Genomic DNA, 267671 nt, shown 5'->3' on the forward strand with positions numbered 1-267671 from the left:
AGAGGGTGTTCTTCTCAAATAACAAGCAACATACATAATTAATAAAATACAGCTTAAAATCAGTTGGTGATGCAGACGCACATAAGGCAGTACATTTCCCTCACAGGAGATCACAAACGGTATATGTGCCAAAATGTAGGTCAGTCATACATAAATAGGATATAAAGCCACTACATAGAGTTTCACAGAATAATAACAAAGTGTCAAGTGCCTCACCACAAATGGATATATAATCCCTACCTCCTAGATCCCCACATGGTCACATAGGTATACCTACAAGTGAAATCTGTGTCTCCCGCGTCCCGATGCGCGTTTCGCTCAATGCTTCATTGGGGGTAGTGCACTACCCGGTAATTCCAACTTTGTTTAATCATATTTTATTAATCTTTTCAAAAGGTCAAAGTATATAATAAAGCAGAGGAACACCTTTAAATTAAGAGTTCTGAGTCTATATGTAAAGATTTCTAAATCAATGAAATTAAGGTACATCGTACCAAATTGAATAACATAAGGTAACATGTTTTATCAAATCTCAGTGTAATCCGGTGAACCAGTTTTTCTTCAAATCATTAGCATGGAGATTGAAGAGTAAAGGATAGGATAGAGAATGGAGAAAGAAAGAAGAAGAAAAGGGGGGGGAAGAGAAAAGAAGAAGAAAAAAAAAGGGGGGGAGGGGGGGGGGGAAGGTGGAGTGGATCTCTATTGCGTGTAATAAATTGCAATTAGGTAGCTCAGCTGAGAACATAATAGACAGCCAAAAGAGAGAGGAAGTCCGGAGACTCTAATGCTTCCGTCCAGCAAGCCCAAATCTTGTAGTATTTAGTAGACAGGTCAGAGGCTTCAGCAGAGATTTCCTCCATCCTAGCTATCTGCTGCATTTCCTGGAACCATTCCCTCATGGTGGGTACATGTGTCAAACGCAAGTGCCTAGGAATCACAGTTCTAGCGGCCGTGATAAAAAATCTCAACAAGCTCCCTTTTTTAGATGAAATAGAACCCAGAAGGACGGAGAGGAGCGCTATTTGAGGTGAATTTTGTTAAAAGCTCTAAATACATAGTCCCAAAAGGGTTTAATTAAGTCGCACCCCCACCAAACGTGAAGCATTGTACCTCTTTCCCTGCAGCAGCGCCAGCATAGCTCTGATACTGAAGGAAAGATTCTATGTAATCTCACTGGGTATCTGTACAAACGGGATAGGATCTTATAGTTTTTTTCTTGGGCGGCACAAGCCATAGAAAGCTTATGAGAATATAGAAATGCTTTTAGTAGATCAGCTTTTCCTATGGTACTACCTAGTTCTGATTCCCAACCAATGATAAAATTAGGATTGTCCTTGTGTAAACCAGTTAATAGAATCTGATATAACTGAGAGATGAGGTGGGTTGGAGGAGAGGACATTGTGAACAGCTTTTCAATCTCGGTTAATGTGGCCCCGAAAGAACACTGCGTTCCCCTGGACAAGACGAAAGATTTTATTTGTTCATATTCTAACCAGGAGATCCGTGTATCGGGAAATCTAGCGGAAATTGAGAAAAGAGACGGGAATGTGTTACCTAACATAAGGTAATAAAAGCGAGGATCGTCTGCGACCCTCATGCCTAGAAAAGAGTCCCTTTCCATGCCTGCAGGAAATGCTGGATTATGGAGAATGGGGGTGAGCGGGCTGAGTCTTCTAATACCCATTCCCTTCTGAATTAATGAATCCCATATTTTAAGTGTTTGTTGTAGTAACGTGTGATGACTAGCTAGCAATGGACAGTCCTCTGAAGAGAACCACGGGATGTGTTTGCGTGGGAGAGAGCACAAGGTTTTCTCCAGACCCACCCATTGTTTCGTGAGTTTGTTGTGTTGCCAGTCTAGTACTCTGGTAAGGGCCGCTGCCGTATGATGTAACTTAAGGTCCGGTAAGCCTACACCCCCTTGTGACTTAGATCTGACCAATGTAGAATAACCTATCCGTGATCTACCCTGTCCCCATATGAAACTGGAGAATGCCGTCTTAACTTTCCGACAAAAGGAGGATAGTGGTGTAAGGGGGATTGCTTGGAAGATATATAGAAATTTGGGCAAGATGTCCATCTTCAAAGCATTAATCCGCCCAAAGTAAAAAATTAAATACGGGAACCGCGCTGTATTTTTGACAGTTTATGAGAGTAGTTGGAATGAAGACCCATAAACGTGGGGAACTGAGTTCATATCCAGCTGTCGGAAGTGGCAATCACAAGTCCGTACTTCACATACAATGAACCTGCTATCCACCTCCAGCCTGTCGTCAGATCTCGCCTTGAGCCACTGACCGCCCACTCCAAACCGGGTCAAGTAATCCAAACCGTATTTAATTTTTTACTTTGTACTAAGGAGATTGAACCTACTCTATTAAGGGCACCGCTGCTTTGTCCAGTATTTCACACCAAATATCATTTGTTTTACTACTATTAATCCGCCCAAACCAAGATAACTCCTTTTTATTGACAGCTCCAAGGTCTTTCAATATCTTATCCAACAAAGGAAGATAATTCAGCTTAAATACAAGTTTTCCATCAGAAGGTTGGTGTTTGAATTGAAATGAGGACAAAAGACTGGCAAAGTCATTTTGAGGGACAGTTACATTAAGAATTTCAGATTTTGTCTAGTTAACTTTAAAGTTACTTAAATGGCCAAATTGTTCAAATTCTTTTAATATTGAGGGAAGGGAAATATGTGGCTGAGTGATATACAGTAGAAGGTCGTCAGCGTATAATGCCGTTTTATACGGTTTACTTTCAGTGGCGTCTCTAGCTTTCAAATTTTGGGGGGGCACACGGGGGCCAGGACAAAAGTAGGGGGGGCAGCTATAACAACGATACATTTACACAAGTACGCTTAGAAATGCTGCAATACTTTACCCAATACCTAAAACCGCAACAGGGAAGAAAAGTCCAGCTGTCTGTGGATGACACTTTTATAGAGAGGGGGATCTGTGGATGACACTGCTATGGGGGGGATCTGTGGATGCCACATACCGTATATAGCATCTTATGCTATATGTGTCATCCACAGATCCACCCCATGACAGTGTCATCCCCATTTCCCCCTCCATAACAGTGTCATCCACAGATCTCCCTCCCTATAACAGTGTCATCCACAGATCTCCCTCCCTCCCCGGGGCAGAGGGATAGCAGAGAGAGGCTGGTGTTGCTACTAGGGGGTCATACCATGGGGGAGTAATAAAACCCACCATAATGCCCCCCAGTAGAAATAATTCTCCTTATAATGTGACAGTGCAAAAAATACCCCCTTATGCCCCCAGTTGAGCTAATGTCCTCCATAATGTGCCAGTATAAAATACCCCTATATAGTGCCCCCAGTGAATGCCTCCATAGTGCTCCTCTCCCCCTTCCTGCTAGTGCCCCCCCATAATGTACCAGTATAAAATGCCCCATATATCGTGCCCCAGTAGATGCCCTCAGTGTCCCCCATAATTTGCAAGTATAAAATACCCCTTCTTAGTGCCCCCGTAGATGACTCCATAGTACTCCTCTCCCCCCTTCCCCATAGTACCCACCATAATGTGTCCCAGTATAAAATGCTACTGTACAGAGCCCCCCATATAAAACGCCCCTTCTTTGTGGCCTCAGTAGATGCCCCTATAGTGCCCACCAATTATGTGCCCTCAATAACGTGCCGCTGCCAGTAACAAGAGCCCCCCATCACGTGCCAGTAACAAGAGCCCCCCAATGTGCCAGTAATAAGCCCCCCATCATGTGCCAATATTAAGCCCCCCCCATGTTCCAGTATTAAGCCCCCCTATCATGTGCCAGTATTAAAGGGTTTCTACCACCAGAAATACTGTTATGTAGCTGACTGACATTAGCGATTCACCCATGTCAGCACTACATAACAGTATGTTTCTAACAGTAGTTCCTGCAGCCGTTTTTGTTAAAAACTTACTTTTATAGATATGCTAATGAGCCTCTAGGTGCTAATGATGCCCACATAGCACATAGAGGCTCATTAGCAGATCTATAAAAGTACGTTTTTAACAAAAACAGCTGCAGGAACTACTGTTAGAAACATACTGTTATGTAGTGCTGACATGGGCGAATCGCTAATGTCAGTCAGCTACATAACAGTATTTCTGGTGGTAGAAACCCTTTAAGCCCCATCATCATGTGCCAGTATTAAGTCCCCCCCATCAACATGTGCCAGTATTAAGTCCCCCCTCATCATCATCATGTGCCAGTATTAAGTCACTCCCCCATCATCATCATGTGCCAGTATTAAGTCGTCCCCCCTCATCATCATCATGTGCCAGTATTGTAATAAAAAAAAAAAAACATACTTACCTCAGTGTCAGCGATGCGATGCAGGCCTCTTCTGGCCTGTGTCCCGCGCTGTAAGGCTCAGGCGGCGTGATGATGTCATCACGCCGCCTGCGCCGGCCTCTGATAGGCTGCTGGCCTAGTGCGCCGGCAGCCTATCAGAGGAAGGGGAAGGGACACACCTCTCCCTCCCCTGCACCTCCGCTGGCACAGGCAGATTACAATGGAGATGAGCGCAATGGAAGCGCTCATCTCCCTTAGCCCGGCGGCGGCGGCTCACTGGGGGGGGGGGAAACGGGGGCATTTTAGTTGGGGGGGGCACAGCATGATGTGCCTGGCGACGCCACTGTTTACTTTACATAGAAACATAGAATGTGTAGGCCGTGAATGGATGTATTTTTACGGAGGGCTATGCCCAAATGTTCCATTACCAAAACATATAAAAGTGGGGAAGGGGGGCAACCCTGTCTAGTCGCATTCAGAATTGGTATGGATGGAGACAGAAGCCCATTAATTCTCAGTTTGGCCGTAGGGTCTGAGTATAAAGCACTGATACCGTTTAAAAACTTGGGGCCAATCCCAATTTGCTGTAGGGTAGAGTCTTGGAAGGACCAATGAACCCTATCAAATGCCTTCTCAGCATCAATTGAAAGCAGGCAAAGAGGGTATGCATTATTTCTTGCTATATCTGTGAGGATTAGGGTTTTAATCGTGTTATCCCTTGCTTCTCTCCCGCGGACGAACCCAACTTGGTCTGTATGTATAATATCTGGGATTATAGGTGGTAATCTATCTGCAAGTATTTTAGAGTACAATTTGATGTCTATATTGATTAAAGATATTGGCCGGAAATTAGAAGAAAGGGAATGATCCTTCCCAGGCTTGGGTAGCACACTGATATGGGCTTCTAGTGATTGTTTAGTGAATGGGGATTCTGGACCAATACTATTAAAAACCTTTGCAAGGAAGGGGGCCAAGAGTTCATTGAATTGCTTATAAAAAGCCGTTGTAAAGCCGTCTGGACCTGGGCACTTCCCCACGGGTGAATTCTTAATAAGATTTTTGACATCTCCCTCAGTGATGTCAGAATCTAGGCTCTCCCTGTCTGCTGTAGATATTGTGGGTAAAGCTGTTTCCAAAATGTATTTTTCAATACGCTTCCCCAATGAGTTTGGTGACATGTCAGAGAATTGGCCTTTAAGGTTATATAATTTAAAGTAATATCCTCTGAATACTTCTAAAATGTCTGTTGGGTTGTGTGTATCAATGCCATTCTCATTTTTAACGTATGGGATGAAAGTTTGTGGCCCCCTGGGGTGTAGTAAACGCGCTAAGGGCCTACCACATTTATTTGAGAATTCATAAAAGAGCCTTTTCCCACATTTGCGATATTTCCTGAATTTCTGATCTATTAGGGTTTTAATGGAGTTCCTGACCTTGAGTAATTCAACATGTGTAGTAGTGGAGAGTGTCTGTTTATGCAGTGTCTCTAGGTCATGAGCTTGAGTCAGTAACTTGGTGAGTGTCAAAGCTTTTTCTATCTCCAGTCTGGAATGGTGTTTTATGAATGTTCCCCTAAGGATGCATTTCAACACCTCCCATTGGATTGGGAGAGGGGTATGGTCAGAGGAATGTATCTGAAGGAATTCATTAGTGACATTTCGTATGTCTGTCATGCAAGCCACATCTTTCAGAAGATTATTATTTAATCTCAAGTTCCATGGTTTAGCCGTCGTATTGGGCAACTCAATTGAAAAGTATATGGGTGCATGATCAGAAAACAGAATATCTCCGATGAAGGCCCTGGGGTCCCAAGCCAATATATAGTGACTGACAAGGAAGAGATCAATACGGCTGTATGACTGGTGAGGGGGTGAAAAGAAAGTGTAATCCATACCTTGTGGGTGTAGGATCCTCCAAACATCAATGAGTTGGAGGGAGTGAAAGCGGGTAAGGATCGTAATTGTCGACAGGGGGCAGTGTTCCGGCCCGCCAAGGAGTCTAATGCTGGGTTTAGAGTGAAGTTAAAATCCCCACCGATAATCACCTGACCCTTCATGAAATCTTCCAGCTGGCTCAGAAAATATCTGCAGGTAGAAAGCTGTTTCACATTAGGTAGATACCAATTTACTATCGTTAATAGGGTTGAGTTTATCTTCAGTTTGATAAAAATATAACGCCCCTCTCCGTCCATTCTTACATCTACCACAGCACTCTGAAGGGATCTATGTAGTGCTACAGGAACTCCTCTGGATCATGAATCTGGGCTTGGTTATGATACCACTGGGAGAAATACCTATCCCTAAGCGTCGGCACATGACCCATCCTAAAGTGAGTCTCCTGTAAAAGCAAAATATTAACCGTTTGTTTATGCATGTGATAAAAAAAATGGGGAGGGAATTGCAGCTTAAACACCCTAGCAACTCCCAGACCCCTGCTAAATCAAAAAATACGCTGGATTCCTACCTGTGTCGAACCTCGGGGAAGACGTCCACGGAGTGCGGCCTACCTTCGTCATCTGCCTGTGGTGAGTGTCAGCCCGCGACACTGCTGAAGGACCTCGCGCTTCCAAGAGGAGAGGGCAATCTCACCCAGGGGCCACAACCTGCAGCTCTATCGCCTTCAGCGAAGGCATTTATCCCCAGATCGCTGGGGTATCCTACCGGTCCCGCCATAAGGCCTGAGCACGAGGTTGAGAGTGCCGCCTAAACAAGTGCCTAAACATACTAGGCAGTCGGCCACACCAGTGCAGCGACGGCGTGATTGGAGTGAACCCCCTGGGGACTCCCATGAATCAAGCCATAATACAGTGGGGGATGGGGGCGCTTCTACATGGGATCTTTTATCCGACTCAATGGACGAAGGAGATGAGGGGTCTGTGCCTTCCACGCAATCCTCGGCGCTTTTGCACCAGACATTACAGCACTTGCCCACCAAAGCGGACTTTAAAATGTTGATTGCTGAGGTCAGAGACGCCTGTAAGTCAGAAATATCGACACTTAGACAAGATTTTAAGCAATTGTCTGGCCGCATGGACTCTATGGAGGTGGACCATGATGATACACGCAGAAGTGTTGCTGACCTGCATTCAATTATAACTTCCCAATCCCAAGTCATCAGGGAAAACGCTCGCCATTTGGAAGACTTAGATAATAGGGGACGCAGGAACAATATCCGTATTAGAGGTCTGCCTGAACCAGACGCTGACGAAAACATACCGGTCATGCTGTCTGAACTTTTCAACACTATTTTGGGATCTGAGCCGCCACAGGACATCAAGCTTGATCGCGCTCATAGGGCGCTTCGTCCTAAATCTTCAGCAGCACAGCCGAGAGATATCATTTGCTGCGTGCATGATTTTCAACTGAAAGAAAACATCATGGCCAAGGCTAGAGCTATGAAAACCATTGATTTTAAGGGCCAGACTGTCCAACTATATCAGGATCTCTCTTGGTGGACACTTCAAAAGCGAAGAGTTCTACAGCCCTTGTTGAATCTCCTGAGAGAAAAGAAGATTCCGTGTTTGCTTTAATAGCGTCCAAAAATGGCAGAACATCTATTTTACGTCAACATGCAGATCTCCTAGCCTTCTGTTCAGTCCTAGATATTGAGGTGCCTTCTATCGTGGACTGGGAAATACAAGACCCGAATCCTGCTCTGGAACCAGTCTGGCGAACTGTGCGACAGAAGAAAAGAAGATCATCTCCGCAAGATTCCCCGTCTCGTATGGAATCCCGTGATGCACCTCCTTGAGTGATGTACTCTGTACTGCTATATATTGCACGTCTCCTTTTTTTTCTTTTTTTTATATATTAACCGCTACTGTGCGGCGCTCTTGCTTGTGTTTTTTTTTTTTTTGTTCCAGAAACCATGTTTAGTGTTTCAAGAATCTATGTGGTTTCCTTGTTGATAACACTGTTTTACTCATTAATCAGTTGTCCTATATGGGTGGCTTTTTTGTGGATGCTCAGTCATGTCCTCTCATGTGGGATGAGTATTTCGACCCTCTCTTTGTCCCTTCTTTTTTTTGGGGGGGCAACGGAATGGTCGCACATTGAATTGAATTACTTTCAATGTGGTCCAATGATTCCTATCTGGACATTTTGGTCCAATGTTACTAGTACCTTAAGGTTATGTTTTTTCATTGAATATTGTCTTGTGTCTTCCCTGTCTTTCCTTTTGTGTCCCCCTATTATGTTTTTCACAGATGGATGTCCATGATATCCCCCTTACTACATGAAGTAGTGACTATGCACTCGTTGTGGTCTCTGCAGTTCGGCTTAAATGTAGCAAGTATTTCTTTTCAAGATTACCTATGATGGTTAAATGTATGTCATTGAATGTAAAAGGCCTCAATTCCAACACTAAAAGAAAGCTAGCCATTAATGAGTGTAGGTCGCAAAGAGCAGATATAGTCTTTCTTCAGGAGACCCATTTTGATCAACAAGGCACCTTTAAATTTGCACAAAGATTATTTCCCCGAGTTTATTCTGCAACGTCTGGGAAAAAAACGGCAGGCGTAGCCATCCTTTTAGCTACGCACTGTCCGATACATGTAGAAACTTGCATCTCTGATGTGGAAGGGAGGTATGTTATACTTAAGGCTACACTTAGGGGCCAACCGATTGTATTGTGTAACTTATACTCGCCTAACACGGCCCAAATTCCTTTTTTGAACAAGGTATTTTTGAAATTATCCCAATACCTACCTTCCCCTATGATTGTGGGAGGAGATTTCAACATCTCCTTCTCTGAACATATGGATAGGTTGCCCTTAAATAGTTCCCCCCCTTCGAGTAAACAGTGCAGATTGTCACGTCTTTTTAGGCGTCTCATTCGTCGTTACGCTTTCTACGACCTCTGGAGAGTTAACTATCCTTCAGCAAAATCATACACTTTTTTCTCCCACCCACATAGCACCCACTCTAGGATAGATTATTTTTTTGGAAATGTTCCAATCCTCCGAATGCTAAAGGATGCTGATCTTGGCCATATCACATGGTCGGATCATGCCCCGATCACCATCACCCTAAAAACTTCGGGCTATCACGTAAAAACATGCCATTGGCGCTTAAATGAGACTTTTTTAAATAGTCTATCACTTAGGCAGGAACTCAGAGATAGTTTAGTAGAATACTTTGCCTTAAATCAGTCTTCTGTCTCCTTGGTTTCTACGTTGTGGGAAGCGCATAAGGCGGTTTTTAGAGGCAATTGTATCGCCATGGGTTCTAAACTGAAGAAGGACCGGAATCAACAACAGGTCGTTCTCACTGCTCAACTCAAAGACTTAGAAAGTAGGTTGGGCTCGCGCAGTTCACGACACTTGCTTCGCCGTATAGTGGTTCTTAGGGATAGATTACGTGATATTGTGTGTCATAAGACTGAAAAACTTTTATTGTACTCCAGGCAAAGGTTCTATGCATGGGGCAATAAATCGCATACCCTTTTGGCTCGTCAGCTGCGCGAGTCCAACTTAGTGGGAAATCCGACAGTCATGAGGGCAGCAGATGGTACGCTAGTATATGATCCTGTTGTTATCTCGGAGCTTTTCCAAAAGTATTACACATTGCTCTATTCTATACCACAACAGACGCCAATGGATCATGAAAAACGTCAACAGCTTTTTGATAACTTCTTGAGGCAATGCAAACTACCTAAACTATCAGATGAAGCTATCTCTTCATTGAATGCCCCTATAACGCCAGAGGAATTACAAGAGGTTTTGAAACAACTTCCCAATAACAAGTCCCCTGGACCCGATGGTCTGCCATATTTATATTATAAAACCTTCTCGGATATCCTGATACCCCAAATGTTACTATTATTTAATTCCTTTTTGCAGGGAGCCCCAGTACCTCCATCGCTTTCACATTCTTACATTACAGTAATCCCAAAACCTGGAAAGGACCCGCTAGAATGTGCTAATTATAGACCTATAGCCCTTCTTAACTCGGATCTCAAAATATTTACCAAAGTCTTAGCTAATCGCCTTTCCATTTGGCTCCCCCATTTAGTGCACAAGGATCAGGTGGGTTTTGTCAGGTACCGTCAGGGAGGAGACAATACCAGACGAACTATCAATTTGGTAGAAATTGTTAATAAGCGTAACGACACAGCACTTTTGCTGAGCCTGGACGCTGAAAAGGCGTTTGATCGCCTAAATTGGTCGTTTATGTTCTCCGCCCTGGGGGCCTTTGGCATCACCGGACCATTTCTTAATGCTCTGAAAGTCCTATACGCCCAGCCTACGGCTGCAATAAAAATGTCGCATGCACAATCCTCGACCCTCCCCATACATAATGGTACCCGCCAGGGTTGCCCACTATCCCCATTAATTTTTGTCCTTTGCATTGAGCCCCTCGCAGCAGCCATTCGGGCCCATCCTGATATCCATGGCAAACTGGTGAATAAAGTAGAGTTCAAATTGTCCTTGTTCGCTGACGATATCTTGCTTACATTGACGAATCCACATATTTCACTTCCTAACCTTTTTCGCCTTCTAGAGATGTATGGCAGGCTATCGGGGTACAAGGTTAATACTGCTAAAACTGAAGCCCTGCCCCTTAATTTCTCTCTGGGTGATTTAAATACACTAAAAACTAACTTCCGCTTTCGGTGGCAAGACACAAGTCTGCGTTATCTTGGAATTGGCCTAACTCCAACATATGGTACATTATATGGTCAAAATTTTCCAAATACTTTCCGTGAACTAAAGATGCTCATGACTAGATGGATGTCTCTTCCCATTTCCCTGTTGGGTCGCGTGGCTGCGGTCAAAATGACAATTTTGCCTAAGCTTTTATATTTGTTTGAAACGCTGCCGATTCCTGTTCCCTTGAAGGAACTAAGGGCCTTTCAGACCAGTATGTTAAAGTTTATATGGAATGGGAAGAGACATCGAATAGGATGTGCAACTCTTACGGCACCCAAATCTCGGGGTGGTCTGGCAGCCCCAGATATTACAAGATATTATTGGGCCACGCATCTCAGCTTGGTCTACTTTATATGCTTACTCCAGATGGCTAGAAATAGAAAAACTATGGTTGGCCCCTGTACATCCCAATTCACTTTTATGGACACCACTTCCTGCTGAGTTGGTTCCAGAAATGTTAGGTCCAATGATCCACACATATAACATCTGGCGCAGTTGCAACCGTAAGTTCTCTCTAGTACCCGAAAAGTCTTCAATGACCTCTTTTTTTATTTAACCCCTTGGTCCCGATGGGTATGCAAGCCTCTTTTCTTAAGCCTTGGTTCTCCAATAAATTATTTCGCTTTGTGGATATAACTGACCATAAAACGCTCCGCTTACTGCCACTGGATAGGTTAAAACTGTCCTTTCAGTTACCTGAATCCTCTGGGTATCATTATTTACAGCTTCAACATTTGCTTTCTGGCCTCTTTAAATCCTCAAGTGTCTCCACTCCTTCTACATTTGAGAAATTATGCAAGTTGTCAAGCACCACTAGGGGTCTCATTTCAGAGATTTATGGTATTTTGTCGTCTTCAACTGTGAAACATCCTTATATGTTTTTTTTTTTTTTTTTTTTTTTTTTTTTTAACTCGTTTTAGTGAGAATAACAACCAAAATTGGTACAGTTATACATATGTCAGTATCTTGAATTACACAAATTATCGTATATTCATACATTGCCATAAATTTGTACAGTGCAAACGGAGCGCAATACAATCCAATCACGAGGACAGTAAAGTAGGTAAAACAAAGTATGTGATGTCACTTAGCAAATTATGTTTACCATTCTACCCCCCCCCCCCATCCAACATGCATCATGACATACTTAAGCACGCAATTCTATGCATTTCGTACTGAGTACATGTGAGAAGGCACAGCTGTGATTGGTGAAGAGCACCAAGAACCCCACACCCTCTCAAATTTCTGAGGACATTTCCTATTCCCATACATCACTTTTTCATAGGGCACAATTTGGTTCACCAGGGCCTTCCATTGGCCTATTGTCGGCGGTCTGTCCGCCATCCAACGCATAGCTATAGCTTTCCGTGCCAAGAATAGAGACTCTCTTAAGAAAGTGCACACATACAGGGAGCGGGCATCATTATCCACTATCCCTAGGAGGCAAATTTTAGGACAACAGGGAATCACCTCTGCGATCAAAGTGGACAAAGTATCCACTACTTTCTTCCAAAAGGGTTCCACATACCGGCAGTCCCAGATAAGATGCCAGAAATCCGCATTATCTTGGGCGCACCTGTGGCATCTCGTGTGGTCAAGCCTACCCATTTTGTGCAATCTGGTGGGTGTTAAATAACTCCTGTGGAGAATGAATAGCTGAGTGAGCCTATTGTTAAGAGAGGGTGACACAGTCGATGGAGCACACAAAGCCTCAGCCCATTCCTCATCACTAAGCTGTGGCACCCTCTCCTTCCACCTAGTCTCCACCAACAGGGGTTTGGAGCGAATTTTCAAATCCAAAAGATGTGTGTACAAGGTCGAAATCATCCCCTTATGCCCCTGTGTTCTAAGTATGCCTATCAATGGATATTTAGAAATGGCTTTCGCGCCTCCCTGAAATTGAGCTTGGAGAGCATGTCTGAGCTGTCATCCTTATATGTTTAAGTGGGAATCTATCCTTGGTCGCTCTGTTTCGCCTGCTGAGTGGGGGCTGATTTGGGAAAGGACTGCAAAGACCTCCTCTTGCGTTACGCATAAGGAAAACTCCTATAAAGTTCTTATGTTTTGGTATCACACCCCAAAATTACTGAGGCACCTTAATCCTAGCATCTCAGATAGATGTTGGAGATGTATTACAGGAGAAGGTTCTCATTTGCATATTTTTTGGGAGTGTTCCTTGATTCAGTCTTTTTGGCTTATGGTACAGGAGGTTCTTTTCAGTTTACTCAATATCAGATTCCCACTTGACCCCTTCTTTTATTTGCTAAATATGCCGCCGATATTACTGAAGAAACATGTTTTACTTCTTACTTTACATATCCTAACCGCAGCCAGGCGTCTTATAGCGAGATTCTGGAAGAAAACAACTTCCCCCACCCAGCTAGACCTTTTCACCAATATCACTGAAGTTAGAAGGATGGAATATCTATCAGCTAGCCTAACTAACAGTTTGGAAAGATTCAATAAAATATGGCAGTTATGGGATGATTCTCAGGAGCTCAGCTAGTGAGCATATGGCATCTACCTTATATTACCTTTCCTCTTGTGTCGTGTCCATGTCAATACCCCCATTGTTTGTGACATTTATTTATTTCTTTTTCTTTACTTGCTTAAGTTAGGATTATTTTTGTTGCTGATTCTTCTTTTCTTTCTTTTGTTCTATTCATATCCTCTCCAACTGGATACGATATTGCATATTTGAACTAACATTTGCTTAAGTCCTATGTACTCTAAGATTATTGATAATAAGTAGTCTTTTGTGCATGTTTGGCATTTTGGAAAAATGATAAGTGATGTCAACTTGTCTACCTGTATTGGCTATTAAAATGAAAATAAAAAGATAATTAAAAAAAAATAAAAAGTATTCATCCTTAAGGGAGGAGGATAGGGAAGGTGAGTAGGAATACAAGGGGGAGATAAAAAAAAAAAAAAGAGGGGGGCAAGTAAAGATGAGAAGAATTAGAGATATAGCCTATTGAAGAGACAATAAGTAATAGGAGTGCCAAGACACTTATGTGAGAGGGTGCTCCAGTTGGGGAGGAAAAATCTCACATCCAGTTGTGAGTCCCTGTGGAAAAGCGGGTTTTCGACCGAGAAGCCGCTCCCACCCCCAACTCAACAGGAGACCTCAAAAGACAGATTCTGCTCTAAATTGAGCGTCACAGAAATCAAAGTGTAAATAACAAGAAGAACATGTACAAGAACCCTTCAAAAATATGACCCCCACTAAGCTTCAAAGGGCCAACTAACCTCAACATATCACCACCTGGATATCCCTATGTCGGGGAGGAGAACCACACGAAAGGTACTATCGCAAATTTACTACGCATGGACTCAGGGCTCGCATAATCCTCCTCCAACCCCACCAGGGCAACCTGCTGAAGAAACATGCTTTTAAAAAACTGCTAATTTCAAAACCTTAAACATGAAAAGTCAAGGGGAACCTCCCTATATGGCATATCATTGTGAGGAGCAATACTGATTCCACGGTGCCCCACCATCCACGGACCGGGACCTGAAGCCCGTCCATAGAAGATGGGTCGGCGCGGAATCCATGTATATATGAGCTGAAACAAGTGCTCCTTATTTAAAGATGAATCAAATAATTAACACATCTCATGGTATAATGAATTCAGATTTGGGGGTAATGCATTGCCCCCAAGTCCAAGTATGGAGGGTATACCGGAAATACTACCCTATGTAGACATCAATGAGCCCAGGGCTCCGCACTATCAAGCAATGACGGCTGCATCCTGAGAGTCTCTAGGACCTTGACTTCTGATGTTGCGGTGAGGGTTACCACGTGGTGTTTTAGGTTCTCTCTGCGGTCTAGGTGGTAAGTCCATCCTGGCGTTGTCCCGTAGGGAAGGCCAATCGGTGATCTTTACTGATGGAATACCCACTGAGGCACAAAAAGATGATACTTCTCTAGGGTGAAAAAGAGATATAATTCGTCCATGAAGTCGGACCTGTAGGCGAAAGGGGAATCCCCAGGTGTAATCTATATTGTGCTGTTGCAAAACAGAAAGTAGAGGGTGCAGGGCCTTTCTTTTCAGTAATGTGCGGCGTGAGAGATCCGACAAAATTGAATTGCACTTGGCCTGCCTCTCTTGCCTTTTGCATGATGTCAGCTTTCTGCTTGTAGTGATGTACACGGCAGATAACATCTCTGACCCTCTCGGGGTCGGTAGGCCTGGGACCTAGAGCGCGGTGAGCTCTGTCCAACTCTAGAGGGGCATCAGGGGGGGACCCCAGAATATCATAAAAAATGCATTGAAGTGTGTAATCTAGGTTCTTAGGTGTCACAGTTTCAGGGAGGCCCCGTATTCTGATGTTATTTCGCCTGCCTCTATTCTCTGCATCATCTATCACATCTGCTAAGTATTGCAATTGAAAGAAGTGGGATTCCAAAATGGCCTCCTGAGAGTCGTGCTTGGCATTAACAGTTGCCACAGATTGCTCCACATCTGTGACCCTCTCCCCTATTGAAAGCAGTTCATGCTTGATGGTGTTCATTTCTGCCCTATAGACCCTTTCAAGCCTGGCGATATATGATTCAATGTCAGATTTGGTGGGCATGGATGAAATTTGCTTGCGGAGGTCCCTTATTTTGCAGAGATGCCCATATCAAGGGCAGCTGGAGCAGAGAGCGGTGTGGCAGAGGGTGCCAGCGCTACATTTGTTAGGCTTAATGGAGGAAACTCCCGCTCCCATTCACTCCATTCTCCGGCAGAGATGGCGTTTTCCCGCCCTTCTACACTGATGGGACACGGAGATGGAGGGTATGTCTCAGCCTGCGTCTCACTCCCCATTACCTCGCTCATGGGATCCATCACAACAGCTCCTACTGAGTCGTTCAGGATGTCCGCTCTAGGCTGTGAAGGGGGCTCAGAGTCCTCCAGTATCTCCGACGCCCGTGTCGGCCATTGTGATGGCGCATGTGAGAAGCGCTGTTCTCCCACGGAGAAAAACTTCTCAATGCTTTGGGAGGAGGAGGTGGGTTCCGGCTGGTTAAGGGCAGCCTGTGGTGGTTTCTTCTTTTTGATGACCATTTTGGGGGTAACTTTGATAGCTGTGCGCTTGATTATGGTCTCCTAGAAGAGCGGAGGGTAAGAGCTGAAGCGAAGTGCGACTTACTCCTCCATCGCCAAGCCACGCCCCGTAATTCCAACTTTATATTTCCTCCTGAAGGTACACAAGAATGCAAAACAACCAAATGACACAATTGGCAAAAAAAGTACAGATGATAGCGTTCAAACAAAGTACAAATTTACGTACTAGAGTTTAGTATAACATTGATCACAAAGTAAACACAGAGTGTTACATAAAGAGTACACAAGGTATTCAACAGGCAGCTACAATAACACTACACCATTTCAATTTCTCCAACTAACTGGTGTGTAGTTGCCTTTTATAGCAATGGGACCTGTCTCTACTAGGTCGCTAGCGGATGCGAGAAAACAGCTTTTGCCTCTGGTACTCAAACAAACTACTCAAAACACACAACTCACAGACACAATAGACAAGACAAACAAAAAACAAAGGACCAAGGGGAAGATGGAAAAATAGGTGGTGGGGGGGGGAATGTTCCTTTCAGGCTATACCTCTCCAGATCCTCCACTTATTCCAAGTTTTAAGGAAAGACTCATGATTCCTTTCAGTCCAGCTGATAAGTTCTTCAAAATTGTACACCTGATCGACCATCAAACACCAACTTTCCAATGTAGGGGGCACCGGTTGTAACCAATGCAGCGGAATCAGTGAGTTCGCCACAGCCAGTAGATGCGTAATAAGATTCAATCTAGAAGGACGATAGGAGTCCTCTGGTTTGGCTAGGAACACCATTGCAGGGGTGATGACGAATGGAGATTTTAGGAGACCTTGTATGCAGGGTGGATTTGATTTAAATCAAACAGATTTAAATCACTAGTCAGTAAGGCTTGATTTAAATCATAGTTTTTTACATAAAGATTCATATTTGGACAATTTTTCTGTTGTACTTAGGAAGGAGAAAAATAATCATTACCTTAATAATAACAATTTAAATAGGATTTATTCAACTGAAACAATAACATTACAGCATGTTATTTGCTTAAACATCCATGTTTGTTAACTAATTTGGCTAAAAAAAAATATATATATTTTAAGAAACTTAGACTGTCAGCCCAGCCTACACAAGAAAGTGATATTTTGAAGTGAAAGTGATGAAGAAATATTGTTTATATTCTATTCACTGAACTTTAAACTTAGCACTGAAGGGGTTGATTCTGTATTTATAGGTTTGTAGAAGTTAGGATTAAGATCTTTTTCTCAACTCTTTTCATGTTATAAATTCAGTTTTAAGAACTCCAAAATTAAACCAAGCATCTGTGATAATATCTTGTAGGCAGAGAAACTACCCAATAATCTTACAAAAACCTCTGGAAGAGCATGACATTGTGAATGGATTAATGGAATTTAACAAAAAATTAAACATATACAGCCTTATTCTACATACCGTAATTAAAAAAGTAATCTTTATTTCATAATGAAATAACCTTTGGATGGTAATATATTTTCCTCAAAAAGCATTTTATATTAAAAAATCCGATTTAAATCCCAAAAATCTGATTTAAATTAAAAATCTGATTTAAATAAATATCCGATTTTTTTAGATTTTTTTTAAAAAAAAACATTGATTTTTATCCACCCTGCTTGTATGGCTACCTCAATTTGTTTCCAGAAAGAAGCAATGGCATCACACGTCCACCAGATGTGCAGAAAAGAACCTCTATGCTTCTGACATCTCCAACACCTGTCAGATTCAATGCCCCTATGCAAAAAAAGAGACTCAGGAGTTTTGTACCAGCAACTTAATAGCTTAAAGTGACTTTCTTGCAGTCTGACACAGCGAGAGAAGCCTTGGGCGTGTGACAGAATAAAGCGTGACTCTGAATCTGTTAGGGTAAGGCCGAGCTCTCTTTTCCAGGAGCCCAGGTATATCGGCTTGAAATGATGTGAATTTATCGCAAACTGTTGGTACGTGAATGAGATCTTCCTCATTTTGGGGAGGTCAGACACCATCACCCTCTCGAAATTCGTGAGATTCCTAACTGTTGTGTTTAAAGCCAAGAATTTGGAGCAAATATGTCTGAAATGAGTATAATAAAAGGACATTGTCATTGCAGGTATATTTGCAGGGAGGAAGGTCCTAAACATTTCCATAGAAGGAATCGACCCCTCTGAGAAGGCTTCTTGCACCGTCCACCTCTGTAGATTGCGCCATAACCCCTCTTTGGCTAAACCCTGGGAAGAGAGCAGGGCTGATAACGAGGACATTGGCATTAGTGGGGAAGGTTTTGGAGCTAAAGTGTTGCCCATTTGTCTCAACACTTCAACTGGGCCTTGAAATATTGGGCTCAAATCACCATATAACCTAGGATTGGATTTCGGAATCCACATGAGCCCTGAGACATAACCACCCTCTTCCATGTTAGGTAAGGCAAAGGGGTCAAACTCTCCCACTGGGAACAACAATTGAAGCAATCTATTTAGTTGCACCGCTCTGTAATAGGACAGAACGTCAGGAAAGCCCAAACCTCCAGACTCCTTTCTAATCAACATAGAGTAAGACATCCTAGATCTCCTGCCCTTCCCTAGAAACCTCACAAGGAGGCTATGCACCGAAGCAAAGAAGGCCGGCGATAACCGGATCGGTACCATTTGTAGGATATAAAGGATCTTAGGCATGATGTATGTCTTCACTAAGTTTCTCCTTCCTACCCAAGAGATCCACAGTGGGTCATAGGATTTGAGGAGCTTATTGACCTCTGCTACAAGTGGAGTATAGTTCAAGCTATAAAGTTCGGTCATATCTCTCGAGATGCGGATCCCTAGATATTTGATTGAAGAGGTCACCCACACGAATTGTGAACTCCTTTTCAAGTCCGATATTAAACGCTGGGGTATTGATATGTTGAGGATCTCGGACATAGACACATTTACCTTGTAATTGGAGATAAAACTAAACTCCTGCAGCAGTTTCTCAATCTCGGGGAGGCTAGAAGCAGGTTTTGAGATTAGGAAGAGTAGGTCATCCGCGAAAGCTAGGAATTTAAGCTATCGATCCCTTACAGTGAAGCCCTGAATAAGCTTGTGCTCCCTAAGCTCCTGTAGCAATGTCTCCATTACTAGAACGAACAGGGTCGGTGAGAGAGGGCAACCCTGCCTCGTTCCATTGGATATTTCAAAGGGCTGCGACAATGTGCTATTGATATTAAGCCCGCATGAGGTGAGCTATATAACGTAAAAATCGCATGAATAAGTGGGTGTGGAAAAGCAAACTTTTGAAGTGTCGCTTCCATAAATGCCCATTTGACTCTGTCAAACGCCTTCTCGGCATCAATGCCGAGAAGCGCCAACGGAATGTTAGATTTGCGGGCCACATGAATGGCATGAAACAAACGGGTGGTGTTACTCTTCCTTTCCCTACCCTGTACAAATCCCGCTTGTTCAGGCCCCACTATGGTGGGGATAACAGCTCTAAGCCTATTAGGTAACAGCTTGGCCCATATCTTTAAATCTTGATTCAACAGGCAGATTGGCCTGTAACTTCCGCACTCTGCGGGGTCTTTTCCGTCTTTATGGATAAAAGTGATAAACGCTTCCTGAGTTTGCCTGGGCAGAAAACCCCCTGTAAGTAGGGCATTGAATACCTCGGTCAAGCGTGGTATGATAATTGCTTGAAACGACCTAAAGTATTGTAGGGGAAAGCAATCAGGGCCTGGACTTTTCTTTAGGGAGAAGCTATACAGGATGTTTCTGACCTCTTCTTCCGAAACTGGAGCAATTAAATCAGCCGCTACAGAGGCCTGGACGTTAGGGAGATTTACTGAGGACAAGAATTTACGCATTTCCTTATCAGCCCTCTTTTCATCATCCCTGTCGTTTGGGCCTTTAAGGTTGTACAGTTTCGAGTAGAAAAGGTGGAAGGCCTTAGCTATCTCCTCTGTAGATGAGACCATATTGCCTGTTTCTGTTTTAATTTTATGAATAAAGGATTTGGCTCTAGCTTTTTTTTTAGAAGCGCATACATTAATCGACCCCCTTTATCCCCATGTGCATTTATTAGATGTTTGAAGTAGAGGATTTTTTTTGCCGATTGCATATTCAGGAATAGTTTAAGTTTGGTTCTTAGGGCCACTAGTTCTTCTTCAAGTGGGATGGATTTGGATCTCTTTTGAATTCTCTCTACCGCCGCAATCTGATGTAGTATGTTATCTACTTCTTTCTGTTTAGTCTTCTTTTGTTTTGAGCCTAGGGCAATGAAGATTCCCCTGATGAAAGATTTGTGTGCTTCTCATACCATAGGAGCATCTACTCCCTTCCCCGCATTTATTTCAAAGTACTCTTTTAAATGTTTCTCTACTTCCGAGCACACCCCTGTATTATTCAGGAGAGATCGTTGAGTCTCCACGACCAGTCTCCCTTAGATATTTGTTTCATAGATACCGTGATGTGGAAAGGGGCGTGATCTGAAATAGTGCTTTACTGGTTTGCATTAATACCGCTTTAGAGACCAATAAATGGTCCAGTCTTTGGAACGAGTTATGTGTTGCCGATCTAAACGTATAGTCCCTAGCTAGGGGGTGTATCTGCCTCCAAGCATCTACCAATCCTATTTCCTGGAGTTTGGCATGTAATCGGCCTAACGCTTTCTGCGTTTGCTGGGAACGTTGCGAGGAAGAATCTAATAGTGGGTTTAAGACCAGATTTAGGTCTCCCCCCAGAATGATTTGGCCTTCAGCAAATAGCTTCAGGGTCTCCAGAACCTGAATCAACCAGGTTATCTGTTTCGTGTTTGGAGCATATATATTAGCTAGCGTAAACATTTTGGATGCAATAGTACCCTTAAGAAACAGAACCCTACCTTCCGCATCAGAGTATTGTTGAGATACCTGAAAAGGGATGTCTTTGTGTATCGCCGTAGAAACCTTTCGTGCGAGAGGCCTCCTGACAACTGTGGAACCATTGGTTGAAGTGTCGATTTGGCATTTTTGGAATATATGTCAGGCTGTTTTTTCCAGCACTACAACTCTCCCTCTACCCCACATGTGCCCCCCTTTTCTCTACACTGTCTATCAAATTAGAATTAGAAGCATCTGTCTGTAGGTGAAATACCACAATGGGACCCAATAATTTGTAGGAATATTAATGAAAATGAAATATATGTATGAATAAAATGCATAAAATCCGCATATAACCCCATATTAGACCCCACTATAGGGAGAAATGATCCCAACCATGAAGGCTGTGAAAATTTATATGAAAATGTATTTATATTTTTAGTATGTTTTAACCCTATTTTTGAATCCACTCTTTTATATTGCAATAGAATATTTTATGTTTTTAATATTGCGGATATTTATAACAAAAAGATTGCTGGAAAAACTATTTACAAACAAGATAGAGACATATTATTACAAATAATGTGAAAACAAAACATCTAAAAACAGTTCTTTTCACTGGATGTAATAACATATAACAAACTGCAAATAATGTGAAAAAAACGCATCTATATTGAAAAAAACGCACCTTTACCGCATCGAAATCGCAATTAAGCCAGAATCTCATAAAAGAAATAGATCCAGTCCGTCTTTTGGCACATAATACAAATCCAGAACGGACTTTGAGAAATACCTGAAATTGGTATAAAAGACGAGGATTTAAAGGATTGGGGTATGCCACTGAGGAAGGGGATAGCATCTCCCCGAAACGCGTCTGGCGTAGGACCTTGAAAGATACCCCGATCTTAAAGAATTTAAGTGCACTAAGAAGATAAAGGAATTTTTTGAATACATTCGAACGGATTGGAAAGACGTCATCTACCTGCGCCGAAAAAAGACGTGTTCTCTATACTAAACCAGCTTCTGCTAATCAGCAGCAGAGACACGTGGGACGCGATCAACTCTGCAGCCGGGACGCCGGCGTACTATGTGGAGGACGAACTGAGTCGCAAGTTCCCGCAAACCATAGGCAAAGGTAAGCCCACATAGTGGGTAAAAAAACTTTTCTTGACGCAATAAATATCACCAACTGAGAAAGAAAGATCCATTGTATCATCAAGGATTTTCACCATAGCGATTTGATTTGGATGCCGTTATTATAAAGATCAACACTAGAAAGACTGGTCACATTTGTAGCGAACTCCATGTGGATATAAAAGGAGACTGCTCATTATTCACAAAGAGTCTCAATTTGAGCAGGACTTTGCTACATATAGCATTTAAAACATACCAAGGACTCCAAATAAGAAATTCAAGTGGCTTTATTCAATAGGACCATATATTTGTATTAATTATATATGTCATCTTAATTTGTTTATGTACATTTGGACAGACACTATTACATGCAACGGAGACTGAATGTCTAAATCCACCTAATATAAAACCTCATTTCCAGGACAAACTGGTCCTGCTAAAAGTGAGATTTACATTAGGTATCAGCCCTATTTTCAGGAAGCAGCATGATAATTTGATCTGTTTCCAAATTTTTACAGAGTTTTATACAGAGTGTATATTTATTTTATATTGGTTCATATATTGTTTTTATTTGATGAAATTATATTAATAAATTACGTCCTATTTACCTTCATATAGAGTGCCCATCCACATTTATTTTATTTCAAACCACAATTTTTGAGGGGTGTACTCAAACCGTGGTTGGTGCACCTACCGTGGGGGAACAGAGGTGAGCGGATCTCTAAAAACCACTTTTTCACATTTTTGGAATATTGCCTTTCCTGAAATGGGTTTCCTGTAAAAATGCAATATTAGTTTTGGATTTACGCAACAGAAAAACCTGCATTATTCCTTTTGTTAGAAGAGTTTAACCCCTTTAAGTTAAAGGTAGTGACAACGATATCCATCATTGTAATAGTGTAAGATCTAGCTGGCAGAGATATGCAATATCAGGAACCACTGACAAACAATTCTGAAGCAGTCTAGTGAGGTATGCAGGTGGGTAGATGGGAACAAATGGAGTGGGGGGGGGGACAGACCAGACTGGGATTAAGACTATAGACAGACAAGACACAAACAACAAATAAGAATCTACCGCTAAAAAAAACGGTCAATGAACAGATTCAAGTAAGGAACTACCAATTTCTTAACAAGGAGATATTATGGGCCGAGGCCCAGAGAAACAGGTAATGAGGTGCGTCTAGCCTGTAAAAAAAAAAACGCACCTGTGACAGCTGATAGCTCCCTTTCACTGAGGCCCAAATTTGAGTATGGGGACAGTGCAAGGGAGGAGGGTCGGGGTATTCAGACAAGCCCAGACATGTCGTGCTCCCCAGACCACCGATAAGATGACAACTACAGGATTGCATATGCTATTGAGCCTTGATGTTTCAAGACATATAGGGTAATAACCTGCAGTGTCACTGCTAAAGCCTCTAAAATGCTTAACTATAACTCTCTATACCTAGGTCGGAATCGCCCAGTAAAGGGAAAAAAGCAATTGGGGAAATAAATGGTTAAAGTATTCAGCTAAACAACAAAAACCAAAAAGAAAAGGAAACCTGCGCCTATCACTAGCGCATATATGGGTGCTCTTGGATGACAATTACTGTCACTATAACACAAAGCACCTAAGCGGCCTCTGAATCCGCCTGGGAACAAACTGGCTCGACTTGATGTGCCTCAGTCCATCAGGTGATTGAGTGCGTCGACTTAGATGGTGTCTTCTTGGGCTTTGACGGATGTCTTCTCCGCACCTCTTTCCATGGTTCCATCTTTGGGAGCTGTGGGAGATCCTGTTCCTCTACCAACGCCAGCCAGGAAGGTATAGGAATTGGCGCGGTTTCCAATGCGCTCCAGAGTCTTTCTAGATCTTCTGGCATTTGAAACATGAGTCTCTTGCCGTTTATCCATGCGGCAAGGCTGAATGGAAAGAGCCACGTGTACTTAATGCTTTTTGCTCTCAGGATTTCCAGTAGTGGCCTCATAAAACTTCATTTGGCCAAAGTAGCTGGCGCGATATCCTGATAAAATTGCAGGTCAGAGTCCACATACTGGATTGGATGCTTATCTCTAGCCGCTGCTAGTATCTGAGCGGTGTCCACATAGGAAAGTAATCCACAAATAATATCGCATGGCGGCTCTCCCTGCTGGGGTTTAGGGCGCAGCGCCCTATGGATGCGTTCAATAGTTATTGTGGCTGCTCTTTCTTGGCCCAGAAGGCTGTAAAAGATCTCCATTGCTACCTTCTGTAAGGTCTCTGGTGCGATTTGCTCGGAGAGCCCCTTTATTCTTACATTCTTCCTCCGACTTCTGTTCTCTTGATCCTCTATGAGGAGCAGAGCTTTATTGATGTAGTATGCATGTTGTGGAGCGCTCGGCCACTGCTTCTGAATGAGCTATCACAGAAGTCTGCGCAAATTCCAGGCTTTCTACCCTCCGACCCATCTGCCGCAGGTCAGTTTTAATATCCGCCAACTCCTCTAAGACAGGTCTCATGGCTTGGAGAAGCTTTTTATTGAGGAAGGATTTTGTTATGGGAGCTGACACAGACTCACCCCCTTCGCTCTCCGCAATGCTTTCTCTGTCTGAATCTGCCTCCGCTTCACCCGCGCAAGTAGCCTCCGGCGCCATCTTAGGTAGTTCTCCAGCGGCGAGCGCTGGCTGCTTTTTCCAGCAGTTCTGGATGTCCGGCTGGTTTGTGACCCATTTTGGGTTGTAACCCCGTCACCTAGGCGATCTTTCCCCGTTCTGACCATAACTGAGGCTAGTCGGAGTTCAATAATGGTGGTTTTGGGCTGCACTTGTGAAGGAGCTACAGGCTCATACGTCCATCACAGTCGGCAGCTAGGCTCCGCCCCCTAAATGATCCAATTTGTAAATATGTGGAATCCATTCTATATCCCTTGGTGGAGGGATTACCCTCCTATCTACAGGACAATATAGATGTCCTGAGAAAAGTAGAAGAGCTACATCTGGATCCAGATACTATCATTGCCACATGCAATGTCAAATCAATATATACGTCGATAAGACACGATGACGGTTTGAAGGCAGTTTAATTTTTCTTGAGGACGACCAGTAGGAATGACAATAAATGTAAGTTTGTATTAACGTTGCTGGAATAAGTACTTACCCACAATTTATTTTTGTTTGGGGGTTCCTTTTTCCTACAGCTCCAGGGGACAGTGATGGGGGCGTCTTGTGCGCCCTCGTATGCTAATCTGTTCCTGGAGCTCTGGGAGAGGCAGACCCTCATCACTGATCTCTTGCCATTGGCAAATAGGGTCTAATATTGGGGCTAATATTGATATTTTGATTATATGGCAGGGGACAGAACAGGAATTTGGAACTTTTATTAAGCAATTGAATCAAAATTACCTTAATATAAAGCTTACTTTAAAGACCAGCCATACCAAAGTTGACTTCCTGGATATATGTTTACAGTTTAATGAAGTGGGTTCAATTAAAATGGACCTTTTTAGAAAAGAGACGTCGGTAAATTGATTACTCCATGCAGGATCAGGACATCTGAAAAGTTTCATCAAAGGAATGCCAGTGGGCCAATTTTTACGGTTACGTAAAATCTGTTCAAGGGAACTGATCTTTGAAACCCAGACGGAGGACCTCCGCCTGGAAGGACGAGATTTTTTGATACGAGGGGCCCTCCATGGGGGAGTAAGGAATGTGGTAGGTGTGTGTAGCCTGTAAAAACATGTATAGGACAGATTGTTTTTGGGATTCTTCTGATACCAGACAATATAAGATAACACACACCATCACATGCACAACGATTGAAGTGATTTATTGGGCAACTTGTCCGTGTAATTTAATCTACGAGGGCATGACCTCACGCCAGCTGAAAAAGCGGATTAGGGAGCATGTGTTGGCGATCAAGGCTACTAAGGAGGAGAGAAGAGTGTCCTTGAGGTACAACCTATCGCTCGACACTTTAACCACTTCAGCCCCGCTAGGTGAAACCCCCTTCATGACCAGAGCACTTTTTACACTTCGGCACTACACTCCTTTCACCGTTTATCGCTCGGTCATGCAACTTACCACCCAAATGGGCCCCTAAATTGCCAGGGCAGTATAACTACGCCACAAGTGACCCCATTTTGGAAAGAAGACACCCCAAGGTATTCCGTGAGGGGCATGGCGAGTTCATAGAATTTTTTATTTTTTGTCGCAAGTTAGTGGAATATGAGACTTTGTAAGGAAAAAAGAGAAGAAAAAAAAATCATCATTTTCCGTTAACTTGTGACAAAAAAAAAAAAATTCTAGGAACTCGCCATGCCCCTCACGGAATACCTTGGGGTGTCTTCTTTCCAAAATGGGGTCACTTGTGGCATAGTTATACTGCCCTGGCAATTTAGGGGCCCAAATGTGTGAGAAGTACCTTGCAATCAAAATGTGTAAAAAATGGCCTGCAAAATCTGAAAGGTGAACTTTGGAATATGTACCCCTTTGCCCACCTTGGCAGCAAAAAAGTGTGACACATCTGGTATCGCCGTACTCAGGAGAAGTTGGGGAATGTGTTTTTGGGTGTCATTTTACATATACCCATGCTGGGTGAGAGAAATAACTTGGCAAAAGACAACTTTTCCCATTTTTTTATACAAAGTTGGCATTTGACCAAGATATTTTTCTCACCCAGCATGGGTATATGTAAAATGACACCCCAAAACACATTCCCCAACTTCTCCTGAGTACGGCGATACCAGATGTGTCACACTTTTTTGCAGCCTAGATGCGCAAAGGTGCCCAAATTCCTTTTAGGAGGGCATTTTTAGACATTTGGATCCCAGACTTCTTCTCACGCTTTAGGGCCCCTAAAAAGCCAGGGCAGTATAAATACCCCACATGTGACCCCACTTTGGAAAGAAGACACCCCAAGGTATCCAATGAGGGGCCTGGCAAGTTCATAGAAAATTTTTTTTTTCGCATAAGTTAGCGGAAATTGATTTTTTTTTTTTTTTTTTTTCTCACAAAGTCTCACTTTCCGCTAACTTAGGACAACAATTTTAATCTTTCATGGACTCAATATGCCCCTCAGCAAATACCTTGGGGTGTCTTCTTTCCAAAATGGGGTCAGTTGTGGGGTGTTTGTACTGCCCTGGCATTTGAGGGTCTCCGCAATCATTACATGTATGGCCAGCATTAGGAGTTTCTGCTATTCTCCTTATATTGAGCATACAGGTAATGAGATTTTTTTTTCCGTTCAGCCTCTGGGCTGAAAGAAAAAAATGAACGGCACAGATTTCTTCATTCGCATCGATCAATGTGGATGAAAAAATCTCTGCCAAAAAAAAAAGATGGAGGGGAAAGGCGTCTGCCAGGACATAGGAGCTCCGCCCTACATCCATACCCACTTAGCTCGTATGCCCTGGCAAACCAGATTTCTCCATTCACATCAATCGATGTGGATGAATAAATCATTGCCGGGATTTTTTTTTATATATATATATATATATATATATATATATACAAAGTGTTTGCCAAAGCATAGGAACGCCGCCCCCTCCTCAGCTCGTATGCCTCGGCAAACATATCTGTTACTGCAGAGGAGAAAATCCCGTCTTGCAGCGCCGCATACACCGACTTGCGTGTAATCTGACAGCAGCGCAATGCTTCTGTCAGAATGCACATCGGTGCTGCAGCTGGTCGATCGGTTGGTCCACCTGGAAGGTAAAAAGACAAAAAAAAAAAAAAAAGAAAAAACCAGGCCGCAACGCAATAATTTTATTAACTTTGCAACAGAACATGTAACTTTAACTTTTTAACTGAACATTAACCTTTTTGCTTACTGGTGTTTTTTTTTTTGTTTTTTTACCTTTATAGAACAAACCTCTCCTTCCCCATGGGTCAATGTGCAAAGCGCAAATCGCCCAAAGATGTGGCGAAGTGCGTTATGCACTTTGTCCCATGTGAAAGGAGACGTTTGCAGCAGCAGTGAGTGAATGGGCCCTAATAGCCCTGTGTGCCTATCCTGGTGAGATGATCCCTATGCTAATAGTGTACCTGTGAGTGGTACTTCCGGAAACACTCTCCAAAGCATAGGGCAGGGTGGTCAGGACAGTCAGGACAGAAATAGCGGGTGTCACGCCTTATTCCACTCCTGCTACAGACACGACATCTTTTTCGGGGTGACTGTTGGGTTGAGGTACCAGGAACGACATTGGGGAAATGTCGCTCGTGTAGACGGCTAACTACACTGGTGGATGGGGCCACGGAACCTCCTGGGTACAGGAGGTTCTCGATGATCTCTTCCTGAAATTTGAGGAAGGATCCAGTTCTCCCAGCCTTACTGTAGAGAACAAAACTATTGTACAGAGCCAATTGAATTAAATATACAGAACCCTTCTTATACCAGCGTCTGGTTCTGCGGGAAACTAAATACGGAGACAACATCTGGTCATTGAAGTCCACCCCTCCCATGTGGAGGTTATAGTCGTGGACTGAGAGGGGCTTTTCAATGACACGGGTTGCTCGCTCAATTTGTATTGTCGTGTCTGCGTGAATGGAGGAGAGCATGTAAACGTCACGCTTGTCTCTCCATTTCACCGCGAGCAGTTCTTCGTTACACAGTGCGGCCCTCTGCCCCCTTGCAAGACGGGTGGTAACGAGCCGTTGGGGGAAGCCCGCGCGACTAGTTCGCGCGGTACCACAGGCGCCAATCCGTTCTAGAAACAAATGCCTAAAGAGGGCCACACTTGTGTAAAAATTGTCCACATAAAGATGGTACCCCTTGCCGAATAAGGGTGACACCAAGTCCCAAACTGTCTTCCCACTGCTCCCCAGGTAGTCAGGGCAACCGACCGGCTCCAGGGTCTGATCTTTTCCCTCATAGATCCGAAATTTGTGGGTATAGCCTGTGGCCCTTTTACAGAGCTTATACAATTTGACCCCATACCGGGCGCGCTTGCTTGGGATGTATTGTTTGAAGCCAAGGCGCCCGGTAAAATGTATCAGGGACTCGTCTACGCAGATGTTTTGCTCTGGGGTATAAATATCTGCAAATTTCTGGTTGAAATGGTCTATGAGGGGCCGAATTTTGTGGAGCCGGTCAAAAGCAGGGTGGCCCCTGGGACGGGAGGCGGTGTTGTCACTAAAGTGCAGGAAACGCAGGATGGCCTCAAAACGTGCCCTGGACATAGCAGCAGAGAACATGGGCATGTGATGAATCGGGTTCGTGGACCAATATGACCGCAATTCATGCTTTTTTGTCAGGCCCATGTTGAGGAGGAGGCCCAGAAAAGTTTTAATTTCGGAAACTTGGACTGGTTTCCACCGGAAAGGCTGGGCATAAAAGCTTCCCGGGTTAGCGGTGATAAATTGTGTGGCATATCTGTTTGTTTCGGCCACAACTATGTCTAAAAGCTCCGCAGTCAAGAACAGCTCAAAAAATCCCAGGGCCGAACCGATCTGAGCTGTCTCAACCCGAACTCCAGACTGGGCAGTGAAAGGGAAAACTACGGGTGCGGCTGAAGTTGGGGACTGCCAATCAGGGTTTGCCAGCACCTCTGGGATTCTAGGGGCTCTACGGGCACGTCTTTGCGGTGGCTGCGACGGGGTCACTACTGCACGTGCCACCGTACCAACTTCAACTGCCCTTCTGGTGCTCGCTACTTCACCAGGTTGTACGGCAGTGCTGGTACTAGGTCCAGGGAGGGCTGGGCTGCTGGTGTATGCCTCACCACGTAATCCGACAGCACCAGCCCCACTCTGCTGCTCTTGAAGCGGATTCTGCGCAACCTGTGGTCTAGCGACACGGGGCCGGGTACGCCTGGTGGTATCAGGGACCTCAGCCTCCTCGTCCGAACTTTGGGTCAGAGAGCCACTGCTTTGGGTCAGAGAGCCCGCTGGATTCATCAGATGAGGGTTCCCACTCCTCATCCGACTGGGTCAGAAGCCTGTAGGCCTCTTCAGAAGAATACCCCCTGTTAGACATGTGGGCAACTAAATTTAGGGGTATTCCCTGAGACTACCCAAGAAAAAAAAAGCAAGCCTGTCTTACAAAGGGGAGGCTAGCGAAGTACCGGAGGCCGCTGCGGTTGATAAAAAATATCAAAACTGATTTTTTTATCGCCGCAGTGCGTGTAAAGTGATTGTGCAATGAACCCCAAAAAAATTTTTTTTTGTCACTGCGGTGGGGCGGGTGTGGGCGAACGCACGTGTGGGCGACCGATCAGGCCTGATCGGGCAAACACTGCGTTTTGGGTGGAGGGTGAACTAAGGTGACACTAATACAGTTTTGATCACTTCCAGATACTATAAAAGTACAAATGCTGATTAGCGATACGCTAATCAGCGAATAACGGACTGCGGTGCGGTGGGCTGGGCGCTAACTGATCGCTAACTACCTAACCAAGGGGCCTAAACTATACCTAAAACCTAACGGTCAATACCAGTGAAAAAAAAAAGTGACAGTTTACACTGATCACTTTTTTTCTTTCACTAGTGATTGACAAAGGGGTGATCAAAGGGTTAATTGGGGTTCAGGGGGGTGATCTGGAGCTAAAGTGTGCTGTTTGGTGTACTCACTGTGAAGCCTGCTCCTCTGCTGGATCCAACCGACGAAAAGAACCAGCAGAGGAGCAGGCAGCCATATATCAGATCATATTTACTAATATGATCTGATATCTGGCCTTTGATTGGTTTTTTTAAAAATCACCAGCCTGCCAGCCGCGATCATTGGCTGACAGGCTGGTGACCCGACCCCCCTCTACGAAATGCCGGAGCGAACTGCGCATGCGCGCCATCTCGCGTCTCGCGAGATGACGCGTATATGCGCGACTGTGCGCAGCGCTGCCGCCTCCGGACCGCACATCTGCGTTAGGCGGTCCGGAGGCGGTTAAGGAACGACATAAATCTGATGGGTCCCTTCTATGCTTTAGGGGCATTGATCGTATGATCATTTCTCCTCGGGGTGGTGACTGGAAGAGAATCCTTGCCCAGAAGGAAACTAAATGGACTTTCCTCTTGAATACTGTTTCACCATATGGATAAAATGAGGGCAGTAGCTTTGTACCATTTTTGTAATACTTTTGTGAAGTTCTGGCCCCTGCTCCTCTGTTCCGGATCGTCGTCTTGAGTAAGTATTGTTTTTAATTATATTATTTTGGTCATTGTTATGGACATATATTGTCTGAGTTGCGTCCTACCCACAGTAGGGGGTTCGAGTGTCGGGACATATAGATGTGGAGAAGAACAACCTTCATCATCTGGTGGCAGACTATTATCTTAGGTGAACTGAAATTGGGCATATCTATCGACCAGGAAGTTGTCCTCCTTCTCCCTCCCCATGGATACCAGGGACCCGAACGTTTGAGCACTAAAATGGCTGTAAAAATGTCATGGAAAGGGCTAGAGGGCTGCAAATGGCATCAAAATGTGGTTAAGAGCATGGCAAGTGCTCTGCAAACAAAAGTGGATAGGGAAATGACTTTAAATAACATAAAATACATAAAAATAAAAAAATTATAATCTTGATCTAGGAGGACGAGGTCCATATGGAGTAGGAGGTTGAGGAGGCGGTGGATGTGACTGTGTAGGTGGAAGCGGCGGTGGATGAGGAGGAGGTAGCCTACACTGCTTTTTGGTTTTACATTTTATTAAATTTTTTAAAATTAGGGTACACCCCAAAACATTGGGAAATATAACCTGTGATAACCCCCTCCAGTCGTGCTAAGCACACGTTCAGACAATACACTGGCTGCAGGGCAGGTCAGCACCTCCAAGGGGTAAAGGGCAAGCTCAGGCCATGTGCCCAATTTGGAGACCCAAAAGTTGCAGGGGCTGACCCTGGTCAGTCAGTTCGTGTAGGCGTGTGCACCCATACTGCCCCACCATGTCGCACGTCCCCGTGATGTTCACGATCCAATTTGATATCTGCTCTATCAACTTTCGATGTTCTTTTCTGCGCCTACCATGATGATCACGGGTGGCATGGAATCAGGGTTCCAGGCCGGAGAGGGAGCCTGAGAAAAGGATACCACATGCAAGGGGTCAATGGATGAAAAATAAATGTAATCAAGCGCAAATGTGGGACAAATTATTGAAGCGCAAATGTGGGACAAATTATTGAAGCGCAAATGTGGGACAAATTATTGAAGCGCAAATGTGGGACAAATTATTGAAGCGCAAATGTGGGACAACTTGTTAAAGTTTAAGCATTGAATGAAAGGAGGTGGCGCGCATCAATTAAAGAAGAATTTCAGAATATTTATTCCCTGTGGCTGTCACCTATGCAGGGTTTATTCACGTCCAAAATTTTAAAATATCAACCCAAGAATGTAACAGAAAAATTTGTGAAATTTATTTACCTGTCTACTTGGTAGAGCAGGGGTCTATGACAGAACAAAATTGGTTAATGTCACCCGAAAATGCAAAATAAAAATTTGTGAAATTTATTAAGCTGTCAACTAGATAGAGGAGGAGTATATTACACCCAAAAATTGGTGAATTTCACCTGAAAATGTAACAGACAAATTAGTGATTTTTTTTTAAACTGTCTACTAGGTATAGCAGTGGTACATCATACCCAAAAATTGGTGAATTTAACCCGAAAATGTAACAGACAAAGTAGTGAAATGACAAAAAATAAAATACGTACAAATCCCCCCCATAAATTTGATTTATGAGGTGGAGGTCCATATGAAGTAGGAGTTTGAGGAGGCGGTGGACTTGTGGAGCGTTGTAGGTGGAAGCAGCGTTGGAGGAGGACGAGGTAGCCAACACTGGTTTTTTGTTTTAATTTCTTTTTTTAAATTAGGGTACACTCCAAAAGAGTGTGAAATATCCAAAATACAAGAATGAGTAATTGCGCCGTAATACTGTATAACAATGGCTGGTATATATGTCTATTCTGCACAAGGTACGGACAAGTCCTGTGGACAGGCGGCTGCGCTTGTCTGTGATAACGCCCCCTGCCGTGCTAAACACACGTTCAGATAATACACTGGCTGCAGGGCAGGCCAGCACCTCCAAGGCGTAAAGGGAAAGCTCAGGCCATATGCCCAATTTGGTGACCCAAGGGGGCAGATCCGTCATTCAGTATGTGTAGGCGTGTGCACACATACTGCTCCACCATGTTGGTGAAATGCTGCCTCCTGCTAAGATGTTCCATATCAGCTGGTGGTGCCGGTTGTTGTGGTGTGCTGACAAAGCTTTTCCACATTTCGGCCATGCTAACCCTGCCTTCTGAGGTGCTGGGGATGCCCCAGCTGCGTTGGCGACCTTTTCCTCTGCCTTTGCCTTGCCACCTCGTCATCCTCCAGAACTGTGCCCTGGCTGGACAATTGTGTACCTGGCGTTTGTGGGTGCAGGAGCCCACCCTCGGAGCCACTTGCGAATTACTGGCCGTAAACCCTACAAAAAGATCCCTCCTCCTCCTTCTGTGCCACATCCTTTTCCATCATCAACAGCAGCATTTTTTCAAGGAGGCATAGAAGTGGGATAGTAACGCTGAGAACGGCGTTATCGGCACTAGCCATGTTGGTGGAGTACTTGAAATAGCGCAACAAGGAACTCAGGTCTCGCATGGAGGCCCAGTCATTGGTGGTGAAGTGGTGCTGTACCGCAGAGCGACTCATCCGTGCGTGCTGCAGCTGAAACTCCACTATCGCCTGCTGCTGCTCGCACAGTCTGGCCAGCATGTGCAAGGTGGGCACGTTGCATATGAGGCAGTGAGCGGGAAGGCCAAAGTTACGTTGCAGCGCTGACAGGCGAGCAGAGCAGGGTGAGAACGCCGAAAGCGCGCACAGACGGCCCGCACTTTATGCAGCAGCTCTGACATATCGGGGTAATTTTTAAGGAATCTGCACCAGATGCCTGGTCAGGTTGTGCTCAGGTTCAGAACGTTTATGCCTCGCTTCAGGCTCTGATTGCACAGCGTGCAAACCACTCGTGTCTTGTCGTCAGCACATTGTCTGAAGAACTGCCACGCCAGGGAACTCCTTGGAGCTGGCTTTGGTGTGCTCGGTCCCTTGCTGCGGTGGGCAGTAGCGGGTGTACCTTCTAGGGGACGGCTGCTCCGCTTTTGCACCCTGCTCCCTCTTCTGCTGTGCTTGTGGCTCTGTGCAACCACCGCCTCTTCCTCCGAACTACATAGGTCACTTGCAATACCTTGATTCCATGTGGGGTCGAGGACCTCATCGTCCTCCACATCATCTTCCACCCAGTCTTCACCCCTGCCCTCCTTGTCAGTCTGCACACTTTCGAAAGCCCCAGCAGTTGGCATCTGTGTTTCGCCATCATCCGAGACGTGCTGCGATGGTCCTCCCATGTACTCATCTTGAAACATAAGTGGTTGGGCATCGGTGCACTCAATCTCTTCCACTTCTGGGGCAGGGCTAGGTGGATGGCGCTGGGAAACCGTGCTAACAGAGTCATCAAAAAGCAGAAGAGACTGCTGCATGACTTGGGGCTCAGACTGCTTGGCTGATTTGCAAGGGGGTGAGGTGAAAGACTGATGGACATCAGCTGAAGGTGCCAACACTGATCTTTCAGCAGGAGACTGGGTGGGAGACACTGTGAAGGAACTGGAGGCACTGTCAGCAACCCAATCTACTATCGCCTGTACTTGTTCTGGCCTCACCATTCATAGAGCCGCATTAGGCCCGACCAAATACCGCTGCAGGTTCTGTTGCCTACTCGCACCTGAGGAAGGGGTTTCACTTGTGCGTGTAGCTGGCACAAATCGACCACGTCCTCTCCCTGCAACAAGGGCTCCACCAGCAGCACCAGGACCTGGGCCCCGTCCCTTATTTGACGCTCTCCTCATATTTCTCAAATTTAGGATCTTGCCCTAAATGGGTGTTTAAATAATAGCAGAATAGAACGACAGTATGTAAAGGTTGTATCTCACACGTACAGATGCAGACTAGGCAGCAATTAAAGTTTTTTGTCCAAAATGGGTGTTTTATTAATAGAAGAATATAACCACTGTATCTAAAGTGTGTATCTCACACGTACAGATCCAGACTCGGCCGCAATTTAAGTTTTTTGCTCAAAATGGCTGTTTTTCAAATAACAGAATAGAACCACAGTATGTAAAAGGTGTATCTCACACGTACAGATGTAGACTAGGCCGCAATTAAAGTTTTTTGCCCAAAATGGGCCTTTGTTTAATAACAGAATATGACAGCAGTATATAACCTTTGAATTTCACATGCGCTGATGTAGCAAGGGCTGTAAAATTGTGTATTTTGCCCGAAAAGGGTGTTTTATTAATAGAAGAATATAACCACAGTATCTAAAGTGTGTATCTCACACGTACAGATCTAGACTAGGCCGCAATTTAAGTTTTTGGGCCAAAATGGTTGTTTTTCAAATAACTGAATAGAACCACAGTATGTAAAGGGTGTATCTCACACGTACAGATGTAGACTAGGCCGCATTTAAAGTTTGTTTAATAATAGAATATGAAAGCTGTATATAACGCTTGAATTTCACACGTGCAGATGCAAGGGCTGTAAAATAGTGTATTTTGCCCAAAAAGGGTGTTTTTAAAAACCCAGAAAATTATAGCTGTTTTTCTAGCTTAAATTGCACACTGACTAATCGTGCAAAGGCACCAGATGTTGGATATTGCCAAAAATTGGTGTTTTTTTAAAGCCAGGTTATTATTGCAGTATTTTAAGCTTGGATTTGAATGTCACAAAAGCACATATGCAGTGCTGGTGCACTGAGCTTGCATAAAATGGCCGCCACCACCCACCTAACTAACAGTTAGTTGTTTTCCTCTGGCACTGGGCTCAGGGCAGGGTAAAAAGATTGTGCACTGCACCCACACAACTAAATCTATGTAGATCGCTGAGTTCAATTGGAGTTCTGATAACCGATTCTGTCCTATTCTCTCCCTCACAGCAGCAGCAGCAGCAGCAGCAGCATCCTCTCCCTACACTAAGCACAGCAGAGTGACGTGCAGCGCTACGTGACTCCAGCTTATATAGAGGCTGGGTCACATGCTGCACTGGCCAATCACAGCCATGCCATTAGTAGGCATGGCTGTGATGGCTTCTAAGGTCCCACAGTTAAACAGTTGTTGATTGGCTGCTCTGCAGCCTTTCAAAAAGCGCTAAGAAATCACCGAACCCAAATTTTTACTGAAATGTTCGGGTTCGGGTCCGGGGTCCAAAATTCCTAAAGTTCGGTACGAACTCGAACTTTACAGTTCGGGTTCGCTCAACCCTACTGAGGACTTGATCCCCACGCTGCAAGGTTTATTTAGCACCATCCTGGAGAAACCAGTCTCAGAACGTCTAGAAATAGACAGAGCCCACAGAACACTGGCCCCCATTAATCCGGATCCCTCCAAACCAAGGGATGTCATATGTCGTCTTCATTACTACACAGTGAAAGAAGAAATCATGAAGAAGGCCCGCAACTTTTCTACCATTGACTTTGATGGGGCTACATTAACAATCTTGCAATATCTGTCACAAGCTACTGTAGCTCAGAGAAGAGCCCCTAAACCCTTGCTAGACCTTCTTAGAACGAATGATATTCCCTACCCATGGGGGTTCCCATTTCCATTAATAGTGTGCAAGAATAACTACCATATAGAGCTACGAGACCCTGAGGATCTACAAACATTTCTCGCATTGGATCTGCCTACAATTCAACTACCGGATTGGCAGAGTATACCTCCACTTCCTTCACGCTCGCTAATCCGCAGACCTAGGAGCGATCTCCAAAGACGCAGCAACAGGACTCCACCTACCTGAGTCTACTGGGAGTTATTGAGGAACACAGATGGTTAAGAGGGACTCTTTAACAGTTTCAGATAAGAGTTATAGGACTCAGCAAGTTATTGCTTGATTACAGCTGAGTGAGCCCCTCTGGGTCTCATCTCCATGCAGAGCTCATTAATGTGCCTCTGATCTATAACTATAAGAGATACACTGTCACTTAGATGGTTTTTGTTAGATAGGGTTGTCAAAAGATACAGGGGATAGTTAAGTTATAATTTGGCTTTTCGGTCTCGGGGTGGTCCCTTTACTCAGTTTCTGGAAGACTGTCTCCCATTCAGAAACTCGTCTCCATTCATTTAGAGACGTAGTGCCCTTCTCTTTTGAAGGGAGTTTGTGTTCTTAATTTTTGTTTGTCTTACTCTTTCCTTTTCCCTCTCCTTCCTTTTTTTTTTTTTCCTTCTCCCACTTCTACAAATAAGTCTAGCCGCACAGAGATCTTTACTACCTGGACCAGAATTAGTGCAGGATCTTTCATACTCTTAGATCTACTTAAGCTCCTTATTTTTCCTCCTCCCCTTTTTCTTTCTTTTCTCTTTTTACGCTCTCTTGTAAGTTTTAATCCTCACACGTGGTAGGGGAACTCAGGAGATACCTAAACATTTAACATCATCTGGTGCTTTCGTTGCCTTTCTCTTTGTTCATTGTATAACATACTGCTGCCTAATAATAGTTAATACCTGAGATGATGGCTCCACCTAGTGTCAAACTTGCCTCATTAGACGTCAGGGGATTTAACATTCCTGAAAAACACTCTAGGGTCCTATACGGTATACATAGAGAGAAGGTACAGATTCTTCTACTACAAGAAACACATTTTAAACACGGCCATATGCCTGGTATATACTCTAAATATTACACCCATTGGGCTCACAGCACTAATTCTGAATCTAAATCGAAAGGCGTTTCCTTTGCATTGCATAAATCTCTACCTTCTACCTTTTGAGAGTCCCGGACGGACCCAGGTGGAAGGTTCCTTTTCCTGAAACTGAAGATCCACGAGAGAACGTACACCGTTGGGAACATATACCTACCAAACTTAAGACAAAGTAAAGCGCTCACAGGTATCCTATCCAAACTTTCGCAGAAGGGATTGTATTATTGGGGGGGGGACTTCAACATAACACTGGAACCCAGGTTGGACTCTTCCACGAGTAAAATGTCGGTTCCAGGGGCGTAGCTAAAGGCTCATGGGCCCTGGTGCAAGAGTTCAGCTTGCCCCCCCCCCCCCCCCTTCCCTCAGCGCTGGTGCACCTAGCTTTTCTGCTGCCCAAGGCAAATATTGAAATGTCCCCCCCCCCCCCCCCTCTTTTCCTCCAGTCCTACTGTTAAGGCTACTTTCACACTGGCGTTTCTGGGTACGCTTGTGAGATCCGTTTCAGGGCTCTCGCAAGCAGCCCAAAACGGATCAGTTCAGCCCCAATGCATTCTGATCCGTTCAGAATGCATCAGTTTGGCTGCGTTTGGTCTCAGTGTCCGCCTGACGATGCGGAGCCAAACGGATCCGTCCTGACTTACAATGTAAGTCAATGGGGACGGATTGGTATTTACTGACACAATATGGTGCAATTCAAAATGGATCCGTCCCCCATTGACTTTCAATGTAAGTCAGGACGGATCCGTTTTGACTTAGACTTTTTTTTAAAAGAATAATGCAAACGGATCCGTTCTGAACGGATACAAGCGTTTGCATTATCGGTGCGGATCCGTCTGTGCAGATACAAGACGGATCAGCACCGAATGCAGGTGTGAAAGTAGCCTTAAGGGGTTGTCCTCTTTTTACTACTGATGACCTATCCTCAGGATAGGTCATCAATATAAGATCAGCCGGGGTCCTTCGGCACCCCCGATGATCAGCTATTTGAAGAGAGGGCAGCGCTTGTATGAGAACTGCTTTCTCTACTCTGTTAACTTGTTTGCCGTAGCATTTGCAGTGATGAGCAGGTAAACAGAGCAGAGAAGGCAGCGCTCATACAAAAAAAAGTGGACAACCCCTTTAAAGACATACTTGGAAAACATTGCATACCGTGCTACAGAACATACAGGGTAATACAGCACCACATATGTACGTCTTACATCCAGTGACTTCTCCTCTCTGATGTAGATATTCTCTTTCCTCTTCTTCTCCTGTAAGACCAGACCGCCATGGTGACTTCTTTCAGGCGCGCCTTGGCTCTGCAGAGTTTAACAAACAGACATCTTACTTTGCTACTTTTCCATCATCCTCCCACCTTTTCAACACCCCATCCTGCCACCCCAATACTGTGTCCACTGTGCTCCCCAATACTTTCCTGCAGAAACAGACCCCCTGGAAATACTGGTACCACACAGATAGTGCGTGAGTACAAAAACACCCCTTTATATTGTGCGCTAGTACAAAAAAATCCCCCCTTCCTTTCAGATCAGACCCCCATATAAAACCCTAAATGAGATCCACCATCTCAGAAAAAAAACCTTTAGACCTCTATGTCAGACCCCATATAAGACCCCAGTTTTAGACCTCAGATCAGACCCCTATTAGACCTCCATGTAAGACCCCGACCCAATATCAGACCTCAGATAAGACCCTCATTAGACCTCTGGACCCCAATATAAGACCTCTATTAGACCTCCAGACCCCCATTAGACCTCCAGACCCCCATATCAGACCACTAGACCTCCAGACCCCCATATCTGACCCCCATTAGACCTCCAGACCCTCAATCAGACCTCTAGACCCCCATTAGACCTCCAGACCCCCATTAGACGTCTAGACTCCCAATTACCCTTCCTCTTGAAGATATTTAACAGCATATTGCCCTCCTGCCCTTTTCCCAAACAAGCTCTAGAAGAACACATAGTTGTGATCCCGAAAAGCCCAATAAAGATGTTACTATCTGTAACAATTATCGGCCTATAATCGTTAATCAAATGCGATATCACAATGTATTCTAAACTACTACCCAATCGTCTCAATAAAGTGATTCTCAAAGGTAATTCATAGAGACAGGGTGGGGTTTGTGCCAGGCAGAGAAGCTAGGGACAATACTATCAGAACTATTGATCTTATCTCCACAACGCAGAACCAGCAGAATGCCTTGTGTCTTTTAGTAGCGGATGCAGAAAAAGCATTCGATAGAGTACACTGGAGATTCATGATAGCTGCAATGAGACAAATAGGATTAGGTCCCACTTTTGTAGACAGAGTAAGTGCTCTTTACACTAACCCCACAGCCAGAGTTAGGACTAATGGCATACTAGCTCCCTCCTTTGATATTAGAAACGGGACTCGCCAGGGCTGCCCGCTCTCGCCTTTGTTGTATGTACTAGTTATGGAACACTTAGCTAATGCATTGAGGAAAAATCAGGATATCACTGGAATAAGAGTGGGAGACCGACAGCATAAATTGGCGCTCTATGCAGACGATCTCCTTATGTATGTCTCAAATCCCCACATCACCCTCCCATCCATCCTCATGGAGTTTCAGAGGTTCGGACATCTCAGTAATTTTAAGATTATTCTTAATAAAAGTGAGATGTTAAATATTTTGCTCCCAGCAATCGATGCACAACAGGTGCAGGGCAACTTCCCCTTTAAATGGCAGAACACCAGCATAACTTATCTAGGGCTACAGATCCCAGCACATTTACAGCTTTTATACCCACTCAATTGCTTATCTCTGCAAAAAAGGACCCTAGAAGACTTACAGAAATACTCACTGAAATCCCCGTCATGGTTTGGCAGGATGAGTGTAATTAAAATAGATATCTTGCTGAGATTCTTATACCTGTTCCAAGCAATACCCATATGTGTACCTAGGAAATTTTTGTGACCCTCCACAGAGCTATCGCTCGCTTCATGTGGGTTACTAGTAAACCCAGGATAAATATCAAGACTTTGACTAAACCTAGAAGTAGAGGGAGTGTTGGACTACCAGACTTAAATCTGTACCACACATCGGCACTTCTCATGCGGATATTAAACTGGTAAAGTGGGGCATCTGGGAAGCTTTGGGTTCAGCTGGACTAAGAGCTCTCCCCACTGGACTTGCAGGAAGCTCCATGGGTGACTCTGGACATCAGACCTCCACTGATGGAATGGCCCTTCTTAGTGCACCACACCCTTACCTAATGGGACAGATGGGTCTCAAGGTTCCAGATATCTCATAGACCGGGTCCTATGACCCCTCTCATGGGCAAGTTGCAACCCTGCATTCACACCTGGATACTGGGTAAATAAGTTCTTGATCTGGCATAGAAATGAGTATCCCAAAATTAGAGTAGTTATGGAAAATGCAAGGGTAATACCATATGAATCTCTTTTCTCAGAGGAGCGACGACAGGGCTTAATGTGGTTAGCATATGCTCAGTTGAGATCATACTTAGGTAGGCTATTTGAGCGGAAGAATTGCCCTGACATGACAGACTTTGGCACCATTTTTTTTTTAAAACTGACACACATTACAGATTGCTATCACAGCTGTACATAATCTTATTAGACCAATGCAACCCAGATATAGCTCCTTATTTTCGAAAATGGGAAACAGAGCTGCAACTCACCTTATCGGAGGATGTTCTAAAGATGTGTACATTCTCTCATAGACTGTCCATTGCAGCATTGGAAAATAATTTTAAGATCTTATCCAGATAGTATTATTGCCCATCGACCCTCCATAAAATGTTCCCTAATGTTTCCAATATGTGTTGGAGATGCAGTAAAGAGGAGGGTTCAATGCTACACATTTGGTGGTCCTGCCAGACTATGAAAAGATTTTGGGAACAGGTAATCCAGGTATATGGCAAATTTTCAGGGAAAACAATAGTTAACCCTTTTGTCATTAACATCAGAAACTCTGGCTCAAATGAAGAAAAATGCACTGAGGTTCTCCCTTATGGCAGCATGGTTGGTTATACGAGGCACTTGAAGTCGAGCGAAGTACCCTCTCTCAGTGAGTGGGCAGCAGAAGTTAGACATCTACTAAGGATTAGGAATTGATTGCACGTTCCCATGATCAAGGTGATAAGTTTCACAGTAGGTGGAATTCCATCGCTGAGTTAATTTACTCTGCAGAATTCACTGAAACACTGAGGAAGATGTCCTGAGGAAGGGTCTTGATGGGAGGAAAGGCAACGAAAGGATAGATACTTACCACGCATCTTATCTCTTGGTTGTTTTTTTTGTTTTTGTTTTTCTCCCATCCTTACTCTATCCTCCCCCTTCTCTCTTTACTCACCTATAGGTAAATATAATGACCAATTATGATCTGTATAGCTAGAACTGGTACAACCGATTCAGTAAGCACATTAGTTTAGATCCTATTGTACTCATAAATATGCTGTATATATGTTATATATACAAGGAAACTGTTGTATGAGATAACTTTTCTGTTTAATAAAATGAGAGTAAGCATAAAATCAGAAACAGTTGTCTCATAGTAAACAGCCTTTTGTGACAAAAGATGTTGAATCTTGCACTGGTTTATCCCTCCCAAGGCTGGCATCAGTTTTAATTGATTTGCCTTTCAGCTAGTAGAACTCCTGCAGAAGGTAGGGTTTGTCAAAAAAGTAGGTATATCTTTATAATAATTACCCAAAATAGACCGATGTCTATGTATAATGGGGGAGATTTGACGCCCTCCTGGTCCAGAATTGTGGTGCCAAAAGGCCGCAAAGTTTTGTGCTAGCCCCATTTAGCAGAAATTTTTTTGCTGCTTTTTGCCCCTTTTCTACCACACTTGCTAGAAATGTGAAAGTGGCCTGTGGTAAGTGGCAAAAATATGCTGCAAGATGGGCCTCATTTTTCCCGCATGTCCTACAAATGCTTAATCGAATTGAGATCTAGGGAATTTGCAGACTAACTTAACTATTGAACTCTATGTCATGTTCCTCAAACTAACTACTCCTAGTCCTGAACAATTTTTGCAGTGTGGCAGGGCCATTAGGGAAGTTTGACTTGAAGAGTTGTACTTGGTTGGCAATAATATTTAGGTTGGTGGAACAGCAATTTGTGTCAGTATCTCTTGCGTGGGATCAGACAAAAAGGGCTAGCCTTCACTCTCCACACGCATTAATGACTTTTGGGCACTCATGCCCCTACCACTAGTGAACCAGTTGTTCTTCGTGCATCACTTCTGTTAAGTACCAACCACTAACTGTCAAGGACACTACAAAAGGCCTGCTCTGACCTATTCATTCATCCATCCATCACAGTTTGGCCCTTGTCAAAGTTGATCAGCTTCTCACGCTTGCCCATTTTTCCTGCTTCCAACACCTCAACTTTAGGAACTGATTTTTCACTTGCTGCATAACATATCCCAGCTCTTGATAGGAGCCATAGTAACAATATACTGTAACTGTTAGTCACTTCACCTGTTTCTGGTTTTAATTTGATCACTGAACAGTGTCTGTGTGTCACTAGATGGCACTGCTTTGTTATTATGGATAAACCTCACTCATAGCCAGATGGTCCTTATGGTACCACTCATTAATAAACGCTAAATGAGAGAAGAATAAACCATCACGTTGTACAAAACTTCTGTCAATGTTTATCTAGCAGAAAACAGTAATAGGCTAACAAGACATTCACTGTTCTCTGAAACTAATAAGGAAGTGGCTGCCAAGTCCACCCACATGTACATAGAATTAGCTGCTTCTACATGTTCATCAGATTTGTTGAATTAGTGCAATGTATCAAGCAGCTTGGAAGCTAAATCAACAATGCATAGCAGGGTGCATACATATGGACTTTGTAAATGTTGCTCAACCTGGTAAGTTTATTGTGCTTTTGCTGAGGCGTGAGTTCTCTTAATGCAGTCACAAATCTTCAGCTCCTTTTACAGTATAATCCAGTGATGGCGAAGCTATGGCACGGGTGCCAGAGGCGGCACTCAGAGCCCTCTCTGTGGGCACCCGCACTGTGAAAAAAGTCTATGGTGTACCAATAGGCCTTAGACTTTTCCTGCCATTCATCAGCGCAGGGCGCAGTATGACCAGCACAGGCAGGGCACTGAACGTAGGCAGGCTATTATAGCTAAGTGATAAAGTACATGGAAGATATACTATATTGAACTATAGTATTCAAGTTAAATTGCCATGTTGGCACTTTACGATAAATAAGTGGGTTTTGGGTTGCAGTTTGGGCACTCGGCCTCTAAAAGGTTCGACATCACTATAGTCTCTTTTGGTGCAAGTATAAAATTAGAATATACATTTTTATAGCAACAGTTGTTTAATTGTGATCACTGTAAGGCTGGATTCAAACAACCACTGTGACTTTTGTTCGCGAAACATGGATGTATCTGGATGTCCATATGGCATCCAGGTGTCTCAAGATTTTTTCCAGAACCATTCATTTGAGTCTTGAATGGAAAACGGACAAGAATTGTGAAGCTGTGAGTTTTTGGTACGGACTAGCTGCCTGTGAAGAAAAACTGAAGCGTGACTTGAACCAACTTTAATGGGTCGGTGTGCTATGTGGATGCGGTCTGGTTAGTACACGACTGGAAGTTCACACTGGTCTTAGGGACGTTTTCACACATGCCGAAAGGCACCATGTTTTGCCATGAGGTCAATTACGGTTTGGCATATCTGTGTGCTTGGTTCTGCATTTCAGTTTTTGTCTGCATTTTTCTACAGTAAAGGTTTTTTAACTAAAACAAACTCTTTCACTACAGTTAAAGGCATGCGCTTTTGCAAAGCTGCAGAGATGGTGTCATTCGTTCGCCATGTGTGAAAGCACCCTAATGCTCGACATCAGAGGAACCTCTGATCCCAAATATGCAACCTTTAAAAACAGACATATAAAGCTGGTGAAAATGTTTAACTAAGTCTAAACAGTGGAATATTTTTCTGTATTTTCTCATAATATAAATGAACACAAATCTGAACCTTAACCCCTCTGACTTTGTTGTTTTATAGAATAGGGTATTCCACACAGAAGCAATTATCACCTATACACTGGTTAAGTGATAACTGCTAGAACAGTGGGGGTTTAACTCCCAGGGCCCCTACCAATCGCCAAAATAGGGCTCCTCATCAATGGCTGGCCCTTTAAACACATCTTGGAACAATGACTTGGTATATGTATCCCAACAAGTCATTGACCTAGGCCCCATGCAGATAACTGTATAATTTTTTCAATATCTGATCCGCATGTTTTGCGGTTCAGATATGGACTCGTTCATTTTAATGGGGTCACAAAAAAATGCAGACAGCATACTGTATCCGTATGTCTGTGCCATAGTCCCAAAAAATAAAAATAAAAAATAGAACATGTCTTATAAAGATAGGACATTTCTATTGAAGGGAATGCACACAGACAGTATCTGTGTTTTGCGGATAAATGGTCATGTTTATTAGGCCTTCATCCTGGATAAAAGCTTATTTACATTGCTTTAAGGCTTCATGTACACAGCCATGTTTTGCAGTCAGGGAATCGGTGCTTCCCTAGTTCCCCCTGCAGTAACACTGCCCCCACACAGGCTTTCCACTTGGTGGTGGACTAACATGGGAGGAGGAGACACCGGGAGCAGCACTCTGAAGGTAAGGAGGTGGATGCCTGGTTATCCACCTATCTAAGTGTCATGGTGGGATCCCTGAAAAAGTTGTGATACATAGACATCATTGCACCAGCCTCTGTTGAGGTCCTGTTCCCTCATCTCTTAGACTATTAGCCTGTTGCTTAACCTCTTGCGGACACAGGGCATACAGGTATGCCCTGATGTCAGAGTCCTTAAGGACACAGGGCGTACCTGTACGCCCTGTGTATTTCCGATCACCGCCGCGCCGTATCGGCGATCGCTGCAAACCGCACAGGCAGGAAGCTGTATGAGTAAGGCTACTTTCACACTAGCGTTCATAGGTCCGTTCGTGAGCTCCGTTTGAAGGAGCTCACGAGCGGACCCGAACGCCTCCGTCCAGCCCTGATGCAGTCTGAATGGAGCGGATCCGCTCAGACTGCATCAGTCTGGCGGCGTTCAGCCTCCGCTCCGCTCGCCTCCGCACGGACAGGCGGACAGCTGAACGCTGCTTGCAGCGTTCAGCTGTCCGCCTGGCCGTGCGGAGGCGAGCGGATCCATTCAGACTTAAAATGTAAGTCAATGGGAACGGATCCGCTTGAAGATGTCACCATATGGCTCAATCTTCAAGCGGATCCGTCCCCCATTGACTTTACATTGAAAGTCTGAACGGATCCGCTCAGGCTACTTTCACACTTAGAATTTTTTCTAAGTTATTAATGCAGACGGATCCGTACTGAACGGAGCCTCCGTCTGCATTAATATGATCGGATCTGTTCAGAACGGATCCGATCGAACGCTAGTGTGAAAGTAGCCTAATACACACTGTATTACACACTGTATTACTCATACAGCCAATGCATTCCAATACAGAAGTATTGGAATGCGTTGTAAAGGGGATCAGACCCCAAAAGGTGGGACAAAAAAGAAAGTGTAAAAAAAAGTTCAATAAATAAAGTTTCAAGTAAATAAATAAAAAAGCATCCTTTTCCCAAAATAAAGTAATTTTTATTTATTTTTTTAATAGGGAAAAAAAGAAAAGTAGACATATTAGGTATAGCCGTGTCCGTATCAACCGGCTCTATAAACCTATCACATGACCTAACCCCTCAGGTGAACTCCGTTAAAAAAAATATATAACGGTGTCAAAAAAGCCATTTTTTATCACCTTACATTACAAAAAGTGTAATGGCAAGCGATCAAAAAGGTGTATGCACCCAAAGATAGTACCAACCTAACAGTCATCTCATCCCGCAAATAATGAGCCCCTACCTAAGACAATCGCCCCAAAAATAAAATAAATGATGGCTCTCAGACTATGGAGACACTAAAATATTTTTTTTTGTTCAAAAATGATATTATTGTGTAAAACTTAAATAAATTTAAAAAAGTAAATATATTAGGTATTCCTGCGTCAGTAAGAACCTGCTCTATAAAAATAGCACATGATCTAAACTGTCAGATGAGGGGGGGCGGAGCTTGCCGATGGCTGAGTGAGACGCGTCTCGTGTGAGCTCCCGAAAGACTCCAGCTATTACTATTCCTGCAGGACATTATTTACATTCAAGACCCCATGGGAGGCCGTAGGAGAGGGGCCCCATCGACTCCTGCTCCTGCCCTGAGGTCCACGAGAGCGATCACCCGCTTTTTCAGCACTCCTAGCCAGCTGAGTGCTCACGGCGGGAAAAACGAGGGGCCTAAGATGGCGCAGGCGGAGAGTCAGGCGGCCGCTTCCTCCAGCAGTGCGCTGAACGATCCCGGACAGGACGCTATACCTGGTAACGGGACCCCGCCGAGTAATCACTCACCTACTTCATATGCAGCGGCGGTGAGTCCGTCTTCAGTTCCCTCGTCCTCTCCTGCCCTTTTCAAGATGGTGGACGCATCCCTGAGCTCCTCACCTCAGGTCCGCAGCTCGCCAGAATCCTCACCCAGGTCAGTGACGCAGCGTGGCCTGCAAAATGATGGGGATGAATGGGACTGGAAAACCCACCTCAAGTCCCTTCCCACTAAACACGAGATGGACGGGCTTTTCATGAGACTTGAGGCGTCTCACAAACAGGATATGGCGGCACTACAGCAAGACATACAACATGTCGGCAACCGGGTGGAGGACATAGAGTCTGCCCAAGAGCAATTTCAGGCGACAATAGATTCGCACAGGCTGGTCCTGCAAGACCATACTGACCAGATCCAAGATATCCTCTCCCATCTTGAGGACATTGAAAACCGTAACAGGAGGAATAATCTCCGGATTCGGGGCCTCTCTGAGAAAGTTCTCCCTCAAGACCTGGAAGCCTGGGCCCTGTCCTTCTTCGGATCCATCCTACAAAGAAATCCGGATCAACATATTGAATTGGACAGGATCCACAGAGCGTTGGGCCCCAAACCCAGCGATCTAACACGTCCCCGTGACGTTATTTGCAGAGTGCATTTTTACAGAGATAAAGAGGCAATCCTGAAGGCCTATAGGAATGCGGAACATGTCCGGTCGGAGGATAAAGAGATCCTCATCCTGCCAGATTTGGCCAGACGCACTTTGCTCCTGAGAAAGGCCCTAAAGCCCCTTCTTTCTGAGCTACAGAAGCGCTCCATACCGTATAGGTGGGGTTATCCTTTTCAACTAATAGCAAATAAAGATCGGAAGACGGGGTCGTTCAAATCTATATCGGACCTTCCGAAATTTCTGGAGACCTTCGATCTCCCTCATCTGGACTTGCCAGAGTGGCCTAGACCTCGAGAAATCCCGGGGGCCCCACGTCGCGAGCAATGGCAGTGTGTGGCGGCTAAACCAAAGAGACCACCCAGAGATCCTCCAGCGATTGCCGAATAGTTTTTGTTATTTTTCGTGGTTATTGCTGATATTTAAGCTGCACCATTGTCGCGATGGTGTTACTCTCCTAGTCTTTCTTTTCATGTCATCTATATGGGTCTCATTGTGTACTTGAAATGTCCTGCACTGTTATACGTTCACTTTCTTATGTTGCTGGAGTCTAAGTTGGAGTCCACTTGGTTCTGGGCTTCTCCTTCTCCCACCTAGGGGTCTGCGGTACAGTGTACTGCCGGTGACTGTAGTCACGTCCTAAGTTCTTTCTTTTTGTTTTTCTAGTTCTCTTTCCTTCTCCCTCCCATCCCTCCCGGGAGTCTTTTCTCCCTTTTTTCTTTTCTTTTTCTTCCTCTTCTGGCGGACTCTGTCGGCCTTTAGTGTGTGTCTTGTCTAGTCCTATATTCAGTGTATTTGTCCCTAGTCCCTTTTGTCACAACCCCCTCCTGGTGTTCCTACCTACCCCTCTTCCCATACAGGCTCCTGTAGAGCTACATAGGGATGGCACCCCTTTCTTTTTGTACCTACAATGTTAGGGGTTTCAATGTTCCACAAAAAAGGAGTCAGATTCTGTACAGACTACATAGGAAAAGGGTACTGATTGCTATGTTGCAAGAAACGCACTTCAAGGCTACAGCTATCCCGAAATGTGAATCTAACTATTACCCAACCTGGTTTCATGCTCCCAATCCTGAGAGAAAAGCGGCCGGGGTGTCTATTGCTTTGCATAAACACCTCCGCCACTCTGTACTGTCCTCCGAGGTGGACCCCAGGGGCAGATATCTCTTTCTAAAGATCTCGGTTGACCAATCTGTTATTTCAATAGCTAACGTTTATTTCCCCAACCAGGGTCAAGCCGCATTCGGGACTAAGGTCTTGAGGAGAGTGGCTAAATTTGCGGATGGTTCCCCGATCATCGTAGGCGGCGACTTTAACTTAGTGATGGACCCGACCCTTGACTCATCCACTGGTAAGTCCTCAGTCTCCTCGGTGTCGGTACATCAGATCCGAAAGGACTTAGGGGTCCTTGGTTTGGTGGACATGTGGCGGGTCCTGCATCCAGGCATCAGAGATTACACCCATTTCTCCCATAGTCATAATAGTTACGGCAGGCTGGACCATCTTTTCATATCACAGAAGCTGCTTGACCTTGATCCCAGGTGCTCCATAGACAATATTGTGTGGTCCGACCACGCCCCTGTATATGGGTTACTGAAGGGTCCCACGCTAGGAAATAGGGCGTCTTCATGGCGGCTTAACGACAATCTGCTGAACGATGGGGTGTGTATGGCTGACGTCAGGAAAGCCGTGGCGGATTTCTCTGTAAATCATGAATCCGACACTACTGCTCAACCGATAAAATGGGAAGCCCTCAAATGTGTGTTACGCGGCCTCTTTATTTCACACGGGTCAAGGTTGAAAAAAGAGCGTACCTTGAAATTGTCCAATCTTTTCTCTGAGCTTTCTCGGAGTGAGGAGCGGAATAAGCTGTTTCCGGCGGATTCCCTGAGGGCGGACATCTCTTCCCTTCGTCAGCAGATCTTAAAGATATTAGATCAGAAATCCTTATGCGCCAGAGATAGAGTTAGACATGGTTTTTATGAATATGGGGATAAAAGCGGCCGATGGTTAGCAAGAGCCCTCCATCCCAAACCCCCAACGACACAAGTACAGGCTATCAATACAAGCACAAATGGCTTGGTCCATGCCCCTTCAGCGATCTCCACGGAATTTAAAAACTATTACTCCGCCCTTTACGACCTGCAGGCCTCCCGAGACGCTTCTTCGGCACCCCTGTCAGAGGAAATACGTCAGTACATTGCCTCCCACGGTCCCAGGCCCTTTGATACGGAGACATCGTCCGACCTGGAGAGCGATTTTTCCATATCTGAAATCAAAGCAGCAATCCAAGATCTGAAAATAGGGAAATGCCCGGGTCCTGACGGGTTCACCCCCCGTTTTTACAAAGTCCTGATAGAGGACTTAGCTCCAGTTTTGGCTGTGACCTTTAATTCTATTTCTGCCGAATGCCCCTTTCCATATCAGGCCCTGCAGGCACACGTCGTAGTCATCCCTAAGCCGGGTAGAGATCATACGGTTTGTGGAAACTACAGGCCCATTTCGATCCTTAATATCGACCTAAAAATGTATGCAAAGATATTAGCCATGCGATTGCGCCCACACATCCCTGGCAGTATTCACAAGGAACAGGTGGGATTCGTCCCTGGCCGAGAGGCCCGGGATAATACTCTGAAAACCCTGGGGCTCATAGCCAGAGCTAGACAATATAAATCACCTCTTTGTCTTCTGTCAATTGATGCCGAGAAGGCATTTGACCGGGTGGACTGGAGGTTTCTGTCTGAAACCCTAACCCACCTAGGCCTGGGTGTTAAGATGCTCCAGCGTATCATGGCTCTTTATTCTATGCCATCAGCATGTGTGCGGGTCAATGGCACTTTATCCTCTCCGTTTCAGATTAGAAATGGAACACGCCAAGGCTGTCCCTTGTCCCCGTTTTTATATATTCTGACTATGGAGTCCCTGGCCAATGCCCTTAGGGCAAACGCAGCAATCAAAGGTTTTCTGATCGGTCAAACCGAACATAAGTTATCGTTGTTTGCGGACGACTTGCTTTTATACCTTACGTCCCCCAGGATAGGCCTTCCGTCCGTTCTCAGGGAATTTGGTATATTTGGACGCGTCAGTAACTTCAAAGTTAATGTACACAAGTCTGAAATTCTGAATATTAACCTTCCCCATAGGGAAGTGCAATCCCTTGGACAATCCTTCTCCTTTAAATGGGCGGAAGATTCTATCAAATATTTGGGAGTTCACATACCTGCCAACCCCTCACACCTATTTAAATTGAATTATACTCCCCTCCTCAAATCCATTACAGAGAGCCTTCAAAAATGGCGGCCCCTACGAATCTCCTGGTTTGGTAAAATTAACACCCTTAAAATGGATATATTACCGCGCCTGCTCTATTTATTTCAAACTATTCCGTGTAAAATCCCCCTGATATACTTTACTCGCCTCCGGCGCTTGGCCTCTCAATTCGTGTGGAATCAGTCCAGAGCCCGGCTTGGCCATAGTCTTTTGACTCGCCCTAAATTAAAGGGAGGGACAGGTTTACCTAACTTTTTGTCTTATTACAGAGCTGCAGTTTTGAACTGCGTCTTAGATCTTTTTCACAATAAGAATACTAAGATGTGGGTAGAAATAGAGCACGTTACGAATCCCCACCTCGCAACAGGCATATTTTGGTTGCCCCCTAACTCCCTATGCAACCTCCCGCAGGCCCATTCCGATATGCTCCTTCCTACTTTAGCCGCCTCATGGATAAAGTTTGCAACCAAACTAAATTTGGCCAAGATCCCAGGTCCCCTTTCAGTGCTTACTGATCATCCAGATTTACCTGTGGGACTAAGGCAGGTACCCGCCTTTCGTACTAACCACACATCTACTGTCAGACTCAGAGACGTCTGTTCCTCTACTGGGATACGCCCTCTCGGGGACCTATCGCACATACTCCCACCATCTCCCGGAAGATGGTTCCTATATTTTCAGCTTAGGGGTTTTGTTGGTTCTCTGATGCCTGGTGTGCAGTCCCACACGTCTCTAACAGACTTTGAAAAGCTATGTGTTGCTCAGACGGCCCCTGGCCATGCTATTTCCTTACTTTATATCATGTTAAGCGCCGAGGAGGCTGAGGGCAGCCAATCTGGAGATTCCTACCCCAAACTCAGGTTTATGCTTGATTGGGAGACGGAATTGGGTGATACATTTACTGGGGATCAATGGAAACGTTCTTTGCTTCTTACGCATAAGATCGCTATATCGTGTAATCTACAAGAACTCAATTATAAAATACTTACCAGATGGTATCGGACTCCGGAGAAATTGCATCGGTTCTACCCCTCGGTTTCTGACCTATGTTGGAGATGTCACAGTGATAGGGGAACCATGACCCATATATGGTGGGGTTGTCCGAGACTTCACCCACTGTGGTTGGATGTCTTCAAACTTTATAATTTTCTATTCCGGGCCTCCGTAGCATTTTCCCCTTCTATCGCTCTGCTATCTATTTTCCCAGGGCGGATTTCGCATGTTAAAAAGGGTTCATTGAGGCTCTTTGTGCTGGCCATGAGGCAGATTATCCCACGCAAGTGGAAGTCAACCGAGAGATTGAAAAGGATCACTTGGGCATCGGCTCTGGATGCGCTGTTTCACATGGAAGAGATGTGCGCCTCTGATCGTAATCAGATTCCGGCGTTTCTCCCGAGTTGGGAGCCATGGTCCAGGTTTAGATCTTCTGTTTCGTTCTCGGTTTGGGTGGCATCTGGGGTGCTCCCTGATTCTCCTCCTTAATAGTACCTAGCTATTCTCTAGTTATGCCCTACGATTTCTCCCCCTCCCCCCCTCTCCTTTTGTGTGTCGTCCTGTCTTCCCCCTTTTATGTCAAGATTGTCTAGAAGTATTGGCCTTTACATCATTGTTTGAGGCCTTGTTGAGCCCTTCAGGGCCTCTGTTTCCGCCGACTTAGTCGGCTGATTGTTTGCTTATACCAGTACAGATACATGCGTATGCCTTGTCTTTGATGCTGTACTGCTGTTTACGTCTGCATGTCGCAATGTAACCTTGTACGCGGTTTGTATACTGCAATGTGTGATGTTCTTCTATGAGTACAAAATAAGAATAATAATAAAATCTTATTGAACCATAAACTGTCAGATGAACGCTGTAAATAATAAAAAATAAAAACTGTGCCAAAACAGCTATTTTCCATTTTAATCAATTTTTTCCAGTAACAAAGCAAGGGTTAACAGCCAAAGAAAACTCAATATTTATTACCATGATTCTGTAGTTTACAGATATGCTCCATATGTGGTCATAAACTGCTGTATGGCCACACGGCAGGGCGCAGAATGAAAGGAACGCCATATGGTTTTTGGAAGGCAGTTTTTGCTGGACTGTTTTTTTTAAACCATGTCCCATTTGAAGCCCCCCCCCCCCCGATGCACCCCTAGAGTATAAACTCCAAAAACGTGACCCCATTTAAGAAACTACACCCCTCAAGGTATTCAAAACTGATTTTTACAAACTTTTTTAACCCTTTAGGTGTTCCATAAGAGTTAATGGCAAATGGCCTTTAGGTGTTCCATAAGAGTTAATGGCAAATGGAGATGAAATTTCAGAATTTCTATTTTTTTTTTTACTTTGCCTCATAAAAAGTGTAATATAGAGCAACCAAAAATCATATGTACCCTAAAATAGTACCAACAAAAATGCCACCTTTCCAAAATGGGGTCTCTTTTTGGAGTTTCTACTCTAGGGGTGCATCAGGGGGGCTTCAAATGGGACATGTTGACAAAAAAAAACAGTCCAGCAAAATCTGCCTTCCAAAATCCATATGGCGTTCCTTTCCTTCCGCGCCCTGCCGTGTGCCCGTACAGCAGTTTATGACCACATATGGGGTGTTTCTGTAAACTACAGAATCAGGGGCAATAAATATAGCATTTTGTTTGGCTGTTAACCCTTGCTTTGCTAGCGTAAAAAAAATGATTAAAATGGAAAATCTGCCAAAAAAGTGAAATTTCATCTCCATTGTCCATTCATTTTTGTGGAACACCTAAAGGGTTAACAGCGTTTGTAAAATCAGTTTTGAATACCTTGAGGGGTGTAGTTTCTAAAGTGGGGTCATTTTGGGTGATTTCTATTAAGTAAGCCTCACAAAGTGACTTCAGACCTGAACTGTTCCTTAAAAAGTGGGTTTTGGAAATTTTCAGAATTTTTTTTAGATTTGCTTCTAAACTTCTAAGCCTTCTAACGTCCCCAAAAAATAAAATTTAATTTACAAAATGATCCAAACATGAAGTAGACATATGGGGAATGTAAAGTAATAACTGTTTTTGAAGGTATTATTATCTATTATAAAAATAGAGAAATTGAAACTTGGAAATTTGCTAATTTTTCCAACTTTTTAGGTGTCCAAAAACCCTGCTTACTAACAGTCCATGTTATTTAAAGAGGGCCTGTCACAATTTACTACTTCACTTTTTATACTACTTTTATCTATTTTTTGAAGGGCATAGTTGAAGAGATCTTCGCCATGCTACTTGGCCCAGATTTTAAGGGTTCATAGAGCTTTATGGACACCTCCTAAACAGGGGACCCCCAAGAGATATGGTTTGCCGACTCACAAGCTTTCTCGCCAAAGATCAGATACTAAGGGCTTCAAGGGTCAAAAAATCCATCCCATTCGTGGATTCAGAAGTACTAATCATTGAAGATCTATCACCAATTACCCTTCAAAAATGCAGGGCATTAAAACCCTTTCTAGATATCTTAAGAGGTAAAAATATAAATTACTGTTAGCTACATCCGTTCGGCTTACTCATTAATTCTCCAAGCCGCAAAATGGTGGTGTGTGCTCACCAGCAGATTTACCAACAGTATATGATGTGATTGAGATTGCTTCCTTAAATATTCCTGATTGGAATTCAGCAAAGGACTTAGGGTACTTTCACACTAGTGGCAGGACGGATCCAACAGGCTGTTCACCCTGTCGGATCCGTCCTGCCGCTATTTCGCCGTGCCGCCGCTCCGTCCCCATTAACTATAATGGGGACGGGGCGGAGCTCCGGTGCAGCACGGCGAGAGGCCGTCGGACTAAAAAGTCGGACATGCAGTACTTTTAGTCCGGCGGCCTTTCGCCGTGCACGTGCACATTATAGTCAAGGGGGACGGAGCGGCAGCATGGCGAAATAGCGGCAGTACGGATCCAACAGGGTGAACAGCCTGTCGCATCTGTCCTGACGCTAGTGGGAAAGTAGCCTAAACCGATCTTCCTGCGCTACCAGAAGTAATTCCGTGGATACCGGTGGTCGCTCGAATGAACGAGGAGAAAAGATGAAAGCAGGAGGTATTAGTCCTGTAGATATAGAGTGACTCTGTACGCATTCATTGCTCAGATAGCCAAGCAATTTCCTTGGAATCTCTGCCCAGGACTTACAGTTTCACCTCGGAGGGGCCTAGAAAAATCCGGGCTACGCAGTCAGATGGACTTATATGAGATAAGTTAATTGCACTTCATTGAGAAATCTGAAAGTGCCACCTTCTCTCTTATGCTTATTTCTTTCTCTCCTTTTTAATTATGTTATGACCTCTTATGTGGGGATTGTAAAAAGGCGCAAGGGTCCGTCATTGACGGAAAGTATGTGTCACTGAGATTCCTGGCTTCGGTGAGGTAAGAGCCGGTAATTTTAAGTGTCAGCGGCAGTTAGTGCTGACTGACACTATTTGTTAGTTAGTATGGCTGTAGAGCCGATCCGGGCCGGCTCTTACTGGGAGCAGCCAAAGTGCAGGGTGGGTGGCTCTTCCCCACGCTCCAGGCCGGGTTTTGGCTGGGATATAAAAACCCAGCCAGCAGTCTCAGCTGGGTGGATTATCCTCCACTTCACAGTGAAGCTGTGGAGACGCTGTGGTTTTGGGAGCTCTCTGCGCTGAGGTCTGAAGGCCATGTGTCAGGCGAGCAGGCCGCCTTACAGCCTGCAAGTGGACTTTCTGAGGCTGAGCATTCAGCCAGGTGTGAACTGACACCCAGGATGCCACGTAAATGTTATTTAGTTTTTTCTGTGTTTGAACAAGCACCAAGCCTGAAAAGGGACTGTTATGTTATGTTATGCGTGTGAATAAACACTGAAGATTGATTTAAAACCTGGTCCATTGCCTCTATATTGTGTCCGCTAACCTGCCTACCAAAGCGAATCCCCACAGGATGTAAATCCCTAGAAGTCAGAGGCATTATGTGTATGAATATAGGAGAAGGAACCCATAAACTCATTCCAATCTCTTTTTCTCTTGCTCATTATCCATGTTGTAGACCCTAGACGTGGTCCTCTCCCTCCCCCCTAGATGTTCATGGTAGTTAAATTACTTATGAGAAGAATACTATGCCTTATCTTAGCTGTTATCAAAGGTTTAGTAAGAACCTGCTCACGGCAGGTGTTAGTTAATACTTGTTTCTCATCCACCATCCCCTTCATTTCACATACCCCACCCTTATTCCCAAAGGAGGTTGTAGATATGGAGGATTCTCAAAGTAGATTATATGAAACCTCTATGTACATTTTACTATGGCTGACATAAAAATATGCACTTATAATGTTCGGGGGTTTAATGTGCCACTCAAGCGTACCCATATATGTCAATTTCTGAAAAAGCAGAAAGTGAATATTGCTTTCCTGCAGGAAACTCATTTCAGAAAGGGACATGTCCCGTGACTGTCTCATATGGTATATAACCAATGGATACATAGCACATTAACATCAGGAGCTTCCAAAGGAGTCTCAATAGCGATTCATAAAAATACCCCACTAGTGGTGCATTCTACACTTACAGATGATGAGGGATGTTACCTATTCCTTAAAGGGACATTGGGCACACAAAGAATAACATTGGGCAACGTGTATACTCCAAACACATCACAAGCTGATTGGTTGGAGAGCACATTGTCGCTTTTCCAAGCATTTGCGGAGGGAATTGTAATCATGGGAGGGGACATGAATGTTGCTCTAAACCCTTTATTGGATACGTCAGAGTCAGAGTCCTCTTCGACATCCCAGACGGCGCTAAGAAAGATTACATTTAAACTAGCTAATACAGGCCTGGTTAATGTCTGGAGAGCAGTACATCCATCGAAAATGGACTACACTTTTTACTCTGTGGCGCACATTTCTTACCAGAGGTTGGATTACCTGTTTGTCCCCCCCACAACTGCTGGCTGAGTGCTCTCAGACCTCGATAGGCAACATACTATTATCTGATCATGCCCCAGTGTACATGACCATTAATATAAAATCTCTCCCCAGAACTCATTTTACATGGAGGTTAGATGGGTCCCTGCTAAGCACCCCAGAACATTTAAAAAATATACAAAACCACTTGGAGGAATATTTCCGACTTAACAAGAGTGCTGATGTGTCTCTGGGTCTGGTCTGGGAGGTGCATAAGGCTGTGGTTCGGGGTCATTTTATATCACTGTGTTCTCACCTCAAAAAGCATAAAGAGGCCTCAATAATAGCTTTACAGGGACAGATACAAGAATTGGAAACACTCCATAAAAAATATATTTCCCACAAAGTGCTGGAACACCTCAACCAGTTAAGACAAAAAAAAAATAAAAAATGTTTACTCCCGTACAGCTAAACTTTATTTGTCGGCTAAATATAGATATTACGCTCATGGGGACAAAGCCTAAAAATTCATGATGGCTAGTCTGAAAAACCGAAAAATTAGGTCATACATACACTCCATAAAAAAACACAACCTCCCAGACTCTACTATCTACAGAATAAATAGCCAAACGGCTCAGTGAATATTACCATTCACTATAAAATCTCAGGGAGCCTGGAAGCCCACAAGAAAATGAAGAGAGGTTAGAAAAGATAGAGCAGTGGCTTTTCCAGATACAACTTCCTTCCCTCACTCATGATCAAGCTGCAGCTCTTGTTAAACCCTTTTCTCTGCAAGAGTTGGAAAAAGCCCATAAAACAACTCCCATGCATAAGTGCCCCGGTCCAGATGGTTTGCCCTCTAACTATTACAGAACTTTTTCCTCCGTATTGCTGCCAAAACTGTTAGCAGTTTATAATGGGGCGCTAAACAATAACCCTCTGCCAGCACAAATGATTTCGGCTTTAATTACCATATTGCCGAAATAGGGTAAGGACCCAACCTCCTGTGCCAGTTAGACGCCCATCTCCTTATTAAATGCTGACCTGAAACTAACTGCTAAAATGCTTGCACTAAGACTACAACTGCTCCTACCACAGCTCATCCATGCAGAACAGGTGGGCTTTGTGTCTGACAGGGAGGGAAGGATGAACACTACCCCTCTGGTGAGTCTTATACATCATGCTCGGGAAAACGCAATTCCCCTGGTTCTTTTAGGAACTGATGCTGAGAAGGCATTTGATCGTATTGATTGGCTATTTATGTAACAAGCCCTGCTAAAATTCGGAGTGCCCCCTCATTATGTAAGGGCCATCATGGCTAAAATGATGTTAAATGGTACCTTATCCCCTTCATTTGCCATAAAAAACGGCACACGACAAGGTTATTCATCATGACGGTGGAATTCCTTTTCCAGGTGATAAGCCAAGCATTTCCTGACAGTTCCCAAATAATACAGCTCACGGCCTTTTCGATGCCTGCACTGGAAAGGAGCGATCCCCATATGATGCATACGAAATGATCCCAGCAGACGTGCTTGCTCTTCAGAATGTATTTATTACACGGTTCACAGAACACGTTGCGGCATGTCTGCCTTCCTCAAAGCATTTCCTGACGACCTCCTAGTTATCATTACTAATCCTGAGGAGGCATTCGCGGCAATCCATGTACTATTCCAAAGGTTTGGAGACCTGTCAAACTTTTCAATTAATCCTACAAAGTCGCAAGTACTTAATGTCACATTAAATCAACAAACACAAAAACTATTAGAACTACATAACCCATATCAATGGTCATCAAGATAAATAAAATTCCTGGGAGAAAATTTAACATCAAATCCTATAGATTTATACAAGGAAAACTTCCAAAGAACATCCAAAACACCATAGAATTATGGGAAATCCCTTTCACATCTTAATTCGGGAGGCGTACATTAATTAAATCCATTTTGGTACCCAAAATACTATATTATATGCAAACACTGCCTATACCCTTACCAAGCATTTTCTTTGCACAATTATAATAATGCTTTTCAAAATTTCTCTGGAAAAAAATCACACCCGCGTCGTCTTCCTCACTCTACACTGACACAATCAAACAGATCAGGGGGAATGGGACTGCCGGACATGACTCTTTATTATAGGGCAGTTCATGGAATGAGATGTCTGCAATGGCTCAGACACACAGAAAATAGATTAGACATTCAGGCTGAGGCAGGAGAGATAAGACCACCCCTGCGAACTTATGTATTTTCTCTACCAAGGGATATGACCCATTATACTACTTCGCTAAATAGCAGGTCAAGAACCACCATTAAGATATGGCATACTAACCTGTCTAAAGTCATAGTCTCCTCAACAGCAATATCCCCAGTATTACAAGTGAGAGAGGTCTTATGGAATTCTTCACCAGCTTTCAATTCTACATTATCTGAAGAAAGCTTAAAGATATCATTACCAATGGTAGATTTACTGGATAAAGCAGGTTCTCTTAGGGAGAATTGGGAATCACTTCCTAAAATATGCACACTTACCTTTCTACATAGAACACATATTAAACAATACATGGGAAAGGGGAAGCCCTTGCCTCATACCTCTATAACGCAATTTGAAAAAATGGCACTAACACAATTCTGAAAAAGAAAATCACCATGATATATAATGGTTTGGTTTCCCAGACCAGACCTGACTTTATTCAACAATGGAAAAAAGTGATATAGGCACCAAATTCTCATCCAAAGATATCTCACACCTTATGTCACTCGCCCCAAGAATATCAAGGTGTGTAAAACTACAGGAAAACCCCAATAAAATAATAACAAGATGGTATTATACACCTCAAAAATTACACAGCCTTTACCAGAAGTGTGACCCGACGTGCTGGAGATGTCAAAATACAACAGGTACCTTCCTACATATATGGTGGCAATGTCCCGGTATCACTGCTTATTGGCGACAAATATGTACAACACGTATCTCGCGCTCTGAGAGAGGCTGTCTGCTAGGTTTACTAGGAGATATCAAATGTAATAGACAAATTATATGATTGCTCTCTCTTTTGTTGGCCGCTGCCAGAGTTTTGATAGCTTCTAAATGGAAATCTGCAGAGGCTCCAACTCACTCGCAATGGCTGATAAAATGTGATGATATATATAGAATAGAACAAATAGCTGGATGGGAATCCAAAAAGACACATTGGTTTGAAGCAGTCTGATCACCCTGGAAAAGGTTCAGAAACTTCTCGTAATATATTAGAAATCAGCATCGATAGACCTTCAAACCCTCCCCTTCCTTCCCTCCCCCGCCTCTGCCCCCATTTTACTATTTTTGTTTATATTACTGGAATTCTTGTTACCTTAAAATACTGTATGTATTTCATTCATATATTGGCTACTTTTGATATTACCTGTACTGTAATGTATTGGAAATTGTCTAATAAACAGTGAAACTCGATAAAAAAAATAACTATACATGGGGCTTGTACTATATCTCCATATGCCTCTGATTTAATGTGAACCTGACAGGAGGATGTTCCTTCTGAGGGTTCCTGTTGCACCACATGACAGCTGTTTATTCCATAACAGCATGGGTCTAAAATCTAATAAAAAAAAACCTATGAGATTGGTTCCTTAACATTTCTTTCAATATTTCATTGTTGCAATGAAAAGAATGGAGCAGTGTCAGGAGCTGAAGCCGCTTCCAGGGCTGTGATGATGGCAGGGTGTCATGGGATGCTGGTAAAATCATTATACACTACAATACAGAAGTGCTGCAGTGTATAATACATGCAATCAAAAGAACACAGGTTAATGGGTTAAAAAAGAAGAACTCAGTAACAAAATGGTTTAGGAAAGGATTAAAAAAAATATATAACAAATTAAAAAAACATTTTTTCCATTTGCAAAAATAATAAATAGTAAAGAAAAATTGGTTCCTAATAATATTTTATAACCGGTATCAGTTCATATGAATTATTAAAGTGTTACTGTTATGTCACCTGCAAAAAATCCTAGTGACAATCTTTTGTCATCCTGCAGAATTGAATAAAAAATTATCAACATTTTATGCACTACAAAAGGGTACCCATAAAACTACCACTCACTCTGCAAAAACGAGCCGTTGTCCAGCTACGTCTATAGAAAAATAAAAATTTGGGTTTCAGCATATGGCCATACAAAGGAATTTTTTAAAGACTTTCAATGTTTTAGAAGTAGTAAAATATAACAAAAACTACCGTATTTTTCGCCCTATAAGACGCACCTGCCCATAAGACTCACCTAGGTTTTTGAGGAGGAAAATAAGAAAAAAATAAAATTTGAACTAATGGTGGTCTGTGGATGGCACTGTTATGGGGGGCATCTTAGATGACACTGTTATGGGGGGGGATCTGTGGATGACACTGTTATGGGGGAGATCTCTGGATGACACTTATGGGGGGATCTGTGGATGACACTTATGGAGGGGATTTGTGGATGACACTGTTATGGGGGGTCTATGGATGGCACTGTTATGGGGGGGGTCTGTGGATGGCACTGTTATGTGGGGATCTGTGGATGGCACTGTTATGAGGGATATGTGGATGGCACTGTTATGGGGAGGGGGATCTATGGATGACCATTTTATGGGGGGGGGGATCTGTGGATGACACTATATAGCATCTTATGCTATATGTGTCATTCACAGATCCCCCCAATACACCGGGCCCCGCCGATTACAGCAGTATTCATATCTAAACAGTAATCCTTAACCTCGAGTACGGAAACTTTAACTTTAAAGCAGCGCTATCCTGTTTTACTACCTTACAATCAAGCTCCGGTAACAGGCAGAGCAGGCGGCGTAACATCACTCACTCACGTCACGAGCCTGCTCCGCCTGCTTTATTCATAAAGTGGGAGGAGCAGGCGCATGACGTGAGTGAGTGACGTTATGCCACCACCCGCTCTGCCTGTTACTGGAGCTTAATTGTAAGGTAGTTAACAGGATAGCGCTGCTTTAAAGTTAAAGTTGCTCTAGGTTAAGGATTACTGTTTAGATATGTATACCGCTGTGAGTGGCGGGGCCTGGTGTAAGAGTACAGTGACTGCCTCCAGACCCTCCTCCCTCCCCGCTGATACATCGCTGCGCTGTGTTGTAAAAATGGCAGCATTTGCCCCATAAGACGCACTGCTATTTCCCCCTCCACTTTTTTTGGGGGGGGAGGGGTGCGTCTTATGGGGCGAAAAATACAGTATATAAATGTGATATTGCAGTAATCATACTAACCTGTCACCATGATGATATAAAAATGAAGAAAGTTATGGCTCTTTGAACATGTGGATGGAAAAACATAAATGTCACCCCCTAAATTGGCTTGGTCCTCATGAGGTTAATTTAAAGGGGTTGGCCACTCTGTTAGCACTTATTAAAACTATAAAGAAAGTAGGGAGATATTACACTTACTAACATATCTTCTTAAGCAGATCTGCCTGGTTTTCCTGCTATTGGCAGCCACGCCCCCTCCTGTCCTGCTCTCACCACGCCCCCTCCTGTCCTGCTCTCACCACGCCCCCTCCTGTCCTGCTCTCACCACGCCCCCTCCTGTCCTGCTCTCACCACGCCCCCTCCTGTCCTGCTCTCACCACGCCCCCTCCTGTCCTGCTCTCGCCACGCCCCCTCCTGTCCTGCTCTCGCCACGCCCCCTCCTGTCCTGCTCTCGCCACGCCCCCTCCTGTCCTGCTCTCGCCACGCCCCCTCCTGTCCTGCTCTCGCCACGCCCCCTCCTGTCCTGCTCTCGCCACGCCCCCTCCTGACTTGGCCTCACCAGGCCCCCTCCTGCTCTCACAGCTGCCTGTCTTGTCCATCCCTGCAGGTACCATGGAGGATCTACCTGTCCATGCCTGAAGGAGTGTGCTGCTGTCAGGGTCCTAAAGCAGCCTCCTTGTATCAGAGGTGCTTTCCTTCTGTGACTGGCACTCCTGGCTGTGCACGGCTGGCAGGGGCTTAGCAGGGACACTTGTTAAAAGCTAAAATAAAGAAACTTTTGCAGGACGAAGGGAGACTGAGGAAAGATGTGATGGCTGATATGACTGCAGGCTCTGCCCCCTCTGTTTCCCCTGTACCGAGAGGATCCTGCCAACATGTGAGCATGTAGCAGGGCCAGGGCAGCGCTGTGGACCCCAAACTGTGAGCAATCCCAGTGTCTGTCCTGTTTATGGCCCCTCTGCTCTGTGGTCTTATCACAGACATGATATTACAGCCAGACCAACAGTTCAGGAGCTTTAACCCCTTGTGAGCTGTCCGTATGGCTGAGGTCAGTCATATCCAGACATCCCAACCTGCAAAAACACATTTCAGGGAGGTGCACTTCTCATTTCAGGGAGGTTTTCTTTTTTTTTTTCTTTCACAAACTTTTTATTACATTTTTCAAACATATGCAGTATCTGCACACTTTGCTCTATGGTGTGGAGGACTGGGCTCATTACCCTGCCCCAAATTATCATATTTATGTATATGATTGAAGGGATTCTGTCACCACCTATAAGCCCTGTGAGCTAAACATATTCTGATTTCATAAAAGCTATTTGTGGCTTTATTCTGAAGAAAAACTGGTTTTACTAACCTGTCAATCATTGAGGTGCCCAAGCAGGGGAGGTCTGTGAATGCATGGTGCCCGGCCGCACGCATCGCCGTTCGTGCCCAGCGCCGCCTTCTACTCCTTAGTGCCGCCTCTCCCTCCCCCTGCTTTGAGATCCCGCGCATGCGCACAGGCTCAGCCTGATGCGCCGTTGCGGACTGCTGGCATTGGCTTCTTCTTGCACTGTGCGCACGCGCCGAGAAGGGGACACTGCTGCAGGTTGCCGGAAAGGTTTACTGCGAGTAAACCTTTCCGGGATATATTGTTTCACATGCGGGCGTCAGGGAGCCGCTATCTAATAGCGGGAGACTCCCTGAACGTCCGGGAGACTTGAGATCCCTGCATATCAGCAGCAGTCACTGGCCTCACCATCTATAATTGTGTGCCCTCTCCTTCCTGCACTCTGTATATGGTGATATGTGACCCCCACCACTGCATATAGAGATCTGTGACCCCTGTACACTGTATACAGTAATCCGTACTAACAGTAGCCCACGAGTGCCGCCGGAGGTCCGCTCCGGCCCCATTCACTTCAATGGAGACAGGTCGGAGATGCGGCCGCAGCACAGCAAACATGCAGAGAGGCGGCCGGACAAAAGGCGCAGCGTGCTGGGCATCAGTGAATGGGAATGGGGCCGGAGCGGACTTCCACGGTCACTCGTGGGCTAGCTTTCGCACGGATCCGGCAGGGGAACAGCCTGCCAGACCCTGCTAACGCTAGTGTGAAAGTAGTCGTGTGATGATAGACAGGATGCTCCTCTCTATGTGTGCAGATCGATTTGTACAAATTTATTCTTTAGAGTTCTTGTGCAGCAAAGATCTGTCCCCCCGCTCAACAGCCCCCTCCTATGGCCGTCCATGCACCTAAACAGAAATCTATGACTGCTCAGAGCTGCTGGGGATTTCTGGCTTCATTTAAGTCAGAAAACTGGCGAAAATTTACATTTTTTTTAATGGCACAGTTAAAATGTTGCAAACACACAGGGCCAGATTTATCATGACTCTGACAGCTCACTCCACTTTCACATATGGCTAAAGTCAGTTTTAGCCAAGTCAGATTTATGATCGGCCCTTTAAGACTGTAATAAATGTGGTTTGACAGGTAGCAGTTTATCCGTCAGTAAGCAGCTTTACAAAAGTCACACATCTTTACGAAAAATTCGCACGTTTTTACGAAAAGGTCACATGTTCTATTAAAAAGTCTCATAAGCATGGTCCTCAGTGGAGTGAAATTGCGCATTTTTTGCGACTTTTTAAATAGTCCCAATAGTAAATCTATCTAGAGATTCATTTACATAAGAAAACACGCCCACTTTCAGAAAACTGGCGAGCATAGTGCAGAGCAGAAAAAAGTTGCAAATTTGTGCGCAGTTTTAGGGTTTGCGCATTTTTATGCGACTTTTTCACTCCATTATTCTGACTTGAGCTAATGATAAATCTGGCCCCTAGTTTGCAATTTTTTAACGCCACTTTTATGAAACAAGGGAAATGATAAATCTCCCCCTCTATTCATTCTGTTCATAACTTAAAGGGCTTCTGTCACCCCCACTAAAGTGATATTTTTTTTTTGGGCTGGTGAAATTAGTTATATTGCGATATATCACAATATAATTGTGTCACTTACTTTGATCCAGCAGTTTCTTCAAAAAACGAAGTTTTATCATATGTAAATTCGGTCTCTAACAGCAAGTAGGGCGGCTACTTGCTGCTAGCTGCTGCAGAAATCCGCCCCCTCGTCGTGTTGATTGACAGGGCCAGCCGGGATCTCCTCCTCCGGCCAGCCCTGTCGGCATTTCAAAAATCGCGCGCCTCTGTTGATTCGGCGCAGGCGCTCTGAGATGAGGAGGCTCGTCTCCTCAGCACTCCCTCAGTGCGCCTGCGCCGATGACGTCTTCTATTTCGGTGATGTCATCGGCGCAGGCGCACTGAGGGAGTTCTGAGGAGACGAGCCTCCTCATCTCAGAGCGCCTGCGCCGAATCCACAGAGGCGCGCGATTTTTGAAATGCCGACAGGGCTGGCCGGAGGAGGAGATCCCGGCTGGCCCTGTCAATCAACACGACGAGGGGGCGGATTTCTGCAGCAGCTAGCAGCAAGTAGCCGCCCTACTTGCTGTTAGAGACCGAATTTACATATGATAAAACTTCGTTTTTTGAAGAAACTGCTGGATCAAAGTAAGTGACACAATTATATTGTGATATATCGCAATATAACTAATTTCACCAGCCCAAAAAAAAAAAATCACTTTAGTGGGGTGACAGAAGCCCTTTAAATCCAATGGTGCAACTAGAAATGACTAGGCCCCACAGCAAGTTTATGAACAGGGCCCTCTCCCTCCCATACATTAGTATCATATTCCTGTGTGCTGCTGGGACTGGGGCGTACTTCCTATTGCTATGTCTGTACAGCAGTTATTCACTGATGACTGAGCTATTGATATTATCTGAGGGGCTCTTGTTTCCATGGAAACACAGGTGGGCGGGGATGTCATGTGACTGCTCCTCTGGACATGCTTGCTGCAATGCATGCTGGGATTTTTACTTTCACTTTGCCGCTGCTCCTCCCACACAGCTTGTCTTAGGAGCTCCTCTAGGGAGGCATGTCATGGTGAACAGGTTAGAAAAATGACATATAGCCAGTACATGTCACATGCTATAAGTACTTCATGGTTTTGGGGCACTTTGGATTTTTGATACTTAGGGTGGCCAACCCCTTTAATATATGTATTTTCTATTCAGGAGCGTATGATTCCATTACCAGAGAGGAGACTTTCTAGGATTTACAGCTTTTTAAAGAGCTTTTATCCAGGGTCAGTAAAGACACCTATGGATTATACGGGGCTCTCATGATTACATGCAGCAGAACATTTAGTTCTGTGACTGCTTTGCAAGGCCATTCCAGTGTGAAGAGCGCTGGTAAATAACAAAGACCTTTTATCCATCTGTAATCCGAGTCTGTCACTAAGCAGCAGGTGTCTCTGTCATTAACAGGAAACTTTGAGAGTAATTAGAAGCAGATGGAGAGGAGCAAGGCGGGGGTTCTCACCTGTAACATGGAGACGAAAATTACTTTTATCTTTTGGATTTGTAACAGCACACTGCTTTTGTTTGTATTCCCACAGGGCAAACATATAGAAAGTATTCGCCAATATCCATTGCCTATAATTCTATTGATGCTAGGTATTTAAAATCACACGGCAAGGAACCTCAGCACACTCTTAAACGGTTGAGGTGAATTTTAATTCAAACACAGCATAATCTAAAAATTGGTGGTTAACGTTTTAAGTCACAAGACCTTTATCAGACAAATAGATTATGCTTAGGCCTCATGCACACGACCGTGCCGTTTTTTGCGGTCCACAAGCCGCGGATCTGCAAGAAACGGAAGCCGCCGTGTTGCCTTACGCAATTTGCGGAACGGAACAGGTGCCGGCAATATAAATGCCTATTCTTGTCCGCAAAAGCGCGGACAAGAATAGGACATGTTATATTTTTTTAGCGGGCCCGCGGAACGGAGCAACGCATGCGGACAGCACGCGGAGTGCTGTCCACATCTTTTGCAGCTCCATTGAAGTGAATGGGTCAGCATCCGAGCCGCCAAAATGGCGGCTCAGATGCGGACCCAAACAACGGTCGTGTGCATGAGGCCTTAGGGTATGACCACACGGTTAGGTTTCTACATGCAATTTTGAAAGTCAAAATCAGGAGTTGATCTTAACCACTTCTTTACTGGGCGATTTTTTATTTTTGCGTTTACATTTTTCACTCACTGCCTTTCCTGAGCCATAATTTTTTTATTTTATTATTTACATAGCTGCATAAAGGCTTGTTTTTTAAGGCATTTAAATTTTGCATACGATGTAAGACAAGCTGGTGAAAAAAAATCCAAATTAGTGGAATTGAAAAAAAAAATGAAATACTGCCACAGTTTTATGGGTTTTGTCTTTAGAGTATCCCCTATGCCGTAAGACTGACCACAAAAAAATTGGCTTTTTCTCATGGAATTTTTGTGGAAATTTTATTATGCAGACATTTTATCTTAGGATGTGTGTGTGTTTTTATAGATTGTCATCTGTCTCCCTGTGTCGGATTTAGCCAGAGAACACTCTAGCAGAGGGTACTTTGGCTGAATCGGGACCAGTGGTAAAACAGTCAGTATGAAAACCTTCTCATGGGCTTGGAGATGTGTTCTCAGTGTGTAGGGGGGCGTTTGCTGGTTTGTGAGCACTAAGTGCATGCACTGGGATTCTTCCCTTCAAATGTCTATACACATTAGAGAAGTGAAGTCTGCATAACGAGAGATACATATTATACCTCTGCTGCGGCTTCGCTATCCCTTTCTGGATACATATCTGCCTTTAAGACATGCATATCTGCCTTGTCGGTATACTCGTTCCGTATACTGACAATAGCCGTAGCAATGTCTCGCAGATAATCATAAGAACCAGTAGAATGATCTTTACTAGATACTGATCACTTTTGAGCAGTATTGAATGAGGTCCATGCTGACAGTGATGAGGGGTGGGCGGCCACCTGGCTGGTCAGACAATGGACATGACTCATCCTTCCTTATACAGGGATGGGGTGTGTGCATTGTCTGGCCAGCCACATTGATTGCCCCTCCCTGTCCTTTGATATGTCATCACTTCCTGTATCCTTGTCTTGGGCCAGCCCCTTTTACACCTTTTGTGAGTAAATAAAAGGAACAGGTTGAGCAGGGAGGAGAGGAGTTGCTCGGAATTTCAAGCAAGATGGTATCAACTAGATCTGTCTCTGAATGTCTCTGACTCTGTACCCAGGAACAGCCTGCAATGCACTTCGGTGCTGTATGGACTATTTCCTGGGATTCATACTGTTGGAGCCATCCAGGAGGCCTGGCGCCTTATGAACTGTTTTAAGGACGCTATTTGGTTTGCTAGGAACCGGCTCATCCTCAGGAGGGAGAACAAGTCCGTCCTGGACTGCCGCAGCCTTATCCATAGTCTGTTGCAGGACTACAACATCTTGGACGTTGACGAAGAAGAAGAGGACTAAACCCCTCTCCTTCCCCCCTCTCCCCCCGTTTGTATTTGTCCTCTCAATAAAGCTTTGGGCATGTGATTCCCCCTCCCTACCCCCTCTTTCCCACTTCCTCTTCCCTCATCACTGTCTAAACGCTTTTGTTGGGAGGTTTTGTGATTGAATAGGTATGTGTCACAACCAGACAGCTGAGAAGCTCTGACAGAAGCCTTTCAGAACCTCCTCCTTGAGTTTTCTTTATTTTGAATTTCAGTTCCTCATCTCGTTAGCTTCTCTCAGCTGTCATGTAGTTGGACTGATTGCATCCCTTTAAATTCCTCCCCATAATGCATTAGTGTGCGGCTTATACAACTTCTTGGAGTGTGTGTGCATGCTGTTCCTATTTTCCAGCCTTCTACTAGATAAGTGCTGTACATTTATTTGTGATTTTCTGTTTCCTGGATCCCAGGTGACCCTGACTCCCTCCGTGTCTAGTGTAGGGAGCCGGTGGTCGTGTCCCCTCACTATTGTAGGGTTTTCAGGTGGTATATAGTCGAGGTACGTGGATATGCGATCATCCACCATTGGGATTTTCGCATAGGCTGAGCAGACAGGGAGAGAGCCAGGTCTGATGCAGGGGTCTCCCTTTTGTTCCTTAGTTTTGGATCCAGTGAGTCATATATTCATTTTGCATTGTCTTGTTTCCTGTACACCTTCCGTGACATTATAAGCCGCCAAAACCGTCTCAAGCATGGATCCGGTTTCACTTTTGACTGAACGTTTCCAGGGTCTTTCATTGGAGGTAGCTGATCTCCGTAAGACTCTTTCTCAGTTTCTAGTGACCGGTTCAGCTTGCGTTCATGGAGTTTGTTCTGAGCCTAAGATCTCGCTCCCGGATACGTTCTCCGGGGGTAGTGAGAATTTTGTGCGTTTCAGAGAGGCTTGCAAACTTCATTTTCGCCTTCTTCCCCATTCCTCTGGTGATGAGGAACGGAGGGTGGGGATCATTATATCGCTGCTCAGGGGTAACACTCAGTCGTGGGCCTTTTCGCTGCCGGTGGGGGCACGGCCCCTCCGTTCAGTGGATGATTTCTTTTTAGCCCTGGGTCAGATATATGATGATCCGGATCGTGTTGCTTTGGCTGAGTCTAGACTACGTCTGTTATGCCAGGGTAAACAATCCGCAGAGATATACTGCTCAGAATTTCGGAGATGGGCAGCTGATACTGGTTGGAATGATACTGCACTCCGAAGTCAATTTTGCCATGGTCTTTCAAAGGGATTGAAAGATGCATTTGCCTTTCATGAGAGGCCTATCTCCTTGGACTGTGCTATGTCTCAGGCCGTTCGTATTGACAGGCGTCTTAGAGAGAGAGGAGAGATCTCTCCTTCCTGTCATACTCAGTCCCAGGACAGTGCAGCGGTCTCATTCTATGCGCAGGGGTCTCAGTCGCTGTCAGTCCCTTCTGAGCAGGAGCCCATGCAGCTGGGGTTGATTGCCTCTGACAATAGAAGATTCAGCCCGCATGGGAAGGTTTGTTTTTGTTGTGGAGGTATAAATCATTTGGCAAATGTTTGTCCCTCTAGGAATTCAGGCAGTTTTCTGGGAGTAATAAAGAAACAAAAAGGAAAAAATCTTTTAAAAATGTTCCATCTGTTACTATTGGCAGGGTTGAGGCGGAAATTTAAGTTTTTCAGTTTGCTTGTAGTTCCCGTTTTGTCCTGCCTGCCAGGGTGGCGCTAGAGAGCAAGAACTTTTTTTTGTGTGATTTTTGTAGATAGTGGAGCAGCTGTCAATCTCATTGATAATCATTTTGCGATAACTCATGGTTTCCAGGTGTGCACTTTGGGAAAGAATATTCCTGTTTTTGCTATTGATTCCGCTCCACTTTCTCAGAAATCATTAAAGGGCATAGTTCATAATATTATTAGTTTAATTGTGAGTGATGCTCATGTTGAGGATGTGTCATGTTTCGTCCTTAGCGGATTACCTACTCCTCTTGTGTTGGGGCTACCCTGGCTCACTAAACATAACCCCACCATTGATTGGCAAGCGAGGCAAATAAATGGTTGGAGTGACTTTTGCAGAGAGAATTGCCTCACGACATCTGTTTATGAGGTTTCTACTAAGACTGTACCATCTTTTCTCTCTGAATTTTCGGATGTCTTCTCTGAGAGTGGAGTTCAGGATTTGCCCCCGCACAGGGAGTACGATTGCCCTATTAATCTCATCCCAGGCGCCAAGCTGCCTAAATCTCGTTTATACAACCTCTCCCAACCTGAAAGGGTCGCTATGTGTGCTTATATCTCTGAGAGTCTGAGAAAAGGGACACATACGACCCTCGAAGTCACCTGTTGCCGCTGGTTGTTTCTTTGTTAAGAAAAAAGATGGTTCTTTAAGACCTTGTCTGGATTTCAGGGAGCTGAACAGTATCACTATTCGTGACCCTTATCCACTTCCTCTGATCTCGGACCTGTTTAACCAGATTGTTGGGGCTAAAGTCTTTTCCAAGTTAGATCTAAGAGGGGCATACAACCTGGTCTGGGTCAGAGAAGGAGACGAATGGAAGACGGCCTTCAAACCCCTGAGGGCCATTTTGAGAATTTGGTTATGCCTTTTGGTTTGATGAATGCCCCAGCTGTTTTTCAGCATTTCGTGAACAGCATTTTTTATCATTTAATGGGAAAAGTTGTATTAGTGTATTTGGATGACATTTTGATTTTTTTCTCCTGATTTCAAAACTCATAAGGAACACTTACGTCAGGTCTTGCTCATCCTGCGGGAGAATAAATTATACGCGAAACTGGAAAAATGTGTGTTTGCAGTTCCAGAAATTCAATTTCTGGGGTTTCTTCTCTCCGCTTCTGGTTTTCGCATGGACCCCGAGAAGGTCCGCGCTGTGCTTGAGTGGGAGCTTCCTGAGAATCAGAAGGCGCTGATGCGTTTTTTGGGCTTTGCCAATTATTACAGGAAGTTTATTTTGAATTATTCCTCTATTGTTAAACCACTCACTGATATGACCAGAAAGGGGGTAGATTTTTCTTCCTGGTCGGTAGAGGAGCGTAAGGCCTTTTCTAATATCAAGGAGAGTTTTGCTTCCGCTCCCATCTTGGTACAACCTGATATTTCTCTACCCTTCATAGTTGAGGTTGATGCTTCTGAGGTGGGTGTGGGTGCGGTCTTGTCTCAGGGTTCCTCTCCTGCCAAATGGCGACCGTGTGCCTTTTTCTCGAAGAAACTCTCCTCCGCAGAGAGAAATTACGATGTGGGAGATAGGGAATTGTTGGCCATCAAGTTGGCTTTTGAGGAATGGCGCCATTGGCTAGAGGGAGCCAGACACCCTATTACCGTGTTTACTGACCATAAAAATCTGGCCTACTTGGAGTCAGCCAAGCGTCTGAACCCGAGACAGGCCAGATGGTCTTTGTTCTTTTCAAGGTTTAATTTTGTTGTCACGTTCCGCCCTGGGGTTAGGAATATAAAGGCAGATGTCCTGTCACGTTGTTTTCCGGGAGGTGGGAATTTTGAAGACCCGGGTCCCATTTTGGCTAAAGGTGTGGTGGTCTCTGCTCTTTTTCCTGAATTGGAGGCAGAGGTGCAGGCAGCCCAGTCAGAGGCTCCTGATCTTTGTCCTCCTGGGAGGTTGTTTGTGCCTCTCGCTTTAAGACACAAGATTTTTAAGGAACACCACGATACGGTCCTTGCTGGGCACCCGGGGGCAAGAGCCACACTGGATCTCATCGCTCGGAGATTCTGGTGGCCTGCGCTTCGTAAGTCGGTTGAGGGTTTTGTGGCAGCCTGCGAGACTTGCGCTCGTGCCAAAGTCCCTCATTCACGGCCATCAGGTCCTCTCCTTCCCTTACCCATTCCTTCCCGTCCTTGGACACATCTGTCCATGGACTTCATAACGGACCTGCCTCGTTCCTCGGGGAAGACTGTGATTCTGGTGGTGGTGGACCGTTTTAGCAAAATGGTGCATTTCATCCCTTTTCCTGGTTTGCCCAATGCTAAGACGCTGGCGCAGGCATTTATTGATCACATTGTCAAATTGCACGGTATTCCTTCAGACATAGTCTCTGATAGGGGCACGCAGTTTGTTTCCAGATTCTGGAAGGCTTTCTGTTCTCGCTTGGGGGTTCGGTTGTCATTCTCTTCTGCTTTCCACCCGCAGTCGAATGGCCAGACAGAGCGCGTCAATCAGAATCTAGGGACATATCTGCGCTGTTTTGTGGCGGAGAATCAGGAGGATTGGTGTTTTTTTTTGTCCCTTGCTGAGTTTGCTTTAAATAACCGTCGTCAGGAGTCCTCTGATAAGTCACCATTTTTTGGTGCATATGGGTTTCATCCGCAGTTTGGGACTTTCTCGGGAGAGGGGTCTTCTGGTTTACCTGATGAGGACAGATTCTCCTCGTCTTTGTCTTCTATTTGGCAAAAGATTCTGGATAATCTAAAGAGCATGAGTGAGAGATATAAGCGTGTGGCAGATAAGAGACGTGTGCCTGGTCCGGACCTGAATGTTGGTGATCTGGTGTGGTTGTCTACCAAGAATATCGAATTGAAGGTTCCCTCCTGGAAGTTGGGTCCTAGGTTTATTGGGCCTTACAAAATCCTGTCTGTCATCAATCCTGTTGCCTACCGTCTTGATCTTCCTCAGACTTGGAAGATCCATAATGTTTTTCATAAGTCCTTATTGAAACCTTATGTTGAACCCATTGTACCCTCGCCTTTGCCTCCTCCTCCAATTATGGTTGATGGGAATCTTGAATTTCAGGTCTCTAGGATTGTGGATTCTCGTCTTGTCCGCGGTTCTCTCCAGTACCTCGTTCATTGGGAGGGTTATGGTCCTGAGGAGAGTATGTGGCTCCCAGTGACGGACATTAAGGCCACTCGTCTCATCAGGGCTTTCCATAGGTCCCATCCTGAGAAGGTGGGCTCTGAGTGTCCGGAGTCCACTCGTGGAGGGAGGGGTACTGTCACAACCAGACAGCTGAGAAGCTCTGACAGAAGCCTTTCAGAACCTCCTCCTTGAGTTTTCTTTTTTTTGAATTTCAGTTCCTCATCTCGTTAGCTTCTCTCAGCTGTCATGTAGTTGGACTGATTGCATCCCTTTAAATTCCTCCCCATAATGCATTAGTGTGCGGCTTATACAACTTCTTGGAGTGTGTGTGCATGCTGTTCCTATTTTCCAGCCTTCTACTAGATAAGTGCTGTACATTTATTTGTGATTTTCTGTTTCCTGGATCCCAGGTGACCCTGACTCCCTCCGTGTCTAGTGTAGGGAGCCGGTGGTCGTGTCCCCTCACTATTGTAGGGTGTTCAGGTGGTATATAGTCGAGGTACGTGGATATGCGATCATCCACCATTGGGATTTTCGCATAGGCTGAGCAGACAGGGAGAGAGCCAGGTCTGATGCAGGGATCTCCCTTTTGTTCCTTAGTTTTGGATCCAGTGAGTCATATATTCATTTTGCATTGTCTTGTTTCCTGTACACCTTCCGTGACAGTATGCTAGTGTAGCATTCATTGCGATGTATAGTGTAGGGTAGCCTGTGCTTTACATAACAATGCCATGCTCGCAAAAACGACTGTAAGTAATTTATTATGTACTGACTCGTGGCCTGTGCTGCGACACAGTACTAACGTATGTATGTATGACGACTGATTGTAATAAAGGTGTTTCAATCAAAAAATAATAATAATCTGTCTCTGAATGTGGCTAAGGGAATAGGGATTTACCTTTTTCCTTACACAAACTTTCATGCGAGCTGATTACAACTATTAATATTTCTACAAAAGTTTGGCGAGCTCAGTAAGGAGATAATTTTTCCCCCCGTTATCAGCAGAACTTAAAGGAAACACAGTTTAATTTTCAAAAGCAAAAAAGGCCGGCATAAGGTAATATCCTTTTCCTTACTCTCATTTTTGAGAAAGTTTTGCTCTTTGTGAATTGAAATCTGTGTACTCCAATCTGCTGATATCAGAAAAAAAATCTATTTAAAGAACCTTTTGGTGTATGTGGTTATCTGCTGCGTCAGGGGGTGTAAGGATAAGGTAAGAGTTTTTCCGTTGTGTAGTTTTTGGTGGATCTGAGTTGATTGTTCAGAGATTGTACAGAGATTGTATGATGAGCAGTACAGGGTATTGTGTTTTTTTTGTAACTTCTTAACTTTTATGTTACTGTGATTTTGTAAGAGGCGATTTTATAGAGGTTTATAGAGGCAGCAATTGGTTTTAGTGTTTGTACATTAGAGACAGCATTCAGAGAGTATTTTTATATTAAGCTGTAAATCACCCACAGAGTGGAGGTTTTGCTCTGGTTTCGGGGGTAGGGAACAGGAAATATAGAAACGATTTCTATTGCTGGATTTTGTAGACACTATCTATTTCCTTTGTGTGATGACCATGTGCTTGTCGGCCATCTTTATGACCATGTGGCTCGTCGGCCATCTTTAGTTTGCTATGGAAAGCGATTTGATTGTTTTTGCCTGAAATGTTAGTTTTGTCAAGAATAGTTATCTTGTCTTTTTGTAACCTATGTACAGTTTGATTTTGTTTGTTCCTATAGTGTCAAGCACAACCACCACTGCTGGATTGCAGGGTGGACGTAACCATGGAAATGAGCAGTGTATAATGTGATGAAAAAATGAATCCAGCCAGCAAATGAGGCAATATGGACACTCACAATATGTTAGTAAGTGACTTGTATTAACTTCCTCTACATAATAATAATAATAATACTGCTCACCCACAATTCTACATCCACAATACAATACACTCACTAAATACTTCACCTGTGACAACAAAACCCACCTGACTCTAAGGACTTATTCACACGACTGTACGAATGAGTCCGCATCTGCTCTGCAATTTTGCAAATCGGATGTGGACCCATTCATTTCAGTGGGGCCGCAAAAGATGGGATGCAGAGCAAGACAGATCTGTCATGACCCACAATGCAAGTCAATGGAGACAGATACGTTTAACTCTGTCACAATCTGACACAATAGATAATGTATACGTCCTCCATTGACTTTCAATAGTGTTAATGACGGATCTGTCTTGGCTATGTTAAAGATAATACAGCCGGATCCATTCAGAATGTGTGCAGATGGTTGTATTTGGGGTGTATAGTTTGATTTTGTTTGTTCCTATAGCCGGGTGCTCCTTCTTCTCATAGGTCTGTGCGGCGCATTGCTAATGCTATAAGCATTAGCAATGCGCCGCACAGACAGAAGAAGGAGCGTCCGGCGGCCACGGCGCACGTGAGCTATAAGCTTTAGCAATGCGCCGCACAAACAGAAGAAGGAGCGCCCGGCGGCCACGACGCACGTGAGTATAATGCTGCTAACTGACATACCATGGCAGCCTGGACTTCAGTAGCGTCCTGGCTGCCATGGTAACCGATCGGAGCCCCAGCATTACACTGCTGGGACTCCGATCGGAACTGCTGCTACCACCAATGATGTGGGGGGGAAAGGGGCCCCTGCCACCAATGATCAATACTGGGGAGGGCACACTGCCCACTGCCACCAATGATTAATACTGGGGAGGGAGGGGGGGTGGGTTTGAGTTACCAGAGGGGGCTGATAAGAGGGAGAGGCTGGTGGGCACATGAGGCTGGTGGGCACATGAGAGGCTGGGGGGCTGATCAGAAACTGGGGGGCACATCAGAGGCTGGATGGGCACATGAGGCTGGGGGGGGGGCACATGAGAGTCTGGCTGCCATGGTCAGCTCCCTGCTGTTGTGTGCACAAAGCACAGGGCAGCAGGGAGAGTGTAAAGTCCTATTCACCCTAATAGAGCTCTATTAGGGTGAATATGACAAGAGTTCTAGCCCTTAAGTGGGCTAATAGTTATTAAATAAAAAGTAAAAAAAAAAGTTTAAACCCCCCCAAATATAGAAAACAATATATTGCGATATATATCGCATATCGCACATGCTTAAAATTATATCGCAATATAGATTTTAGGCCATATCGCCCACCCCTAGGTTGTATTATCAGTAACAGAAGCGTTTTTGCTGAACCCTGTGAAAGTAGCCTTAGTTGAGCCCTAGCAGCCACTTCATCATTTAACTTGGCTTCTATTGCATCAGTAGATGCTGCCTGATCTTTGAAGGCCTTGATCTCAGCATATGAATCTGACTCAACTGTGGCTCAATTTCATCATTATGTTTCTGCAGCATTACTAATTGCGATTTATGTATATGTAGTCCGTGTACTGGGGTGGGCTCCCCAGGATACAGCGAAGTCACGAACAAGGAAAACGACTCTGACACCAGCTCTTGTAGAACAGTCTTTGTTTTACTGTTATGGGATATCAAACACACTCCCAAATGCAGTGAACATAAAATCAGATTATATACACTAAGCCCGGAGGCTGAGACCCCTGTGTCGCACAGCACGGGGCGATACGATGGTAGCCGGAAAACACTTGCGCAATTTACCTACTGCGAGCAGAGTTAATTCTACCTCGCCATACCTGTTATTACCCTGAAGAACAGGCACAATCGTGTTTGTGTGAGATACAAGCTAGGCCGCGGTGCGACACAGCAGCTGACAATATTACCGGCCTATACAGTGATTTCCCCCTCCCTTTTCCCCATAACTAGTAATATGGCACGTGCCTAATATATATCACTCCCGATAAACACGCTGGGATAACTGGAGATCATGGCAAAGTCCTCTCTGTTCTCCGGAGCGAACCAAAACTTTAACTGATAAGTCTTTGGGATAAACAAACAGCAATTCTTGGTAGCCTGCCACTCAGCAACATTAACTAACTACCAGCAGGTTTGATCTCAATCTCTAGTATTTATGCGCCAAATATATTGAGGTGCGTGCACGCTCTGTCTTACCGACCCGGGTCTGCTCTGCCTCAGCTGGTTACTGCGAACTGAACAAAGGCTGATCCAACACACGTGCGGTATTGCAGGGCCCGTTGCTTTGCTCTTCAGCTCTCATCAGCAATCTTGGCAGCTGTACTCCTTCTCCTGGAGGGGATCTGGGTCCTTGACACGATCAGCTTCACTTGGCTGCAGTCCTGGTCACAAAAGGGTGATTCCACGCTAGGATGTTAATGGATTTCTTCTCTCACACACTTTTCCAGACTGCAACTAAAATAGACGCCAGCTTCCTTCCTCTAGACACACAGCTCCACCCTCTATGAATATTTAAATCTGAGCAGTCTGTTTAGCTGTGTGGGGAAACAGCGGCCTCTTGTGGCCAAACAGCAAAATAACAGTGTTCATGCAATAAGAGCTGTTTCACAATCTCACATGCCACACCACTAGATGTTGCCATCCTCGGCAAGCCTCCCCACTCAAACTCATCGTGTGCATAGCCCTGTGGGGGCACCCCAGAGTTGGCCCTGGTTGACCTTCGCAGAGTGAGAGGCTCAGAAGTGCTGGGTATGTCAGGCACATCTGCCGGGGGAGGAGCTACTAATTGTTCAGCATTTCTTCTGGGGGGCAAACTTGCCACGGTTGGCGCCTCTGTACTCTGAGCACGAGGAGGAATCTCCTCCACGCACACTGGCTCATCAAAATTACGTCTCAACATGTTATGGTGTAAGTTTCGTTAAGGCCCCCCAGTCCCTATTGGTTCTACCTCATATACCGGAATGGCAGGTTCTACCCTCCTTTTTCCCATGTATGGGACCGCCGCCCATCCAACTTCCCAGACGGCCGTTTGGCTTTGACCATCAATCGATCAACTGGGGCATACCCATCCCTCTGCACTGGTCTTGGGTTAGGGTGTACTACTTGTCTCAGGCACTCTCCCACAACCTTGTGGACCGCTCTCAGCCGGCGGAGGTGTTCTTGCACCCATGCGGTGGTACTTCTTGGTGGTGGTTCCATCGGGTCGGGCATGTTAAGGTCTTCCATCTCCCATCTGGCTCTCCCAAACATGAGCATATGTGGGGAGTATCTGTTGGTACTGTGTACCCTGTTATAGGCCCACATCAGCTCAGGTAGGTATTCGGGCCACCGAGTCCGCAGCATCTGGAGCAAAGTGCGGTTGAAGCTTTCACATGCCCAGTTTTCTTGAGGGTGATACGGGGTGGTGTGGGAGCGTTCGATCCCATACAGCTGGTACAGTTCGTTCATTAGAGTACCCTGGAAACATGCCCCCTGGTCTGAATGTATTCTCCGTGGACACCCGAACACCTGTATAAAGTGTTTGCAGACCGCTTCAGCGGGCGAAGCTGTTTGGTCTCTGGTGGGTACAGCCACCACATACTTTGTGAAATGGTCTGTCATGACTAGACAGTATGAGTGTCCCGAGGTAGAGTATACAATCTGCACATAATCGATTATAAGAATCCCTAGTGGTGCTGAAGTCCGGATGGCCTGGACAGGAACCTGCTGTTCAGTACTCTTGTTCAGCCCACAGGCCCGACACTTAAGACAGGCCTCGGCCTCCAGATCTGGACAGTATAACAGACGTTGGAGCCACTTGAACGTTTGGGCGCTCCCGAAATGAGCCCCCCTCTCATGGGCTTCCCGGGCGGCCTCCAGTCCCAATAACATGGGTATGACAATCTGTTGCCATTACTGCAGCTCTGACTGTAAGTATATGGTCTGACACAGGAGGCCCTGGGTAACAGTCAGCTTATCCCACTGCCTAAACAACTTTCGGCCTTCTGGAGTCAGACGGGCCCGCTCTTCCGGCCGAGGCCAGGTCTCTGTCCGGGCCCATTCTCTCACTTTCCACAGGTCCGGGCAGCCATTCTGGACTCTCTCCCAATCAGCCAACATTTTTCCCAACATCACGGACATCCCGGACTCCACCCCACTTGAATGTGCCATGTCCTGGAACATGGGTAATCGACCAAGGTCAGGAGTTTCAGTATCCTCTAGCTCCTCATCGGCTTTCTGAGTCGGCGCCTGACCGGACCTTCATGCAATATTGGAACTTAGAAAGGCGAGCCAACCACCTCTGCTCAAGCGCACAGAGCTTGGCATTCTCCAGATGTGCTAACGGGTTGTTGTCCGTCATCACGGCCACCTCTGCACCTGTCAGGTACTCCGCAAACCTTTCAGTCATGGTTCACACCAGCGCCAGTAGTTCGAATTTAAAAGGAGCTATAGTTGTCAGGGTTGCGCTCTGACTCCTTCAGAGACCAGCTGCCATAGGCAATGAGTCTCTCATGTCCATCCTGGATTTAGGATAACATGGCCCCCAGACCATGTAGACTTCCGTCAGTGTACAGCAGGAATGGGGTGTCGAACTGCGCATAAGCCAGAATCGGAGCACTGGACAGTGCCTCCTTCACTGCCTCAAAAGCTTCTTGTTGCTGGGGTGCCCAGATGATGGGATGATTCTTCGGGCCTCCCGCAGTGCCCCTCAATGACTCGTTTATCGGGCCCACCAAATTAGCAAATCTGGGTATAAACCTCCTGTAGTAGCAGGCCAGTCCCACACCTTTCGTAGTGTACTTGGCTGGGGTCACTTCTGGGCGGCTTCCACCCTGCTGGAGGCCAGTTTTACCCCCTCCGGGGTGACCACATGTCCCAAATACTCTATCTGCTGTCGAAACAGTTGGCACTTCTTGGGCTTGATCTTAAGCCCATGGTCTCGTAGCCATCCTAGGACCTGTCGCAGCTTCTGGAAGTGATCTTCAAAGGAGGCCCCAAACACTACTATGTCATCTAGGTATATCAATACTGACTCGAAGTTGAGATCCCCCAGACAGTGCTCCATCAAGCACTGTATTATTCCCAGGGTATTAGAGAGACCGAATGGCATCCGGTTGAACTCGTAGAGTCCCATAGGTATAATGAAAGCCGTCTACGCTTTGTCCTTCTTGGCCACCGGTACCTGCCGATACCCACTGGCCAGGTCAAGTGTCGAGAAGAACTTCGCCTGGCTCAGGGCTGACAATGATTCCTCAATCCGCGGGAGGGGATAGGCATCCCGGACGGTCTGGGCATTCAGTTTCACGCAGAACCGGAGACTCACATCTTTCTTCCGCACCAAGCCTACTGGAGCAGCCCAAGGATTTTGACTCTCCTGGATCACCCGGTTTTCCAACATGCTGGCTACCATATCCTTCACCTCCTGGTACATATTAGGTGGGATTTGCCGGTAACATTCCCTAATCGGTGCAACATCGCCGGTAGATATTTTGTGATCAGTGGTGGAAGCACACCCGAAGTCCTCATCATGTCGCGAGAATGCCTCTTGAAATTCCCAGAGGGTGTCTTCCAGCAACTTCTGTTACCCGGGAGTCAGAGTCTTGCAGTCCACCCCCATCCGGGCTATGATCACTCAACCATTCTACTCCGCTGTCGGTGTCTCCCTTTGATGAACCTCTACAGCATAGGTCCAGGCAGTTCTTCTATCAGGCTGTAGCGTAAAGTTCCTTTGTCGAGAGTTATCCCCCTCGGACACAAACTTTGGCCAGAAAGGTGTTTCCGGGGACAGTTAACTCACAGTCTTCAACATTTCGGCAGCGTACAGGCACATATCCATCCTTCACAATAACGAGGGCCCGGGCTACCAGTGGGTGAGCCTGCGTTTTCTCTTGATAAGCGGGCTCGATCAGGACCTCCAGTCCATTCAGTCGTCATCCCGCCCCCACCGGCAGAATCGGTATTCGTTCTTGTTAAGGTGGGATCTTCACTGGGTCCTCCGCGGCACCTTTACGTCTCCGATGGGCCGACCTGACATGTTACTCTTTTGCAAACTGCAGCTTCTCACCATCTATTGTAAAACCTTCTGGGTCGGCAGGTGTGTGTTGACCCGCTCCCAATACTTCGGCCGTTCCCTGGCATAGGGTTGATGGTCTAGGACTCTCAGTACATTCATACCTAGGGTCGGATGGTGCACCAGCACGACCCCATCTTGTCGACGTCTTGTCCCAACAGTCGGACCCGAATCCAGACTATTCATCGGAGATCCATCTCTCTGTTATTGGCGGGCGTCAGCCTGATGACGCGCCCCTCTTCTGGCTCCATCAAACTAAAGCTGCAGTTTTCTTTCGATCATGGTATGCAAAGCAAGACGGTCAATGGGGACGGATCCGTTTTCTCTGACACAATCTGACAATAAAAAACTGATCCGCCCCCCATTGACTTTCAATGGAGTTAATGATGGATCTGTCTTTAATTAAAGATAATACAATCCGAATACAATAGACGGATCCGTCTATGTTAAAGATAATACAACCGTTCATAACAGATGCAGATGGTTGTATTATGAGGAAGCCAGCAAAAACGCTAGTGTGAAAGTAGCCTTAGCTAGCATATGGAGCGGTTTAGTAGTCATGCACATCTTGTCATGACTGCAAGCCTGTGCTAACAAAGCAGAACACAGCATTTCTGCTGACTTGTAGGTTGTGGTTGGTACCGGAGTAAATGTACAGTTTTTAGCTAAGTGTTGTAGTGTTGTGAAATTTATATTTACTTGCTCTGCTCCAATTTCGGTCACTGCTGTCCTTCTTTTCCCGACTAGCTGGACAGACGTCGACGTTGCAGCCACATGAACGAATTGCTCAATCGCCCGACGAATCGCTTGCTGAAAAACCCATACACTGACGGTTTTGTAAAGGAAACAGAAAATTGATAAATCCTTTGAAAAAAAATACAAACTATTATAGATTAGCTGTTGTTAATTATTCTGTGTCAAACCTCAAGCAAAGCTGTGTTACCAGTCCGAAGATCAAGGCTTATAACACAACACTAGACCGTGTACTACTGTTACCTGTCTTCGCCCCTCTGTCTGCCTTAGTCCACAATATACTGTAAGGGCTCATATGCACACGACCGTATGTATTTTGCGGTCCGCAAAAAATACGGATGACGTGTGCATTTCGTATTTTGTGGAATGGAACAGCTGGCCCTTCATAGAACAGTACTACCCTTGTCTGTAATGCAGACAATAATAGGACCTTTTTTTTTCTTCTTCTACTATTATTAGGTTCTCCCTACTTATTGGGGTGTTTTTGGCAATTAACCCCATATTGGAACCCTGCAGCGACGCAGCCCACACATAGTCTGACATTGTGCGGGCTTACTTCCCCTACTTAGGCTCCTTTCACACCTGCGTTCAGGTGTCCGCTCGTGAGCTCCGTTTGAAGGGGCTCACAAGCGGCCCTGAACGCAGCCGTCTGGCCCTAATGCATTCTGAGTGGAGGCGGATCCACTGAGAATGCATCCGCCTGACAGCGCTCAGCCTCCGCTCCACTCAGTGAGCGGACACCTGAACGCCGCAAGCAGCGTTCGGGTGTCCGCCTGGCCGTGCGGAGGCGAGCGGATCCGTTCCGACTTACAATGTAAGTCAATGGGGACGGATCCGCTTGAAGATGACACCATATGGCTCAATCTTCAAGCGGATCCGTCCCCTATTGACTTTCAATGTAAAGTCGGAACGGATCCGCTCAGGCTACTTTCAGACTTAGAAATTTTTTCTAAGTTCTAATGCAGACGGATCCGTTCTGAACGGAGCCACCGTCTGCATTAATATGAGCGGATCCGTTCAGAACGGATCCGATCGAACGCAGGTGTGAAAGTAGCCTTAGACGGCAGCGCGAGTATCTTTGCCCTGATTATTTACTACAATAATAGGACATGTTCTATTATTTTGCGGAACGGAAATATGGACATACAGAAACGGAATGCACACAGAGTAACTTAATTTTCCTCTGACTGGCCCTGTCTGCGTTTTAAATCTCGCGCCGGTCTTCAGTTGGCGCAGGCGCACTCAGAGGAGGACGCTCGCTCGGTCGCTCCATCCTCAGTGCGCCTGCGCCGATGACGTCACATGTACACCCGGCGCAGGCGCACTGAGGATGGAGCGGCCGAGCGAGCGTCCTCCTCTGAGTGCGCCTGCGCCAACTGAAGACTGGCGCGAGATTTAAAACGCAGACAGGGCCAGTCAGAGGACGAGCGCGTCCGCTGGCCCTGTCAATCAACATGAGGAGGGGGCGTCATTATGAATGGAGGATACGGCTGCTGCTCAGGGTAATTTGCATATGTATCAAATAGTTTTTTTTGACACAATAAAAGCACAGAGGGCTATGGGGACTGGGTATTGCGGATGTGCTAGCGGCCATCTAGTAACCCATGTCCTCAGCTCTATACACAAAATCCCGGTGACAGGTTCCCTTTAAGGGCATGTACTTTGATGTAATTTCTTACTTTAATCACATCTTTCAAAACGCTGTCAAGTTTGGGTGACATTTTTTGGCTAGCCAGCATTTCTCTATGGATGACTTAGTGCGTAGACTCACATTCAGGCGCAACCTCTTTGACCCAAGTTGTTAAATCAGAAAGCCATCCAGTCATGGCAGCGGCTCCGTCTGTGCAAACACCGACACAAAATGACCAGTTTAGTTTTCCTGTTATGTAATCATCCAAAGACTTGAATAGCTCTGCAGCTGTGGTGTTGGTTGTCAACAATAATGCACATAACATATCCTCATGCATTAAACAAGCATTATTGCCTTGTTGTCAACGTCAGTAGACTCATCAACTTGGAGTGCATACCACGGTGACTCATTAATCCTCTACAACAATTATTGTACCTCAATGTCCTCTGCTACTTCAATTCGTCTAGTTATGGTGCTAGCCGAAAGAGGAACCTGTGCTATCTTTTTAACTGCAGCCTCTCCTAAAAGCTCACGGCAGAAGTCCTTAGCGGCAGGCAGGATCAACTCTTGTCCAAATAGTAAAGGGCTTCTTAGCCTTGGCAATGCGGTTAGCCACTAAGAATGATGCTTTCAGTGCAGACACATTTGATGATGAGGTGGTCAGTAATTGCTTCTGTCCTTTATATTCATGTTTTTTTCTTTCAAGAAACTCCAAAGGCTTGTCTTTTGATGCAGGGTGCTTGGTCTCTAAGTGGCGAAGCAGTTTTGAAGGCTTCATGGCCTCGTTGGTTTCTGTAGCTCTCACTGCAATGGGAACTATTGAAACAGCAGAGCACCTTGGTCACCTTGGTAAAGGTGAGATGGGACAACCCCTTGTTATATATACAATATTTTGGTTTTACAGAACCCCTAGGCCTCTTGCAGACAAGCGTGTCCGGATTAGGTCCGGATGCGTCCCGGTGCATTGCGGCAAACCCGCACGGGTAGGTACGCAATTGCAGTCAGTTTTGACTGCGATTGCGTTCCGTTGTTCAGTTTTTATCGCGCGGGTGCAATGATGGAGGTGATGGATCATGTGACGGACCATGTGATGAACGTAGTGACGTCATCAAAGGTCCTATTCCTCACAGAACAAGACAGAAGAGAAGCCGGCTGCGCGAACAAGTGGATTAAGGTGAGTTAAATAAATAAAATAAAAAATGTAACCTTTAACCCCTCCAGCCCTATTGTACTATGCATTCTGTATTCAGAATGCTATTATTTTCCCTTATAACCATGTTATAAGGGAAAATAATAAAGATCGGGTCCCCATCCCGATCATCTCCTAGCAATCGTGCGTGAAAATCGCACCGCATCCGCACTTGCTTGTGGATCCTTGCGATTTTCACGCAGCCCCATTCACTCCTATGGGGCCTGCGTTGCCTGAAAAACGCACAAAATAGAGCATGCTGGGATTTTCACGCAACGCACAAGTGATGTGTGAAAATCACAGCTCATGTGCACAGCCCCATAGAAATGAATGGGTCCGGATTCAGTGCGGGTGCAATGCGTTCAACTCCCGCATTGCACCAGCGCGGAAAACTCGCCCGTGTGAAAGGGGCCTTAAGAGATGGGATGCAGAAATTTGTAGCTTCTCTATATATAGATGATGTAGAGCAGTGATTCTCAATCTGCAGTAAGAGTGGTAAGCAACCAGCAATGTTTCATCACCAGTGGATAGGGCCCCTCGGTATTCCTCAGGAGGGCAATACGGTACAATGCTGTGGTGGGGCATGGAAACCCATGTCTCCCTGTCCTGCCACTCATCATTGCACTGCCTGAGCTGGGCTGTTATTTTCATTTGCCAAATTTTGGCAATGCTATTGGGCCATTATGGGGGGTCATTATTAGAACTGGGCCAGCACTATTGGGGCACTTTTTATTATAATTTGGGGAAGCACCATTGTGATAGTATAGGGGAGATCAGTATTATAACTGAGGCAGCACTATTGGGACACTATATGGGGGGATCATTAACTGGGGCAGCACAAATGGGGCACTGTGGGAGGTCATGATTATAATGGGGACAGCAGTATTGGGGTACTATGGGGGGGTCATAAATATAACTGGGACAGCACTATTGGGGCAGTGTAGGGTGGATCATTATTATAACTAGGGCAGCACATTTGGGGCTCTATAGGGAGGGTCATTATTATAAGTGAGGCAGGCACTATTGGAGCGTTATGGGGGTTTCTTTATCATAACTGGGGCAGCTCTATTGGGGAACTAAAGGGGGGTCATTATTATAACTGGGGCAGCACTATAATGACATTATGGAGGCTTTTTTACTACTGCCCACTAATGACAGGAAATTTTTTCTAGTGGGACTCATAATAGGGGATTTATTACAGTAATTTGGGGGGCACTACAGGGGTGCATTAGTTCTACATCAAGAAATTTAGCCAGGCATTATTATTTCTGGGAGCATACTATGAGGGCTTTATTACTGCTGGAGGGCATAATAATGGGCACTTTAGCGGGCATTAGTGCTACTGTGGGCACTATAAGGGAGCATATTTACTACTGGGGCACACTGCAGGGGCTTCAATACTACCAGGGTCACTGTAATGTGGGCTTTATTAATAAAAGGGCACTATAGGGATATTAGTACTAATGAAGGCACCATAGGCAGGCATTATTATTTATGGGGGCATTTTGATGGGGTCTACTTCTACTGGGGGCACTATAAGGGGAATTATTACTACTGAGGGTACCATGTGGACTTTATTACTTATTTATCATCATCATTATAACTTCTGGGTCACAGTGGGGGGCATTATTACTACTGAGGGCACTGTAGGGGCACCATTACTACTAAATATACTCTGGGAGAGAATTATTACTTTTGGAGGGACTTTTAGGAGTACTATTGCTGTGAGCACCCTGGCACAGCATCAGCTTAGTACAATCATTATTGAGGGACATAATGGCTATGGCACTATTAGGCTGCATTCACACGTCCGTGGAACACGGTCCGTGTGATTCCGGCCTGGTTTTCTTCAGAGTGCAGGAGCAGTAATACACTGCCGCCGCAGTACAGTAATACACTGGTATGATCTATCCCAGTGTACCACTGTACAGCGGCGGCAGCAGGACGCGCACGGCTTCATAGCAACCAATGACGCCGTGCGCTCCTGCACGCTGAAGAAATCCAGGCCGGTATCACACGGACCGTGTTCCACGGACGTGTGAATGCAGCCTTACTGACACGAGCAATATTTGTTGGGCACAATTATATTTTTAGGGCATTATATGGCAATAATTATTGAAGGGACACTGTCTGTATGGTACTAGTCTGATGGCTTCTCACAATCATGCCTTCTGTCATGTATCTGCAAATTTGTTACCCATTCATCTTCATCTTGCATCTGCTGCAACTAGCAATAGAGTGCCTGCTACCCAGGAGCCCCAAATACGGATCTACAATGCTGCCCAATGCCCACAAATACCATATTGTCAAAATAATAGTTCCTGAGGATGTGGGTTAAAATGAAATCAGGGTCATAAAGAGTATACTGAACCCTATTACAAACTTTTAAATCAGCCCCCCCACCTGAGGGTGTATTACAAGCTCTATGTGAAAGTATGAGTGAGGGCATAATTGAGAGCAGCGTCATGGTTAAAAAACAAAACAAAACTATACTTTCTGTGAAAGTACAAATCCCAGCTTGTGCCATGACCTAATGAGATCATCAGGCTACAATGGTAGTTGTAGTTTCACACAAGTTGTCATACATGGTCGTGAAACTATAACTCGCAGTCACATACCGTAGGTAGAAAAAGGGAGACCTTAGTTCAAACCCCCAAAGTAATCTATACCTTAAAGTTGAAGCCGCTATTCAGTGAGAAGTTCAGTAGTTAGATATACAAGTCAGTACCTAGCGGGATGATTATTCATTTCCTTGGCTGCTTTTCACCTCAGCAAGCTATGACATGGCGTTCACAGATCACAGCTCTGACCTAATGGAACAGAGGTGAAAAGCAACCAAGGAAATTAGTAATTGTCTCCTCTAGGAACTAAATGCAGCCACAGTGCTTAGTCTGGGGTATGGATACTGTACACTTATTGACAAGATACAGTCTGTATAAATCTCTCTACCTCTGTCTCTCTTCCTCTACCTCCTGCCTCCCCTCACTGCATACACGTCTATATAATCAGATCCTTAAGTGAGCAGGCAGCCCATCTTTATTAATGTCAGATCTGAGCAGTAAATTGAGCTTTAGGAAAAGCAGTAGAGGAGCAAGATGAACATTTCTCTGATAATATATATGAAAAAGTTTCTTATTCACCTGTACTATTCATTTATGAAGAAAAAAAAACAACAAAAGTTACTCTTTAACCCTATTGAGATGCTGTGAAGGTCTATCAATGCAAGCCATCCGACAAATACTGGTGACCTGAAAGACATTTAGGGCTCATTCAGACAACCATATCTATTTTGAGGAACAGAACAGCCAGCCCTATGATAGAAATGCATATTCCCTTAATGCAATATGACGTAGCTGCACATCATAACCATTGGGATAATGTTTTGTAACAATGTTTTGAACCTTTAAATTTTGGCCCCCACAGTCCCCAGACCTCAACCAAATGAAACACTTGTGGGTAGAGTTGAAGCAAAACCTGTATTCGTATTCAAGTGAGTCGACCAATATGCCCCAACATTGGGAATGTGTAGAAGAGACCTGGGAACAGATTTTGGTTGAGACAGGCTTGAATCTGATCGAGAGCATGCTCAGAAGGATTAAAGCAGTGTTGAAAGCCAAAAGGTAGATTTACAAAATACTAACAAAATAATAAAATAAATACATTTTACATATTAGGAGCAAAACAGTAACAATACAGTTACATGACAAGAATCTCCATAACTAATCATATGCTAAATATGTATGAGATGGCCAAGGTGATTGTCTATAAAATGATAGTAGTCTCACTTTCGAAGCTGTAGTGCATTGTGAGATATGGAGCCTGAAAGTCAAAAGTTCAAAACATTCTTACCCTTTTGCTTGTCAGTGTAGTATGAAGCAGGCTCGCATGTTGAGCTTGCCAACACTAAGGCCTCTTTCACATGAGTGTGGCGTGTGAGGGCCCGATAAGATGCGGGTGCTTTGCGGTAAAATGCACGATTTTTCCGTGCGAGTGCAAAGCGTTTTAATGCGTTTTGCACGCGCGTGAGAAAAATCGCCATGTTTGGTACCCAGACCCAAACCCGGACTTCATCACTGAAGTTCAGGTTTGGGTTAGGTGTTGTGTAGATTTGATTATTTTGTCATCTTTTTTTTTTTTTTGGAGTATTGGATTGTGGTGATTAATATCTCCTTGGTGGCCCTATTTCAACTTTTCACTGTGTATTCAATTACCCCTTAATTCCACACAGCCAGGGACTGTAAGTAAATTATTAAAGCCAGGTCCTCCCCAGCAGCTGATAACAGTGCCTGGGCTGTGTGCACTTCTCCCTGTCCCTGCGCTTGGCAGACGCTCCCTCACTCAGCAGAGCTGGACAATGCAGAGTTGGAGCAGCGCAGACCAGGGAAGGGAGATCTGCCGTCTGCTCAGTGTATAAATGAAAGCAACATGTGGTAAGAGGACCCCTTTGTTCTGCAGGAGATTAACCCTTCAAGGGGGAGGGCTCTGGTTACTGACACTTTTGGGGGGGCTATTGTTACTGGCTAGTGAGGGCAGGCGGGATTAGCCTCAGGGTGAGGGCAGTGGCAGCCATCTTAACTGAATAGTGAAATTGCAGTTTTATGCAGACTGGTTGCTAAGGGCTGAATCTTATTAACCACTTTAACCCCGCTAGCTAAAACCCCCTTAATGACCAGGCCACTTTTTACACTTCGGCACTACACTACTTTCACCGTTTATTGCTCGGTCATGCAACTTACCACCCAAATGTATTTTACCTCCTTTTCTTCTCACTAATAGAGCTTTCATTTGGTGGTATTTTATTGCTGCTGACATTTTTACTTTTTTTGTTATTAATCGAAATTTAAAGATTTTTTTGCAAAAAAAATGACATTTTTCACTTTCAGCTGTAAAATTTTGCAAAAAAAAAGACATCCATATATAAATTTTTCGCTAAATTTATTGTTCTACATGTCTTTGATAAAAAAAAAAATGTTTGGGCAAAAAAAAATGGTTTGGGTAAAAGTTATAGCGTTTACAAGCTATGGTACAAAAATGTGAATTTCCGCTTTTTGAGACGGCTCTGACTTTCTGAGCACCTGCCATGTTTCCTGAGGTTCTACAATGCCCAGACAGTACAAACACCCCACAAATGACCCCATTTCGGAAAGTAGACACCCTAAGGTATTCGCTGATGGGCATAGTAAGTTTATAGAACTTTTTATTTTTTGTCACAAGTTAGCAGAAAATGATGATTTTTTTTTTTTCTTACAAAGTCTCATATTCCACTAACTTGCGACAAAAAATAAAAAATTCTAGGAACTCGCCATGCCCCTCACGGAATACCTTGGGGTGTCTTCTTTCCAAAATGGGGTCACTTGTGGCGTAGTTATACTGCCCTGGCAATTTAGGGGCCCATATGTGTGAGAAGTACTTTGCAATCAAAATGTGTAAAAAATGGCGTGCGAAATCCGAAAGGTGCTCTTTGGAATGTGTGCCCCTTTGCCCACCTAGGCTGCAATAAAGTGTCACACATGTGGTATCGCCGTACTCAGGAGAAGTTGGGGAATGTGTTTTGGGGTGTCATTTTACATATACCCATGCTGGGTGAGAGAAATATCTTGGCAAAAAACAACTTTTCCCATTTTTTTTATACAAAGTTGGCATTTGACCAAGATATTTATCTCACCCAGCATGGGTATATGTAAAATGACACCCCAAAACACATTCCCCAACTTCTCCTGAGTACGGCAATACCACATGTGTGACACTTTTTTGCAGCCTAGATGCGCAAAGCGGCCCAAATTCCATTCGGGCCCCTAACATGCCAGGGCAGTATAAATACCCCACATGTGACCCCATTTTAGAAAGAAGACACCCCAAGGTATTCCGTGAGGGGCATGGCGAGTTCCTAGAATATATTTTTTTTGGCACAAGTTAGCGGAAATTGATTTTTTTTGTATTTTCTCACAAAGTCTCCCTTTCCGCTAACTTGGGACAAAAATTTCAATCTTTCATGGACTCAATATGCCCCTCACGGAATACCTTGGGGTGTCTTCTTTCCGAAATGGGGTCACATGTGGGGTATTTATACTGCCCTGGCATTTTAGGGGCCCTAAAGCGTGAGAAGAAGTCTGGAATATAAATGTCTAAAAATTTTACGCATTTGGATTCCGTGAGGGGTATGGTAAGTTCATGTGAGATTTTATTTTTTGACACAAGTTAGTGGAATATGAGACTTTGTAAGAAAAAACAAAAACAAACAAAAAATGTTGTGCCCAAAAAAATGTCTGAATGGAGCCTTACAGGGGGTGATCAATGACAGGGGGTGATCAATGACAGGGGGGTGATCAGGGAGTCTATATGGGGTGATCACCCCCCTGTCATTGATCACCCCATATAGACTCCCTGATCACCCCCCTGATCAAACTCCCGGAAATCCCCTTTAACTATTTTTGCAGAACGCACCAAGCTATGTAGTACTAAATGAACCTGCACGGACTAGCAAGGTGGGCCTGGATCATGAGACTAGCGTCCCACGCGTATCACTGGTAAAGTCTGGCTTCCTCAGGGGTAAGTGTCCATGTGCCCCAAAGTACTATCATATAGGCTATAATAATCAATAATAATTGATAATAAACAAGAGTCACCTGAGTGAGGAAAACCTGTTGTGCTGCTTGCATCATGAAGAACCCAACCCCCAATACGCCAATGGCGAATCTAAGTATAAGGTAGTCATGTGATGTGAAGTCACATGGGACGCGTGCTCCTCCCGGCGATGGAACGCAAATGCGCTCCACGAGCAGGAAGGTATATATATTAAATAAACTTTTATGTAAAAAGTTTATTTCATATAGTTAGTTACACCCACACATTTTATCTGGTGTAGGATGTTTTTGTGGCACTTGTGGTCTGCTGTGGGCATCCTTCATTGCATGCGTTTTTTGCTGGGGATCGCCATTAGCAACGGACTACTTGTGCAGGATTTGCTCCCCCAGGTATAGATGCATAACTTCATACGGGGTTGAGCATTTCCTGCTTTTTGAGACCACGTTATTTTGTCATGTCCTTTGTATATTAATCACGTGGTCATCATTTATTAACATTTTGTTTTTATATGCCAATCATGCTATTAATTTTGTTTCTTGTTTAATATTCCTCAATGCTGACCCATTTCAATATTATAATTGCCTACAGAGGGGAGCGCAATGCGCTCCGTTAGATCGTGAAATGATTGGCTCTATTTTCATTTGTATCACGGGATGTTTGGCCGCGAACATGCGCACCTACCTTCCTGCTGGTGGAGCGCATCTGCGTTCCACCGCCGGGAGGGGCACACATTTCATGTGATTTTCCATCAAATGACTATGCTATTTTTTTCTCCGATTTTCTACCGATGCATGTGTGCACATGGCTGCAAACATGTGCATCTACCTTCCTGCTCGTGGAGCGCATTTGCATTCCACCGCAGGGAGGGGCACGCGTCCTATGTGACTTCACATCACATGACTACCTTATACTCTCTTAGATTCGCCACTGGCGCATTGGGGGTTGGGCTCTTCATGACGCAAGCAGCACAACGGGTTTTTCTCACTCAGGTGACTTATTATCAATTATTATTATTAAAGCCTATATAATAGTACGTTGGGGCACATGGACACTTACCCCTGAGGAAGCCGGACTTTACCAGCGATCAGTGGCGTCGCCAGAGGGGGCCACGGCCCCCCCTACATCATGCTGGGCCCCCCCATGTGCCCCCCCAACTAAAATGCGCCCCCCCCCCCCCAAGTGAGCCGCCGCCAGGCACAGGGAGATGAGCGCTTCCATTGCGCTCATCTCCTTACTACTGCCTGTGCCAGCGGCATTCACTTGACTGATCCGATCCGTTTGAAACGGCTCAGCTCAGTCAGGCCCCATGCACACGGCCGTGTTTCACAGCCGTGTGCGGGCCGTAGAACCGCGGCCTGGATCCCTCCTGAGAGCAGGAGCGCACGGCGTCACTGGTTGCTATGACGCCGTGCGCTCCCTGCTGCCGCCGCAATACAGTAATACACTGGTATGATCTATACCAGTGTATTACTGTACTGTGCCGGCAGCAGGGAGCGCACGGCGTCATAGCAACCAGTGACGCCGTGCGCTCCTGCTCTCAGGAGGGATCCAGGCCGCGGTTCCACGGCCCGCACACGGCTGTGAAACACGGCCGTGTGCATGGGGCCTCACAGAGAGTCTCTCACCTCACGCTGCTGGCAGCAGGGACTCAGGGAGCCGGAGCCTGAGGGAGGGACGGGGAGGAGCGTAATATGATCTCAGAGTGGAAGCTGGCTTCTGCCAGCCCCTCCCCTCCCCGCCCACCAACCAATCACCGACCAGAGCTGAGGGGGCAAGGCAAGCACAGCACACCAGCAGCTCTGACTCGAGTTGTCTGAGTCACACAAGTGCAGGGAGTCAGAATAGAAAGGAATCGAATGAGTCACAAGTTAAAAGAATCTAAAGATCCGACTTAGTTTGTGACTCATTCGATTCATTGAGTTAAAAGAGCCGTGAGTCAGAGTGTAGAACAGGTTACATTACACTGAGGCTGCTTTTGTTGCAACAGATAAGAGAAGTGACAGATGACACAAGAGTTTAGATTACAGGTTGAATTAAATTAACCCTTTAGAATCAAATTGGCTTCTCAGGAGATATATATGTTAAAGGCATCTCATTCAGTAGCTATATAACTAAGGGCCCTTTCACACTTGCGTTGTCCGGATCCGGCGTGTACTCCACTTGCCGGAGGTACACGCCGGATCTGGAAAAACGCAAGTGTACTGAAAGCATTTGAAGACTGATCCGTCTTCAAAATGCTTTCAGTGTTACTATGGCACCCAGGACGCTATTAGGCCCCTTTCACACGGGCGAGTTTTCCGTGCGGGTGCTATCCGTGCGGCGAACGTATGGCACCCGCACTAAATCCTGACCCATTCATTTCTATGGGGCTGTGCACATGAGCGATGTTTTGAACGCATCACTTGTGCGTTCAGTTGAAATCGCAGCATGCTCTATATTTTCCGATTTTGACGTGACGCAGGCCCCATAGAAGTGAATGGGGTGTGTGAAAATCGGATGGCATCCGCAAGCAAGTACGGATGCCGTGCGATTTGCACGCATGGTTGCTAGGAGACCATCGGGATGGAGACCCGATCATTATTATTTTCCCTTATAACATGGTTATAAGGGAAAATAATAGCATTCTGAATACAGAATGCATAGTAAACCAGCGCTAGAGGGGTTAAAAAAAAATAAAAAATAATTTAACTCACCTTAGTCCACTTGCTCGCGAAGCTGGCATCTCCTTGTGTCTCCGCTGCTGATGAACAGGACCTGGGGTGAGCTGCTCCATTAAATAGAGCTTAAGGACCTTCGATGACGTCACTCCGGTCATCACATGATCTTTTACCATGGTGAATCACCATGGTAAAAGATCATGTGACGTACCATGTGATGACCGGAGTGACGTCATCGAAGGTCCTTAACCTGTATTTAATGGAGCAGCTCACCCCAGGTCCTGTTCATCAGCAGCGGAGACACAAGGAGATGCCGGGCTTCGCGAGCAAGTGGACTAAGGTGAGTTAAATTTTATTTAATTTTTTTTTAACCCCTCTAGCGCTGGTTTACTATGCATTCTGTTTTCAGAATGCTATTATTTTCCCTTATAACCATGTTATAAGGGAAAATAATACAATCTTCAGAACATCAATCCCAAGCCCGAACTTCTATGAAGAAGTTCGGGTTTGGGTACCAAACATGCGCGATTTTTCTCACGCGAGTGCAACGCATGACAATGTTTTGCACTTGCGCAGAAAAAATCGCGCATTTTCCCGCAACGCACCCGGCTCTTATCCGGGCAAAAAAAATGACGCCCGTGTGAAAGAGGCCTTAAAGTCCTGGTTGCCATAGTAGGAGCGGGGAGCGGTATACTTACAGTCCGCGCGGCTCCCGGGGCGCTCCAGAGTGACGTCAGAGCGCCCCAGGCGCATGGATGACGTGTACATGCGATCACGTCATCCATGCGCCTGGGGCGCCCTGACGTCACTCTGGAGCGCTCCGGGAGCCGCACGGACGGTAAGTATGCCGCTCCCCCGCTCCCCGCTACACTTTACCATGGCTGCCAGGACTTTAGCGTCCCGGCAGCCATGGCAACCATTGAGAAAAAGCTAAACGTCGGATCCGGCAATGCGCCGAAACAACGTTTAGCTTAAGGCCGGATCAATGCCTTTCAATGGGCATTAATTCCGGATCCGGCCTTGCGGCAAGTGTTCAGGATTTTTGGCCGGAGCAAAAAGTACAGCATGCTGCGGTATTTTCTCCGGCCAAAAAACGTTCCGTTCCGGAACGGAAGACATCCTGATGCATCCTGAACGGATTTCTCTCCATTCAGAATGCATGGGGATAATCCTGATCAGGATTCTTCCGGCATAGAGCCCCGACGACGGAACTATATGCCGGATCCGGACAATGCAAGTGTGAAAGGGGCCTAAGGGTGGGTTCACATCACCTTTATGGATTGTACTGTCAGTGTCAGACTGTTGTCACTGTGGGTAACAATGCACAACAGACAACAATTCACATTGCACACCACAGTGACAGCTTCTGACTCCTGTCTGACTCCTGAGTCCTCCTGTCCGGCGTCAGCCTCAGCTTCCCTTTACTATAATAAATCACTCTTCCTGACTCACTCAATACTAGTAATCAGAGTTCAGAGAGAGCTGAAGAAGACGAGCCGACTGCACTGAGTCAGCAGCGCAGCAAGTAGTGAGTGAATCGAATGTATCAAGCATCTGCGCATGCGCACCGGCACTGCTCAGCAGTCTGACTCACCAAGTGAACCGAAGATCCGATTCATGAATCGGTTCATTTGAATGAGCTGATTCAAATGAACCGATTCACCTAAAAGATCCGAACTTCCCATCACTAAGCGGCGGTGCAGGGGAGGGAGAGGCGTGTCCCTTCCCCTTGCTCTGATAGGCTGCAGGCACTAGGCCGGCAGCCTATCAGAGGCCGGCGCAGGCGGCGCGATGACGTCATCGCGCCGCCTGAGCCATACAGCGTGGGACACAGGCCAGAAGAGGCCTGCATCGCATCGCTGACACTGAGGTAAGTATGTGTTTTTTTTACAATAGTGATACTGGGGGGGGGGGGGGGACTGTCCTATTGCCGGCACGTAATGGGGGGCCTATTGCCGGCACGTAATGGGGGGCCTATTGCCGGCACGTAATGGGGGGCCTATTGCCGGCACGTAATGGGGGGCCTATTGCCGGCACGTAATGGGGGGCCTATTGCCGGCACGTAATGGGGGGCTTATTGCCGGCACGTAATGGGGGGCTTATTGCCGGCACGTAATGGGGGGGCTTATTGCCGGCACGTAATGGGGGGGCTTATTGCCGGCACGTAATGGGGGGCTTATTACCGGCACGTAATGGGGGGCTTATTACTGGCACGTAATGGGGGGCTTATTACTGGCACGTGGAGTCCTCTACGGGGGCACTAAGAAGGGGTAATTTATACTTGCAAAATTATGGGGGACATTGAGGGCATCTACTGGGGCATTTTATACTGGTACATTATGGGGGCACTAGGAGGAAGGGGAGAGGAGCACTATGGGGCATTTACTGGGGGCACTATATAGGGGTATTTTATACTGGCACATTATGGGGGACATTAGCTCAACTGGGGGCATAAGGGGGTATTTTTTGCATTGTCACATTATAAGGAGAATTATTACTACTGGGGGGGGGGCATTATGGTGGGCTTTATTACTCCCACATGGTATGACCCCCTAGTAGCAGCCCCAGCCTCTCCCTGCTCTGCTATTCCTCTGCCTCTTCTCCAAATCCTTATTATGAAATCTTTCTCATTAGGATAAAACACAACATCAGCTCCGCCGAGCCCCCGGCCAAAGTGTGGAAGTGGCGACCGAGACCCCCAAGGGCCAAGCCAAGTAATTGTAAGTGTTCATGTGAAATATGTTTGTTATACACATATAGCCTACACTGTGCCCCACAATATACAGTATACCGCTACACTGTGTCCCACAATATACAGTATACCTCTACACTGTGGAGTCTGTTCTATAAGCACCCTTGTTCTGTGGCGGCGGACAGAAAATAATCTGGAAGTGCCCCTCCCGAGACCAGGCTCTGATCCGCCACTGGACCGCTCACAGGAGTGTACATTTCTTCTAAACTGTAATCCGTATCCTCTGACCTGCACAAATCAGCACTCACTCGATAACAACTAACAGGCAGGACCTGTAGGCTGTAGTCTGGCCCTGTTAGCGAAGCTAGCCGAGTGGTGTAAGGTTAAGGTACTAGTAGAGATGAGCGGCCGCTTAATCCTGATTTAAAAGTTAAAGTTACTGCAGGATATGGATTACGGTTTAGAAATGTCAAATGTACACTCCTGTGAGTGGCGGGGAGGGGGATCTGTGGATGACACTGTTATAGGGAGGGGCATCTGTGGATGACACTGTTATAGGGAGGGGGAAATGGGGATGACACTGTTATAGGGAGGGGGAAATGGGGATGACACTGTCATGGGGTGGATCTGTGGATGACACATATAGCATAAGATGCTATACATTACACGGTATGTGGCATCCACAGATCCCCCCCATAGCAGTGTCATCCACAGATTCCCCTCTCTATAAAAGTGTCATCCACAGACAGCTGGACTTTTCTTCCCTGTTGCGGTTTTAGGTATTGGGTAAAGTGTCGCAGCATTTCTAAGCGTACTTGTGTAAATGTATCGTTGTTATAGCTGCCCCCCCTACTTTTGTCCTGGCCCCCAGTGTGCCCCCCCAAAATTTGAAAGCTAGAGACGCCACTGCCAGCGATACGTGTGGGGCGCTAGTCTCATGATCCAGGCCCACCTTGGTAGTTCCTGCAGGTTCATTTGTTTCTACATATCTTGGTGTGTTCTGCAAAAATAGAGTTAGGCCTCTTTCACATTTTCAGGAAAATGCCTGATTTTTCAGCACGAGTGCAAAACATTGTAATGCGTTTTGCACGCGAGTGAGAAAAATCGGCATGTTTGGTACCCAAACCCGAACTTCTGTTGGGTTAGGTGTTCTGTAGACTGCATTATTTTCCCTTATAACATGGCTATAAGGTAAAATAATAGCATTCTGAATACAGAATGCATAGTACAATAGGGATGGAGGGGTTAAAAAAAATACAAAAAAATGTAACTCACCTTAACCCACTTGATCGCGCAGCCCGGCTTCTCTTCTGTCTTCTTCTTTGCTGTTCACAGGAATAGGACCTGGGATGACGTCACTGCGCTCATCACATGATCCATCACCATGGTAAAAAGATCATGTGATGGACCATGTGATGAGCGCAGTGACGTCATCCCAGGTCCTATTCCTGTGAACAGCAAAGAAGAAGACAGAAGAAAAGCCGGGCTGCGCGATCAAGTGGATTAAGGTGAGTTACATATTTATTTATTTTTTAACCCCTCCAGCCCTATTGTACTATGCATTCTGTATTCAGAATGCTATTATTTTCCCTTATAACCATGTTATTAGGGAAAATCATAATGATCGGGTCCCCATTCATTTCTATGGGGCCTGCGTTACGTGAAAAACGCACAATATAGAGCATGCTGCGATTTTCACGCAACGCACAAGTGATGCGTGAAAATCACCGCTCATGTGCACAGCCCCATAGAAATAAATGGGTCCGGATTCAGTGCGGGTGCAATGCGTTCACCTCGCGCATTGCACCCGCGCGGAATTCTCGCCTGTGTGAAAGGAAAGGGGCCTTAAAGGGGATTTCCGGGAGTTTTACACTGATGACCTATACTCCTGAGGACAGGTCATCAATTAAAAAACACTTGGACAACCCCTTTAAGTGTTTTACAGGAATTAATGGAAAATGGTGGTGACATTCATATTTTCAATTTTACTAAATTTTTCAATCATAGCAGATGATAAAATAGAACTAAAACCCCACATTTATTACCCTGATTTGTTATTTATTTATTTTTTAAATATCCCATATGTGGCGCTAGAGTGTTACTTGATTCAAGTACTGGCCTCAGAATTGAAGGAGCACCTTGTAAATTTTGGGGTCTCCATTTTTTTTTAGTAAATTTTTAAAGGTACCATTTCAGGTTCGCAGGGGCCTTGAGGTGCCAAAACATAAGAAACACCCCCAAATGCCCCATTTTTTAAGTTACATCGCCAAGGAACTCAGATAGTGGTGTAGTAATGGTTTTAACCCCAAAGGTGTTTCACAGAATTTATTAACATTGGACCATGAAAACTAAAAATTCTGTATGCTGCTTTAGCCCAAAATTTTTTTTAGGCCTCATGCACACGACCGTTGTGTGCATCCGTGGCCGTTGTGCCGTTTTCCGTTTTTTTCACGGACCCATTGACTTTCAATGGGTCTGTGGAAAAATCGGAAAATGCACCGTTTGGCAGCCGCATCCGTGATCCGTGTTTCCTGGCCGTGAAAAAAATAGGACCTGTCCTATTTTTTTCACGGCCAACGGTTCACGGACCCATTCAAGTCAATGGGTCTGTGAAAAATCAAGGATGCACACAAGATTGGCATCCGTGTCCGTGATCCGTGTCCGTTTTTTCCTATCATTTCAATGGCAAACTTGACTTAGATTTTTTTTTTCATTTTTCATGTCCGTGGATCCTCCAAAAAACAAGGAAGACCCACGGACAAAAAAACAGTCACGGATCACTGACCTACGGACCCCGTTTTTGCGGACCTTAAAAAAAACGGTTGTGTGCATGAGGCCTTAGAAGGGTTAAAGGAGAAAAAAATTCTCCTGAGTACAGAAATACGCCAAATGTGATCATGCATCAGATGCTGTTTGGGGACATGTCACCGCTCAGAAGGGAAGGAGCAGCATCTGGATTCTGTAACATGAAATTTGCTTAAATTGATTTTTTCCTGTGTAAGGACTCATTTTTTGCAGGACAAGCTGTAGTTTTTATTGGTACCATTTTGGGGTACATTTGGTTTTTTGATCAAAAATTTTGATCAAAAATTTTGATTCAATTTCAGGTGAGGTAGATAGAAATTGTAATTCTGTCAGTGTTTTTATTTTTTTGTAGGGGTCACTGTGAGGCATAAGGCTGGGTTCACACCTGAGCAAGAACCAATGATTCCCTATGGGAATGGTTCTCATCTGAGCGTTTCACAGCGCGTACGAACGTGCTGTAAAATTCCCTACGCCCCAAGAAGTACAGGGGCTTCTTTGGGGCGTATTTCCATGCGTTCCCGCCCATAGACTTCAGCGGGAACGTGCGACAATGGGAGTTTATTGTAAAAACGTGCGTAAGCACGTTTCATCTTGCTGCACGATATTTTAAGTATTTTACTACTGGTAAAACAAGCTCTCTCCTATTGATAAAATGGCCAGCCTCTGTACTCATTTTCTCTGAATGCACTGCAGCGAGTGGCAGCGAGCAGGCCGGCCGGCGCGTGACTGATGTCACTTAGTAAAGCTCCTCCCACTTAATTCAGGAAGCAGGAGCGTTACTAAGTGACGTCAGTCACGCGCCGGCCGGCCTGCTCACTGCCGCTCGCTGCAGTGCATTCAGAGAAAGTGAGTACAGAGGCTGGCCATTTTATCAATAGGAGAGAGCTTGTTTCAGACAGTAGTAAAATACTTTACACACACAGCCAGTTATGTGCGCAGTTTAGGACACATGAGGGGACACATAGGGCCATGAGGGGGACCAGCATAAGATGCTATATGTGTGTGTCTTATGCTGGCCCCCCTCATGGCTCTATGTGTCATAGCACAGATCCCCCACATAACAGTGTCCTCCACAGATCCCCCACATAACAGTGTCCTCCACAGATCCCCCACATAACAGTGTCCTCCACAGATCCCCCACATAACAGTGTCCTCCATTTGGTGCAATTCCCTACTACAACAAGGTCAATTTCCCAGGTTGGGGGTAACACTTCAGGGAATAGACTAAGAGCAGCTAGTGTCACATAATAAGGCTACATACACATGACCGTGCCGTGTTTGGCATCTGCCCATTATAGAAATGCCTATTCTTGCCGCAAAATAGACAAGAATAGCACATGTTATATTTTTTTTATTGAACGGAGCAATGGATGAGGACAGCACACGGAGTGCTGTCTGCATCTTTTGCGGCTCCATTGAATTGAATGGGCCCGCATCTGAGCCGCAAAAAATGCTAAGATGCGGACCAAAACAATGTTCGTGTGCATGAGACCTAATAACCGATGATAAATGGAAGTCCTTTAAACCTACTGCAAAATGTATTCCTGTGGGTAACAAGTATAAATGACTAAACATGCCGTAAATGTATGACATGGGAAGTATTATTTTCCCATACCATGCCCTACATTTATGGCATAGTTATAGCACCAGCTCAGAAACTGAGCCTCCAACATCAGCAGCAGGTGTCAGCTATAACATACAGCTGACACCATGATGCAACAGCCAAGATCAAAGGGACAATCCCGGCTATTTAACCCCTTGGATGTTGTGTTCAATAGAGACCGTGTTCAAGTGAATATTTGCGAGCTGCAATACAGGCATGGCCGGGTGCATGAGCCCTACGGCTGAGTTCACACGGGCGAGATTTCCGCGCGGGTCCAATGCGTGAGGTGAATGCATTGCACCCGCACTGAATCCTGACCCATTCATTTCTATGGGGCTGTGCACATGAGCGGTGATTTTCCCGCATCACTTATGCGTTGCGTGAAAATCGCAGCATGCTCTATATAGTGCGTTTATCACGCAATGCAGGCCCCGTAGAAGTGAATGGGCTGAGTGAAAATTGCAAGCATCCGCAAGCAAGTGCGGATGCGGTGCGATTTTCACGCATGGTTGCTAAGATGACAGTCTATTCACTGTATTATTTTCCCTTATAACATGGTTATAAGGGAAAATAATAGCATTCTTTAATACAGAATGCTTAGTAGAAGGTCAATTGAGGGTTAAAAATTATAATAATTAACTTACCTCCTCCTCTCGATCGCGTAGTTGCCGATCTCTTCTTACTCCTTTAATCATGAGCTGCCGGCTAAAGGAGCTGTGGTGAGGTCACATCACATGGTCCATCACTGTGGTGATGGACCATGTGATGATCTCAGTGACGTCACCACAGGTCCTTTGACAGGTCCTGAAGAAAGAACAGGAGACCGGCAGCTACGTGGAGGTGAGTTAATTTAAAAACCTGAACTTCAGTGAAGAAGTTCGGGTCTGGGTACCACAGTCAGGTTTTTATCACGCGCGTGCAAAACGCATTGCACCCTCGCGATAAAAACTGAACAACGGACCGCAATCGCAGTCAAAACTGACTGCAATTGGGTACCTACTTGCACGGGTTTGCCGCAATGCACCCGGGACGCATCCTGAACAAATCCGTCACGCCCGTGTGAACTCAGCCTTAAAGGATAACTGTCACACTTAGACCCTAATTTAAATTTTCATATATGTAGTTACTAATAACATGATATTCCAGATTCAGTTACTATTAGACTGACTTACCCCATATTTAAATAGATTCAGCCCTTAGCAACCAGTTTGCATAAAACTGCAATTTCACTATTCAGTTAAGATGGCTGCCACTGCCCTGACCCCAAGGCTAATCCTGCCTGCCCTCACTAGCCAGTAACAATAGCCCCCCAAAAGTGTCAGTAACCAGAGCCCTCCCTCTAAAGGGTTAATGTCCTGCAGCACAAAGGGGTCCTCTTACCACATGTTGCTTTCATTTATACACTGAGCAGACGCCAGATCTCCCTTCCCTGCTCTGCGCTGCTTCAGCTCTGCATTGTCCAAGTCTGCTGAGTGAGGGAGCGTCTGCCAAGCGCAGGGACAGGGAGAAGTGCACACAGCCCAGGCACTGTTATCAGCTGCTGGGGAGGACCTGGCTTTAATCATTTACTTACAGTCCCTGGCTGTCAGTAATGTGAGCCTGCACACTGCCTGCTTCTGCGTCCTCCGTCTCTCTGGTCCATGCCTAGCAACCTGATTTTAAGCACAGGTAAAAATAGGCAGTAGAGGGAACAAAACTGTGGAATTAAGTGGTAATTGAGTACACAGTGAAAAGTTTAAATAGGGCCACCAAGGAGATATTAATCCAATACTCCAAAAAAAAAAAAAAAAAAAAAAATGACAGTTATACTTTAAGGCCTCATGCAGTTTGCAATTTTTTTTTTGCAGACCCATTGACTTCAATGAGTCTGTAGTACACATTTTGCAGACATATTTGATCTTTTTGCAGAACGGACATATGGATGTGCTTTCGGTGTTCACATGTCCGTTCCGCAAAAAGATAGAACTATGTCCTATACTTGGCCGAAAAATGTGGAGCACTTCAGAATAATATTGCACAGTATTAGGATGTATGGGCTCCAATGAGCCAAAGGAAGTGATTCACAAAGTCGACCGAGAACTTTGGTAATTGATTGTAGACGGCGTGCTACACTTCTGGAAGAAGAAACGACGGTAACACGTCGATGTAGCCGTCACACCGGTGAAGCTTTGTTTTTTTTTACCTGTCTGGGTATATTAAAAGGGGTTCCAGTAAGATATTTGGTATGTTCTCACCTGAAAACATGACCGCTCCAAAATCTGCACCACTGTCACTTTCCAACTTGTGGTGGGGAATGAGAAAATCCTAATTTTCCTGTCATAATCTGCAGAGTTCACTGCGGGCCAGCCGATTTTACCATTTTTGGGGAGTCAGAAGGCTCAATTTTCCCCCTGACATTTATTCTCTATAAATTAAAATACAAATCTGAAAATACTCTTGCACGAAAAAAAAAAGCCCCAAAATAAAATCTTTCACTTTTACATGTCTCAGGACAAGACGGTAGGTGCTAGTCGTGCTGAGGTAAGTGGACTCGCAGGTAGGAAAGGGCTGAGTTTGTGCAGCAAGCGCTGACTCCTCCATTCCCTGTGCCTGTAGACGCAGTCCAGAGCCAGAGAGGGAGGAGGGAGGAAGAGGAGGAGGTGGCGGCACCCGGACAGCACGGCACATGCTGAGAGTGCAGCGCCGCGGACACCGACCTGTCTGATGAGGATCCAGCTGGGAGAGACCGCACCCTCAGCCTAACCAGCGGCCGCTCCTCTCTGCAGTGCTGGCACCGTCCCAGACGTCTCACCGAGGTGATGGGCAGGGGTCAGGGTACTACTACCCCCTCCAGCTGAGGATCTTAGTTATGGTTAGAAGGGGTGGTGTGCTGCACTGTGATCAGAAGTGCTGTCAGACCAGCCTGGGGGCATGAAGGTGTGATGTTCTGCAGGTGCTGCTGACCACCTGGGCAGGGGGCCTATTTCCTACTAAATGACTTGTCTAGTAGGTGTCCCAGGAGATGGCAGACTTGTTCATAAACATGGTGCCAGTACTATGGACTTGCTCCATTTTGTCAGTTGTACCCCCCACTGTGCCCTACTTTGATGTAATGCTGCCATATGGTGAAGTAGCTTTAGGTTTCTGGTATAACCGCTTGATCTGAGTGGTGGCAGTGATTGGTATTCTGTAGGTGCCCTAGCTGATGTTCTGCAGCAGGATGGACAAGTGATGGCTTCTCCTCAGGTGCCAGGTCTACTTCTGCCACTGAGTTTTATGGGATGTCTGGAATAGGTTGAGTATGTGGTTGCTTTTCCAGCAGAGGTTTGGACTTCTGTTGCTTGATGATCACCTTTCTCTGTTTCCCCAGCAGATGCTGCCGCTGACATCTCCCCCTGTCAGTACAGGCACAATACATCTGATGCATATTTAATGTTACACTTCTCCTTTGTGGTAAAGCTTGCCGTCAGTTTCCCACCCAAACAAACCTGTCTTTCTAGGTCCCTCAGTTTTAATCTTGGAGAAACATCTTCCTGTTCTTCAGTTATGGTCATGGTCAGTGTTTGTAAGCCAAGGCCAGGAGTGGGTCCAGAACACAAGAGGACATTTCCATTCTACTTTCTCTCTGTAGAAACCATTAATGGTTTGGGCTTACAAATACTGACGCAAAATACCGACCGTGTCAAAGTGGCTTCCTGAATAGGGATGAGTGAACTTCTGTTTTCAAGTTTGGAGTGCAAGGTTCGGGTTATCTAAGAATTCCGTTATGGTTTCCGCTACCATGGACTATAACTTATGGTCTGTAATAGCGGAATCCATAACGGAATTCTTAGATAACCCGAACCTTGTACTCCGAACTTGAAAACAGAAGTAAACTCATCCCTATTCCTGAATAGAACCAAGTGGTCAGTGCACCTGAAGAATTGATGTCGCCCTCAGGTGATTTTCCATTAATTTCTATTAAAGCTCTTATTTTGGGTGTTGGTGGAATGATCACAAACCTTTTAACTGTGAAGGTGCTGCCTGAAAGTGTACACATATCCAAGGCACACTTCTTATCATTACTAGGGATGAGCAAATCGACTTCGGATGAAACATCTTTAGTCGATTCGCATAAAACTTCCTTTCAATACTGCACAGAGCGAGTTCTCTGTACAGTATTAGAATGTATTGGCTCCAATGAGCCGAAGTTACTACTTCTCTCGAGACTTCATGTAATAACTTCATATATTGACTTCTACTGTAAAAAATAAATAAATTCCCGAACTCGAGTTCAGTTCCAAGTGCTCCCTTGGAAGTAATAACTTCGGCTCATCGGAGCCAATGCAATGCGCTCGCTCTGTACAGTTATTGAAACAAAGTTTTATCCGAAGTTGATTCGCTCATCCCTAATCATTACACTAGGGACTGTCCAGGGTGGCATTTAGGTCAACATGACCTTTTGCAAGTCGTAGCTGGTGAAGGAGGTTGAGCAGAAGCCACTGCCACAAATGGCTGGAGGAGAGCTTGAGAGCGGTTCTGCTGACTGAAATGTCGTTTTTGTTATCTGGACAGCCTCTATTACAAGTATACGCTGAGAGAATATGCATCTTATTTATGCCATTATTTTATATGCAATGATTTAAAGGGCATCTGTCAGCAGATTTGTACCTATGACACTGGCTGAAGGCATCTGTGTTGGTCCCATGTTCATTGCTGAGAAACATGATGTTTTAATATATGCAAATGAGCATCTAGGAGCAACGGGGGTGTTGCCATTACTCCTAGAGGCTCTGCTTTCTCTGCGACTGCTCCATGCTCTACACTTTGACAAGACTAGGTGTGATGATGTTTTTACTGCCTGGGCCTGTCAATCAAAGTGCAGAGGGCATGGCAGTTACAGGCAGAGCCTCTAGGAGTAATGGCAACGTCCTCATTGCTCCTAAAGGCCAATTTGATGACTACTTTGCATATAATGGTTATTTTAAAGGGAACCTGTCCTCAACCTTGTGCTGACCTCACTGAGGGCAGCATAAATAGTGACAGAAATGCTGATTTCAGCGGTGTGTCACTCATGAGCTAAAAGTAAGTGGTTGCTGAGAACCAGCATCCATAATCATTGCAGACTGGGCCTCAGAGTCAGATCTACCTGAGAAGAGTCCTGGTTATTCCTAATCTCCTGCTCTCCTCGCCCACCTGCTGATGGTTGGCAGTTCTCTCCTAGAGAGAAAGGGAGAAAACTAGGTAGAAGCCTGTCAGTCATCAGCAGGTGGGCAGGAGAGCAGGAATCCATGAATAACCAGGACTCTTCTCAGGTGGCCGGGGCTCTTTTCCAGGCCCAGTCTGCAATGATTGTGATGTTGGTTCTCGGCAGCCACTTACTTCTACCTTATAAATGACAGATCTCTGATATCAACTCTCCTGTCTCTACTTTATACGGCCGTTAGTATGAGTGACATACAGTTGATGACTGACAGGTTCCCTTTAAAATCTGTCATTGAGAATAATTGCTCTGACATCAGTCAGGTCTCTAGTAAGCAACCGCTGCTTCCATGCTCTTGGGGCTGTAGTATATACAACGTGGCATCCAGTCCTTTTACATTTTTCACATTACAGAAATGTTAAAGGGGTTGTGCCACAATGGCCAATATCAGCTAGGAATACATGTTTGTTCGCTGGGGTCTCTGTTCCAACCAATGACTAGAACAGGGGTCCCGAGAGCTGTACCTGCTCAGCCCCATTTCTAGTAATGGTTGGGGACCCCAGTGATCAGACATTTATCAGCTATCCTTTGGATGGTGATAAAACTCCATTCTTGTGCAATCTGTTTAATTTTCCATAGAATTTTACTGACTGAGCTTTATTGCACACAAATATGTATATATATTTGTGTGTGACCCTCTGCCTCCATCACCTGACTTACATCAGGCCTCGTTCACATCTCCGTTAGGAGATTCGGCAGGCTGTTTCGGCACAGAGCAACCTGCCGGATCCTCTACTTTACCATTGGATCCACAATTACAGCAATGTGGTCCAACATTGATCCAGCTGCTTTCCGCCATAAATGGCGGGTTTCAGGCGGAGAATAACTGTTGCATGCAACTTTTTTTTTTTTTGTCCTGGCGAAGTCGGCATTTGAACCGGTTCTCCAAAACGTAGATGAGAATGTAGCCTTACCCGGGGTTTCAATCTGCACTTATCTGCCTCCCAGGGGGTAATAGCAGTTGCAGTATGGCATTTCACATACAGTAGCAGGAAATGGGGGTCTGCAGGTCTCTGAAATGTGAGGATATATCCACGCACTGCAGGCTTGTTGCAGAGATTTCTGCGGCTGTCCCATTCATCTGGATGGTGCTTGCAGAAGTCCATGGAGGAAATTGTGAGCCAGTTTGTCTCCAGCAGTGAGGAGGGACAGAGCTCTGTGTATTTCACTCCTCATTTTACCAATCCTTGGGATCTCAGCACCCGGACTCCCATCGATCAAAACCTTTCATGTCACAGTTGGATAAATATGGATGAGGTGTGACTTCTTTTTATTACAATTTTTTTAATAAAAATCTTCTTCTATTAAAAAAATAAAATAAAAATTAATACAGTGGAGCAAGCGTGCACAAGGCAGGAGCTCACATAAGACATTGCTCTTCTGCCTGTGCCCGCTCTGCTAAAGTCTGACATAGCCAATCTATGCCAGGCTTTAGAAGACCAGCACTGGTAGGACAGCGATGCGCCGGCCTATACAGCGCTCAGTGCGGCCGAAGGAAGTCCGTACTCCCATACAGTGCTGTGTATGGGAGTACGGATCCTAAAGGCACCTGAACTTTAAGGGTCTATTGCGCTGGGAAAGCATAAAAAATACATAAATAAAAGAAAACATTTTAGAAAAAAACACGTTTTTAATAAAGAATATATAAAGCCTTAGGTACACTTTTCAATTTGTCAGAAAAGTGGGGAGTTGCACATTGCGTTCTCTGTCGGTGGGGTAAGGAGCGCCGATACTACGTTTTTCTGTGGGGCTCTGTTAGATCTGTATACGCCCTTGGTTTACAGTTTACTATGCCTTCTTTCAACTTGGGTCATTACCTATCTAGCCAAACCCTGGGGAATGTGGGTCTTCCAAGACATCAAATGCACTCTAAGTCTACTTGGACCTACAACTGGCAAACAGTAGGCTAGTAATATAGTTCTGCTATGTGAGTCGTGGTTTTTCTGTGAGTCTAGCGGTTTGGGGGATATTCATTATCAAAATCATGGTTATAATCTTCACTTGAACAATACCACTGTACAAAATGTATATATTGGAACCTTTATTTTACCAGCATAATAAACCACATCCCTAAAGTCAGATGATCGGTATCTTCACATCTGGAAAGGAAGTGAAGCCATTGACGGTATTAGTTAGTTTCCTTTGTAGAGGGGGGGAGCACCATGGTTGGAGACATGGGGACTATTCCAGCAGTGATGGAGACATCCATGGCCTTAGAAGGATAGTGTATTTACTATGAACATCCACTTATACCTGGAGTATGAATTTCACTGCCGTCTAGTCTTCGGACACATAATAATATCATCCTCCTGCATTTCATGCAGACTGTGCACGGGAAAGGTGGTCTGTTCTATGTCATCTATGTTTGGATATAAAAGGTGTCCAGATAAATGATTAATCCACTAGTAAACATAGCCAACAGATCACATGGAAACGGTAATGCTCATCACTGTGCAGCTAGGAAACATGGGCCGTGCAGAAGCTATAAACTTGAAAAGCATATGGCCCTAGTCATGCGGGGTGTAGAGGTGCACCTTCTGTAACCAAAACTGTACAACCAGAAACAAAATATAATAGGTAAGGCTACTTTCACACTGGCGTTTCTGGGTCCGTTTGTTAGATCCATTCAGGGCTCTCACAAGCGGTCCAAAACAGATCAATTTTTCCCTAACCCTGGGTTCAGACCTGAGCGTTTGTACGGGCGTTTACAATCGCGCATACAGAGACAGGCGTGCACACATTGTCGCGCGTTCCTGAATGTCTATGTACGGGAACGCGCGGCAAACGCCCCAAAAAAAGCTCAAGAACTTGTTTGAGCGTCGGGCGTTTTACAGCGCGATCGTACGCGCTGTAAAACGCCCAGGTGAGAACCATTCCCATAGGGAAGCATTGGTTTCTCCTTGTTGAGCGTTTTACAGCGCGTAGGAACGCGCTGTAAAACGCTCAGGTCTGAACTTAGGGTAATGCATTCTGAATGGAAAAGGATCCGCTCAGAATGCATCAGTTTGCTTCCGTTCCGTCTCCATTCTGCTTTGGTGTCCGTCTGACGAAATTGAACCAAACGGATCAGTTCTGACACACAATGTAAGTCAATGGGGACGGATCCGTTTTCACTGACACAATCTGGCACAATAGAAAACGGATCCGTCCTCAATTGACTTTCAGTGATGTTCAAGACGGATCCGTCTTGGCTATGTTAAAGATAATACAAACGGATCCGTTCTGAACGGATGCAGACGGTTGTATTATCTGAACGGATCCGTCTGTGCAGATCCATGACGGATCCGCACCAAACGCGAGTGTGAAAGTAGCCTAATTGGCGAAGTAACACAAAGGAAATACTTGTTAGTATTTTATAGTCTCTATAAGGTCAGGGAAAGAATAGAACTTTTACAAGTGTATTCAAACGTACATTATTTGTTATATCATCTGCTTAAGGGCTCGTTCACATCACCGTTTGGTTTTCCGTTTGATTCTTCCGTTCAGAGGAAGAATAAAACTGAAAAGAACGGATCGGTCTAAATTTCCATTCACTTCAATGGAAGGTTAAAAGTGTCAGTTACACTCCTATCAAAAAGATCTTGATATAAAGTAAAGTGGTGGATTGGATGAACCCAATATCTTCGTCGGCGGGCTTTTCTTTCCTTCTGCTTCCATCTCGTCCGTAGGATAAAATAATCCAATGAAAACATGACATCAGCCGGCAGCATTTTCAGCCTTGAAGAGAAAATCCCGCAACTGAAACTGGAAATATCCAGATATATACACTGCAAAAAATCTATCAAAAATGGAGCCTAACAGACGCATTGTGTCCGTTATTATTTTTTTGTTTTTTGTTTCAAAGGCTTTATTATGTAAAAGCAGGTGTACAGAATGAAATTAGTGGAGGGTACAAACAAACCTCCATAAAATAGTATATTAACAAGCAAGTTAACAAAGAGTATGAATCATGGTAGGTCACGAGATACATATAAGTCATTATGTTCTATTGAAGAAAGTTCTGGATTATTTCTGGCGAGAGTCAGCTTTCTGCCCATGCGTTAGAGCGCCAAGATATGACAAGTATGTTTGTTTGAGGGGAGGCTGTAAGTATAGTTAAAGTGGAGGGTGTTATCCATAAACAATACATCACTTCGCAAGGCCCCTGTGGTTCTTCCAAGCGAGCCAGATGACATTGAACTTGTGGATTAGTCTCATTTCCCTAAAGGCAATTTCCTCCAGTCTGTCAATCTGATCAACTTTAGTGAACCAATGCTCAATAGAGGGAATATTTGAAGAAAGCCAGTGATGGGGAATTAGAAATCTGGCCGCATTAACCAACTGTCTGAATAGGCCAAGATTTGGGATCCTACAAGATGTAGGGTAAAGGTTCAAGAGAGCAATCTCGGGTTGAGGTTGCAACGAGGCCGAAAATCTGCTTCCACCAATCGAGTAAGGGAGGGCAATCCCACCATATATGTAAGAAGGAGCCTCTCGCTTTTGAACACCCCCAGCATGTATCGGAGGCAGACGTAGAGTACAGGCATGTTTTATCTGGGGTCTTATACCATCTGGCTGCCACTTTGTAACTGTTCTCCTGTATTTTAACGCATCTTGATGTCTTGTGTTGTGTCCGTTATTTTAACAAATCCGTTGGTGTAATCCGTTAAAATAATGGACACTATGCTGTCCGTTAGGTGTCCGTTAATTTATACCTTTCTGTTATTTGTAACGGAATAGGAATATAGCGGAAAGCTCTAACTGTGATGTGAACAAGGCCTTAGGCTACTTTCACACTTGCGTTCGGAGCAGATCCGTCTGGTATTTGTACAGACGGATCCACTCCTATAATGCAAACGATGGTATCCGTTCAGATGGAACCGTCTGCATTATATTTGACTAAAAAAGTCTAAGTACAATTTGTATTCAGACGGATCCGTCCAGACTTTACATTGAAAGTCAATGGGGGGCGGATCCGTTTGAAAAATGCACCATATTGTGTCGCCTTCGAACGGATCCGCCCCCATTGACTTCCATTGTAACTCTGGACGGATCCGTTTGCCTCCGCACGGCCAGGCGGACACCCGAACACTGCAAGCAGCGTTCGGGTGTCCGCTTGCTGAGCGGAGGACAGACGGTGCCAGACTGATGCATTCTGAGCGGATCCGCATCCACTCAGAATGCATTAGGGCTGGACGGATCCGTTCAGGGGCCGCTTGTGGGAGCCTTCAAACGGAACTCACAAGCGGAGCCCCGAACGCTAATGTGAAAGTAGCCTAGTACAGTCATTGAAGGGGATGGATACATTATGTATAATTATGTATATTTGTTACAATGTAACTATTTTTCTCAACAGTAACAGGATGCCTGGTCTGTATGATACCTCTTCCTGGGCACAGCTCCCACTTGAGACTTCATGTGTAAATGCCTGCGCCAATGGGTTTAGTCTGGGACTCAATGCGCAGTTGACCTACTTGAACCCCTGTAATGACACAGTACAAGGTGGGAGTATATCTGTGGGCTATAATGTAAAAGTTGTCTCAAACTATTACCCATTGATCTGAAGGGAGGGGTATATGCACTACGAAAAAACTCACCAACCACACAGCCATACTAAACACACAGTAATAATGAAAAGCAAAGATGTATGGCTATAAAGAATGAGTCCCATAAAAGCACTTAAAAGCACAGAAATCACATAGAGCACACTGGTAGAGAACCGTGATAAGTTATCCCCAGACCTATCCCCCATAATAATTCATGGATACAAATGAAACATAAATTATATAAGAAACTAAAGTAATACAAAACCTAAACTGCCCAGAGGGGGCGGAAGGCAAGAGCAACCCCATGCGTATCACCAGCTTCTCTGGCTTCATCTAGGGTACATGATAAAGCCTGAGTAGCTGGCGATGGCGATATGTGTGGGGTTACGCTTGCCATCCCCTTTCCAGATTGCTTGGGTTTTGTATTACTTTTCTTTATGTATTATTTTTTTGTTGCATTTCCCTTCATTGTGCCATTATTAACCCCATGGTTTCTTGGTCTTGTATCCATGAATTATTATGGGGTATAGGTCTGGGGATTACTTATTATGGTACTCTACCAGTTTGCTCTATGTGATTTCTGTGGTTTTAAGTGCTTTTATGGCATGGGTTCTTTTGTATTAGGATCATGATTTAATAAAGATTATTTTTTGGAATATTTTCAGGTGTGCTCATTGTTTATAGTCATACATCTTTTCTTTTCATTCAAACTATTACCCATTTATTGTCTGGTTATATATTCATCTATTACAAGACTGTACAAATTTTAGAAGCCAATGTGCCCAGAAATCTGCAAGTGTTTTGGCCTGCTCCATTTGAAGTACCGTATGTTCAAATTGAATGCACTAAGCAAACCTTTAGGCTGGGTTCACACCTGAGCGTTTCTTGTAATAGTAAACGCGCGTTTGACGCGCGTTTGTGTGATTTACTGCAGTGTTCTATGGCCACAAACGCGCGTCAAAACGCCCCAAAGAAGCTCAAGTACTTGATTATGCGTCGGGCGTTTTACAGCGCGATCCTACGCGCTGTAAAACGCCCAGGTGAGAACCATTCCCATAGGGAAGCATTGGTTTTCATGTGTTGAGCGTTTTACAGCGCGTTTGAACGCGCTGTAAAACGCTCAGGTGTGAACCCAGCCTTAAGGTTCTGTGGTAAAAGGCAATATTCATTCCTTTAGGAGCATGGTCCATTAAAATATATGGAGGAAAATAGCACCTAATACTGGTTTATTAAAGGCTATGGACACCTTCAGGGCAATTTTCTTTTGCATTTTTACTCATTTTGAGCTCAAAATAATTTTTTCAGTTTGTCTTTATTTAAAAAATGTTCATCTGTTTTTGAGATCTGTTTCCAGAGTATCACTTTTCAGTCCTATCAGCTGACAGCTCATGTGAAGCCTTGTGTCTCATCTTCTGACTTCATAAGCAATCATTTAACCCATATTTTTATCAGTCTGGTAAGATAAGTGTTTGAGGTCAGGAGATCAGAGATAAGGCTTCACATGAGCTCTCAGCTGACGGGACTGAGAAATGATTCTCTGCATACAAACTGATTTTTAACCCCTGTATCTCAAAAATAGCTAATCATTTTTAATAAAGACCAATTGAAAAAAAATTATTAGGCCAAAATGAGCAAAATACAATATAAACATTTTTGCCTCATAGATGTCCTTAGCCTTTATGCTATATATCTCGGGCATGTATCATTGGGAAACAAACAATTTGATACAGAAATGTCAACCAGATAGAAGACTACACAGCAAAAATGAAGGGTTTCCTCAACATCAGTGGATATTCTAGCTAACTAAAATCTCATGTCTAAGGCCAGCATTAGGCTTTATCTATACAGCCATATCATGGTTTTACAGAAGAGATGTATCTTTAGCAGTGAGAATTGGATGGTAGAGCAGGAAAGATTTCCCTGCTTTCACATAAGATCCAGTCCTGTTTTTCCCTCCTAAGTTTTAAAGCTCTCACACAGGGTCTATAGTGTGACGTAAGCATAAGGCCTCATGCACACGACCGTAGTTCGTTTTTGCGGCTTGGGTGCAGACCCATTCACTCCGTGTGCTGTCCGCATCCTTTGCTCCATTCCGTGGCCTCACAAAAAAAATATAGCATGTCCTATTCTTTTCCTTTTTTTCGGACAAGAATAGGCATTTCTACAATGGGCCTTCCATTCTGCAAATTGCGGAAGGCACACGGGCGGCTTCCGTTTTTCGCGGTTCCGCCGTTTGCGGACCGCAAAAAACTGAACGGTCATGTGCATGTAGCCTAACCCTGACTAATTAACCCGTGGTAGTTGGGGAATCATCTATATTAGCATTGAGGGTAGCATAAATGCTGGAAAAGTCTTGTCCTGCTAATTATTTTGTGTCCTCTAGCCATGTTTATATACCTCCTGGAGGAGGGGGAGGTTGTCACAAGTTTTGAGGCAGTGACTGGAAACAGGAAAGTTCAAGCTCAAGTCCAAAATCAAATACGAATGGAGGAATGCTGTTCTAGTTGTCACTGGGAATCGCTACCTTGTTATTGCTCCAGTGGTGAGTACAGAGTTCAGAGCTCGCAGACCCCACTGATGAAATGTCTTGATGATGTATTTCATTGACTACAATGCGTCTAAAATAATGTAGCAACTTTGCAGATAGTTTTATTTAAATATGTACTGCTGTTTTATGTCTACAGCTCCTTTGGAGATGTGTGTTTCCATAGTTACAGACTACAAACAAACCCTGTGTAATCTTGTAGTCACACTGTCTTCTGTCTCCTACTTCTGGATCTGACAGGCTGTTCACCCTGTCTGATCCGTCTTGCCGCTATTTCGCCGTGCGGACGGACTGCTGCTCCGTCCCCATTGACTATAATGGGGGCGGAGCTACTGCGCAGCACGGCAGTGCACTGCGAGAGGCCGCCGGACTAAAAAGTCGGACATGCAGTACTTTCGCCGCGCACTGACGGAGCGGCAGGACGGATCCGACAGGGTGAACAGCCTGTCGGATCCGTCCTGCCGCTAGGGTGAAAGTACCCTAACCTTCCACGTATGTTACCAGGAAGTATGGTTGTTACATTTTTCATTTTATACTTATTGGAGCAATATAATTAGTTGGAAATATGTACTGTATATAACCCTTAAATTAATGGCTGTTTAAAAATTTTACTTTTTTTATGACTGTCAATTTTAACCTGACTTTTAGACTTCTGTGAAGAAACAGAATAAATGTAATCAAACATTTGGTTTATTTCATTAGTAAAAATGTATTGCGTCCCAAATACATGTTTACTTTTTTATCAGTCTTCATTGTAATGAAGCCAATCTTTCCTTGTTTTCCATGTTTTTAGGACACCTTGTTTTAGACCCAGATACAGCACACCGTGTGTTTGTGCTCACCTTGGGATCTGTCCTTCCCTCCGCAGTAGTCAGTGTGGCTCTGCAAAGTAGCAAAGAATTGCAGACACTTTCAGGAGGAGCTGTACGTGTGACCCTCAACTCCACACTTACCCCCATGGCGCCAAATCCTGGAGATCCCAGCGATCGCGGGGATGGTCTGTGTGACGACAGGTTGTGCTCATGGTGATTGTGCGTCCTGTGTACTGGGGCATTGGTGTATCTGTGAATTCAAGATTTATATGGATTCTGTATTGCATGCTATACCAACTTTATTTTTTATCTGTTGATTTTAAAGGGGTTTTCAGGAGAATGGGAGCTAATCTGCATTACACTGGCATGGCCACTGCAAAGTGGATAGAGCCTTTAGCTTATGGCTCCATCCATTTTTCAGTTTCCCTCTCTGACAGCTGCTGCAAACAGCCGATCATTGGGGGTGCTGGGTGTTGGACTCCCACCAACTTGAAATTGATGACTTGTCTGGTGGATAAGCCATCAATATCTAAAAGGTAAAAAACTCCTTTAAGCTTGGTGACCTGAGTATTACATTCAAATAGCATTAACATTACAAAAATAACACACAATCTAAAAAGATTTGAAGGGTCTCAATAAAGTTTGAATTTGACAAAGCATAATTTCCTAAATAGTAGATGACGCTGGGTTATTCTGGCTTTTGTGAAGCAGGTCCTTTGTCATGGCGGTCAGACAGGGTCACTAACCAGGAATGTATAACGTAAGGTGAATTGCTGCATACGTATGGTCCTCTGCCTAAGGCCTCATGCACACGACCGTTGTGTGCATCCGCGGCCGTTGTTCTGTTTTCCGTCTTTTTTCGCGGACCCATTGACTTTCAATGGGTCCGTGGAAAATTCGGAAAATGCACCGTTTGGCTTCCGCGTCCGTCATCCGTTTTTCCAGTCCGTGAAAAAAATATGACCTGTCCTATTTTTTTCACGGATCACGGTTCGCGGACCCATTCAAGTCAATGGGTCCGTGAAAAAACGCGGATGCACCTTATAAGCCTTCCGTGTGTCATCCGCGTCCGTTTTTTCTGCGGATTGGTTGCCGGGAAACCTGTCTCCAAGTCATTTTGCACAAAAAATAAAAAAAAAGGAGACAGGAAGTTGAAAGTAGACGATTGGCAAGCCTTGTTTGTGAGGAGATTTACCTCAGACAAGAATTGTCATCAGGAAGTTTGGTGCAAGTTCACTATCAAACAGACAAAATGCCCAAATGGAATGTTGAAAAGTTGATAACTTTAGTACAAGAAAGGCCCGAGCTATGGGACACTCGCTCCTCCGCCTATCAGGACCGCGTACGGAAGGAGATCTCATGGGAGAAAGTGGCCCGTCGCCTCAAGCCACGCGAGTGGGATAAAGAGGATAACAGAGGTCGTGCAGAACTAGGTACGTGCAAGCAATGTCGCAAAGAGGTTTGGTACTTGTGTAGTCCCTTAAGAAAAAGTAAATTACTTCAGAGAATTCCCAATCATGTCCCATAGGAGGCCTGGCTTAATTGTGTATTGCAGGGATGCTCAACATGTGGCCCTCCAGCTGTTGTTAAACAACACCTCCCAACTAGGCCCTGCTGTACCTGAAGGCCTGCTGAGAGTTGTCATTTTGCAACAGCGGAAGGGACGCAGGGTGAGCATCCCTGCTCGGGTGGTATGTACATGTAGGGGCCCAGCTGTAGGCGAAGCAGGTGAAGCAGCTACATTGTGTCCATGAGCTTGAAAGGCCCTATCCGGGAAGAGGGGGGAGTAGATTTAAATACTTTGTCATGGACCCCTCCACAGTGTCTGCACAGTTAGATATACAGGAACAGTATAGGTAATCTAAAAAAGCTAGAAACTGCATCCTGAGAAAAGAGAGTGTTCATTACTAGCCACTGGACTTGAGGCGGCTTGTAAGGAAGGTGTTGCAAAGAAATTACTGTGGTAGGGGGGCCATCTTTGACATTTGTCATTGTGGCCAGTCATTTATCTTTACGCCACTGGGTATGTTTGTACTACTTTTCTAGTATTATTTTACGCCCCCTTCCTGTTTTAATGTCTGTTCCCACCTTACCTTCTGCCCACCGTTGTAATGTATTCTGTGGCTTTTTTGGGCAAGTTTGAACACATGTGCCATGTTGAACAGTATCTTTAATCTTCTCTCTCTTGGCAGTTACATGAAATAGTCTTTTGAAAAGCCAATCTCCCCATATTTTCACCATTCCTGAAATTGTCTACCATTCTCTTTCACCCACAAGTGGTGAAGTGCATTTTTTAAATTTTAATCATTCCATAAATTCAACGCGCTTTTCTTTTGAAAAAAACAAATTTGAGTAATTCTCAGTTTATTCAACTTTGGATGTTTGTTTTGACAGTGAAAAATGTCAAGGTCCGCTGGAACAGCTGCAGGGACCAGTTCCGGAGGGAGCTCAACGAAAAGGGCCGCAGCGGAGAAGGGACATCCCGCAAAAGGCCCTACATCTATACTCAGCAGCTGAGCTTCCTTCGTCCGGTGATGGAGTTGAGGCCGTAAGTTTTATTTGTTACCGTCATAAAAACATTTTGATTCAATTCATGTCCGAAAACACCATGCAAACATATATGTGTTATACCTTTAGGCTCAGTCTGCACGACGACATTTGGTGCGCATCAAAAAGTCAACCAACAGATAGGATGCAACAGTTGTGGGGCAACATTTTGATGCCATCATCTTGTGCGACAACTTTTAAAAAGGCAGTTTTTGTTGTTGCACTCTAGCATGCGACATTTGACGACTGCGATGTGTCTTTTGCTCTAAAATCAGTCGACAATGGATTTTAGGCGACAGTGGCGTTGCAATCGCAGCATGTCGCATGTTGCAGTGCGACACCCTTGACTGCCTGTAATGACCGGCGTCACACACAGGGAGGAAAACAGGGAAAGCCCTGGCCAACGGAGAGGGAAAGGTGGTGACCCCTAACTCACCTTGCGGCAGGCACCTGACTGCCCTGACGTCCCTACACGGGTTCCTCACCCGTGCGGCGATCACGTGGCTAAACCCTGGCTTTCACAGAAATGAGAACTAGATAGTGAACGGGCCAGTGGGATCGCTAGTCCGCACCACTGCACTAAGAGGGAAACACCAGGGAGAGGACAGACAAATACAAACAAACACAAACACCCAGGTGGACGACCACAGCAGTCCACAAAGGTCCAACAGGGATCCGGAGGGTAGCGTTCTGAAACAACCATCCGAGAACGCAGCAACACAGCTCCAGTGGGTCAGGATAGATGTCCAGGCAGGAAGCTCTATCTCTGGCAACCAGAGAAGTGTGAGAGGGGAATATAAGGAGGTTGGGAGTGCTGGACAAGGAACAGCTGAGAGAAGGAGCTACGGATCCCTGAGTGAGCGAAAAGGGTTTGCATTGCTAACCCAGAAAGCTACCATAAGGAAAACAGCCCTATCTTACATAGAGTGTGCAGCCAACGGCTGCGACCTCCTGACCCCGGGTACAACGGAGTCAGGCGTGGTTCTCGATACCCTCGTGACACTGCCATTCTAAAAATTGATGCGCAACATTGGTGCTACAAAATGGCTCGCCACAAATGTCGTCGTGTAGACCTTGCCTTACTCCAAGTGTGAGATGCAATTTTGGAAGTTGCAGGTTTTCTTCACACATAAGGGGGTTGCCTTTCGACAGGATCGCCAGAGCCACCAATGTATCCATTACATTTGAGAGAAATCTCCCTTTTTGTTGTGTATTTGGAAAATGATGCCTACTCATTGTTGGTTTTTAGTGTAACCAACTTATTCAAAGTAAGTTACTTACCTCGTCAACTATGGGCATTTAGAGAGGATATGCGGCTATTGGCTTACAGCAAATCGTCTGTCCGATGGCAGTTGGATAAAATTCGCTAGCATACCCCTGATTGGGAAGGTGGACACATTGCTCTTGCGGCACATTTAAATATTTTTGCAAATAGGAATGCCTAAATTTGCTGTGTGCATGTTCCTTGACTAGCATCTGACCAGTATAATATCCAAATTTGTATAACTTATATCATGATTTATAACGGATTGTCAGTACACCCTGGAACTCTATCAAGGGGTTCTCTTACCCCATTGTTCTTGGTTTACCAGAAATAAAAGTCCGGCCTGACCCTTGAGCTGGACGAGTAAATGTCGTCAGGCACATCCATACTGGTACACTCTGGCAACGTTAAAAATGCATCCCCCAGCATCAGGGGAATATTTTCAGCTATTTGGACATTAGGACATGCTGGTAGTGAAATTTACAACCAGTTAAGGTGGCACATTTCTTCAGTACGGATGGCCGAGAAGGCCAGAATCTCTTCTGTTGGCTAAGGCAAAACCTGCAAGATTCTAATCTGGCTCCCAAACAACACCCCTTTGTTTAGTGGTTTAAACGTACGCTACTGAAACAGTGTACATATCACATTTGCCCAAATGAGTAAAGTATGCAAAGTGTCATTTGCTTGAAATTGTCAAATAGATGGTTTATTAGACCTTTTGTGATATATGTTGCATGCACATACATATATTAGCCATATTCATTGTCCAAAAATAGTTTGGGATGTGGGATGTTGGATTGGCAACTTGAAAAATCAATAATTATTTACATTTGTGTGATTTATATCTACAGAACTGTGGACAATCTGGAGGACAGTGACGAATCAGAGGAGGGCGGTGAAGAAACCCCTGCTGTATTTTCCCCGGAATCCAGCCCCCAACATTCCCCAGTGTTGGAAATCCACTGAACCACCCATGGGAACCAGTGGTGGGGAACCTGAAAGGCCTGAAACAAGACCACAGCCCAGGAGGAGGAGGAATGCCCGTCAGTCGTCCTCTGAGCTAGCGAATCGGGAAATGATAGATGCCCGAGTCATCCAGTTCCTAGCTCAGAGGAGGACTGATGGGCATGAAGAAACTATGCTTAGGGGGCTTGCGCCAATGCTGAAGCTCGTTCCCCAAGCGAGCCAGCAACAATGTGTGGCCTCCCTTTTGTTGGTCCTTAAAATGTTCTCCCTGCCATACCAGGGAGACATTTTAGGGGATATCAACAATTTATTGCATAAATATATGGTGGCTACGAATCAGCAGCCACCAACATTTCAGCAGGCACCACATCCTTTCCATGGACATCAATCTGGGGGTCCCACTTTCCAGGGCTCCCAAGAGCAGAACCCTCCCCTTGCCCAGTCCTTTAATGTGGGCATGTTTGCTGCTGCTCCCCCTCAACCAGCCCAGGTGCGTCCGGCGTCGTCGTACGCCCCTGGCTCGTTTTCCAGAGACTTATTTGAATTGTAAATTTTATTTTATTTGGTTTGTGTGCTGCTATTGCTTGCATTATTAAGTCACAAAATTACTCCTTTTGAAAACAAAAAAAAGTTTTATTGTTTTTCAGTTAAAATATTTAACAAACAATCAATTGACTTATGTTTTTTCATTTATACAACACAGTGGAACACTTCAACCAGTTTTAGTCACAACAGATATTACCCAAAAAAAGCCCCAAACACACTTCATCTTGCAAGAGAATTTTTTGTATTAAAAATTGGTAAAGAGGTATTAGAAGGTTTGGGGATTCTAATTTTAAAATCAAAATTCCTTGATGTTAGTCATCGCCCCAAAGAAAAACGGGAAAAAAATGCAAAGATTAGGTATTTTAAAAATAGAATTCTCCAAACCTCAGCCCGCAAGCCCACGTCAAGGGTCCTCAGTGTCTTGCGAGTCCCTACACTCAACTATACCACAGTAAATATTTGCAAACTATCTACAAAATAAAAAAACACTAATGAGACCAGAAGATTTCAAAAACTGCCACGAATTGCGTCCCTCTGCCATGGCAAGGACCCCTCGGGGCTTGAAAAGTAGTCTGCATAGAGTTCCCGAACTGCAAGTCCAGCAGTCCCAGGTCGCCTATGCAGGGTCCGATCCAAACCCAATTCTGATGACGTCGGAAGGTCTTCCATGTCACCAGAAGAGGAAGCCTCATGAATCCTGGTGAAGTTGTGTAGAACAACACAAGCTTGAATCACCAGGGTAGCATTATCCGGATTCATCTGTATGGATGACAAAAACACCCTCCACTTGCTGGAGAGTATCCCGAAAGCGCACTCCACATACCGACGGGCACGAGTCAACCGGTAGTTGAAGATACGCCTCCTGACATCCAAACCACGCTTTGGGAAGGGCCGCATAACATGGGTAGTTAATGCAAACCCTTCATCCGCCACGATGACAAATGGAGCCGGCGGACCAGCAGATCCGGGCAGTCTTCTGGCCTCAGGCAGGGCAAGCTGGTTGGCACGAAGCCGCTCACCCATTCTAGAAGCACTAAAGATGCGAGCATCAGCAGTGCTTCCATAGGCCCCAATATCAACCATTATAAACCGGTAGTTACTGTCAGCAACAGCCATCAGTACTACCGAACAAAACTGTTTATAATTGAAGAATCGGGACCCTGAGTGAGGCGGCTTCTTCACACGGATGTGCTTGCCATCCATTGCCCCGATGCAGTTTGGAAACTGCGCAGAAATTTGGAAGCCCTCAGCAATCCGAAACCAATCGTCCGCCTTGGGCTGCGGCATCATCGTCTCTCGGAGTTGCTGCCAGATGACTTGACAAGTGTGACGGACTATCCGAGATATCGTCGAGGTTCCGAGTAGAAACTCAAAATGCAGGGATGCAAATGAGTTACCAGTAGCAAGGAATCTGTAGGCAAATGGAAAAGAAAGTTAAAATTCGACACAAAAACAAAGTGCACAGCAGATGCAGGAATCACATTTAATGTTTTAGATCCAAATAATTTTCAAAAAACAAGGGCAATGGAGTCAAACCTATGGCACGGACGCCAGAGGCAGCACTCTAGGGCCTGTCTTTGGCCACACGCTCACCCTTAAATCTCAATTGAAAAACCCAAATCAAATAACTTTGCATTTGCATACCATTCATCAGCAGAGGCCACACTAAGAACGGGACATACAGCACAGAATGTAGACAGTCTATTATAGTTGTGATGAATAATACATGGAAGCTAAACGAATTCTGAAAGTCGAATATGTGGTAAGTTGTGGGTTAAATTTGGGGATCACATTGTTAACTAAACAGCTCCATCACACTACCTAATGGCCTTTGTTGAATAAGCCAAACCCCTTTAAACCCGTAGTAAAGGGCTAAGAGCCAAACAATACCAGCTATTGGGATGAGGCCAGTATTAACACAAGTGCACAACTGTGTTTGGAGCCTTGGAAATGATGACATTTTCCCGCCACTTCAGAAGTATGTTAACATTGTACACAATTAGTATGGTACCTGAAAAACCCTTGAGTTTCATTGAACCAAAACTCACACAAAATAACGTCCTGCGCGGTATTTAGGCGACAAACTGGGGGATGCATGCATAAAGGGCTCCTGACTGAGGGCACCAACTCTTCAAGCCAATATAATAATACACAGCACTCGACAGTAGTTTGAAACCAAAAAGAGAGTTATTCACTCATACAGGCAGGTTACTGCCTGCTGGAACCTGGCTGACTGACGAAATAATTCAACTTTATACACAAACTACTGTCCAGTGCATTGGATTATTGCATTGTCTCTTAAACGTTACCTGAACACAAGTTGCAAACTTGCAGAAAGGTGGAAAACTGAAATTCAATTTAGAATGTCATATGACAGTGATTACCTGGATTTTAAAGCACAAATTAAATTTAGCAAGCTGAGACAATTAAGCTAACTTTAAGCAAACAGTAGCACATGTCTAACAGCAGCCATTTTCTGCCACATGTTCCTCAAGATACAAGCACGGCACATTACTGGGGTAACTTTACAAGTACTATACTGCTTACCTCAACGTGACGATGAGCCTTTCCTCAGGTGAAATGCTGCGCCTCATATTGGTGTCCATAAAGGTAAGGACAGTACGTAGAGACGACAGCAAGCGATCAAAGGTACCCACTGACATCCGACAGAAGGCAAAGAACTTCTCAGGATGCAGCCGCAGATCTTTGTAGAGGGTATGGAAGTGTCCTTTCCGGTAATGTTGTGAAACAATCGGATGGACCCAAAATCGTCGCCTTCTACGCGGTTCCTCCTCCAACAAAGGAGTGCGCTGTCCCCAACGCCGAGAAACCAGCCAATGCAGCACGACCTCGTCCTCAGAATCAGACATGGTGATACAGCAAAGAGTAGCAGCCAAAATAACCTCTGTACTCTGGAAAGACTACAGAAAATGGCCACAAAACCAAACTCAGGTGCCCTTGATTTATACCAGTTTCTAGGGTGGAGTTAGTAAAAATTCATTTTTTTCAACAGACCATGATTTTGTACGGTCCGCAAAAAAAACGGACACGGAGACACACGGAAGCACAACGGATGAAAAAACGGACACGGATCACGGAACAACGGAGGCCCGTTTTGCGGACCTTAAAAAAAAACGGTCGTGTGCATGAGGCCTAAAGCAGATGCATTGCTTCTTCTACTACTATGCTCCCTGCAGCTTGTAAACTCCATTGTGGCTCTATAAATTGTTCATTTAGAATAATTAATGCAAGGTTAGTGCTAGGCTTACTGTAGAAACCAGCATGCCCCGAGAATACACCAATATACTGTTTAGTAGATCTACATGAGCCTATTTGCAGATCTCTACTCTCTTTCACATTTTAGTCTTAAGTAGAAAACCTTTATTTGAAATTGAGAAGGCACATTGTTCCTATAAGTTCTTGACTGGGCAGGTGCTATTATTCCGTTTGCTAAATGGAAAGACCATCAGTCTCACACCATTCAGCTAATGTAACTCAAATGCTTGCCAAGTACTGCATTTGGAATAGCATTTTGGCTGCAAAATACATACCCAGCTTTATTGCAACATATATCAGCTTCACAGCATAAGCTAAAAGACACCGACATGCCAGAGCCACTGTAGGCGTGTGGCAAATGCCGCACTTTCTATACGGTTTTACTGTATATAGCATTGCACCTTTTTTCTTCTTGGCTAGATGTGGAAAGCCTTGCAGTACGTTCTCCTAATAATGTAGTAAATTCTGATTTAAATTATTTTGCATGCTGTGTTGTGATATTATTAGTGGCTATTCAGCTCAGGGCACACATTCATGTGCATCTTGGATGATAATGCTTGTTTATTTCATGTCTTACAGTTCTGCCAGTTGTTTTGGTGGTGTGAGCGGCACAGGGGTTAGTCCTTGGATGTTACTAGCAGATTCTCCACCCCAGACCCTGACTTCCATGCATCCTAAATCCCTTTCTGCTGCCCTAACTGGCATGGCCACCAATCCACAGCGTTACCATTTCAGCTTTCGCCTACAGGTCCAGGGACCATGTCTTTTGGCAGGCAAGTACAATATATATATGTCTAAATGCACCGTTTTTGGCGACGTTCACACTGCCTCTGCCTGATGCCAAGACTATCACAGCATGCCATGTTACTCTGGCTGTCAAACTGATGGAACACACCATTGTCCAACAGATCTAGTGCAGAATTGAAGCTCCTCTTATACAGTATAAAGAAGCTACCACACAGATGTGAGCAGAGCCATGTTGCACATATATTCATGCTGATTTGAGAAATGTATGTCTCCTGTCCCCTTTTCTGCAGGTATAGAGAGTCCATCCCATGCTCTTCGTGCTGATGCAAGTCCTTTTGCGGTCTCCGCCTCCTCCATTTGGATTAGCCTGGCTGAAGAGTATAATTGTGACCGTGCGCTAGAAATTATTCTGCACCCCAGTGGTAAATAGTGGGAAAAACATTATAACCTTAATAAAATAGATGATTAGATGGATGGATGAAACATTTTGCAAGAGACAATGTGGATTCTTGATCACACAGTGCATTTATAATGCTTTTTCTGGTTTATTTTTTTATTAGTCAAAACCAGGATTTGTTCTATGTGGGATCCACACTTTGGTTATTAGTTAAAAAATTAATCAAAAACTCCACCAGACTGCCCAAGATAGCTCAAGGGAAAGATTTGGGACTGTTTTCCTTTCTCCCTCTGCTAAGATCAATTCGCCAGTAAATATACTGAGCTGGGAATTCAGATAAAGGCCTTAGCTCTTCAGGACACATGACGTACCGGTATGGCATGTTGTCCTGGTACTTAACCCCTTAAGGACACAGCCTTTTTACACCTTAGGACCAGGCCATTTTTTGCAAATCTGACCAGAGTCACTTTAAGTGCTGATAACTTTAAAACGCTTTGACTTATCCAGGCCGTTCTGAGATTGTTTTTTTGTCACATATTGTACTTCATGACACTGGTAAAATGAAGTAAAAAAAAATATTTTTTTTGCACCAAAAAATACCTAATTTAACAAAAATTTGGAAAAATTTGGAAATTTCAAAGTTTCAGTTTCTCTACTTCTGTAATACATAGTAATACCCCTAAAAATTGTGATGCCTTTACATTCCCCATATGTCTACTTCATGTTTGAATTATTTTGGGAATGATATTTTATTTTTTGGGGATGTTACAAGGCTTAGAAGTTTAGAAGCAAATCTTGAAATTTTTTAGAAATTTACAAAAACCTAATTTTTAGGGACCACTACAGCTCTGAAGTCACTTTGCGAGGCTTACATAATAGAAACCACCCAAAAATGACCCCATTCTATAAACTACACCCCTCAAGGTATTCAAAACTGATTTTACAAACTTCGTTAACCCTTTAGGTGTTGCACAAGAGTTATTGGCAAATGGGGATGAAATTTGAGAATTTCATTTTTTTGGCTAATTTTCCATTTTAACCCATTTTTTCCACTAACAAAGCAAGGGTTAACAGCCAAACAAGACTGTATCTTTATTGCCCTGACTCTGCCGTTTACAGAAACACCCTATATGTGGCCGTAAACTACTGTACGGCCACACAGCGGGGCGTAGAGTGAAAGGTGCGCCATATGGTTTTTGGAAGCCAGGTTTTGCTGGACTGTTTTTTTGACACCATGTCCCATTTGAAGCCCCCTGATGCACCCCTAGAGTAGAAACTCCATAAAAGTGACCCCATCTAAGAAACTACACCCCTCAAGGTATTCAAAACTGATTTTACAAACTTCATTAACCCTTTAGGTGTTGCACAAGAGTTATTGGCAAATGGGGATGAAATTTGAGAATTTCATTTTTTTGCCTAATTTTCCATTTTAACCAATTTTTTTCCACTAAAAAAGCAAGGGTTAACAGCCAAACAAGACTGTATCTTTATTGCCCTGACTCTGCAGTTTACAGAAACACCCCATATGTGGCCGTAAACTACTGTACGGCCACACAGCGGGGCGTAGAGTGAAAGGTGCGCCATATGGTTTTTGGAAGGCAGGTTTTGCTGGACAGTTTTTTTGACACCATGTCCCATTTGAAGCCCCCCTGATGCAACCCTAGAGTAGAAACTCTATAAAAGTGACCCCATCTAAGAAACTACACCCCTCAAGGTATTCAAAACTGATTTTACAAAGTTTGTTAACCCTTTAGGTGTTGCACAAGATTTAATGGAAAATAGAGATACAATTTCAAAATTTCACTTTTTTGGCAGATTTTCCATTTTAATATTTTTTTTCCAGTTACAAAGCAAGGGTTAACAGCAAAACAAAACTCATTATTTATGGCCCTGATTCTGTAGTTTACAGAAACACCCCATATGTGGTCGTAAACTGCTGTACGGGCACACGGCAGGGCGCAGAAGGAAAGGAATGCCATACGTTTTTTGGAAGGCAGATTTTGCTGGACTGGTTTTATTGACACCATGTCCCATTTGAAGCCCCCCTGATGCACCCCTAGAGTAGAAACTCCAAAAAAGTGACCCCATTTTAGAAACTACGGGATAAGGTGGCAGTTTTGTTGGTACTAGTTTAGGGTACATATGATTTTTGGTTGCTCTATATTACACTTTTTGTGCGGCAAGGTAACAAGAAATAGCTTTTTTGGCACAGTTTTTTTTTTTTTGTTATTTACAACATTCATCTGACCGGTTAGATCATGTGGTAATTTTATAGAGCAGGTTGTCACAGACGCGGCGATACCTAATATGTATACATTTTTTTTTATTTATGTAAGTTTTACACAATGAATAATTTTTAAAACAAAAAAAAGTTTTAGTGTCTCCATAGTCTAAGAGCCATAGTTTTTTCAGTTTTTGGGCGATTATCTCAAGTAGGGTCTCATTTTTTGCGGGATGAGATTACGGTTTTATTGGCAATATTTTGGGGTGCATATGACTTTTTGATCGCTTGCTGTTACACTTTTTGTGAAGTAAGATGACAAAAAATTGCTTTTTTCACACCTTTTTTTTTTTTTTTTTTTTTTTTTTAGGGGTTAGGTCATGTGATATTTTTATAGAGCCGGTCGATACGGACGCGGCGATACCTAATATGTATACTTTTTTTTATTTATGTAAGTTTTACACAATGATTTCATTTTTGAAACAAAAAAAATCATGTTTTAGTGTTTCCATAGTCTAAGAGCCATAGTTTTTTCAGTTTTGGGGCAATTATCTTGGGTAGGGTATGATTTTTGCGGGATGAGATGACGGTTTGATTGTTACAATTTTGGAGTACATAAAACTTTTTTGATCACTTTTATTAACTTTTTGGGGAAGTAAGGTGGGCAAAATTTCAATTTCATCATAGTTTTTATTTTTATTTTTTTATGGCGTTCACCGTTTGGGTAAAGTAACATGCCCGTTTTATAGATCAGGTCGTTACGGACGCGGCGATACCAAACATGTGTAGGGAATTTAATTTTTTTTATTTTTAATCAGTGATAAATGTGTTTTTTGATTTTTACTTTATTTTCACTGTATTTTTTTACTGTATTTTACACTTTGTCTGAACAGATCTATGCCTTTCAGCACAGATCTGTTCAGCACCATGGACAGCAGGACGCCTGAGAAGGCGTCCTGTTGCCATGGGAACCTTCCCCGTCTGCTCAGTTATGGTCAGAACTGCGCAGACGGGGAAGGGTAAGGACGGGGCTCTGGGGGGGCTGCCTGGGAGCTCTCTCCCTCTCCATTCGGGGGGCTGCAAAGGCACAGCAGCCCCCCGATGGGAGAGGGAGGGAGCTCCCTGCGCTGTTAACCTTTTCCATACAGCGGTCCGTACGGACCGCGGTATGGAAAGGGTTAAACGGCTGACATCGCAGCACAGATGTCAGCCGTTTATACCAGGGTGCCAGCAATGTGCTGGCACCCTGGTATACCCACTAGAAACCAACGATTATTCAAGGGGAGGCGCACCGCCCGCCTCCCGCATCGCCCGCACCGCCCGCAACCCTCCCCCTGCACCTCCCACCGTGCTCAAATAACTCAGGGGTGCAGGGGGGAGGGATGCAGGAACATTTTTGGAATCCTAAAGTTTCTGATCCCTGCGGTCAGGGACCGCGGGGATCAGAAACTGCAGAAATCGCAGCAAACCGCAGGTCTGAATTGACCTGCGGTTTGCCGCGATCGCCGACATGGGGGGGTCATGGGACCCCCCCGCGCATTTAGCCTAGGTGCCTGCTCAATGATTTGAGCAGGCACCGGGTTCCGATCACTGCCAGCCGCACGGCAGTGATCAGAAATACACAGGGCGTACATGTACGCCCTGTGTCCTTAAGTACCAGGGCACAAGGGCGTACCTGTACGCCCTATGTCCTTAAGAGGTTAAGGACACATGACGTACCGGTACGTCATGTATAGTTCCGATCACCGCCACCCAGCGGGCGGTGATCGGCTCCCGGTGCCTGCAAAAAATCATTGAGCAGGCACCTTGGCTAAATGCGCTGGGGGTCCTGTGACCCCCCCTCCATGTCGGCGATCACAGAAAACGGTTTCGGAAGTTTCTGATCGCGGGGATCAAATACTTCAAAAAATCTTTATTTTAATGGTTAACCCCCGGGCGGTGCGGGCGGTGCTTAGGGGGGAGGGCAGGCATGCGATCATCTGTCCACCCCCTCTCTCAGGATAGCTGAGCGGTTTGCAGAGTGTCAGCACATTGCTGACACTCTGCTTGAAACGCCTGACATCTGTGCTGGCACAGATGTCAGGCGTTTAACCCCTTCCATGCCGCGGTCCGTAGGGACCGCTGTATGGAAGAGGTTAAGAGTGAGGTAGCTGCCTCCCTCTCCCATCGGGGGCTGCTGTGCCTTTTCAGCCCCTGATGGGAGAGGGAGGGGGCCCCGCTCCCTTCCCATCACCCACTGCTCTGCTGTGGCAGCGAGTGATTGTTACTATGGCAACAGGACGCCTTCACAGGCGTCCGGCTGTCCATGGTACTGATTAGACTTCTGCTAAAGGCAGAAGTCTAATCAGACTTTGTAAAGTGAAAATACAGTACACTATATAGTGTACTGTACTGTATTATACAGACATCAGACCCACTGGATCTTCAAAACCCAAGTGGGTCTGGGTAAAAAAAATAAAAAAATAAAAAGTGAAAAAAATGTAAAAATCCCAAAACACATTTTGTCACCGATTTAAAAAAAATTCCCTACATATGTTTTATATTACCGCGTCCGTAACGACCTGATAAAATGGTCATGTTACTTTACCCGCACGGTGAACGCCATAAAAAAAAAAAAAAAACTATGATGAAATTGAAATTTCGCCCACCTTACTTCCCAAAAAAGGTAATAAAAGTGATCAAAAATGTCGTATTTACGCCAAAATAGTACCAATCAAACCGTCACCTCATCCCACAAAAAATGACACTACCTAAGATAATCGCCCAAAAACTGAAAAAACTATGGCTCTCAGAATATGGAGACACTAAAACATTTTTTTTTGTTTCAAAAATGAAATTGTGTAAAACTTACATAAATAAAAAAAAAAAAAGTATACATATTAGGTATCGCCGTGTCCGGCACAACCAGCTCTATAAAAATATTACATGACCTAACCCCTCAGGTGAATACCGCTAAAAAAGGTACAAAAAGTGTAATAGCAAGCGATCAAAAAGTCATGCGCACCCCAAAATAATGCCAATCAAACCGTCATCTCATTCCGCAAAAATAATACCCTACCTAAGATATTTTCCCAAAAACTGAAAGAACTATGGCTCTCAGACTATGGAGACAGTGTAGTTTCTTAGATGGGGTCACTTTTATGGAGTTTCTACTCTAGGGGTGCATCAGGGGGGCTTCAAATGGGACACAGGGTAAATAAACCAGTCCAGCAAAATCTGCCTTCCAAAAACCATACGGCGCACCTTGCCCTCTACGCCCTACTGTGTGCCCGTACAGTAGTTTACGGCCACAATATAGCATTTTGTATGGCTGTTAACCCTTGCTTTGTTACTGGAAAAATTGGATTAAAATAGAAAATTTTCCAAAAAATTGAAATTCTCAAATTTCATCTCCATTTGCCAATAACTCTTGTGCAACACCTAAAGGGTTAAAGTTTGTAAAATCAGTTTTGAATACCTTGAGGGGTGTAGTTTCTAGAATGGGGTCATTTTTGGGTGGTTTATATTATGTAAGCCTCACAAAGTGACTTCAGACCTGAACTGGTCCCTAAAAAGTAGGTTTTTGAAAATGTATGAAAAATTTCAAGATTTGCTTCTAAACTTCTAAGCCTTGTAACATCCCCCAAAAATAAAATATCATGACCAAATTGATCCAAACATGAAGTAGACATATCGGGAATGTAAAGTAATAACTATTTTTGTAGGTATTGCTATGTATTATAGAAGTAGAGAAATTAAAACTAGGAAATTTGCTATTTTTTAAACATTTTTGGTAAATTTGGTATTTTTTTTATAAATAAAAATGATTTTATTTTACTTCATTTTACTAGTGTCATGAAGTACAATATGTGATGAAAAAACTATCTAAGAATGGCCTGGATAAGTCAAAGTGTTTTAAAGTTATCACCACTTAGGCCTCATGCACACGACCGTTGTGTGCATCCGTGGCCGTTGTGCCGTTTTCCGTTTCTTTTCGCGGACCCATTGACTTTCAATGGGTCCGTGGAAAAATCAAAAAATGCACCGTCTTGCAGCCGAGACCGTGATCAGTGTTTCCTGTCCGTCCAAAAAATAAGACCTGTCCTATTTTTTTGACGGACAACTGTTCACGGACCCATTCAAGTCAATGGGTCCGTGAAAGAACACGGATGCACACAAGATTGGCATCCGTGTCCGTGATCCGTGGCCGTAGGTTACTTTCATACAGACGGATCCGAACATCCGTCTGCATAAAAGCTTTTTCAGAGGTGAGTTTTCACTTTGTGACAGTATATTCTAACACAGAGGCGTTCCCATGGTGATGGGGACGCTTCAGGTTAGAATATACAGACCCCCCCCCCCCCCCCCCCCTGTAGTTAACTCATTGGTGGCCAGTGCGGCCGGCCCCCCCCCCTCCCTCCCCTCCCTCCCCTGTAGTTAACTCATTGGTATTGGTGGCCAGTGCGGCCGGCCCCCCCTCCCTCCCCTGTAGTTAACTTGTTGGTGTGCATGGGGCCTTAAAGTGACACTGGTCAGATTTGCAAAAAATGGCCTGGTCCTTAAGGTGAAATAAGGCTGTGTCCTAAAGGGGTTAAAACAAAAAACTGTGTTTGTCCAGGCTTACCTGTATGTACCATAGATGAAAAGTACACTGTGCTTTGTTTGGTACGAATAATGTGCATAAATGGATGTGACCATCTGTGTACCTTATGAGAGTCCATGCATAAAGATCAGACCTCTAACAGCAACAGACAAAAAGGCTAAACCTAGCTTAAAAGGGTTATCGGGTAAATTTATATTAATGACCTATCCTCAGGCTAGGTCACCAATATCAGATCAGCGGAGTGTGAAAACAGGGACCCTGCCAATCAGCTGTTAGAAGTCGGGCACTCCTTGAGCAAAGAGGCTTCTTCCTAGGCCATGTGACGTCGCTGTACTTCAGTCATATGGCCAGGGGCAAATTAAGTGCATGATAGGCCAGTGGCTGTCTACCCAACCTGGGTCCCTCCCTCCATTTTAGTTTAATTTTTTTGTATGAAGAGGCTGCGGTGCTTCGCATATGACATCACATTCATCCAGGACATAGCAGCACACAGTGCTTCAAAAATTCCCCAAATTGGCTTCTAAACTGAAAAATTTAGGCGACAAATTCAATTTTTAGTCGCCAAATTTAAAATGCATATAATAAGGGTCCATTGGCATGTCCGTAATTTGGGTCCGCATTTGTTCCGCAATTTGCGGACCCATTCACTTTCAATGGGGTTGGAACGGATGCGAGTCCGCATTTCCGGGATCCACTTCAGTTTTTTTCGGTATCCGTTTTTTCGGGATCCACATTTCCGTTCCTGAAAAAAATAGAACATGTCCTATTCTTGTCCGCAATTGCGGACCAGAAGAGGCATTTTCTATTATAGTGTCTGTGATGTGCGGATCGAACATTGCAGGTGTTTTGCGGATCCGCAAAACATTTACGGACGTGTGAATGGACCCTTATAATAAAAAAGACTTGGAGGAGAATACAGCCCCAATTACCTCTTACATCCAGTGACATTCCCTGTCATGTAGACCTTCTCTTTTCCTCTTCTCCTCCATTTGACCCAAACCGCCATGACAAATTCTTTCAGCCACATCTCGTCTCTACAGAGTTTGTTACGCAGACACGTTAGATTTTAACATTTTTCCATCACCCTTCCAATCCTGGTGTCCCAACATTGTCATCCTGGTTCAACTCCCAATACTGTGCCCATTGTGCTCCCCTTATGTCCCAGGTACTATACTGCTGAAAAAAAAATAGTGACCCCAGTAGACATAATTGAGGTTATTTATCAAACCTGGTGTAAAGTAGAACTGGATTTCCAAAGGATCTGTCAAAAATGAAAGGTGGAATCTGCTTGGTTACTATTGGCAACTAAGCCAGTTCTACTTTATACCAGTTTGATAAATTACCCCAAATGTCCCTATAGTGTCCACAGCAGTTATAATGTCCCCTAGAGTGGCTCCAGTAATAACACCCTATATTGTGCTCCAGGTAATAATCCCTGTATAGTGTTCCAAAAAATAATATCCCCTAATATGTCCCTGTAATAGAAATGCCCCTATAGTGCTTCCCCAATAGCAACACCCCCCCCCCACACACTGCCCCCATATAGTAATTTGCCCCCACACAGTTATTTCTTCCACATAGTAATTTCCCCCACACTGCCCCACATAGTAATTCCTACCATAATAATTTGCCCCCACAGAGTAATCCCCCTATAATAATTTGCTCCCACATAGTAATTTGCCCTCACATAGTAATTAGCGCCGATTTTTTGTAATATACCCCTACTGTCCCTTCACTAATATGTCCTTCTGTGCCCCCCCCCCCCCCCCCAGTAATGTCCCCCCAAAGTTGGTGCATAAAAAACAAACAAAAAAAAAAAACCTAAAAGCTAATGCTCGCCTATATACAGGGGCTCACCCCCTGCTGGTACGGGGGCCCGGCAGGAGTGTGATGGCAGGCACGCACACATCACTGTGCTGCATCCTGGTACAGCCGGGATTTTACTACCACATAGGCCTCAGGCCTACTAGGCCTGGAGCCTATGGTGGTCATCGGCGGTGGGCCAGGGAACTATGCACTCCCGTGTCCCGCCACAGTATGTGGCCGTTGGGTCCCCCAGCGATGCCAGGCCCGGGGCTGCCGACCCAAACGCCCCTATTATAATCCGCCATATGATATGGCCTAGTTGCAGCTCAGCCTCCTTGAATTGAGTGGGGCTGAGCTGGAATACCAACGGAAGCTGCTATACTATGTGCTGGTCAGCTGATCGGCAGCAGTGCCAGGTGTCGGACCCCTGCCGATCATATATTGATGACCTATCCTGAGGATAGGTAATCATTATAATTTCCTGGATGCCCCCTTTAAACCCCTTCATGCTTTGTTGTGTACGTAATAATGTGTGAGGAAATGTATGGAACGAGCTTTTGCTTTGAGCCAGCTCCATATGTGGTGGGTGCCGGCTGTATCATACAGCAGGCATCTGACTGCAATGAGGGGGAACGGCGATCACACCGAACCCCTTAATTTAACCCCTGTGGGGTTTCGCTCTGGTAGATGGGGTAAGCGGGCGCAGCACAGAGGCAAAATACAAGTTCTAAAAGGGAACCTGTCACCGGGATTTGGTGTATAGAGCTGAGGACATGGGTTTCTAGATGGCCGCTGGCACATCCGCAATACCCAGTCCCCATAGCTCTGTGTGCTTTTATTGTGTAAAAAAACGATTTGATCCATATGCAAATTAACCTGAGATGTGTCCTGTACGTGAGATTAGTCCAGCGTGAAGGAGCCCAGCACCGCCCCGCATCTCATGTACAGGACACATCTCAGGTTAAGGCCTCTTTCACATGAACGTGTGCGTTCCGTGGTCATACTGCGGACCTCATTTGCGGATTCGCAATACACGGGCGCCGTTCCGTGGGCATTCCGCATCACAGATGCGGACCCATTCACTTCAATGGGTCCGCAAATTTGGCGATGCGGAACAGAACCGTACGGGAGCACTACGGAGTGCTTCCGTGGGGTTTCATCCCATACTTCCGTTCCGCAAAAAGATAGAACATGTCCTATCTTTTTGCTGAACAGCCGGATCGCGGACCCATTAAAGTGAATAGGTCTGCGATCCACTGCGGCTGCCCCACGGACGGTGTTAGTGCATAGCAGCCCGCATTTTGCGGGCCGCAGCACAACCACGGGGCGCACACATTTGTGTGCAAGAGGCCTAATTTGCATATGGATCAAATTGTTTTTTTTACACAATAAAAGCACACAGAGCTATGGGGACTGGGCATTGTGGATGTGCTAGCGGCCATCTAGCAACCTATGTCCTCAGCTCTATAAATCAAATCCCGGTGACAGGATCCCTTTAACTCAAAACGTCAGTGTTTATTTACACTTGAGGCAATTGCACAAAACAGCACGTAATTTTGCAGTCTTAGTGTTAATTCACACACAATGGAAAGTTCATATAACACAAGTCACCTTGCTGGAAGTTCTGCCTCCAGTAGTTCACAGCAGGCTTTAGGGGGCCTATTTCCCCAGCGTGCAGCTCTCAGCCCTCCAGCATGGCACAAAACTTAAAATCCCAAAAACAGACACATCTCTGCTGAGCCCAGCTGCCTATTTAAGGACAGCCAGGTGCTGCCAAAACCCGAAAAGGCACTTAAACTCCGGTCCAGTATTTGACCTCACCTGGCTGGAATTTAGCCCAGCCGCACATGCTGGAAGGAAATTGCCTGCCTTGCCAGAAACAACCCCTCACTGTGTCACACGCCTCAGAAGCAGGTGAGGTAAGACAAAGGATGTGGCTCCCTCTGCCTTTCAATCAGAGCCCCTGCAGTAAAATCGCAGGGCTCCTTTTGGTTACTATGATAGCCTGGGGCCTGCTGAGGCTTCCCAGGGCTGTCATAGTAATATGCCTGCTGAGCTATGGACAAGGCATAGCTCAGCAGGTAGGGCGGCAGAATGCCATACAACCTAATACAGGCATGGCCAATCTGAGGCTCTCTAGCCGTTGATAAACTACAACTCCCAGAATGCCCAGACTGCCTACAGCTATCAGTCTACAGCAGGGCATGGTGGGAGTTGTAGTTTTACAACAGCTGAAGAGCTGCAGGTTGGCCATCCCTGCCCTAATACGTCAGTATTTTTCTATATCCTGAATTTCGGTCTGTTTTTTGCGGATCCATTGTTCCTGAAAATGTTTCCGTATGTCATCCGTTTTTTGCGGATCCGCAAAAAACGGAAACATGTATAAATTTCAATAAGCAAATAAAGTTGTTTGGATTTTGAAAAAAAAAAAAAGTTTCTGTGGGCAGGATTTAATTTCCAGGAACGGAATCCGCATAAAACGGATGACATACGTAATGACATACGAATGTCTTCCGTTTTTTGCAGATCCATTGACTTTGTATTGTACCAGGATCCGATTTTTGCGGAAAAGAATAGGACAAGTTTTATATTTTTTCGGACATGCGGAACGGAACAACGGAAACTGTGCTGTCCGATTTTTTTCCAGGACCCATTGAAAATGAATGGGTCCAGATCTGGTCCTGATCTGTTCCGCAAAAAACTGAACAGATCAGGAAAGAAAAAACGGATGTGTGAATAGACCCTTAGGGTCCATTCACACGTCCGTTTTTTCTTTCCTGATCTGTTCCGTTTTTTGCAGAACAGATCAGGACCAGATCTGGACCCATTCATTTTCAATGGGTCCTGGAAAAAATCGGACAGCACAATGTGTGCTGTCTGTTTCCGTTGTTCCGTTCCGCATGTCCGTTTAAATATTTAACATGTCCTATTCTTGTCCGCAAAATTCGGATCCTGGTACAATACAAAGTCAATGGATCCGCAAAAAATGGAAGACATTCGGATGTCATTCCGTATGTCACCCGTTTTATGCGGAATCCGTTCCTGGAAACACATAACAAATTTTTTATTTTTATTTTTTTCAATTTTTTTTCAAAGAAATCCAAACAACTTTATTTGATTATTGAACTTTATACATGTTTCCGTTTTTTGCGGATCCGCAAAAAACGGATGACATACGGAAACGTTTTCAGTAACAACGGATCCGCAAAAAACGGACCGAAAATCGGGATATAGGAAAATACTGACGTGTGAATGTAGCCTAAGGGTGAGTGGGACAAGGGATCAAAAGATCCCAGGTTCTGGTGTTTTTATGTAAAAAGTAAAAAAATATATAAATAAAATACAACCATAAAAATAGTAAAACTTTACATCACCCCTATTCCCAATTAATACAACCCAACATAAACAAACAATAAAAAAATAAACATTTTAGGTATCGTCATGTCTGAAAATATCTAAACGAAAAGTGAAAAGCACACGATTCGCCATTTTTTTTTTTATCACCTTGTCCCCCCCAAAAAATGTAATAACAATGATAAAAACTACAGTTCATTCTGCAAAAAACAAGCCCTCATACAGCTCCATGAATGGAAATTTAAAAAGTTTTAGCGGTCAAAAAATAGTGATTCAAAGAAATTTTTGATTTTGTTTTATACCGTTTTGATTTTTTTAAAAGTAGTAAAACAAAATAAAAACTATTCAAGTTTGGTATCACCATAATCATACTGAGACGCAGAATAAGGACATCTTGTACTTTTTAGCACACAGTGAACACCGTAATGTCAAAACGCAAAAAACCTTGGCGTCATGTTATTTTTATTTTTTTTCAGTTTCACCCCAGAAAGAATTAATTTCCCAAGACAAGATAAATTAAATGGTGCCATAAAAAAAAAATGCAAAAAAAAAAATCCTCCTATAGCTATGTGAACTGAAATTTAAAAACGTTATGGCTCTTGAAATGTGGGGAGTTAAAAACGAAAATGCAAAAAGTAAAATGGTCTTGGTCTTAAAGTGGTTAAAGAGGTTGTGCTGCGGGTGCCTATTGATGACCTATACTCAGGATAGATCATCAGTATCTGATTTGCAGGGGTCCGACACCTGGCACCGTTGGCGATCAGTTGTTTGAAGAGAAGATGGCGCTTCCTTTTCAAGATTACACTACATGTCGTCTTGCTTCAAGTGAATGGGACAAATAGTTGTAATTACACTGCACCGCCTCTGCAAGTGAGATAACACGCAGTGTAATCTTGAACAGGAAGCAGCTCTCGTATGAATGTCACCACCTTTTCAAACAGCTGATTCGCAAGGGTGCTGGGAGTCAGAACCCCGCCAGTCAAATTTTGATGACCTATCTTGAGGATAGGTGATCAATAGGTACCTGTTTAACATCCCCTTTAACCCCTTCCTGACAACTTTGCATGAATTAATGGGCTGATGATCCCTGTGCCTACAGCCTGTTAAATGGGTTGTCCCACAAAAAATATTCTCCATTTTTTTTTTAAACCAGCACCCGGATTTGAATACCTGCTTTTAGTTTTTTGTTTTTTCTAATTTCCCTGTCCTCTTTACTGTGGTGGATGCTTATGCTCAGTTCCATCCTTCATCTGCAACCAGCTGCAGCAGACAGGGCATGCTCCCTGAGAAAGCTCAGTGGGCATGTCCTGACAGCTTGGAATAATACAGGTCCTTCTAAAAAAATTAGCATATTGTGATAAAGTTCATTATTTTCTGTAATGTACTGATAAACATTAGACTTTCATATATTTTAGATTCATTACACACCAACTGAAGTAGTTCAAGCCTTTTATTGTTTTAATATTGATGATTTTGGCATACAGCTCATGAAAACCCCAAATTCCTATCTCTAAAAATTAGCATATTTCATCCGACCAATAAAAGAAAAGTGTTTTTAATACAAAAAAAGTCAACCTTCAAATAATTATGTTCAGTTATGCACTCAATACTTGGTCGGGAATCCTTTTGCAGAAATGACTGCTTCAATGCGGCGTGGCATGGAGGCAATCAGCCTGTGGCACTGCTGAGGTGTTATGGAGGCCCAGGATGCTTCGATAGCGGCCTTAATCTCATCCAGAGTGTTGGGTCTTGCGTCTCAACTTTCTCTTCCCAATATCCCACAGATTCTCTATGGGGTTCAGGTCAGGAGAGTTGGCTGGCCAATTGAGCACAGTAATACCATGGTCAGTAAACCATTTACCAGTGGTTTTGGCACTGGGAGCAGGTGCCAGGTCGTGCTGAAAAATGAAATCTTCATCTCCATAAAGCTTTTCAGCAGATGGAAGCATGAAGTGCTCCAAAATCTCCTGATAGCTAGCTGCATTGACCCTGCCCTTGATAAAACACAGTGGACCAACACCAGCAGCTGACATGGCACCCCAGACCATCACTGACTGTGGGTACTTGACACTGGACTTCAGGCATTTTGGCATTTCCCTCTCCCCAGTCTTCCTCCAGACTCTGGCACCTTGATTTCCGAATGACATGCAAAATTTGCTTTCATCCAAAAAATGTACTTTGGACCACTGAGCAACAGTCCAGTGCTGCTTCTCTGTAGCCCAGGTCAGGCGCTTCTGCCGCTGTTTCTGGTTCAAAAGTGGCTTGACCTGGGGAATGCGGCACCTGTAGCCCATTTCCTGCACACGCCTGTACACGGTGGCTCTGGATGTTTCTACTCCAGACTCAGTCCACTGCTTCCGCAGGTCCCCCTAGGTCTGGAATCGGTCCTTCTCCACAATCTTCCTCAGGGTCCGGTCACCTCTTCTCGTTGTGCAGCGTTTTCTGCCACACTTTTTCTTTCCCACAGACTTCCCACTGAGGTGCCTTGATACAGCACTCTGGGAACAGCCTATTCGTTCAGAAATTTCTTTCTGTGTCTTACCCTCTTGCTTGAGGGTGTCAATGATGGCCTTCTGGACAGCAGTCAGGTCGGCAGTCTTACCCATGATTGCGGTTGTGAGTAATGAACCAGGCTGGGAGTTTTTAAAAGCCTCAGGAATCTTTTGCAGGTGTTTAGAGTTAATTAGTTGATTCAGATGATTAGGTTAATAGCTCGTTTAGAGAACCTTTTCATGATATGCTAATTTTTTTAGATAGGAATTTGGGGTTTTCATGAGCGGTATGCCAAAATCATCAATATTAAAACAATAAAAGGCTTGAACTACTTCAGTTGGTGTGTAATGAATCTAAAATATATGAAAGTCTAATGTTTATCAGTACATTACAGAAAATAATGAACTTTATCACAATATGCTAATTTTTTTAGAAGGACCTGTATCTAGCAGAGCAATTGGAGTAAATGAATGAAAGGATCACTGGACCCATGTGAGGTACAGGGCTGGTTCTAGCATTGTTAGAAAGAGATTGTCATGTACTACATGATGTCTGGTATACTACTAAACATGGTACTTATATTGAGCATTGTGTTCCCAATACAGAAGTGCTGATTCCACATTCAGGCAGTTGCTGGGAACCTTGTGACATCAGTGATGACATCACAAGGATTCCCTATGCAGTGGGGGCATTGAGGCATGCAGAGCAGGTGTGATCTATGTCTATACAGATGACTGGTTACAATGATCTATATATAGGCTGTTGTCATTACATCATCGTTATCAGTGTTCTGTATATGAGGACAGTAGGGAACCCATAGGTAATGTATTTCTGTACATCCATATACAGGGGCTTTGCCTAATGTGGTCAGCTTCAGAAACGGCTCCATTCACTTTGTAGTTGCCCTGCTGAGTTGCTGCAGCTTGGCTTCTTAGTTGAGAAGCTGATCAGGGGGTGTGCCAGGTGTCAGACCCCCACCATTCTGATATTGATGACCTATTCTAGGGATACATCAGTCTGGACAACTCCTTTTAAAATATAACATAATGTAAACTGCATTTTTCCAAGAATAAAGTGTACAAACTGTAATGATATCTAAAGATATCAATAAGAAACAAAAAAAAAATTATCTTTAGAATAAAGCATTTCAACTGGTGAAATTTTGCTCTGGTCATGAAGACCCAAAACTCCCCCTGCCATGAAGGGGTTAATGTATTCTTGCTATCTGACTCATAAAATGTTCTGTTGCTGAGCAATTTGATTGTATAAAGAGCCACAGTTCTGGGATAAAGGTATACAATGAAAAACACAAAGGCTGAAGAAGGCTGTATCAACGTCGTCACTACTCACTTGTGACGGGAACCACATAAGTATGATTGGAAAATGATGGCAAGCCGGTAGAAAACAAGTATGTAAGGCTCTGTTCTCACTGGCATCTATGATTCCATTAAGTCCATTAAGATCTGTTTATCTTTTTAATTAAAATGGACTCCAGGAGATCACACTGATTTAGGACAAAAATACCCTCTTATAATGTGTGTCCAATAAAAAAATACCCCCTTATAATGTGTGCCAGTGCAACAAATACTCCTTACATACCCCCTTACCTTTCAGATCAGACCCCCACATCACATCCTCAGATCAGACCACCATATCAGATCTTCAGATAAGACCTCAAATCAGAACCCAAAATCAGACCCTCATATCAGACCTCAGATTAGACCCCCGTATCAGACCTCAGATCAGACCCCCATATCAAACCTCAGATTAGACCCCAGATTAGACACTGGCAACCTCCATGTTAGAACACCATATTAGACCTCATATCAGATCCCCTTTAGATCTCCATGTTAGATCCCCCATATTAGACCTCAGATCAGACCCCCCCCCCCTTTAGACCTCCATGTCAGACTCCTGTGTCTGACCTCAGATCAGACCCAAAATAAATAAATTAACTTACCTCTCCTGGTCCACTGCTACTCTGCAGGTCCAGCGGTTCTCTCCTACAATCACGCTCCTGGTCTTCTCCAGGCCCAAGCTGCACTGTGAACTGACTACGTACAAGGTCAGGTCATGTATGCATTCAGTACAGTACAGTGCAGCGCGGGCCTGGAAAAGACCAGGGAGGGGTAAGTACAACAAGCACTAGCAGAGCTTCACTTACCGCCTTCTTTGCTTTATCCCGTCACTTGTGGGGGAAAAGAAATGCATCTTATAAAGGGAAAAATATAGTAATTGGCAGTGCGCCACTGGCAATACTGCTGCCAGGTGATCTAGCAGATTGGGTCTCTGTCTGTCAGGGACCCTGAGGAGAAGACATCAATGGTTTATTACCGCTTCTGCATTCTCTTTTCTAAGTGCATAGAGCTTAATGAGCGTTCTGCGGTGAATTCCTCCAGTTGACCTGGAGATCGTGCGTCACAGGTTAGAGGGGCACAATACTTGGCTTATGCGGCCACTGGCAACCCACGCTACGCCACTACGGCTGCTTGTGCTTGGCCCCACACCATCCACTCCTCTTCCCGCTCTGCTCCAATCACTTTGGTAACTTGAGGGACTAGTGTTTGTGTGTGAGAGAGTGTATGCATGTATTATGTGTCTTTATTTTACACTATTTTAAGGTAAAAGCTAACAGAACATAAGGGAAGACGGATCCTGGACATCAAGTCACAAAACTCTGCAGATCAATTTCTTTTAATATGTTTTGTCTTTTCATCCTCCTTTCTTTCTAATTTCTTACTTTGAGTAGTCATTTCCTTCTGTTCTTTATATAGGTAATATCAAGTTTTTGTAGCTATGTGTTAAAGCAGTAAGTACTTGTCTTCAACTTGCTTGTATTTAACCATGATTGGATTCATCCATGAGTCACATTTATCTGCTGCTCCTTCTGATGTCAGCATGATCCACTAAGCTATGCACATTACCTTTACCTTTATAAACGTGCAGAAATGTAAAAATACCTTGCAGGGTGACTTTTATGGAGTGACTATCAAGTTTCATATTGTGTCAGCATTGGGCTGATTCACTTTGTATGCATGTACTACTCAGGTCACTGATGCGTGTGGGTGACGATTAAGGAGATTTTCCTTTTGGCAAAAATCACTTTACATCAGTTGGTGACTTTTAACAGAGTGGAGTTTTAGAGAAAAATATAGAGGTCAAATTAACAAACCAGCAGAAAAAGGAAAAAAGTAAAAACTGTCTCTGAATTTTAGAACCACATCTCCCTCATCTGTCTCTTGAGAAGGGAAACAAGACTTTCCAACAGTATGAGACGCATATAAAAGAAAGGAAAGATTTTATTAAAGGGATGAAGAAATCTAGTGATCCCGAAAGACAGGTAAGTGCAGAGAACTAATAATACTAAAAGAACAGATTGGTGAAAAACAGCTTCCATGCAGTGTTAGGCTACTTTCACACTCTCTTGTTTTGTGCGGATCCGTCATGGACGGATCCGTTCAGATAATACAGCCGTCTGCATCCGTTCAGAACGGATCCGTTTGTATTATCTTTAACATAGCCAAGACGTCTTGAACACCATTGAAAGTCAATGGAGGACAGATCCGTTTTCTATTGTGCTAGATTGTTTCAGTGAAAACGGATACGTCCCCATTGACTCAGTTTGGCTCAGTTTGCAAGCAGCGTTTTGGTGTCCGTCTCCAAAGCGGGATGGAGAAGAAACTGATGCATTATGAGCGGATCCTTTTCCATTCAGAATGCATTAGAATGCAAACGAATCCGTTTTGGACCGCTTGTGAGAGCCCTGAACGGATCTCACAAACGGAAAGCCAAAGCGCGAGTGTGAAAGTAGACTTAGACTGGAACGCATAAGGCCCCCAGTAAAATTCATTCTAAGGGCCCACTGTATAACCACATGCAAATGCTACCTACTCGCCCAGCGGCAGACAGAAGCAAGACACTCATAATGACTGATTATAGGGGTCCCTGGAGTATTTTGAGAAGACTCTAGGGAAAGAGGGTGCTTTGTGACCTACCTCTGTACTTACAAGTCATCTCAGCCACCTGATGTGTCTATAATAATAAATTGGTTAGTTTCTCAAATAATCTGCCCAGGTTTTTTATATGGAGGCCTAGGCTGACTGAGACGTTGTAGGCTGCCTCTCTGTATGTAGTGCAGTCAGTCTGTTGTGCCATGTGCCACCTATGCAAGGGGTGGAGGACTGGGCGCCTACTATGCTCAGAGGCCCACTTCTGCCTCCATATACATTCCATTTTGGCAATTCTGTTCTGCAAAAATGGACCAGAAAAGGAGATGCAGTGGAGCAGATATTCTAAGACTGTAGTTAAATACATCATCTAAAGTCCGTCAGTGCAAAATGTACCAAATGTATTAAGAGCTATAGTAGTCTTAATATGTGTGGCACATCTGATAGCAGTTCAAACCTATAGCAGCTGCTGTAGCGTTTAACTGTAATTTCCTTTAATTTCTGGAGTAAATTATAGAAAATGTGACGTTCGTTAGGCCCCACTACATTTTCTTGATGCTTATAAAAAGTGGTGAACAAAGTGAAAAGTTTTTACTCCACTATTTTGTCACAAAATCATTAAATGTGCCCCAGTGTGTTTTTCAGATTGGACAAATGGATACATTAAATAAGCGGATGTGTCAATTGCCCTGTTGACTTGAATAGGTCCGAGTACAGTCCTTTTTTATTTTATTTTTTGTAAAGAAAAAATGGATAGCACATAGAACAAAAATACGGTCCTATGAATACGTTCTGAAAAATAAGACAGTCGGTTAGATATCACATATTATGAGACCTGACAGGACTATAAGAAGTGTATTGTGGTGTGGCTGGATATGGCAATCTGTATGTGAATACCTGACCTAAATGAAAGAAACAGAAACTGACTTTCTGACACTAGGTCAACTTTGTACGGAGGAGGTTTCACAAAGATCTTCATCTGAATCCAGTCCTGATGTTGAACTTTTGTCCGGACATTACTGCTCTCAGTTCTCTCAGCTCCAATCTTCCAACGGTTACCCGTGAAGTTATTTTCCTAGTCCATCTGATGGAAGAACCATGCCATAATATACGGGTAAGACCTTATACACCCTGAAACAGTTATACCACATACCTAACATAACATAAGCAATGTCACTGTCATTGTTTGTGGTGAAAAATATCAGGTTTTTGGAAATTAGTGAATTGTTAATACGATTGCATGTTATGGCGTGATTTTTAGATTTAATTATTTAGTGCATTTAGTAAACTTAAAGGGAACCGGGATTTTGTGTATAGAGCTGAGGACATGGGCTGCTAGATGGCCGCTAGCACATCTGCAATACCCAGTCCCCATAGCTCTGTGTGCTTTTATTGTGTAAAAAAACTGATTTGATACATATGCAAATTAATCTGAGATGAGTCCTGTCCCTGACTCTTCTCACGTACAGGACTCATCTCAGGGTAATTTGCATATGTATCGAATTGTTTTTTTTACACAATAAAAGCACACAGAGCTATGGGGACTGGATATTGCGGATGTGCTAGCGGCCATCTAGCAACCCATGTCCTCAGCTCTATACCCAAAATCCAGGTGACAGGTTCCCTTTAAATGAATCCTAAAAATGACAACATTAGCATTTATTATTGTAAATGGAAGAGACTATCACAGGCCATGATGATAAGTGATCACTTTGGATAGACGCTAATGTAGTGTTCCTGCATATATTATTATATTATAGGTAACGTACACAATTCTAGAAAGATTGTATCCTGTACCACTTATTATTGTTCCTTTCCCGATACTGCTGTCAGGATGATCTCCTACACACATGTGTCTTCAATAATACTTCTACCCAATCCTTGTTTGTTTTGTAGGATGCCCTTCTACTGGCCGTGAGAAGTTTACCTGCACGCACACTGCTGAATGTGGCAGGTGGCACGTGTGACAGCAGGGCCCTGTTTCCAACCAGCAGGCAGTGCAGTAACGTGAGTGAGGGGGGCTGCAAGGGAATCTGTGTACTCAGTACTGCTGACTGCAAAGGATGCTGAGAGTTTGGTGAGAATTTGCAGTGTCAATCACACTCTGCTACTTTTCTGCTTTGCCTTTCCTTATTTTGCGTTTATGCTCTGCTTTACTTTTTAGGTTTCCTTTTCTTAAAACCAGTTAATGCAGTCATTTTAATTTTGTTCCATCATAAATCACGTGTGCTATTAGTCATGTATGGTTCTATAGCGGAGAAGACTGGGGAAGAAAGTTTGCAGGCGTCACCATCTGTATTAAATTCACAAAAACGTGCTCGGCTCGTTTCCGTAATCACAATAGTTATTATGCATATTGTAAGTTGATTTATGAGAATTAATATATACAGGTGTATAAAAAACCTAGTGGTTATTTCAGTTGTTGGCTCACTTACTGTCTCAATCCTATTAGTTAGACCCCACTCCCTTATGTTCCTTAAAAATTATATATATAGTTTAGGCATTTAGGGGTGTCTGGTTGTATCTTGCTTGACAGGATTCGTTGGAGATGGCATGTGAATTTTTCCAAAGCAACAAGATGTGTGGGATGTCCAGCAATTTTCCTTCTGTGTTGGGTCGAATATTAGCACATCCAGTGCATCGTGGGTACCCACGGCAAGTGTTCATCATAACAGACACCGGATTTACTCATTCCAGCAGAATTCTTGAGCTTTTAAGACGTCATGCGAGAACTACGCGGTGAGAACAAAAACCAATAGCTAACTAAGGAGAATGACGAAACTGTAATGTGTATATACTGGAATGTGTCAGCAAGTTTGAATTCCATTTACATCCCATATTGTACTACTGTAAACCATTCAGTAATTTATATTTCCTTGCAGGGTGTTCGGTTTTGGTCTGGGTTCAAATGTGAATCCCAATATACTTGAGAAAGCAGCCAAGTTAACCAGGGGAACTGTAGAGCTGCTTTCTGAGGGACAAAGGTTGCAGCCCAAGGTGAGCGCCTAGTGCAGTTTTCTTTTAAAAATCTAATGTACAAGAACATTCCGTGTATTTTGTCATTGACTACAGTCTTCATTGCTACAAACAGCTGGTTAAATCCTTGAAGAAGGCTCTGGAGCCAGCTTTGAGTGACATCACTATTGACTGGTACATGCCAGAAACCATGGAGGCTCTGCTCACCCCCAATGACATTGCTCCACTCTATCCTGGTGACTCACTTATTAGCTACTGCACATTATATAACACTGCCAGCTTCAGAAGCAAGAAGGGACCAGTGAGTATAAGAGTAGACAAAATGTGTGTTCTGGTCTCATATAGCTATGGTTTTACTTTCTTGGGTCTCTACTGTGTTTCAGACACGCGTGGCCAGAGGAGGGTCCTTTAGTTCTGTTTTTCAGTCTCAGGAAGAATCTCAAACTACAGGTACTACAGACACAAGTTACCTGAATCCATCTGGCATGGAAGAGGTGGAACGTGCTTTACAGGAAATTTCACATGAAATCTCGATGGAGTTCTCTGCATGGAGTGAAGATCCAGAAAGAACAGAAAGCATTGGTATGAAGTCACCTTACACTCGTAGGGTGGACCTTTAGGTTTTTAGTGATAATGTGCATATTACATTCTGTATTTTGCTTTGTTTAATAGTAACCCTCCCAGTTGTGTTGGATTCCTTCTCCTTTAATCAACCCTCTGGTTCAAGATTTTTTTTTACATTAACTGAGGAACAAACTACCTGGTGCCCTCCTTTTAATTTTTTCAGTTGCAGATCCACTACTTCTGAGGCTCCTCTTCTGCCATCCAAAATGGCTGGACACTGAGTATTTTGTTATCCACGACATTTCCTGTTGGCTTCAGATTAGCTTGGGAAGTGTCTTGGACTACCAAATGCACAGCGTGCATCAGATAGTTTGGGGAAGAGGTGCAGCCATCTTGGATGACAGAAGAACAACTCAGGAATCGGCATATATGCAGCTGAAAAGATGAAAAAGGAGGTCACCAGGTAGCTAATATGAATTTATTTTCTTCAATCAGAGGGTTGCTTTAAGGGAAAATGTATATAATATATACGGTACATATTTTTTTTTCTTGTGGTGTGATTTATATAAATTAATTTTGGCAGACACGCACTTTTACTTGCCATTGTGAATTGATAAACATTCTGCCGATTCTGGGGTCAAAATGTTTCTCCATATGACAGGGGGAGTCATATTATACACTAAGATGTACTCCATAGTGAACATATTTAATCCAATAGACATAGGTGTAACAGTAGATAAATAGTTTTTCATATTAATCGGGTTCTGGCACTTATTTGTTTATTTTTTTTTATAAAAGTGAGTCCACCAGATCTGAGCCACTTCTGATCTGGTGGACTCAGCACGGCCATGTTTTGTATAACTTTCCCATTCATTTTGATGTTGTCATGTAAAATGAGTGGTTGCTGCAAAAAGCATACTGTAAAAACATGGGTTTAGCTTTTCTAAGAGGCGGAGAACTGACAAAAATATGTTTTGTCAAACAAAGTCTTAATATTTTGTGCTGATATAGGCTACTTGGGGGTGTCTCTGTTTTGGCAGAAGTGGCCAAAATCATTAAAAACAAAAAGAAAGCATTTAGGAACTATAAAAAAAAAAAAACGAGGATGACAGGCAAATTTATAAGATTAGGCAGAGAGAGGCCAAACAAGTTATAAGAGCTTCTAAAGCACAGGCAGAAGAGAAATTAGCTCAGTCAGGGAAAAAAGGCGATAAGGCATTCTTCAGATACATAAATGAAAAAAGGAAACTAAAACAAGGAATTACCAAATTAAAAACAAAAGAAGGAAGGTATATGGAAGAAGATAAAGAACTAGTTTTTACAAAGGAAAATGAAGGAGAAAGACCTCAGTTAGGAAAGAAGACTAATGAATCTTTTGATGCATGTGTCTTTACAGAGGAAGAGGTTCTAAGTCAACTGTCTAAAATGAATACAAATAAGTCACAGGGGCCTGATGGCATACACCCAAAGCTATTAAAAGAGCTTAGCGGTGAACTAGAAAAACCATTAACAGATTTATTTAACCAATCACTGGTAACAGGAGACATTCCAGAAGATTGGAAATTAGCAAATGTTGTGCCCATTCACAAGAAAGGTAGTAGGGAGGAATCGGGCAACTATAGGCCAGTAAGCCTGACATCAATAGTGGGGAAATTAATGGAAACCATACTTAAGGAGAGGATTGTGGAACATCTAAAATCCAATGGATTTAAAGATGAAAAACAGCATGGGTTTACTTCAGGGAGATCATGTCAAACTAATCTTATTGATTTTTTTGATTGGATGACTAAAATAATAAATGGAGGAGGTGCAGTAGACATCGCTTATCTAGACTTTAGTAAGGCTTTTGATATTGTCCCACATAGAAGGCTTATCAATAAAGTGCAGTCTTTGGGCTTGGACTCCCATATTGTTGAATGGATTAGGCAGTGGCTGAGGGACAGACAACAGAGGGTTGTAGTCAATGGAGTATATTCAGACCAAGGTCTTGTTACCAGTGGGGTACCTCAGGGATCTGTTCTGGGACCCATATTGTTTAATATCTTTATTAGCGAAATTGCAGAAGGCCTCAATGGTAAGGTGCGTCTTTTTGCTGATGACACAAAGATTTGTAACAGGGTTGATGTTCCTGGAGGGATACACCAAATGGAAAAGGACTTGGGAAAACTAGAGAAATGGTCAAAAATCTGGCAACTAAAATTTAATGTTGATAAGTGCAAGATAATGCACCTGGGACGTAAAAACCCAAGAGCAGAATATAAAATCAGTGATACAGTCCTAATCTCAGTATCTGAGGAAAGGGATTTAGGGGTCATTATTTCAGAAGACTTAAAGGTAGGCAGACAATGTCATAGAGCAGCAGGAAATGCTAGCAGAATGCTTGGGTGTATTGGGAGAGGCATAACCAGTAGAAAGAGAGAGCTGCTCATGCCGCTCTACAGAGCACTAGTGAGACCTCATTTGGAGTATTGTGCTCAGTACTGGAGACCATATCTCCAGAAGGATATTGATACTTTGGAGAGAGTTCAGAGAAGAGCTACTAAACTGGTACATGGATTGCAGGATAAAACTTACCAGGAAAGATTAAAGGACCTTAACATGTATAGCTTGGAAGAAAGACAAGACAGAGGGGATATGATAGAAACTTTTAAATACATAAAGGGAATCAACAAGGTAAAAGAGGAGAGAATATTTAAAAGAAGAAAAACTGCTACAAAAGGACATAGTTTTAAATTAGAGGGCAAAGGTTTAAAAGTAATATCAGGAAGTATTACTTTACTGAGAGAGTAGTGGATGCATGGAATAGCCTTCCTGCAGAAGTGGTAGCTGCAAATACAGTGAAGGAGTTTAAGCATGCATGGGATAGGCATAAGGCCATCCTTCATATAAGATAGGGCCAGGGGCTATCCATAGTATTTAGTATATTGGGCAGACTAGATAGGCCAAATGGTTCTTATCTGCCGACACATTTTATGTTTCTATATTTACTTTCACGCTAGCGTTTTTACTGAATCCCGCAGGGTTCAGCAAAAACGCTTCAAAACTTATAATCTGCATCCATTATGAATGGATCTGGTTGTATTATCTGTAACATTGTCAAGACGGCTCAGTCATGAAGTCCATTGAAAGTCAATGGCGGATGGATCCATTTTCTATTGTGGCAGATTGTGTCAAAGAAAACTGATCCGTCCCCATTGACTTGCATTGGGGGTCATGCCGGATCTTGCTCTGCATCCCAGGACTGAAAGCAGACTGCAACATGTTGCAGTTTGCACTCCGGTATGGGAACGCAACTAAATGGAATGGAATACATTTTAGAGCATTCTGTTCAGTTCAGTTTTCTCCCCATTGACAATGAATGGGGACAAAACTGAAGCGTTTTTTTTCCGGTATTGAGTCCCTATGACTGATCTCAATACCGGAAAACTAAAACGCTAGTGTGAAAGTAGCCTAAAAGTATACGGCACTTTGAATTATTCCATGAACAAGGAACATGTTTGTGCAGATAACACTTTCCATCATGTATTTGTTGGCCTTTGGAAATAGTACAGGTGAAACTCGAAAAATTTGAATATTGTGCAAAAGTCAATTTTTTTCAGTAATGCAAATTAAAAGGAATTGCATTAATGCAGCTTAAAATTAGAATTTTGTGAAAAGGTTCAATATTCGAGGCTCAAAGTGTCACACTCTAGTCAGCTAATTAATCCATACCCCCTGAGCAAAGGGGACCTCAAAATTGTGACTTTGGGGTTTCATAAGCTGTAAGCCATAATCATCCAAATTATAACAAATAAAGGCTTGAAATATCTCGCTTTGCAGGTAATGAGTCTCATATATTAGTTTCACCTTTTAAGTTGCATTACTGAAATTAATGAACTTTGCACAATATTCTAATTTTTCGCGTTTTACCTGTACAGCATGAAATTTGGCTCCCATGCTGTAAATATATGGTGACAGATGTATCTAATAATTGGGGTAGGTTCAAATCTGCGCTTGTGTGCTACAGTAGTATGTTCCGGCAGAGGCATCTGCCGAATCCCTACAGACTGACTATAATGGGATCCAGCATGTTTCTCGCATAAATGTCTGCAGTATTTGTCCATCTTAAAGCTGGCCTTTATGCCAGAAACCTGTTGACTCCTACAACGCAACCCAAAAAAACTATTTGTCTGCTACTGGGCATTTGTCCTATACTAAATCGAGTGTGCGGATTACAAATCCAAAGTCAGAATTGTTGTAACACGTCACAAAATTCTGCTATACATAAGTATGCCTAAATGAATTAAACGCTTGGAAAACATTGAATCATTTTGAACAGAACGAGTTTTATTCCAACAATTACCTGATCTACATCAAAGTTTGAGTAGTAAACAGTGTATGAAAATGTAATGGAATAACAACATTTCAAAAAGTCTTGTTTTTCAGTTTAAAAGTCTTACTTGAGCAAGGCCCAGTACTGTTAAAAGTTCTTCAGGCATCTGCTTTTGCATTTGTGAACGGTCATATTTCAAAAACCAGCAGTAGTCCCCCACCATGTTGGGATTTCAGCGGTCTTTGATACCTGTTCTCCATTGTAGGAATATCTTTATGGAACCGCTCTCCATGTTCGTTACGTACATGTCCCAAATTGGGTGGGAAAAAGTCAAGATGGGAATATAAGAAATGCACTTTCTATGACATTCGGCAGCCAAGTTGTTCATATGCTGTAAGCATGTTGTCTACTAATTCAGCATAGTTTGCAGCTCGTCTGTTCCCAAGGAAGTTCTGCACTACTAGCACAAATGCATCCCAAGCTGCAAGTTCCAGAGGGTTGAGTTTTGTTCTGAATGTGTCGTCATGCATTAGTTTGGGGCCAATAAAAATTCTGGCTTTTATTTTAGCATCAGTTTTCAGTGTGCTAAACTTCTCCTTCAAATACTGGAAACCATTTCCATCACGATCAAGTGCAATTACAAAAATTTTAATTAAACCAAGTTTAATGTGAAGTGGTGGTAGATAGACTTAAAGTGGATTGACCAGTGATTTGTGTTGTACATTGTACTGACCAACTGTGTGCTCGACTCTGAGAGGCCACTGTCTCATTTTGTAATGATTGTTGTCATCACGACTGTTCCATAGGCACAAGAAACACATATGCTTTGTGTACCCTAACTGTAGGCCAAGCAGCAGTGCTACCACTTTCAGTTCAGCACAAATTTTCCATTTATGTTCTGAGTATTTGATCATTTTCAAAATTAACTCCATAGAAGCATGGGTCTCTTTTATTCCAACCGCATGAGCCAATGGAACAGATGGTTTTTCGTTACCATTGTGCAACAAGACAGCTTTCAAACTTTGTTTTGCTAGAGTCTATAAATAGCCTCCATTCATCAGGAACATGTGTACCATCTAACTCAATCATGAGACCATTTACATCAGTACAGAAACAGACATCGCTTTCCATTGCATAGTATGCAGCTAACTTGGTGTGTCGATGACGAAAGTGTGAAGTTGTGGTGCCTCGTCGTAGCAAATTCTATTCCTGAAGTCTAGAAGCTTCTTTCGTTAGATAATGACAGATCTCTTACCAGATCATCTAAATCTGATTGGCTCAGCAAGTGCGGCTGACGCTCCAGTTGTTCTGTATCAGGAAATACAGTCAGGTCCATAAATATTGGGACATCGGCACAATTCTAACATGTTTAGCTCTATACACCACCACAATGGATTTGAAATGAAACAAACAAGATGTGCTTTAACTGCAGACTGTCAGCTTTAATTCGAGGGTATTTACATCCAAATCAGGTGAATGGTGTAGGAATTACAACAGTTTGCATATGTGCCTCCCACTTGTTAAGGGACCAAAAGTTCCATGGCCAGGTGTGTGTTATTCCCTCATTATCCTAATTACAATGAGCAGATAAAAGGTCCAGAGTTCATTTCAAGTGTGCTATTTGCATTTGGAATCTATTGCTGTCAACTCTCAAGATGAGATCCAAAGAGCTGTCACTATCAGTGAAGCAAGCCATCATTAGGCAAAAAAAAAACAAAAAAAAACATCAGAGATAGCAAAAACATTAGGCGTGGCCAAAACAACTGTTTGGAACATTCTTAAAAAGAAGGAACGCACTGGTGAGCTCAGCAACACCAAAAGACCTGGAAGACGACGGAAAACAACTGTGGTGGATGACCAAAGAATTCTTTACCTGGTGAAGAAAACACCCTTCGCAACAGTTGGCCAGATCAAGAACACTCTCCGGGAGGTAGGCGTATGTGTGTCAAAGTCAACAATCAAGAGAAGACTTCATCAAAGTGAATACAGAGGGTTCACCACAAGATGTAAACCATTGGTGAGCCTCAAAAACAGGAAGGCCAGATTAGAGTTTGCCAAACGACATCTAAAAAAGCCTTCACAGTTCTGGAACAACATCCTATGGACAGATGAGACCAAGATCAACTTGTACCAGAGTGATGGGAAGAGAAGAGTATGCTGAAGGAAAGGAACTGCTCAAGATCCTAAGCATACCACCTCATCAGTAAAGCATAGTGGTGGTAGTGTCATGGCGTGGTCATGCATGGTTGCCAATGGAACTGGTTCTCTTGTATTTGATGTGATTGCAGTCACATCATCAATAATCACCTGACCTGAATCGAATTGAGCATGCATTTCACTTGCTGAAGACAAAACTGAAGGGAAAATGCCCCAAGAACAAGCAGGAACTGAAGACAGTTGCAGTAGAGGTGAAAGCAAGCATCTGGTGATGTCTATGTGTTCTAGACTTCAGGCTGTAATTGACTGCAAAGGATTTGCAACCAAGTATTAAAAAGTGAAAGTTTGATTTATGATTATTATTATGTCCCGTTACTTTTGGTCCATTAACAAGTAGGAGGCACATATGCAAACTGTTTAATTCCTACACCGTTGACCTGATTTGGATGTAAATACCCTCAAATTAAAGCTGACAGTCTGCAGTTAAAGCACATCTTGTTCATTTCAAATCCATTGTGGTGGTGTATAGAGCCACAAATGTTAGAATTGTGTCGATGTCCCAAAATTTATGGACCTGACTGTACATTGTGACAATCGACATCTTCTTCTTCAGGATCAGAACGTTTGTTTCAATTGCCGTTCCTGCTGTAGGAGGGCCAGGCACTGGATTCTCTACATCATGTGGTACTGGTTTAAGAGCAGACTCACAGTCAGGATACACAACTTGTTTCTCTTTGAATATGCAGCGATTTTAGTCATGCAAAAGTAACAGTCTGGTGATTTTTCTGCTCACGCCAAACCATAGGCACTGCAATAGCCATTCCTTTCCTTTTACCATTCAACCACTGCTTGAGCCCAGAGTAACACACAGTGCAACAAACATGAGGTGCCCAGCTTTTATCTTGATCTCCAATTTTACAGTCAAAGTAATACTTGTAAGCAAGACTCGTGCACTCGCTTTGTCAGATTCTTGCGCTGATCATAAGTAGTGTATTTGCCACATATGTAGCATAAATTGTCTGAATTGTTAACACATTTGCGTTTATCCATCTTAAGTTTCAAAACTGATAACACTATAACAGATCACTTTATCAAAATCTGTCCAGCTTGCCTTATATACTTATTGCTGACATCAGCCTGAGTGCGTCCGGACAGGTCTGGACATGTCCATTGGAATATTTCCAATATAATGCATTAATATTATAACTATATAGGCTTTGCATGTATAACTTAAAATCTAGACATGTCAGGCAAATTCAGATTTCATATTTGGAATCGGCACGCTCATTTTAGTATAAATCACATGTTTTTCTCTCAGTAGCAAAATCATTGTTGCGCGGTGTTATATTCAATGGGGATGTGAGGCAGTGTCCTGCTATGCCAGATACAGTAACTCTAGAGGAACAGACTACTGGAGTTCAATATTTCAGATGTATAAAATACCCTTATCCAACCTTTCTGATGTGGATATTTTATGTTTCACACATAAGTAGATATAGTATGAAGCTAGTGTCTGTGACTAATGTCTGTATTTTCTTCAGGCGGAGATGGAGCTCAAGTAAGTGACATAAGGAAGCGTATTGTACGTTCCTCTTATGTACAGGAACAGTATATGCTCACTCATTGTTCTGTTAGCACCGAGCCAACTCAAGCACCAACACAACCTTCCACATGCGGTGACCACACTCGTGCAACTAGCCATGGGTCTACCAGCAGTGAGTCAGTAGGTTCCAGAGAAACTGTTTCAGGAGACTGTATAATGCCATGCTCTAAGAAAGTGTCTCAACAAGGCAAAAAGAGTATCTCGCAGAGTGAAGGAATGTGGGCACTCCTCCAAAATTCCACTCCCTCTTGTAAGGTAAGACTGTAGTAATTGCATTTTGGACATGCTGTCTTAAAGTGACCCTCCAGTAAAAGCTAAAACATACCTGGTGCCCTCCTTTTGAAAGCTGCTGTTTATTCTAGAGCTTAGTTTGCATGTCTGCAAAATGACCACCAACTACATTATGAGCAGTATGTTTTGAAAGTCTGAGATGTTAGGGGTCCAGGCTGTGCAGCCAGAGTACAGTCCTCTAATTCTAGCCCATAATGGGCTGGTTATAGTAATATGTGCAATTAGGGGCATAGCTATAGTGGAAGCAGGAACACTGGCTGCTCCGGGGAAAAAGCACGTCTCGGTTGAGGAATGAAAGATTTTATTGTCAGGGCCCCCTCAACAGTATTATACAGTGACACTATATACAGTGAGATGACATACAGATGTACATGTAGGAAACGGATGGAGCGACTGTCTAGCCTGGTCTGAGAGAGCTATCCTGACTAACCACAGGAGTGAGGGTTGCATGGGAGGAGGGAGTTACTGGGGGGATGTGTGCATGGGAGAGACACTGTTCAAAAATTTCTATCAGTTCTAGTCACGCTACTGTGTGCGATCCTGAGCTTTAGAAACATACATCTGTGTGGTCTGCTCTACACAGCTGTGCACTGTATGCTTTATACACACGCACACACTTAAAAACGTTGTAGTTGGTAAATTTGCGCCATGCAAGCCCCAAACCCTCCACATATGGGCGGGACTTACATAAGCCCCACTTTTGCTCGGGACAGTCCCATGACACACACCGCTCTGCACCGTATGCATGACACACATAGGTGTGCACTGTTGGCATAAGAGAGACACCATTTTATACATATATATACAGCTCTGCAGTATATGATTTATTCATACAGTGCTAGGTGTGTGGAATCTATCCTGTGCAGAGTTGTTTGTGCAGTGCAGCACAGATGTGTATTTCTAAGCCCTCATCAAGCGCACGTATCAGTATAACATGTTCACGAGGACATTGCCATATACTCAGGAACTACAGGAGCCTGAGCTGTCACACATGAGACTGATCTCATGGTCAGGACATCAAAGGTCCTTTAGTCCACTAGTATCCAGAACCTTCAAAAGCTGGTGTGTCTCAGACTTCAAACAGATCTTCTAAACAGACAAATGGTGGCATCACCTATCAAAAGGAGGGCACCAGGTATGTTTTTATATACTGGCTTCGTATCGTCAAATTTTTCACTGTGGGCTGGAGGGTTGCCTTAATTTGACATCTCTTTACGAGCTTATGTTTGGCAAATATAAGCACATTCAAAAGTGTTACGCCAACAGCAGGAATTGTATAACTATGTCCCTTGCCCACAGGCTAAAGTAACACAGAGCACAGAAGAGCTGATCCAAAGAAAAGCCCTGATTCAAGCCACCATGTCTGGCCGCAGTTTCTCATCCCCTCATGGAGAGCTGGATATGCTTCGATTACGCACTGTCTTGGACAAAGTATCTCAGAGCCAGGATCTGGAAGAAGTTAATGCGAGGCGCACAGAGGGATTATGTGATTCCTGTAAGCAAACCTCCGGATGAAGAATGGGTGGGGATATCTGAAGTGTAGTAGAACCTGTATATGCAGGATACAGTGCCAACAACAATCAAAGCCTTGCTCTGGCTTTTTTCTTATATTGAAAATAAAATCGGCATAACATAGTTCCCAATATAATTTCACATTTTAAAAATTAGAAAGAAAAAATTGAATTTCTGCCATTATTGTCACATATAATGGTGTGTCAGTTGAATGACGAGTGATAATCCGTTTGTTTTCTGTGGATTGAAAGATTATCATTAGTCAACGCCACACCCCCTTGTCTAATCAGAAATCTGCCACTTGTTAGCAGTTTAAATGCTCTGAAGGCAAGCAAGCAATATTCGCAATAACAAGTAAACAGCTAAAAATTGCTGCTAATCATTTTCTGCTTATTAATAGAAAAATATCTGTCAGTCTAAGAGATTGGGCCAGATTTAACCACTTAGTGACCACCAATATGCCTTTTTCTGATTGTCTCTAAGTGGCCTTATGCTGGGCCGCAGCCTGTTTACTGTGGCCCAGTCGAAGTGCTGCATGTGGGTCTCCTGTGCAGCGGAGAGCAGGGGCTCTGCTCTTACATGAGATCCGGGCTTCTGCTGTAACGGCCCGCACAGGCAGAAGTGTGGATCCGGGCCGCTTAACCCCATAGATGCTGTAGTTAATAGCAACCTCAGCATCTAATTGGTTAGAAAGGGAGCAGACACCGTTTGTCTCCCATTGGCACTCCATGAATGAGATTGTGGGGTACTGATGTCTGTGCACAACAGGCTGAAACCTGATGAAGGCCCCAGCCATGCCTGCCATGTATCCTAGCAGGCCATTCCTCTCTGGCGCAGCCTGCTAGTGGATGTCAGTATAGGAATGACAGAATAATACATTACATTGCATTGCAATGTATTATAGAAGCGTTCAAAAGTTTGCTTATTTAGGTCCCCTTGTGGGCATTAGTTTAAAAATATATATAAACGTATTTTAAAAAATCCAAGTAAAAAAATATACTTTTTTATAAAAAAAAAAGTTAAAAAAAAAAGAAAACTTTATAATGTAAAAACTTAATAGCAGCATTGTTAATCAGTAAATTATGTGTAACCCATAACGATGCTGTTAAAAAACTATAATTTGTAATGGAAAAAACAAGCCCTCATACAGTTATAGCTATTGGAATGTGACTGAAAAAAATTGCTTGGTCACTAAGGCCTAATAAACCTTTAGAAAGCACAAAACTTAGTCCGTCTAGACCTGCACCACATTTATGATGGAGGCTCAGTCTGGACAATAAATATGGTGCAGTGCTAGATACTTCTGTCTAGCTCTATACCACCTTTTGGTTGTTTGTGAGACAGAATTTTACACCAGAATTATGGTGCAATTTTGTCACAAAACAGAAAATCTTAAAGGGAACCTGTCATCCACTGTATGCTGCCCATACTAACAGTAGAATAAAGTAGAGACAGGTGAGTTGATATCAGAGATCTGTAATTTATAAGTTAAAAGTAAGTGGTTGGCGAGAACCAATATCACAATCATTGCAGACTGGGCCTGGAAAAGAGTCCCGGCCACCTGAGAAGAGTCTTGGTTATTCATGATCTCCTGCTCTCCTGCCCACCTGCTAATAACTGGCAGCTTCTACCTAGTTTTCTCCCTTTCTCTCTAGGAGAGAACTGCCAACCATCAGCAGATGGGCGAGGAGAGCAGGAGATTAGGAATAACCAGGACAGGCTGATGGCTCAGGCAGATCTGACTCTTTTCAAGGCCTGCAATGATTTGTTCTCGACAACCACTTACTTTTAGCTCATGACTGACACCACTGAAATCAGCATTTCTGTCACTAATTTATTCTGCCCGCAGTGAGGTCAGCAGAAAGTTGATGACACGTTCGCCTTTAGGCTACACCCCTTTTCAAGCAAGTCAGAAAAATTTGTAGATGCCCTAGTTGCATGAAATTGCACAACTTTCTGGGAATACTCACTATCTTCCTTCACCCAGTACTGGCAAGGACTGATGTAAATCACTACAATAAAAATATTCCTGTTCCTGTGCCAAACAGATGGGGTGCGTCCGTGTCAAGATAGGCTCTCTTTGCAACAATGTAGTCTCTTAATTATCCATGCCGATAACTAAGCATGCAAGTTGAAAAGTATTTCTATCTCCTTTAAAAAAAAAAGGGGGATAATAAAAAAAAAAAAATGCAACACTTTTCAGACAGATTCTAGGTGCAGACACATTAGTAAATCTGGGCAATTGTATGTATTTTACATGCCATATATTTTGGATTCAGATTAAAGGGACACTTAAAAAGGTATTCCGCTTTTAATGATTACATCTATTTATTCAGAGAATAGGATACTGAACGATTTTCTAATATACATGTATTTAAAATTTTGCTTGCAGACCATTGTATCCACATGGTATCCACTCTAAAGGAAAAAAATGGTACAGCCTGTTTTAGTCCTGTAAAATGCATCAGGAGCTTAAGGTGGTGTCAGTTATGTGACCTTCACAAGTATCGTGTGACTTTATTTTCAGTTAACTGACCAGATATCGAGCAGGTGAATAGTAGTGTACTGAGAAGCAGAACATACACAGTATATAGAGCAGGCATGGCCAACCTGTGGCTCTCCAGCTGTTGTAAAACTACAATTCCCACCATGCCCTGCTGTAGGCTGATAGCTGTTTGCAGTCTGGGCATGCTGGGAGTTATAGTTTTGTAACATCTGGAGAGCCTCAGGTTGGCCAGCTCTGATATAGAGTATTACTACCTGCAGCAGCATCTCATCATGTCTGTCTGCGTAGAAGATTCTCTGTGTGTGCGCCTTTTTTTTTTTACACTAAACTTTATTAACACATAACATCACCGTGAATACACAGTGATGTACACCACTAGTCATATTTAGTATCACATGGATGTGTCTTGTGTGCTGGCCCAGCACATTTCATGTAACAATGTTGCTTACTAAATGTCAAGGATTATATGATGTAAAGAGTGTCACATGACTGATGCCATGTTTCAGTTAGGGACAAGGTGTACTCACACGACTGTAATTCTAAGTCTGCATCTATTCTGCAATTTTGCGGAACGGGTGCGGACCTATTCATTTAAATGGGCCAGCAAATGATGCGGACAGCACACGGTGTGCTGTCCGCATCCGTTGTTCCGTTCTGTGGCCCCACAGAAAATATAGACCATGTCCTATTTTTGTCCACAATCACGGACAAGAATAGGCATTTTCTATATAGCGCCGGCCATGTGTAGTCCGCAAAATGAGGAACTCACACGGCCGGTATCCCTGTACTGTGGATACGCAATTTGCGGACCGCGAACACTTACGGTCGTGTAAATGCACCCTTAGGCCATGGATGCGTTACACTGGCATGATAGAAGGGCTATACCATTGTACTGCATAGAGGGGTCAACTGTCAGATATAAGAAAAGTATGTATAAGAATTTTAAATACATGTATATTAGTAGTGTTGAGCAAACTTGTGTTTTAAGTTCGGCGTCCAAAGTTTGGGTTATCGAAGAATCCCGTTATGGATTCCGAATTCCGTTATGTTCTGTGGTTGCTGAATCCATAACGGGATTCTTCGATAACCCAAACTTTGGACGTCAAACTTAAAACACAAGTTTACTCAACACTATATATTAGACAATTCCGTGATTTCCAACTATATAAACAAACAAACGAATTAAAACAAGAATATTTATTTAAGTAACAGAGAATAAAATCTTCCTTGACATTATCCTTTTCATATTCTGTCTCAAATTGCAGTATAAGTGTGTCCCATGGGATCAGCCTTTTTCACTCCAGGCCTACCTATAGCAAATATCATATATAGGATGTGCTTAGGACCGAAGACCCTACAGATATCTCCCCCATTTGTGCATAATCAGAAAGTACTTTTTACATATCGGCCAAAGAATCTAAGGCTACTTTCACACTAGCATTAAAGTTTTCTGGTATTGAGTTCCGTCATAGGGGCTCAAGACCGGAAAAAAACGCTTCAGTTTTGTCCCAATGCATTCTGAATAGAAAGCAATCCGTTCAGTGTACATCAGGATGTCTTCAGTACAGTCCCTTTTAACGGTATTTGGCCGCAGAAAATACAGCTGCACTTGGTACTGGATCCGGCATTAATACATTTCAATGGGAATTGATGCCGGATCCAGTACCAAGTATTCCGGAAAAACGGATCCGGTTTCCTGCGCAGATCTTTAAATCTGTGAAAAAGATAAATAGCGGATCCGGTTTTCCGCATGGCACCGGAGAGACGGATCTGGTATAGCAATGCATTTGTCGGGCAGTATCGGCAACGCTAGTATGAAAGTACCCTAAGCAATATTAAGCACTAGATCACTCATCAGAAGGGCTACAAAAAGTAAGTGTGTGCTGTATGTATGTGTATATGCATATATACCCTAGTCTCCTATCCGGAAAGGGTCTGGCAATTTACTAAGGCATAGAAAAATCAGTTGGGGTGGTGTCATACACAATTTTGTTTTTGCCGGACGGCAAACGGTGCACTATCTGCATTTTCAATGGGTCCGCACCTGAAACTCTAAAATCGGCGGAACGAACGCGGAAGCAAGCAATGGTCGTGTGCATGAGGCCAAAGGCGTACGTTTCCAGTTTTTTATTCTTTTGCGGTGCGGACCGCATAAGGAACCATTCATTTCAATGGGTCTGCAAAAAAACGGAAGGTACTCCGTGTGCATTCCGTTTCTGTAAGTCCGTATTTCCGTTCTGAAAAAAAATAGAACATGTCCTATTATTGTCCCCATTACGGACAAGGATAGGACTGTTCTATTAGGGGCCAGCTGTTCCGTTCCGCAAAATACGAAATTCACACAGATGTCATCCGTATTTTTTGCGGATCCATTTTTGCAGACTGCAAAATACATACTGTTGTGTGCATAAAGCCTTAGGGTCCATTCGCACGTCCGCAAAATGTGTCTGCATCAGTTTCGCCATTTTGCGGAATGGGTGCGGTCCCATTCATTTTCAATGAGGGCCGCGATTTGCGGATGTGTGAATGGACCCTTACTTTTATTTCTTGATGGAAGTCTTGGCTACAAAGTCATGGTCAGACATCACTTCTGTTGTTACAGCCTCTAGGGCAGTGATGGCGAACCTTTTACAGACCGAGTGCCCAAACTGCAACATAAACCCACTTATTTATCGCAAAGTGCCAACACAGCAATTTACCTTGAATACTACAGTCCAATATAGAATATCTTCCATGTACTTTATCATTTATCTACAATAGCCTGCCTACATTCCATGTGCTGCCTGTGCTGTTCATAGCGCACCCTGCGCTGATGACTGACAGGAGAAGTCTAAGGCATATTGGTACACCATAGACTTTTTCCAGGGTGTGGGTGCCCATAGAGAGGGCTCTGAGTGCCACCTCTGGCACCCGTGCCATAGGTTCGCCATCACTGCTCTAGGGTATAGACTATCTGTCTTCTCTGATGATGACTGTTTTTGGCTCTTATTATATTTCCACTGCTTTTATTCTCTGTTATCCAGTGACAGGTCAGCTCCCGTCTACTGCACAACTGGACTGGGACATGCTGGTGGATGAACAGTATCTTTTCTCTGCATCTCCTGCTGCAGCAAATATGGGGTCTGGGGTCAGCAGTGAATCTGGTTGGCAGTGCCGAGCTGTAATCCATGGCTACATTGGAAGCAGCAACCACTCTTGGGAAACCTCAATAAACCTGGAGCCACTTCTGACTGGTGTTGAAGAGGATTTTGGAAACAGTACTGAGTCTGAGTATGAAAAGTATTATGACTTGCACCAGTTGGCTGCACGTTCTGTGATTCGAGACAATGAGGATATGACCTGGAGAGAGTGTGACATTGAACATGGTAATACCTGCCTTTAAAAAATCTTGCACATGTATCTAGTGATTTCATTTTATGTGGGTATCTTCTCACTACACACACTTCCACTGTAGGTTCTTCTCGACGATTCCGTCTGAAGGCTATGCAGACCAGCAAGTCTTGTTCACAAGTGTCATTGTTTACTTGCCATATGCCCGTAGATCCAGATACCCAGGATGCACTTCCTGGCCACATGATTGTTCGTAGAGGTATAGAGTGGGTGACGCATGCAATTATTTCTAAAAATCATGTCAAGTAATAGCAAAAAAAGTTAGAGGTGGCCTTTGTTATCTACTTCCAGGTGGGCGCAGTAGAAGGTGTGGTAGCTCAAACTCTGGGAGCTGGAGTATGGCAGATAACAGATATTCAGAACTCATGGAGGACACATTTGAAAATGCAGGTACTTAGAAACAGCACCATGTACTGACCATGATTGTGTCATTTAACACAGAAATGGCAATTTATCTTATTAAAGTTTTTTTTTTTTTTTAAGCAGCTCAATATTGATTGCTTTTCCTTAGGATAGGTCATCAATATCTGATCAATGGAGGTCCAAATCCCAACACCTGTGGCGATCAGCCTTTAGAAGAGGCAGTGGCTCTCAAGTGAGCACATTCATCAGTCCTATTCAGGGGAGGATTAAGTGCATGATAGGCCCGGGGCTGTCTACCCAACCTGGGCCCCCCCCCCCCCCTCCATTTTAGTTTTTTATTCTGTTTGAAGAGGCTGCGGTGCTTCGTAAGCGCCACAGTCTCTTCCCAGGCCATATGACATCGTTCACATGGTCTTGGTGCAGCTCTGTCCCATCTGAGTGATTGGGGCTGAGCTACAATAACAAGTGTAGTGCTATAAAAATGGACAGCGCTGTGCTTGGTAAGGAGAAAAAAGGCTGCGGCGCTCACTGAGACGTCGCGGTCTCCTCACATCGCGGTCTCCTCAAACAGCTGATTGGCGGGGGGTTGCCAGGAGTCTGACCCCCACCATCTCATAACTCTCTGAGTACAGGTATCATAGATGTTACATGCAGTCCTATGTAACACCCTATATAACACAGTGAACTATTGTGTTATGTGAGGTGTTACATAGGACTGCATGGAACATCTACTACGTTATCTGCACACAGAAAGTTATCACTGTTATCTGGGCTGTTACATAGGACTGCCGGTGACAAATTACAATTTTAGTTGCCAAATTTAAAATACATATGATTATGATAAAAAAAAGACTTGGAGGAGAAGATGAGACTCAGGTCACAGTGGTGAGCCAGCTCTACATATAGGGGAATACAGCACCACATACCTGTTACATCCAGTGACATCTCCTGTCATATAGACCTTCTATTTCCTCTTCTCCTCCGTTTGACCCAAACCGCCATGACTAATTCTTTCAGCCTCATCTCGTCTCTACAGAGTTTGTTACAGACACGTTAGATTTCTCATAATTGGGGTAATTTATCAAACTGGTTTAACGTACAACTGGCTTAGTTGCCCATAGCAACCAATCAGATTCCACCTTTCATTTTCCAAAGGAGCTGTCAAAAATGAAAGGTGGAATCTGTTGCTATGGGTAACTAACCCAGTTCTACTTTACACCAGTTTGATAAATTACCCCAAAAGGACCCTATAGTGTCTACAGCAATTATAAAGTCCCCTAGAGTGCCCCCAGTATTAATAACATCCTATATTGTGCTCCAGGTAATAATGCCTGTATAGTGTCCCCAAAAATAATGTCCCCTAATAGAAATGCCCCCACACTACCCCCATATAGTAATTTCCCCCACACTACCCCATATAGTAACTTTCCCCACAGTTCCCCATATAGTAATTTCCCCCATCAAGTAGTGACCCCCCACACTGCCCCTCATTAAGTAATTTGCCCCCACACTGCCCCTCATTAAGTAATTTGCCCCCACACTGGCCTTCATTAAAATTTGCCTCCACACTTCCCTTTATTAAGTAATTTGCCCCCACAGTATGCATTTCTCCACACTGCCCCCACAGTATTCATTGTCCCCCACACTAGTAGTTTGCCCCCCACATAGTAGTTTGCCGTCACTGTCCCTTCGGTAATATTCTCCTGTGCCCCCGAGGACACACAATAAAAATAAAATAAAAGCTAATACTTACCTGTGGCCCAGTTGGCGCTCACTTGTAGATGGTGCAGGTGCGCTGCGCACACACGTCAGTGTTCTGCGTCCGGGCACAGGCGCGCAATGACGTCATCACACCCCCCTGCGCCTACTAGGCCTGAAGCCTATAGCAGTGATCGGGAGGCAGGGAACTATGTATTCAAGTGAATAGTTGCTATACAATGTACAGTGATGTGCTTGATATGTTTTGAGGAGCACTCTGATCTCTTCCAACAGCCCCGGTGCCAAGAGTCGAACCTCCAGATATTAATGACCTATCCTGATAGGCCATCAGTATTGAAAAGGGTTATCTGGGAATTTATATTGATGACTAGTGTTGAGCGAACTTGTGTTTTAAGTGCAGCGTCTAAAGTTCGGGTTCTCGAAGAATCGCATTATGGATTCCGCTACCACGGACCATAACGGAATTTAGAATCCATAACGCGATTCTTCGATAACCCAAACTTTAGACGCTCAACTTAAAACACAAGTTCGCTCAACACTAGTCATCAATATAAATTCCCAGATAACCCTTTTTAAAGTTCTGGGAGTTCAGCGGAATCCATAATGCGATTCTTCGAGAACCCGAACTTCTGCCATGACTAATTCTTTCAGCCGCATCTCTCTAATAAAACACAAGTTCCCTCAACACTATTGATGACCTATCCTGTACACTGGTGACTTCAAACGCCCAAATCAAAAGCAGCTGAGATTGCACCAATCAACAGCTTGGTTTCACTATGTGCAAATAAAGAAACACAAATCCTGACGATTCAGTGAATAATTCAAACAAGTGAACAAAAATTCAAATAAATGAGGATACCGTATCCATCTGCAGCATCAACGAGAAGATGTCTATAAGATGATATAATACAATGATAAGAATCGGGGATTGAAACAAATATTATAAGCGCATAACTTCATAGTCACGATTCAAACCCCTAGGTTGTAAGGTATCTGAAGTGTGAATCCAGTAAGCTTCTCTCTGTAAAAGGAGTTTTTTAATGACACCACCTCTCTTAAACCTAAAACCTGGAACCTCAATTGTGATACTGTGTGTCCACATTTCTCAAAATGATAAGGTAATGGTAACAATACATTCTTCGTTGTAATTGTGGACTTATGTTTCCCTATCCTATCCTTAACCGCCTGTATAGTTTCACCTATGTAGGCTAAACCACAAGGGCATTTTATCATGTAGATGACATTAGTTGATTCACATGTAAAAAAGCCCCTGGCTTTAAATGCTTGTCCCATGTGTGGATGGTAAAACTCTGTGCCCTTGATAATATTAGAACATTGGAAACGGTGGAGGCAGGGGAATGTGCCCCTCTTCACTGTTCCCAATCTGCTCTGTCTCGTAATTGTTCTAGGACTGCCCAAGTCTGCACGTACTAATTTGTCACAAAAGCTAGTTTTTTTTTTTGTTACAAATCAGGGAAGGATTTTTGAAATTCCTCCAATCCCGGGTATGCTTCAGACAATATATGCCAGTGTTTCCTCACTATTCTGTCAAAACCTGCATTGAATGGATGACATTTCCACACAAATGGAATCCTTTTTTGTTTAACCTCTGCTATGGCAGGGGACTGTAGATCTGAGTTTACTTGATCCAAAACTGATCTGGGGTATAATAATTGATGCTGCAGATGGATACGGTATCCTCATTTATTTACATTTTTGTTCACTTGTTTGAATTATTCAATGAATCGTCAGGATTTGTGTTTCTTTATTTGCACATAGTGAAACCAAGCTGTTGATTTGTGCAATCTCAGCTGCTTTTGATTTGGGCGTTTGACGTCACCAGTAAATCACCTGTATACTTGCTATATAAGATGGTATTGAACACTTGATCTGATATTGATGACAACTCCTTTAAAGGGGTTCTCTAGAAATAACTTAAAATGGCCACGATCAACCTGTCCTAGAATGTGAGCAGGACTGGTTGCCTCCAATTCCAGAGCTGCCTAGAGTGGTGAGGGGGCACGGCTTCAGTGCACACTACTCTGTGGCACTTACATATACTACACACTGGTGAGTATTACTGTCAGGCTGCTCAGCTATGATGGCAAATAATGGGCAGGATTGTATCATTACCACTCCGCACACTCAGCCGCTTAAGCAACTCTGCAAGTGCTGGCAACCAGTCCTGCTCACATTCTAGGACAGGTTGCTGTTGGACACTTCAAATCATTCCTGGATCTCCTGTCAGCAGGATCAACCCTATTAAACCAGGCATACTGTCTGGTAGGATTGATCCTGCTGATTATAATGATACCCGTCCTATGAAAATTGGTTGCGATGTTTCAGAGAAAAATACTTTTATGCTTTAAAGCTTTCTTTGGGGCATATAGCGGTTCACAACGCATGGGTACCAGCCGAGAGCACAACATTTGTGGACACTGACCCATTGTCACAGTGGGGAGTGGGGGGAACCCCCCACCGTACAATGTGGAGCAAACAGGATAGCAACTAGGCCAGGACACTGGGGATAGGGAGCACGTCACCTCCTGTTGCTCCCCTAATCCTCGCCCTTTCTCCTTACCGTATGAGTGGACCTGGATGGTAGGACGGCTCATACCCAGGAACCTCGTACCCTGTGTCGCCCTGATAATTCTTCAAAAAAAAAAGAAAGGGCTGAGATGACCTGTTCATCCCAGACACGGATGAACAGGAGTCTCACCGGTCTAGCTGCAAGAAAAGGGACAGGCAGTGCACAGCAATTTAATCGTCAGGCTAGAGCCCAGAAACAACACTCACTTACCTGCCGCGGTAACAACGACAACCGGAGCCCCATGCGGACAGAATGAATGGCGGCCCCCAGCAGAGCTGTACACTGACTTGTGGTTCCCCCTCTGGGGAACCCTGAGACCCCCTTCTGGAGGCACAACACACAGGGAACATGTGTAGCAAACATGCTGGACTACAGACACCAACAGACCAGACATGTAACAACCACTAGACAAGACAACAACCACCCATACATAAACATCACTAAACATATGCAAGGGTAGTGAAGGGAAGGTAGACAACAGGATGACATCGATGTCCTACTAGGTGGCCCTCAAGGACTGGGCAGATAAAACACCCAGGGAAGGAGCAAAGCTCCAGCACCAACAAAGGCTGGAGTACAACTGACTCTAGGCTGGAAGCCACAGGTGATAAAACCCAAGTGGCCACACCCAGCCAGGAAGTAAACCCCTCCAGCACCAGACAGGGGAGAAACCAGGAGAAGGGGAGCAAAGCCCATACATGCTGCGACAACAGCACTTTGCCCCTGGCAACTAGTATGTACGGCTAATGTGTCACGGTGCACAACAAAGACTATGACACCCATTCACTTGAATGGGTCAGCGCTTTGCAAGATTGTTAGGTCCATATATATTTGGACAGATAAAAATGTAAACATGTAATTTTTGTTCTGTACATTACCACAATGGATTTTGAACAAAACAATTCAGATGCAGTTGAAGTTCAGACTTTCAGCTTTAACTCAGTGGGTTGAACAAAATGATTGCATAAAAATGTCAGGAACTAAAGCATGTTTTAAACTCAATCCCTTCATTTCATGTGATTAAAAGTAATTGGACAAATTAAATAATTGTAAATAAAATGTTATTTTCTAATACTTAGTTGAAAACCCTTTGTTGGCAATGACTGCCTGAAGTCTTGAACTCATGGACATCACCACACGCTCTGTTTCCTCCTTTTTAATGCTCTGCCAGGCCTTTACTGCAGCGGTTTTCAGTTGCTGTTTGTTTGTGGGCCTTTCTGCACCAAACTGTAGATTTTGCCACTCCTAATAGTGTAGCAATTTCTCGGATGGGTTTTTTCTGTTTTCGCAGATGAAGTACAAGGCTTGTTTCACCTGCATGGAGAGCTCTTTTGACTGCATGTTTACTTCTCAGCAAAATCTTCAAAATGCAAGCACCACACCTCAAATCAACTCCAGGCCTTTTATGTGCTTAATTGAGAATAAAATAATGAATGAATTGCCCACACCTGCCCACGAAACAGCCTTTGAGCCAATTGTCCAATAAATTTTGGTCCCTTTAAAAACAGGGTGCCACATGTAAAGGAGCTGAAACTCCTCAATCCTTCATCCAATTTTAATGTGGATACTCTTAAATGAAAGCTAAACGTCTGGACTTTATGTTCATTATATCACTATAACTTGTGTCAGTGTCCAAATATATATGGCCCTAACTTTATATTTCGCCCCGCAAAATATTAAAACATGTTCTATTTTTTTGTGGTGCGGAGGCACGGATCAAATTCCAACAGGAGTGCTTCGTAGTGCTTCTGATCTGTGCCTCAGTTCCGTATCTTGCGGATTGTGGACCCATTTAAGTCAATGGGTCCGCATCACTGATACGGAGTGCACACGGCTGGTGTCTGTATATTGCATTAGCCCTTATGCAAATGAGAACTTCAGTGTACTGAGGGGCGTGGCCAACACTGGAAAACTGAGGAGCTGGGCAGCACTGAGTGCCTAGGCCGTGTCCCTCTGAGGCAGGGATTTGGAGAAAGAGGGAATTTTCTGTAATCAGATATATTGTAAGGCTATTTTATCTTCACTTGTACTATTGATTTATGAAAAAAATATAAAATGCAGTGAACATTCGCCTGAAAAAGCAGCTGGTAAACCCTCTACATTTTTTGTTGTAACAGCCAGATCCCCAGTTCTACCATCTTCCCCACCAAGAATATCCTCTGAAAATGGCTTTGAGAAAACTGCAGGCCAAGAAGGTGGGTTTATGGAGAAAGGCAGCATTAATTATGAGATACCATATATTTTCATTGTATCTTGTGCCACCTCAATTACTTTCTCAGTATGTTTTCTTACATTAACCCCTTAAAGGGATTCTGTCACCAGGTTTCACCCCCTCCAGATAGAAATATGGTTATGTTCATGGAGCTTTAACCATTCCTAATGTGGTCTTATAAATGTAATCTGTAGGCTCATTTTGCTAAAAATACGCTATTACCAACCTGTCATTCATAAAAATAAGGTGCCCAAGGGGATGTAAATGGATCCAAGCTGCCGCCCGCACCCGCCGCAGTTCGTGCCCAGCTCCGCCTTTCCCGACCTCAGCGCCGCCTCATAATCTTCTGTGACGCCTCCCGCTCTCTCTCCCTCCCTCCTCCCTCCCCCCTCCTCCTGCTGTAACATTGCTGTGACGCCTCTAGCTCTCCCTCCCCCCCCCCCTCCTGCTGTAACATTGCGATGTTACAGCAGGAGGAGGGGGGAGGCGTCACAGCGATCTTACAGCAGGAGGAGGCAGAATCCCTTTAAGGACATGGCCATATTTCACCTTAAGGACCAGGCCATTTTTTGCAAATCTGACCAGTGTCACTTTGTGTGAATAACTTTAAAATGCTTTGACTTATCCAGGCCATTCTGAGATAGTTTTTTCGTCACATATTGTACTTCATAACACTGGTAAAATGGAGTAAAATATATATTTTTTTAATTTATAAAAAAAATACCAAATTTACCCAAAATGTGGAAAAATTAGCAAATTTCTATTTCTCTACTTTTATAATAGATAGTAATACCTCCAAAAATAGTTATTATTTTACATTCCCCATATGTCTACTTGATGTTTGGATCATTTTGGGAATGCCATTTTATTTTTTTGGGACGTTACAAGGCTTAGAAGTTTAGAAGCAAATCTTGAAATTTTTCAGAAAATTTCTAAAACCCACTTTTTCAGGACCAGTTCAGGTCTGAAGTCACTTTGTGAGACTTATTTTAGGGTACATATGATTTTTGGTTGCTCTATATTACACTTTTTGTGAGGCAAGGTAACAAGAAATAGCTGTTTTCGCACCGTTTTTATTTTTTGTTATTTACAACATTCATCTGACAGGTTAGATCATGTGATATTTTTATAGAGCAGGTTGTCACGGACGTGACAATACCCAATATGACTTTTTTTGGTTATTTGTTTTACATAACAAAGCATAAAAAAAAAAATATTCTTTAGTGTCTCTACATTCTGAAAGCCATAGTTTTTTTTTTTTTTTTTTGGGCGACTGTCTTGTGTAGGGGCTAATTTTTTTCGGGATGAGATGACTGTTTGATTGGCACTATTTTGGGGTGCGTATGACTTTTTGTGATGTAAGGTGACAAAAAATTGCTTTTTTTACACGTTTTTTTTTTATTATAATTTTTTTTTTACGGTGTTCACCTGAGGGGTTAGGTCATGTGATATGTTTATAGAGCAGGTTCTTACGGATGTGGAGATACCTAATATGTATACTTTTTTTTATTTACTTAAGTTTTACACAATACCAGCATTTTTTAAACAAAAAAAATGATGTTTTAGTGTCTCCATATTCTGAGCCATATTTTTTATTTTTATTTTATGGGCGATTGGCTTAGGTAGGGGCTTATTTTTTTTGCGGGATGAGGTGATGGTTAGATTGGTACTATTTTGGGGGGCATACTCCTTTTTGGTCACTTGGTGTTGTACTTTTTGTGATGTAAGGTGACAAAAATAGCTTTTTTTTACACAGTTTTTAAAAAATGTTTATGGTATTTATCGGACAGGGTGGATCATGTGTTATATTTATAGAGCTGGTCATTATGGATGCGGCGATACCTAATATGTTTTTTTTTTCTGTTTTTCATTATAAAATAAGGGGAAAGGGGCGTTTTTTTTTTCTTTTTTACTTTATTAATTTTATTACTTTATTAATTTTATTAAAAACATTTTATTTACTTTTTTTTTTTCTTTATTTCTGATGTTCACTTTTGGGGGTCTGATCCCCTCTGCAATGCATTACAATACATCTGTATTGTAATGAATTGCCTGTTCCTGTACTACAGTGAGTAGTGCACAAACAGGTTGCCTAGGAGACCCAGCCTGAGGCTGGATCTCCTCGGCTCCCGTAGAAGGCAGTTCTCGATGCCGTGCAAGGCATTGGGCAGCCTCTGCACGGCATCTGGCTGCCTTATGAGACATTGAGTCCCCGCCACAGCAGCGCGGGGACTCGATGTGCTCCCTCAAACACAAACCCCTTCTATGCCGCTAAGGGGTTAATCCGCCGCGATTGCTGATACGGGGGGGGAGGGGGGGTCACAGGACCCCCCTCGGCATTGACCCAAGGTGCCTGCTCAATGATTTGAGCAGGCACCTTGTTCCAATCACCGCCCTCCGCCCTGTGTCCTTAACTTCCTAAGGACACAGCCTTATTTCACCTTAAGGACCAGGCCATATTTTGCAAATCTGACCAGTGTTAATTTACGGTAAGTGGTGATAACTTTAAAACGCTTTTACTTATCCAGGCCATTCTGAGATTGTTTATTCGTCACATATTGTACTTCATGACAGTGGTAAAATGAAGTAAAAAAAAATATCATTTTTAGTTATAAAAAAATACAAAATTTACCTAAAATTTTGAAAAAATAGCAAATTTCCAAGTTTCAATTTCTCTACTTCTATAATACATAGTAATACCTCCAAAATGAGTTATTACTTTACATTCCCCATATGTCTACTTCATGTTTGGATCATTTTGAGAATGACATTTTATTTTTTGGGGATGTTATAAGGCTTAGTAGTTTAGAAGCAAATCTTAAAATTTTTCTGAAATTTTCAAAAACCCAATTTTTAGGGACCAGTTCAGGTCTGAAGTCACTTTGTGAGGCTTACATAATAGAAACCACCCCAAAAATGACCCCATTGTATAAACTACACCCTCAAGGTATTTAAAACTGATTTTACAAACGTCGTTAACCCTTTAGGTGTTGCACAAGAGTTATTGGCAAATGGGAATGAAATTTGAGAATTTTAATTTTGGGGCAAATTTTCCATTTTTTCCAGTAACAAAGCAAGGGTTAACAGCCAAACAAAATGCTATATTTATTGCCCCGATTCTGTCGTTTGCAGAAACACCCCATATGTGGCCGTAAACTACTGTACGGGCACACAGTAGGGCGTAGAGGGAAAGGTGCGCCGTATGGTTTTTGAAAGGCAGATTTTGCTGGACTGGTTTATTTACACCATGTCCCATTTGAAGCCCCCCCGATGCACCCCTAGAGTAGAAACTCCATAAAAGTGACCCCCATCTAAGAAACTACACCTCTCAAGGTATTCAAAACTGATTTTACAAACTTTTTTAACCCTTTAGGTGTTGCACAAGAGTTATTGGCAAATGGTGATGCAAATTTGGCAAAAAAAATGTAATTCTCAAATTTCATTTTAATCTATTTTTTCCAGTAACAAAGCAAGGGTTAACAGCCAAACAAAATGCTATATTTATTGCCCCGATTCTGTGGTTTGCAGGAACACCCCATATGTGTCCGTAAACTACTGTACGGGCACACAGTAGGGCGTAGAGGGAAAGGTGCGCCATGTGGTTTTTGGAAGGTTTTGCAGGACTGGTTTATTTATACCATGTCCCATTTGAAGCCCCGCTGATGCACCCCTAGAGTAGAAACTCCATAAAAGTGACCCCATTTTGGAAACTACGGGATAAGGTGGCAGTTTTGTTGGGACTATTTTTAGGGTACATATGATTTTTGCTTTATCTATATTACATTTTTGTGAGGCAAGGTTACCAGAAATAGAAATTCTGAAATTTCATCTCCATTTGCCAATAACTCTTGTGGGTTAACGAATGTTTGTAAAATCAGTTTTTGATACCTTGAGGGGTGTAGTTTCTTAGATGGGGTTGCTTTTATGGAGTTTTTACTCTAGGGGTGCATCAAGGGGGCTTCAAATGGGACATGGTGCAAAAAAAAAAGGCCATTAAATCTGCCTTCCAGAAACCAGAACGCCGTATCCTTTCCTTCTGCGCCCTGCCTTTTGGTCATACAGCAGTTTACAACCACATATGGGGTGTTTCTGTAAACTGCAGAATCGGGGTAATAAATATTAAGTTTTGTTTGGCTGTTAACCCTTACGGAGATGTCACCATCACCTCTCAGGATTGCAGGATGGTGATTGGTGGTGTATTATCACACCACCGATCACCATCCTGTTCCGGGTTATCGGGTCCTCAGAGACCCGAATAACCTGGAAACGCAGCAAACTGCAGGTCTGAATTGACCCCCTGGCACATTGGCCCCAGGTGCCTGCTCAATGATTTCAGCAGGCACCGGGTTCCGATCAGGACATCAGGGCGTACCTGTGTGCTTAAGAGGTTAATGTTAATATATAAAAATGTAATACTATCCAATTTTCCTGCTGAACATAAACACACTAGTGAAAGATGGTAATGTGAATGAGACCTAAGGGCAAATTTTTGAACGCCCCACTCCAGCAAAATCTTCGCAGCTCCAACTCCTGTGATTAGTCAAGATTGTTCTCTCAGACGAGGCCGGCCAGCTGCTCCGTCCATTCCCTACAGTGTCACTGTATATAATGTCATTGTATAATACCGTTGCCCTGACAAAAAAATGTGTTAGTTCCTCCTCCTGGGTGGGTCCCTTTTGAGTTCAGGCCCCAAAGCAGCCGCTTATGAAACAAGATTCCCGGTAGTCACGTGTTCGACATAGCGGTCACATGATCGGGAGTCCTGGAACAGCGCAAACACCCTCAAACACATGACAAGTCATGTGATAGAGCGCCCAATCTGTATCCTGGCAACCCTAGGTCCTAAACCAAAACTGATGTGTTGTAAAGGACCCTATAAGGCTGAGGATAAATTTCATTATGGGAGCAGAGTAAGGTAAATTTCAGTAGCGCCACTCACCTCACCAATAATAATATCCAGAATATAAACATAGTACACAAAAAATGCAGATAATGGCCCATGTACCAGCAACACAGGAACCTGCCAACAGTAGATACATTATATACAGTGTAATGCTGCAATGGCAATGATTGTAACCCAGCTGGACTATGTTCTGGGCAAATGAGTGGAATGTGTGGAATGAACCATGAATAGTTACAGATCCCCTCACATACTGGCGGAGCACCACCAAACCCGTGAGTGGAGGTGTATCGAGTGCCTCTACAGAGAAAACGGGGCAACATAAGACTAAATAAAGACACAGGGATCAGACAGAACAGCCCCACATCAAAAGCCACATAGTTGTGAGCGTCACCCCGCACAATACCCAATGGTTTCCACCAATAGGATGTACTGGTGATACGCACACGTCTTAATATGGAAGGGGAATACTAAGGCCGACATACCATCAACCCCGGTCAAGGGGAGGTGGAATATATCGGCCCCTGCCTGGTCTGGGCCCAACTCCAAATGAAGAGCACCCCTACCCTGCCTATTCCCAACTTTATCCTATAAATGGCTTGGGTTTCAGGGCCAGTCAGATCCTGTGAGATAGCATAGAGTTTCCCCCCATGGCATCCCTCATCTCCCTCCATCCATACGAAATGTGCCGCTCCTCAGGAAGAGGGGATCATAAAATTGGCAAAAAAAAGTGCCTAATGTCACCACAACATGAATCTCTCAGTACACATATCGAGCACGGGTGAAAGAAGAGAACAACTAGTATAGCGAAGTATTCCAACTGTCAGGTTCCCTGGTCGCTCATATTGGGGGCTGCATATAGTTCTCCACTCAGGTTACATCTGGTAGCACAATCTAAAAGTGATAAAAGAAGAAGAACAAAAAAATCAATGAATTTATAATCGCAATGGTACATCGGGTACTGAAACTTAAATCACACTAAAATATCCCAATCCCACATCCTGGGTGGCGATTAGAAAAGGGAGCCCACCTTGAACTCCCGGTTGAGACCCATGGGTTCAATGGTGTCAAGTTCGAAAATCTATCTGAGTTCCAGACGCTTCAGTAATCGTTCCCGGTCCCCCTCTCTGTAGTGGGGGAATACCGTCAATGATTCTGAACCTCAATTGCGGAACATTATGTCTGTACCTATAGAAGTGCTGTGGGACAGGGAGTTCACCCTCCACGTCCCCTGATTGACTCTGCATCTTTGATCTTTGTGAACAGTTTCAAAATGGCGTATCTGTGTTCGTTAATCCTTAATTTGCAGGCCTGTGTGGTCTCACCCACATAGATGAGGCCACATGGACACTGCAATGTGTGGATTATGAAGTCAGAGGAACACGTATAGAAACCCCTAATGTCATACTTTTTCTGTTCTTGAATGGAGCTAAACCGCGAACGGGCTCCTGCCGTGGCATTCTGAGGTGTTCATACTCTGTGTAAAACGGCACATGAAAAATCCTCAGCCACGTGAACTGTGGTGCAGCCTCCCATTGAACAATAGGAGGTGGTTTCAGCGCAGATGCTGAGCAGTATTTACACGAAATCCGCTCTGAAATCCCTGCCAAAAATGAATTGTGTGAACATACCCTAAAACATCTCACAGCTGAGAGGTGGATACAATTGTATTTAATACTAATAAATTATGGATGTGGAGGGCACTCTAATATCCCTGGCTGTATATAATTGTATAGTGCGAACATATATTTCTTTCTTTAGATACTTTTTGGTATGTTCAAATATATGTGACAATACAAATATAACTTAATACAGTATACATTTATTTGTTGAGATACTAAAAAGATTTTATGCGCATATTATCAAAGGTACACTTGCTGTTATTATAAAAAAAAGTATTTTAAAATCTATTTTCATAATGGTTAACTTAAGATAAAAAAAAATGATAATAAAAATTAAAAAAAATAGGAAACATTTTTAGAAAAGAAAAAAAAAAAGTGAAAAGGTACATGATAGTTATTTTATAGAACAAGTCATTTAAAAAAAGAATCCACTTCATAAGTTTTCCGTCCACTGATTTTGTAGATTAATAGTCTTTGTACATATATCCAGTAGATGGCACTGTTGCTCTCAAGACAGAAGGTATGTAGCGATTGCAATGCAATAACATCTATTTATGGATGTTTATACATATTAGTCTTTGATAAACTGGGATAATGAAATCCCCTGATATAGGTATAGTTATTAATTTAATTTGAGGTTCAAATGGGGTATCAGCCGAAAGCTATTTGAATAAAAAAAAGGGTGCTATGTTTAGGTAGAATGGGATATACAAATAGAATGAGCTATATTAAACATGTATACATGTTTAATATCTCTCAGGCAGTTATATTAACCCTGCAAAAGGACTGAGCAATCTGATCTGGTTCAACTGGGAGCATCATACAACGAAAAACCCGGCACCTCTGCATCCATCCGGAGGAGAAGACACCGCTGAAGCTCCCGCTTACGTGGGATGCCACGTTAGGAGCTGGTGAGCACAGCGGTGAATACGAACATACATCGCAGTAGATGACTCCAGATCCATGCAGCATCCACGGGACAGGTAACGTTACAATATAAAGACTGTAAAGAACCAAGATAACACAGAAAGTATTTGAACTTTCACTGGCAGAAATCAATTATTGGTGCATGGATGGGGAGATAAAAACTTTTTGGATATACTAGTCGCATTCTATTTGTATATCCTATTCTACCCAAACATGGCTTTTTTTTTATTCAAGTAGCGATCGGCTGATACCCCATTTGAACCTCATAAATTGAGGTAATAACTATACCCATAAATAGATGTTGTTGCATTGCAATCGCTACATACCTTTTGTCTTGAGAGCAACAGTGTCATCTACTGGATATATGTACAAAGACTATTAATCTACAAAATCAGTGGAAGGAAAACTTTTATGAAGTGGATAAAATAAATAGTTTATTTTATATAACAAGTCATCATCATTTTACCTTTTCAATTTTTTTTCTTTTGTAAAAACGTTTCCTATTTTTTTTTTCAGTTTTTTTTTTATCTCAAGTTAAACTTATTTAAGTTAATTATGAAAATATATTTTAAAATGATTTTTTTTTATAACAGCAAGTGTACCTTTGATAATATGTGCATAACATCTTTTTAGTATCTCAACAAATAAATTTATACTTTCCCTTTCGCCCATGACAGCACCCTTGAGAGACCGCCTCCATCCAGGACAGGAAACAGGAACTTTCGTGGAGAGCTCATAAGGAGGAGCATGGCCCCGAGACCACCAGTTCCTGTTTCCTGTCCTAGACAGAGGACGGTTCGTGGAGAGAAGAAAAGAAAAAGCTAGGCTGCAGGGCCCCGGAGGAATTGTGTTAAGAGTGGGGTTACCTGTTCCGGCATAAGTCTCCTCTTGGAGCCGCCGGCCGGAGTCTGGTGCTGCTGCTGGGGTCTGGCTTACGCTCCGCTGGCGATACTCTGCAGTCCCGGGCTCACCGAGAGGTGCGTTCGGCACGCCGGTCCTGCCCGACAGTGCTCAGGCGGGCCGGGGCCTTCTCCTTTGCCGCGCGCAGGGGGAACTAAAAATCTCGCGATGCGGCGAGATCCGGGTCTCGGTAGAGACTTCCGTTTTTTTGGAACGCACGCACGTGCGTTCCGGAAGTAGGAAGAGCCTTCTCCTACTTAGGCCGCAGAAAGTTTCCAGCAGGACCCGACCGAGGACTTCGGACCCACAGGCGCACGGTCAGCAGCAGCCCAGCCAGCCAGCCTTACAGGAAGCCACATTTCCTTGGATCCGGGGAGTCACTCTCTATCCCACAGCAGTATGGAGGAGGAGAGTGCCTTACGCGCCGATCAACAGGAGGGTCATGAGATCAGACCGGTACTCCTGGTGGGGTAAGGGGGATCATTCCCCACCATTTATTTCATTTTTTAAGCTAAATCTCCTTTCCCTCTTGTCTCTTCCTGCATTTAGACTACAAAAGAGGGCCCTAGAAAGGCAATTTCAAAGACCAGAGGGAAGGAGTGTGCCATCTGTAAAAAGAAACTGGCCCCCTCTTGGTTGAAAAAGTTATGCCAAAGTTGTATTGAGAAACTAGTGGAGGAGGAGTCCCCATCCCTTTTACACAGTATTAGGGAGATGGTAAAGACGGAGGTCTCGGACTCCCTGAAGGATTTCAAAAAGAGCTTTCCCGCTGTAGCCTCTACCTCCCTGGGAACCAGACCAAGCACGGCTAATAGATCTGACTCAGATCCCTTAGAGGAAAGCGATACGGGAGAAATCCTAGATAGCCCAGATTCGTCCCAGGATGAAGAATCCACGGGCAGGCCACTCTTTTCCCCCGATGATACGGAAGCTTTATTAAAAGCAGTTCGTGCGACTATGAAAGTAGACGAACCCAAAGACCCAAAATCCGTTCAGGATATCATGTTTGGTGATCTCGGGCAGAAAAAATCTAGGGTATTTCCCGTTAACGAGAATATTAAGTTTTTAATACAGAGGGAATGGAAAAGACCCGATAAAAAGTTTTTTGTGCCAAAAAATGTAAAAAGAAAATATCCCTTTGACGAGGCAGACTCAGCAAACTGGGACAGACCCCCTAAATTGGATGCACCTGTTGCAAAAATTTCAAAAAAATCGGCCCTTCCGTTCGAGGACTTAGGTTCTCTTAAAGACCCTATGGATAAGCGAGCAGAGGTTTACTTAAAAAAAAGTTTGGGAGACCTCAGCTCAAGCATTCAAACCAAATATTGCCACCACATCCACTGCTAGGTCTCTGAAATTATGGCTAGAGGAGTTAGAATCTCACATTCAGAACAAGACCCCGAGAGATCAATTGTTAACCGTTTTCCCCACTCTACTTAAAGCAGTAGACTTTATTTCTGATGCATCAGCCGATGCTTTAAAATTAAATGCTAGATCAGCCGCTCTTTCAAATTCAGCCAGACGAGCTATTTGGCTAAAAGGTTGGTCGGGAGACACGGGATCTAAAAATAAGCTGTGTGCAATTCCTTGTCAGGGCGATTATCTTTTTGGATCCGTCTTAGACGACCTTTTGGATAAAGCCTCGGACAATAAAAAAGGATTCCCTGTCTCCAGACCCCCGAAAAAACAACGTTTTTTTCGCAAAAACAAGAAAGATTTTTTTAGGGGGCAGAGGAAAGACTTCAGAGCTGACAACAAGAATAGGAAAAGCAAGGGGTTTCTCTTCAGTTCCCAATCCTCCTCAACCTCTAAACCATCACAGCAATGACGGTTTCTCTCCTGTGGGGGGCAGACTTTCTCTCTTCCTCTACGCCTGGGAGAAAATCTCCTCAAGTCCCTGGATTTTAGGCGTTATAAAGGAAGGGTTTTGTCTAGAGTTTGTCTCCCGCCCACCGGACAGATTCAAAATCACAAATTTTCTAGGAAACCCGGGGAAAAATCTAGCCTTACAACAAGAGATTGTATCCCTACTTCGGAAGAATGTTCTAATCCCGGTGCCGGAGGCAGAGAAGGGCGAGGGTTTTTACTCCTCCCTTTTTCTGGTCCCCAAACCGGATGGAACATTCAGAACTATTATAAATCTAAAGGATTTAAATCAATTCCTCTCTTACAAAAAATTCAGAATGGAGTCAATCCAATCAGTCATAAAACATCTGTTCAGGGGCTGCTTCATGGCTACGATAGACGTAAGAGATGCGTACTACCACATTCCCATTCGGCTAGACTGTCAAAAATTCCTCAGAGTCGCGGTTTCTATAGGAGGTCACATCCAGCACTTACAATACACAGCCCTTCCCTTTGGGATTTCTCAAGCTCCCAGACTTTTCACGAAAGTCATGGCAGAAGTCATGGCTCATGTAAGGGAAAAAGACATTTTATTAATACCTTACTTAGACGACCTCCTGGTGGTAGCAGAGTCAAGATCCATTCTAGAAGCGCACCTCAAAAAAGTAGTGCAGATCCTAGAAGACCTCGGCTGGCAAATAAACGGAGAAAAATCCCATTTAATTCCTTCCCAAGTTTGCATTTTTTTAGGGATGATGCTGGACTCAAAAAAACTACTCTGTATTCTACCCCAGGACAAGATTCAGAGATTAATACAACAGGTTCAGTCCCTGATATCGGCAGAGAACCCTACTATCAGACAAGCAATGGCGGTCTTGGGCAGAATGACCTCAACTATACCAGCGGTCAGTTGGAGCCATCTTCACTCCAGACCCCTACAGTGGCAAATTCTGAAGGAGTGGCAGGGTTCCCTCCGCCCATTAGATACACCTTTCACACTCACCCCCCAAGTGATCCAGTCCCTTCACTGGTGGCTGAACCCCGTAAACCTGTCCCAGGGGCTCCCTTGGTTCCAACAAGACTTTGTTACCCTTACCACCGACGCAAGTCCTTCCGGGTGGGGGGCCTGTTGCCAAGGGGACTTAAGACAAGGTGTTTGGGAAAGAGAGCAGAGTCTAGACTCCCAAAACATGAGGGAACTGAGGGCGGTCTTTTTCGCCTTAAAAGAGTTCCTTCCTTTACTACAGGGAAAGTCTATAAAAGTTTTTTCAGACAACGCCACAGTGGTCTCCTATCTGAACAAACAAGGAGGAACCAGATCAGAAAATCTGATGCGGTTAACAACGGATATCTTTTCCCTTATAATTCCTTCTGTGCCGTCCCTTATGGCAATACATCTAAAAGGTTCAGAAAACAAAGTGGCAGATTTCTTAAGTCGAAATACACTAGACCAGGGGGAATGGTGTCTGAACCAAAGGGTGTTCGATCAAATAATTCGACTTTGGGGTCGTCCTCATCTGGACTTGTTCGCCACCAGAGAAAACAGAAAGTGTCATCGTTTCTTTTCCCTCAGCACGAGAGATTCACCAACAGGGATAGATGCCTTCTCCCTTCCCTGGCCGAACCAGCTCCTCTACGCCTTTCCTCCGTTAAGGCTTCTTCCAAGATTTTTACAGAAGCTGAGACAGGAAAGAACAACAGTGATCTTAATTGCTCCTTTCTGGCCCAGAAGAACCTGGTTCACCTGGTTGAGGAAGCTATCCTTGACGGACCCTTGGATTCTCCCGGAGTGGCAAGATCTTCTATCCCAAGGACCAGTCAATCATCCGAGTGTGAAGCAGCTACACCTAACAGCATGGCTCTTGAGGGGGAAATCCTAGAAAGTAGAGGACTCTCCAAGAGCGTAGTTTCCACTTTACTATCCTGCAGAAAGGATGTCACCTCCTCTATTTATCTCAGGATTTGGAACACCTTCCAGAAGTTTGCCAAGGATCCAGTGAATCCTTTGAATCCCCCACCTATGTGTAGGATTTTAGATTTTTTGCAAGCTGGACATGAAAAAAATTTGAGGCCAAGTACTCTGAAAGTACAGGTATCCGCTTTGAGTGCGTTCTTTGATTCTTCCATCGCTAGCCACCCGTGGGTCCGAAGATTCTTTAAAGCCATCAGCAGGCTTAGGCCTATACCTGGACCTTCAATTCCCCCCTGGGACCTCAACTTGGTCCTTACTAGCCTCACAGAACCTCCCTTTGAGCCACTTAAACAGTTACCTATAAAGATCTTGTCTTTCAAAATAGCGTTTCTTGTCGCAATTACCTCAGCAAGGAGGGTTGGTGAGATTTCGGCCTTCTCTACCTCGCCTCCGTACACTAACATCTTAGATGATAGGGTTCTCATTAAACCAGACCCTTCCTTCTTACCGAAAGTGGTTTCTATGTTTCATAGAACGCAGGACATTATCCTTCCTTCCCTGTGCCAAGATCCGAGAAATGAAAAAGAGGAAAAACTGCACTGTTTAGATGTAAAAAGATGCCTATCTCATTATCTGGAGGTTACTAGTCAGTGGAGGAAAACCTCAAAACTCTTCATTCAGTTTAGTGGGAAAAATAAGGGCCTCCCAGCCTCTTCTAAAACCCTTTCCAGATGGATCGTAAGAGCCATTAATTTGGCCTATTCTTCAGCTGGAAAGGCGCCCCCGGGGGGCTTTGGTGCTCATTCTACAAGATCAGTCTCCACCACTTGGGCAGAAAGGGCTGACGCTACCCTAGAACAAATTTGTAGAGCAGCCACATGGCAGTCGCCTAGCACCTTCTTCCGTCACTACAGATTGGACCTAGGCAATAGAGAACAGCTAGCCTTCGGTAGGAAAGTCCTCCAGGCGGTAGTCCCACCCTAAGAAATAAAGGGATTTCTATTCTAATCGTCTCTCAAGGGTGCTGTCATGGGCGAAAGGGAAATTTAAGATTACACTTACCGGTAATCACTTTTCCATAAGCCCATGACAGCACCCGGGTTTATTCCCACCCTGATATTCATATTAAAAAAAAAAAAAAAAAATAAAAAAAAAAAATATATAAAAAATATATATATACATATACAAAAAAAAAAAAAAAAAAAAAAAAAAAAAAAGGAGAAGAGTGTGGTCTAGGACAAGTTCTTGCGATTAACTGGTGGTCTCGGGGCCATGCTCCTCCTTATGAGCTCTCCACGAAAGTTCCTGTTTCCTGTCCTGGATGGAGGCGGTCTCTCAAGGGTGCTGTCATGGGCTTATGGAAAAGTGATTACCGGTAAGTGTAATCTTAAATTTCATACCGAAAAGTATCTAAAGAAAGAAAAATATGTTCGCACTATACCATTATATACAGCCAGGGATATTAGAGTGCCCTCCACATTCATAATTTATTAGTATTAATTTTGCCTTGCAACATTAGGGTAAGTTGCGGGGTGAGCACCGTACCATAGTTTTCCAAACCCGGTGTAGCCACTGACCCATTGACAATTGTATTTGCACGCTTGGCAGCCTGAAAAAATCTACCCACTATGATTCATTGTAGCTGCTGCTTACAGTCCGGTCAATAAATATTGGGACATCGACATAATTCTAACATTTTTGGCTCTATACACCACCACAAGGGATTTAAAAGGAAACAAACTAGATGTGCTTTAACTGCAGACTGTCAGCTTTAGGGCTCTTTCACACCTGCGTTCTTTTCTTCCGGCATAGAGTTCCGTCGTCGGGGCTCTATGCCGGAAGAATCCTGATCAGTTTTATCCTAATGCATTCTGAATGGAGTGAAATCCGTTCAGGATGCATCAGGATGTCTTCAGTTCCTGGACGGAACGTTTTTTGGCCGGAGAAAATACCGCAGCATGCTGCGCTTTTTGCTCCGGCCAAAAATCCTGAAGACTTGCCACAAGGCCGGATCTGGAATGAATGCCCATTGAAAGGCATTGATCCGGCCTTAAGCTAAACGTTGTTTCGGCACATTGCCGGATCCGACGTTTAGCTTTTTCTGAATGGTTACCATGGCGGCCAAGACACTAAAGTCCTGGCAGCCATGGTAAAGTGTAGCGGGAAGCGGCATACTTACCGTCCTGTGCGGCTCCCGGGGTGCTCCAGAGTGACGTCAGGGCGCCCCACGCACATGGATGACGTGATCGCATGGCACGTCATCCATGCGCATGGGGCGCTCTGACGTCACTCTGGAGCGCCCCGGGAGCCGCGCGGACTGTAAGTATACCGCTCCCTGCTCCTACTATGGCAACCAGGACTTTAATAGCGTCCTGGGTGCCATAGTAACACTGAAAGCATTTTAAAGACGGATCTGTCTTCAAATGCTTTCAGTACACTTGCGTTTTTCCGGATCCGGCGTGTAATTCTGGCAAGTGGAGTACATGCCGGATCCAGACAACGCAAATGTGAAAGAGGCCTTATTTTGAGGGTATTTACATCCAAATCAGGTGAACAGTGTAGGAATTACGACATTTTGCATATGTGCCTCCCACTTGTTAAGGGACCAAACGTAATGGGACAATTGGCTTCTCAGCTGTTCCATGGCCAGGTGTGTGTTATTCCCTCATTATCCCAATTACAATGAGCAGATAAAAGGTCCAGAGTTCATTTCAAGTGTGCTATTTGCATTTGGAATCTGTTGCTGTCAACTCTCAAGAGGAGATCCAAAGAGCTGTCACTATCAGTGAAGCAAGCCATCATTAGGCTTAAAAACAAAACAAACCCATCAGAGAGATGGCAAAAACATTAGGCGTGGCCAAAACAACTGTTTGGAACATTCTTAAAAAGAAGAAACGCATCGGTGAGTTCAGCAACACCAAAAGACCCGGAAGACAATGGAAAACAACTGTGGTGGATGACCGAATAATTCTTTCCCTGGTGAAGAAAACGCCCTTCACAACAGTTGGCCGGATCAAGAACACTCTCCAGGAGGTAGGTGTATGTGCGTCAAAGTCAACAATCAAGAGAAGACTTCACCAGAGTGAACAGAGGGTTCACCACAAGATGTAAACCATTGGTGAGCCACAAAAACAGGAAGGCCAGATTAGAGTTTGACAAACGACATCTAAAAAAGCCTTCACAGTTCTGGAACAACATCCTATAAACAGAGGAGACCAAAATCAACTTGTTCCAGAGTGATGGGAAGAGAAAGAGTATGGAGAAGGAAAGGAACTGCTCATGATCCTAAGCATACCACCTCATCAGTGAAGCATGGTGGTGGTAGTGTCATGGCGTGGGCATGTATGGCTGCCAATGGAACTGGTTCTCTTGTATTTATTGATGATGTGACTGCTGTCAGCAGCATGAATTCTGAAGTGTTTTGGGCAATATTATCTGCTCATATTCAGCCAAATGCTTCAGAACTCATTGGACGGCGCTTCACAGTGCAGATGGACAATGACCCAAAGCATACTGCAAAGGCAACCAAAGAGATTTTTAAGGGAAAGAAGTGGAATGTTATGCAATGGCCAAGTCAATCACCTGACCTGAATCCGATTGAGCATGATTTTCACTTGCTGAAGACAAAACTGAAGGGAAAATGCCCCAAGAACAAGCAGGAACTGAAGACAGTTGCAGTAGAGGCCTGGCAGAGCATCACCAGGGATGAAACCCAGGGTCTGGTGATGTCTATGCGTTCCAGACTTCAGGCTGTAATTGACTGCAAAAGATTTGCAACCAAGTATTAAAAAGTGAAAGTTTGATTTATGATTATTATTCTGTCCCATTACTTTTGGTCCCTTAACAAGTAGGAGGCACATATGCAAACTGTTGTAATTCCTACACCGTTCACCTGATTTGGATGTAAATACCCTCAAATTAAAGCTGACAGTCTGCAGTTAAAGGGCTTCTGTCACCCCCTAAAGTCCATTTTTTTTTTTTTGGCTAATTAAAATCCTTATACTGCAATTTTTCAATATATAGGGCTCTTACCCTTTTCTGTTGGCTAGTTTCTTTAAAAACGTCACTTTTCTAATATGTAAATTACCTCTCTACCAGCAAGTAGGGCGTCTACTTGCTGGTAGCCGCCGCATCCTCCTTTAAAAAAAAAAACGCCCCCTGCCCCTGCTGATTGACAGGGCCAGGGAGCACTCTCCTCCTCCGGCTGGCCCTGTCTGCAATTCAAATCCCGCGCCTGCACCTCATTCGGCGCAGGCGCTCTGAGAGAAGGACGCTCGCTTCCTCAGCGCGCCTGCGCCGATAACGTCACCCGAAAGAGAAGACGTCATCGGCGCAGGCGCACTGAGGAAGCGAGCGCCCTCTCAGAGCGCCTGCGCCGAATGAGGTGCAGGTGCGGGATTTGAATAGCATTGGCAAGAATAGCATGACCATCATTTTTTTTTTTTTTTTACCGGGCGAGCACTGCACTCTTGGTGCAGTTCTCTAGCAGGCACTTCCAGCATTACATGTTGTTGTACATTGGGCACGTGATCCTAGCCCTGCTTAAACCCACAATGCTCGCTGGTTGTGTACATCTTCGGCAGTGTGCAAGCATTGTGGTTGAAATGAGGCTAGGATCACATGCCCAATGTATCAGAAATGTACACATTTGAACGCAAGTTAAATGCATGTATACAGCTGTATTTGCAGTCCATGTGAGGACTGTGCTTTTTATGTTTTATTCCCAAAATCGGAGAAAATCCTAGCACAGAAAAGCAGAATGTGTTAGGAAAGGGTTTCCTACTTTTCATTTAAAGAGGTTGTGTAAAATCGTAAAAAATTTCATTTAATTGTGTAAACTTCATCTAGTCTCCTACAGTGTAATGGTGTATTTGTTAACTTTTCCTTAGTCTTCACTTTGTTCTCCATTGTTTACAACCCGAATTTCTGGGTTGTGGGTGTAGATGAGTTGTGTGCCGCAACATCAGCCAGAAATGTAAACGCCTACTTTACACCTTTCACTAACTCCATCAACTACACCCTCCATCATCCCCTTGCGGTCTCTTCCTAATGTTTCCTCCCACACAGCTTTCATAGGACAAGCAGTCATACTCCGCCTACCCTACTTGTGGATTAAGGATGTCCACCAGCCCATTCCAGGATCACACAGGTCTGACATCATGTCAGTTCATAATACATTTTGCTGTAACTATGGTAAATTGAGTTACCCACATCCATTTATGCATCTTTTATTTTTTTAAATAGTCATACCAGTTGCCTAAAACTAGCCAATAAATATTAGAAAGTAGTGAAAAAAAACGACATGGATGTAAGCCATCTGGTCCTGGTGCATTATTTACATTCAATATTTCTAACTTTGTTTAGACCGTATCCTGAATGAGTTAGGCCTCTTGCACACGGCTGTTCCAAGCCCATTCAACTTGAATGGATCCAAACTTGAATGGGCCCGTGATCTGTCCGCACCGAGGCCCGCAATATGGGCAACGGCTGTGTGCAAGAGGCCTTAGAAAGATGCACTGAGAATTGTGTTTGTAACACTGCTAGGTTTTTTGGGTCGGAGATATTGAAGAGCTTTCCTCAGGATAGGTCATTAATATCAGTTTGGTGTGGACCCAGCACCCTAACTTATCAACTGTACAGCGTACGGAAGGCCAGTAGTTTTCAGTGTACTAAGCACCTGTTCACCTTGTGCTGGGTGCCAGACCCTCACGATCTGACTAAACCTAACCTATCATGAAGTTAGGGTGGCAATATTTAAGTACTGAAAAACCTCTTTACTATAAATTAGGGCCGCAGCTAACGATTATTTGAATAATCGAGTAGTTGTCAAAAATTTCATCGATTTAATCGGGGAATAAACACCAATTACAAAACAAAGAGGTTTATATGATTTTACTTGAAAAATTATGTTCAAAGGCGATATTAAAACAAATTGTGGATGGCACTGTTATGGGGGACCTGTGGAGGACGCACTGTTATGGGGGACCTGTGGAGGACGCACTGTTATGGGAGGGGGATCTGTGGATGACACTATATAGCATCTTATGCTATGTGTCATCCACAGCTCTCTCCCATAACAGTGCCATGCACAGATCTCCCCCATAACAGTGCGTCCTCCACAGGTCCCCCATAACAGTGCCATCCACAATTTGTTTTAATATCGCCTTTGAACATAATTTTTCAAGTAAAATCATATAAACCCCTTTTTGTCATTTTGGTCCCTATTGACTATAATGGAGGTGGGGGCGGAGGCACGGCGAGAGGTTGCCAGAATAAATGTCGGATATGTCGTAGTTTTATTCCGGCAGCCTCTTGCTGTACGCTGCAGTGCCTCCGCCCTGCCCCCATTATAGTCAATGGGGACAGAGCGGCAGTCCGGGGGCACACGTTCACTAGCGGCAGGACGGATAAGACAGGCTGTTAACCCGACGGCGCAGCCTGCCGGAGGTCCGTGATGCTAGTGTGAAAGCCTTATTCTTAATTTTTTTTTATTACATGTATGAAAAACAAATCAAAAACTGATTGCACCCGCACAGAATTTTTTTTTTAATACTGAACGCATTTGCAGACAAAATGGACTGAGCTTGTGTGCAAAACCATCATTTTTTTTCCTGACCAGACCCTGAGAGAATCCGTAATGCTTGTGTGAAAGAGGCCTAAGGGTGTAGTCACAGGCAGATTTGTTGCAGAATATTCTAGGGCAGGGGTCAGCAACCTTTGGCACTCCAGCATGCTCTTCTGAGAAGAGTAGAGGAAGTATGCATGCGAGAGTGCCGGAGGTTGCGGACCCCTGATCTAGGGTCTGCAGAAACAACCCCCGTCACATACATGAAGTGGACTTTTCAGTTACAGAAATAGCTGCCGCGTGTTAATACATTCTATTGCCAGGGAGTCTTAGAATTAACACGTGATTAGTAATGTATTTACTGTGTAAATGTGAACTGACGTTCATAGGTGGATACACTTCTATTTTCATTTAACACTAAAGGAGAACTTCCTAATCAAAGCTTTCTATTGTAGGGCACATTATTGGCCCACTTACGTCACAGAAATTGTCGGATAGCTGCCTAAACACAAGGTAAGTGGTTATAGATGGCATCACATGCATTTCTGAATTATGGTCTGATTTTATGTTTGAATGTGACCTTTGTTCCATCTCGCTATAGGGTTAATGCGGGTAAAAGGAAAATCCGCAGTTTGTCTGGAAAACTATCCCCCTTGAAACCCTGTTTAACTGGAGATAAAGAGCCAACATCTGAACTTGTGGTTCAGGACTATCTACCCCTGGTAGGTGCTCTAAATGTTAGTCTATCCATAAACACATTACATGTGAGTCATTGACCTGCAGATTATGGTGGGACCGGCTGCCTGAAGGCCCCTTTACATGGCCAGATGTAGCAATCGATTGTCAGGAAGGAAGCGTTCCTGCTTGTCAGTAGTGACCACAGCATTTACATACAGGTGAAACTCCAAAAAAATTGAATATTGTGCAAAGTTCATTTATTTCAGTAATGCAACTTAAAAGGTGAAACTAACATATGGGACTCATTACAGGCAAAGCGAGATATTTCAAGCCTTTACTTGTTATTATTTGGATGATTATGGCTTACAGTTTATGAAAACCCCAAAGTCACAATTTCAGGTCCCCTTCGCTCAGGGGGCTATGGATTAGTTAGCTGACTAGAGTGTGACACTTTGAGCCTAGAATACTGAACCCTTTCACAAAATTCTAATTTTAAGCTGCATTACTGAAATAAATGGACTTTTACACGATATTCAAATTTTTCGAGTTTCACCTGTACAGTATGGGGAGGAGCGATCACTAATGCCATCGCTCATCCTCACAGAGAATCATTGTTTGCAGGCAGCAGTTTTGTTTAGGCTACTTTCACACTGGCGTTTCTGGGTCCACTTGTAAGATCCGTTCAGGGATCTCACAAGCGGTCCAAAACAGATCAGTTTTGCCCCAATGCATTCTAAATGGATAAGGATCCACTCAGAATGCATCAGTTTGCCTCCGATCAATCACCATTCCGCTCTGGAGGCAGACGCTGCTTGCAGCGTTTTGATGTCTGTCTGACGAAACTGAGCCAAACGATATGGTGTAATTGAAAACGGATCTGCAATATGGTGCAATTGAAAACGGATCCGCCTCCCATTGACTTTCAGTGTAAGTCAAAACGGATCAGTTTGCATTATCATGGTAACGGATACAAGCGTTTGCATTATAGGTGCGGATCCGTCTGTGCAGATACCAGACGGATCCGCCTAACGCAGGTGTGAAAGTAGCCTTAGATGGCGCGATCTGCTGCTGGCAGATGATGCAGAGAAGCAGAGGTACGGTCTTGCTAAGATTTGCTACTTCCTCTGCAGCAAGTGTCACACAAGGTGTTAGTCTGTCAAAATGTTATATTAAAAAGACCAAACCTGTCTGCATATTGGAGGACATACTAAGACCGGAGTACCATGTGAGTGGTTCATGTGCCATAAAAAAAATAAAAAATCTGCAAAACACTGATACCAGCCAAGTGCATGCCGCCATATTATTATTTTTTTACTCCTGTAGAAATGTCCTATCCTTGTCCGCAAGGCAGACAAGAATAAGAGATTCTATTTTTTGCAGGGCAGTGTGTGCAGACAGCATACAAGTTTGCTGTCCACATATTTTGCAACCCCCTTTGAAATGAATGGGTCCACATTCAATCTGCAAAAAATGCAGATCAGATACGGACTGAATCTACGGCATTCCGTATTTTGCGGACGGAACAGCTGGCCCCTAATAGAAGAGTACTATCCTTGTCCGTAATGCGGACAATAATAGGACATGTTCTATTTTTTTTTTTGCGGAACAGAAATAGAGGAACGGAATGCACATGGATTAACTTCCGTTTTTTGGGGGACCCATTGAAATGAATGGTTCTGCATATGGTCCGCAAAAATGGTGCAGGGGCTTCAAAATATGTTTCTCACATATGAATTCACTGCTCAGAGTATTAGAGATAGTAGGCCAGTATTTAAAGGTCCAGTACCGGTTGTGCAAACAATTTCAAAGGTAAAATTAATCTTTAATTTGAACATATCCTATTTTGTTCTACCTCTTATTTACACATTTTATTTTTTCTTTAGATTAAATTGCAGTCGCCTGAGGGTTTTTTCAACTTAAACAGCTGCTTTTCCAGTGTTGTTCAGATCTCACTTCAGCGTTTACTCCGCGCTTCCCCATTCACCTGTCATCGTGGAAGCCTTAGTCCAGTGTCTGAGCCTTGCCCAGTAGAGCATGGGGACTTCATCGGAGAATCACAAACTTGCAAAGGAGGATCTCAACCACAGGTTCCAATGATAAAGGATACTTCACCTCTGCCTGTCTATGCCACATCTTGTCCTGAAGCTCTTTGCCATCAAGCAGACAGTGGGCGAGGATCAGAGACAGATCCATGTGACACTTCACCATGTCCTTCAGAGACTGGCAATGAATTGGATACAGATCTTGAAGGATGTTCTTGGGCCACTGCCGTAGCGCTAGCATGGCTTGAGCATCGTTGTGCTGGCTACTTTATAGAATGGGAGCTTCTGGCAGCAAAGGCAGAGGGTTGGCTACGAGCACAGACCCTTCCTGATGGTCTACAGTTGCTTGCTTTAAAAGGGGCTGCTCGACAGCTTTTCTTACTTCTCCGTCACTGGGATGAAAACCTCAACTTAAATATTCTCTGTTATAAGCCAGGTGATGTGTGAAGTGATCAACTTGGTGTCTTAAAGGCAATGACCAAAGCTGGCTACTGCCTTATACTGAGGACATACAGGATGAATGATACCAGAAAGCCGTTACCAGTCTTCTTCTTTCCTTACAAGGACACTTTTGAGCTAAAATCAACCAGGTATTTTACATTTATTAGGTTTAAAAAAATATATAGCATATAAAGACAACGCGTCTCATTCCCTGTTCAATTTCAGAGAAAAACCTAACACATCTCAGTCAGAGTAAACTGCAACCTACAGACTCTCCAGATGTGAATAAGATTGTAGGTTTCTTCTGTACTAACAGAGATCAGTCCTTTTTCTTAAGAGGAGTCCTGGAGGTTGCTACATTGGCTTTGGGCGACTTCTCATCTGGTGGAACACCAAACCATAGGTGAAGTAGAATGGCCACATGACACAAGTGGAGGGCACCTGAGCTCATAGGAGTGGAGGGGAAGGTGTTCCACGACAGCTCAATGAGACCCAAGACAAGAATTCTGAAAAGGGAAAAACAGGACACTTAATATTAGACAATAAGCACAGGAAGCAACACCACTAATGTCATGACTTCATACTTGGCAAGTCCTGGCAGGACGCTGCTATCCGTGCACCACAACAGATATGGAAGCGTGTGGAAGTACCAGACATAGAACTGGTAATGTAGAGAGCGGCTGAATGCAACACCCAGGAAGTTACTAGTAAATAAGACAAAAATAATCTCTGATAGAGTCAAGGTCGGTGCAGATTTTGTTGATTTTAGATGACCTGAAACATGAATTCTTACTCTAAGGCCTCGTGCACACGACCGTTGTGTTTTGCGCATCCGCAAAACACAGATGGCGTCCGTGTGCATTCCGCCATTTGCGGAACGGCATGGACAGCCATTAATATAACTGCCTATTCTTGTCCGCAAAACAGACAAGAATAGGACAGGTTATATATTTTTTTTGCGGACCACGGAACTGAGCAATGGATGCGGACAGCACATGGAGCGCTGTCCGCATCTTTTGCGGCCCCATTGAAGTGAATGGGTCCACATCAGGCAAAAACTGCGGCTCGGATGTGGACCAAAACAACGGTCGTGTTGATGAGGCCTAAAGCTGAAGTGTAACTAAAAAAATCCTCAGTATTGTGAAGACTTTTAGATATGATTATATGTAAATCATTATATTTAATGTTTCTGTATCTGATACACGTTCTAATAATAAACTTATGGATGCTTTTTTTTCCTTTCATAATAGTAAGATTTAAGTACACCAGTTAAACTAATTAAGAAATTCTCAGGAAATGCATTTCTTCAAAATTGCAATTAGGACTGCAGGAATGCTACTACTTCACCAATCCTCCTCTGTTCCTGTGCTGATGCTTCATCTGGCTGATCTTTGCTTTCTGTTCCCTATTGATATGACCACTCAGCCAGTCACTGGCTATAATGGCGGTTACAGACTAGGCAGCAAAGATGGGGAGGGGTGAAGCTGGGTTTTGAAACATCAGAATGGGGGAAGATAAAGCGAGTATTGACTTATGGTATTTTAAAGGGGTCGTTACAATATCAGATGGGCGGTTGTCCGACATCTGATACCCCCGCTGATTGGCTGCATGAGGAGACAGCGCATGCAGTGCCAACTCCCTTCTCTCTTCCTGTCCGCTGCTGCTGTCAATGGCAAAGACCACAGACGGCAGCAGCGGACATGAAGAGAGATGGGAGACAGCATCTGCGCATGCCATCTCCTCATATAGGTGGATCGGCGGAGGTGCAGGGTGTCGGATGCCCACCAATCTGATTATGATGACCTATCGGGTCATCAATAGTAAAAGCCTGGGCAACCTCTTTAAACCAAGGAGACTTTAACGACTCTCTAAGTAATTAAAAGCATGCCAGTCAAAATGACTGGTGCTTTTTTACTTTGCAAAGTCTGAACCAAGTGGACATGAACATGAAAACATTTGGATTGTTCTCTGTAAGGATACTATTTGCTGAAAGTCTGGGTGTCTGGGGTTTCCTCTGCGCCGGATCCTTCAAGAGTGTAAGAATTCTTTCCCTGGACCTGTATTAAATAGGAACAAACTGAATTACACTAAGTGGTTGTCTTTACCATATTGCCACCTACATATTTCTTATAGTAGGTACCTGTGCCAGCGGTAGAAGCAAAACAGCAGCAGTCCAGTCAGGTGAGCTGAAAGTAACGCTAAATGGAAAGCCCGGTGCTGAAACACATACTCCGGGAGGAAGCGCCAATTTACTGTCCACTGGAATAGGAACTGTCTTCCAAAATCAAAGGATCGCAGGAGGTATCCAGCAGGATTTTCCAGCAGAAAGGGTAGGGCCAGGACAATCTGTGGTATCACATTGTGGGAGAAAGACATGCAGATCTAGGATGATGATACTGTTTATATATGGCATCAGTAAAAACTACAGACCATCCCACGAAAAATGAGCCCTCACACAGCTCAGTAGACATAACTATAAAAAAGTTATGGGGGTCAGAATATGGTGATACTAAAACACAAGAAGAGCTATGCAAATATATCACTGTAATTATACTGGAGAATGAAGAGCACAATTAAGTTTTACCGCATAGTGAACGCCGTGAAAACAAAACCCATAAAACTATGGCGGAATAACTTTTTTTTTTTGGAATTTGTTCCCACTACACCCTATGCAATATTAGATGGTGCTATTAGAAAGAACAACTTGTCTGGGGAAAAAACAAGTCCTCATATGGCTGTGTGAACAGAGAACCAAAAAAAAGAAAAAAGAAATTGCTCCGGGCATCGCCATGTCAGGAAAAGGTTAACGTATACTGCAAAAGTAATCACCACCACTTTCCCAAATTATTATTATTATTTTTTTAAGTTTTTAGTTACTCTTTAAGCTGTTTTCTACAGTATCAATGTGAGCACTTTGTCCTCAGAACCAGTAGTACACATGCAGCAGAAGTCCGGTCTCTGGAGCCCCCTAAACCTTGATTGGCCACAGAGGTCATGAACCAAACCCCTTCCTGATCCTGCAAGAACCGGAAGCAGCCGGGCACGGGCCATGGTGGGACCACAGACTAGTTACTGTGGTTTTCTTTTTTATGGGGCACACATTAGAACCATAGTGGTCGTTGGCACCTAGGATGGACAATCCCCCTTATATGTGACAAATTGGCAAAAAAAGAAGACATTGGGTAAGAGGCAACACCTTTTACAGCACTGTATATCAGTAAGTCTTTGTTTTGCTGTACAGAAAGCACCTGGCACAGGTTAGAGGCATATCCTGACATCTTTGTCCAGCAGATGCCCTAAATGCAGACTAAATAAAGCTTTATTGCATTATACAGTTAAAGTCTACATAAAATAATTTCACTGGAGATATTTTGTATCTGCACACTATCTGTTCAATAAATTTATAGTTCCGCTGGACCTCGATACCATAGAGCAGGCCCTATAACGCAGTCAAAACTTAAAATTAGGCCCCTTTCACACGGGCGAGTATTCCGCGCGGGTTGAAAGCATTGCACCCGCACTGAATCCTGACCCATTCATTTCTATGGGGCTGTGCATGGGGCTGTGCACACGAGCGTTGATTTTCACGCATCACTTGTGCATTGCATGAAAAGCGCAGAATGCTCCTCTTTGTGCGTTTTTCACGTAACGCAGGCCCCATAGAAATGAATGGGGTTGCGTGAAAAATATTATTTTACTGAGAGAGTAGTGGATGCATGGAATAGCCTTCCTGCAGAAGTGGCAGCTGCAAATACAGTGGAGGAGTTTAAGCATGCATGGGATAGGCATAAGGCCATCCTTCATATAAGATAGGGCCAGGGGCTAGCCATAGTATTTAGTATATTGGGCAGACTAGATGGGCCAAATGGTTCTTATCTGCCGACACGTTGTATGTTTCTATAAGAGATGCCGGGCTGCGCGATCAAGTGGATTAAGGTGAGTTAAAAAAATATTATTATTTTTTTTTTTTAACCCCTCCAGCGCTATTATACTATGCATTCTGTATTCAGAATGCTATTATTTTCCCTTGTAACCATGTTATAAGGGGAAATAATACAATCTACAGAACACCGATCCCAAGCCCGAACTTCTGTGAAGGTGTTCGGGTTTGGGCACCAAACATGCCGATTTTTCTCACACGCGTGCAAAACGCGTTACAATGTTTTGCACTCGCGCGGAAAAATCGTGCATGCACCCGCACCTTTTCCCGCAACGCCAGTGTGAAAGAGGCCTAAAAGTCTCAAAATCACCACCAGTAATTATAGTACTAAACGTCTGGAAAAGAGCTGAGAGTTTTCCTTTGAAGTCAATTTGTAATCTACATATACAAAGTATGAGAACTGGCACCAGGTCAATGGGCACTCACCTGAAGCAGGGCACAGATACAGAGTTTTGGCATGGTGCGCAGCAGTCCAAACCGGCACAGAAGGAGATACAGAAGTCCAGGAGCTAATAGCAGAATGTTCATTTTCACAGATACAGCCAAGCTGCAGGAATATAGTGGACAAACCGGATATATAAAAACAACTGTATACATTAACACTCTGCAACAGGTTAAAGGGGTTGTCTCACTTCAGCAAGTGAAATCATGTAGAGAACATTAACACAAGGCACTCACTAATGTATTGTTTTTACAGGGCTTGACAAATTTCCTTGGAATCTAGGAGCCAGATAAAAAAGTTAGGAGCCCCCCCCTCGGTATTAAAATCATTGGAGGGCAGTGCGCCCTCCCCCCATCATTGGTGGCAGCGGCAGTTCTGATCGGAGTCCCAGCAGTGTAATGCTGGTGCTCCGATCGGTTACCATGGCAGCCAGGATGCTACTGAAGTCCTGGCTGCCATGGTCAGTTACTCAGCAGCATTATACTTACATGCGCTGTGGCCGCCCAATGCTCCTTCTTGCTTATGCTTAAAGCAATGCGCCGCACAGACCTGTGACGCGTTACAAGAAGAAGGAGCGTCGGGCGGCCACAGCGCATGTAAGTATATTGCTGCTACCAATGATGGGGGGGGGGGGGGAGCGCACTGCCCACCAATGATGGAGGGAGGCCGACCCCTATCGTACTGCCACTCACCACAGTTCTGAGAAGGAGACGCGCCGCAGCGATGAGGAGCCTGAGCTAGTAGCGGTCCTCTTCACTGTAGTCTGGGGCAGGAAGCGTGAGGGGCTCCTGCATGACGCCGCGTCTACTCTAAACTTAAAGGGCTGCTGGGCCTATTTTCAAGCAGGGGAAAATACCCAGGCGCCAGGACAAAATTCCTGATAGCCATGGCGACCTGGCATTTGTCAAGCCCTGTGTTATTATCCATATTGCTTCCTTTGCTGGCTGGATTCATTTTTCCATCACATTATACATTGCTTGTTTCCATGGTTTAACCACCCTGCTATCCATCAGTGAAGGTCGTGCTTGCAAAATATAGGAAAAAGCATCAGCCTCTCTGGTGCCCGGGACCGCAAGAGGACACACAGGCTGGTGTTTTTTTTCTATAGTGTGCAAGCATGCATGACCACTTCTGCTGGTTCGCAGGGTGGTCGTAACCATGGAAACAAGCAGTGTATAACGTGATGGAAAAATTAAACAAGCCAGCAAAGGAGGCAATATGGACAATCACAATACATTAGTAAGGGCCTTGTATTAACCTTCTCTACATGATAAATGCCACTTGCTGAACAGAGACAACCCCTCTAATACCGTTCCTCTATACTGAGGCCCTCTGACAGCAAGAAACCAAAAACTGCAAAACCAAAATCACTTCACATTAATTTCTCAGCACAATTTTTGAATTATGTTAAAGGAAACCTGTCAGCTCCCTTGACATTCCAGATTCCTCATGAATGGGGAATGGAAAGTATGTATTATAACATGTCAGGAGAGGTGACGGGTCTCTATACCTTTCTTGCTTTTAGTTAAAGTGGTTGTCCGCCGAAATAAAAGAGGTAAAATAATAAAACTTATTGATGTACTTTAATGTTGAATACTGCCCCACTGGCCTGATTTAAGCCCCTTTCTTGGTTGCAGAGTCTCCACTTTAATTTATTTTTTAAATCAGTTTACTTTTTATTGAAATAAAGATTATCACATGAACACCAAAAAGGAGTTCTTAGTTTTTGTACAGTTGAAAACAAGTACAAAATAATGCAAAGATAGCGGTGTACGCAGACACCATAGTCAAATATAGCAAATCAAAAATTATATGACCAATACAGCATTAGAATAATTAGAGCGCTGTAACATTTTAACTCAATAACACCCTCTTACCCACCCCTTCCCAGCTTGAGCAGAGAGACAGCAATGTCGGCATATTAAGAACAATCATACGTCTGGGAAATAGGACAGCGCTATCTGAGTATAGCTCAGGCGATAAGTCACTACTTGGCAACTATGTAGAACCCCTGGGGAGGGAGTGTACTCCACTTTAATTTCAATAGGCAGAGAGCGTCTAACCCCTTTTCTCGCTGATGTGATGAAGGGTTAGTTGGCTGACTGAATTCAGTAGCTAAGTCAGGCTCCTTCTCCATCTTGGCTGATGCAGAGATGGAGATTGGCTTAGCTAATGAACTGAGCCAGCCCTAGGTCACTGGCATCTGAATCAATGCTGAAGTGGAGGTCCAGAACCAAGAGAGGGGTGATGAAATCGGGCCAACACAGGATTCGAAATTAAGTAATTTAGTACGTTTTCTAATTTGTCAACTAAAAAAATGTTAGCTTGCCTTGCTTTGATTAAAATGATTCTTCTCCAGCAAATACTTTATAAAAAAAAAAAGGTCTGCCCTATTTGGATTGGGGACTCTTTTTTTAACTCTTGGAAAGTCTCCTTAATGACCCGATATGGGGAAGGAAGAGAGTCCAGAATAAACAAAAATATTTATGGCTCTCAGAGGAAGATGGGGGCTTATCTCCAAGGATATTATCTTGCCGTCCAGATTCAGTGGTATATGGGCGACATAGGTAATATATCATATCTTCTTACTAAAGAATTTCCAGGTCCTCAGCAAGATACATTTAGTATTCTGGAATCAGGTTATATGGGAATACGAGGGAAAAAATGCACTGCAATGTAATCTATGATGCTGTGCGCACGATCAATGCCGCTCCAGGACATATGGTCCGCTCACTGACCTTATGTCTCGGAGGGCATACGGTCGTGTGCAAGAGGCCTTACTCTCCTACTGACCTGCTCCATCTTTGCCTGGAGACTGACTGTTGGGTGGGGCTTAGTGGTCCTTTTGCCCTACTGCAGACAGGGCAGAGGAGGGAGGCTCCAGCTGCAACCACTTGTCTTACAGCTGGTCACAGAACAGTGAGGAGGAGGGGGGGACATGGCTGAGCTCCCGGGAAAGAGTGAAGATTCCTTTATATCTTTCTCAGTTTTAATTGTAATATGAGCCATTAAAGGGAAAGGAGGCAATAAACAGAGGAAGAGCTGGGATAATTTTTGAATGTTCACATTTTCTGTGGTTAGTGTTCCCCTACTTAGATATACAGAAATATTCCACGGTCATGAAAAATAAATTATTTTACAGACTCTTGGCACGACCACTGCCAATTTTAATACTGTACAAGTATGTTGTAGGAATATAAAATATTTCTCATAATTTACCTGTAGAAAAAGCAGCCCCAGCTCCAGTGATCCTCTAATATTAGGTTGATAGCAAAGAATAAGATGACCATAGCCACTGGATCATTGAAGAGGCGAAGCAGGAAGATGGAGTGCACGCGATATGATGCACAGCACATGAAGAAGAACACATAAGGTGGTACCTAAGAATTGAGGAGGATAAACATATAGTAAGGTTGTGTTCTAGTTTGGATAGATTAGAAGAGATTAGCTAGATCACACGTGAGATTTAGGCCGAATGCACACGGCCGTGTTCCGCTATACAAGTGTATTACTGTACAGCAGCGGCGGCATGAAGCGCATGACGTCATAGCAACCAATGACGCCGTGCGCTCCTGCTCTGAACAGGAATCCAGCCCAGCATACTACTGACCGCGGAACAAGGCTGTGTGCATTCGGCCTTAGATAGAGATATAAGATAGATAGAGAGATATGAGATAGACAGAGAGAGATACGAGATGTGAGAGAAATTAGGGTACTTTCACACTAGCGTTTTTCTTTTCCGGCGCTGAGTTCCGTCCTAGGGGCTCAATACCGGAAAATAACTGATCAGTTTTATCCCCATGCACTCTGAATAGAGAGCAATCCGTTCAGGATGCATCAGGATGTCTTCAGTTCAGTCTTTTTTGACTGATCAGGCTTTTCAGAAAACCGTAACATGTTGTATTTTTACCTCCGGACAAAAATCCAGAACACTTTGACTAAACGCCGGATCCGGCCTTTTCCCCCCATTGACTTGCATTAACGCAGCTGTGTGTTCCGTTAAACCAGATCCGGCTTTTGCATGTTAAACCCGAAAAATGTGAAAAAAAAAGTTAAAGTCCATAAATGGCGGATACGTTTTTTCCAATGCATTTTTTCATTGTGATCAAAATCCTGATCAGGATTCAAATGTGTTTTCACACGTTTTTCCGGATCCGGTGACGGCATTAAACGCCGGATTCAAACAACGCTAGTGTGAAAGTAGCCTTAGATTAGACAAGAGATTTAGACAGATATGCTGGTGACTTACCTTCTTAGTGAGAATATAGATGCGGAATACAAGAAACAGTGTCAGCAGATATAGTACCGCAAAGACATACTGAGCCAGCCTGATGTTGGTCCCATGCTCCGTTAAGTAGTAGAATGCACTAAAAATGTAGACAAATCCAGCTGGATACCTGTTTAAAAGAAAAAAGGACCAAAAATTCTGAGACAAATACAATATATGGTAAAGTTAGATTTATTGTTTTTACATGCTTGGCTTTATTTTTTGCTTCTAAGGGCTCACGCGCACTAACATTTTTGGTCCGCATTTTTTTGCGGGTTGGATGCCGAATCATTCACACATGGTGTGCTGTCCATATGTCTGTTCTATGGCATAATATAGAACATGTCCTATTCTCGTACACATTACAGACAAGGATAGGACTGTTTTATTATGGCCCAGACGTTCCACAAAACGTTGAATGCACACGGCCGGTATCCGCAATTTGCGGACCCAAAACAGGCAACGGTCGCGTGCTTGAGCCCTCAGGCTGGGTTCACACTTGAGCGTTGCGCAAACGCGCGTTTTAGACGCGCATTTTTATGCGCGTTTTTGTAATAGTAAACGCGCGTTTGACGCGCGTTTGTGTGATTCACTACAGTGTCCTATGGCCACAAACGCCCCAAAAGTCGCTCATGTACTTTTTGGAGCGTCGGGCGTTTTACAGCGCGATCGTACGCGCTGTAAAACGCCCAAGTGTGAACCATTCCCATAGGGAATCATTGGTTTCTCCTTGTTGAGCGTTTTACAGCGCGTAGGAACGCGCTGTAAAACGCTCAGGTGTGAACCCAGCCTCAGTCTTCTGGAGGAAGAGGTTGCTGGGTCATATGTTCGATACACCTCACCCCTAACATATACAGGGTATTAACACTGGCACAATAGATCAGCACCATCAATCAAAATCCTGCTTGGATGCCCACATTATCAGTAGGAGTAGGAGAGTTTCTGGTCAGCACTCTGGTGGAGGTGGTGCTCAGTGGTAGGAGGCAATCTCCAAGAAGTAAAATTAGTGAAACCACGGCACTCAAGGATTGTGAAAAAAAATTTCTTTATTCAGAGAGCTCTAAAAATGACCATTACAGAGTCGAAACTACACATCCGCTAATCTACACCTGCTCCAGCTTCTTCTAATCTGTGACCAAGGTCCGGGACGGTCGGCTCTCTAATGGTCATATTTGGAGCTCTTTGAATAAAGACAAATTTATTTGCATCCAAATCCTTGAGTTCCATGGTTTTACTAGTTTCAAATTATCAATAGGACATCCCTAACATGAAGATTTTATTGCCACATCCAGAACTGCAAGTTTTAGCAGCCTCTAGATTACACCAAAGTTGTCACCAACTTCCAGGCTGTTCATTTTACAAGGCAAAAACAGAAAACCTTTTTAGAGCTCAAGCACGTCCGCAAAACATGGATACCACCCAAGTGCATGCAAGCATTTTTTTTTTGTGTAAAAATGTCCTAGGATATTCTATTTTTATTTGCAGGAACGGATGTTAGATGCAGACAGTACACCATGCTGTCCGCATCTTTTGCAGCCCCATTGAGATCAAATGGGTCCAATCCAATCTGCATAAAACGCAGATCGGATGCAAACCAAAACTACAGCATGAGTCCTAACTTAAAGGGATTTTTCCACATTAGCAAATTATGTCTTATCACAACCTTGGGAATCCCCGTGACTTGACACCTCCACTGATCATTAGAACAAAGAGAGGTAGGAATGGGGCTGTGGTGCAGTTCCCACCAATATGCCATCACTTACTATCAATAATAAGAAAGAATCCACAAAGACATCCTGGGACTCCTCCAGCCTTTGACCATACCACACTTAGCAGTCCACAAGGGTTGGCTCTATATCTTCAGGCTTATGGCAGCTCATCATGAGCTCTAGTTTTAGTGGTGTTCCGGGGCAGACTGGCCATTGATCCTACATGGAAACTTCCTGGTGGGCCAATGACCAGGGTCCACTTGAGCCCTCCTCATGGCCACCAGCATAGTAAGTAATGATCTGATGCTCCTAGAGCTGGGAGTGTCAAGTACTTATGATGTACCTGGCTGGCAGCTGCCCTCTTGACTCCCAAATGTAGAGTGTAAGAGCTGCGCTCCTTGCTTCACCGTTCAGCTGAGCCCCGGTGCTCCTCAGCAGGCCGCACATCACGCTTCTGGCTGTGTGGGAAGAGCCGTGCAAGCCCGGAAGTCAGCCTTCTACACAGCCAGGAGCAAAGGGGACGGAGGATCTGCCGACCATCAGGGAAACAGGCGAGTATTGTTTTTTTATGGCGCTGGAGAGGGAACTAGAGGCCAAAAGGGGGCACAAGGAGGACAAAAGTACTGTGAAGGGGCACAAAGGTGGGCATATCTACTGTGAGCGGGTCACAATGTGGATATTACTACTGTGAGGGTGCACAATGTGGGTATTAGTACTGTGTGGTAGCACTAACGGGAAATGCACTAGATTACCCTGTTGTACATTGGCATGGCTGGGTCGTACAGGACCAGCACAGCGCCCCCTGTTGGGGATTTTACAGAGGTAGTTACTATCCCTTCCTTTAGTGACTATTTTTGCTCAATCACCCAGGGCTCCAGATGGCGACCAGAATGGTCGCCAATGTGACTTAGAATTTACAAATGGCGACAAGACTTTTTAGTCTTGTCGCCATTTGCGACTAGACCCACCACCTCAGCTCTGCAGTTGAATACAGCGGCGGGCACAGGAGCTGATAGTTCCCTGCCCCGCCGCCGATGTTCTTCTCAGCAGCGCAGAGGAGGAGGAGTCTCTCCCTCCCCCTGTGCTGCTGCCTCCGCCAATAAGAAGAGAGACGGGAGGAGGGGGAGGAGGAGGAGGAGGAGGAGGAGGGGGGGGGGGGGGCTGTGGCCACTGCGCCACCAATGAAGAAAACTGACCTGTAATACAAATACAGGAGGCGGGTGCCGGAATCACAGCTCCGCTGATCGCAGCTCCCTGTCACAAAGGTCGGGTGCCGGCTATTTGATTCCAGCACCCGCCTTCTGTATTTGTATAAGAAACATTGGTGTCACAGTTCGCCCCCCCCCAACACCCCAGTATAAGAAACATTGGTGGCACAGTGGGAAGTGCCAATGAGGGATAAAAAAAATTAACTCACCTCCTCCAGTTGATCGCGTAGCTGCTGCCGGTCTCCTGTTCTTTCTTCAGGACCCGTTGTGACGTCACTGAGCTCATCACATGGTCCATTACCATGGTGATGGATCATGTGATGAGCACAGTAATGTCACCACAGGTCCTGAAGAAAGAACAGGAGACGATCAATTGGAGGAGGTGAGTTAATTATTTTTTTATTTTTTAACCCTCATTGGCACTGCCCACTGCGCCACCAATGTTTATTATATTGGGGGGGCGCACTGCGCCACTAATGTTTATCATACTGGGGTGTTGGGGGGGGGGGGGCGCACTGCGCCACTAATGTTTATCATACTGGGGTGTTGGGGGGGGCGCACTGCGCCACCAATGTTTATTATATTGGGGTGGGGGGCGCACTGCGCCACTAATGTTTATCATACTGGGGTGTTGGGGGGGGGGGTGCACTGCGCCACTAATGTTTATCATACTGGGGTGTTGGGGGGGCGCACTGCGCCACTAATGTTTATTATATTGACCTTCAACTAAGCATTCTGTATTAAAGAATGCTATTATTTTCCCTTATAACCATGTTATAAGGGAAAATAATACAGTGAATAGACTGTCACCTAGCAACCATGCGTGAAAATCGCACCGCATCCGCACTTGCTTGCGGATGCTTGCGATTTTCACGCAGTCCCATTAACTTCTATGGGGCCTGCGTTGCGTGAAAAACGCACAACATAGAGCATGCTGCGATTTCCACGCAATGCACAAGTGATGCATGAAAATCACCGCTCGTGTGCACAGCCCCATAGAAGTGAATAGGTCCGGATTTAGTGCGGGTGCATTCCGGTATTTTAAAATGCCAGATCTGGCACTAATACATTCCTATGGGGAAAAATGCCGGATCCGGCATTCAGGCAAATCTTCAGGTTTTTTTGCCGGAGATAAAACCGTAGCATGCTACGGTTTCTATCTTTTGCCTGATCAGTCAAAATGACTGAACTGAAAACATCCTGAACGGATTGCTCTCCATTCAGAATGCATGGGGATATGCCTGATCAGTTCTTTTCTGGTATAGAGCCCCTAGGACGGAACTCAATACCGGAAAAGAAAAACGCTAGTGTGAAAGTACCCTAAAATATCCCAATTTTACATATAAAATATATAAACAATAAATAAATAAACATATTAAATAGCGCTGTCCAAACTATTAAAAAATATCTCCTATGCGGTGAGCATTCGCCATTTTTTTGTGAACTTGTCACCCCCAAAAAATAGGATAGGACTGTTCTATTATGGGCCGAACGTTTCATAAAATGCGAAATGCACGCGGCTTTTTATTTATTCATTTTTTGCTTTTTTACCAAATTTTTGATTCTGTTTCGATTTGGCGACTAAAAATTTGATTTGGCTCCTAAATTTTTCAGTTCAGAAGCCAATGGCTACTAGGTATTTTTTTTAGTCTGGAGCACTGTCACCACAGTGATCTTATTCCGGATCCATTGGACATCATGCCGACACAACAGCAAAACTCTGGATGCGGTGGGACCAGTTGGGTCTTTCATTTATTACAAGGTGCATTGGTACCACTGTGTACCCTATGATAGATTTTATTAGGGGAGACCGGGTGAGTATAGTTATGCATTGGGCGCAGTTATAGGAGTGGCTTAGGCTACTTTCACACTAGCGTTTTTTTGCGGATCTGTCATGGATCTGCAAAAACGCTTCCGTTACAATAATACAACCGCATGCATCCGTCATGAACAGATCCGGTTGCCTTAGGTCTTATATAGCCATGACGGATCCGTCTTGAACTCCTTTGAAAGTCAATGGGGGACGGATCTGTTTTCTATTGTGTCAGAGAAAACGGATCCGTCCCCATTGACTTACATCGTGTGTCATGACGGATCAGTCTTGCTCCGCACCACATTGCGGACAGAAAAACGCTGCTTGAACCGTTATTCTGTCCGTGATGGGAGCGCGACCATCAGAACGGAATACATTCTGGTGTATTCCATTTCGTTCAGTTTTGTCCCGATTGACAATGAATGGGGACCAAAAGGAAGCGTTTTCTTCCGCTGTTGAGATCCTATGATCAATAGCGGAATTGAAAACGCTAGTGTGAAAGTAGCCTTAATGTAAAAAAATGTGCTGCGTTCTTTATGTACAATTGAGTGGCAAGAGGATTTAATGCCGAATCCCTGCCCTGATGCTGGAAATCCTGGCTACACCTCTGGTATTTGGTTCTGCAAGGGCGGTACTACAGTATTGTTGGCCCCACCTACTTATATTGGCCCTGCCTTCTGTCAATTTGGATCCACCTACAGCATGGGGCCACTTTAAGTTCCCAGCCGGCCCTTGCAGTATACTCACACCAGGGGCCCGGTGTCCCCCTGCAGCTTCATGTAATCATAGGTCCCATTCAGCACCCCTTCCACCTCATCCATGTAGGCTTTCCAGTCGATCTCTGTGTCTGTGGAGAGATCGCACATTAGGACTGTCCGTATTACACCCGTATCCTACACGACCGGTCAGCCTGTGCACTCACATGGGACCCTCTGGATGACCCAGTGTGTGATCCCCAGCTCGGCCAGGCACAGGCACACTCCCAGCAGCGCTGTGTACCGGGGGTCGATCAGAATCTGGAACTTGTTCTCCCATCCCCGGCGCAGACTCTCCATGAGGGTGGAGCGCCCCCCGGGCGGAGCCCCTCTCCTCCGGGCAGCAGCGGCTGGAGCCATCAGCTCGAGTATGACAGCTGCACCGGGCCAGCCGGAAACAGGAAGCGGCAGTGAGAGGCCGGGAAGACCCGGTGGGACGGGCGGTAAGGCTCAGCGCTGCATGCACATGACGTGTGTGTGTGGGGACACGTGGATGTAGTAGGGGGCGGCGCCGCGGATAAGCCGCAAACAGGCCCCGCCCCCCGGTGACGCCATCACTCGGCGTGGAGCGTGCACACATGTCGGGCCGGTACAAGGAGCTGGAGTACTGGGACTCCCGGTACCAGGAGGAGGAGCGCCTACTGACCGCCGGGCACGAGTGGTTTGGGGATTACCATGATTTCGCCCACCTGGCGAGGAGAGAGCTGCGGCCCGGGACCAGAGGACTTGTGCTCGGTATCCACACTGCTGTATTACCTGAATCTGTCTGCCGGGTGGAGGGCCCGGATGTGTCCATTACATTAAGTGATACCCTATGGCAGTGATGGTGAACCTTTTAGAGACCGAGTGCCCAAACTTCAATCCAAAACCCACTTATTTATCACATAGTGCCAACACGCAATGTACCCTAATATAATAACCAATATAGTATATTAGCTATAATACTCTGCCTACATTCAGTGCGCTGCCTGTGCTGTACATAGTGTGCCCTGCGCTGAAGGTTTGCCACCACTGCCCTATGGCAATGATCTTCCATAGTGTGCTGATTGATGGGGTACCATGCTTGTTCTCCAAGTTAAAGGGCATCTGTCGGCAGATTGGTACCTGATGTGTAACTGCCATGTCCTCTGCACTCTGACAGCACCAGACGGTGAAAACATGATGACGCCTGGCCCTGTCAAAGTGCAGAGGATGCGGCAGTTGCAGAGAGAGCAGAGTCTCTAGGAGTAATGGCAACGCCCCCGTTGCTCCTATAAACTCATTTGCATATAATAAAGCATAATTTTTCTCAGCAATGCGGACACATGAACCTGGGACCAACACAGATATCTTCAGCTGCCAAGTGCACATGTAACAGGTCAGACAGTTTCATAGGTACAAATCTGCTGAGACAATGCTTTGGCTGCACCAGTGATGTCCCGTACACTGCATGTGACCACAGCAGCCAATCACTAGCCTCAGATTTGTTCTGACATTCTGCTGATGCCAGTGATTGGCTGCAGTGGTATCTGTTGCAGCCAGAACATTGGATCATGGCTTCTGCCAGGTAAAGAGGGCCAAGCAACTGAGTGCACTGCATAGTAGAACTAGGGAGCCCTCACCTTAAAGGGGTTAGCTACCTATCACCGATGGGTCACTGCAACCCCTTTAAAATTAGTGGTGTGAACAGAGAAGCAAATCAGAATACTGGGATCCACCCAATCAATACTATGAATGAGCGACCCTAAACCCATGTTCCTGGCTTGACAGCCATATACATATGTTCACCTGTTTCTGAAGTGCCAGTTCTCCTGGGTGAAGAGGTTGCTGGTCCAGCACATCAGTAAGGCTGCCAGTCTGTGGTCACCTGTCATAAAACCAGAAAGTACGGCATGTGACCGGTGAGGCCACCGATGCTGCAGCCGTCATGAGCTGATACGTCATCGCGGTCAGGTTGTAATTAAAGATCACCAAGGGCCTGCTGGAGGGTCTGTGCTAGATTGGCAGTTGATGGAAGTGGTGAGTAGAATGCAGCCTGGGCCCAACGATAGAATTTACTTCAGTCTCCTATTGTGGAGACTCCATTCTAGGCCATGTGCTGCAATAACATATGGTTCTGACAAAGGTTCCTATGTGGTCTATAGAAGCCTAAAGGTGGCTTTACAGGGGACGATATAACATCAGATAGTCGGGAAGGAAGCGTTCCGTCCCAACAATCTGCTGATCGCTGGTGGAGGAGACCGCTGTGTTTACAGTCACAGATCTCCTCCAGAGTATGCCATCGCTCTTCCTCATAAGGACTCGTGTTTACAGGGCACAATCTGCTGCTAGCAAACAACCACTTTTGCGTGCGCACAGACTATTGGATTACCCAACGAACGAGCGCTTCACTCGTTCATCAGGTAATCGGTGGTACATTTACACAACCCAATCATCGTAACTAGCGTCACTATGAACTCTCGTTAGCGATAATCGGAGCGATTCTCGGCCTGTGTAAAGGGTCTTTTAGAGATGAGATCTGTGTCCACCTCTTAGGCTACTTTCACACTAGCAGCAGCCTTCCACCGGAACAGCCTGCCGGATCCATGCTGCCGCTAGTGCACTCGTGCCGCCGGAGGTCCGCTCCGGCCCCATTGACTATAGTGGGGGCGGGCCGGAGTCCAGCCTGCCGGTGAAGGCTGCCGCTAGTGTGAAAGTAGCCTTAACGAGGTTGCATAATATGAGCAATGCTGTCTTAGAAGAAAGTCCGCTCATGCACTGGCCCATTGAATTAAACAACCATAAAATCTATGGTCTCCTCTAATCCTCCAGTCGCCTTGCAGCTGGACTCCCTCGTAGAGGGGGGAAACAGTGGGGGGGGGGGGGGGGCTCTCCTCTGTTACATCCATTTGCCTTAATAGGACGTATGAAAGGATTTCTCATTATAGGGCTGCTGCAGGCTGGAGAAAAGCATGAAGATCGGATTGGTTACTTGCGGAGTAACGCAAGCATTGTAAACCACAAAATATACAGAGTTGTTGATAGTAAAAAAGAAAAACTAAGGAGCTGCCTAGACCCCAGGTCTCATCTGTAGGTTTTATTATCCGCCCATATGGCGCTATTTCTAGATGCTTAACACGTACGTCACTGACTTCTGTGACAGCTGCCGCAGCCCGTCCATACTGACTGTGCCTATATGTCAGCACTCTGAAAATAGCACATGTGCGCAGTCCTCGCTGTGTGTGACTAATCTGTAGCTGCCAGTCAAGCAGTGGATATGCTGGGGTGTCTGCCATAAGATATCCTCATTCACATCCCTGCATGTAGAAAGGTCAGTGACATTCACACCTCCACAGCAAATAAAATATATGGTCCCCTCCAGATGATGTGTAACTCGGGACTGATGTATTTTCCATAATATGATGCAGTATGGAGGAAAGATGAAGCATTACATAGCGTGCCTATGGCTCAGGACTACTGAAACATAGGGACTCCGCAGTCTTCATTATATATAGTCACGCTATGTGCCGTCACATGATGTAGATATGTTCAACAGCTGGGTTTGACAAAAGCCAGGTAGCCAGCATGGCCTAAAGAGGACCTGACGTGCCTGTTTTAATGGCTTCGTGCATTCTCCATGTAATAACAATTCTGGAGCATCTATTCTTATTTCTCTATGTTGTGCCATTCCTTTATCATTTCTACTAGAAGTTATAAATTAATTGCTAGCGGTCTGCAGTAAGGGTACAGTCGGGAGGTAACAAGTTGGGGGGGGGGGGGTGTACCTGCACCGTGTAACAGTGGCAGCACTGATTGGATAGAGTCAGACTGTGCAGGTACACCCCCCCCCCCCCCCCCCCAATTGGTTACCTCCCCTCTGTACCCTTGCTGCAGACCGCTAGCAATTCATTTATAACTTCTAGTAGTAATAATAAAGAAGACATGTCAGGAGCGGTGACAGGTGCTCTTTAAGCCTTTGGTCTGTTTTCCATTGACATCTCCATTAGTTTTTGTCTTGCTACTAGGAAGCATGAACAGGCTACAAAGTCCACAGTGATGTGCCCCCCATGTTAACAGTCGTATGTTTTATTTCCTGTAGGATGTGGTACGAGCTCGCTGAGCGCTGCGCTGCACAAGGAAGGCGTGAGACCTCTCGTCAGTATTGATTACTCCCCAGTATGTATCAAGGAGATGGCACAGAGACATGCCAATGTAGCAGACATGACCTGGATGGTCATGGACGCACGCCACCTTCAGTTTCCGGATGGAACGTTTGACCTGGTTATTGAAAAGGGGACGCTGGATGCTATGATGGTGGATGAGAAAGATCCATGGAGAGTTACCAAGGACACCATTACTCTTGTGGACAAGGTGCTAAGTGAGGTAAGGTATCGGTTTAGGTCAGATTGGCACTGCAAAGCATGGCTGCTTTAGAGAAGTAGGGAACTGGGATCATGTTATTAATTTATATTTTTCCTTATTGAAGTCACACATAGATGTGTCAGGCAAGGTATGATGTGGGATGAAAAGAAGTGGATCCAAGTTTTTATATTCTGGTGAGGGTTTTTTTTTTAGGCTACTTTCACACTCACGTTTGGTGCAGATCAGTTATGGATCTGCACAGACGCATCCGTTCAGATAATAAAACCGCATGCATCCGTTCAGAACGGATCCGTTTGTATTATCTTTAACATAGCCAAGACGGATTTGTCTTGAACACCATTGAAAGTCAATAGCGGATGGATCCAGTTTCTATTGTGCCAGATTGTGTCATAGAAAACGGATCCGTCCCCATTGACTTACATTGTGTGCCAGGACGGATTTGTTTGGCTCAGTTTCGTCAGACGGACACCAAAACGCTGCAAGCAGCGTTTTGATGTCCGCCTCCAAAGCGGAATGGAGACGGAACAGAAAGAAACTGATGCATTCTGAGCGGATCCTTTTCCATTCAGAATGCATTAGGGCAAAACTGATCCGTTTTGGACCGCTTGTGAGAGCGCTGAACGGATCTCAGAAACGGAAAACCAAAACGCCAGTGTGAAAGTAGCCTTAGGAATTTTTCTAGAAGGGAAAAAAAAGCCATGTGTGAAACCAGCCTAAGGTGGAAGATGTGAATTCGTGCTTAAAGGGTCACTGAGCGTTCAAAAAACTTTTGACTTGCAATAGTGACATATCGAAGGTTTGATTAATGGGAGACTGAGTGCGGATCGATAGACTGAGGAGAGAGAGGTACTTGCATAGACCACTCTCTGTGCTGCACAGGACTGCCACAATAGAAAGTCTATGGGCCTGTCACGATTCAGTCTCCTGCAGCAAGTGGAGAGTGTGTGACATGCAAGTCCTTGTTCTAGCGATCATTGGGGGGGTCTCGGCACTCAGACCCCCACTGATCAGAACCTTTGATATGCTGCAATGATATATCAAAAGTTATTTGAAAACTCAGCGACAGTTTAAAAATAAAATAAGATCTCAATCCATTAATATAACCCATGCCGTGAGCTGATGGAAAGGTACGTTTAAGGTCAAGTCTGTCTAAAAGTAAGTGTCTTTGTGCCCATAGCAACGAATCACGGCACAGCTTTAATTTTCAAGAATACACAATAAGAGCTGTCCTGTTTGGTTGCTAATGGCGAGTAAGACAGATGAATCCGTCCCTTAGGGGCAATTCACATGTCGTCTTAGAATTTGTGGCGGATTCTGCAACATAAACTGGTCAGAAACCGCCTTCCATTGTTTTTAGTGGGAAGCTGTGTCTTATGGCCGCAACGGAGCCAGGAAAGGACCTGAACTGTGGCTGCATGAACGGCAGCATGGCCTGCCACCGAAAACAGTGAGAGGCAGTGACCATGTGGCCGCCTGGTGGCTTTTTTGGCGCTCCATCTGCCAAATCCTGCCTTTTAGAGCCTATGTGAACATCCCCTTAGTCTTGTACACTCTTTTGACCTTAGGACCCCAAACAAATATGTGTAAAGAGCAGGTTAGGGCAGTGTTTCCCAACCAGTGTGCCTCCAGCTGTTGCAAAACTACAACTCTCAGCATGCCCGGACAGTCAAAGGCTGTCCAGGCATGCTGGGAGTTGTAGTTTTGCAACAGCTGGAGGCACACTGGTTGGGAAACGCTGGGTTAGGGCAGTGTCCGTGCATTGTGGTCGTGCCGCGGATCCTGCTGGGACTTTCTCCACACCATTCTCCAATAGTAACGTATGAGCACTGCCGTACCCCTCCCTCACACACCATTTTTACAGCGCTTTCAAATAGATAGATGTTTTGCGGATAAGAGCAAGATTCAGGTTCAGATACTCTTTAAGGAGAGACTACACACAGGTGTTTCATAATAAGAATATGTAGAAGTAGAATTTATTATTGCAATAATAATCAGGCAAATGTCTGTCCTTCTTTTGCAAGTTAAAGGGGTTATCTGAGACAAAAAAAAAGTCCCCATAAGCCAGGGCCCCTCTCACTGAATATACTTACCTGCCTCCCCGTGCGCGGATGAAAACACCCGGTGTCAGGAGGGAGCAGGCAGTAACGGGGGCGAGCCTCCCTAGCATCGTGGGTGACTCTAGGGAGGCTCGTCCCAGTCTGCCATTGGCCCCCCAACACCAGATTATTTTTATTTTTTTATCCATGCACGAGGAGAAGCAATGGTGCGGAGAGCCATGTAAGTATATTTAGTGTGAGGGGCCCGGGCTTATGGGGGAACTCTTTATTTTAATTTTATTTTTTGCCTGTGAGTATACTATATACCAAGGAGAGGAAACTTACATCACTGATTGAGGTAACGTCATCGGACATTGACACATCAGCTGGGAAGCCCTTTTCAGCAAAAGCAGTTATTGTCGATCAAGAAACCATTTCTACACTAAGCTTCCTATTGTAGATGAGCTTCAGCCGCTAGCTGAAAAGCTCCAGCTTCTTTACTGTTTAACCAAAGAGCCTCGCCCCCTAGTGGCATGTAGCCAGCATGTGCAATCTAGACAGGTCACTGTGTATATCTTGTTTATCTGTTATTAATTCCCAGACCCGCAATAAATCAGAATCCCAAGATGACTTTGGCAGACTATGTACAGGTCATAAGGATTCCAACAAATAAGTGGGCCACTACCTTAGACAAATATTTCAGACAAGTCTCTTTATTCATTCTATCAGATAACAATGGACAAGGTCTCCCACAAACATTTCAGACAAGTCTTCATTCGTAGGTCAGGATCATTTTCAGACGCAATGACTTCCAGATGATCAGAAACATCTGTATGCCATCAGTTTTTTTTTTGTTTTGTGGATCCATTGTACCGATGCCTAAAACGGACAAGAATAGGGCATGTTCTATTTTTTTTGTGGGGCTACGGAACGGACATACTGATGCGGAAAACACGCGGTGTGCTGTCCGCATTTTTTGTGGACCCAGCGGGACTTACATTCACAGGCACGAGTACATGTACACAGAACGCTATACTGCCTTCTTATAGAAGCAGCTCCACTGTGAGAGGCCTAATTACATTGTACCAGTCCTATAGTCCACCCATTTGTCCCTAATTTTGTTAAATTTTTCCGGGCACTGCCTCTTAAGATGAACTCCCTTTTCTAGGCGAAGGATATCAGGAATTCTGGCCTCGATGGGGCCTGGGGTCTGAGCCAGTATTTAGCAATCCATTTTCTAGCCTGGAAAAGCAGACGCTGCACTCCCAGACGGTAATAACGGTTCTTAATGCCCAGTATTCCCAGTACACGCCGTCTACGTTATAAAGTTGCACCCACCTGAAGGGTGATGCGTTTAGTGCATGGCTAGCCACTTTTGGCTAACTTTGCACCAAGGTCGCATCTTAAATCTCCTTTCCTATAAACAATGGCCTCTTGTCGAGCTGTAAAACCGACACTGTGCATTATTGTTTTGGTGCATTTGCTTCATAAATAGGTCTAAGACTTGATGCAAGATTATGCCCATAAATGCACTAAATGTTATCACATTTTACAACAAGTAAATTATTTTCACAATTAGTAAATTTGCCCCAGAATGTCTTCTGTGTGCATTGATACAAGTCTTGCTGTAATTCTGCATGTTGTGCACTAGGTGGTGCTGTGTTTGTTTGACAGCTCTCTTACTAGTCACGTTCTGCAGCCTTCTACCCTTCACCTGATTGGTATCATTGCCATTTATATTGGAATGTATTTTTCCTCTGTCTACTTGCCAAGGTCTGCTTGAGATGTATTGTTGACGGTATTTTAAATACTAACGTTTCCATTTCCCTGCATGCAGCGTGAAGGACCGCAAAGTGTAGTGGCACACCACAGGTGATGCTTTTATGTTTGTGTAGAGCAAAAGTCAGTTTTATTTGAAAATCCGAATTTTATAGAAGAATTTGTTTGGGATTGAAATAATGTAAGAATATTATATAACCACCTGTCTGAATTCATCCAGTTATATAACAGTGGATGTTGTAATTCTGCTTGACCGGTATATATGTATTCATGAACACATACATTCTAGTCTGTCTTGGGTATCCTAATATATATATATATATCCTGATATATAAATATCAAAAATTAAATTTGTCAATTATATTACTAAAAAGTGAAAAAAATAAAGCCTAAATCCACTGCAGATATCTAGGCAAACATGGTAAAAACCACGTCATCCCTCTGCACTGCAATGTGTAGTCTTAATCACTGGTCAGACAGCACAATCTGGGAAGGACTTATGCAAACCCTGTCCAAAAGCGGGTGGTTTGGAGGCTTTCTTGGGAGGAGTTGAACAGTTCCAATTTTGACTTCTTAACGGTTTATAAGTATGCTATTCAACAAATGCCTCAAAACTGAGAGATAATGAAAAACGTCCCAAAAATATTCTCTAGTCCTTTAGAATTGAGCATCTGATATACATTGTAGAGAAGGTAATGTTCTTACTGGTGCCAGTATATGTGAGTTATCCTTCTGGTCCTCGCAGACACTCTGACTCTCCAGCTGACAGTTTCTCCATTCTTTATTATGATGCTCACATCTAGGTTCTCATAGGAATGAATGGAGAACCTGACTTCCCGTCCACACATAACATGCTGTGTCAGTTGGAGACTTAGGGGGGGATGTATCATGAGGAGAATATTTGAAGTCCGTTTTGTGTTGGAGAACTTTATGCCACATTTATCACATCTCATGTTACTTGATACATTTGGCTTGTCCTTAAGGGCTCGTTCCCACGAACGTATTTTGCGTTCCGTATACGGGCCGTTTTCTGCATTCCGCATACGGTCCATATATGGAACCATTCATTTCAATGGGTCCGCAAAAGATGCGGACAGTACTCCGTGTGCTATTTGCATCCGTTGCTCCGTTCCGTGGCTCCGCAAAAATTATGAGTCGAGTCCTGTCCTATTCTTGTCTGTTTTGCGGACAAGAATAGGCATTTCTATAATGGGCTTCCTGTTCCGTTCTGCAAATTGCGGAAGGCACACGGGCGGCATCCGCTCTTTGCGGATCCGCAATTTTCGGACCGCAAAAAACGGCATGGTTGTTTGAACGAGCCCTAAACCTAACACTTCTGTCCAGAGAAGCCACTCCAGTTTTCCTACTCCACCCTCTACTCCACCCTTTTTTTTACAAAACTCATTAACATAGCTAACCACACCCACTTTTCCACCTATATTACAAAACTGGAGTAAGTGGTGTAGAAATGCAAAAAGTTGCAAAATTTTGCGCAAGTGCATGTAAAAAGTCTTGCAGTTTTGCGCAAGTGCCTACATTTTGCGCAAGCAAGTGCCCTTTTTTTGCAACTTTTTGATGCCAGGATTCTGGAGTGAATGATAAATCGAGGCCTTAGTGTTGGTCACATGACATAGCTAAGTATCACAAGGGAGGTTATAACTCTCAAATACAGTCACTGGTAAGAAGATGACATTCTTGACACTTTACATCAAGGACCTTCTAAAGGGCAGAGAATGAAACGTTTTGTGGGAGTGCTGGAAATGTATCTTACAATGATGGATTTTACTTGCAGTTTGCACCATTGAAATTGTTGGGAAGGGGCTAGTAGTACTTATATTGCATGTTTTTAACATTCATGCTCCAGTTTCTCGTTTGCAACAATGCTGCATTGACCTTTTTACATTTTGTGTGTTATCCTTTTAAGATAAGCACTCTGTAACGGGTGACCTCTGACCTATGTAATGTGATGAGAGGTGGAGATTTTCATACTAAACAAATCGGTGGCCCTGTTAGTTTCCATGGAAACAAAGGCAATAGTGAGTGTTGTCTGGTGAGGTTGTCATGGAAACAAAGCTGCCTTCGGGCATCTTTTTATTTGGGCAGACACATGCTTCTCTCTGCCTCCCTGTAAGAATACAGGTTTATGAGCTTCAGCATCCCCAATGCTTTGCCCGCTCTGCGTCTTATCTCAGGTCCTCCATCATGTACCTGCCTGTAGATTTTAGAATACGCCGTTCCGTCTTGCCTCTGCTTCGTTGTGTCAGCTGTTCTTGCTGGTTGTTGACTGCTCCAGTTATAGCGCTGCGTGTGCTGCTTTCCATGTCTCTTACACCTGTGTTTATGTTGTACAGGTTAGTCGGGTCCTCGCCCCTGGCGGATGCTTCATGTCGGTCACCTTCTCCCCTCCACACTTCCGCACCCGTCACTACGCACAGCCTCAGTATGGCTGGTCTGTGTCATGTGACTTTTATGGTAGAGACTTCCATTATTTTTTCTATACTATGCACAAAGGCGGGCAGTTGACATCTTTGGACCTTCAGAGGGGACAGAGTCTTTATAAGTCACACGCGGACCTGGAGCAAACGCCAACTCTTCTAGAAGGCGATGATGAAGATTTTCTTAATAACATCCATATATGAACGAAGCAGCATGCTGGTTATTGGACCTGGATGTGTGATGTAAAGAGGCAATGGTTTGTATAGAAGAAAATCAGCCGGGTCCCTTCAGCGGTTAACCACCATTTCGTCATTATTTTAATAAGAAATATGTCTACTATACATTTAGCGATTTTTGAACGTTTAGTACAGAAGAGCACATGTTAATGTCGCTTCTTCTTTGAACAGCTGTCTGTAGGATTTATTAGCCGTAATCCTCTGCTTAGCATTTAGTTATGCAAATCCAAATTCAGAGGAAGTTGTAAGTTGTCAAGGATTTATTAATACACTTATAGGGTCATTTATCAAACTGGTGTAAAGTAGAACTGGCTGAGTTGCCCAAGGCAACCAATCAGATTCCACCTTTTATTTTCCAAAGGAGTTGTGAAAAATGAAAGGTGGAATCTGGTTGGTTGCTATGGGCAACTAAGCCAGTTCTACTTTACACCAGTTTAATAAATTACCCCATTAGTTCTGCATCAGAACGACACCTGATATGGTATTCCACTGTACTCTGGCCAAAAGTAGGTGGACATCTGACCTTAACACCAATCTGTGCCCGTTCAGTCAAGAGTGTTTTTGAGGTTAGACTCTGATGCTCAGCAAGAAGGTCTGACTTGCTTTCTGCATTCCAATTAATCTTAAAAAGGGTGTTTTTAAAGTGCTTTTATTTTTTTAGCCACAAAACATTTTTCTTGCTATTTTTCTTTTTCTTATACAAAAGGCTATGGGAAACTCCTTGAGAAAGCCACACACAGAGAAAGTTGCAATTTTAAAAACTGACTGAAAAAATAAAACCAAGTTTGAAACAAAAATGCTGCTACCAAAAAAAGCCTGTTTTGTCCTGCATTTAATATTTCCTGTAGACTTCTATGCAACATATGGAACTGCAAAAACGTTAGCCACCAAAAACCACAGTCCCCATCTAAGGGTACTTTCACACTAGTGTTTTTCTTTTCCGGCACTGGGTTCTGTCAAATAGGCTCAATGCCGGAAAAGAACTGATCAGTTATATCCCCATGCATTCTGAATAGAGAGCATTCCGTTCAGGATGTCTTCAGTTGACTAATTTTGACTGATCAGGCAAAAGATAAAACCGCAGCATTCTACGGTTTTATCTCCGGTGAAAAAACTGAAGACTTGCCTGAATGCCGGATTTGGCATTTTTTTCCCCATAGGAATGTATTAGTGCCGGATCCGGTTTCCTGGATGACACCGGAAAGACTGAACGGACATTTCAATGCATTTTTCTGACTGATCAGGCATTTTTAAGGATCCTGATCAGTCTTACAAATGCCATCAGTTGGCATACGTTCACACAGGCAAGTATTCCGCGCGGGTGCAAGGCGTGAGTTGAACGCATTGCACCCGCACTGAATCCTGACCCATTCATTTCTATGGGGCTGCGCACACGAGCAGTGATTTTCACACATCACTTGTGCGTTGCGTGAAAATCGCAGCATGCTCTATATTCAGCGTTTTTCACGCAACGCAGGCCCCATAGAAGTGAATGTTGCAAGCAAGTGCGCATGCGGTGCGATTTTCACGCATGGTTGCTAGGTGACGATCGGGCTGGGGACCCGATCTGTATTATTTTACCTTATAACATGGTTATAAGGGAAAATAATAGCATTCTGAATACAGAATGCATAGTACAATAGTGATGGAGGGGTTAAAAATAAAATAAAAAATGAACTCACAAAGTCCACTTGATCGCGTAGTTGCGGATCTCTGTCTTCTTCTGTAATGTTGAGCTGCCGGCTAAGGACCTGTGGTGACGTCACATCACATGATCCAATAACATGGTCCCTCACCATGGTGATGAACCATGTGATTGGACCATGTGATGAGCACAGTGATGTCATCAAAGGTCCTATTCCTGTGCACAGGAAAGAAGAATAATGCCGGCTGCGCGATCAAGTGGATTAAGGTGAGTTAAATTATTTTATTTTTAACCCCTCCAGCCTTATTGTACTATGCATTCTGTATTAAGAATGCTATTATTTTCCCTTATAACCATGTTATAAGGGAAAATAATAAAATCTACAGAACACCCGTACCAAACATGCCGATTTTTCTCACACGCGTGCAAAACGCATTACAATGTTTTTGCACTCGTGCGGAAAAATCCCGCATTTTCCCGCAACGCACCCGCATCTTATCCGGGCAAAAAACATGACGCCGTGTGAAAGAGGCCTGAAAGTAGCCTAAAACAGCAGAAAAAAAACCTTGACACCAGCCTTATGGAGTTCAAGCCAGGGCTCTGTTCAGGCCAATTGAGTTCCTCCACACAAAATGCATAAAAACTAAGGCTTTGTGGACCTCGCTTTGTGCAAGGGAAAAAAAAACTTCAAACTTGTGCCATAAATTTGGAAGCATACAGTTGTCTAAAATGTTTGTGTACTATAGAATTACATGTATGCTATTACACGATTAATATTTACGTTATTGTACATGGGAATTTATAGTTTATTCTTTAATTTCCTATGGATATTTCAATGGTTAGTTATATGCTGCATCTAGTGGCGAAAGTGCACTTGTTTTTCTATGTTCCCTCCCTGAGATCTATGACACATTTCCTTTGTTGCAGTGCTCCACCCTTTTTATTCAGTACAGAACTTCCTGTGTCATAGATGCAGCTAACAAGCCTCATGTAACAGGGACTCATTTATTCTGCATGGTACGCTAAAGAAAGTATCATCTTTTGACCGCATAATACTAAGATCCATTCATTCTGCTGTATCCTGTTGTCTGATGTAAAGAATAAAGCATCTTTGTGGATAAACATGGTATTGGTGAGTTCAGCTATCTGATGAGGACTGTCCGCAGTGATTATATCTGCTTATACAGGCCAGGCATATAGAGGTCTTATAAGGGATAGATCGCTATAACATGGATATTCACCAGCATCATAAAGTATGCGGTAGACAATGGGAATTGTCAATTTATTCAGACATTTCTGTGAGGAATAAGGCCAGCTCCACATATATCCGACTGTCTGCTTTAGTTACCCTCCGGAGTGAAGCAGAAATCGCTGGAGGGGAACTGAAGGTAGGACTGACCCTATAGTTTTCTATGGGATCTTTCATATTCAGTGTTGTGCCGGATGTCAAATAGTGGCGGACAGAAAAATGCTGCATGCACGTTTTCCTGTCTGCCGCTATCAGTATATAAATGCAGGATCTATACACTGAAGTGCAGTGCACATATATCGGTTGTGTGGCACACCACCTGAAGTAGCTGGCCGGACACAGCTAACATATGTGAAGGGGGCCTAAGAGGAATGGCAAAGTGCAGGGTGGAGCCCTAAAACAAAAGATGCCATAAAATTGTCCGTTTTAGTAAATTCAGTAATTGCATTTTCGATAAAATGACATGTCAGTAAAATACATCATACGTCAAGAATTCTTCATTTTTTATATTTTGTATCAGCCTGGTTTAAACAATAAATTAGTAAAATATTTTCGTTATTGACTTCTTAAACTCTTTTCTGAAATCATACACTTTTCCTCAGCATGAAATGTTATGGAATTGTATGTAGAACTAATTTATTAAAGGGGTTCTCCAGCTTTTTAACACATTTTGGCTTTTCCCCCCTCCCCTCCAGACCTGTGGAGGGATACACATTCTACCCGACCCTGCCGCTGAGTTCCACTTCCTTTGGTCTATTTTTCAAGTGACGCACATGACTTTTGTCCATGCTGGAAGTTTACAAGCGGGGATCGTAGAGTTGTGAATGCAGCAGGAGGAGACCAAAAGCACCTGAACTCAGCACAGTGGAGTAGGTAAGTATGCTTTCCCTCACAGGAGAGCCAAAATGTGTTAAAAAGTTGGAGATCCCATTGATGGTTATTGGAAAAAAATAAAAAAAACGGACACACGAGCCGTCCCATAGAACTGAATGGGATGGCTTGTAATTACACGTACTCACTGCTGCAATGTCAACGGCGAGCAGGTAAACCATAAAGAGCACGACCTGCTGGTATTGATGACCTATTATGAGGATAGGTCATCAGTAGGGTTGAGCGATTCTTTTAAAAACTACCTTAAGAATATAGGCTCTGTCCTCCTGTAAAATGTATGGCCTCCGTGGAGGTCTTTCCAAGTGTCAGCAAATAGCGCGAGACTTCGTCTCTCTATCACCTGTCACTTCCTTTATTTGCATAAGTTACTGTATCAAAATACGTAGCTGAACTCTGCTTTGTTAATGAGGCGCAAAGCGAGGCCGTACATCTTACAGTAGGATGGAGACCATGTTCTTAATGACGTTTTTAAAAGAATACATCAATCCGAACCCTAGTCATCAGTATTAAAAAAATAAAAATATTGAGTCATATTAGTTGAGTCATAGGGTCTTGAAGCAGCTGCTTGCTGTACACTACTGCAGAATTCTGTATTCTACTTTCTCCTATAGAAATCTATATGTGAAGAATGTCCAAGTGTTTGGACTGGAATGTTATCTATGTATCTATTTTGGATTGCTGTGAAATTAAACACAAGTGAAACATTTCTTCTGAGTGGCAATTTTTTATTCAGTGCATGTAAGTAATAAAGTCACTCAGGGTACCGCTGCCTTAGTTACAGGGTTTGTGCCATAAACAACTATTCATCAATTATTCTAGCTCCTATTCCAACTTGGATGTTGTTGTTTTTTTTTTAACTTACCTGATTTGCAGTTTTCTCTTATCCCCCATGCTTGAATCCTAATTCCTGGTTTGTCATGTGACTGTTTTTCCCATCATGCCTTAGGGTAGTGAGCTGTGTCCTGACATCAGCAGGACATGTGACACTAACCATGCCTGCTGTTCTTACCAGTGACACGTCCTACGTGATAAGGCTCCAATACAACAGGACATAAAAAATTTATAAGTTGTCATTTACAGAGATATATCTCACACACAGTATGGGTATATGTAAAAATACACCCCAAAACACATTGCCCTACTTCTTCTGAGTACAGTGATACCACATGTGTGACACTTTTTTTGCAGCCTAGGTGCACAAAGGGGCCCAAATTCCAATGAGTACCTTTAGGATTTCACAGGGCATTTTTACGCATTTGAATTCCAAACTACTTCTCACACTTTAGGGCCCCTAAAATGCCAGGGCAGTATAAATACCCCACAAGTGACCCCATTTTGGAAAGTAGACACCCCAAGGTGTTCCGTGAGGGGCATGGCGAGTTCATAGAAGATTCTTTTTTTATTTATTTATTTATGGCCCAAGTTAGCGGAAATTTTTTATTTTATTTTTTCTCTTACAAAGTCTCATATTCGACTAACTTGTGACAAAAAATAGAATTTTACATGAACTCACCATGCCCCTCACGGAATACCTTGGGGTGTCTTCTTTCCAAAATTGAGTCACTTGTGGGGTATTTATACTGCCCTGGCATTTTAGGGGCCCTAAAGTGTGAGAAGTAGTTTGGAATTCAAATGCGTAAAAATGCCCTGTGAAATCCTAAAGGTACTCATTAGAATTTGGCCCCCTTTGTGCACCTAGGCTGCAAAAAAGTGTCACACACGTGGTATTGCCGTACTCAGAAGAAGTAGGGCAATGTGTTTTGGGGTGTATTTTTACATATACCCATGCTGGGTGAGAGTTGTCATTTACAGAGATATTTCTCACACACATAAGCAGGGGTGGCCTCTTGGATGACAGGTTTGATTGTCAGTGAAATGCATAAAGCGGCGATGATGACCTCAAAACGTGTCCTGGACAAAGCAGCAGAGAACATGGCCATGTAATGTATTGGGTCTTTGGACCAATAGGACCGCAATATTTTTTTTTTTTGTTAGACCCATGCTGAGGATAAGGCCCAAAAATATTTTACATTCGGAAACTGTGACTGGTTTCCACCGGAAAGGCTGGGCATAGAAGCTTTCCGGATTGGTGGTTATATACTGTGTGGCTTAGCGTTTGGTTTCTGCTACAACAAAGTCATAGAGATCCGCGGTGAAGAACAGCTCAAAAAAACCTCAAGGGCTGATCCTAAATGAGCCGTCTCCACGCGAACTCCAGACTGGCCCGTGAAAGGGGGCAATACGGGTGCGGCGGAAGCAGGGGATTGCCAATTTGGTTTTGCAAGCACCTCTGGGAGACTAAGGGCTCTACGGGCCTGTGAACGTGGTGGCTGCGACGGGGGAGTTACTGCACATGCACGTACCAGCTTGAACTGCCCTTCTGGTGCTCGCCACTTCACCAGGGAATACGGCAGTGCTGGTAGAAGTTCCAGGATGTGCTGCGCTGCTGGTGTATGCCGCACCATAAAAAAAGATCAGCGCTAGCACCACTCTGCTGCAAATGAGGCTCATCACGTGGGGTATGCAGAACACTGACATGGGGTCGGGTACGCCTGACCATAGCAGGGACCTCAACCTCGTCATCTTCACTAGCGGTTAGAGTGTCACTGCTGTCTAGAGGTTCATATTCTGAACCACTGGATTCAGCGGGTGAGGCATCCCCATCGCTTTCATCCATCAGGGCCAGAATCCTGTAGGCCTCTTCAGCGGAATACCCCTTTTTTGACATTTTGGGCTAACTAAATTTAGGGGGTATTCCTCTGAGACTACCCAGGAAAAAGAGCACACCTGCCTAGTAAAAAGGAGTGCTTGCGAAGTAAAGCTGCGATCGCTAATAAAGATCCAGAAAGCTCATCTTTATAGCGCCGCAGCGATTTTACTGTGTTTTTGCAGTGATCAGAAAAAAATAATTCTGTCACTGCGGTGGGGCGGACTGAACGCAAGTGTGGGCACAAGATCAGGCCTGATCGGGCGAACACTGCGTTTGTTGTAGAGCCTAAGGTGACCCTAATGTACTGATATAGATCTGATTGCGATCAGTCTTGATCACTTACAGATACTATATAGTACTAGTGCTGATTAGCGACAGCGATGACACTAATCAGTGACTGCGGTGCGGTGGGCTGGGCGCTAACTACCTAACAAGTAGCTAAGTAACTGGCAGTGATAAGGGACCCTTACAGGGGGGTGATCAATGACAGTAGGTGATCAGGGGTTAATAAGGGACAGGGGGGGGTGTAATGTGTGTGTGGTGTTTGGTGCTACTTACTGAGCTGCCTGTGTCCTCTGGTGGTCGATCCAAGCAAAAGGGACCACCAGAGGAGCAGGTAGCAGGTATATCAGACGCTATTTACAAAATAGAGTCTGATATACCTATTTGATTGGTTATTTTAAAAATCTACACCCTGCCAGCCAATGATCGCTGCCGGCAGGCTGTAGTTCAACTTGTGAGCGCGCATTCACAGGAAATCTCAGTTCGCACGAGATGACGCCAATAGGCGTCACTAAGACCTGAGAGCGCTGCCGTCCGGACACCTATCGGTGTTACCGTGACGGCAAGTGGTTAAAGGAGTTATTGAGGATTAGAAAAACATGGCTGCTTTCTTCCAAAAACAGTACCACACCTGTCCAGAGGTTTTCTCTGGTATCGTAGAACAGATCTATTCAAGAGAATGGGGCTGAACTGTAATACTACACACAAGCTGTGGACAGGTGTGGTGCTGTTTTGGGAAGAAAGTTTATCTTTAGCTAACTTAGTAACATAGTGTGTAAGGCTGAACATAAATAGATGATGGGAGAGATATCTGTACTAACCCCCGATATATTTATACATAGGGCTCTTTCACAGGAGCAGATCCCGTGCGTGGAATCCGCTGTGCGAAAGAGAGCCAAACCCTGTTCTGAACAGCAGAGACACGGAGCAGTAACATGATTGATAAAGCTCTTTGCCTCTGACCTTTTTGCTACAAAATCACAGTGAGATAAAGTTGTCACTGTGATTTTTTTTTAGTAAAAAGATCACAGAGAGGCAAAGAGCATTATCAATCATGTTAATGCTCTGTGTTACTGCAGTCCAGGATAGGGCTTGGCTGTCTTTCACGTGGTGGATTCCACGCACGACATCTGCTCGTGTGAAAGAGCCCTTTATAAGATCGCCCCTTAGTAGTCTTTTTTTATTCTAAACTACTAGTTCTGAAGAACCCCTTTAAATAAACCCAAAATTGTTGCTCCAGTTCAGATCATTGAGGGCTTTTCTTGTCATAATGTGAAACGCATTTGATTGGCTAGATAAGACCCGCAATCCCTGCCTGGGTGTGAGTAAAAATTAGAAGCTGGTCCTAGATCACTTAGGTCTCTTTCACACGGGCGTCGCGTGTGAGGGCAGGACAAGATGTGGGTGCATTGCAGGAAAATGTGCTATTTTTCTGCGCGAGTGCAAATCGTTTTAATGCATTTTGCACACGCGTGAGAAAAAGAGTGTTTGGTACCCAAACCCGAACCCGGACTTCTTCACAGAAGTTCGGGTTTGGGTTAGGTGTTCTGTAGATTTTATTATTTTCTCTTATAACATGGTTATAAGGGAAATAATAGCATTCTTAATACAGAATGCTTACTAAAATGTCCATTGAGGGGTTAAAAATAATAAACAAATTTAACTCACCCCATCCTCTTGATCGTGTAGCGGATCTCCTCTTTCTGCTTTCTTCAGGACCTGGCTAAAGGACCTTTGATGACGTCACTGCGCTCATCACATGGTCCATCACCTCTTCTAGCAACCATGAGTTGATTTTGCACCGCATCCGCACTTGCTTGCGGATGCTATGCGATTTTCACGCAGACCCATTCACTTCTATGGGGCTTGCGTTGCGTGAAAAATGCACAATATAGAGCATGCTTCAATTTTCACTCAACGCGCAAGTGATGTGTGAAAATCACCGCTCATGTACACAGCCCCATTGAAGTGAATGGGTCCGGATTCAGAGCGGGTGCAATACGTTCACCTCACGCATTGCACGCGCGCGAAATTTTCGCCCGTGTGAAAAGGGCCTTAAAGGGAGTCTGTCACCTACCTGACCGGTTTCAAACAGGTGACATTGTTCAGTGGGGCACAAAGACATGACACAGATGTTACCAGTGTTTAGTTCTTCAGATGCTTCAATTCGCCCAAAAAGTTGTTTTTATCATATGCTAATGAGCGGTCGCAAGTGCCCAGGGGCGGAGAGTTTTCTGAAAGTGCCCAAGTTCCCCCGCCTCACTCGCGCGTAACTCCGCCCCTCAGTAAGCTCAGGTCAGCCCTGTGGCTCTGTGACATCATATTTCCCTATAGGCTGTTCACGCATCACTGCCGGGCCCGGGCATGCGCAGTGTTCTGCCCACTGTGGTCAGAGGCACAGAGATATGCAGTGCGCATGCACCAATTTCACGCCAGTAACTGGCGCATGCGCACTCCATATCCCTGTCCCTCTGCCCACAGTGGGCAGAACACTGCGCATGCCTGGGCCCGGCAGTGATGTGCGAACGGCCTATGGGGAAATATGATGTCACAGAGCCACAGGGCTGGCCTGAGCTTACTGAGGGGCGGAGTTAGGCGCTAGTGAGGCGGGGGAACTTGGGCACTTTCAGAGTTTTGCGACGACTCATTAGCATATGATAAAAACGACTTTTGGGGCGATTTTAAGCATCTAAAGAACTAAACACGGGTAACATCTGTGTCCTGTCTTTGTGCCCCACTGAACAATGTCACCTGTTTGAAACCGGTCAGGTAGGTGACAGACTCCCTTTAAAGTTACTTCTGATGACTTCACACCATCCAAGAGCACACGACCATGCTGGTATATATCAATATCAGATGTAGATTGTATCATGTAGATTGTAAGCCCTCACAGGCAGGGCCCTCTCTCCTTCTGTACCAGTTTGTAACTCTTCTTGATCATGCTTAGTGCAATTGTCTGTATTATGTATGCATACCCCTGTACCCATATGTACAGCGCCATGGAATGAATGGTGTTTTAATAATAATATTAATACCATTTCAGTTGGTGAAATCAGGGCATATAAGCTCTGCCCCAGGTAGCACCCACTTGTGGACAGGGTTTGCATTAGCCTCACCCATTTTTGGTCCAGGATGGTGCAAATTTGCCAGGTCTGTCTCTGAAAATCAGGGACACTCCCCGCAGATTCAGGACAGTTGGCAGCTATGCGGATGGGATCCAGCAGTTTGCAGTGTATTGAAATACACAGAAGCTGCAGGCAAATGGTTCAGAATCTTTACAATTCTGGACACTTAAAAAGATGAAAATGTGTCCATAGCCTTTAAAGCCAGGTTCACACAGTGCTTTTATTGATTTGACTACCCTTTTAGCAACCACAACAATCAGTGTGTACAAGAAGTAGCCTGTATGTTTTATACACAACTATGTGAACCTTGGTGTAAGTGAAAGAGTCTCACTATCTACACCATCGGATCTCCCTTCCCCCCATGAAATGTGGGAGTTTTAGAGCTGAAAGATCAGTTACTGTAAACTTTTGCTGTCAGTATATCTCCCATTTAGTAAAGTAACCATGGTAACTCCATACCGAAGAGGAGACTATCGCCTCTAAATAGGCTCATATGATCAGTATGAATTTATGATAAAACATGTATGCTTTCAACTTCTGACTTATCATATAGGACAATTACATATATGTTCATAGATACTAAGCTGAAGTACACAAATGTAGTGCACCGTTCCCAATATCTGTGAGGGAAACTGAAACTGTAATCGCTACAGAGTATGTCAGCGCTACAAAAGGGAGTAAATAATTAAATATATGGCAGAACCAGGGGCAGACTGGGAACTTAAAGTGGCCCCATCTTGTAGGTGAGTCTAAATTGACAAAAGGTGGGGCAACACAAATAAGAAAGGGCCAACACATGTAGGCAGGAACAACAAAAGTAGGCAGTACCGCCCCAGAGGAACTAAATACCACAGTGCAGCACAAAATACTGCCGCTACAGTATTTACCTGTATCATTGCCCTGAGGATGGCAACACAGTTGAATTCAGGAGGGCACCTGTGGCCGCTGGCCAGATGCATAAGTGCCTGATCCTCCTATATTAATGCTGAAAACATCAGGTTTTTATGTACGTGGCCATGAGGAGGGCTTGGGTGGCCACCTGGGCATCGGCCCACCAGGAAATTTCCCTGTAGGGTATATGGCCAGTCCATCCCTGGGCAGAACTGTGCAATTTAGAATTTGATGACAGGTTTACAACTGATCCTGTTTTTTGTGATCAAAAACAAAGAGCTCATCAGCCGATAATACAAGTATGGTTAGGCCAGATTCACACCAACAGTAACATTCTCCGATACGTGCAGTAGACCCATTGGTGCTTTTTCAGGGAAAACCCCTTTATAATGTTGTCTCTTGAAGAAGGCTCCTTTCTTGGCATTAACACTAGTGATTGGCCATTATTGCTAAGGACGAGGTATCTGGACAGACATTTCCTCTATAATGCAAGGACAGGCTGAGTATGCCAGAGCTCTGATAAATTTGCCATGGAATCCGTACCAGACGAGGCTTCTTCATTGTTTGCCAGCATAAAATATGTTACCCACTGCTACCCATTAATAACGAGACAAGCTACATATTTTGAGAGACTGCATCAGACTCCTATCTGTAGTGCTAGCTGTACTCCCTTTAGGGTACATATACACAACCCCAAAAAAAAGATGACCAAATGACCATTAAAAACAGCCTGTATGGGGGCCATCATTTCATGAAAATGGCCAAATATAGGACATGTCCTGCTTTTTGACACCCGTTATTCACCATTCACTTTAATAGTACTGAAAACTATTTTGTATAGCAGCCATTAAAAAGACAGTTTTTTATGCGTCTTCTGCGCCAAAAAACGCCTTTAAAAAGCCTCCCATTCATTTCAAGAAGCAGCACACTCTATCTTGGGGTGGAATCTACACTGATTCTCCCATTGAAATGAATGGGAAGCTGAAAAAATAGGAATCTGAAAAAACTGCACCAAAAAAGAGGAGTTTTGCAAAATGATACACAATGCCATTTATGGCTTCAATCTCCCTGCCTCTCCTCGGTTTCTGAACCATATTACTTACTGTCCTAAATGCTCGACCCCAGCTACTGACTAATGGCATGAACTTTGAGCTTGCCGTAAGGTCATGGGGGTAGATTTATCAAGACGGGTGTAAAATGAAACTGGCTTAGTTGCCCATAGCAACCAATCAGATTCTGCCTTTCATTTTTCACAGCTCATTTTTGAAAATGAAAGGTGAAATCTGATTGGTTGCTATGGGCAACTAAGCCAGCTTTCCTTTACACCAGTTTTGATAAATCTTTCCCATAGTTTTCTGGAAGGACTTGATAACATATATGCAGTCCAACTGGACAGTATCTCTTCTGTTTATCCGCTTGCTGAGCCCTAATTTCCTTCTTTTCTCCACACGGTCTTACTGGTAGCTAAGCAGGTCTTGCTACAGGAGTGGTTGTCTCCAAAAATGTTTCACGTTTCTAAACTCTGCTTGGCAATAATTGGATTGAGGCAGGTGGACATAAGGAACATTCTGCTACCAAGTTCTTCAAAAAATGGCAAACCTATATGACAGGGGTGGCCAACCCGTGGTTCGCGAGCCGCATGCGGCTCCTTGCGCCTTCATTTGCGGCTCACAGGGGAGCGGTGCGGCCAGCGATTACTCTCCTCTCTGCAGCGCGTAAGTGAAGCGGTGGAAGGCTGGAAAGAGGCGGAAGAGTGGAGGATTGAGAGCGCCGAGAGCGGGCACGTGACTCAGTCACTCACTGCAGCTCCGCCGCCTCCTCCGGCAGAGAGGGCGAAGCTGCAGTGCTTATACCCGCCACCAGCCGCCGATGTGCCCGCCCACGGCCCCACACCCCCATCTGTGAGTGTTTGTGTGTGACCTAATGACCGCCCCCAGTCTTCTCAGTGCCAGCCCAGCAGCCAGATTCATCAGACTGCAGGCTGCATCTATGGGGGCGGCAAGAAGTGGCGCAGCAAGCAAGGAGGACCTACTTCCAGCTCCATAGTAAATTTGAATGAATGTTAATTGTGGACAGCAGGGCAGGGCAGCAGCCATTTTAGTCTGATTACAGCCACTCTGCAGCTTTGGCTCTAATCTGACTGAAATGGCTGCTGCTGGCCTCAGTCTCTCTGCCACTGCTGCACTGCCTTTTTTTTCACAGGTGTCACTGCCCAGCACACCAAGTGTGTTTTAAGCATGGGTGGTGATCTGAGCATAGAGCAGTCATCTGAGCATAAGGCGATGAAAGATGGTAGTCACAGCAGCATATCCAGTGCGTCATTTATTGGAAGCCTTGAGTGCACACACAAACAAAGTACGACGTTTCGGCTACGCAGTAGCCTTTGTCAAGTATACAAAAGGTAAAAACTGGCAATGTTAAATACAGATATGTGACCTCTCCCACCACATGTTGGAGCCAATCATTAAAAGGCTCAGCCCACTCAATGCATCAGTGCAATTAAAAACAGCCTCTTCAGTAATCAGGCTGTCTGAAACATATAATGAAATAAATGTGAACCTGAAACATATAAAACATCGGCCAATAGCGCTAGACATATTCCCATCCACCTCGTCGTCTGGCCAATCGCAGTGTGCATGTCCATGACGTCATCTCGCTATCGCCATAACGCGCTGCCGTCAGTCACGTGCATAATGTGTCATCAAGTCACATGATCACGTGTTGGGCGCAAGGTCCTTACTGAAGAGGCTGTTTTTAATTGCACTGATGCATTGAGTGGGCTGAGCCTTTTAATGATTGGCTCCAACATGTGGTGGGAGAGGTCACATATCTGTATTTAACATTGCCAGTTTTTACCTTTTGTATACTTGACAAAGGCTACTGCTTAGCCAAAACGTCGTACTTTGTTTGTGTGTGCACTCAAGGCTTCCAATAAATGACGCACTGGATATGCTGCTGTGACTACCATCTTTCATTGCTGTTCCTGGCCTGCTGTGGATCTGCGGTCCCATCGCAGCTGTTGCATTCCGGTTTTGGTCTAAAGGTCCGGTTGTGCTGCTCTTTTTGTTTGTGCTGAGCATAAGGCAGTCATCTGAGCATAAGGCAGTCACCTGAGCATAGAGCGGTCATCTGAGCATGGGGCTGCCATCTGAGCATAGGGCAGTCATCTGAGCACAGAGCGGTCATCTGAGCATGGGCAGTCATCTGAGCATAAGGCGGTCATCTGAGCATAAGGCGGTCATCTGAGCATAGAGCAGTCATCTGAGCATAGAGCAGTCATCTGAGCATGGGCAGTCATCTGAGCATAAGGCGGTCATCTGAGCATAAGGCGGTCATCTGAGCATAAGGCGGTCATCTGAGCATAAGGCGGTCATCTGAGCATAGAGCAGTCATCTGAGCATAGAGCGGTCATCTGAGCATAAGGCGGTCATCTGAGCATAGAGCGGTCATCTGAGCATAGAGCGGTCATCTGAGCATGGGGCTGCCATCTGAGCATAGGGCAGTCATCTGAGCATAGAGCTGTCATCTGAGCATAGAGCGGTCATCTGAGCATAGAGCGGTCATCTGAGCATAAGGCGGTCATCTGAGCATAGAGCGGTCATCTGAGCATAGAGCGGTCATCTGAGCATGGGGCTGCCATCTGAGCATAGGGCAGTCATCTGAGCATAGAGCTGTCATCTGAGCATAGAGCGGTCATCTGAGCATAGAGCGGTCATCTGAGCATAGAGCAGTCATCTGAGCATAGAGCAGTCATCTGAGCATAGAGCAGTCATCTGAGCATGGGGCGGTCATCTGAGCATGGGGCGGTCATCTGAGCATGGGGCAGTCATCTGAGTATAGGGCAGACATCTGAGCATGGGGCGGTCATCTGAGCATGGGGCGGTCATCTGAGCATGGGGCGGTCATCTGAGTATAGGGCAGTCATCTGAGCATGGGCAGTCATCTGTGCATGGGGTGTCATCTGAGAAATCTTGAAACACATTGTGAAAAACAAAGATTGGCAGAAGTCTCACTAAAGCTGTCTACAATACAGGTAGGAAAGGTGGTTTTAAATGTTTGATAACTCAATTGCAGTAATACTAAACGTATAGCTTGTGGCTCCTGGCAGTCATACGATTTTTTTTTCTGGCTCTTTGTGTCTGTAAGGTTGGCCACCCCTGCTATATGACATCACACCTTTCCCCTCAAGAGATAGAAGATGTTGTTAACCCTTTCCGATACACCACATGGTATCTTACCTCTGGCATGAAGGCTACTCTTGGGGCATTAAGACTGCAGTGAGGTCATATTTTCCGTGGTTAAAGGATCTGCATTCTGGAGGTATCTCAGGGTGACTCTTATTGCACATCTTATCTTATTAAAAGAATTCCACTTTTTTTTTCTTTCCCCTTTCCATATTACCTGTATGCAATTGTGATGCAGCAAACCGTTTCACTCAATGGATCTTTGATGCTTAGAGCCCAGATAATTGTCTGTTATGTTATCCTACTGTTATAAACTGGTTTAGTTTTCTCTATAAAAATGTTTAATAAAAAGATGTACAAAACAATGCATCTTTTTTCAAAGGGACAAGGCATCTTTTTTTAAAGGGGATCTGTCCCCAGGCTATCACTGGTAACAAAAACTGTATAGTAATAGGTAAGTATGTAGAATAAGTTCACAGAGGAATTGATTAACCTTAAAACTCAGCATTTATTAATGATATCTTAAAACTATGTATAACTATATTCCCACAAAAAACAAAAGAACAAAAGAAATAAAGCTAAAATAAAATGGAGATCAACATATGGGACACATATATAGAGTCAATAATGTTATAATAATCGCAGGTCGGCACTGCTCTTTTGAAGTCGCGGTGCACGTGTCCGTGGGATGGCGTCCCCAATGAAATATTGCAGAGAAGACCGGCACTCACTGTAGATCAATCTTGTATATATTAGTCAGTCACATATACAGAGAATAAGTGACGCGTTTTGGTTCTACCGCACCTTCATCAGACTTATCATCATACAAGAAAATGTTCATGTTTAAATAGACCGCCAAAACACATGGAAATGACATCATACAGAAAACCACTCCCACCAATCTGTGTTAAATCGAAACATATGAACAAAAATGAAGACAAGCTTTGTAGTAGCATTTCTTTGGATTCAGTATGTCAAACTATATTAGTATTTCCTTCCTTATTGTGTTCTCCTTTTCCTTATGTCCGCTATAAGAAAATAAGAAAAATAATTTTTTATTTTCAAAAAAATTCTTTATTTTAAAAAAAGCTTTTGATATTTTTATCAAAAAAAGGGAAAAATTATATTTTCAGTAATTTTTAGTAAGGTAATCTATCAGAGGAAGCTTTGTACGTTGTATTCACGATTGAGTCCACGGGGCTCAATCGTTTGTAGTCTATGTATCCAGTAAGCCTCCCTTTTAAGCAGTAATTTATTTCTATCTCAACCTCTCCGTGGGAGGCTTACACTTTCAATAATCTGATAACGTAACTGTGCCACTGTGTGTCTATGTTCGTGGAAGTGGTATGGTACAGGAAATTATACATTTTGCTTTCTAATGGTAGATTTGTGATTGCTTAGTCTATCTTTCATCCTTGTGGAAGTTTCCCCCACGTTCAATAGACCACAAGGGCACTTCAAAATATACACTACAAAGCGGCTATCGCATGTAAAAAAGCCTTTGATAGGTATACGTTCACCCGATTGTGGGTGGGTGAAATGTGTACCCTTAATTACACTGGAACAATGTACACAATTTAAACAGGGAAAAGTTCCCATTTTGGGGGTAGCCAATACTCTGTATAGGTCCAGTTCTATTGCTGCCAATGTCTGCCCGCACTTTCCTATCACGTATGTTGCTAGCTCTTTTAAAACACATCATGGGTGGTTGTCTAAATTCTACCACATGAGGGTAAGATTTTGATACCACATGCCAGTGTTTGTTTATTATCCCTCTCAATCTCTGGGTACACTACAAGTGGAATCCGTGATTGTTTCAGGGGTTTATCCTGCTGTGTTTCCTCAACTCTGTTCCTTTGTTCCTGTAATAAATGATCAGGATAACCCCTCTCCCTAAATTTCTGAGTCATCTCGTCTAGTCTGACCTTGCATAACTCGGTGTCGCCCACTATACGTTTAACCCTTTGGAACTAGGAATAGGGGAGAGATTTTCTTGTAGCTACTGGGTGGTTACTAGTGTAGATGAGCAAACTGTTCCTGTCGGTGCTTTTTGTAAATAGATCTGTGCATATCCCACCCATGTCATCCTTGATTACCCACGTGTCCAGGAATGAAATGTTATGTATGTCAAAATGCAGAGTGAACTTTAATTCAGGCCAGACGGAATTGAGGTATAGTGTAAATTGTTCAAGGGATTGAACGTCACCACACGCAAAAGATGTCGTCGATAAAGCGACGCCAGAATTTGCAATGTGTTTTGTAGAGATCATTAGTATAGACAAAATCTGTCTCAAATTGCGCCATATAGCAATTTGCATATGGCGGTACGACGTTCGATCCCATCGCGGTCCCACGCCGCTGCTGATAAAAAGAATTCTGAAATAAAAAGTAATTTTGTTCAAGAACAATCCTCAATAACGTCAGGAAAAATTCCCGTTCTGCATTTTTATAGTGACTCAATGTTTGACTCAAAGCAGTGTATGAATCGCTTTTAAACCTTTATCATGTGATATTGATGTATATAAATTACATACATCAAATGTAACAAGTATATCGTCTTTATCTGAGTTAAAGGATTTAATTTCCTGTAAGAAATGTTCAGTGTCACGTAAGTACAAGGGAGACAATTTAGTAAATGGTGTAAAAATCTTCTCCAGAAAAACTGCCAAAGGTGAGAGGATTGAATCAGTCGATGCCACAATGGGACGGCCAAGATTGATCTACAGCGAGTGCCGGTCTTCTCTGCAATGAGTCAATAATGTATCACCACTAGTGTGGTTACTCACGATCTCATGAACCTTATGGTGAATAATACACGGAGAGAAAAATGCACCAAACAGATATAACACTGACTATGCTGGCAAGACATAAGTAAAGGTATTAAAAGCTGAGACTTTTGCCAATATGTTCCAGTCATGGAGATATCGGAGCCCAACATGCACCATGTCACGGTTCTCAGCATGGCAAGGGGTCCTAACCGCTGCTCTAACTGTGGTGTGAACACGGTCTAATGGTGCGGTCAGCCTGCTCCCCCAATTGAAGACAGGCCACAGTGTCAGGGGTTTGGCAGCTCCTACAGAATTGCCACTATATATTTTTTTGTTTTTTTGCTTCTGACTTGTTAGATTTGAGTGCGTTTGCCCTACTTGGCATTCTAACACTTTTTTTGCACCTGGTAACCTCCATCACATGGTCTGGTGTGGGTGTGGCTCGCGGCCTGGTTCCATTCACATAGTACTACTCAGTATTCATGCTGGGCATTTGTGGGGGAGCTTGGCTGCGAGCTGAACTATATCACCATTAGACCGTGTTCACACCACAGTTAGAGCAGCGGTTAGGACCCCTTGCCATGCTGAGAACCGTGACGTGGTGCATGTTGGGCTCCGATATCTCCATGACTGGAACATATTGGCAAAAGTCTCAGCTTTTAATACCTTTACTTATGTCTTGCCAGCATAGTCAGTGTTATATCTGTTTGGTGCATTTTTCTCTCCGTGTATTATATGATTGCTACATTCTGTGTAGTTTGCTCTTGTGGTGCATGTGGACCGCGCCGATATCCTCCATTGTATGCATATTTTGCTGGGGTTAGTCGATTATTGCGGTCCACATGCGGTCGGGCTGCTCCCCCAATTGAAGACACGCCACAGTGTCAGGGGTTTGGCAGCTCCTCCAGAATTGCCACTATATATTTTTTTGTTTTTTTGCTTCTGACTTATGGTGAATAAGTTGCATTCATCAGGTACCAGATGAAGATCACTTGGATGTTTTCGGCAGGGATTTGAATGCTTTTTGCAGAGGCTTGTAGTTTAAAGTCCTCCAGGTGCTCAGAAGTGGGTCATCAATATGCAGGAGTCTGCTTTTAGGCATTAGGGAATCTGTCCCTCAATGACTATGCTGTCCCTGCCTAAAAGAGTAATAATCGCCCCGAAAGGGGGGCCCCACTTCTCGGTGGCTGTCCCCTTAAATAAACAATCCCTACCTGTCCAATAGTTCCCAGTCCTGGATGATGCCAGTTTTAATCAAATGTCCCAAATAATATGTGGTCTCCAATTTCCAAGAAGGTCCCAACGCGTTTTCCCTATTAGATAATCCGGTTCATCAGGGGACCCAATGAAGAAAGAAGCATGATGGCATAGATGGTATAAGGCCAATGGATAGGAACCTTCTGTGCTAATAGACTCCCACCGCAGGTTTAAATACTCTGGCTCTAATGGCAGTTCAGCGTGGGTTCAGGTTCAATACGCAGGCGCCGCTCTGATGCATGGTGTGCCGCCTCGCCCCCAGCAAAGGTATATAGACTACAACAGGAAAGGGGCAGAGTTAAGCCCAGATGCATCACCTGCTCCACTACGCCTGCTGCGCATGCGCCCTTTCACTGTGCGGGCATAGGTGTCTAAGGGCAAGCGGTATCAGAACGCTGGAGCGCGCATGAGTGAACCGTAATGACATTGTTCTAAGTAAGAGCCAGAACAGTCGTGCTTCAGGTATTGAGCATCTAGACACTAACATAAATACATGTCCGCACCAATATATCCATTACCTACATGTGTGCTGGGAGCTGTTGCTGTTATTTAGGATGACGAATGTAATAAATATATTCCCATTAGATTATATTCTATAAATTTATAGGGGGAAAAAACAAGCCAATGGCCTATAATTTATAGACATAAAAAAGTTTAGCCCTATGAAACATTGGCTGTGGGTACAAAAAACATAAAGATGGGTTATTAAAGGACATCCTTAACACAAAAAAGATTTATCAAGGGGTCGTTTAATAAATAAATCCCAAACCATTTATGATCAAAATGATGTTAAATCATTCTTTGATCAAATACATCTCAGATTCTGACCGTAAATATTTATGTCATAGTGGTCCAATTTTGAAGCCTATTAGAAATCAAAACTTAATAAATGTATTGAATTGACAGGGACCTGTATTTTTACCGAAAACTAATAAATGAGAGAATCATTACAGAAGAGAGAGCAAAAGAAAAGCGGTACTCGGTGAGTGCCGCTTTTATTTTGCTCTCTCTTCTGAAATGATTAGACTCAATACTTTATTTAGCGTAAGTACCGCATCAGAAGCCATAGGAGTGTGAATCCTGTTGGATGTTAAAACCGCACTACGCAGTGCTGACTGTGTTTCTTTATCTTTAAACACTAATAAATGAGAGAGTCTCATTGAGTCCCAATGGGTTAACTGTTTTCAATCTGATCATCCACCCAGTCTCCTTTTGGAGAATTATTTTCTCTATGTCGTTTTTCATCATTTATCATATCTTTGTCCTTGTATTTCGGTACAAGTAGCTCTGTCCTTTCCTTATTGCAAGGATGTTTATAGGCCTTATTGAGTATGGATTGTGGATATCCTCTTCTAATAAATCTAGATTGCAGAAGTCTTCCCCATTGGAACAATTTCTGCGTATACGCAAATACTGACCTTTAGGTATACCCTTTTCCGCAAACTCAAAGGGTGATGACTTTCCCATTTCAAAAGATTATTGGTTGCCGTGGGTTTCTTAAAGGTCTATGTGCGTATAACGCCATTTTGCAAAGTAATGTCAAGATCTAAAAATGCTAGATGGCTATCATCAAGTTTGTATGTGAAGTGCATCCCTATTTTGATGACATAAAGGTATTTATTAACTCCACAAAAGCATCTCTGGGGCTGCTTCACAATATGAATATGTCATCAATGAAGCGACCCCAGAACATGATATATGACTTCCATTGATTCTGATCCCTGAATATCTCAGTGTCCTCCTACCAGCCCAGAAACAAATTAGCATAGGTAGGCGCACAGGCACTACCCATTGCGGTGCCCCTGAGCTGGTGAAAGAACTTGAAGCCAAACAAAATATAGTTGTGTCTCAATACAAACTCCAATAAATGAGACACAAACTGATTATGTAAAATACAATGAACACCTCGTGTTTTGAGAAAATATTGTACTGCCATGAGGCCTTTGTCATGAGGGATGTTACTATATAAGGCCTCTACGTCAATTGAAGCCAATAGGGTACCTTCTTCCACCGCCAGGCCATCAAGCTTATTAAGGAGATCCATCGTATCTCTGATGTACAGTATGAGGGGAGAGCTGTTACACAATTCCCAAGTACCTTATCAATATAAACCCCCACCTTATGTTAGATGGAGTCAATCCCCGCTACTATAGGACGTCCTTTCAAAGGATTCTCTACGTTATGAATTTTGGGCAGGGCATAAAAGGTGGGGACCTTGGGACTTTCATTAAACATAAATTTCATCTCATCTGTGGAGATCAATTGGGTTTCCACTGCTCCTATTTCCTCCAATTCAAGTTGGAACTCGGTGGTAGGATTACTTTTCAATTCAGTATAAGAGAATCGGTCATACAAAATTGAATGGCACATATCGATATATTGTGAATGATTCAGGATCACCAAATTTCCTCCTTTATCAGATGGTTTTATTATAATGTTGTCATCGGATTCAAGTGTTACCATTGCTCTCATTTCAGATAGAGTGAGATTTTGTTTCCAATCAGCATTTCTAGATTCCAATTTTTCAAATTCCTTAGTGACAATGCCCAAGAATAAATCTATAATGTTAGATTGAGGGGGAGGTGATTTAGTGCTCTTAGGTTTTAAATTCGTAAAGGGACCTAGGCCCCTATCCTTTTCTCCCTCATCTAATAATTCCATTAGAAGTCTAACATTGGGTAAGTCCTCCACTGGGATGCCTAAACAGAGACTATCTTTCACGTCATTATTCACAAAAATTTGTGCCATTTCAGTTTGCGACTAAACAAATGTTTATCTTTAACCCAGTGAAAGGCATTATATTTAGTGATAGGGATGAATGACACGCCCTTGGACAAGACACTTGTCTCATCCTTAGTGTCCTGCCCGATATGTTAATGATCTGTCCCTCATTAATTCCACATGGGTCTCCTCCTATTTGTCTTTCTCCATACGGGAATGGTCTCTGAGGTGATATGGAGACTGTCCCCCCAATTCCAAAAACCCCTCTGCTGATCCATAATATTTGAAGGATTGTAGAGAGCCCTAACTTGTTGTGGTGTCTCTGCTTAGCGGTCTCCATCTTCCTGATCTACCTAACACTTCCCCTTCTTCCTCTTCTTGGGTTAGGGTGACTGACAATTGGATGTTCAGTGTCAGAAGTATCCACTTCTGATGATGAGACCTCTGTTTCTGATGGAATTTTCTTATTATCTATAAAGTGTAAATAAGCCCTGTTTTCTTTAAACTCCAATAAATCCCTACTAAATTGTTTATGTTTGATTTCTTTTATGGAGGATTGGAATTTTTCCACTGATGTCTGTAGACTAGCTTCTCGTTTTGCAAACTCTGGGTCAGTTTTATATTTCAGGGTGTTTTCAATGAGCTCATTCAATTCAATCGATGTTCATGATAGCGTTAGTTTTTTTTTCAGTCAGGAGTAGTTGCATTAAATTGATTGAGCTCTCCGTTAGTATCTGTTCCCACTTATCAATCAATTCTGGTGTTTAAGAGCAGGCTGCAGGAATCAGTGGTATTCTTAACCCCTTGGGTTTTCAGATTTTGAATGTTCTCTGTTCCCTGATCCAGGTCACTGTCAGAAAAAACTATTAATCGGTCCGGTCAAGAAACTGGCCATACTCTATTCAAAAAAGCTATCACTGGTAACAAAAACCGTATAGTAATGGGTAAGTATGTAAAATACGTTCACTGAGGAATTGATTACCCTTAAAATATTTATTAATTATATCTTAAAACTATGTATAACTATATTCCCACAAAAAATGTTGAAAGAAATAAAGCTAAAATAAAATGGAGATCAACATATGGGACACATATATAGGGTCAATAAGGTATCACCACTAGTGTGGTTACTCACGATCTCATGAACCTTATGGTGAATAAGTTGCATTCATCAGGTACCAGATGAAGATCACTTGGATGTTTTCGGCAGGGACTTGAATGCTTTTTGCAGAGGCTTGTAGTTTAAAGTCCTCCAGGTGCTCAGAAGTTGGTCATTAATATGCAGGAGTCTGCTTTTAGGCATCAGGAAGTATGTCCCTCAATGACTATGCTGTGACTGCCTAAAAGGGAAGTAATCGCCCTGAAAGGGGTAGCCCCACTTCTCGGTGGCTGTCCCCTTAAATAAACAATCCCTACCAGTCCAATAGTTCCTGGTCCTGGATGATGCCAGTTTTAATCAAATGTCCCAAATAATATGTGGTCTCCAATTTTCAAGAAGGTGCCAACGCTTTTCCCCTATTAGATAATTCGGTTCATCAGGGGACCCGATGAAGAAAGAAGCACAATGGCATAGATTGTATAAGACCAATGGATACGAACCTGCGGCCCGAACAGACTCCCGCCGCAGGTTTAAATACCCTGTCTTTAATGGCAGTTCAGCATGTGTTCAGGTTCAATGCGCAGGTGCTGCTCTGATGCGTGCGTGCGCCACTCAGCCCCCAGCAAAGGTACATAGACTGCAACAGGAAAGGGGCAGAGTTAATCCCAGATGCGGCGTCACCAGAACAAATCTCTTTAAATTGGATCCTTTTACAGATGCCCTAAAAAACAAGTCAGTGCGTAAATGGTGAGGATCTGGTCTCATGGTCTTATTTGACTTTTCTTTTTCCAAGTTGGGTCTCTTTCTGGACCCTTAGGGCTCATGCACATGGCTGTTGCCTGCCCGTACAAAAACAGCGGGTATGCAATATGCGGGCACTGGCCGTGTGCACCCTGCATCACGGATGCAGACCTATTCACATGAATAGGTCCGCAATCCAGGAGGTCTGGTGTGGAACGGAGGCACGGAACCCTACGGAAGCACCACGGAGTGCTTCCGTAGGGTTTCTCTCTGTGCCTCCGCACCACAAAAAAAATTAAATTTTTAATTTTTTTGGGGTGCAGGCGGATCACAGACCCATTCAAGTTGAATGGGTCTGGATCCGTCTGCGGAATCTACACGGATGTTGCCCCTGCATTAGGGACCACAAATTGCTTTGTTCTAGTGAAACTGATGGCTCCATAGGTCCCTGTTAGGGATGAGCGAATCGACTTCGGATGAAACATCTGAAGTCGATACGCATAAAATTTTGTTAGAATACTGTAGGGAGCGAGCGCTCCATACAGTATTAGAATGTTTTGGCTCCTATGAGCCAAAGTTATTACTTTGTGAAGTCTTGCGGGACTCGGGTTCGGTTCTAAGGTTCTGTACAAAGAGACAAAGTGGTTTCTGTCACAAAGCTACAAGGAATGCATTAGGAGTATAAATCATTGTGTACATCCATTATATGTTTATCAATTTCTAATGGCCGTTTTGCATCAGTTTTTAATGGATGAATTTCATAGTCTTTTTTTTTTTATCTCAACCCCTGAAGAAACCTCATTATACATAACCACCCTCCATTATATAAATAATGGCCTTCTTTGTGCCCTCAGTATATATAGTATACCCTTGTTGTACCCTCCGTAATTACAGAAGGTGAAGCAGCTCAGACAGCTTTCATTCGACTTCTAAATTCATTAAAATCCATCACTCTCCGTGCTCTTTGATAGTGGAATCACTGGGAAGGTATGTGAGGCACAATTTTTTTGGGCAAAGTCAAAAGAGGTTAACAAAAGCTCAGTGCCATGGGTCTTAGGAGATGCAGGTGCTTAATGATGAGTTGGTGCCCACCTGCTAACATGATGAGTTGGTGCCCACCGAAAGAAACTGAAGAGACCAGGGCTCCAGAGAGGTGAGAAAAAGGGTGTAAATTACACTTAAGAGCCTTTTTGTATTAATGTAGTTAAGATAACGGTGTGCATTACCCCAGATATTTTATTTATCTTTTGTCAGGAGACCTTTACAAGCTCTGCACCTCCTATAGCTACGCCACTGAGGGAAATCTATATACATTCCACCCATAACGCAATTTAAATGTCAGTCTTTAATGCAACACTTGAGAAGCAATAGAAAATGAAATCTTATTTTTCTTCTTTTCTGTCAAACACCATCCTGAATGTCATTTTTGTCACTTTTTTTTTTAAATGTGTAGGCGTTGAAGAGATCACTGTATTAGTCATGTTCTCTCTGGTTAAAGAGAGAACATGTTACAAATGCAGCTTTAAACCAACTTTTTACTTAGTGAATGCCCAGATTTCCAGCGCAAAAATATCTTTAACATTTAGCACTGATTCTTTATGATGAAGTAGAAGCTGCAGGAGCTGAGAAGTTATTTAAATAGACAGTTCATATATCCCTTCTTAAGGCTACATGCACAAGACACACACTGTTTTTCATGGCCATTTTTCAACCATGTGTGCATTCAATTTCTTTCCGTTTTGAATGGCCGTTTTGCGTCTATCAAAAACAGCAATGAAAAACTGATTAATTTTATTGGCATATTTTAATAAAATCCCAACCTTTGCAGTGCTCTCAGTATACATAATAGCCCCCAGTAGTAATAAGGTCTCCCATAGGGGCCCCCAGCAGTAATAATATCAACCCTAAGTGGCCCCCAGCAGTAATAATGTACCCCATAGTGGCCCCAGCAGTAATAATGTCGCCCATAGTGGTCCTCGGCTGTCATGTTTCTTTTCAGAAAAAAATAAGGAGCTTTGCTATTTGTAAGGAAGCCACTGATTGGTAAGTTTAGGCGGGATGCCGGATCATTTGGCCCACCGCTCTGAAACTGATGTGTAAGAAGACTTGTGCAGCGGCACCACTAAGTTTACCAATTCTGCCTTTTGGAGTAGCGGCCTGGTGTGTCATAAAAACATCTGTAACAGCGTGAGCTTAATGCAAATACACCATATTTGAATGTCCCTCCTCACAGGATGTTCAATAAGTTATCTACCCGAATATGAAACCAACATTTTCTGAGAAAATTGAACTTACTACTTTTCAGTGTAACCCCCCTTGACTTCAACACACTTAATACACTTCGCCTCCAGTGATCGGATACCCTCAAAATTGAAGAAAACTTCTTGCTGCTGCAGGAACCCTATTAGTGCCTCTTCATCTGGAAATCGTTGTCCATGCAGAAATTTCTTCAGGTTACGAAATAGAAAGTAATCACTGGGAGCCAAGTCTGGACTCCATGAAGCTGCATTACCTGAAAGCAGCTTATGATTTGCATGACTTGTGAGCTGGAGCATTGTTGTGAAGCAGCAACACACCAGCGTTCAAATTGCCACGGCTGTCTCCAGTAAGGCTGTAAAACGCTCAACAAGGAGAAACCAATGATTCCCTATGGGAATGGTTCTCACCTGGGCATTTACAGAGCGTACGATCGACGCCCCAAGAAGTACATGAGCTTCTTTGGGGCGTCTTGTCGCGCGTTCCCGTACATAGACTTTCGGGAATGCGCGACAATGGGCGTTCGCTTGTCTCTGTATGCGCGATTGCAAACGCCGGTACAATTGCGCATACAGAGCGCTCCTTTCAGAACGCTCAGGTCTGAACCCAGTTTAATTGTTGTCTTGTGCGGCATGAATTCTAGTAATAAAAAGTCTTCTGTATCCCAAAAAACGTATATTAAAATTGAAGATAGGCACAACCAATATATTTGGTTCACTTGGAATAACAGTTATTTATTTAACATCAAAATAGAATACTATAACATTTATATTAAAATCGATATAAATAAAATATATGCCGCGGTCAATGGCAGTAAAACAACAATAAAACACTAAAACAAGGAGATACGTTGAGTCACCAGATGGTGATATGCAGTGACTCAGGCAAAGGTCACGTATATATGGGGAAAAAAAATATATAAGAGGTAGACTCCAAACCCTCTATGGTGAAGCATAGTTGAATCTGTTTAAAATGTCTCTCCAGAAACAGTGCGGTGAATTGATTATATGCTGTGCATGCTCACATTCACATCACTCCATGTCCTCCCCAAAGTATGTTCAAGTGGGGATATTAGGTATAGTTGTTATTCGTCCACTTCACAATAACCCCTGCTTTCTACAGTTGTAGTATCGGCATTACAGAGTACTCACAGTTGGTATCTCCAGACCGCGGGTGATGTTACACGCTGTCTGGCGTCCCACCTGTGTTCAGCGTGAATGCGGCTCCTTGCGTGGTGGATATTAACTCTGTTGTACTTGTCGGTTTTGAGTCCTGGGGTCTGTGAGTTAGTAGACAGGTGCTCTTGGTAGTTAATCAGGCTAGTGAGCAAGGTTTCCAAGATGAAAGTTCTTTGTAATATTCCAGTTGCGCAACTTTGTACTTGTTTCCTCAGAACATAATGCTGGGGCACTTCATCAAACTTATTTTCTCTTTCAAATCAAACGCGTTTTGGAGTGTATATAATTTCCCACTCCTTCTTCAGTGAAGAAGGAGTGGGAAATTATATACACTCCGAAGCGCGTTTTATTGTACAAATCATAAAGAAAGTCATACTTTAAGGACAAGAATGGCCTTACTTCAATTTTAATATTCATTTTATTCACTGAAAGGGGGGATTTATTGATAGAGCACCCATACATCTTACCAATTTGTAGAGCCACCCATTTGCTATATATTTTTTATCCCCAAAAACTGTTGTCATGATCTTTCCAGCTGACTGTTGCACACAAAATTTCTTTGGAGTTGGTGATCCCTTGTGCTTCAATTGCATAGACTCTTCTTTGGTCTCAGGATCATGGTGGTGGACCCATGTTTAATCACCAATAATAATTAGAGAATAGAAGTCTCCTGGAGTTTCTCTAACCATGTCTAAATTCTCTTGGCTAAATTGCTGGTGACAAGTTTTTTTCTGAGGTGTTGACATTCGTGGCACCTTTTGGGAACTGACCTTTGACATCATCAAAATATCATAAATGATACTGGAAACTGTGCCAACTGAAATGCCTAATTCATGAGCTATAACATAGACTTTTACCAGACGATCTTCCAAAATCGTGGCCTCCACTTTACGGCACACTTCCTCTGAAGATGCTTCGACAGGTCGCACTGAATAAGGTTCATCTTCAATTCATTCCGTACCCCATTTAAACTGCTTGGCCCAAAACCTTACTTGGTAGTAGGAAGGTGCATCATTACCATATACAGCAATCATCCTTTCATAGATTTCTTTAAGCTTCTTTTCTTCCTTTGTAAGGAATTTAGTAATGAAACATAGCTCCGAATCCCTCACTTTCTTTGTAGACCCGTACTGTACGCACTTGCTATCCTGCCACTTCCACTGCTTTCATCAGACTGAACTGCTACTGTGCGTATTGCATATCCAGACATGTCTCAACCTGCACAGACAATCTCAACATGTCAGATTAAACCACGTGTTGCCATTCTCAGTGATCTCCTGCCACCTGTCGCGGGAATGTACGTGACAGTACCCCCCTTCTACGGGTGACCTCCGGGCACCCAGGACCAACCTTTCCGGATGAGACCTGTGAAAGGCTTTCACCAAACGACTGGCATTCACGTCAGATGACGTTACCCACATCCTCTCCTCTGGTCCATAACCCTTCCAGTGAACAAGATACTGAAGAGAACTACGGAGAACAGTCACACAAAATCACCCACACTTAGGTCCGGACCATTCATACGTTTCCTGTCAGCCACACATTTATACTTGTTGCCCATATTCAACAAGTTATTTTGAATTTTCCGCCATATAGAAGAACATGATGACGAAAAACGTTCCTCCTCAGGGATACCGGAAGTATCCGAACCAGAGAATGTCGCAAATTGTGGGTGACACCCATATACCCCAAAATTGACTTCTGTCTACGATTGTTTATGGCAAACTCTGCCGAAGACAAAAACCATTCCTCCTGGTTCTCAGAGACAAAACAAGTAAGTCTCCAGACTCTGATTAGCATCTGTCCATTCGACTGAGGATGAAAAGCAGAAGAAAAAGACAGTTGTACCCCCAGCCAAGTACAGAACGCCTTCCAGAATATGGACATAAACTGAGTCCCACGATCCGAGACAACGTCAGAGGGAATGCCATGAAGTTTCACAATGTTGTCGACAAACACTTGTGCAAGTGTTTTAGCATTAGGTAGGCCAAGCAATGCTACAAAAGTCCACCATTTTACTATAACGATCAACTACCACCAGAATAACTGTCTTTCCAGACGAATTAGGCAGATCAGTAATAAAATACATAGACAAGTGAGTCCATGGTCTGGACGATATGGGCAACGGAAGTAGAGATCCTGAAGGTCAAGTATGTGTCACATTAGCGCGTGCACAGATACTAAAGGCCAACACATAGTCCTCAACACACTTATGCAACCTCGGCCACCAGAATCTACGAGAAATTAGGTCAGCAGTGGATCTCCTCCCAGGGTGTCCCGTAAGAACTGTACAGTGATGTTCCTCAAACATCTTATGACGCAATTCTGATGGAACAAACAATTTCCCAGAGGGGCAAGACTCCAGTGCGTCGCCCTGTGCCTCTAACACCTTCACCTGTAGGTCAGGGTATAGACCAGATATCACCCCCCGACAGTATCGGATATCGGATTTTCAAAATCACCACCTCCAGGAAAACTATGTGACAAGGCATCTGCTTATCGTCCTGGGCTTCTTAACCCCAAGACAATAAGTGACAATGAAATTAAATCTGGTGAAAAACAAAGACCATACACAAACATAGAAGAGGATTCTTTACGGTAAGAGCAGTGAGACTATGGAACTCTCCGCCTGAGGAGGTGGTGATGGTGAGTACAATAAAGGAATTCAAGAGGGGCCTGGATGTATTTCTGGAGCGTAATAATATTACAGGCTATAGCTACTAGAGAGAGATCGTTGATCCAGGGATTTATTCTGATTGGAGTCGGGAAGGAATTTATATTCCCCTAAAGTGAGGAAAATTGGCTTCTACCTCACAGGGGTTTTTTGCCTTCCGCTGGATCAACTTGCAGGATGACAGGCCGAACTGGATGGACAAATGTCTTTTTTTGGCCTTATGTACTATGTTACTATGTTATCTGGCCTGTCTCGGGTTCAGTCGTTTAGCCAACTTCCAACCAATGACGCCACTCCTCAAAAGCCAACTTAAATGGCCAGCAACTCTCTGTTACCCACATCGTAATTTCTCTCTGCAGCAGAGAATTTTTTTTTATTTAGAAAAAAGGAACATGGATGCCATTTACCAGGTGATGGGCCCTGCGATAAGACTGCTCCTACCCCGCCTCTGATGTGTCAACTTCCACAATGAAAGGTTGCGATACATCGGCTGCACCAATAAAGGAGCAGAAGCTAAGCACTTCTTTACCGCAGAAAAAGCTTGCAATGCCTAATCAGACCACACTGAAACATCTGTCCCTTTCTTAGTCATTGTATGATGAGGTCAGGCGGCACTGCGTGCTGGTCGGTGGGTGCTCGGTTTATGCGGATGTAATCCCGGGATCAACAAAATAGAAAAGAACTGGCACTCCAGTAATCTTTGCTTTTAAGGAATTTATTGGTCACTCATGTTAAGGTGACATGCGTTTCGGCACTCACAGGTGCCTTTTTCAAACAGAGAGTGAGCAATTAGTGTGAGTGGAAGAACAAACAAACAAACAGGTTTAAATAGCCCGCCCCTAGTCGTGTGATGATAACATCACGTTGCCGGGGAGACACGTAAACAACAGTGTAGGTGGACGTCTCCTGTTAAATCTTCACAGAATTCATGCCCTAGATAGAACAGGGGTACTCAACTAGTTTTATTAAAGGTCCACATACCTGGGTCTGCAGTCAGGTGAAGGTCCGAGCTCAACGCCAACAGTAAAGATGCCATGCGATCATGTGATCCATGCGCGTGGGTCGCTCTGACGTTATAGTGGAGCGCCCCGGGAAAGTCCCAGAATTAGTAATGGCCACATTAGTGCCCCAGTAAGAATAATGCCCCCAGTAAGAATAATGTCCCCATTAGTGCCCCCAGTAAGAGTAATGCCCCCATTAGTGCCCCCCTTCTCTGCTTTTGCAAAAAAAAAAAAAAAAATAATAATTAGCATTCACCTGGCTGCGGTGAACATTCGCTGCTGACTGCAAGCTCAGGACCGGTGCTCCAACGTGATGACGTCTTGTAGGTCCTGTCCTGAGCTTCTAGTCAGCAGGGAGTGTTCTCCACAGCGTGAGCAAATGGGGGTGGAGGTACCGTAATTTTATTTATTTTTTTACTAGCACAAGTAGCTGTAGAGGTAAAGGCTGTACTAATGGGTGTTCCATGATGGAAGCGCTCATTAGTAAGGGTACTTTCACACTTGCAGCAGGACGGATCCGACAGGCTGCTCACCCTGTCAGATCCATCTTGCCACTACTTCGCTGTGCCACTGCTCTGTGCCCAACGACTATAATGGGGATGGGGGCAGAGCTACGGCGCAGCACGGTGAGAGGCCGCCAGATTAAAAGTACTACATGTCCTTCGTCTGGCGGCCTCACGCCGTGCACTGCCATGCTGCGCCGTAGCTCCACTCCCCCATAGTCAATGGGGAGTGGCAGTCCGGCGAAATAGCGGCAGGACGGATCCGACAGGGTGAACAGCCTGTCGGATCCGTCCTGCCGCAAGTGTGAAAGTACCCTAACAGTCCTTACAGGAAAATTCTGGCACCGGCAAGGGAACTAAAATACCAGCTTTGCTGGTGAACTACTGGCCAGGTGGCAACCCAAGCCACAGAACAGACATATGATAGTTTTGTTCCGCATCCAATTCCCATTATTGGGGGATTGGATGCGGCCCCTTAATTACAATGGGGCCACAAGAGATGTAGACAGCACACTTCATCTTTTTCCGCTCCATTGAAACTAAGGGGTCCGCATCCAATCCCCCAATAATGGGAATTGGATGCAGAACAAAAATATCATGGCTTGATGGGGCTTTATTTAATTAGTTTACCTTTAATATTAAAGAAGATGGCCCAGGAGAGATAGGAACACGACACTGACTGGAGTCCTTTCCTGCAGTCAGTGACGTGTTCCCGCCTCTCTGTAGCCCTCTCCACGCCCCCTTCCTTCCCAAATGTGACATTTATTTCGTTGGTGGCAGTGGTGATGTCCCTCCCCTCTCCAGCAGCACGTACGTGTCCTTTGGAGCTTGAAGCTCCCTTACGTGCTGCCGCTGCTGCAGGGGAGGAGGGACCTGTGAGCGCACTGAGGGAGAAAGCTCCCTCCATGTGCAGGTGCCGGATGAAAGCACTGGTGCCTGCATGTGGAGGGAGCCGTCTCTCACTGCGCCCCTGGGTGGGAAGGAGGAAGTGCGCCGGCAAGCTCCTCCTTCTGCACGTACCAGAGTGTGCAGGAGGAGGAGCGCTATATGTCTCACTGCGCTCAGCGCTCGCAGTAGGACAGGCGGAAGTGCGCCGTTAAGCTCCTCCTCCTGCACGATACAGTGTGCAGGAGAGGAGGAGCGCTCTGAAGAATGTCCGGGGTCCGGACAACTGGCGACCGCGGTCCGCCAGTTGAGTACCCCTGCCCTAGAAGGTACGTTTCAATTGCACTGTGGAAAAAACTATGTTGCGAATGAATGACATATATTGTACAAGTGAGTATATAATTGTGACAACATTCACTAATTACTGCATATCGCAACAGTGTGCAGCCAGGATTGAGAAAGGCAAGATATAAAATAAAAGGGTCTTATATGAAGCTGTTAATGGCATAATCCCGATTTAACCCCTTAGGGGCCAATGTCTGTAGCCGATGGATCCAGAATGCTTCGCGTCTGAGCAACATTTCTGCCCGGTTCCCACCCCGTCTAGGTAAGATAACTTCTTCAATGATCTGGAACCAGAGTTGTGAGGCATTGTGTCGCTGCTGGTGAAAGTGTTGAGGAATGGGGAGTAGTAGATTCTCGTTACGTATGGTGGATTTATGTTTCCCAAAGTGTTCCTTCATGCGCATAGTGGTTTCACCCATGTAGCAAAGACCAAAAGGGCACTTTAACAGGTAGACAACAAACGTGCGCTCACATGTGAAGTTTCCCCTGATCGGGATTTGTTCACCTGTGTTGGGATGTGAGACATATGCCCCTTTAATGACACTTCAGCAGTGGATGCAATTGAGACATGGGAAGGTGCCCTTTCTTAGTCATGTCAGTTAAGGGTTTCACCACTGTCGAATAGTTCTGAATACATTTTCGGTAATAGTTGGTGAACCCCAAAAACTGCATAAGAGCCTTCAGATTTTCTGGTCGATCCCAGTCCAATACAGCACTGACTTTCTCTGGATCTATTTGAAAACCTGAAGCTAACAGCAGGGAGCCCAAGAATTGCACCTCATGTACAGCAAAAACACACTTCTCGAATTTTGCATACAATTTATTATCTCTTAGGATCTGTAACACCTGTCTAACGTGATCCTGATGACTCTACACGTCTGGAGAATAAATTAGTATGTCATCCAAATACACGACAACAAACCTCCCCACCAGGTGATGAAAAATGTAATTCACAAAATGCTTGAAAACCGCAGGAGCAAAACCCAAAAGGCATGACCAGGTTCTCAAAGTGACCCTCTGGGGTATTAAAAGCTGTATTCCATTCATCCCCTTCCTTGATCCTGACCAGATTATGTCCAACTTGGAGAACACCTTGGCATCAACAATCTGGATAAACAAATCAAGAATCAAAGGAAGGGGGTGAGGATCATGGACATGGCCTAAGGGTTCCGTCCTTTTTTTTTTTAACAAAGAAAAATCCTGCTGCCACTGGAGATTTGGAAGGTATTATGTGCCCTTTAGCCAAACTCTCGGTAATATACTCTCTCATGGCCGTTCTTACGGGTCCAGAAAGGTTATGCAACCTAGATTCGGGCAATTTAGCTCCGGGATTAAGGTTGATAGGACAATCTTATTTCCCTATGCGGAGGTAAATCCTGGCATCCACTTTCAGAAAATACATCAGCAAAATCAGATATAAAAGAGGGTAATGTTTTAGTGGTTAAAAGATGTATTCAGACAATTGTCAACGCAATAATCACCCCAATCCAGAATCTGTCTAGCTTGCCAATCGATGGTTGGATTGTGCCTGCTAAACCAAGGTAAACCCAGAACCAACAAAGCAGGGAGACCCTTAAACATAAAACACGAGATGAATTCCTGATGAAAGTCACCCACTCTTAATCGGATGTCATGCACCATCTGAGATAAACGCTTCTGAGTTAGAGGTGCAGAATCAATAGTAAAAATGGAAATGTTTTTATCTAATGCACTTGGAGACAACCCGTGCATACGGACGAACTGAGCATCAATCAGGTTCACCCCTGCCCCACTGTCGATAAACGCCTCAATCCCCACAGTCTTGGACTCTAGCGCCACCTCAGCAGTCAGGAGAAATCGGGTACTACCAGTCAAAGACAAATACACGTTCTCTGACTCCCCTTCTCACCCCTCCAAGAGTCAGATGGGACCTAGACGTCCCCCCTTTTTTTTCTTTTTGACGCTGAATGCATGGACCTACATCGATAAAATGTCCCTTTTGTCCGCAGACAAACTCCCTTCCTACGATTAATATGCTTAAAAGCAGATCCAGGAGTAGCTCCCCCTAATTACATGGGTTCGTCCCCAGACATCAAACCAGGAGTATCTTCACCCAAAGTGACAGAGGAAGACTATGTGATAGTACGTCCTGAGAGTGGGCGCCCCTAGATCTCTCTCGCAGGCGTCTATCAATGCGTACTGCAAGAGACATAGCAGCTTCCAGAGACTTAGGATTCTCATGAAAGGCCAAAGCGTCCTTCAGCCTTTCTGATAATCCCTACACAAAAGACTATTAGCCTTTATTCAGAATAAATACCAAAATCTTTATTAGATACACAATTAAGACATTAAATAATACATACAATAAAACAGATAGAAATAATTAGTAGCAAGTAAGACCCCCCCAAATGAGGAATATGAGGGAGCCACAGAGTCAGCTAGCCACAACACATGGAACAACTTGACATGAAAGCAATACCACTTACACCTGCCCCTTACACACCCAGAATAACATTGGGGAAGAAAATAAAACCACATTGCATACAAAATAGAAAAAGGGGCAAAGTGGAATATCATAAAATACTGATACCATGTGTAGCCTGCCGACTCTGCAGCCGCCTCCACCCAATGCCGTTTTGCCACTCAGACTTCTTGCAGACCGAAAATCAGCTCCTCTTTTTATTGCCACACAATTTAAACCAATTAAAAAACCAATTTTTTTTTCTCTCTCGTGGGTGGAGACTGGACGAAGCCGGAAGGAGTACCAATGCCGCGCCGCCACGTGACCCACGCCACGCGAGTCACATGACTCTCTGATAATCCCTGACAAAACTGACTATGGAGAGCCGGATCGTTCCACTTAGTATCCGTAGCCCACCTCCTAAACTCAGAGCAATAGATCTCAGCAGAACGCTCTCCCTGACGAAGGCCACGTAGCTCGGTCTCGGCCAGGGAGGTCTGATCCGGGTCATCATAGATGAGACCCAAAGCTTTGAAAAATTCATCCACCGACCTGAGAGACTGCGGCAGAGAAAAAGCCCATGACTGAGCGTCATCTTTAAGCAACTAAATAACCACACCAACCCTCTGAATCTCATCCCCAGATGAGTGTGGACGTAGCCTAAAATACAATTTGCACGCTTCCCTGAACCGAATGAAATTATCACTTTCCCCAGAGAATCTGTCCAGGAGGGCAACTTTAGATTCGAGACAGGTCTGGTAACCACCACGAGGACCAGCAGCCTGTGGTCTCTGGATCTGAGAGACGGTTGTGTGGAGGTCAGCTACCTCCAAAGATAGCCCCTGCAGCTGTCCGACCAGTGCAGCAATAAGATCCATGGCTGTACTGAAACAAGCAAAAATGCCAGTTTTGGCGGTTTATAATGTTATGTTCGGGTGTGGGAGAGAAACACCACACCGAACATAGGAGGTAAAGGGGTGAGGGAATAAGGCCTTGAAACTAGGGAAAGGAGATGGACACCTCCTAGTAAAACCCTAATCAAAGTCCTGACTAACTACCAGTATGAACAGACCCCAGAGGTAGGTGAGTTCCTACACAGGAATACCTAATGTCCTAACTCACCCTATAGGACCCTGGTACTAATGTCAGGACTGAGACAACCTGTTCCTCCAAAAGGAAGGACAAACAGGAGTCTCCCTCAGGCCTTAATACAAATGACAGGGAAATGCAACACACAAAATAACCCAAACAAAATACAAGAGGGAAAAAAGTGGCTATGGCAGCACCAGGACTCAGCCGAGATCCAAACGCCAGCTATCCACAACTCAAACTGAAGCTATAAACCGCATAGCATAGTGGGAGAAACAACAATAAATAGAGAAGGTTAAATGACCATGATAGCCACACCTGGGGAAAGAAGGTGTGGCAATCACCAGAAACAACATAGACATCATTTGATCCAAACGGAAAACATGTCAGATCAAACCACGTGTTTCCAGTCTCACCGATATCCTGCCACCTGTCGCGGAAACGTCCATGACACATATGCATCCATAATAGTCAGTGCCTGTCACATATGCATCCATATGGGGCTGTACGTTGGAGGGTGCTGAAGGGAGAGATGTTAATTAGACTATTAATGTTTTCCCTACATAAGTAACAACATCTTAGTATTATGTAGGCCTACATGTTATTTATTTTAATTACTGCAACTTTCATACTCCTCCTCAGCTAAAAATACTCCTCCAAAATGCTAAGAGGATAATTTTTACTCTTCTGGAGAAAAATGTAGTGTGACGTCTAGAGTGACTTCTTAAGGGGACCCTCTGTTCGAGATAAAAATTTCACATTGCTGGAGAGTACAAACGGGTACCTTCCATTTCACCTATTAATCCGAAAATGTGCTGATTCTCAGATTTTAATGTGTAATGTAAATTTTTTAAAATCTATAACCAGAGGGTTGCTTAAACAGGCTATCCGTTTCAGGAGGAAATCAGACAACCCTCGGGATCCTCCTATAATCAAAAAGCGGTAAGTTCTTACATGACAGATCCCACACTGATTCTCCAGTTCTCCCGGCAGGGATCTGTTTATCTGGCTGTGAAAGTGACGTCACATTAACAGCATTTGATAGCTGCAGCCAATCACTGGCCACAGTGGTGCACCCAAAACACTGATTGGCTGCAGCTGTCATATGTTGTCAATGTGACATCACTGCTGCATAAGGCCTCCTGCACATGACCGTATGGCTTTTTCAGTGTTTTGCGGGTCCGTTTTTCACAGATCCGTTGTTCCGTTTTTTGTCTTTGTTCTTCCGTTTCCGTTCCGTTTTTCCGTTCCGTTTTTCCGTATGGCATATACAGTAATTACATAGAAAAAATTGGGCTGGGCATAAAATACGGATATAGAAGACATACGGAGTACATTCCGTATGTGTTCAGTTTTTTTGCGGACCCATTGACTTGAATGGAGCCACGGAACGTGATTTGCGGGCAATAATAGGACATGTTCTATCTTTCAACTGAACGGAAAAACGGAAATACAGAAACGTAAAGCATACGGAGTACATTTGTTTTTTTTTGCAGAACCATTGAAATGAATGGTTCTGTATACGGACCGTATACAGAACGCAAAAAACGGCCCGTAAACGGAAAAAAAAAACGGTCGTGTGCAAGAGGCCTTAGGATAATTTCTCCTGAAACCAGATAATCCCTTTAAAGGTGATCTGTCTGTGTGAGGGCAGCATATCATAGGTACAGGTCTATACTAATGGTAGCCAAAACGCCACAAAAATACTGTGGCATTTTACTAGTAGCAGCAGTGAAAGAATACAGCAGACTCATTTAAATTTGAGTTTGGCTGTATTCATGAGCAGAGTGTTCACCCCGTTCCTTTCACCCCTCATTATAGTGATCGACAGTCTGCCTATATGCACTGAATCCCATCATTTATCACGCTGTAGGGCGGGGTAGATGAATACAGCCAAATGGCTTGTTTACACAATCATTTTTTGCATTCCGTATACGGAACTATTAATTTGAATGGGTCCGCAAAAGATGTCTGTGACCCTGCAAAAATTATGAGACATGTCCTATTCTTGTCCGTTTTGTGGACAAAAATAGGCATCTCTATAATGGGCATCCTGTTCCGTTGCACAAATTGCTGAAGGCACATACAGGTTATTCTTTTACTGCTCTAACACTATGGGGCAGATTTACTAAGCCTGTAGGTAGTGTACAATTAGGCTGTCTAGACATGTGCCACATTTATCACAGAGGTTAAGGCCAGATGATAAATCTGGTACAGGGACAGATATTTTTGTCTAACTATATACCAACTATTACCTGTCTTGCAGATGTTGTCTTTGGTCAGATTTGAACCTAGAACCCCAACACTGCAAGGCACTGAATATGGACCCTTACTATAATTTACGCTAGAAACAGAAGTCAATTATAGCAGAAATATGAGCTGGTGTAGATTTGTTTTTCTGATGCACAGACTGCCAGAAGATGCACCAAATATATTAAGAGGCCTGTGCCCTTACAAATTTTGGTGCATCTTACTGCATTGTTGTGAGATTTTGCAAATCCAGACCACTTATTTCCAGTGGACCTTTAACCAGTAAAGTGAACAGGTCATGTTCACTTCACGTACACAGAACTTATGGATAAGTCCACTGACATTGCACAATACTCATAGGGGTATTCACATCTCAAATATTTATGGCTAGGGTTGAGCAAACCCGAACTGTAAAGTTCTGGTTCGTACCGAGCTTTAGGATTTTTGGACCCCGAACCCGAACTTTTCAGTAAAAGTTCGAGTTCGGTGTTTGGCGATTTAATGGCGCTTTTTGAAAGGCTGCAGAGCAACCAATCAACAAGCGTTTTACTCTTGTGCCCTTAGAAGCCATCACAGCCATGCCTACTAATGGCATGGCTGTGATTGGCCAGTGCAGCATGTGACCCAGCCTCTATATAAGCTAGAGTCACGTAGCGCTGCACGTCACTCTGCTCTGATTAGTGGGCATCTGTTAGGTGGGCGGCAGCCATTTTATGCAAGTTCAGTGCACCAGCACAGCATATGTGCTTTTGTGACAATCAAATACAAGCTTAAAATACTGCAATTATATTCTGGGTTTAAAAAAATCACCCATTTTTTGCAAGACCCTACATCTGGGGCCTTTTCAGCATTTGTCAGTGTGAAATCCAAGCTTGAAATACTGCAATAATATTCTGGGTTTAAAAAAAAACACCCATTTTTGGCAATATCCTACATCTGGGGCCTATGCTGCATTTGTTAGTGTGAAATCCAAGCTTGAAATACTGCAATAATAATTTGGCAATATCCTACATCTGGGGCCTTTGCAGCATTTGTTAGTGTGAATAACAAGCTTAAAATATTGCAATAATATTCTTGGTTTAAAAAAACACCCATTTTGGGCAAAATACTAAATTTGCAGCCTTTGCTGCATCTGTCAGTGTGAAATACACGCGTTAGATACTGCTGTTATATTCTGTTATTAAAAATAAAAAATAAACATTTTGGGCCAAATACTAAATTTGCGGCCTTTGCTGCATCTGTCAGTGTGAGATACAAGCTTGAAATACTGCAATAATATTCTGGGTTAAAAAAAAACACACATTTTTGGCAATATCCTAATCTGGGGCCTTTGCAGCATTTATCAGCGTGAAATACAAGCTTGAAATACTTCAATAATTTTCTGGGTTTAAAAAAACACCCATTTTTTTTAAAATATCCTACATCTGGGGCCTTTGCAGCATTTGTTAGTGTGAAAAACAAGCTTGAAATATTGCAATAATAGTCTTGGTTTAAAAAAACACTAAATTTGCAGCCTTTGCTGCATCTGTCAGTGTGAAATACACGCGTTAGATACTGCTGTTATATTCTGTTTTTAAAAAACACCAATTTTGGGCCAAATACTAAATTTGCGGCCTTTGCTGCAGTTGTCAGTGTGAACTACACGCGTTAGATACTGCTGTTATATTCTGTTATTAAAAAAACACCCATTTTGGGCCAAATAATACATTTGTGGCCTTTGCTGCATCTGTCAGTGTGAAATACACACGTTAGATACTGCTGTTATATTCTGTTATAAAAAAACACCCATTTTGGGCAAGATCCCAAATTTGCAGAGAATGAAGAGAGCGTTGAAAAAGGGACATGGCCCCGGTCGTGGTGCTGCTGGTGGAGCTCCTGTTGCAGGGAGAGGAAGAGGTCGATCTGTGCCAGCTACACGCACAAGTGAAACACCTTCCTCAGGTGCGAGTAGGCGACAGAATCTTCAGCGTTCTTTGGTCGGGCCTAATGCGGCTCTACGTATGGTGAGGCCAGAACAAGTACAGGCGATAGTAGATTGGGTTGCTGACAGTGCCTCCAGTTCCTTCACATTGTCTCCCACCCAGTCTCCTTCTGAAAGATCAGAGTTGTCACCTGCAGCCGATGTCCATCAGTCTTTCACCTCACTCCCTTGCAAATCAGCCAAGCAGTCTGAACCCCAAGTCATGCAGCAGTCTCTTCTGCTTTTTGATGACTCTGCTAGCAGGGTTTCCAAGGGCCATCCACATAGCCCTGCCCTAGAAGTGGAAGAGATTGAGTGCACTGATGCCCAACCACTTATGTTTCAAGATGAGTACATGGGAGGACCACCGCAGCACGTCTCGGATGATGACGAAACACAAGTGCCAACTGCTGTGGCTTTCTGCAGTGTGCAGACCGACAAGGAGGGCAGGGGTGAAGACTGGGTGGAAGATGATGTGGAGGACGATGAGATCCTCGAGCCCACATGGAATCAAGGTCATGCGAGTGACCTGTGTAGTTTGGAGGAAGAGGCGGTGGTCGCACACAGAACCACCAGCACAGCAGAAGAGGGAGCAGGGTGCAAAAGCGGAGCGGCCGTCCCCTAGACAGTACGCCTGCTACAGCCCACCGCAGCAAGGAACCAAGCACACCAAAGCCAGCTCCAAGGAGTTCCCTGGTGTGGCAGTTCTTCAGACAATGTGCTGACAACAAGACACGACTGGTTTGCTCGCTGTGCAATCAGAGCCTGAAGCGAGGCATAAACGTTCTCAACCTGAGCACAACTTGCATGACCAGGCATCTAAGTGCAAAACACGAGCTGCAGTGGAGTAGACACCTCAAAGACCAAGAAAGGTCTCTGGCTCCTCCTGCTTTCTCTTCTGCTCCAGTCTCAGCCTCTTCATCCACCTCTGGAGTGACAGTGGCACCTGCCACCCCACAAACAGAGGATCTGCCAGCAACACCACCACCTGGGTCACCAAGCATCTCCACAATGTCCAACGGAAGCGTTCAGCTCTCCATCTCCCAAACACTGGAGCGGAAAAAGAAGTAGCCCCCTACCAACCCCGCGATCCCTGGCCCTGAATGCCAGCATTTCAAAATGACTGCCCATTGAAATGCTGTCATTCCGTCTGGTGGAGATGGAGAGTTTTAAAAGCCTTATGGCGGTGGCTGTCCCACAGTACGTCGTCCCCAGCCGGCACTACTTTTCCAGGAAAGCCATCCCTTCCCTGCACAACCAAGTGGGGGACAAAATCAGGTGTGCACTGTGCAACGCCATCTCTGGCAAAGTCCACCTAACTACGGATACGTGGACCAGTAAGCACGATCAGGGACGTTATATCTCCCTAACAGCACACTGGGTAAATGCAGTGGTGGCTGGGCCTGAAGCATATAGCATGTCCTTCCACCACCGAGGATTGCAGGGCACTTCAGTTTGCCTCCTGTTGCTTCCTCCTCCTACTCTGCTTCCTCATCCTCTACCGCCTCCTCCTCCGGTCAGCGTAACACCTTCACCACCAACTTCAGCACAGCCAGGGGTAAACGACAGCAGGCAGTTTTAAAACATATCTGTTTGGGGGACAAACCCCACACCGCGCAGGAGCTGTGGTCGGGCATGGAACAACAGACCGATGAGTGGTTGGTGCCAGTGAGCCTCAAGCCCGGCCTGGTGGTGTGCGATAATGGGCGAAATCTCGTAGCAGCTCTGGGACTAGCCAGTTTGACGCACATCCCTTGCCTGGCGCATGTGCTGAATTTGGTGGTGCAGAGGTTCCTTAAAAATTACCCTGATATGTCAGAGCCGCTGCAGAAAGTGCGTGCCGTCTGTGCCGGCCTTCGGCGTTCTCACCCTGCTGCTGCTCGCCTGTCAGCGCTGCAGCGTAACTTCGGCCTTCCCGCTCACCGCCTCATATGTGAAGTGCCAGACTGTGCGAGCAGCAGCAGGCGATAGTGGAGTTTCAGCTGCAGCACGCACGGGTGAGTCGCTCTGCGGAATAGCACCAGTTCACCAGCAATGACTGGGCCTCCATGCGAGACCTGTGTTCCTTGTTGCGCTGTTTTGAATACTCCACCAACATGGCCAGTGCCAATGACGCCTTTCTCAGCGTTACTATCCCACTTCTATGCCTCCTTGAAAAAACGCTTCTGGCGATGTTGGAAGAGGATGTGGCACAGGAGGAGGAGGAAGAGGGATCATTCCATACGGTTTCTGGCCAGTCATTCACAAGTGGCTCCCAAGGGGGGTTCCTGCACCCACAAACACCAGGTACACAATTGTCTAGCCAGGGCACAGTTCTGGAGGATGACGAGGTGGAGGATGAGGAGGAGGAGATGGAGGAGGAGGAGATGGAGGAGGAGGAACCGTGTTCACAGCAGGCACCCAAATCAGCTCATGGCCATCACTGGTGCGTGGCTGGGGGGATACAGAAGACACAGACAATACACCTCCCACAGAGGACAGCTTGTCGTTGCCTCTGGGCAGCCTGGCACACATGAGCAATTACATGCTGCAGTGTCTCCGCAACGACAACCGAGTACATTCTAACTTGTGCTGATTATTGGGTGGCCACGCTGCTGGATCCCCATTGCAAGAACAATGTACCGCCCTTAATTCCGTCACTGAAGCGCACGCTGGTAGACACGCTGCTGGTGGCATTCCCACCTGACAGCAGGGGCAGAGTGGAAGCACAAGGCAGAGGAGGAGAAAGAGGTCGCCAACGCAGCTGGGGCACCACCAGCACCTCAGAAGGCAGGGTTAGCATGGCTGAAATGTGGAAAAGCTTTGTCAGCACGCCACAACAACCAGCACCACCAGCTGATATGGAACGTCTTAGCAGGAGGCAGCATTTCAGCAACATGGTGGAGCAGTAATTCGTCTGTTACATTATTGGGTGACATTTTACAATTTTTGCCGTGAATAAACCCCTGCTCTGCATAGGTGACAGGGACCGAAATTTTTAAAAATCATCTGTTCCATTGGCGATGAAAAAACCCTGCTCTACATACAGTTGCAAGAAAAAGTATGTGAACCCTTTGGAATGATATGGATTTCTGCACAAATTGGTCAGAAAATGTGATCTGATCTTCATCTAAGTCACAACAATAGACAATCATAGTCTGCTTAAACTAATAACACACAAATAATTAAATGCTACCATGTTTTTATTGAACACACCATGTAAACATTCACAGTACAGGTGTAAAAAGTATGTGAACCCCTAGACTAATGAAATCTCCAAGAGATAATTGAAGTGAAGTGCCAGCCAACTGGAGTCCAATCAAAGAGATGAGATTGGAGTTGTTGGTTACAGCTGCCCTGCCCTATAAAAAACACATACCAGTTCTAGGTTTGCTTTTCACAAGAAGCATTGCCTGATGTGAATGATGCCTCGCACAAAAGAGCTCTCAGAAGACCTACTATTAAGAATTGTTGACTTGCATAAAGCTGGAAAGGGTTATAAAAGTATCTTCAAAAGCCATGCTGTTCACCAGTCCACGGTAAGACAAATTGTCTATAAATGGAGAAAGTTCAGCACTGCTTCTACTCTCCCTAGGAGTGGCCATGCTGTAAAGATTACTGCAAGAGCACAGCACAGAATGCTCAATTAGGTGAAGAAGAAACCTAGCGTGTCTGACTTACAAAAGTCTCTGGCATATGCTAACATCCCTGTTAGCAGATCTACGATACATAAAACACTAAACAAGAATGGATTTCATGGGAGGATACCACAGAGGAAGCCACTGCTGTCCAAAAAATACATTGCTGCACATTTACAGTTTGCACAAGAGCACCTGGATGTTCCACAGCAGTACTGGCAAAATATTCTGTGGACAGATGAAACCAAAGTTGAGTTGTTTGGAAGAAACACACAACACTATGTGTGGAGAAAAAGAGGCACAGCACACCAACATCAAAACCTCATCCCAAAACCTCATCCCAACTGTAAAGTATGGTGGTGGGGGCATCATGGTTTGGGGCTGCTTTGCTGGGTCAGGGCCTGGACGGATTGCTATCATTGAAGGAAAAATGAATTCCCAAGTTTATCAAGACATTTTGCAGGAGAAATTAAGGCCATCTGTCCACCAGCTGAAGCTCAACAGAAGATGGGTGTTGCAACAGGACAACGACCCAAAGCATAGAAATAAATCAACAACAGAATGGCTTAAACAGAAGAAAATACGCCTTCTGGAGTGACCCATTCAGAGTCCTGACCTCAACCCGATTGAGATGCTGTGGCATGACCTCAAGAAAGCCATTCACACCAGACATCCCAAGAATATTGCTGAACTGAAACAGTTCTGTAAAGGGGAATGGTCAAGAATTACCCCTGACCATTGTGCACGTCTGATCTGCAACTACAGGAAACGTTTTGTTGAAGTTATTGCTGCCAAAGGAGGTTCAACCAGTTATTAAATCCAAGGGTTCACATACTTTGTCCACCTGCACTGTGAATGTTTACATGGTGTGTTCAATAAAAACATGGTAACATTTAATTCTTTGTGTGTTATTAGTTTAAGCAGACTGTGATTGTCTATTGTTGTGACTTACATGAAGATCAGATCACATTTTATGACAATTTGTGCAGAAATCCATATCATTCCAAAGGGTTCACATACTTTTTCTTGCAACTGTAGGTGACAGGGAATTAAATTTCAAAAATTCGTTTTTAATTGACACGCGCCCCCTCCTTTCATTTGATGCTTCAACTTTAACAACTTGTCCCACATTTCCGCTCGATCACATTGAAGCCATTGACCTCCCTTGGATGTGGTATTTATTTCTCACACTCCCTCTCCGGCGTGGAACCCTGATTCGCCGTTAACCGTGATCAACATTGTAGGTGCAGAAAAGAACATCAAAAGTTGATAGAGAAGATATCAAAATGGATTGTGGACATCACGGGGACGTGCGATCAGGCAGAAGTTATCTAGAGTCAACAAAGCGGCAGCAGGGCCTCTCCTGTCTAACGTTTTCAAATCCAAAATACCCCAGTGACATTTCCTATAATATTTTATTAATCATTCCATAACAGGGCATGTTAAGAGTCCTGTATTGTTATTTATTGTCACTACCTCCCCGAGTTGGGAGTGGGTAATTGCAGGGCGCCCCTTCCTTTACTTGGAAGCTTCGGCTTCAATAATTTGTCCCACATTTTAGCTTGATCACATTGCAGCCATTGACCTCCCTTGGATGTGGTCTCCCTTTCTCAAGTTCCCTCTCCGGCGTGAAACCCTGATTCCATAATGAGATCCAGCTTGTTTGCGACATGACTGCTGGGATTCAGATGAACAAAAAGCGGTGCTGGCACCGGCTTTTTTCCGGTAAAATACCAGAAACCATCCGAATCCCTGCCAGATCCCATTATAGTCAGTCGGCTCTGACACTAAGGCTGGTGTGAAACTAGCCTAACAAGGCCTGCCAGGCTATTTTCGTAGTCCTGACCATCACATCCAGGGCAATGGAGGTCTGGCGGGAGGGGGTTTGCACTCTTGAGATGGGAATATCCCAATAATGGCCTGTTGTGTCATAACAAAAGTAACTCATATATGATATATACTGTATGCTAATCAGTATCCCCAAATCCTGACTTAGGCTTCTCACCCAGGTAAGCCAGTATTCTCTGCTCTGCACTGATAAGGGGCAATCACCCTGAAACAGCTATCTGCAGATGAGATGCTGGCTTATTTATTATCCAAGTCACGTCTCAAGGCTTTTTAAAAGGTTGAACTTTGACTTTTAGGATAGCTGCCTTCCATTAGCATTAGTAGCAGAGCTTGCTAAGAGCTCATTTGCCTACCCTTATCCCAGGATTCCAGAGGAGTGTTGCCTGGCCTATGAGACTCCTCATGACGTTTAGGTGCTCTCCATAAGGAGATATAGTATCCCCCGGATCATTATACTACTTATGCTGGTAAGTTGTCTTCAGACATCTACATTTCAGTACTCCACAACACGTAGAATGTCCATTACATTTCAGTTTTCATAATGAAATTATTTGCCATAGCAATAAAAATGTATTTTTGCTATTCACACATAGACTAATACAACTTGTTCCCCATTGTTTTCGTTTGCACCTGCCACACTGGCTCTATTGAGGAGGTCACATCTTCAAAGCGTGAGCCCAGCAGACAGCGGTATAAAGCACATTTAATGTATAGTGCCTGGTACTATTTATATCTTACAGCTGAATTATTACATAACAGCTCATCATGTGTTGTGTGGGAGTACTTCTAGCATGAACGCTATTCAATTTAGTAGCTGGTTGCAGAACACCGTGGGAAAAGAATTAGTAACACTATTAATAATTACTAATGCATTAACATTTTAACATTACATACATAATTTAAAGTAATGATTCAAATACACTAGTAAATGATCTGTGGACCATATGTTAAAGGGCTTGTCTCCCTATAATAAACCTCTATAGAATCCATTAAAATCACTTTTTTTTTTAATTTAAAAATTAGGTTTACACTTGGTTTCCTACTCTTCTCCAAGTCACGGGGGGTTGAGATCTGTGATCCTTTTTTTTTGGAGTCTGCACACTACATCTAACTAACTGCCCCTGTTCCTGTAGAACCCACCTGCTGGTGACCAATGAATTTCTAAATCTATTAAAAAAGAGGCACTCCAAAAACAAAACATTTTGACCCTGAAGAACTAGTATGTTAGAATACATTATTTTTATTTATTTTTTACCATTCAAGCAACTTTTGAGTGAAAGGACCTCACAGCATCTCAGGTCTTCAGACTCCTAATAGTATCAGTCGGGGAGTAGAAGGCATTAGTAGTATTACCTGGGAGTGGGCAGTAACAGTATCACCTATTCTTGTGAATTCACTATGATCACGGGGAGTACTGCATGCAGGACTTAAAAAAAATGCAGTCACTGATAGCCGGACCCCTGCTGCATGCGCCAGTATCAGTGAAATAACCGATGCCAGCGCATTAACCCTGCATGTGCCGCAGTCAGCGCTGACCGCAGCACATGCGATGTTAGGCGGGGATCGGCGCTGCCATCGGGTCCCCGTGCTGCTGTGACGGGGACCCAATGGCATGGAAGGCAGCCCGATGCCTTCCTTAGGCATCGGGCTGCCTTCCGGTGGAGAGCCTGTGAGATGCAGCCCCCTGTATTACTCATACAGCCAATGCATTCCAAGACAGAAGTATTGGAATGCATTTTAAAGGGGATCAGAACCCCAAAAGTTGAAGTCCCAAAGTAGGACAAAAAATATAGTGAAAAAAGTTGAAAAAATAAAGTCCCCCCCAAAAAATAAAAGTTTCAAGTTAAAAAAAATCGCCGCGTCCATATCAACCGGCTCTATAAACATATCACATGACCTAACCCCTCAGATGGACAGAGTAAAAATAAAAACTGTGCTAAATAAACTATTTTTTGTCACCTTACATCACTAAAAGTACAACACCAAGCGATCAAAAGGGCGTATGCCCACTAAATAGTACCAGTCTAAACGTCACCTCATCCCGCAAAAAATTAGCCCCTACCTAAGACAATCGCCCAAAAAATTCAAAAACTATAGCTCAGAATATGGAGACACTGAAACATAGTTTTTTTTGTTTTAAAAATGCTGTTATTGTGTAAAACTTAAAAAAGTATACATATTAGATATCACATGACCTAACCCCTAATGACCTAACGGTGTAAAAAAAAGCCATTTCTTGTCACCTTACATCACAAAAAGTGTAATAGCAAGCGATCAAAAAGTCATATGCACCCTATAATAGTACCAATCAAACTGTCATCTCATCTCGGGAAAAAAATGAGCCCCTACTCAAGACAGTCGCCAAAAAAAAAAAAAAAAAACTACGCCTTTCAAAATGTGGAGACACTAAAAAATCGTATATTTTTTTTTAAAAAATGCTTTGTTATGAGTAGTATAGTGAGAAATGTCTCCTCAAACTCAAAGTGACAGGTGCCCCGCCCCTTTTTCACACCATAATCCTTCCCAGAAATGCCCTAACCCCACCCAGATCCACCCATTTCTCTCCCCTCACTGTCCCAAACCACACCTAAATGCCTCCCACTTTGATATGATTTTCATATCATTTTATGTCTTAGGGGTACTTTCACACTAGCGTTTTTCTTTTCCGGCGCTGAGTTCTGTCCTAGGGGCTCAAATCCGGAAAAGAACTGATCAGTTTTATCCTAATGCATTCTGAATGGAGAGCAATCCGTTCAGGATGTCTTCAGTTCAGTCTTTTTGACTGATCAGGCTTTTCAGAAAACCGTAACATGTTGTATTTTTACCTCCGGACAAAAATCCAGAACACTTTGACTGAACGCCGGATCCGGCCTTTTTCCCCCATTGACTTGCATTAACGCCGCTGTGTGTTCCGTTAAACCAGATTCGGCTTTTGCATGTTAAACCCGAAAAATAATAATAAATTTTATATCAAATGATAAGCTTTTCATATCAATTTATAAGTCCTTATCAAATGATAAGCTTTTATTAACACTTTATATCCCATTTATAACATTTTGTTACGGTTTTATACCACTTTTTTTTATAAATTTGTGATTTGATATCACTTTGACATAATTTTGATATGACTTTTACATCCTGTCAACTATACAACCATTTCCTTAAAACACCCCAATACATTTTCCCACAGGACCCCAAGCGTACATTAGATTGAAACTTGAAGTGGGTTATGATCATAGCACAGGACGACAGCTGTTACCTGAAACTCATGGTCCATACATTCTAACATCAAACTTTTCATTTCCTACAAGACCCCCCACATGAGTTTCAGGTCGCAGCTGTGACAACCTGAGATGTGTTAATTTTTCTCGGGATCTGTCTATAGCAGAGTTAACACAAAACTATTGGTATCGCTGCAACAGCTGCAGCAAACACTACGCAGAATCTATCCATATTTTTATAGCATCTCTTTTCAGGAAACAAAATGATTGTGATTGGCTGTATCACTTCACCACCAACACCTGTTAGCGCATCGCCCACCATCGCCTACCCCGCCCCACAGCGCATTTGTATATTTTTTTTCTTTTTACACTTTTTTTTTACTTTTTTTAGTTAGAAATCTTTTATTTTTTTATAGCTATAGGGTAAGTGCGTGAACACCCGTGCCCCACACACACGCACACCTAATAAAGTTTTCCACGCACACACAAGCAGACACACACTCCCCGATGGCCCGTACGGACGTTCTTGGCCGAGGAGGCATACGCCCTCCGAGTCCAAGAGCCCCAATGAGGATGACCTCACGTTCCTGTTGTCATCCGCATCCTCCTCATCATCAAGCGATGATGAGCCCCCAAGGCGGCGGAGACGCCACCAGGCGGATCGAGGGGACCCCCATGCTAGGGACCCTGTGGCCCAGCCTAGTACGAGCAGCTCTGGGGCTCGTACTAGTTTTCCGGCCCACCAGGTCAGTCCACCTGAGTCCCCTGCAGGTGGACTTGTCTGGTGTACCCCAGAGAACTTTGAGCCCGCGATTTCTGATTTTGTCGGTGAATCAGGAATCCAGATTTACACAGTGGGCTTCACTGAATACGACTTTTTAAGTCATTTTTTCAGTGAGGAACTGGTAAATCTGATGGTGGAGCAGACGAACCTGTACGCCCAACAGTTCGTCGCTCAACAACCCTGGCTCGTTTTTGGCTAGTGCCGGGGGCTGGACCCCGGTCCAGTGCAGCCGAGATGAGGGGCGTTTTGGGGCCTCGTGCTGCATATTGGCCTAGTCAAAAGCCCAGTGTCAGGCTGTACTGGAGTGGGGACGTCCTCTACCAGATCCTACTCTACAGTATGGCCATGAACATGTTCCTGAGTTGAGGCAATCCGGAAATGCCTGTATTAATGCAGCATGTCCCCCCCCCCCCCCAAGGTGATCCTGCCTATGACCGCCTCTACAAAATCAGGCCAGTCATCGATCACTTCGGGGCCAAATTCATGGAGGCCTATGTAACCTGGAAGGGAGGTCGTGGTTGATTAGTCTCTCATTGCGTTCAAGGGGAGACTCCTTTTTCCGCCAGTATGTTCCCTCAAAGCTGGCAAGGTATGGCGTGAAGCTGTACAAACTTTGTGAGAGTACCTCAGGGTACACTTACAAGTTTCGTGTGTACAAGGGGCGAGATTCCTGTATTCAACCCCCAGAATGTACCCCCACTCTGGGTGTTAGCAGGAAACTTGTGTGGGACCTTATGCACCCACTGCTAGATAAGGGTTAACCACCTATACGTGGATAACTTTTATACTAGTATCCCCTTGTTCCAGTCTCCCTCGCCTCCAGATCCACATTTGCTTGTGGACCGTGCAGAAAAATCAGCGCGGGCCTCCCTACCTACCCCCTCCAGGTACCTATCCCAAGGGGTGAGACCCGTGCCCTTACCAGTGGAAACCTGCTGCTGGTCAGATATAAGGACAAGAGGATGTCCTTGTACTGTTCCACAATTCACGGTAACGGCATCAACCCTGTCCCTGTGCGAGGTACCGCGGCAACGGTCCTCAAGCCCGATTGTATCGTCGACTAGAATCGGAATCAAACTCTTTTGTACTGTTCCAGAGCGCTGGCAACACAGGGACATTCCTCAGTTCTATGAGGCAGTCCTCAAGACCCTGATCTTATTCTGACCGGGAAAGAGCAGGTGGGAGTACCTCGGGAATTGGAGGCGCCCGGAACGTCCCTGGCCAACACTTTCCAGGTGTGGTCCCCCATACTGGAAAGAAGGGACGAACCCCCAAAAAATGCAGAGTGTTTTGCAGGAGGGGGATACAGAAGGACACCACTACTCAGTGTGACACGTGCCCCGATCATCCGGGCCTCTGCGTTATTGGTTGCTTCAGGGAGTACCACACTTCCATGGAGTATTAAATTTATAATCCCCTTCACCAACTTAGCCACTGACTATTCAAAAAAGCTATGGTTCTCAGACTTGAGACACCCCCAAAAAGATTTACTAGGTAGCGCCGCGTCGGTAATAATCTCCTCTGTAAATATACCCCTAACCCCCCAGATTAACACGGTAAAACAAAAAAAAAAAAAAAACGGTGCAAAAGATATTTTTTTGTCACCTTACATAAATAAAGTGTAATAGCAAGTGATCAAAAAGTCATATAGCCCCCAAATAGTGCCAATAAAACCGTCCCCTCATCCCGCAAAAATGAGCCCCTACCTAATACAATGGACTAAAAAACTAAAAGAAATTACTCTTAGACTATAGAGATACAAAAAAATTATTTTTTGGTATCCAAAAAGATAATATAGTCTAAAACCTAAATAATTGTAAAAAATTAAC

At 44.1% G+C, this 267671-nt stretch overlaps 3 protein-coding genes across 5 annotated transcripts; 2 read left to right on the top strand and 1 right to left on the bottom strand.

Annotated features, from left to right (window-relative positions):
- The first annotated feature begins 103624 nt into the window (after positions 1-103624).
- On the top strand, positions 103625-191279 carry VWA5B2 (von Willebrand factor A domain containing 5B2). Of its 3 annotated transcripts, none has more exons than XM_044288707.1 (22): positions 103625-103785; positions 111547-111692; positions 114120-114278; positions 115075-115306; positions 124272-124465; positions 124730-124861; positions 142508-142632; positions 144180-144353; positions 145136-145246; positions 145776-145978; positions 146122-146236; positions 146331-146516; positions 146599-146797; positions 154790-155106; positions 156442-156637; positions 162184-162525; positions 162615-162749; positions 162842-162940; positions 169340-169417; positions 188561-188618; positions 188707-188827; positions 190667-191279. In XM_044288707.1, exons 2-22 carry the CDS (start codon positions 111554-111556, stop codon positions 191270-191272), a joined length of 3921 nt encoding a protein of 1306 aa, XP_044144642.1. In that variant the 5' UTR covers positions 103625-103785; positions 111547-111553; the 3' UTR covers positions 191273-191279. The 3 variants fall into 3 exon arrangements, with proteins under 3 accessions (XP_044144642.1, XP_044144643.1, XP_044144644.1); XM_044288708.1 differs by having other exon boundaries at positions 115075-115294; XM_044288709.1 differs by lacking the exons at positions 103625-103785; positions 111547-111692; positions 114120-114278 and having other exon boundaries at positions 115185-115312.
- Positions 191280-191446: 167 nt separating this feature from the next.
- On the bottom strand, positions 191447-205876 carry ALG3 (ALG3 alpha-1,3- mannosyltransferase). The gene is made up of 9 exons (XM_044288711.1): positions 205568-205876; positions 205393-205492; positions 199898-200045; positions 198868-199028; positions 195633-195753; positions 193407-193612; positions 193247-193323; positions 191851-191995; positions 191447-191772 (listed from the first exon to the last, which is right to left on the bottom strand). Exons 1-9 carry the CDS (start codon positions 205758-205760, stop codon positions 191586-191588), a joined length of 1338 nt encoding a protein of 445 aa, XP_044144646.1. The 5' UTR covers positions 205761-205876; the 3' UTR covers positions 191447-191585.
- On the top strand, positions 205851-216529 carry LOC122933738 (EEF1A lysine methyltransferase 4-like). The gene is made up of 3 exons (XM_044288712.1): positions 205851-206135; positions 209458-209741; positions 215908-216529. Exons 1-3 carry the CDS (start codon positions 205979-205981, stop codon positions 216193-216195), a joined length of 729 nt encoding a protein of 242 aa, XP_044144647.1. The 5' UTR covers positions 205851-205978; the 3' UTR covers positions 216196-216529.
- Positions 216530-267671: the final 51142 nt, after the last annotated feature.

The sequence above is a fragment of the Bufo gargarizans genome, chromosome 4 (assembly GCF_014858855.1).
Source record: "Bufo gargarizans isolate SCDJY-AF-19 chromosome 4, ASM1485885v1, whole genome shotgun sequence".
Lineage (NCBI taxonomy): Eukaryota > Metazoa > Chordata > Amphibia > Anura > Bufonidae > Bufo > Bufo gargarizans.

Excerpts from the sequence above, each read along its gene's own strand:
- VWA5B2 (XM_044288707.1), top strand. The coding sequence starts at position 111,554 with ATGCCTGGTCTGTATGATACCTCTTCCTGGGCACAGCTCCCACTTGAG. Across the intron at positions 145,247-145,775 it reads CCAGCAGGCAGTGCAGTAAC|GATTCGTTGGAGATGGCATG; the intron begins GTGAGTGAGGGG and ends CTTGCTTGACAG. Across the intron at positions 146,237-146,330 it reads GACAAAGGTTGCAGCCCAAG|CTGGTTAAATCCTTGAAGAA; the intron begins GTGAGCGCCTAG and ends TGCTACAAACAG.
- ALG3 (XM_044288711.1), bottom strand. The coding sequence starts at position 205,760 with ATGGCTCCAGCCGCTGCTGCCCGGAGGAGAGGGGCTCCGCCCGGGGGG. Across the intron at positions 193,613-195,632 it reads GTATCTGTGCCCTGCTTCAG|ATTGTCCTGGCCCTACCCTT; the intron begins GTGAGTGCCCAT and ends GTGATACCACAG. Across the intron at positions 191,773-191,850 it reads GTCCTGCCAGGACTTGCCAA|AATTCTTGTCTTGGGTCTCA; the intron begins GTATGAAGTCAT and ends TTCCCTTTTCAG.
- LOC122933738 (XM_044288712.1), top strand. The coding sequence starts at position 205,979 with ATGTCGGGCCGGTACAAGGAGCTGGAGTACTGGGACTCCCGGTACCAG. Across the intron at positions 206,136-209,457 it reads GACCAGAGGACTTGTGCTCG|GATGTGGTACGAGCTCGCTG; the intron begins GTATCCACACTG and ends TATTTCCTGTAG. Across the intron at positions 209,742-215,907 it reads TGGACAAGGTGCTAAGTGAG|GTTAGTCGGGTCCTCGCCCC; the intron begins GTAAGGTATCGG and ends TATGTTGTACAG.